This window comes from Marmota monax, unplaced genomic scaffold (genome assembly GCF_021218885.2).
Source record: "Marmota monax isolate L192 unplaced genomic scaffold, Marmota_monax_Labrador192_F-V1.1 WCK01_AAM20220418_F8-fsc00060, whole genome shotgun sequence".
Lineage (NCBI taxonomy): Eukaryota > Metazoa > Chordata > Mammalia > Rodentia > Sciuridae > Marmota > Marmota monax.
Genome location: NW_026692826.1, coordinates 3650733 through 3939090, shown reverse-complemented (window position 1 = coordinate 3939090; position 288358 = coordinate 3650733). Strand labels below are relative to the sequence as shown.

At 37.3% G+C, this 288358-nt stretch overlaps 2 protein-coding genes and 1 pseudogene across 8 annotated transcripts; 1 reads left to right on the top strand and 2 right to left on the bottom strand.

Moving 5' to 3' along the window:
* Window positions 1-5355: 5355 nt before the first annotated feature.
* On the bottom strand, window positions 5356-19331 carry Socs6 (suppressor of cytokine signaling 6). The gene has a single exon (XM_058580677.1). It carries the CDS (start codon window positions 10893-10895, stop codon window positions 9288-9290), a length of 1608 nt encoding a protein of 535 aa, XP_058436660.1. The 5' UTR covers window positions 10896-19331; the 3' UTR covers window positions 5356-9287.
* Window positions 19332-110709: 91378 nt separating this feature from the next.
* Window positions 110710-269267, top strand: Rttn (rotatin). Of its 7 annotated transcripts, XM_046448649.2 has the most exons (50): window positions 110717-110956; window positions 111240-111427; window positions 112472-112649; window positions 114671-114760; window positions 116897-116965; window positions 117451-117541; window positions 119095-119209; window positions 120368-120518; window positions 123756-123921; window positions 126018-126199; window positions 128509-128624; window positions 134390-134560; window positions 145516-145728; window positions 146928-147040; window positions 147876-148002; window positions 153358-153483; window positions 154224-154340; window positions 155329-155468; window positions 158331-158502; window positions 160038-160137; window positions 161852-161940; window positions 162454-162571; window positions 167012-167108; window positions 167715-167783; window positions 174362-174547; window positions 175136-175375; window positions 181659-181803; window positions 190395-190549; window positions 191441-191660; window positions 196021-196149; window positions 196839-196949; window positions 200856-201014; window positions 202320-202391; window positions 215786-215972; window positions 217321-217412; window positions 225270-225363; window positions 230484-230676; window positions 232508-232598; window positions 236357-236510; window positions 239802-239939; window positions 243509-243726; window positions 251120-251225; window positions 252058-252155; window positions 253485-253562; window positions 255079-255205; window positions 257501-257703; window positions 260807-261074; window positions 266543-266646; window positions 267759-267828; window positions 268829-269267. In XM_046448649.2, the coding sequence occupies exons 1-50, from the start codon at window positions 110926-110928 to the stop codon at window positions 268912-268914; spliced, it is 6753 nt and encodes a 2250-aa protein (XP_046304605.1). In that variant the 5' UTR covers window positions 110717-110925; the 3' UTR covers window positions 268915-269267. The 7 variants fall into 7 exon arrangements, with proteins under 7 accessions (XP_046304611.1, XP_046304609.1, XP_046304605.1 ...); XM_046448650.2 differs by lacking the exon at window positions 116897-116965 and having other exon boundaries at window positions 110718-110956; XM_046448652.2 differs by lacking the exons at window positions 174362-174547; window positions 175136-175375.
* LOC124095497 (U2 spliceosomal RNA) lies at window positions 218113-218236 on the bottom strand (annotated as a pseudogene).
* Window positions 269268-288358: the final 19091 nt, after the last annotated feature.

Below are 288358 nucleotides of genomic sequence, written 5' to 3'. Positions count from 1 at the left end.
GCATCCAATAAAAAATTACTAATAATGCTAAAAAATGGAGCCAAAAAACCCCAAACCAGACACTGGGGGTAAAGACAAAAGAAAAGGATCCAAATGGGAAATCTCAGCTGGAAAATGGAAATGCTACAACCAAAAATTACAAAATTTGAAATGAACAATTTATTGCATAAACTTAATATAGCAAATTGGAGACTGAAAATGTGAGGGTGGGTTAACCTGCTATCAGAGACACAGAAATTATATTCTTTCTCTTGGGCTCGTTAGCCTCCCTGATATTAATTTCCCCCAGTATTCTTTTTTTAAACTATTGTGGGGTTTTTTTTTGTTGTTGTTGTTGTTGTTGTTGTTATTGTTCTATTCCAAGGTATTTCAGTCAACTTTTTCACTGCTGTGACCAAAAGACCTGACAAGCACAATCAGAGGAGGAAAAGTTTATTTTATGTTTCATAGTTTCAAAGGTCTCAGTCCATAGAGAGCTGTCTCCATTTCTCAGTGATTGAGGTGAGGTAGAACATCATCATGGCAGAAGGTATGGTGGAGGAAAGCAGCTCAAGAGATCAGACCAGGAAACAAGAGAGTCTCTACTCACAAGACTCAAAATATATACCCCAAAGGCACTCCTCCCCACCATGACCCACCTCCTCCAGCTACACCTTACCTGGCTAGTTACCACTCAGTGAATCCCTATAAGAGGATTAATTCACTGATTGGGTTAAGGCTTTCATCACCCAATCCTTTCACCTCTAAACCTTTTTGCATTGTTTCACTCATGAGTTCTGGGGGGACATCTCACATCAAAAACCATAACACAAGGTCCTTGGAGTCTTACCCTATGCATGAAAACGTTCAGTCAGTCAGTGGCTTAAGGGGAATTTTTATGAAGTTATTTGTGTTTTTCCTTTGTGATTCCTTCACATCTAATGTTTTGCCTCAAGTCCAACATATTCACAGCTCTCAACACTAACTCTTCTCTCTTTATTAAAGCACTGAAAGATGACTGAAAACATAAAGAACCCCAGTGATGTTTAGGGAAACAAAATTAGAGTCTTACAAGAAGAGGAGAATATGAAAAAGTTTAAAATATTTGAAGAAATAGAGTTGGTGAAAGGCATAACTTATAGATCCAAGAATTACAACAAGTACCAGACAGTAAAATATAGAGAACTAGACCCAGGCTCATCATAATCAGACTACTGAAAATAAAGAGAAAAATCTTAAAAAGCTTATGGGGGTGAGGATGGATACCACACATCACTAACGGAGAAGCAACACTACAAATGACAGCCAACTTCTCATCAGAAGCAATGGAGTCTGAAATACAATGGAATATCTTTAAAATACTAAAAGGGGGACAGAGAGTCTACTCAGAATCCTGTATCAAATGAAGATATCTCTCAAAAAGTAAATAAAGATATTTCTGTTAAATGGAAGGTGAGGAATTCAATTGCATGTAGACTTACACTATTAATATAAAAATGTTTTAAACAGTCCTTTGCTACTTTGTCTTGCTTAATTGTCCTAATCCCCCCAACTGACCAGGTTAATCCCATATGCTGACAGGTTTTAGGACATCTATTCCACAATTCATGACAAAAAGATTATCTGATTTAATGATGTTGAGGTAGGCATAATATAAATTGCTACTTTCCAAAACAGAAGTGGGGAAATTTCCTTTCGATTTGTCATAACTACTACAATAAAGCTCTCTGAACATAGGTGGCTAATGCTTCTTCTTTGGTGCAGGCAGAGAAGCCAGGTCAGCACGTGGAGGACATAGCTAGACTACTTTTGAAGGGAAGTCCTCATTCTGGGTGTGCTTATCGCAAAACGACAGGAAGTCAAAGAGAACTGGCCAAACAGAGCACAGGAAAGTCAGAGAAGGGCTGGAGTCTTTGGTCTGCTATAAAACGTAACATTCTGGCTCCTCATAAAACAGGGAACAATGAATGTCTCAGGCAATTGATATTAGCATTAAATACATTAGCAAAAAAGTAGAGTGAGCACTTTTCCTTTTGTGCTAATCACATGGAGAAATCCTCTCAAGAGTTATGATTGTACTCAACCAAATCTTATTCCCATATTAACATATAAGGTAGTTTGTCAATCTTTCAAGGTCAGAAAAGAAAAACAGTGTTCCCCATCCTCGTCAATAAAAGATGAAGCCCTTCAGCTATGCTACCATTCCGGCTTCCATAAATGGTTATCTCCGGCATTACTTATATAGACTTATTTTTTTAAGCTCCAGAATAAAATAGTTCCCTGGAGGAGAAAGAAGTAATTTGTTTACTTAGACTGAAGTTCTTTTCCCTGACAACCACAGAAATGAATATCCTAAATATAAAACCCTGAAGAGAAACATAATAAATAACAGCATTTGGAACCAGATTAAATTTGTAATCTGGCTCTGTCACTTACCTTTGTGACCTTGGTAAGGTTGACATGGGTATTTCAGTTTCCTTATCTATAAAAAGAAGACAAGGGTACCTTCCTTACTTAGGACTATTTTTGAAAACATGAGTTATGTATATTGGGTATTAGCATAGATACTAAGCACAGTTACATCTTTGCTATCAAGACTTTGTACAAATTCCAGCCCTCTAATTTTTTTCTATTCCTACTACTTAGATTCCAGAAAAGCTTTCTTTTATCACAGAGCAATAATTCTTCTATTTGAAAATATGCATCTATTGGTTTTCTAGGAACTTGTCACACCCCAGAGGTACTTCAGCCTGGTAATTCTGACAAATAGTGCTCACCACTTGCTGACCACAAGAAAACAAGGTTGCTGAGGGCTTGCATGACTGGGCTCGTGACTGATCTTCCTATGAGAACTGTATTGTGTAAATGTCATGAACCAATGCTTCCATTCCATCAAATCCTCTTTCTCCATAAAGAAGCAGGTGGCCTGGAAGACAACACTGCGGAACTTCTCATAGTTGAAGGTCTGTGAATATTGTCCCTCCGGGTTGCGGGGGGAGGGGACAAAGTAGCAAGTGCTAAAAGAGATTCTTATCTAGTAGCAAGACCAGTCACACAAAAGGAGAAAAGAAAGGAAACATGGGCCAAATTTCTTTAAAAAGGTGGTTCAGGGATGGGGCTGGGGCTGAGTGGTAGAGTGCTTGCCTGAGGCACTGGGTTTGATGCTCAGCACCACATAAAAATAAAATATTGTGTCCACCTACAACTAAAAAAATACATTTAAAAAAAAAGTGGTTCAGCTTGGTAACCCTTCAAACTGAAAATGCAAATAAGGTGCAAAAATATGAAGAGAATTATGACTTTTTTAATATAATAAATTCTAAACAAACCTAAAGATTTGGAAAAATATAAAAACTGCACTGGAGGTCAAAATAACAGACTCTTAAAAGACAGCTAAATTCAACTGAAATACAGGTTAAACTACTTTTAATGCACAGTCAAAAGCCTAAGAAAAGCAGAAGTAAAAACTATGAGGGAAGAAATACTATAAGGCAAGCACAATGATGAGCTGTGGATGTGTCAGGGCTGGCCTACGTGTTCAGTGAACCATCTGCCATTGGAGCAGCCGGTCTTTCATCTTGGTATGTCCACTCTCACGCTCCTGTGGGTGGACATCTGGGACTGCAAGCACCTCCCAGGAACGAGGATGGACAGCAGCAACTTCCTCTTTCTCTACCTGGTTGAAAGAACTTCAAGAGGAAGTGAATGAGAATAAAAACTTCATTCAAGAAAGAATAAATCCACAGGGCACCAGACAACTACGAAGAATCCATCTGTGGAGATCTCTGTCCATCCAGCCATCCACACCACTGTGTACGCCCAGGCTACAATTCAAGCAAGGCCTCTGCCCTCCAGCTCTGGCCATGGTGAACTCGGGCCTTCACCACCAGGTGCGACAGGACTCGCTGGGGGCTGCATCGTTTTTGCCTTACCTGCTCTTCTGGCAGTAGCCACCCTTATCTTGGAGGACCTGTACCTGTGTTGGGTGAAATTGGGGATGGTTATATTCTCAGTATTCTTCTCCTAAGCACATCCTTAGGGATCTGTCTAGGTCTGCACCTCCCATTTTGGTCTCCATACCAATAAAAGCAGTTCAGTCTTGTCCTCGGTGTCTGTTCGTACAAAGCCCTCGATGGGATCACTACTCCTGCTTAACCTAAGAATGAAGTTGTACATAATCTGGATGTAGGTTTGGGGATCTTTATGACCTAACATCATAAAAACACTACTTTGGCTAAGTTTTTTACTTCATGTGGGGCTTTAATTATCAAAGAGTAAAATGATTGGGAAATAAGGGGTAGTATGAAGCTGTTGTCTTCTTGCAATATTTTATGTACTACATTCAAGAAAATAAACATCTGCATTATGTTTTTAAAATCAATTTTCCTCTCCAGGTATGAATAATATGCCAAAATACATTCTACTGCCGTGTATAACTAAAAAGAACAAATCCATTTTCCTGCTCATGGCTTAAGTAAATGTCTAGTCTCTTCACAGTTCTTGAGCCCTGACCATTCTCCTCTGCTAACCCAAAGTATGACACTAACATTGTCAACTGGTGACAGCTCTGGAGAACGTTAAGGTTACAGCTCCACATTTTTTTGGATTCTATTAAAGTTAAAATATCTAACATTCTGTACACAATCAGGTTAAAATTCATCTTTGAATAGCCATGATTTTTTTTTTTAGAGAGAGAGAGAAAAATTTTTTTAAATATTTATTTTTCAGTTTTCAGTGGACACAACATCTTTATTTTTATGTGGTGCTGAGGATCAAACTCAGCGCCCGTGCATGCCAGGCAAGCGCGTTTCCACTTGAGCCACATCCCCAGCCCCGCCACGATTTTAAAAGCGGTTCATTAAAAATATAGAACAAAATTTTAAAACAAATGTTTAGCCAACAAGTTTAAGAATTTTAAAAGCATAAATTTAAATCCAGTAGACCTGAGAAATCTTATTAGTAAAAGGATTGCTAAATGACCTCTAGACACATGCATCTACATGGCCGGTTCTATTCCCACAAAATACTGTTAAGAAGGGACATGTTTCCTAAATATCATAATTCGAACACTTTATCACCCATCCTGGACCTCTTAGAGTGAAAGAGTTTGAATTTAGTGTGCTAGTTTGAATTCAGTCTTTCTGTTTGGTTAGATGTTCTCCTGCTTGCTCAATTCTGGTGTTTGGCACATCAGCACCACTGTGGACTCTTAATTCAACATCTTCCTTTAGTGAAAGAATTTTATTTTTCCCTTTTTACAACAAAACTTAGTGGCTCCCACTCTCCAGTATCTGACCAGTTTATGGGACATCCAGAATCTGCCTAGCTAACCTAGCTAACCAGATACTAATTCAAATCAGACACCATACCAGAATATTAAATAGGCTACCAGAGAGATCTTGTGAACGAAATTTTTATTTACACACTGTATCTAGGAGCAGATACATAAACTCTTATACAATTAATTTCCAAAAATGTGCAAGAAATTACTATAATTTGTTTACAAACCAAAACACATATTAAAATCTATGGACTTTGGATAGTTCGTTCTGTGGTGTTCTCAGTACAAATGGTACACACCTGATTTGAAACATACAGAAAAAGTGTAAACTACAGCAATCTGGATTGCAAGTATTAATTTCATGGCACTCCAACAACTATGAAATTTCTTTAACCCAACATATATACTATTACAAAATTCTATAAGAATTTCTCCTCATCTCTGGATGTAGCATTTGGATAACTTTTCAGGAACAGTGACTACACATTTTGCCATGTTATGATTGATCAATAAAAAGGATGTTTATAAAAGACCTTTTTTTACAGGATTAAAAAAGTATTAAAAGAAACCAAATCTGTGATTACTAGCGTACCAACACCTTTAGAATTTAAATTTATGGAACTGGCTATTGTTCCTTATTAGAGTATTCAACAAAAGTATCTATTGCTGGTAGTGTGATTTCACTTTCAAATTAATATTTCACATTCAATGAAAAGCAATTAAGTTTTAAATCAAAATATATTATTTTGAATCATTCATAAAGCAATATCTCTCATATACTATGTGACACGTACAATAATTAAAATTGGCATTCCTGAAAGCATTGTTAGAAAGATAGACCTGTGGCACTAGGAAACATTGCATAAACCTATTTAAGATTTTAGTAACTTTTATCCTGTTTCAATAATACTGGCTCAGAAAATATAACATATACTTTGTGTTTCATTTCCTATATGCCAATGATTTTGCCTTTTGGCACGTGATTTTCTTCAATGGCAAGAGGGCTGCCCTAGGTAGCTGGTTTCCTTAAAACTATTTTTAGTTCTAGGTCATTTCCTGTGATATAATGTGTGACTTTTTAAATTTTCATATTGCACCAAGCAGAAAGAAAACAGTTTTCCTTAGACAGAGAAAGGAGACATTTTTCAAGTACGTTCCACAGCTTTCTTTTCATTTATAAAATGCATTGTCATAGTAAGCCTCAAAATAGCTTCCAGCCTCCACCAAGCTCTATGATGAAATATTTGATTAAAAAAAAAATTACCTCTGATCCATTTACTGTCACAAATGGACACAGCTTCCTGTTTTCCAGGAGGTCTGATTTCTTTTAAAGTACATACTTGAGAATCACTTACAAGTTGGGTCCATGTCACTTAAGTTCCCTTTCAACAGAATCCACAAACTTCAACAAATAGAATCTAGACCAAGCTATAGGATAAAGATTTCTCTCTTTCTCCCCTTTCCACTTTTACCAGACCATTTCAGTATCAGAAAAGCCAATCTTCCACATTATGTCAAACTGCCTAGGTCAAAAGAGGTACCTCTCTACACATAAGCAGCAAATTCTGCAATACACATTTCTGTTTGCAAATTTAATTTCTTGGCAAATCCTTTGATTTTTATCTATATACTATAAGAACATAACAATTTCAAGTTGAATTATAATAGGGCATATTACTTTAAGGTATTTTGCATTATGAATACACCAAAGTACATAAAAAATTGTTTTTCCAAATTAGAACAGTATTGACTTGCCCTCCAAAAAACCACAAAATACAATTTAAAAAACATTTGGATAAAGGTCAAAATAATCTTGACACTACATAGGCATATTTTAAGCACATGGCATTATGAGAAAATGCAGGGACAGGCTACATCCACAGAGATTGGTAGGTGTGGTCCCAAGGCCTCTGTACCGCCAGCTCACCGAGGACAGACAGACACAAAGAAGCCATCTCAACACTTACCATCAGCACAAGTGACTGTGACAATACCTGCCATCTAACATGGATGCACAAGGACTTCTAGATATATTTTAAATTGTTTAAAAATAAATAGTTTTGCAAAAATAGTTAAATGTCTTGCATCAATTTGATCACATGGTTACAACTCTGTAATAGTTCTTAATCCAAATAGCTTATAGTGAACACTTAAATTATATTATTATAGAATACGCCATATTCCATCTTATTAGGTGAAAACATCAAAAAATGAAAGGAGTCTTTGTAACAAGGTACAATCAATGCCCCACCAAAATGAAGTACCTTTCCCCATTTAAGTCAAAATACCAAACACTGTGATATGGCATTGTGCCTTTCCTTGGTAATATCTCAGTTCTGTCTCTTAAAAAAAAAAAAAAAACAGGCTGGGGATGTAGCTCAGTGATAAAACATGTGCCTAGCATGAACCCCAGCACCTCCACCCCCACCCCCCACAAAAAAGCAAAAACTAAGAAAAAAGTGAGGATACAGAGATGTTTGATGACAATGCCAGCCATAGACCAAAGACCTTTACCCTTGTGTTTTAAAGAAGGGAAGACGGGAAAAATTAAAGTGACACAGGAAGAAATGTCCAGCATTTTGCTTTAAGGCTTGTTTAGCTGGGAATGTTTTCTGAATGGAACAATCTGAAAATTAGACTATGTTGCAGAATTATAAAGTGAACAAACACTCCACATTCCAAAATAACTAAAAATTCTCAGGCATAATATCCCTTCCCATTGACTTACTCAAAAAGAGAAAAAACGAGAGGCCAAATTACTCTAGACTTGGTTCAATGAAAATAACAAATAAATGAAAAGCCTGTTCTGAAACTGCAGTGGATCCTGCAGGAGGCAGGCTTCTGTGTATCTATAGTTCTGTTTTCATCTTTTTCTCATGTGATGCTCCACAATTTCCAAAATTTTTCAACTCAAGTCACTAAGGGTTGATTTTATTAGAGGCAGGAGAAAAGAGAAGTCAAATCTAGCACATTTTATTGTGACTACATAAAAGAAAAATATAAATCCAACTTTAAAGCAATCTTTTCTTTCTATTCAAATCAATTTCAAACTTTTTTTAATAAACTTTAACATTGTTAAGAGAATCCAGTCCATTTATGAAAATTAGTTGTACAATCAAGTTCACCCAAGAATGTGTTGACTAAACTAAAGAAATCACAGATTAAACATTTAACCAAAGGAACAGTGCAGGCAACATGAACACAGCGCTCTCACGGGAACTGATCTCACTTCTGTAGTCACTATTCCAGTCTACAGGTCTTTACACTATGCCAATTTGTACCCGGGTTTAATGACAGAAAAGGCCACGATTGCTAAATTTGTGGTATATATCTCTTTATGACTCTTAAATGTAAGGCCATTTATTAAAATGGACAAACCACAAGATGAAAATGAAGGCAACAGAAAAACACAAAGTTTTCACAACCAAAATATTAGCACAACCTTAAAAATAATTTAGAAGTTGTAAAGATATGTGGCAAATTTGCATCCCATTAACTAAGATGATGTCAATTAATAATCCTAAATAAATCTTTTTGAAGTATGACATTAAAAAGTCATTTTCAGTGTATATGTAAATAGTTTTATCACACGTTCATTCAACAGTAACTTTTGAAAATGGGTCATTTAAAAAGACAAAGTAATTTTCATTCTGTAAGTTTCATTCAACTTTACTTAGGGTTGAAGACACATGAAATGTGCTTTTAATGCATAAAAATCACAGTGGATAGCAGCAAAGGACGGGGGGGGGCATCAAGGAGAATCTGATAATTCACATTGCGATTATTCGGCACACTAATGAAAGATAATTCACACTTCTAGAATCTCAAGACATCCCTTTTTAAAGAACCAAAATAAACCCAAGACACCTTGCAGACACTTCCCCACCCCTTAACAAACTGTTGACTCTTACACATAAAATTAAAATAGTTATGGCAGCAAAAGATTCTGATGGCAATGAAAGTTGTAAACTGTATCTCAATCTCTTTTTCTTATTCCCAAAGTGCAAGATGCAGGGTTCTCAATCTTTCAGTAGTGCTTCTCCTGTAAATAATCCTTCATTTTGTTTGGCAAAGGCAGTTTCTGAATCAGGTCTATCCTGGTATACTGACGTATAACGAAACGACACAGGTACTGCAGAGAACGCACCTGCATGAACCGTGACACTGGATTGGTCAGTCTGACGGGGTAGGTTGCAGATCCAGGCAACCGAGACCTTGAATAACAAAAAGCTCCATTTTCAGAGTCCCTGATTGAATGCTCGATTAGATCAACTATGGATGTATGTCCTTCCACATCTGGTTGTTCATAAAAGCTAAACCTACCATTCGAGTGCTCAATTCTAGTGTGAAGTGTTTTACCATGGGAACGAAAGCTCAAGCTTAGAAGGTAACGGTCGTCAGAACTATCCCGAACAAGAAAAGAACCATCGGGCACGTTGGCTAGCTTCCCTTCTGCCTCCCAGCGTGTGATTGGTCCCCAGTACCATCCTTGTTTTGCAAGTTTCTTCAGCTCTTCCGTAAGGCTTGTCACAACCATGGGACCACTACTTTGCACAGAGTCATAAACCCTTGCCACCCCAGGGGCAGAGTTAGGATCAAAATTCAAATGACAGCGCATACTTTCAGCCACATGGGCATCTGTGCCCGTGAGCCCACTGAAGTTCCTTTGGATCTGATTAGTCTGCATTGGAGGTAGCAATGGCGAGAGTGGAGGGACCTCATCATGACTTGCTCTGGGGCTCTGCAACATGACTCCTGTGGTGCCAATCAACAAGCCATTCACTGACTGGTCTACAAAGATCTCTGGGGCAACAACTAGGTCCTGGTCTACCTGATTCTCATCTTCGGCAAAAGAGCTCCCTCCCACTTGAGGAGGAACCGCAGAGACCTCCATGGGCGAAGAAGTGTCCAGACAATAGCTGCGCGATCCTTCCAAAGGACACATCCCCTCGTCTAAAGGCACGGTGTACTGAATGTAGTCCTGAGGCACAAGTCCAATAACTACAGGCACGTGTTCCTCCAGGTGGAGATGCAAGTCTCCGTGGGGAGAATCTGAACGCTTGAGGGAACCATTCTGCTCCTGGCACACAGTTTCAGCCTGAAGGTCATGGAAATCCTTTCGAACCCCGTTCAGCGCAGGACTTGGACTAGAAGAGTGGACCAAAGCTTTGACCCTCACCTCCATTTTGATACAGGTCTCCTCAGAGTTCGTGGGTCGGAGAGGCCAGGGCGTGGGGCTGTAGTGGTGACTGCGGAGGGAAGTGGACCTGATGGGCCTCTGAGCTCTGACGTCCTTGAAGACCACAGGAGCCGAGGAGGAGGAGAAGGTGTCCTCCTCAGCCAAGCCCCCCGAGGGCGTGCTGCCCTTGCCCTTGGGCTTCTGCTTCACAGAAAGTCGCCTTTTCAGGGTCCCCATCAGGCTCTCGCTCTTGGATCTGCTTTTCCCACCTTTCTCATCTTCGCTATTGATATCACAGCTGGCCATATCTTTACCGTAGCAGCTACCAAACAAGGAATCATCTTTTCCAAAGTCACTGGCTAGGGATGGCTGTTGTACTACCATGAAATCAGTGTCTTCTTTACTTTTATTCAAATTAAAAGACTTCCGGAAGGTTTTAAGACTAATTTTCTTCATTATGACTAGTTACCTAATCCAAGGGATCAATTTCTCACTGGAGTATCACACTCAAACATCTGGAAAGGCCGCAGTGCTGCATCTATATATTTTTCCAGCCTCATTTGACCACTGGAGCCATTTTCTAAAAAAAAAAAGAAATCAAAAAAGACAAAACACATTAAAATACCCACAAGTGATTTTGATTTTTCAAGTAGAACTTTCCACCAAAGTTTTCTTTTACTCAGTTTTAATCTTTTAGTTTCTGAAGAAGAACAACCAGTCTTTTGAGATGTCAGCTCTTTCAGTTTTTTCCTATTACACCCTGCATGGTAGATCACTGTCTGCTACGCAGTGGGCATGTGGCAAATACTGGATAATATTTAAGAACAAGCCGGGCACAGTGGTATATGTCTATCACCTCAGTTACTGGGGAGGCTGAGCAGGAGGACTGGGCCAACCTGGGCAATTTAGTAAGACCCAGTCTCAAAATAAAATAAAAAGGGCCAGGAATATAGCTCAGTGGTAGAGGACTTGCCCACCATGCATGAGGCCCTGGGTTCACCTGTACCCCCTCAACGACAGACATAAGAACAAGACCTCACCTATTTTATCCTTTTTATGCACCTTGCTTTTCTGTTTTATCCCTTTTTTTTTCTTTTGGCACTGGGGATTGAACCCAAGGGCGCTTAACCACTGGGGCACATTCCCAGCCCATTTTGTTGTTGTTGAATTGTTTACTTAGAGACAGGGTCTCACTGAGTTGCTTATGTGTGAAACAGTGCTCATGTGTACCTTCAACACTAAATCTGACTACTTCCCTTCCTCTACCTATTTGCCAATCCATGAGGCACTACATAGAACTTAGAGAATACCAGCCAAACTCATCCTCCAACAACTTACACACATTCTAAATATTTAAACATCTTTAAAAATATATAAATAAAAAGAATCCATAATCTTTGGAAAATTATCCATTTATTTTCACTAGTTCTTGCAGGGAAGGCTCATGCACTGTCACGTTCCTAGTTCCTAGCATAGAGAGGCAAAATGCCATAGGTTGAGCCCTTTCACCTCGTGCCTGAGCCCACTCAGCATCCTGGCAAATGACAACAGCTTGAACTTTGATCACAATCCTTAACTCACTCTGCATTTACTAAGCCCCTGTTTCACACACAGTACTGTATGGTTACCTGAAGACTAATAAATTATTTATGATCGCCTAATCCAAGAGGCAAAAACAGATGAAGGGATAAATTATAACATGAACCCATTAGAAAGAGTGGTAACTTAAGGATGCAGGTGAGAGAGGAGAGAGATCTGACAAATATTTGCTTTCAGTTATAGATAGCATTGGATTGGTATATAGCTAGAATCTGTATGAACACATACTTAGTAAGAACCATTCAGATCAAACAACCTATGGGGGATCAGCAATACCCTCTCCGTTAAATAAAGCAACTTTAAAACCATCTTACTGTCATATACTGTATTTTTTAATAAGACAGAAAAAAATAAAATACTGACAAATACTGTGCTACATCTACATTAAGCTGTCCTCAGGTGAACTCACCACATACCACCTTCTACTCAATCACTAGGTAAGTGTAACTGCCCTTACAGCACAATCAGTAGCTATTCCAAGGTGGTAAGTACTCAGATTTGAGTTAACCCCGCTAAATGTGGGGTTCAAACAGTTCTGCTTCCCACTATCACATCCATACCAAGACTGGCAGCCACAGGAGAAGCAGTTGGTAGTTATCTACTTGAAAATTATTCCTTTTCAACTACCAATCCATATGTACCTCAATAGTAATAAAGAAATAAAATTCAATCCTAGAGATTAGAAACTATATAAATTTCTATTAGACCATATGGTCTTTTATTTCTCACACATTTTCCAGGCAAAGATTACTCTAGAATTTTTAAGAGTATCTATTTTTCTGTTTGCACTTCCAAAAATATATGCCATCTTTTTATAGGATTACCATCTGTCTTAAGCTTAAGTAAATGTTCTGAATTAGTTCTACTGCTTTTCTAATTGTAAAATTTTAAGTTTACACATGGTTTGAAAATATGTACAATGGTTCAAGGAAAAAGGTTTTAGATTCTTAGAGTAAACTTTATATATCACGAACTCTTTTTTAAGGAATGATTTCAGGCAGCTGTAACATCTAATGCCAAAACATCAAGACAAATCAAATTACTTACTTCCAGCAAAATGGTCTTATCATCCTCATTTTACAAATAAATTTAAAATTTATCTTAAATTAAAATTCGCCCAATGAAATGAAATGATTTGCTACTAGAAAACAGCAGATCCAGAATTGGAACCTGGCTGTGAACTAACTGCCTCGTTTGTCTTCCTACCCCTTAAATCAGTGGCTCTTAAAACTTTCAGGCCCGGGATACCTTTACTCTCCTAAAACTTATTAAGAACACGAAAAGCTTTGTTTATGTGGATTATAGCTACTGAAATTTATCCTACAAGAAATTAAAAATAGAAGAGTTTAAAATATTTAATTAATAATTCATCTTCAAACAATATACTTATTAAGTGTTAACAGACAGCATTTCAGGGAAAAGAACTACACTGCCCCACTACAGAAGGCAGCGACAGAAATGGCACTGCTTTACATGTTCAGTCTCTTCTGCCACTCAGAGGAGACAGCTGGACTTACTCCGCTTCGGCACTGAATATCTCACAACATGTTGTTTTAGTTGGAGTGTAAGAAGAAATCCAGCCTAGTTTAGAGCTATACTTGAAAAAGGAGGACTGTATCTTATTTATAACGTTTTCATATCATTGTGGATATTGTTCTTTGATATTATACCAAACCTCAACAAGTGACAATTTCTTAAAAGTTAATCAGGGCTGGAGATATAGCTCAGTTGGTAGAGTGCTTGCCTTCCATGTTCAAGGCCCTGGGTTCAATCGCCAGCACCACAAAAAAAAAAAAAAAAAAGGTTAATCACACTGCGAAATCTGCAACCATATCAAAAATCATTTTCTCTATTACAGTCTATCGTGCATCTTAAATCAACCTTTTTCACGTGGGTGATTTTGTAACATCATCTATTAGTTATTTCATCACAAAGTCATGTTTGTGAATGTCACTGATCTCCTTAGAACACTCTTTGGTAGTGGGCCACAGTGACGGCAACGGCGAGCTCAGAGCTGTGACTTGTGCTTAGAAGTCTGAACTGTGCTACTGGCAACAATACCATTGGCTATTCTCAGGGAAGTCACAAGGCTCACCTTGATCATTTACAAAGTGTCTACTAAAACAAGTTGAATAGTGTGTCTTTCAATTGTTCTTTTAAGAAAAAGTAATTTTTTTTCATGAAAAAGGTAGTAGATGCAGTCAGTAACTCAAACTGTGGCAGCAAGCACTTCCCCCTGAACTGGCCTTCCTTCTTGTTTAGTGTGCAGCTGCGCTTTCTAAATACACCCATTTCAAGGTAAGGATTGTAAAAAGATGTGTACTCAAGGCAAAGACTTAATGAAATTAATATTTTTAGCTTCACCAATGGCACAATCAAGCATGACAGAAATTTTCTTTCATAATTCTGTTTTGTTTTACCAAATTGCTTGTCAATAAAGAACATATGACCATTATTTAAGTTCACTACTATTACTTAAGTTTGCTACTATTAAGTTTGACATATGGTCAACAATGTTCTCTCTAGCATTATTTTTTAAAGTTGTATTACTTGATAATTTGCCTAATAAGGGTAAATACATACTACATACTGGCCTGATATGCGCCAGGCCTTGATTTCAGCTTTCTGAAGATATTATGTCTTACTGAGCTTCATGATCTACAACACCTTATAAACTCAGCACTATGCAGGAGCCAGTTATGACACTGTGGAACCGCCTGTCTGTATTTATTAAAGTCCCAGCTTCATTTAGGAGCTGGATAATCTTAGGAATGATAGGTACTATCTCTTGGGTTAGAGATGGAGTTAAATGTGCTACTGCATGTGGTGTCCTTAAAATAATGCATGTGTTAGAAGTATTTGCAGCTAGCAGTGGTACTAAGATTCTCAGTGTACAAACAGGAAAGCAGAGGCACAGGCAGATGAAGCCACTTGCTTAAAACTACAACTGATCAACGGATTCTAGAGCCCACTAAATCAATACACACACTTTTGACTGCATAATTTATTTTATAAGAAATATGAAATTAACCTAAATTGAAGGAAATAACAATCCACATTAAAAATTAGTGGCCTACTTTTCTGAATTATGATGACCACAATGTCAAACACATAGAAGTCCCAATATACTTGACTCAAGAAAGCAAGCTATGAAACAACACAGAGATGATCCTACTTGTGTGCACATTTGTACACCTAAACGTGCACATTCAGTGTCAGAGCATTTAATTCACAGAGTGAATACAGCTCTAAAGAATTCAAAAAGGGATCAGCAAGCCCAGTTGAAGTTCCTGTTCTCATTAATTCTTTCTGTAACAACTGAGCAAGTTTAACATTACTACAAAACAACTACCCACTTCCATACCTACTAAAGAAAATACAGCAGTCTAGATACAGGAACGCATCTGTGTGTCCATCACCTGGTATCAGGAAAGGCAGAACCTGAGTTCCTCAGAGCCAGAGGTAATCAGCTCTCCAGTCTTTCCAGTGCTTAACTTCACGACACAGAAACTTCCCTCATGCCTTGCCTCCATGTCCCACACTCGTCCAGTCTTCTGCTTCCCTCGTCAACCACAACTTGGGGCTCTTCCAGTGGCTCTGCTCTCTGTGCCACCAGCAACAAAAACCTCATCCAGCCACTTCCCTGATACCCAAACCATGGCGCCCTTAAGTTCAGTTCACGTTGTACAGCAGTGGTTTTCATCATTCACTATGATTTCCACAGATTTCCTTAATTTTGCCCAATTCTTTGCATCCTTTGTCTCCCTCATTTTATCATTCCAGCTCACAACTTTGTCTTGACAATTACAAAACACTACACTTCCTGGAAAAGTCTGAAGACTCAAGCTGCAAACAATGGTCGAAAATAGGGGTGGACTCAGAAATGTGTTTCTACTGTAAAATTGTAACTCTCACCCCCGGAGGTCAGAATGTAGTAAAAATGTACATTTACCTTCTTTGCTGCTCATAAGAACTCCATTTAGCAGAGACTATTTCATCTCCATTTTACAGAAAAACAAACCAAACTTTTGATAGTTTAATACTTTGCTCAAAGTCACAAGGAAGCCACTCATACTGTGAAGGAAGCATACGAAAAGGTCTTTAAACTATTTGTCATTAGGGAAATATAAATTAAAACTGTAAGGAGATTCCATTCTTTACACTGCCAGCTGAAAAGCTGGAACATGATGTGTGCTACTATGACACGAAGCACAGTGAATAGCAGCCTAGGGATTGATGGCACTGGGGCCACTCTCCTGAGCTCACACTGCAGCTGTCACTTTCTAATGACCTGGATACTCATGGCTGGTTTCCTCATCTGGAAATGCAGATGAGAACAGCATCTGCCTAGGGAGATTCACCTCTGGCATGATGGAGTTAGGAGGTCCATAAATCCTCTCCCCCAAAGCTAAGTATAAAGCTGGATTAAACCACCAAAAGCAACCCTTTCAGCACAGAAGACATAAGCAGCATACCCCAAACTAAGACACTTAATGCACAGAAACTAGTGACCCTGAGTAAGGCAGAGGGAAGCACCCCTACAAAGGGAGCAGGAACCACGGAGGCAGAGGAAGGACACATTAATAGTGCTGAAAAAATTTTTAAAAAAACTGTTAACCAAGCATTTTATGTTCAAAACAATGCAAGGGTTACCAGGAAAAATTAAACATGAAATAAACACATTCCTCTGAGGCTGAGTAAATATGTTGCTAGCAGGCCCGTCATATAAAATAAAAATAATTAAAAAATATATATATATATGTATATATGGAAGTGCTTCAAATTCAAAGACAGTAACCTTTGGTGATAACTGGAAATGATAAACACATACATTAATGCAAAATACTGCATCTCTTCTTCTTTAAGGGACATGAGATGGTGTAAATCAATAACTATAACACTACTGAAGTCATAACACGTTACACACAGATGTAATATTGTGAAATGGCATGAAGGAATTCAGGAAGCAACAGAGGAAGTTAAAGCCAAATGTCGACATCTTACCAGAACCAATATTATTTTGAAGTAAACTGTGACAACTAACAATACATACAGTGATCTATGGAAGAATCGCAAAGAAAACTACTCCAAAAATATTGTTTTAAAAAAAAGCCACAAGATGAATTAAACTGGTGCTAAAATATGTGCACTGAACACAAAAGAATGCAACACAGGAACAAATAGAAATAAGAAATAAATTTTTAAAAATCCAAAAGCAAAACAATAGGTATAAATCTAAAACATCAATAATTACAGTAAATGTGATGTGCTGGACCCATTACTCCAGGAGTCAGCAACTACAGTACAGTGTGTAGGCATAGGCCACCATCATGCTTTTTGCAGCATTCATGAAAATCCTCAGCAAACCCCATACTTAACAATCAAAGGACTGAATGCCCTGCTCCAAGAGTGAGAACAAAGGAAGGAAGCCTGTGCTCACCGCCTCCAGTGGACACTGGACTGAGGGGTTAAGCCAGAAAAAACAGTAACAAAATGCATCCAAACTGGAAAGTAAAAAGCATAAAACTACCTTCATTCACAGCTGACATAATTTTTTATGTAGAGAAGCTTAACACAACTATGTGTCTATAAATCTTGTTCCAACAACAGAATTGCTAGCAAACAAAAATCCTTACCTCACACCATATGTAATACGAATTAATTAAAAATGCATCACAGAACTAGATGTTAGAGCTAAAACTATAAAATTTCAAAGAGAAAACTTTTGTGATGTTGGTTTGGGCAGAGGGTTCTCAAAGGTAATATCATAAGGCACAATATTACATTAAAAATTATGAGACTTCAATTAATTTTTAAAAAATTAAAAATGCTCATGCTTCAAAACAAACAATTAAAAGAATGACAAACTACAGATTTGGAGAAAATATTTGCAAACTATAACTGACAAAGGACTTGGACCAAGTTCTTTATATAAAGAACTCTCTTGACTAAGGCAAATAACCCAATTTTACAAATGAGCAAAAGGTGAGGTCTAGTTCAGTGGCAGAGCATAGGCTAATGTGCCAGAGGCCCTGGGTTCAGTTCTCAGAAACACAAATGCACGCAGAGTGAAATACCTGAGTAGAGCTTTCACCAAAGACTTACAAATGGTTTAAAAAGCACATGAAAAGGTCTTTAAACTATTTGTCATTAGAGAAATATAAATTAAAACTGTAAGGAGATTCCATTCTTTACACTCTCTCTAAAATGAAAACAGCATATCACGTGAAGTTAAGGATGTAGAGCAAATGGAAACCTGATATGCTGCCGACATATATAAAGAAATGAATGATAGGGCTGGTGCATTTCAGACCTTCATCAGGTCACATGGATCATCTTGTTTTTTTTATAGCTGCATAGTACTTATGCCTCATTATGCATGTGTGTGTATGGGGGGGTAGTACCTGAGAAACTCAAGTTTCTCCTTTTCATTTCAGTCAAATTTATCAGTCTTCCTTTTATTATTTGCCCCTTTTACTGCCTGAAGAAAATTCTCTTACACTGAAATACACATTCTTGTGTATTTACTACTAAAAAAAAAAAAAAAAAGTAGTAAAGCTTTGTTTTCCCCTAGTTAATACAATATTGATTTATGTATGAGGTAGGAATTTAATTTTCTCCACATGGATAACCAACTGGCTTAACACATTCATAGAAAAATACTGACCTTCATTGCACCTGGACAGTAATGTTTCTAATGATATTCATTGCTGAATATAACCTTAATTGCAAAAATTAATTTGACAATATGAAACTTTTAAAAATCATACTTTCACCTAACAATGCTATTTTATGTATCTTCAAGAAATAATATGAAATCACCCTGCATTGTGATTTTAAAAAGAGTTTAAAAAATCAGAACATCCTAAGCCCAACAGTTATGAGAACAGTAAACACAATCCTTGCATATCTACACAATGGAACTTTAGGGAACCAAGAAAATTGATAAGTGTACAGTTATAAATAACATGGGGAACATTCATATTGTTCATTTGTTAAGTGCAAAAACACAGGAAACAAAATTATATGTAAAGTGTGGTCTCAATTATGTAGAAAGAATAGGGAGGAAAATTGGATCAGAAAGAAGTACAGCAGAACTATTAACAGGATGACAAATTATTCACAAATGTTAATTTTTAATATTTCATTTGGACAATATTCTGCATTGAACATGTAGTGTGTTTATAAGAATAAAGTCTACAGGTTTTTTTGTTCTGAAACTGCTTTAAGGAATGGCTGAGTAAATCCACCAAGTTAAAGCAAAATGCTTTACTTGGCTTTTAGTTATATCACAACCAAATAATAAATATTAGATGAGACTATTATTTTTGCTTTATTAGGACCTAGACAGCCTCCTCCTCCTTATTCCATGTAAAAATTATTTTCTGCAAAGCTGAAATGACAATTTCATACTGGTGTATGTGTGTAGAGCTATATAGATATAGACAAAGAGACACACAGACACACACAAATACATGTAGTCAGGAACTGGTCTTAAATATTCAAAGTTTAAATAATAAGAATGATAAACCTAACAACTTTTGAATAACACTCTACCCTCCTAACTATATTCCACAATTAATTACTGTGTCCACTCCCTGGCATATACCAAACCTCCAGTGCCGCTCCACTCCTGGCAAAAACACAGCACTAGTTAAACCCAACCCTTGCCTTCACCAGGCCTCCACCCATACTGATGAATGTGGATGGGAAACAACCACCCTGACTGCTCTCACTTCATATTTACAACCACACACTTCAGGTGGATCCTCAATACTGCCTGGAGATCAGACTGCACTTCCCTGATCCACTCCCCCACTCCATTCTGACCATTCCACATCATCATCACCTTTCCTCACACTGTAATGCCTGCTCTCCATATTCAGCCTCAGCTGATGCCCAAATTCCAACATCACTGAGAAAACCAAGGACATCAAGAAGAAACTGGACCCGTCCAGTACATCTATCCACTTGGTGACATCTGTTCCACATCTACCTCCTCCCAGCTCCTTTCTGAAGGCAGCCGCCCCAAACTTCATCTCCTAACAATTTTCCTGTTTCTCACATAAAATCCAACTAGTCTTGACCCCACTCCCCCACCAGCCGTGGTTCCATCTCTCTAACCCCCTTAGCAGCACAACACCTGGAGAGAATTGTATGAACTCAGGGAGCTAAAATGCCTCCCCTCTGGTTTTCTCCTGCAGCCACAGCAGAGCTTTCTCCGCATCCAGCACAAAGAAACTCCAGCATCAGTGCTCAGCCTTCTTAAATGCTCTATTTAGCTCCTTTGGCCACTCCTCTTTCCCTGACACCATTTGACCTCTTTGCTGCAAGGACACCACGCTCAGGGTCACTCCTCAGACTCCTCTGCAGGCTTCCCTCAGACTCTCCATGGAGCTCCGCAGCTCTCAGGCTTTGGTCCTCTATTCTCCATCTATATTCACTTACCTGATAATTTCACTCATTCTCATAGTGCTAAACAGCATCTATGTGCCACCCACTCCCAAATTCTTATCTCTTTATTCAAGACTAATATTCAAATCCCTCCTTGATGTTGCCACTTGAGTGTTTTATAGGTGTCTGAAACTGCATGTTCAGCACTAAATTACGGGTCTTACCCACCCCACTTTCAAACCAGCTCTGCTTGCAAGATCTCCTACTTCCACTTATGGTTACTTCATTCTTCCAACTGCTCAGATCAAGACATTAGAATCAGCGGGGCAGAGTGGCACACATCTGTAATCTCAGTGGCTCAAGGGGCTGAGGCAGGAGGATCACAAGTTCAAAGCCAGATTGAGCAACTTGGCGGCGAGGCCCTGCCTCAAAATAAAAAAAATAAAAAAGGGCTGGGGGTTGTGGCTCAGTGGTTAAATACCCCTGGGTTCAATCCCTGTTACAAAAAAAAAATTCCAAAATCACCTTGGTTCCTTTCTGTGATACTTTACATCCAGATGTCACAAATCTCACTCTCATCTACCTTTAAAATACATGCAGAACCCAGCCACTTTTTACGACTCTACCCAGACAACTGTCCTCTATCACCTGTGTTATCATCACAGCCTCCTCATTCGTTTTCTTGCTTTCTCCTTTGGTGTGGTTCAGTCTTCTCTCCAAATGGCACCAGTGTTCAGGGAACTGGGACAGATGCTGACACTGGCTACTGCTACGACCCTGAGTAATAAAGCCCTTTTTCTCTGATGCTGGAATCCCATGATCTCTGCCAGCATCCATGAAACTTAGCAAGTTAATTTGTTAACATGTTAGCTTACATGTAAGGTAAAACAGAAGATTCTTGGTACCAGGGATTGAAACCAGGGGTGCTTAACTACTGAGCAACACCTCCAGCCCATTTTTATTTTGAGACAGGGTCTCAGTTGCTTAGGCCTTCATAGTTCTTGACAAGTACATAAAAGTAAAAATAACTGATGTATAATAAACATAATAAAATTGCCTTGACTTCTTTCAGGGCCTACAGATCTTACACTAAGCTCTTCTTTGAAAAGCAATAGGAAATGTTTGCCTGGTTACAAAGGTGGATACAAAAATTAAATATAACCAAGTTAAGAAAATGGACTTAAAAGTTCCCACATATTTTAAAACTGAATAAATTTAAAATGAATTTATATTTGCTATTTTTAATGGTTCACTCATACTTTGTAGGCTACTGACAACCAAAACATGGGGTAGTTCTTACCTAAGTCTGCAGGACGATACTAGTGAATCTCCTTTCTGAGTCTGTATTCCCATATAAAATGAGATTAATCTCTAAAGCATGTCCAATTCTAAAAGTATCTGATTCAATGAAAATAATAAAAATTTGCAGATAACTAGCTATTTAACCTGCACAGGACTTTTCCGTGAACATTTCTTAGCATTTTTCACTGTAACTATGCTCAATACATTCCTGTTAACGTGAATGTGAAGTATGTTCACAACTTCAATCACCAAAAACTGTTAATGGAGCCAGCTTATAAGATTTTAATCTATAAAGTAAGTTTTCAGCTCTCCTCAGATTTTTACATAGTGTAATTAAAAAGCAGTGCACTTATGTACCAACACATCACTTTTTTGTATAGATACATACTGAATTTCTAATGTATACATTTTTACATCTGTTTTAGGCACTTACCTACTAAAAGAAGTATATTTTAAGAAATATTTGGTCTTGTCTCTGGTTCCTGACACCAATCTCCTAAGTGACATTAAGTATATTTTGTTATTAATAACAAGCCTTTTTCAAATACACCTGAGTTTACAATAATGAGGTGATTTAGAGTGGGGCTCCTAGAAAGAACAAGCAATCACAGTGGGGGAGCTTTCAGCCCCATCCTACAGCAGAGGCAGAAGGGGAAAGATGGAGATCAAACAGAAGGTGCAAACACTCTGACCAAATTCAGAAAGCTCTGGACTCAGGAAAGCAGTGAGAGGGAGGGGTACCTAAGAGGGCACAGAAGCCCTTACCCTGCCCTGTGCACCTTTCTGTTTGGCTGTTCCTGAATTGTATCCTTTGTAATAAACCAGTAAATAAAAGTGAAGTGTTTCAGTGAGTCCTATGAACCATTCTAGTAAACTGCTGTGTCTGAGGAGGAGGCCATGGGAACTCCTGACTTACAGCCAGCCAGTCAGGAGGAGCAGCCCAGGACTTGCAACTGGCACTGAAGTGGAGGCAGGCTTGTGCACCAAGCCCTCCACCTACGGGGTCTGTTCTAACACTAGACAGCATCAGAACTGAAGAGAAAGAGTTTTCATGTCAGAGAACTGGTTCAAGTAGCAATAAAAATGGCTTATTTCTTCACTGTGTATTTCAGACTGGGTTTTCTATAACTATTAAACATTTCTGACAAACTGATAGTTCACCTGATCTGAAATCAGTGAAGACTTCGGAAGCACTGATAAAGAAAATCATGTACATGTACCCAACCGGGTACAGGGGCCCACACCTGTAATCCTAGCTATTTGAGACTGTGGCAGGAAGATCACAAAGTTCAAGGCTGGCCAAGGCAATTTAGTAAGACTTGTTTCAAAAACTAAAAAGGGGTAGGTATGTAGCTCAGTGACAGAATGCCCCTAAGTTCAATATTCAGTAACATAAAAAAAAAGGAATGAAAGAAAATATAGCACCCCCAACTTATTAAGATCCTTAAACGATCCCGACACTCTCCCTACCTTATTGACTAAGGTACAATCAGGTGACCCTTTGAAATAATGTAATAAATCCTGACTTCTAGAATAAGAAATGTGAAACATTTTAAATGTTGTTATTTTAATACAGTTTCCCTATATATAAACATAACTGACAATTACAAATTAAAACCAATTAACATTTTAACAAATGCTAATAAAAATATTTTAGCTGAAAAATATTACAAATTCCTTAAAAACCTTACTACTTTCATTGCCTATGGGAAAGTATAACTTACTGATTAATCTACCAAGCAGAAAGGAGCCTTTAAGAATTTTTGACAAAATGTGAACTATTAACAGAGTCCAAAGAAGAGATGGTTTGCTATTTCTGTGTTGACTCAGGGTCTGATACTATAGCAAATAGGGCTGTGAAGAAGTCCTTCATCAGTTTTCATTCTCAAGATTGAAACATATAAAAATCTCTTAAATATACTGTTAAAACAAAAATCTTAACTTCTGAAAAGCAATATGTACATAACTTCTGAAAAGTAACAAAATTGCTTTGACGGCTCTCTGAACCTTAAGATCGTAATACAAAAGCTCCAATTTAAAAAGCAATTTGTTAATTATTCAAATGCTTCTGTATATGAATATATAAGATATTTTCATTTAGTTTGCACTAGAGAATATGTGCTTTCAGTTAAAAATAATATTCTCATTTTCTGAAGTGCTACCCAAATTAAGAATGGGGTTTTAGTGCAGATTTGGGATGTAAAAGGTAATTCATGCAACATTTATTATTAAATGTACATTAAGAGCCAATGTAAACCTCATTCACTGATCATTAGAACTATAGGGGATCTTAGATAGCAATAACTATCCAACTTAATAAGAGTCCTATTAAGTAAATAACATAAAGACCTTACAAAATAGAAGGATTATTTCCTTTGTAATAAAACTTGAGTGTCAAAAGTAATCATGAGTGAATTCCCAAATATGAGATCTCTGTTTTTAAAAAGACCCAACTTCAAATAATTCATATTACCCACTATAGATCAGTAGGCATTTCATAAATTAAGTTACCAGAGATCAGTAACATAGATGTGGCTTCAGGAGATCATGAAATGAAAACTCATTACAATTATTTAAAGAAAAATTACATTTGGCTTCCCTCAAAATAAAGGTTTTAATATTCACCTATGCTAGCAAACAAAACAAAAACTATTAAAAAAGAAAAAGAGAAAGATATTGATTAAACATGTACTTCTTGATCTCCACTATCACCCTGACATACAGACAATGAAAGCTGGAAAGCAAATTACAATCAATGATAACACTGTAAGTTGGCTTAGACAAACTGGAGGAAACTAAAATCTAAGTCGAGGCTTGGCATGCAGCTTAGGGGTCGAATACTTGCTTAGTATGCACAAGGCCTTGGGTTCAATCCCCAGCATCACAAAAAATATTTTTTTTTAACTCGGCATATAGCTAGCTTCTTTTATTCAGCAAATTATTTTTGAGATTATTCCATATTCTTTTAAAAATTAATTTGTTTATTTGTTTTAGTTACACAAGACAGTAGAATGCATTTTATCATGCATAAATGTGATATAATTTCTCACAAAAAATTTTTTTAAATAAAACAAAATCCAAAGGCCTACCGGAAAATACCAAAAACAAGTTTTAGAAAAGGTATCATAAATCTAAAGCAAGTTAGATGCTATTCTTATTTAAAAAGGGGCAAGGAGAAAATAGGGAGAACTGTAAGAAAACAAAACGTCAATGTCAGAATTAAAAATTCAATGAAAGAAAAAGTAAACAATACCCCTCCCCCCCCCAAAAAAAAGACCAACATGAAAAACTGAGCTAAAAGAATCAATGGATGGCGGCTGGGGTTGTGGCTCAGCAATAGAGCACTCACCTAGCGTGTGCAAGGCCCTAGGTTCGATCCTCAGCACCACATATAAATAAACAAATAAACAAAGGTATTGTGTCCAACTACAACTAAAAAAATAAATATTTTTTAAAAAAGGAATCAATGGATCAACTCAGGAGTTACTAAAGCCAGTGAAGAAGACCTTCAGAAAGAAAATAAAGGAGAAAGAAAAAAAAATGAAAGTTTAAATTTTCCTGGAACTAAATAACACAAGTTTACAGACTCAAATAAGTGATCAATGAAATGTTTGGTACATCCCAAAAAAGACAAGAACAATAATTAAGCATACCATGTTGAAATTTTAGTATTTCAGAGATAATACCAAGGTCTTGAAAAATGTCTAGAAAGAGAAGAAAAAAAGATACACAAATGCTTGGGAAGCAGATGGCACCTGACTCAAAGATGACAATGGAACAATGTCTTCGAAATTCCAAGAGAAAATGTGCCTTCGTTTATGGCTCAGTGACTCTCTTGTGGTCATCCCCATTTCCTGGCATCCCAGTAGCACCACAAGCCTGATTCTGGCCAAAGGACTAACAGTGTGTAACCCCTCAGCCCGCTTGCACCCGCATCCTAAACCTGGAGCAATAGGAGAAGGCCTGCAGGTAAAAGTGGACTAAGGCAAAGGAAGACCAGCCCATTCCAGACTTTAGGAAAGCAAGAAATAAACCTTCATTCCAGGGTTAATCTGTCACTGCACATAAACTATTCCATACTGTCTAAAATAAGATGCACCCCTCCCACCATCTCTCTCAGGAAGGGGCAAGGAGGATGAGCTAAAACAAAAACAAGGAGCCCCACCATGGAAGCAGGAGAAAAGAACTTCCAGATTGATGGCACAGGCTCCTCCTGTTTCAGATCCTGACCCTGCCTTCTGTATCTCTCCCCAGTCAAACACAAGGCACTCTCCAAGAGTCAGCTTCACTGCAACATCCTCCATGAAGTCACAAATCCAAATGCCCAGCTTCCACAATTAAGTTGTTACATCTGGTCTCAAGGGCAAGAAGACTGTGTCTATGAGACCCCATTCTTAAATCGGCTAGTGTTCTATGATATGTAACTTTAGGCAAACTGTATAACCTCTCCAGTCTCAATTTCCTCTCCAGCTGTGTAAGGATGAAGATGGGCTACAATCAATAAGGGTCCTTCTAGCTCTAAACTGTGGCAATTCTGCAAATGTATAAAACCACCAAAATCCTAATACAATTATGGGTGTTGGTACCTGTTTATACATTCTGCCAGACTGGGATATTTGATAAATTTTTTCCTTTTTTTTTTTTTTTTTGAACTTTTTAAAGGCCATGTCAACAGACAAAAATGACTATTGTCAAGAGATAATATTTCAAAAACAAACTTAACTTTTAACAAACACCTTCATTATGATAAGATCAAATCAAAATTTACACAAGGAAAGTAACATGCATACAAAGTATTAAGTCTACCAATGAAAATTCACCTTAATTTTTTTAAATTATAAAAAAATTTTATAATTTAAATTTTTTTTAAATTATAAAAAAAACTTTCATTTTATTTTATTTTTATGTGGTGCCGAGGATCAAACCCAGTGCCTCGCACATGCCAGTCGAGCGCGCTACCACTTGAGCCACATCCCCAGCCCAAATTCATCTTAATTTAAAAGTGTTCTAACACTGCAGCCTCAACCTTCCAGCATGTTAACAGTGTGGTCAGAGTAAGGTCTACCACAGGTACAACCATAAGCAGCAGCAAACAATGGACCCTTGGAGCTCTTACTGAATATGGCTTGTTTAAATAATTCTAAATATTAAACTACTGGAGTTTTTATAAAAAAATCTATTAAGCACAAGTGTATATGTTAAATATAATTTTGTACTGTCACAAAACTGCTATCTTTAGATGAATGGCCCCTTCAGAGGACCAAATTTACTTGCTGGAAATCTCAGTATGCCACAGACCACTAGGGTTTACAATGTTCAGAGGCCACTGAGCTATCAGAAGTATCCTGGCTGTCTCCCTCTCTCTATTACTATTCAAGAAGTTGTTGCTGGAGAAATAGGTTAATCAACCCCCAATCTCCAGGGATGGTGCCCTTTCAGTAATTTCAAGAAAACATTTTAACGTGGACACCACGAAGAGCAATAAAACAGCATCAGATCAACATCATCAGAGCAGAAGAGACAGAAGGCAAGTGCCTGCAAGATCTTGCACCAAAAAACTACAAAGGCCCCAATGCCAAATTCTGTTCCAGTGGTCACCCAGTGCCAGGCCTAATCCGCCCCACCCTAGTAGCATGCACCACCAGTAACACTCCATGAATGCCCATCTGCTTTCCTCTTTTATTTGTTTTTCTTGTCCCTTTGGTCTCACACCCTTTTTCCACACTGGACTTCTTTGACAAGAAAACCCAAGGGATTGCTAATTAACTACAATACTCCTTTTGACTAATCTAGTATATCTTAAACTAATTATTACTATTAACACTTGTGTATTCCAGGAGCTTGATAAAGACAGATACATATATATCAATACATATATATCAATTTTTCATACTGAGGAAGACACTACTATTATTTTATATATAAACAATATAAAAGATTAAAAAAAATAAACAAAACCTGTCTACAAAATTCAAGTGTTAAAATTCATACATACATCTGCATCTCCATGAGAGACTGCCTGCACTGGTTGCAATCAAAGTCATCTAAGTCTCTGGCTTGTCTAATTCCAAATCAATTTTTCCTTCTTGCTTGACTCTACATCAGAAAACTGAAGATGCCAGGGAGCTCCAGATACCTGAGATTTTGCTTTACTAAACTATGTAAGCTAATGCCAAGGAAACTGTCCTTTGCAATGGTTACTTTCCAAACACTAAATAACTACACTTCCACGTGCACCCATATGGAAAGCCAGGTAGAATCCCAAGTCAACTCAGACACTCTGAGGCTGCACATTGTGTAGGGCTGTGTGGGCCACTTATTACAGGGTCTTGATTTTACTAGTGCTGTGATTTATTCAGCTGAGCAAATCAGCTAACACAGGAATAAACAATATAAATAAGCAATACAACCAATAAAGCAATACAAACACCAACAGTTTTCTAAGATCTACACAGAACATCTTTGCCCTTAATAGGTTGGAAAATATATTCCCTTTTTTATATACCATGTGGCTCCTCAGAGGCCAAGCCCCTCAGGATATGTTAAGGACACAAAGAGGACAGACAGCCCATGGCAGGCCTGCTGCCCTCACACAACATGCATTGAGTGGACAAACTAGACACAAGTACACAGAAAAATTACAGACAGCAGTAAATGTGACAGAGGAAACGTGAAATTGACTACTAGGGATTACTGAAAGGACCCTGAGGTAGTCAGGGAAGGCTTCTCTGAGGTACTGTTGCTGGAGGAAGATCTGAGGGAGAACCAACCACACAAAGAGCCACTGAAGGGCACTGCAGGAAACAACCACCATGTCCAAGATGGGAGTCAGAACACAGCGTAGAAAGGTGAGGGCCTAACTCTGTGGAAAATAGAAGCAGGCAGAAAGAGTTTGAAATAAACATATTCTTATGTTTACTATTTTAAATAAACATATTCTTAGCTGGGCATGGTGACACATGCCTGTAATCCCAATGGCTTAGGAGGCTGAGACAGGAGGATTATAAATCCAAAGCCAGCCTCAGCAACTTAGCAAGGCCCTAAGCATCTCAGAGAGACCTGCCTCAAAACAAAAAGTAAAAAGAGCTGGGGATGTGGCTGTGTGGTTAAGTGCCTCTGGATTCAAATCCCTGGTACCAAATAAATAAATAAAATAATATATGGAAATATTCTTCCTACAACTGTAAAATGGCTTATTATCCCCACTCTAGCCACATATGAGGAATAAGACTTAGAGGCAATTCTAACCCTGCTCTGGTCAAACTGCTAGTAAATGGATTTTATTAACACCTCCTGACATCCTCTGTGTGAGGTGTGGGAAGTGAGAGCCTAATGACTTTATGGAAACATCAACAAGACCAACAGCCATCTACTGATAGAAACAACTGTCCCAAGCAAGGAGAATTTGATGTCGTGTGGATCATCCACAAAGACCCTGATGTCAGTTTAAGAAAATTGTGCCCTGAGTCCTGAAACCTTCACTGACAGCTAAAACAACATGCCAAACTGCACCACAAATGACTCACAAACATTACAGCCATCTCACTCTCAGGACAACAGAACACAAGTCCCACCACTGCTTCTCTTTTAATACCTTTTTATTAAATTATTTCAATCACTCCAGTCATTTAAGAAAGTTTCTCCCTTTAGGACATATGCTAATATTAGAAATTTCTTCCTTGTAAAAGGAATAATTTTACAAGAGTACTTGGGGACCACAGATGTAAATGCTATGTCTAGAACTACAAGAGGTCAGAGGTCTGAAATAGATAATCTTCACTTCCAATAATGAGGGCAATAAACAAAACATCGAAAGGTGATCTCAGCAGCAGGTCACTTATTTATCTACCCTTATTAAGCAATGAAACAGAAAGTACACAAATACACTAGCTATACCAGAAATAAGGGGAGGTACTGTCCTCAAACTTCCAATGCCTGCATCATACTTCCAATGTGTCCATTAGCCTGTTTCTCATAATGGCATATTTTTAAGAGACAATAATAATAACTGCAACAAACTCAGAAATGACATAACATTCCCAGTTTTTCAGAGTGTATCATGACTTTTAAATAAGATCACATGATTACTTCTACAAGCAGAACAAAACACAAAGTTGCCTGAAAACTAGCCAAAATGGAGAGAACTAGTAGGATTTCCTCTGAAGAGAGGAGTCACACAAGACTCTTCTTGTGTGACTCCTCTCTTCAGAGGAAGACCTTGTGACTTAAGACCCTTGATTTTGCCTTTAGACAAGGACCTTAAAAAGAGCACCTTTTCAACTCTAAAGCAAGACTGCAGGAAAACACAGGAAGGGAAAGTGACCAAGAATCTGGTTGGAACTGCAGACCTGGTCTACACAACACCCAGTGCTGAGCCAGGCACCCAAATCCCTTCCCTGCCACTCCCTGCAGATGTCCTTTCCAGGAAGGGAGGCAGGTGACACCCTGAGGGTGTGCCCCTGGGTGGAGGAGGGACTTAAGGCTGACCAGTCTTCCACAGTAAGGAAAAGGGGCAAAGGGTAAGTACTTGCTATCAAGTCAGAATGTTAAAAAATAAAAATATAAAAAAAGAGAAAAAGCATTTTCAAAGAGATGCTGAATAGAGTCCCAAAAAAGAGGTTCAGAGAATAACCTGGCTGATCATTACCCAGCCTGGAAGTGAAGAGCTCTTGCAAACTCCAGATTACTACCTTCTCCTGAGAATACCTATCAAGTCAAATGCCAGGAGCCAGCATATAGGAAGAAAAAAGGAGGGAGGACGCGGAACCAAAAGGCAAAGTCCACATCCTCCAGCCGCTTTTTTTTTTTTTTTTTCCTTTGAGCACGGTATATCCTGAACCTTCCCACATCCATGAAGGCAGAAATGAGGAGGAATTGGACTGGAAGGTGGAAAATATCCGAGACTGCACAGGGTTTCCTGCGTTTTACCTGTGAAAGCTGGTAAACAATGCCATTCATGTTTCTAAACAGCGCTGACTCTTCAGGGCACTAACTATTTAAAATCCATTCATTCAAGCCCGCTAGGTTGTGGGTCCTGGGGGGTTAAAAATAAAATCTCCAGGTAAACTGCTGCTGCGGTGGCTGGGAACATCGGATGTTTCACCTTGAAGCAGACATAAGTTTACTTTGTTTGATTGCAAACGTATCTTTATTCCAAGGCACACAGAAAATAAAAAGGGTCTCTGGGAGCGGCCGGCGTCCCGATTCTCAGCACCGCGGCACCGGCGGGCTCCGTGCCGGCCCTGCAGACCTCTCAGCCGCGCGCCTCTCCCGGCCGAAGCCCGGTCCCACCACCTCTTCCCACCAGCCCCCAATTCCAGAAGTGGGGCTGGGAGCCCCCGATTGCCCACTGCCCTGCGCTGGCACACACGCCACCGCGCTCGCTCGGGTCCGGCGCCGGGACCTGCCCCGGGCGACCCCCGCGCTGCCGCGGGGACCCCGGCGCGGTCCCCGAAGTTGCCAACTCGCGGGCGCGCCGAGAACCGGGCCCGCGGCGCCCCGGGCGGTCTCCAACTCGCCGCCTCCCGCCCGGCCCGGCCCGGCCCGCGGCGCCCGCAGCCCCCGCCCCACGCCCGCCCTGCGCCCCGGCCGCGGCCTCCGGCCCGCACGCCGCCGGGAGCAGCGCCCAGGCCCCGCGGCCGCGGGTAACAAAGGCGGCGGCCGGCGGGCGCGGAGGCCGAGGGTCGGCGGCGCCGCCGCGGCCGCGCAGGCCTCGGCCCTCCCGCCGCCTCGCCCCGCCCCGCCGGCCCTGAGGCGGCCGGGCCTCGCCGCGCTCACCCGCGCCCGCGGCGGAGACGGCCGCGCAGGTCCTCGGCGGCGGCGCGACACGGGCGGCCAGAGCCCGCCGGCCTCCCGCGGGCCCCGCGACGCTCACCGGCGGCCGCCCGGGCCCGCTCCTCGCCCGCGCCGGCGCGACTGCCGCTCTCGTCCCCCTCGCCGGCAGCTCCGCCCCCCGCCGCCTGCCTCCGCCTCCTCCGCGGCCTCCTCCTCCTCCGGCTGGGCGCGCGGCCGCGGCGCCCCGGCCCGAGCCGAGCAGTGCGAGGACCTGGCGGCGCCCCGCGCCCTCTGCTCGCCCGGCGGGCGGGGCTCGGCGCGCGGGGTGGAGCGGGGCGGGGCAGGCGCCAGGGGGCGGGGCCGCGCGGCGGGCAGGCGCGGGGCTGGGTCTCCCGCCGCCCGGGGCGCGCCCGGGGCCCGCGCGGCCCGAGCCCGAGGCCCGCGGAGACCCGCGCAGGCAGAGCCACAAGTGGGACCCGGCCCCGCCGCCCCTGCGGAGGCCACCTTGCCGTGCACTCCTTTTTACTGGGGTTTGCTGCAAGTTCCCCATTGTTTGTGCCCCTGAATTCCAAGACAGCTGATGTGAAGTTGTGCATTCATTGGCAACTTGACTCATTTCTTTTAGAGAAATGTGCTTCTAATGTATTAGCACTCCCAAAAGAGTTCGTTATTGTCCGTGAGAGTCAGCAGGAATTTTTTATTTATCTTTTGATGATGAGCAACTAAAGATGAATATTCATACCTCAGTAAAGCTGCCAGAACATAAGTAGCATTGAAATCTAGTTTAAGAGTTATTGTGGACTTTAAAAGTTGTGTTTCTTGAATAGCATGGACTTTTTAAAAGAAAATTGGAAGTACAAAGTAATAAGTCTAGGGGAAAAGACTTAAAGAGTGCTCAAGTGTGAATTTCTACTTAAATTATATCTCAGCAAAGCTGTTTTAAAAATGTTCAAGTAATTAAATTCCTTAAGGTATCCAACATACAATACTCTCATAATAAGAGAAAAGTTAGATCTGAGGTGATTCGATCCATTTTTATAACTGGATAGGATAGCACATGCAAAGTTGATATCATCTGTTCAGTATTATTCATCAGACTGCCCTCTACTATCTTCAGTTTCAACTTGAACTTATTAATAAAACACATTAGTCTTGCCCTGATTTAAATGCAACTCAATTCCTCAATGTCTGATTTTAGTGAATAGCAGAATGTACACTAGAATAGAATTGCTTAAGAGGTTAGTGGTAATAAGTAGTAATTAGGAAAGAAGCAAACTTTCCCATCCCAGCAGTGCTAGGGCCAGTGTCTTCTCCTTTGATCTGGAACAGAGAACAAGCCTGGGGTTGTGCAGTTGGATCTGCTCAAGACCCTGGGCCACAGTTCTGGCAGAGCTGGACTCCAGCACAGCTCTGGCAGTTCATGCCACTATGGGACCTTAAACTAGGTTCTCGCTTGTAACCTCCATTTCTACTTCATAAAAAGCATGTGGATGGGTTCTAGTATTAACTATGTCAAATTGTTTTTACAATTACAAAATATACAAAAACCACATGAGGCCTAGTCTGCAACGATTAGTATTACCAGGTAATAAATATCTTATGAGTCAGATGTTACCTTAAACTCTTTCGTATATATTGTGTCCTTTAATTTTAACAGTAATTCTATAAGGTCAGTATTAGCATCATTGACATATATTACAGATGAGGAAACTGAGGCTTCCAGTATTTACGTAGTCAGTTGCTTTCTCGAAATCACATTGGTATTGTGAGACAGAGCTGGAATTCAGCTTAGGTCTCTGTGACTCCAGAACATGAGCTCTTAACCACTAAATTAAAATAATAGTGATAACTATTAATACTCCAGAACATGAGCTCTTAACCACTAAATTAAAATAATAGTGATAACTATTAATAACATAGCAACAATTGTAGAAATAATGGTATCGAAATATACTATTGAAATCTTTATGCTTGGATAAATTCCAAACACTTCTTGGCAATAGACCTGGGTTCTCCTCTTAGATGACTACCATCCAATCTTTCTTTCTGCCCCCCCCCCCCCGTATTCCTTTGGGGGAAATCTTTTTTCCACCTACCTTCAGTACAGCTAAGGAATATTGTCATTAGACTCTTGACCAGGATTCACTAATGAGCAAGTGATGCCACCATAGTCATGCATGGGAAAGAAAGGAGATCAGATTCACTGTAACTCAGTGTGTGCATCAAATTGACCCTGGTGCTGACCTTTAATCGCCACCTAATGTAGCGTTGTTTTGCTCAGGGTTGTCTGTTTCTGTCATTTGCAACCACAAAACACTGTCTGATAGATACAACCTGCTAAAGAAGTTGGCCAGGAGTCAAACTGAAAGTCTATCCTCCTAAGCAGGACAAGGGAAAGATGTTCTGCTGCTTCCTCTGAAGAGAGCATCTGGAGGCAGAAGGACCCTTAACTGATTACCCTCAAATCTTCACTTTGCAAAGAATGTCCTCATCTTCAGAGGAGCAGACCAAAATTTCACATGTCTTACCCAAAGTGGAGAAGTTAAAAGTCAAGTCCTGACTAAGGTCTCTCGATTGCAACTTCAATTTGATTTCTATTATTGAACTTCTTTTCTTCTCCTAGAAGTGGCAAAGAGGGAGCTGAGACTTGAGAAAACTCGGTAGAAGTCAATAAGATATACTATGTTAGCCTGCTCCTCCCAACTTTTCAAGTACACCCTCAGTGCTAAAAGCACCCACCAGTCTTCCAGGTAGGGCTTCATAGTAAGCAAATTCCAACACCCCCCGCTTCCTCACCCCTTTCCTGTACCCTTGTGCTGCCCCTTTCTATCTCTGTGGTTCAGATGCTATCTGTCTGCCATTCATTCAAAGTCCCCTTGTACAGTACTGGTACTGGGCAGAAAACATGGACCTAAAAGATTCATGTCCTTCCTGGAAACTCAGAATGTGCCTTTGCTGGAAGTGGTGTCTCCGCAGCTGTAGTTGAAATTAGATCATACGGGAGTGGGGTTGGCCCTTAATCCAGGCCGATTGGTGTCTTTATAAGTGTTGAAATAGAAACATACACTCACAAAGGGTCAACCATGCACAGACACAAAGTGCCACTGAGTCAGTGGTTGGAGAGATGCGTTCGCAAGCCAAGAAGCACCAAGGATTGCCACCAACACCGGAAGCCAGGAAGAGGAAAAGAAGGGCTTTCAGAGAAAACATGGCCCTGCTAGTACCTGATTTGCACTTCTTGCTTTTAGAACTGTGAAACAATAAGTTTGCCTAATCCTCACTGCCTTAGCCCACCCAGCCTGCAGTACTCTGTTGTGGCAGCTTTAGGAACCTAACAGCAATCCTAGGTCTGCCCACCCTGCGTGCCTGTTCGCTGCAATGAGCTCAGTCTTCTCCAATCAAAGCTTCTCTTTGGAGAATTCTGCACTTACTAGTGTGACCATAGGTCTCTGATTCCAGACAGTACCAGGTTATAACTGTCATTCCGTCATAACTGTCAACTAATGATTATGAAACTTTCATCTCAAAACTGTCCCATTCAGGTAGTAAATTCCGTATCCACCATAACTTCCCTCTAAAATGTCAAATAGCAACTCAGTGACTGGCATTCAAAGCTGTCAGAGAGGCAGACCTCCTTACTCCTCCAGCCCCACAGCTTGTGGCTTCAGTCCATGATGCTTCCAGGCCTAGCTGGGTAACTCCATCTCCATAGAGTCCCAGCTCTGTGCCCTGACTCAGGCTTCTCTGCCTACCTAGAACTTTCTTCCTTCTCACAGTCCACCTCTGATTATTTCTGTATGTTGAAGATCTTACATATCTCCACTCATCAGCTGATTTGCTGTAGTTTTGTTTAGGAACTTCCCCTTGGGTTCCGCCTCTTCGAGGATACACTTCACATTCTGCCCTGAATCACAGCGTGTCTTCTCTCTCCTCCTTTAAATGCAGATGTTTCATGCTATTCATTTTCACATGTGTGTATCAGTGCCTTGAACAACATTTCTTCACCCAATACAAGCTTAAGTGTTGGATGAATAAACATTAATATTCTATTCCTCTCTCCATCTCCTTGAGAATATCCCTGTGAGAAATGGACTCTCAACCCCTTTTATAGATCCACTTCAAGAGATTTGGCTGCTTTTGTCCTTTGGGAAGCAGCACATATCAGCTTTGCAGAGCACAGTTATTGAGCGGAAGTGTCTGTGCTGTTTTGATGAGCAGCTAGCTTCTGCTAGATGGGCACATGCTAGAGCCAAGGGGCTAAAAAAAGGGGACTTTTAAGTCTTGACACAAAGTGTATAGGACTGTGTGGATACCTGTTTGTTTACTCACAGAGGTATCAGATCAGCAAAATATCATTCCTAATAAGAGTACTCTGGCTCAGTTTAATGTTACTCTCTATTTCACATCAAAGACTCCAATTTATATATGATTGAAACACTTTGCTGTTGTGTGCTCTCTCCACTTCTAGGATTCAGGGACCCTCTGACAGCTTGGTGAACTCTTGCTATATAGGGTAACCCAATTGATACAGTGCAAAATAAAGCAAATATCCATTCGTATGAGGAGTTGATGACATGTCTTTGCCACTTTGGAAACTTGGGAATTATATTCTAAAGTATAGAATAATAGCACCTGTGATTCCCCCAATTAGTCCAGCAATGCAGGAAGGTGTCGGAATTCTGTGTTACAATAGGCAGAGAACCAGAACTCCTGTGGGAGTTCAGGATGGTTTGGAATTACTATCAACTGTCCTGCTAGTGAGACTGTTAGCTGGGTAGAACCCTGTTCTTCAAGTTCCCCTCTTCAGGCTTGAGAGAGTTATTCCCTCACTGAATCCAAAAGCTGGGAGCCCACAGTGATGTCAGCATTTTTAGGAAAAAAGCAAACTTCTACCATGTTTGTGCTTCTAAGCCATTAGGAAGGCCTGACAAACCAGGAAAAAAGAAGGAAACACTGTGTCTCCCACGACTTGCCTAAAATTCCTTTATAATTGCAGTTACTAAAACACAAATACCAGCCCTAGAGGCAACGGAATAGCGCTTACATGTTATCAATCATTTATTACCATGTAACTATGCATTACGATATTGTTGTTTGATTTTTGCCTCAATTTTAACTTTCATATTTCATTGTTCCCCTAATTTATTTTGCAATCCCTTTCTAAGAGTTTAATTGTAATTAGATATGTATGATCAAATATTCCTTAAAAAAATGCAATGCCATAAGTGGTAATTAGATCTCTGGATTAGATTGTGTGTCAGCTTTCCATCACTGTGACAAAGCACCCGAGAAAATCAAATTAAAGATCTATTTTGGCTCATGATTTCAGAGGTTGCAGTCCATGGCCTGGCTGGCTTCTTTGATTTGGGCTCAGGTCAAGAGAGATCATCATGGCAGGGAGTGCATGGTGAAGCAAGCCAGTCACCGCATGGTGGTCAGAGAGCAGAGAGAGAGAGTGAAAGAGAAAGGGTGGGGGTAAAACATTGCTGTGGGGGATATGCCCACAGTGACCCCCAACGAGGGCCCCTTGACCAACCCATAGTTCCACCAACTGGCAAACAAGCACATGACCTTTGGTGGATATTCTAGATCCAAACCATGATAGTCCTCTCCCTAAGAAAAAAACTTGAAATGCAGTTAAATTATACAACTAGGCAGAGTATTAGGTCTTTCCAGGACTCTACTACGGCATACATTGCGTATAAGCTATTTTAGTGCATCAGTGGTAGGCTCTTGAGGAAGGAGTAGGAGCTGGATCCCAGCGATATTCATGCTCTGGCCTGAGCTCCAAGGAGGAGAGTTGGGAAGGTCTAGGAAGCGTGAGAGCCTCAGCAAAGTGAAGAGGCTATACCCGAACTGCCTTCCACACTAAGGCAGAGAAGTCAAAGTTGAGGAGATAAATTTCCCTTTAAAGTCCCCAGTGTAGGTCCTGTGTGGGACTGGAGTGCGTTGGATTGTATCCCCCAAAGGATACGTTGATGTCCTCACCCCTTACTTACAAATGTAACCTTTTTTGGAAATAGGGTCTTTACAGATGCAATCAAGTGAAATGAGGTCATAATAGAAGAAGGTGGGTCCTAATCCACTGACTGGTTCTAACAAGAGGAAAATGTGGACAAAGTCATTCAGGGAGAAGGCCATAGGATGAGGGAGAAAGAGGTTGCGGTGATGTGGCTATCAGCTGAGGAATGTCCATCACCAGAGTGCAATCACTAGAACTAGAAAAAGCAAGAGAGGATTCTTCCCCTGTGGTTTCAGAGGTAGCTTGGCCCTGCTGTTACCTGGATTTCTGGCCTGTAGAACTATGAGGATAAATTCTGATATTTTAAATCACTCAGTTTGTGGAAACAAATGTATTGACAAGAAGATTCAAAATAGTGTATATTTTCAAAATATCTCTTTAATTTCCAATGGAATTTATCAGGACAAAATCAGAAGTTAGGAGAAGAGTTAGGATCCCAAATAAAAGACAGTGGTTTGGACTATGGTAATGGCAGTGGAAGTAAAGTGAATGGATTTGGTTGTAGTTAAGAGTTTGACAAGTGAATACAACTAATTTAAGGGCAAGAGAAAGTTTTGTGATTATAAAACATATGCAGAAATTTCCTGAAATCCCTTTACATGTCCCCTCCCCTTGAATCTGCGATGACTAGTGTGATTTGATTTTAACCAATAGAAAGCATCAGTGACACTCCATGACTTCTGATATTGGGTCATAAAAAAAAAAAAAGGTGCAACTTCTGATTTATTTGCTTGAACACTTTCTGGAACTCTGAACCTACATGTAAATAGTCCAAAAGACCTGAGGCTACCATGTTGTGAGGAAGCACAACTATATATCAAAACACAAATATTGACTCACATACAAATACTGACAAAAAAATCTTAAGAGAAAAATTAGAAAATGACTTGATTGTCTACTCATGGAAACTCAAGGGATTGAAAATATTCTCAAAGAACTACAAAACTGGATAATAAAAACTGATATACCCTAGAGTTTATGATAACAAGAGTTGATGAGGAGGATCTAAGGAAATGATAAAATCACAAACTTAAAATTGGTGATGGAAATAAAATTCCAAAAATACCAGTGGGATTATAAACTATCCACTTTAGAGAGTTACCTTGAAATATGTACCTGATTTGAAGACATAAGTACTCTTAGACTAAGCAGTTCCACTTCTACGTGTATACCACCAAGAACTCTCGGATATGAAAATAAGGAATGCTCATTGAAGCACTGATTGATAGCAAAAGACACCAAACTTCACAACGCTGTACAGTGGAGATGTGTGCAGTTGGATAATGGAATAAATTAAATGAGCTATGTTCAAATAAAAAAAATGAATAAACCAGATCACATGTATGGGCCATGGATATATGTTAAAGATTTTATTTAATTAAGTAAAATTAGTTCTATAGGATACTATAGCATGGTGTCATGTATGTAAAGTTTAAAACTCTCAGACTAATAATATAAATTTTATGAACTCATGTATAAACACAAAAATAATTGGGCAGATATATAAGAACTTGAAAATACTTGTTATCTTTGGGGACAGAGATCTTCAATCATCAGAGAGGTCTATAAAGGGACTTCAACAGTCTGTAATATATTCTGCCTTTAAAAAATCTGAAATAAAGCAAAATATAAACATTCATAGATTTTGATGCTAGGTATATTGGTGTTCATTCTATTCACCCGTATGTTTTTTCTGCATATTTGAAATATTTTTAAAAGTTTTTACATGTGAATTCTGAACCCAAATTTAAAGCCCTACTGTGCATTGCCCCTGGTATAAAAATACAAGTTATATCACTAGAGAAGAATCCAATTAGCAAACACATACATGTAAACAGGAAAATTCCTACTCATTTTCTTTAAATCAGGTGAAAATCAGTTCAGAGCTTTTATTGTACTGAATTTGCAGCAAACTCAACTTTTGCTATCATTGAGAATGAGATTCGCTCTCCTTCTTCAGGCTTAGACAGAGTCTGTGAGGGTGATGTGATTCCTGGAGACCCAGGGCCGGCTCAACTTCCCCTCCTTGTACTTTCCCTTGAAATCCTTTTGTTCAGGTTTAAGTGGCCCCTAAAGAGCAGGCTTGGAGGTGGGACTCTTTGCTGTTTCGGGGTCCTAGGGTCTAGCTTCCTTTGGTCTTCTTTTTTCAACTGTAGCACCTGTCTTTGGTCATGTCTGCTTTTGACATTTCCTGTTTGTGAGCCCAGAGAAGAGTCAGTGCCTTTGGCCAACCAGGAAGACTCTAGTGGGCCTGGCTTGAAGAACGCAGCTCTCTGACCCACCTGGCTGGCTCTGTCCTTCCATGCCTGTGGATTTAGGCAGGGGGCAGTCCGCCTAAACTACAGAGAATGGGTTTCTCATGTGGAGTAAAAGGACCTTCTTTTCTCTCCTTGAAGTTTCAATAATTTGAGTCTATAAAACACAAGTTACAATGAACAAATTAACAAAAGTAAAGTCTATAAATTCATTAATATGCAGGCGCACAGGAGTCATACAAAGTATGAAATTCAAAGAAAGACCAGATGGTTGAAGCTTAAATACCCACTTCACAGTGGGAACTGTGGGAAACTTAGAAGAAGAATAATGATTTTCATGGCCTGAAGAAGAGACAATAGTCTGGAACAAAGTTCATCTGGGTTTTGGTATGGTGCAAACTCTAGCCTTTCTTCCTGTGAGTTAATCTCCTGAGGATCGAGCCTTTAGGTATATAGGGGAACTTCAAAGAAAATCCCCTCCTGTGCTTTGGAAGGAAAAGTGGGACTAGAGATGGGGGTAGGGGAAGGGTGCAGAAGATCTGAAGGGCTTTAGTTCTCCTTTAGTTTGAAACATTTAGTATGCGAAAGTGTCATGCTTTGACATGTTGTTTTCTGGTCCATTAAAAAAAAGGATGGCAGAGTCATGTGGCAAGACAAAACACGGAAGCCCCTTACACGTCCAAGAAAAACACAGCTAGACAGGAGGAAAGTCACAAAATCAGATTTTACTTAAGAAACCGTTCAACAGAGGAAAAGAAACCTCGGTGTAGAATTGGGCTCAATTCCAATCAGAACATGAACAAGTGAGGATTTATAGCCAAGGAGCAAGGTGGGATCAGGGGACAGAAAATCACGAAGAGGAAACATCAGGAGTAGGGTAGAGGCCAGCTAAACCAAAGTATAGGTGTGGGAAGATAGGACAATTTTACTCACTCAACACTCCTGTAAAAAACACAGACTAAGGCGAAAAACAGCAAATTCATTCAATCGAAGTTTTACATGACACGAGAGACTTCAGAAATGAAGACGCAAAGATCCAGGGAAAACTGTTTTTATGCTAATGTTTGATTAAGAATGGACAGGTGGATGCCTGGCGCGGTGGCGCACGCCTGCCATCTCAGCAGCTCAGGAGGCTGAGGCAGGAGGATCAAGAGTCCAAATTCAGCCTTAGCAAAAGCGAGGCGCTAACCAACTCAATGAGACTCTGTCTCTAAATAAAATACAGAATAGACAGGGGGATGTGGCTCAGTGGTTGAGTGCCCCTGAGCTCCATCTCCAGTACCGAAGAAAAAGAAAGAATGGACAGGTGGGTAGAAATGTAACTGGACGAATTGGTGTGGTCCGGTGGTATAGACTGGAAAGAAAAGCAACCTAAGATTCTTCCTGGCCTCTGGGCCATGTTCCTCCCCGACTGTGGTACACTTGGGAGAGGGCAGGTTCCCCCTGGAATGAGCATTTTCACAGGGGAAGGAAGGAGGGAGACAGTAACCCTTCCAGGCTTCATGGCTTGCTTTGGGGAAGGGAGGTTCTAGCCTCTCTGACTCACCCTGGGGAAAAGGAATCTGGTTCCTCTGACTTACTTTGAAGAAGAAAGAGAGACAGGAGAGTTCGAAGGTAATGACTTTTTAAATCACCCAATTCCTTATATTAAAGGAAGGCTGGAGGGACCTTAATGCTAAGGCTCCTCTAATGTCCCTCAGTTCAAACTACCCAGCTTGTCAAGGTCTCATATCTGGTGATATTTTGTTGTGCACCTCAACAGGACTCTTACTGAAGGCAGGCCAGGGTGGTCACACCTCACCTGGGGGACGGTGAGGGATGAGAAATCAGATCATATATACAGGATGAGAGTTCTTTATAAACTGACTTAACAGGACTCTGGCTAAAACTGGGTGGTGCAGGTTGACAAGAACTCCAGACACACTCTGAGCACAGGCCTACAGGGCTCAGGGGACTCTGACTAGAGTTGGACCGAGTGGCATCTTTGTGAACATTCAAGGAGGTCTTATCTCATAGGGTTGCTGAGAGGATTAATTGATTATATAACACACTTAACCCAGGGAGGGCTTGTGGTCATTCTTCAATAAATGGCAGCTATTATTACTTCTCTTTCAACGCCCTTGTTAGGATTGTCATCATGTCATTATTTACATGATTATATGTTACACATCTTTCTTTCCTAAGACTAAAATATTAGAGTGCAGAGATTTTCACGTTTGCCATTGTACTTGAGAGTTCTGGTCATGTGGTGTGGGGCTTATTAGCAACACAGAGCTGAATAAGTGAATGAATTTATTTTTAAGAAATATGTGTCAAAAAACTAATTTTGCACTGGACCAAATGGATGGTAGAGAAAAAGACTGACAATAAATTTGTTTTATAGTGTGTTATTATTTCTATTCACGAAATTCCCAGATGTGCTTAGAAATATTATTGCCAACTTGTGAATGAGAATCTGGATGAGTAATTTATTTGAAGATCATAGATGGAACTAATTAGATAACAGTCATTAAATTTGCCAGATTTTCAAGTTGCTTATAATTTAGTCACTCTGTAACAAACTTTACAACACATGTTTGCAAATAAGATATCTTTTGTTTATTTATCTCAAGTCAGGTTGAAAGTTCCACTTAGAAAAATTTTTGTTTCCCGCACGAAAGTAAGACTTTAGAAAGAGACCATATGTTCAAGGTTAATGATTAAAACAAAACAAAACAAAACAAAACAAAAAACCTAATTCCTTGTGTTAAAGAAAAGCAGAAAATGACATGAGTCCAAGATGTGACTTAGCCCATTTGGGCAGCTAGAACAAAACACCATAAACTGGGGGACTTCTAAACAACAGAAATTTTTTTCTCACAGTTCTGGAAGTTGGAAGTTGAAGATAAAGTTACCAGTAAATTCAGTGTCCAGCAGGGGACCTCTTCCTGGCTCTTGGAGAGCTGTCTTTTGGATTTGTCCTTCTATGGCGGATGGAGAAAGGGGCTCTCTAGGTCTCTTATTTAAGAGCGCTAATCCCATTCATGAGGGCTCCTTTACCACCTGCTTACACCCTACAGTCTGCACCTCCTGACTCATCACATTGGGGATTAGGATTTCAACATATGGTTTTGGCGGGGATATTAACAATCAGCCCATAACAAGTGGTAATTATTTATTTATATTTATTCAGGAACTATTGTGATAGGTGAAAAGAGACTCAGCACAGAACTGGGCTCAATTCAAAATCCAGCATGGACCAGTGGGCTCACAGCAGCAGGCAGCGTGGCATCGGAGGATGGAAAATCACCACGAGGAGACCTTAGACCAGGGGTTCTGAGCAAACCAACCTGACTGCATTCTTGCTGAAGGCAGGCTGGTGTGACCAGATATCCAGGGGATGGGGAATGTCTGCAAACTGACTTAACAGGATTCTCAATGAAATTGGGCTGTGCCGGTCTGGCAAGGATGGGGCCAAGTTGAGGAAAGAACTTTCAGAAGCCAAATAAAGTTTGGTTACAGAGAAAGCTTTTGTTGCTTACCAAATCTTTTATTTTTCTACTTTTATTTTTCAGATGGTACTAATTAACCCGAATTATAAACTGCTAGAATATTTTAGGGAAAGAAACATAAATTTTCTTCAATCCTACCTAATAGGTTTTTGGTACTGGGGATTGAACCCAAGGATGCTTTACCACTGAGTAAATCCCCATTCTTCCTTCCTTCCTTCCTTCCTTCCTTCCTTCCTTCCTTCCTTCCTTCCTTCCTAGACAGGGTTTTCTAAGTTGCTGGGGTTGGCTTGGAACTTGTGACCTTCCTCCTCAGTCTTCCTAGTCTCTGGGATTATAGGACTGCTACAACAGCATCCGGCTCCTCATAGGTTCTTAGAATGGATTCCTGTTAAAAAAAAAAAAAAAAAAAAAAAGACAGATTAACAAAAGAAAAGCAAATGAAGCTTATTCCAGACACCCAAAGAAAGAGGTGACTTTTAAGTTCAGCCTATATAGCATTTCCAACAGCAAAACATGAATTTATAGAAAAACAAGACAAAGGAAAAGCAACTGGAGTCCTATGGATGGCCACAGGGAGAAGGCCATGAAACGGCACATGCAGACCAGTTAGCCACAGCTGGTTAATGTAGGTTCCCCTGGGACTAGCCCCTGGGGCATAGGATGCCACCTTGTCCTCAGTGGTCAACCTGAAGTAAGTCTTTAGAAAGTAAATTTATTTATTAATTAATAAATAAATAAATTCCCTCATGCAGAAGGGGTGACAGGACATGTTTTTGGCTTTGTAAACCTATGTCCTGCTTTTAGACAAAAAGAAGGAAAGCTTTAGGCAAGGAGAGCTTTCCTGAATCCACTTCTTCTTACTTGCCTTCAAGTCAAAAATCCTTTTTTCCTCTAGAGGTGCGTATTCTGGTCTCCCACTTTGTTAGCCATTATTTCATGGTAGCTGCCTTACAATTTATTATTCAGATGCATCCTCATGAATGAAGCTTGTCACAGGTTGTAAAATACATTAAAATCAGATGAAATCCAGGTTTATTCCATTAGAGAAAAACTACTGTTAAGGGACAGACAGTGAAAATGGAATTATGTGGTATTACATCACTTAGTGCCCAGCCCTGAGTGCATGAAGAGGTTGTAAGTAGTGATGCTTAGAGCTGCCAATCAATGACTACTAAAACTTGATGATTAAAAGCATAATAGTAAGCATTTATAGTACAACTTTTATGTAGAACAGCAGACGTATCTGAGAAGTGTGGGAATTACTGGCCATGGAGGGCCAGGGCCTAGCAGTGATAAACATGCCTTTGCAGTTGCCAGGTTTAACTTTCCCTTCCTGAGCCACACCTTGGTAGTGGCTGGCCACGTGACCTGAGATCAAAGGCCCTCTCTGAAGGATTATTGTGCAATGTTTCCAGTGAGTGACTTCCTTACCAGGACTCATTTTCATATCCCTTGGCTCAGAGTTTTTGCTAAGGCTGGGAACAATAGGCGCTAAGCACCTTAGCATTAGTGCTAGACTGTCTGTGCCAGGCTTGCAGAAGGGCTGCTGAAAACCTGCTCTGTCTGAGTGAGTTTCCCACCTAACTTCAGGGTAGGAGAAAGAAGGCACCGTAGGACTGTGTCCCATCCTCCAAGGAGGGAGGCAAAGTTGCTTTCTCCTCATTTTAAACCAACTGATGAGAAACGTCAAGAAAACTAAACAAGAGCTTCACCTGTGCCCTTGATGCTTCAGTAGTACCAGGCCTGGGGTCAGACTGTGTTGGCCAGTGGCAGTGATTCCTATACCACAGTAGACCATCCCCCGACATTCATACAATCTTTTAGAATCGTTGCTCTTTACTGAAGTCGGGATTTATTTTTTATCTACCAGGACTTTCGGGTGAGAGGAGATCAACGCATGCATGCTGAGAAGACAGGCAGCTGAGGGCAGCAGATGTCAGCACACCCTGAATCCAGGGAACCAGAGTGGGGTCCCTCAGGAACCACGGAGGCACCCCACGAGAAAAGAAAACTCAGCCCTGGGAATCTGCCCACCATGTCAGATGACAGTGATATTACTGGGAGGAACTTTCTGCCCATGACCACTTTTCCCTTTACCTGGTGTGTCTCAGAATAGGAGCAAGAAAATATGGAGGCTGACCACAGTCCTGTCCTCCAAACCTGAAGCCCTTAGTTGTAGAGGAGAAAGGAAACAGTTTATATTGAGTGACAATTCTGAGTTTTTCTATCACAATGAGCTGGATGTTTTTTAAATATTAAAGTGATAAGAGGCAAGATGCCCTTCAATAGATGAATGGGAAAAGAAACTGTGGTATATATACACAATGGAATATTACTTAGCATTGAAAGAAAATAAAATCATGGCATTTGCAAGTAAATGGATGGAGTTGGAGAATATCATGCTAAATGAAGTAAGCCAATCCCCCCAAAACAAAGGCTTAATGTTTTCTCTTATAAGTGGATGTGGATCCATAATGGGGGTAGGGGAAGCGTAGGAGAAATGGAGGAACTTTGGATAGGGCAAAGGGGAGGGAGAGGATGGGAGGGGGATTGGGGGTAAGAAAGATGGTGGAATGAGATAGATATCATTATCCTAGGTTCATATATGAAGACAAGAATGGTGTAACTCTACTTTGTGTACAACCAGAGAAGTGAAAAATTGTGCTCTATATGTGTACTATGAATTGAAATGCATTCTGCTATCATGTATAACAAATTAGAATAAATAAATAGATTAAAATTAAAAATTAAAGTGATAAGAAAATATATTATCAGCTCATAATAGTTGGAAAGGCTAAGGGTCTTATTAGAGATCTCTTTGAGAAGGAGGCCATTTATGTCCACAGAATGGTTTTGATGTGATAGTGTTAGAAAAGCATAATGTTTATTTCTCAACAAATGCCTGTGTTTATATACAGGAATATCATAGTACCACACACCATCACCTGTTTTCTTTTGGGGTAAAATGAAAAACAAAAAGTGAATAAACTAATCATAACTACACTGCGTTGGCCCCTGAGGAGCCACACCGTGTGTTCCTAGACATTGTGACAGAGATGGCACATGTTTTTGTGTCCACTTGACTGGGCCTAAAGGTGGAAATGCCTTCTGGGGGTGTTGTGGGGGTGTTTCTGCATGAGATGGACATGTTAATTTGTAGACAGTTAAGTCAACTAATCCTCTGACACAGTTACAAATCATTCAATCAATCAAGGAGCAAAATGGTGGAGGAAGAGGCAGCTATGAATGCCTGACTCCTTGAGCTAGGACATTTATTTAATTTATACTTAAATTTGAACTGTAGCTTTGGCTCCTCCGGGGACTTGGGTCTCTCAGTCTGGAACTTACCCAGCTCTCCTGTGTCTCAGGTGTTTGGACCTGGATTGGAGGTATACTGTTGTCCCACCCAGGGCTCTAGCTTGTCGACTGTAGATCTTGGGATTTCACAGCCTCCATAACTCTGTGAGCCAATACCGTATAATAAATCCCAAACTAGCTGGATGTAGTGACGCATACCTGTAATCCCAGCAGCTCAGGAGGCTCAGGCAGGAGAACTGCAAGTTCAAAGCCAGCCTCAGCACTTTGGTAAGGCTCTAAGCAACTTAGTGAGACCTTGTCTCAATATAAAAATAAAAAAGGACTGAGGGTGTAGCTCAGTGGTAAAGTGCCACTGGGTTTAATCCCCAGAATCAAAAAACAAACAAACAACAACAACAACAACAACAAAAATTAAAAAGTTATAGAATCTGTGAGAAAACAACATTGTTTTATCATTTAAACCACTAAATTTGGGGCAGTTTTACAAATGAAGAAAATAAGTCATGGAGAGATTAAATGACTTGCCCACCATCATGCAGCTAGAAGTGGCAAAACCAGAATGTGAACTCACTTCGTAGCCTGACACCCATTACACCCTCCACCACTTACAGAAGGTGAGACAGGACTCTCGGTGTGGGGCATCAATGGGATTCATAAGTGGCCAATAGATGCATAAGTTTGCCCACTTGTGATATTATATTTTATCCTAATTTTTTTTTCAGAATTTTAAAAAGAATTTATTCTTTAGAGCCGAATGTCCCAATGACTTGACTGCCTTCCAGGAGGCCCCACCTGTTAAAGTCTCCACCACCTCTAACCAGCACTGAGGTTCAAGCTTCCAACAGATGAACTTTTGGAGAACACACTCAAACCATAGCAAGCAGGCCCAGCTTCATAGAAAAACTGAACAAAAAACATTATTAGTATTTTTTACCATAAAGGTTTCATATGTATTTCACCTTATTCAGAAGCTGATAGTAATTCACTATTTCATAATAAAGATTTTGCGAGAAGGGATATTGTAGGGACAAACAAGGCAAGGCACCGAAGACAGCAGGAAACAGTTTTATTTGGCTGCAGCCAGGTTCAGAGGGTACAGCCTTTGCTGTAATCAATCAATCCCCTGAACCCCGAGTTCAGGGAGTTTCAGAGTTTTATACCCAGTGTGCAAGGGAAGGGGCTCAGAAGTTCACAGTCTGCAGAAGTTCACCTAAAAGCAGCTTTTGCTTTCACTGTTCTGGGCAAGTTAACTCTTCAGGGACAACCCCTGAGAAGGGGGGAGCTTCATCTCCCCTTCTTCCCTCCCCCTGCCAGCTGTGACCATGGGCCCATTTGTAACTTATCTTAAAAATGTAGATATCTCTGTGAAGCCCAGCTCAAGGCCAGAGGCCTTGTTTGCACATTTCTTCAAAGTACTCTACTGGATACGTTTGTGAAAAGTAGTAAGGGGGTGTCCAGCACCTGGAGTGCTGGTATCTTCTTGGCCTGTGGCCAAGTAAACAGAGTGACATGAAAATAGGAAGTTTATGTACAATGGACTCTTTTGCTGACAGTCCTAAAATTAGCCATGGTGAAGAGGGCTTTTCTGTGGAGAAAGGGGTTGCCACTTTAGGGACAGAATTCTCTTACCTAGATTTTCTTTCATTCATATTAACCTAGACTAATTTGTATGGATTGGAGTTTTGATTTAAATAACCTAAGGAAGTGTTAACAACTTAAGAAAGTAACATTCAAATTTTATTCGTGAAGATTCAAAAAGATATAAACTGCTTAACCTCTTAACCCCATGCTCCTGTAAGAAGAATCTCTATCCCTGACCTTGTTCTCATGCTAATTCATCCACGTAGCTTCTCCTTATTTTTGACATCAGCATAACCTCCTTGCTGTGTCCACAGTAACTGTGTTTTGTAGGGGAGAAATGATCCACCCTTGACATTTAGAAAGGAGCCAAACCAGTTTAAAATGCTGTCTCATCCCTAAACTTTATGATCAAGAGGAGTTGGGAATGGCTGTAAGGTAGAGTTAGCCTTAAACTTTGTATTAATAATTATCACAATACATAAATGCTAAGTCAGCCACCTATGAACATCTCTCCTCTCTCTTCATTACTTCTACATTGTCATTATGAAAAAATATAACTTCAAATAAGTAGAATAGGCCGTGTACCAACTTAAAAGCACTTGAAAACAGACAATTCTTTATTATCTAGAGATATAAATAAATGCCAATAAGTGCCTATTGCATATTACATTTTCATTGGCATAGAGTGTATACTTTTATTATGATAGCAAACTAACACCTATTAAAAGTGGTCAAAGAGCAATATTGATCAAGATCTTCTGGAAGTGTTTTCTGGCACATTCTCCCTTAAAAATATTGCTGCATCTACATAAACTCAGGACAAATCTGGCAACCCCAGGATTTAGCTTGAAAAACTAAAGCAGCCAAGAGAGACCTAGGGAGCTATTAAGGAAACATCAGTGTGATTCTGTCATTGACTATTTTCAGGTTCAATTTTGTTGGAAAACTATTCTATGGGGGATTATGGAACAAACAGTTGTAGTCCAATTACTACCTCTCCTTTGCAGAGGACTGCTCTCTAGGCTCCCAACGGGGTAGCACTGGAAATATAATATCTCTCACCTGAGTTGCTGTTGACTGGCAGCTGGATAAACATTTTATTCTTGACAAATGCCTGGAGTATGTTTAGTTTTTATAGCTGGTTGGCACAGAGCAATAGGTTTAGCTTTCAGGCAGATGAAGAATAGGCCCATCACATGCATAGAAGATTAGGAACCAGACAAGGATAGATCTGAGTAGAAGATTCTCACCTTGGCCCATAGGTGGTAATGGGGCATTCCTGACGCCGGCAAGGCCAAGGTACCCTCAACATTCTTCTGCTGTGTTACACCAACTAGTAATAGAAGTCTCAGGTCCCAGAGCCAGGCAGGAACATGTCAAAAATGTTCACCCTAAACACTTTAAGCCAGTGTAAGGAAACACAGAACTCAGATATTTTCTATGAGATGAAATAAATTTCTGCTTTATTTTTTGGAACTTAATTACAACCTCTTGGTTGTGCTACATTTTAGTATAACTTGTTATTTTGAAAGGGGAGGTAGAAATCCATAAAACTACTAAAATAGAAATGCAAAAATTAATAAATAGAAGTGCAAGTTAAATTATAGCTGATTTTCAGAAATACTGTGATTAAATATTTTAATGGTAATGCTTCCTGTTTGGAATAATCCATTGTGTCAGAATATTTTGTCTGAGTTTTTATTTTGAGTCTGAGAATGGAAGAATCCAAATGTCATTGCACTTCCTAATCTGTTTTATGTCTTTCAATCTTTTATATCAGATACTTATAATTTGTCACACACACACACACACACACACACACACAAACACATCTTGCAAATCAGGAGCGTTAGAAGAATAAAATATTTCCTAAGCAATTACTCTAAGAGAAAAAAGAAAAAATTCAAATTACCTTATATTAATTTATACTTTATAAGATCAGAGTTTTCCTATATTTTAAATTTTAACTACAAATAAATAAATAGTAGGTAACATTTTGGCAATTCGTTTTAGTTTTTCAGTCAGTGGAAACAGACACATTGAAACCGACATTTCAATTCTAAATAAATTCATTCATACCAATAGCTCAACTCAGAAGCCAGGTTGGTTGTTAGAATACTTAGATGGGTTCTTTTATTTCCAATGAAGGCATTAATATTCTTCTTAAGAGAGATTAACATTTGTCCAAGAGTAATTCACTTTACCATTTTCAAAATAAAATTCAAAATCTGGAAAGAATATTTGAAATTATATGTTTTTTAGAGAGTGTGAATTAAAACGGTAAGACTGATAATCAAAGCCACCCTGAGGTTATCAGAATCGTTTTCATTCTATTCCAGTATTAAAAATGTCTAGTTATTGGAATATCACCAGAATATAAGAAACCATTTACCATATATATAATAAATAGAAAAGTCCTATCACCAAATTAGAGAAAATAAGTACAAAACTGAAACTCCTTATCTCAAAACCCAAGACATTCAATAGTGTGCCTCATTTTTTGAGTATTTGCAAGATGTTCCAGACATGGGAACGTTCCCCTCAGGAAACTGGCTTCATTTTAACTATGGTAAAAATTCCCAAGAGAATTTCTAGAAAAAAATAAATAAATCTAAAGCCTTACCCTGGGCAGGCTTTCTGGGTTTATGACTAGTGCATTGGATAGGGTCCCACAGTCAGAAGGGAATACAATCATGGCTCAACAGTATCTTGGAATTTCTCTTTGAACTTGAGTTTGTAAGTAGTCCCATGGGACGATGGAGCATGCTCTGGGGCTTGGTGACTTATCTCAGGGCCATCCTTCCCAGAGAGAGTCTAAATCCCCTGCTCCACACGTCCTGGATCCTGGGGTGGGGGGGCTCACCTGTTCCCTTGGTCCCTGCCTGCTGTCCACCTGGGCTCTAAGCTAGAGAGTCTGGGTAGAAGTGCATGCCCACAGCATCTTGGCAGGAGGGCATGGCAGGAGCATCTGCCACCCTCAGCTGTTAGCTCCATGGGTCGCTCAGCGTGGCAGGCAGGGCAGAGCTTTGTCCACCCTCATTTGAGGTACCGAGCTTGACCCTGAACAGAAGTTGCAATACTCTTGGGGATCAATGGTGTGCTGTGGGCAGTGTTGGCGAGCCAGGTGGACGGGAGATACTGCCTCAACTTCCCAGCCCCCATCCAGGACAGGGCGAATGGTTTTAGTGGGCAGGAGTTAGGAAAGTGGGGGAGGGAATGCAGATTCAACAGCTGGTGAACTGCAAGCCTACCAAGTCAGGGGGTGGTATTCAGGAGGGTCTGCTCTTGCTCACAGTGTCCTGCTGCCCAGGGAAGCAGGATGTTAGAGCAAAGCAAAGACACCTTGAACGTCGGAGAAGCAGATGCTTTGGTTCAAGTACCTTTTAAGTAATTTAGCATTTTCCAGAAATTTGTCACCCTTAGTTAATAGTTAGAAAATTCTATTATTGACTGGTAAGGTTTTCAGTGGCATTAGCAAACGTTATTAAAAAATGTGTGTGCCTATGGAAGGGGACTACTTTAATTTAAACAGATGGCTATGCTGTCAATCCTTTGCTGGAATCCATCCCCATCTCTGCCCTGTTCTGCTGTCTATGGAAGGCAGCACCAGGGCTTTCTCATCTGCTGCTGCCCAGATGTGTTCAGCAGTGTTAGTAAATGGTGGGTGATTGAAAAGCTGAATCAGGAAGAATTCCAGGTGCTTGATCCCCTTGCTCCCTCCTCACTGGGTGCAGTTTGAACAGAGGCTGACTTCCTTGGCTCTAAGTCTTGGTGAGGTGCCCCTCTGCCACCCTGCATGGCTGCTCCTTCCTCTTGCTACCTCAGGCCTCTGGTGGTAATAGCTTCCTGCTGTTGTTAGTACCCGGATGCTTCATTATTGCTTCTTAGTGTCCTTCACGCTGCTCACAACTCTGTGAGCCCCTTGCTTAAGCTGCCTTTGGCAGAACTCTCTGGGTCTACCTTGTGTTTCTGCCAGTGCCCAATCTGGAGGGAGCTCCTTTCTTTTGTACAGCATATGATGAATGCAATTCCAGTTGTCAGCTTGGAGACCTTCCACTGGAGCACACACTTAAGAACCAGGCTGTCATCTTATTTCCCAGCTACTTCCCATATTCTGGTGAGCTCACAATGTGCTAACTTGTGCAGGTTAGACACCATTTCTCAGAACTTTTTTTTTTTTTTTGGTACAGGGGATTGAACCCAGGGGCACTTAACCACTGAGCCTCATCCCCAGCCCTTTTCTGTATTTTATTTAGAGATAGGGTCTCACTGAGTTGCTTAAGGCCTTGCTAAGCATTTCTCAGAATTCTTTCCCTTCTATCTGTCAGTTTAGAGTGGGCCACAAATACTTTTGAAAAAGAAAAGTGGAATGACTTTTAGGTTCAGAAGCTCTATGGGGAGGTGCCAGGTTCTGTGGCAGCTCATGCATATGCTTGATCCCGCTTCTGCGGTCCAGGTAATACCTGGACCTACCACTGCTCCATCGCCCCCAGATCCTCCTGAAGCTTCTTCTTTGATGCCCAGGCCAGGCAGGTGTTGAGTTGTGAGCTAAAAAGTGCCCACTTCCCTACAGGATGCCCACATCATCAACCTGGGGAGTAAGAAGACTCCTCAGGTATCAGCCCATCTTTGTAGGCTGTAGTGCAGATCCCTGGGTTCCAGTTTCTTTTCTCTTCTCCGTTTTCCATACACTTCCTGCCCATAGCCCTGCAGACTAAAGGTCAGATACCAGAGGGAAGGATGACACTCTCACAGAGACTTCCCCACTGGTTGCCATGATCATGAGAGGTCCACTCATCTGTTGGTATTTGTATAATAAAGGACATACTGTGTGCTCTGTGTCCCTCTGCCAGTCCCTGGTAGGCTCACACCACTGTTTTTACCTGCCCATATGTACATTAGACATTCAAACACTTTCTATATTTATCTTTCTTCCTTATTAATGCCATTTCAAGTATAATTTCAGAGCCTCATTACCTTCTAAAATATCTTAGAGAAACTGTGAGATCATATTCACTTTGAGAACGTAATTAACTAATTAAAGTCAATCTAGATGCCTGCTTTGGGGCCATTAGCATTCCCGCAGAGGCCTAGATTTGGAAATTAAAATTCAAATTAGGTGGGGTTTTTTGTTGATATTTTTCAAACTATTGTGTGATAGTTTTTAGGTTTCTAATAAAATGTTTTTAAAATTATCACCTTATACATTTTAAATGACCTCATCTCTTTTATCTGTCTTAACCCCATTCTTTCTCTCTTCTTTTTCTCTTTAGTATATGGATATCTATGTTGGTCAGGAGATGGGTGTTATCAATTCTTCTATTAGACCACTCCTAGTGAGCAACCTCTTTAAATGCCAGAGTTTTAAGAAAGTAAAGATATTGTTATATTAGACCAATAGAAATCTCCTTCCGAGACGTTTCTGATTGTGACATTCATGGTAGACACAGAAAACATTCTTCTCATATCAAGTGTTTAATATTCAAACCCATTATTATGCCATTCACATCTGTGTGTGTGTGTGTGTGTGTGTGTGAGAGAGAGAGAGAGAGAGAGAGAGAGAGAGAGAGAGAGAGAAAGGGTACTAATTAATCTAATTTTAAAAAATATTCTAGATTTAGATTTCAATTTTCTTTCTTATTTTGGAATTTATTCTTCAAAGTTAAGACTCTAACTTAGAGCATATTCATTATCTGATACCCATATCTAATAGGAAATGTGACACAATTTTAGATAACAACATTTAGAGAATATTATGTCAGGACTTTCTTTTTAAAATGAATATCTTTTACTCTTATGGGTCGTTTAATATTGTGAATTGTATACAACTAAGAAGGGGAAAATTTTGTTTTCATAAGAAAATAAACATGACCAGCATGTATAAGAAAAACAAGACCTTTTATTTATTTCAAAAAAAGTGCAAAAAGAAAAAAAAACTAGAAATTAACTGGGTAGAACAGGGCAAATATTTGGGCAACAACTATACTTTAAAAGTCTTTTATATACACCAGTCTGAAAAATATTATTTAAGGTGGCCATTAAAATTTGACTTTCTGTAAGAGACAAATAAGAATATTCATGTTAATAAGAACATGCATTCCCTTATTTAATTAAATGCCATCCACAAAGGAACCCATCAATCTGAGGGGGACAATGGACTTGCACTGTTAGACCTTTAGGCAAGTTAAGCCAAAATTTTCTTCTAATTAAAAAAAAAAAACATTTTAAATCAAATACACATCCATCCTGGCACAGTGTTCATTTTGGTTAGAAGATGTTTATTTTTAAAGCACTTGGCATGGAACCTGGCATGAAACAATGTTCTATACCACTAATTTTATGGTCCTCAGTAGCTCACCACAAAGAAATGAAATGCATGGTCAGTAATTTCGTGAGCCAGAGCTAAGTTCGTAATTAATGAAGCTTTTTTTTTTTTTTCTAAGATGTATGAAGGCAAAGAAATAAATAAATTCATAGGAAGATCATCTGAAGTAAACTAAACTTTCTATAGTGGACATGTTTTGTGTACCATTAATGCAGTTAATTTCATTTCAGTGCCATGTATTTTGTGATTTCCTAAAATATAGACTAGCATGATAAGCAATAACACTATAATATTACCTACATTATAAAAAGGTAATATAAAAGAAGCAGACAGCAATTTGTGTTTTGTTTTCATTGTGGGGAATAAGAAAGGAATAATTCATCTTGTGAACTTTATTCTTTGCTTCATGTAAGAATTACTATACATTTTAGAAAAAAATCAAAAGAAGATGAAAATTATCAAGTTGCTAGTTAGAAACAGAATTCCATGAAACAAATAAAAAGTAAAGCATTCATTTCCTCTAGGAAAACACAATAATTGAATTATCTTCTTTCAAACAGGATTGATGCTATTGGTATTTGAATTGATGTAAGTTGACCTCAATATTTTCCATTTGGTAACATTGGAATTGCTCTTTTATATATTGTGATAATATTAATCATATTATTTCTCCTTGATTAAATGCCTAGTGTTCTGCCCTGTATTAAAATTATTTACATAGTCATATTCAGATTCTGATGGCTTTAACCACAGATGTTAGCTCTTTAACTCTTAATATCTTAAATAAACAGGAAAAAAATAGGTAAGTGCATCAGTCTGAGCACATTTATGTCTCCAGAGTTTCAACAACATGTCTCACTCTGTTGGTTTTCAACAGCACTAACTCACAATAGAAATTTGGGGGATTGTACTACAGACTGATTTTTCCCATATGAATTCAAAGACAAAGATGGTGTTGTTTTAGGTCTAGTAAAATGTGCTGCCAGAAACACTTCTTTAGTGCTCTGAGTTTATACAAAAATAGTCATCTGACTTTTTCTCCCTTGGATTTTAACTGTATGAAGTAATGCTATGTAGACTCCACTCCTGAATAGATCTACAATGTTAGAATTTTAACACAGATCAATCTACCCTCAGGAGACTAGGCCATGAAATTATGGATTGATCCCTTTGGTTGGACCTTGTTAACTGATCCTCCTTTCTATTTAGTAGATTTATAGACATATCAAATAGCACATAAAGCCAGTAATGTTGAAATGTTATTTAACAAGACTTCACAGCCAGTGTTATAAACTAAAGTGTTAGCATTTTAAGAGCAGGTTTGGAGAATAGGATTGACTCGAACATTTTATCCTTTAAAATGTTACAAATACTTTAATGAGAGTTTGTTCAAAATACATAAAAATTAAACAATACAGTGCATCAAAAACCTAAATGAAAGCTTTCATTGGGAATTAACCACGTATTGACACTTTTTATATTTTCATGCTCCACCATCAAAGCACAGTAGAAATTTAGGATATTTTAAATAAACAAGCATTACAACTCAATATTTGAATTTTAAGTTAATTTCCCCTAAGCATATTTCATTTTCCCGGTTTCGAAATAGCTGCTTTTGTGCCACTGATGAATGGGCGGCTTGATACTCTGCTGTCTGTGAGCCCCGTGAAAGGCAAGCCGGCATCACGAGGCTAGCAGGGGTTCACCCAACATGTGAGGCCGCCTCAGCCTCATTTCTTGTTTAGAGAGTGTGACTAAAGGGACAATTAAAGCCTATATTGTAGACCCAGGGAATCTGGTCTTGAGACAGGCATTTGAAAGACTCTCATAACGTGTTTTCGAGGATGAGCTGGAGAGATGTTAGCTAGAGGAAAAGACAGCCCAATGGATGAATGATCATAACCAAGAAAGGTCAACATGATCATAAACGAGGGCAAGCTCTGTCCTTGACTCTGAACTGATCGAATTTGTTAATACCATGGATGAAAATATGATGCTTAGATTTATAGCCAGCATAAAAAATATGGAACAACGGAAATGTCCAGGCAATCAGGTTGCATTTACTAAGATGGGATTTAACACAGTCTCTTCTTTGTCTCAAAACAAATTGAATGAGTGCAGTTGCATGAAACTTGGCTCAGCCATTTTAGTGGAAATAGGGTCAACAGGGAGCTGTGACTCAGCAAAGTTCTGCTGCTCTTGAGTGGCATCACTCACAATGTGCTCCAGGGTGAGGTAAGCCATTATCTCAATCTACTCCACAGACCCTGCTTGAAAAGTTTTATTTGAGCCTATCCAAGAAATTGGCCAGAACAGTGAAGGAATTCCAAAGCACGTAATATTAAAGACAGTTAAATAAATTGGGAGACAAGAAAACTGATGGAATCCAATAGCAGGGCTTTTAGACACTGGAAGGCCATTCATAGAAGAATACATGAGCGTAGTCCAAAGGTAAACAGTGAGACATTCCTCTGTATGGAAGAGGAAAGCTCTCTATGCAGATCCATGTTCATTTCCAAATGAAGAAGGATTGATGGAATTAAGACCTTATTATTTGCAACTGCCTTTGAAATAATTGACTCCTGCCAGTACAACCAATGGATGTTAAAACCAGTAAGTGTCAGTGAGAAACAGGATATTCGTATGGTGTCAAAGCACTAACCCACAGATTACATTCTGCTATATCTTGTTCTGAACCCATAACTCAGGGGAATTTTTTGCCCTTTTTTTTTCTTTTTTTTCCATGTTTTTTTTTTTATCGGTGCATTATGATTATATACAATAGTGGGATTCATTGCTATATATTTGTATATGCACACGATAGTAAAATATAATTTGATCAATATCATTCCCCAGTATTTCCCTTTTTCTTTCCCTCCTCACTCCTCACTCCTTGATTCTTATCCTAAAGCATTAAAGTCAAAGGAGCTGGAGGAGTGAGGTGGTTCCATTCCTAGTCTTTGGAAGAACAATTCAGTTTTAATGTGATAAGGTTTTAGGAAACATGTTGATTGAATGTGATTAATATATTGGGTAACAATTTGAACATAGTCTGTTTTGCACTTGCTTATGGATGATTTTTAAATCCATAAGTGTCATTGTTTGTTTGTTTGTTTTTTGTTTTTGTTTTTGATTTTTGGAGTTTTTTTTTGGAAATGTGTAATTGATAAGGTTTCTATGTGTTGTGCCTCTAACCCAATTTCCCCCATAAGCCTATGTTTTTTATTCTGCAATTTTTCATGCCTGATGATTTTTAGTAGAATATCTGTTGAGTTATGGCAGAATCACCATACCTGCTAATTGCAACATTCGGAAGTACCCACCATAGTGTGATTTTGCCTTCTACCTTGTATGAAATGGTCATTAATAATCTGACATGTATCTCTTGATGGGATGCAATGTGAAGTATACACATAACTCATAAAATGACCACAAGTATACAAATTGAATCAAATTAAGCTTTTATCCCTAAACAAAATGAAATATATATGTATATATTCACATATAAGATTGGCACAGGATTGTCAGCTAGCACAAATGTTACATTTAATTTGAAAACAAAACCTAAAACAAAACTAAACTATAAAAATTTGCCAAAAAAATGGGGAAATTTGAAAATATGTTTGAGTATTAGATAATAGAAAATGATTTTTCTAATTACGATAATGGTATCATTATTAAATAGGAAAATATCCTTTTTTAGGACATATGCACTGAAATTGAGGTAAAATGTAATGCGTGCAAGGTAGGTGTTCACCACACTGTTCTTTCAAATTCATGTTTTAAAAATTTAGCAATGCTGGGCATGGTGGCGCATACCTGTAATCCCAGCAATAGGAAGGCTAAGCCAGGAGGACTGCAAGTTCAAAGTCAGCCTCAACAATTTAGCAAGGCCCTAAGCAACTCAATGAGACCCTGTCTGAAAAGAAAACATTAAAAGGGCCAGAAATGTGGCTCAGTGGCTAAGTACCCCTGGGTTTAATCCCTGGAACAACAACAAAAAAAAAAAAAACCTAGCAATAAATAATTGGAAAAATCTGATAAAAAATAATATTAAAAACTGAAAGGGTTAGTAAAGGGATACTGACAATGCGTTTCAGGTTAAATTGTAATTTTGGTGGTATATTCCTATATACATATGTATTGTTGTTTACTAGAAAAAATGGGCTAGTTACTGCCAAATCAATATGCCTGTTATAAAAAAATACGACATCCTCTCATTGAATAATGGGCTTTCAGGAAGTAGTATTGGAAGGCAATGAAATTAAGAAATGGTTTATTTATGTGCAATTTAAGAAGATAAAATGAGCCAGGTGTGGTGGTACGCGCCTGTAACCCCAGTGCCTCAGTGCCTCCGGAGATAGAAGCAGGAGGAGCACAAGTTCAAAGCCAGTCTCAGCACCTTAGTGAGGCGCTTAGTAACCCAGTGAGACCCTGTCTCAAGATAAAAAAATATAAAAAGGCCTGAGGATGTGGCTCAGTGGTTAAGTGTCCCTGGGTTCAATCACTGGAACCAAAAAAAAAAAGATAAAATGACAAAAAGTATTCGAGGAACCACAGCATTGATGTGAAAAACCAAGCAAATACTTTCAGAAAAATTCGTCAAAACAAATGCAAAATGTGTGAATAGGTTTGTACAAAATATTAGTTTCATGAGAAGAATGGAGCAGTCTTTCTGTCTGCTGGTCTCCCTGGGTAACAATACACCAGCACTGCCACTGTCTTGCTCCTTGGTCACCTCCCTCTCCAGTGAGAGTGTGTTAGAGAAACCACTGTTGAAGTTATTCTAAGTTAAAACAATGTCAAGATGTAATAAAACGACTCTTTTGAGTAACAGAAAAGTCAGTTTCATTCGAGGAAAACATGCTCTGCTGTGTCTATTTTTAAGCCAGATTTTACGCTTATTTTAGCTACAAGAGCAACTGATGAACTGTGATGTCACTGCGGTCACCTTGGGTTCACTGCAGCTCTTAACCACAGGTAGGGGCTTTCTTTTTCTATACTTTGGCTTCTCTTCAAATCATTACACTTCTACATTTGTTCCTCCAAAGGGAAGAAAGTACATTTTATTTGCATTAACCTAAGACCATAAATGGTTATCTTTGAACTTGAAAATCAATGACCCATATATCAAAATTACAAGACAAGTTATTCCCCTCTAATATGTTTACCAAGAACAAAACTTGCATATAATTCACTTGTCATCTAATAGAGTTACAGACCAGAACAAAATTACTGTTTATGGAGAAGAGTAATGAAAAACTGGGAATGAGGACCAGTTCCAGAATCTCAATACTCTTGGTGTAAATTGGAAACAGGAACGGAATATGGCTGGGTTCAAAAAAGCACAGTCCAGATCAAGGGCTATGACTAAGGGTTGCCACGTGCTTGGTGTGTTCAAGATCAGGGTATTAGGACACAGAAGAGACAACATCAAAAAACCACAAGTGCAAGTGCATTTCTTAAACCGGTGGATAGGAACATCTTGGGGATGATTCTTTTGAACATCCTTGAAAGCTAAGAGGAGTTTATTATTTTTAAGTATCAAATGACTGATCTCTCGCTCCCTAAAATCTGTAACTACTGGAGCTCTGACGTCTCAGTTATAAATTACTGCTGGCCGTGCTTTCCAGTTTCTTGATTTCATGTGTAAAGTGTCCTTAGAACACAGATGGCATTAGTCATTTGTCTTAGAGGGGCCCACTGTTGGAGAAATGCAGGGAGAAATAAAAAGGTTTATAGACGTCTTTGCACTATACTCTTTCCAGATTTCTAAAGCAAAAGAGGAAACTCTTCTCCCTCTGCCTCTGTGTGACCTTTCTTTTTCCTCCAGGGAGCCTTGGAAATTTACTTAACTAGATTTCAGCTGGGCAAAATTGATGGTTAGGAAGAGAAGGAAGCATATAATGTGATTATGTGTGCCCCAATACTTCCTAGAAATAGCCCTGTGTGCCAATTCCCCTAAGGAGATGCCTTGCTGTTGTATAATCCATAGACATCTTATAATTATACAACCATTTGCTCCTTTTCCTGCTTCAAATTTTACTGATTTACTTATCTAACAGTGTCATTAAAACCCACATATCATTTTTTGCCATTAATCAGTTATTCATGAGTTTTATCCATCTCTGAAGTATGTTCACCAGGAAAAAAAAATAGCCCCAATTTGCATTTTAATTGACAAATGTACAGTGGTATCTGATAATTCAAATGGTGATGTCTGGTTAAGTAGAAGCTTATGTTTAGAAAGATTAAAATTATCTTTATTTTACAGTTCTCTCCTCTGTTGTGATTTTTATAAAAAGTGGAGATTGTTTGTATTGGTATTACCAGTAGCTATACAACTAGGATTGCTAGACAAAATACACGAGGCCCCATTAAATTTGAATTTCAGATAATTATTTTTCTTTACTCTAAATATGTCCTGACTAAGGTATACATACTTATATGTATATAAATATTTATTGTTCTTTGAAATTCAGATATAACTGTATGCTCTGTATTTTAGTAAATACTGAATCTGACAACATATATACACACAACACAAAGTCAAAACTATGTCATTGACTGCTAACTACAATGTCTTCCTTTATTACCATGAATATCTTCAAAAATGTTTTTGTTAATTTTGAAAGTAACTACTTAAATGGAATTGCCTCACCAAATTTCTTTATCTATGCAATGTAAACAGCTGTATTTACATAATCTTGAACAGTTGTATCTATAGATACCAGGAAACAATATTGATTTTCACTTTGGGTTTTTCCAACTTTCCATTGTGTAAAACTGTAACATTCACCATCTAACTAGCAATGAACACACAACATTTTGTACAGACTAAGTCTTAGACAAATAATCATTTAATAGATTTTCAGCTTACTTTGTTCTTGGAAGAACTAAAAACTAAATAAACTTTCAATTAATGTATGTCCCTACCTCAGAAGAAAAATAAATTCTAGTAACTAAAGGTCACGAGCCCATCACGCCCCAAAGCAGTCAGCAGGTGGGCCATTTTCCATTCCCTTCTCACTTCCCTTGACTTCAAGGGAAGTGTACATGGCTCTCCTATTCCCTGCTGTAAGGAGCTGTACAGATTTAGTGACTTCAAGCCAAGTAAATTTATCCTCTCACTGTTCTGGATAACAGAAGTTGAAATGAGTCTTTGGAAGTAAAATCAAAGGTGTAGGCAGGGCTGGTTGGTTCCTTCTGGATGTTTTGGGGGGCAGCCATTTCTTGGCCTTTTCAGTTTGCAGGGCCACCTGCATTTCTTGGCTCAAGGCCCCATGCTCACATCAGTCCAGGTTTTTGCTCCGTCACCACATCTTCTGCTCACTCTGACCTTTTTTTCCTGGTGCACTGTAATCATCCCCCACAGGGGATTCAGGATTACTATACATGCACACTGTAGGACAATGTAATGTGGCCAAGACTGTTCCCCGGTATTTCCACTTTCCCTTCCTCCTCCCGCTTCCTTTCCTTTACTCTACTGAACTCCCTTCAGTAGGGTAAATTTGGATTCCCCTGAATTCAAAGCCAGCTGTAGCAACTTAGTAAGACCCTAAACAACTCAGTGAGACCCTGTCTCAAAATTAAAAACTAAAAAGGGGGCGGGGGCAGGGATGTGGCTCAGTGATTGAGTGCCACTGGGTTCAATCCCCAGTACCAAATAAATAAATTAATAAACATAAGAAAATAAAATCAAAACAGCAAACAGTTTTTAGCTGTTCACTATATGTTAAGTATAATATTGGGAATATTTCATTTCCCTTAATGTTTGGAACCACTCTGTGAGGTGATTTCCATTATTGTTCTCATTTCCAGACGATGGTCAGAGAGAGAGGTTAAGTAAGTTATCAACAATGACCATTGAAACTCTCATGTGTTTTCTTTTAGTTTTTATCAGTTAAGCACTAACATATTTTATTTCATTTAATCCTTTCAACACTTCAATGAGTTACAGAACGTCATTAACACTCACATTTTAGGATAGGTTAAGCAACATGTTCAGTTCATATAGCTTGTTAAGTGCTAGAGTTATTGAGCAAATCTGATCTTCTAGATTCTGGGGATTATATTATTAGCCACACACTATTGAGTAGGGAACTTGTCTGTGGTTGCAGGGTTAACATGCAGCAGAACTGAACTTACAACAAATAGCACCTATCTCCTGGGGAATTGCTCCTTCACTCACAAAGTGTGGTTGGCATTTCTAGTGCAGCCTTAGCACTCAGAGATTCCAATTCTGACATTCTAAGGTGTGAGGCAGGCACTGACAGACCTCAAAGGCTGCGTGGGTGATTCTCCTGTGTAGCCCCTGCCATAGAGGGTAGGTCCTAAGCTTCCAGGAGGAGGAAGGAAGGAAGGAAGGAAGGAAGGAAGGAAGGAAGGCCAGAAGAATAAGAATATTTCTCAGAAGGTCAATTATGGACCCTTGTACACTGACCACTAAGAGTTTCCTAGACTGTATGCATCAGGTGACAGCCTGGCAAAAGCCATTCTATTAATCATTTCTTTGCTTTGCTTTGGCTGACAAATGGCAGTGAATGGAAACTTCTCAAAAGTCCAAATTATCTCAGTATGATCGTTGGTGATTCGGATGCGCACATGGCTGGAAAATCCTCCACACTGTAGGTGTTGAGAATGTGCCCTGTGGGGCTGGGGATGTGGCTCAAGCGGTAGCGTGCTCGCCTGGCATGGGTGCAGCCTGGGTTCGATCCTCAGCACCACATACAAAGATGTTGTATCTGCCAAAAACTAAAATGTAAATAAAATATTAAAAAAAAAAGAGAGAGAGAGAGAATGTGCCCTGTGCACTTGAAGTTTTTGGAGAATGAACACAAAACAAGAGAAAAGAAAAGAGAAATCTAATCAAGCCTGGATTTAGGAGGATAGCCTAGACTGTAAAGAATGCTGTCAGAAGGGCCCACATTCAGAATGTGCTAAACTGTGACAAGTCTGAAGACAAAAAAACAAAAAAGAAAAATATTTTAGAGATAAAAGAAGGCAGGATTTTAAACAGCATAGGTATAGATATTTAAAAAAAAAAAATCTCCTTTAAAAAAGCCATTAACAGCCAGGCGCTCACACCTGTAATCCTAGTGGCTCAGGAGGGTGAGGCAGGAGGATTTTGAGTTCAAAGCCAGCCTCAGTAATGGTAAGGCACTAAGCAACTCAGTGAGACCCTGTCTCTAAATAAAATACAAAATAAGGCTGGGGATGTGGCCCAGTGGTATCTAATCTGACTTTATTTCTATATCCCTTTCGTACTATTGCCCCTCAGTTCAATCCCCAGTACAAGGGGGAAAAAAGCCATTAACATTTCTATGTACATTTTTGCTACCATTTAGAATGATTCTATGACCCAAAAAGAGTTGAATAAATATACATAATCAAGTTAAAATTTTATAGCAGATTTAGAGAATCCACTCACTCTGCAGCTGGTCTTTGGAAGCTACTGTCCACTCAGCTGCCAAGTGCCCATCTTTCTGAGCGCATATGGCCTGGTGCTGTGCCTGTGAAGAAGCACTCCACCCGCCACCTCCCCTGCTCCTTCAGGGTTCCTCCAGGTAATGAGACAGCTTTACAGAGGAAATTGTAATGCTGACACTCCACTGAGTCACCAGGGAGAAAATAGAAAGGGAATGCAGGAGGGCACAAGTATTCTCTCTTCAAAACTTAAGGTAACATCCATGAACTTCAGACCTGCCAGCCCAGGGTCGATCTCCAAATAGCTCAGCTTCTGAGACAGACAGGATCCTGCCCTGTTCTCAGCCCAAGGGGAGTCCTGAATCACACCCATTTCTATAATCACAGACGTGTGGCAATGGAAGCCTGGATTCCAGGAGGAGAGAGCACTCAGCTTCCCTCCATCCCCAATCACGGTTCAGCTGGGTTATCATTTCTAGGTTGGAAGTAACTTGTCCTGGGAATGTGGGGGCTTTGCCTGGCTGTCTTCAAGCTGTTCAGAGCGATTTCCCTTCTGGAAACATGGGACCGTGGTTTTCCTTGCAGGGACATTTGGGGCCTTCTCATCCCTGTTTTGGAATTTCACCAAGATCTCTGGTGTTGGTCCTTCCCGGTCTGGTTCGCTGTGGGGTGCCCCATAAGGAACCTGACCGGAGCACTCTTGCCCTGGGGCTCGGGTGTTCTTAGGTCACTGCTCCCTCTGTTTTCTGTTTCCCTGTTTCTGGAACTCCTACCTTTTCAAAATCTCCAATCTGACTTTATTTCTATATCCCTTTCTTACTATTTTTCCCTCCTTGCCTTTTCACTTTTATCCTCTGAGTGATATTCTCAACTTTACCTTTTAATCCTGTTTATTTCTGCTACCATAATATTAACTCCCAGGTCAGTTTTTGTTCTCCCAGTCTTTCTCTTGCGAGACCAGTTCTTTCCTCAGGGAGGAAATACACCTCTAATAACTTGGAGAATATCAGTCAATCTCTCTTTCTCCTTACTTGCCAGGCTTTTTGTCCCTGTGAGTCTCTTTCTTCTGTTCCTTTGTTTGGCTTATTCAAGGCTGGGTTTCTTCAAACGTTCAGTGTGATTCCTCATGGGCTGTGCCTATTTTTAAACAAGGCTCTGGAAGACTAATTTGGAAGCTCTGTGCTTAGGCAGTGCAGTGGCCTTGTGAGTATCATGTAGGGACATTGTGACAGGCGTCTATCTTTAGGCTGGGTTTTTTGTTTGTTTGTTTGTTTTGTTCTTGTTTTTTTGATAGTGAGTTTCCTCAGAAAGGAATCTGTGGCTGCTGGTGTAGCTGGGAATGAAATCGGGGCATGATGCTTATGCCAAAGACTTCCAGTTATCCCCACTTCTCAGTGTGGGGGAAAGAAAGTGTGCCATCTCTTTCCTGCTGAGATCCTGCCTGATTAGCTGTTGGCAGTGCTAGGAATCTCCAGTCCAGAGCCCCTCTAGATTGGTTTACTCAATGTCTTTGCCACAGATTAAATGAGGAAACAAAGTTGTTTGTTGTTTGTTTGTTTGTTTTAATTTACAGAATAGTTCTAGGCTCAGGGGCAAGTGCTTGTAATCACAGTGATTTGAGAGGCTGAGGCAGGAGGATCACAAGTTCAAGATCAGCTTCAGCACCTTCAACAACTTAGCGGAGACCCTGTCTCAAAAATTAAAAGGGCTGGCGACATAGCTCAGTGATAAGGGACCCCAGGGTTCAATCCTCAGTTTCACAAGAATAAATAAATAAATAAAGTTCCAGACCAGCGATATGCCTAGTATGATTCAAGTGATTAAAATAGTATGCGTAGGGGCTGGGGATGTGCCTTAGTGGTAGAGTGCAGTTTGATCCCCAATACCAGAAGAATAAATAAATAAAATAATATGCATACAGCCAGACGTGATGGCATACACCTAGAATCCCAGCAACTCAGGAGGCTGAGGCAGGAGGAGTGTGATTTCAAGACCAGCCTCAGCAACTTAGTGAGGCTCTAAACAACTTAGGAAAACCCTGTCTCAAAATAAAAAGGGCCTGGGATCTAGCACAGTGCTAAAGCGTGCCTGGGCTCCATTCCCAGAGCCAATGCTAATAATAATAATAATAATAAGAAGAAGACAAAGCATACTTTCTACCTTCACATACCTCCCTCCTGCTAAATTACGTGAAATTGATGGGAGGCTATTGCTTTGGGTTGATCTCCTGTACCAGGCTCCAATAGACAGGACCAAACAAGAATGGAGTCTCTATGGAGGCTGGAGACAAGTGTTTATAATGAAGACCTTCTGTTGAGGGCAGAGAGGAAGTGTGCCAGACCAAGTCAAGATGGAGTCTCCCATGCTGTGGGCATATAATGAAACTGAACTTAGGGCTAGTTTTCCAAAAGGGAAGATTCACAGCAACCAATCCAAAGGGGACCCGCCAACCTGATCTGGCGTGGTAAGGTAGTCCCCTCTGCTTCAGCCCTGTAAGGAAAGTAACTTTGAAATAACCAATCTGGTTTTTGTTCCCTGTTTCTTCTTTCTCCATAATTTTTTCTTCCCATAAAGCCAAATTTTCTGCTTAGTTTATCGGAGCACCTTCTGTTTTATAGGCAGCCTGATGCCCAACTCGTGGATCACTAGTGGAAGTCAATTAGATCAGTGCTGAGGTCTGAACAGGTTCTGTGCTGAAGTCGAATTCCTCAACTCCACAGTGATGGGAGGCAGGCCTCCTGGGGGTCATTGGTTCTGCCCCCACCAGTAGATTAATGCCTTTCCTAGAGTGAATTCTCTGGCAGGGCTGGATTAGCTATGTGAGAGCAGGCTCCAGTAAAGCAAGGTTACCTCTGGTGTCTCTTTGCTTGCTTTCCTGCCATGCGCAGAGTGGCCCCAGACCATTACCAAAAGCAAGCACATACAGCTGCTCAATCCTGGACTTCCAGCCTTAAGAACTGTGAGCAAAATTAAAGTCTTTCCTTTATAACTTATCCAGTCTCAGGTAGCCTATTATAGCAACAGAAATCAGACTTAAAATAATCATTCACCTTAATTTGTTGGAATATTTTGTTTAACAGTTCATATGGGCACATAGAATATGTGGGATAGATGCTCTGGACTGTTAACAAAGCTTATCTCTAGGAAATGGTTTGTAAGGAGAAGAAACAGGGAACCTCTGTTTTTTTCTTCTTTTTTTGCCACATATGATTGAACCCACCGTCTCACACATGCTAGGGAGGTGCTGTCCCTGAGTCACAATCCAAACCCTTTTTAAAAATTTTCTCTTGAGATAGGTCTCGATAAATTGCTGCAGGCCTCGCTAAATTGCCTAGGCTACCCTTGAATTTACAATCTGCCTGCCTCAGCCTCCGAGTGGCTGGGATTACAGGTATGCCCTAGCAAACCCAGTGGGACACCTAACTTTTCATTTTTACGACTCTCTACTTTTCCTCTCTATGAGCATATTTAACTCTATAACGATTTTCCAAAACAGCTTCCATTGTAATTTCAATGGAACTAGACTTGGAACCACCAGCCACTATTTCTTCATTTGCCTCTCGTCAGAATCTTGGAATTAAAATAATAGCAATGACTATATGGCCAAATGGAAAGTATTCTGCAGGAGTTTTCCTTCTAGGGTGTAGGAAGGTGGATACTACACAAAGAAAACAGTTAACTTGATTTTTTCTTCATTTGAAACATTTTTGACATAAAAATGTCAAGAGAACTGTGGACATCCAATAGATATTGATAATTACATCAACAATTTACCTGTGATCACTAAGTAACTGGACTACACATAATGCATTATGGCTGTGAGTTCAATAATTGGTGTTTTGTTAAATGCATCACTTTCTTAAAAAATACAAATGGAAAACCATTGAAACATATGGTTTCTTTTTGACCCACACGTATTGCAGAATGTTCACAAAAACAAAAAATGACTCATTGTCTAAACACCTTAGACACAATGACTTAAAAGTATTACTTTAACTCATATATTTCTAATGCTTCTATTACCCATGTAAATGAAGTTTTCTTGAGTTTTTGTCTGATTATGATGATTCTGCACAATAGTAACACATTTTACTTTTCCATGCACAGATTTTTTCTGCATATAAACTGCAATATGGTTAAGCGTATTTTTCCCATTAAATAAAAAAAAATCAGTATTATGTTTCCAAGTGTCTACTGTTACTATTTCCACCCATCAAGAAAACATTCCACTGCTACTCAAAAAGTGCCATTTTTCCCTTCAAACATTTTCAAAAGTTTCTGTGACAGTCTTCTTTCTTTGGGGGTTTCTTTATTAGGGTGAGGAGAAGGGAACACGCTGTTGCTCTCCGCCTTCGGCACCACTGTAAGTAAATTTTAAGAGAAATAGTTTTAAGTAAACACAGAAATAAAGTGCCAAGCATTTTATCTGTAAGCACAGTTTTAGATCAAGTGTGGATCTTTCATTTCTGGATCTGACAAAAATCACAGAGGGCAGTTTCCCTCACAGCCAAGAGCCAGATTTCCATTAAGTTTTCCTGCTTGCCCAAATTAGCAAACAATGTCATTTGTTCAGTTCACTGTTGGTTATCAGTGTTCACCCAAATCCCAGCAATGGGGTGTTTGGAATTCCATTTTCCCTCAAGCCCTGCCAGTGCTGTTCCTTGTATGGTAGTGCCCTACAAATCTGTATAAAGTAATATATCATTGTTCAACAGCGGGGGAAATGCCTTTAAAAAAAAAAGAATGACCCCCAAACTCTCAGTGGACTATTTGTTGTTGGTGGCTGTTTCTGGCTCAGTCTAAATACCAGCCCAAGCAGCAGAGCGCTGTGTGGGTTTTCCACTGTCTGCAGTGAGATGTCCTCTGAAGCTTTTGTTTTGATAAACCTGTAACTTCATGCTGACTCTGGTCTCGCCCACACCCTGGCTGAGCTTTACTGACAGAGACACACCTTAGAAAAGCATGCAGGATGCCCGGTCACTTTTTCCACATTATAAAATCTTATCACTGAGCCATGACATACTTGTTGTTCAAACAATTGAATAAAGCTTTAGTAAATAAAGAATAATTTGTTGTTTACTCTGATGTGAGTACAGTTGTGGAAAATGGCTAGAACAGCTGTAAGGCTTTCATTAGGAACGGAACTTGCCAAATACCTTCACTCATTTATCTCAGATTTGATTTTGTTTCCTAGGAATTCACAAGTTGGTGTCATTTAAAATGGCCAAAGGGTTCTACTCTGTCTTTTTAGATCTTGCTGAATATGTTTTCCATGGGATCCCTGCACCTGGAGAGAGCAGGTGGTGTGGGCTGTGCCCTTGTGCAGATATCCTGGGGGTCAGGTGGGCTCCAGTCTCACACCAAGCCCAGAGGACTGCCCCAGGCAGGAGGGCCAGTCCTCCTAGTTCCCCACCCGTCAGGACGTCCTCCCAAAGGTCCCTGTTACTGCCACCCGGACACACACAGAAGCAAGAAGGCCCTGTCTCAGCACACAGTTCTCTGCAACTGGGACGTCTCCATAGACACCTGCTGACTGTGGGTCTCTCCAGGACTCGCTTATTAACTCGACTACAGCTGTTCACATTGCTGCTGGTGGGTTTTACCTTTCTTTTTCCTCTCCTTTTCTCTTGAGGGACTGGAGATTGAACCCAGGGCCTGATGCGTACTAGGCAAGCGTTCTGCCACCCAGCCCCATCCCAGCCCTTTTACCTTTTCTCTTAACCAACTTTTTTGTTCTTTTTTTTTTTTTTTTTAATAAGTTAAAAATGGGAATAGAGAAATCCTGGCTTGGCTTCCTTCCTCTGCCTGTACTTTCATCTCCACCAGGCCTCACCGGGGATTGTGGCAGAAAGACGGGAAGTGATTTTGCCAGGTCACCCACCACAGGAGCTTTGAGGCCCTGAGGCCACAGCCTCTGACCCTGGTTGGACTGAGGGCCATGCTTCCACCTGTACCAGGAGTCCCAGACTCGGAGGCCTGAGGGGACCAGTCAGGCAAAGGAGGGGAACCACTGGGTGGGGAAATACAGAGCCCTGGGAATCAGTTCTTCTCTGTACCCAGGTAAGTGTTCAAAGCCATTCAGTGGCTTTTTAACCATTGAGATTAAGTTCAAAGTTCACTGAGGCAGTCCATCAGGTTATCAGAATCATCACTGCAGTCCCACCCAGGGAAAGAAGACGAAGGTGCCGTTTCTTTTACACTGGGCAAATGGCAAGTTTATCACTCAGATGCCAGCCTCCCTCCCCCACCAGGATTTCCAGCTGAAAGGAGGCAAAGATGCACCCAGGGATCCTGCGGTAGCCACATAGGAAAGGCAGTCAGCATGCGTGGGGAGGGTCTCCCCTCAGTGCTGGGATGCAGGCTGTGCTACTTACTCTTCCCTGGGAGGAGGGGGGTTGCCAGTGGCACTGCAGGTGTCTAAGTCACCTGCATGGAGCACTAGAGAAGTTTGGAGGGGATACCTGGCAGGCTGGAGAAGAGAAACCCTATTTCTTCTTCTACTTACCTACATGATGGTGAAGAGTCTTGGTGTTTATCTATCTAGACTGGTTTGGGAACACACACACACACACACACACACACACACTGGTAGTTTGCTGTTCAGTTAGAGCTAGGACCAGAACAAGGTAATGATGGATCAATAAAGCTGACCAAGCACTAATGAGTTAATTGTTGACTGAGTCAGGTATCAGCCATGATGCTTTTGATCGAAAATAATAGAATGTCCATCTCAAAAGATAAGGGGAGATTCTTACATAACAAATAGTCTTCAGTGAGGCTGGTTCCCTGGGTCATTAAGTCAGAGGCTCAAGACAATGAAGAAGGTTCCATCTTGCTGACCTGCCTTCCTGAAAACATGTCGGCCACTGCTGCTTCCTCCCTGCGGCTGCTGTTGGCTGTCACCCGAGGACAGGGAGGACAGTGCAGAGCACATTCCTTCTCCTGTCCTACTTTTAGAATCAATGCTGTCTCCATTCCACCTCCTGGCTCTAGGCTATACTGGCTCACCAGCATTCCAACATGCCCTGGCTAACTGGATGACTGAGTTCAACCCCAGCCCACCAGGACTGAGGAGGGCTCCTCTCCTTGATGATGGGTTATAACCCAACTGCAGGCAGCAGGGATGTGAATGGACAAGGTGGCTCCCAACAGGATTTGCTACAATACTTTATGCTTTTTTTTTTAATCTGGTAAGAGAGAATATTTTAAATAGAGATTAGCATTGAAAGTATATAAAGAGGTATGTATATTTTATACACATGTGATATTTCTTATTAGCTTGTTACTATAGTTCAAGGTCTCAGAGAAGAGAAAATAAGGATAGGCCAATAAAATATACAGTAATTATTTCTTATTATAGAACACACCTAGGTATATACCTTAACATACTGAACTTCCTTTATTTTAAATACTTATTATCAAATTTATCTTGTTCTGTCAAAAAAGGTTTTGTCAATTTCCAAGTGAAAGATGTGTTTTCTGCAGTAAAATAAACATGTGGGCACAATAGCATTCTTGCCCAAACTGATAAATACTTCCAAGTGGAAAACCTAGTTTAATGAAACAAATAGGATCTTGGAAACTTAAAAAAAAATCGTTACCCCACCACAAATACTTAATTGTAATTGAGTTCAATACTGTTTCAAGAGGCAACTTTTCAATTAAGAGCCACATTTGTTCATTGCTTTAGTACTCAGTACAAAGAAATGTGAAGAAGCCATGAAAAGCTTTTATCTGAAAATAGCCACAGAATTTTAGTGACTGTGACTGGGAAGTACAAGGGCTTCAGGTTTTTAATGTAAGGTGACACAGAATAAACTGTGGTCGGGCCCAGAAAGAACTTAAATGTTACTTAATACATAATTACTTAGAGTTTCTAAAATCTTGCAGTCATTTTTTTTTTCCTAACTTGATTTATTTTCTATAATTTATTTTTTTCCTTGTGATACTGGAATCAAACCCAGGAACTCACACATGCTACACCAGCACTCTACCGCTGAACTCTACATCCCCAGACCTTTTAGATATTTTTATTTTGGAACAGGACTTCACTAATTGGCCTCAAACTTTCGATCCTCCTGCCTTAGTCTCCTGAGTTGCTGGGATTACAGGTGTGCACCATGATGCCCAGTCTGTGATGTTTTTCAAACCAAAAAATATAATAATTGTAAAGAAAAAAAAATTCATCACATTGTCAAAAACAATGCAATTCTTCATGAACTTATTTTGCAAAATCTTTGTGAAATTCAAAAGCATCTAAGAAGGTACTACTGTTGAACTATATTTGACAAAATGAGAATGAATCTATTTAAAGTTGATCTGAGAGTCAGTTTATCATGTTTTGCTTATCTTTTTCCATGATCAGTTCTAAGAATTGGAAATTAGTATACTTCACAAACAGATTATCAACAAAACCGTTTTGACTTGTTCCCATTGCTGGTCTATTTTAAACACCTTAGTTTTCCTTCCTGAAAGATACATTGATACATATTAAAGCAATACATTTGCCAGGCAGAATTTTCTCAAGCATCGTTCTTTTGATTTTCATAATGCTGAGAAATAAGGTGTGTTCCCATCCTTTCCATCTACAAATAGATATGGAGGTGCAGAGATGTAATTTCCCAGCCCAAAGGTGACTCAGACCTTTTAAATTTTTAGTTAATTAATTTTGGCACTGGGAATTGAACCCAGGGGTGCTTTACTACTGAGCTCCATCTCCAGCCCTTTTTATTTTAAGACAGAGTCTCACTAAGTTGCTTAGGGCCTTGCTAATTTGCTGAAGCTGGCCTCAAATTTGCAATCCTCGTATCTTAGCCTCCTGAGTCTCTGGGATTCAAAGCATGGCCACCATGGCCAGCCAAGCTAGATCTTGACATAGATCTTTCAACTTCATTAATCTACTCTTTTTGATAAGTGGATGTACTTCTGACTGAAAGGAACGTTGGCACAGATGGCAACAGTGAATAATAAAATTTATTTTTCAATCTGCAAATGATTGCCATGGAGGGTAGGAAAGGAACATTTGGAACTCTCCAACCTACCTTAGATGTAGCAGAACTGATTTGAAGTAGTTCAAAACACAGCAGCCAAAATGTGCCCAAATTGGCAATTAACGCTATTTTGGCGTCAGGATTATTTTGAGACCATTTCACTTCAAAAACACAAGGTGCAATAAATACGGGCCCTCTCACTGCTCCTCTTTCTTCCTGAAAGTGGGAGAGAAAACTGTCAAATAGAAGGTGCCTTCCTGTGCCAGAAGGAGGAACATTCTCATTACGGAAGACAGGAAGTTAAGCCTTGTTGAATCAACCCTTATCATTCTAGTCACTTCTCCACCCGGTTACCTACCCTTCCTCAATCCCTTCTGCCTGCTGGTGTTCTCTTCATCCGACCCCGTGTATGTGTTTGGCTAACCACTTCCTTGAGTCTTCATTTTCCTTAGGAGGGCTCCGGTGTCACATAAAACTTACGTGAACTCAATGTGCCTGCTTTTTTTCCTGGTAGTGTGTTTTGTGTGTATTGAATTCTGGGGCCAAGCCTACCACCCTAAGAGAGGCCAAACTTTGCCTCCCGGCAGATCCTGCTTCCTCTGGCAGGAAACCTGCCTTGCAGCCTGGAAGGTACAGCTGCTCTCTGATGACTTGAAGTCAAGGAAAGATGCTGTTACCCGGCACTGGGATGTTTGCATTCCCTGATTTTCCCCTCCGACCTGATATTGGCTTTAATTAAAAGCATAGTGATGGCCATGGCACATGCCTGTGTGTAACCAGACATTCTCCAATGGGAAGGGAATGGGGGATCTTGATTTTATGTTATTTAGGAAGGAGATACGGGGAGACAAAAGAGAGAGCGGGAGAAGTAAGTCAAAAGGAGCAAACACACTTATCTTCTTTGATGTTATGCTGTAGAATGGCAACAGAGTCTATGGACCAACATTTGGGAACCATTAACAAGAATGAGGACCTGGTTTCTACTCTGCCACTACCTCTACGAGATTAAGGACTTACTTCTTGTAAAACAGACAAGGCATTGAATTAGGCAACTTCCGAAGGCCTTTAGTTCTAAAATTTAAGGGTCCTATAGTCACAAGCCTTGAGAAGTCTGCTCCAAGCCTCATGGTGACCGTTGCTACCCCCAGACAGCTCCGCAGTATTTTACAGCTATCAGTGATTAGAACTGATATGCTGACTTGTGTTCTAACTTTTTGCTATGCCCTGAATTCTGTCCCCCACAGGAGTCATATTTTGGAGCTCTAACACCCAGTGTGGCTGTATTTGGGGTAAGAAGTAATTCAGGTGAAATGGGGTCATCAGGCTGGAGTCCTGATCTGACAGAATTAGAAGAGGCACCAGAGAACTCACTTTCTCTGCCCTGTGTGGGTGCATTGAGAAGGTGGCTGTCGACAAGACAGTCCCCACCAGACACCAAAGTGGCTGGCAACTTGATCTGGGACCTCCAGCCTCTAAAACTATGAGCAGTAAGTTCCATGCAGTCTATGGCATTTTTTTACATTAGTCAGAGTAGAACTACCAGAAGGGAGCGGGCCTGGGAGTGGGTGGGTAAAGAGAGATTTGGGAGTGGTGCCTCTGTCTTGGGGCTCCCAGCAGGACAATGAGCAGATGACCAAAAGGAGATGAGCAGCAACCATGCATGAGAGATGATGTGTCCCCTCTCCCTGTCACTCGCATGCAGGTATACCATGCATCATACATCTCTGTAGCCTTGTGTAGGGATCAGCTCAACCCCACTAGAGCCATCTTGGTCGTAATTCCCATTTTACCTGCCAGGTGACCCTGGCATACATCACAAATTCTGTAGGATAAACAAAGTCATTTAGACAGCTGGGCATTCTGTGCCATACCTGGACTGCTTCTTCACTGGTGTTTGACATGCTAATAGTATTTGAGATAGCCCAGGTATATTCTGGTTGGCAGCGACCCACCTTGGTTCAGCTTGACATATAAGCTAAGGGTGCAGGAATCCTCCCGTTCCGCTGCCTCCCAAGCAGGCTTCTGCCATAGAGTCTCTAATAAATAGCATTCTGTGCAACCCTGGATTTGTCTGACTCACTCTGGTCTCACAGTACCTCTGTCTTCAGTGGTCAGTACTCATACACCGGGGTTTCTAAACACCTGGATTTCCAGGTCAAACTTAAAGTGAACTGAAAATCATTTCTCTCTTGTCACTGTGATATGCTTTCCTTCTCACATTTATTCTTTTCAACACATACTGGAATGTGCTGGGCACAGTGGTTGACACAGAACATATTCCAAAGCTTATTTAGCTTCTGGAGCAAGCTCAATTTGAGATAAGTGAGAGGGAAAAAAAAAAAGAGAGAGAGAGAGAGAGAGAGAGACCCCTAGTAGATGGAGATCTAGATCTATGGGTATGACCAGTCATACTTGGCCCTTTAATTAGATGAACAAAACCTTCAGTGTATGCTTGTAACAGATCAACTAGAACAAAAACACGTTATTAACTAAAATGTTACCAGATTCCAAGACTTACACGATGTGTCCACAAGTGATTTATGGCTGGACTGCTTTGACCATAGGGGAGCACTGTGAATCCAAAATATAGGATGATTCTCATGGGACTCAATTCTCTTCTTTCTTTCTTTTGTTACTGGAGATTGAATTTGGGGGTGCCTTACCACCAAGCTACATCCCCAGTCCTTTTTATTTTGAGACAAGGTCTTGCTAAATTACTGAGGGTCTTGTTATGTTGCTGAGGCTGGTCTGGACCTGTGAGCCTCCTGCTTCAGCCTCCCAAGTCGCTGGGGTTACAGGTGTGCACCACCAGGCCCAGCCTGGGCCTGGATCTTCAGAAAGCTTGTCTGAGAACCTGCACATTTCTTCCCTGGACGATTTTATATCTAATTAGAGAGTTCAACCCTGGACACCACTCCTCTTCTCTGAGAGGCGAGGGTCGCCCACACTCCTTCTTCGGGTGTGTGCTCCTTTGCTGTCCTTAAATAAAACTTAGCTTGTAGCTTGCCTCCGGACACATCCTGAGGTCCCTTTTTATGGTCATTGTCAAGAACCTGCCCAGGCTGTGCTGAGGTCCCCCTCTCTTTGGAGAGACCTCCTCAGACCCCTGGGTAGTGACAATTTCATGAGCTGATGATAAACAACACCTGGCAGACGGCTGAAGCTGGCAGTTGAAGGGACTAGACCTTGGAGTGAGAGGAGGCTAAAGGGACGTCTAAAGGGAAAGCCCTCTGGAGTGAGCCTGCCCAGCACGCCTCAGGCTGGCTGCAGTACAGTGACGGAGTCCCCTGCCCTCTGGGGGTGCCAGATGGAAAGCCGTGACTTATTATGCGGCTCACACACTTTGAACCAAAAGGTTCTCTTTCTCCTGGGGCAGGAGGCCCAGTCACTCACTGACTGACTCCCTTCTGAATCCTTCTTGCCTCTCTGACTCAGGTATATTTTTTCTCCTCCTGAGTTCTCCTGATCCATTATCTCCTGTCACCCCAGGAACAACAGGTCTGTTAAACATCTTGTGACAAAAGTCAAAACTATGCCCCAGGCAACCGCAACTTGCTCACCAGTGACAGGGTCCTACTTCACCAAGTCCCCTGCTCTGTCAGGTGTGCAGACCCTCCAACCACGCAGACTCCCAAACTTTGCCCTCGTTTCCTGTCTATAAAACCTCAAAGTCATGGTCAGCCCCTCAAAACCAGGGCTAGGGACCCAGGTCCCTATGTCCTCCTGGCACAGCTGTACTGATTATAGCTCTTTTCCCGTTTTCCACCATTACTTCTTCCACTTGGATGCTGGGGTGAGTGTCTGGGTCTGATTTGTTGGGACCCCCATGTTTGTGCCTCTGACCTAGGACTCTGATAAAACCGGCAAACTCTGGGTTTTCACGCAGTTTTAACCCTGAGCAATGTCTCCTTCTCACTATGTGAAAATAAAACTGTTCTAAGGAAAACTTGCTCTTAGGTTCTTCAATGGGAACAATGCAATGTGTCATCCGTTAGTTGTGTGATTACAGACAAATGTCTTTAGCTTTTTAGTTCATCTTCTTCCTATTCAATGGGAGGTGATAACAACCTCCTCATAAACTGTGGTGATTAAATTAAGGCTTAAAATGTGTCCCTGGCACATAGGCTCATTTTAAATCTTAGTTATTATTAAAAAGAAGCACTTTCAAAAGGATTCTTTGATGAGCTTAATGACCACTGCATAGTCGTCACATCCTACTGCCCCACTTCTGTACTGGATAGGTCTTATCTACTCTTGGTGCCACGAGAGTTGTGCAGTCAGCACTCCATCAGCCGTATACATTTGGCAAAGTAATTCCTGATTGCAAAGGAAGTACAGTTGGCCCTCTGTATCTGTGGACTTTGCATACACAGATTCAACCAGTCATGGATCAAAAATGTTCAGAAAAAAAAAAAAACTGCATGTGTACTGAATGTATATGGACTTTTCCTTGTCATTATTCCCTATGCAAAATAGCATAGTAGCAATGTATATAGCTTTGATATTGTACTAGGTCTGATAAGTAATCTAGAGATGACTTAAGGTATATGGGAGGCTGTGTCTGGGTTTTAAGCAAATATTATGCATACATTTCATGTGAGCACTTGAGCATCCACAGATTCTGGTGTATGATGGGATCCTGGAACCAACCTCCCCTACCCCACAGATACCCAGGAGCAACTGGATAAAATACCCAATATAAATATTTCTTAATTACTGGCTCAATCTTTGTATTTATGTCTTTTAACTGAAATCTAATTATACTTTGTTGCTGCAATCAGAAGAAATTAATTCTTAGCAGTTCCTAGAAGTGACAATCATACTAATAAAAAAGCTAATTAAAATTAAAAGATTACAAACAAAAGGGAGAAGTTGTACATATTTCCAAGACTCAGTTATTTCATCAAGTAGATTAGCTGGTGATTATGATCTAATGAATTTGGTCATGTTTACCTATTTGGAAAAGCATTTTGACATTTTATATAAACCTGTATCTATTCTGTAAATAGTGGTTGAACATGCTGTTTAAATAGACAACATATGATAGGTACTTGCAAATTGAAGGAAAATGCAAAGATTAAGCCAGATGAGTGACATTGTGACAAAATTTGCAAATATTATGTCTCCATCTGCAATCTGGTGCTGAAATCAATAATTGTATTCAGAGATCACATAAAAAAAACCAAGTGCTTCCAGGTAGAATGTGCTCACCTATAATCCCAACTACTCGGGTGGCAAAGACAGGAGGATCAAAAGTTTGGTCAGCCTGGGCAATTTAGCCAGACCCTGTCTCAAAATGGAAAGAAAAAAAGGAGGGGGATGGGCAAGACTGTAGACCTTGGGTTCAATCCCCAGAGCCACAGAAACAACAACAATAAAAACATACTCTTCATGAATGTAGTTCATAAATATATTCCTTGTGTATGGTAAATAATTCTTGCATATTTTTCTATTGCAAAAGTTTTTATTATCTCAGTCAACAGATATATAAAATTAAAGAATATTATCATTTATATTAATATTACTTTGATAGCATTTTATAACAAATAGAATATCTAATTAATAGCTCCCTGTGGCTAATCCTATGTGTGGTTTTACTTTGCTTTCAATAACATGATATAAAACTACTTAAAATTAAAATGGGGAGGATATTACTTCAGTGAGTGGTGGGTTTTTCCCCAGCTCTGGTCTCATTTAAATAGTGTGATGTATGCTTTCCTATAGCTATACTGTATTATAACAAGTCATACAAAGTATATTTGGCTTCATTAACATTGCATATTTCTGATTAATTATTAAAACTTCAGTATAGTTTTGAATTTCTTCCGATATTCAAAAACAATTCAAGCTGAATATGTGTGATTAATGATACTAGTACAATTCCCCAGACAGTAAAACTGAACTTTGCTCTTCAGAAATAGCCAAACATAACCAGTTTAACAATACCCTGAATGGAGCTCTTTTTCAGTCACAGTTATATTACAGTAGAGGATGGAACTGAAAAACGAATTTACAGCCAAGTTTTATAGTCCATGAGATAGAGATAAAAATTCACATGGCAATTGAGAGTTACCTTTTAGAGATTTGTAGGAAATGGGGGGCAGTTAGGAGAGCTCTCAGACTTGGAGCTCCCTTATCATTATATACCAGCAGGAGCCACAGCGTAAGCCTTTCAGAAGCCTAAAAGAAGTATGCGATATAAATTAAATATTTAGGAGGATGACTCATTGATCATTAGCTGAAAATTCAAGACAGGTTCCCACTCAGGAGAGGAAAGACAGACATGGGACTCCTCGTGGGATCTCCTCTTGGACCTCACCTGGAGTGGCATGCCAGTTCATCACACCTGCAGCTAAAAACTGGCCCTCGAGGCTATGGTTCATGTTGGAGTTTTAGTGAGTGAGAACTGGACACCTATTTTTCAATAATCATAACATATTCCAATTGTGCAACTACCTTCGACAGGAACGTTGGGCCCGTTAATGAGCCGCTGCCCACCTTGGTGCCAGGGTGGTGATGTGGCGCCCAGGAGCCCCCTGTTGGTCCTGAGCAGAGGAAGGTTTGAAGGAGACCCCAGTCAGGGAGGGAAGGGGCTTCTCCTTGGGTGGGCTGCGCTTGCTCCTCTTGCTGTGAACACTCTGTTGACAGCAGGCAATGACTGGCACTGCGGGACCCAGTTTGCAATTTTCTTAATTCCAGAACTAGACTCAGCATACAAGACACAGGCAGCGGCCGCTCTCAGAAACCCAGGTGCCAGCACTGAAGGGTCCCAGCTCTGCAGCCCCGTCATCAGCCAAGCCCGCCCTGCTCAGAGGCTGGCTGTCAGCTCCCTGGGGCCCCTCCTCCAGCTTCTCCTTAGTGCCTAGGTAGGGTGGCCACACTTCCCCCTGTGGCTGTGTCTATGTTGCTTAGTGCTCTTTCTATCAGTGCTTCAAAATGTAGCCAACAACTTTTATAGCTAGTTATCTGTCCCTTACATTAAACTGACTCGGTTAAAATAACTCATGATTCCTGTCTCAGGCTGGATTCGATCATATTAGGAGGAAAAGGATCAAAACAACTCGATTATGAAAATCAAATAATAGAGTTAGAACTTTACAAAGGACTATGTTTGTCAGATAACTAAAATTTATAATACTTGATTAGAGTCATGTGAAATAGTCTCAAAGCAGGGCGAATCCTGTGGTTTTTTTCTATCCACCTTATGCTAGTTTTCTGTATTGTTTATGAATATTCAGACCTGCTGCCGAAGGCAACGAGGAGATGGGAGGCCGCAGATGCTGAGCCAAACGAGGACTCTGCAGCCTCCCTTGAGCCCCTGAGCTCGGTCCCCTGCCTGCCTTTTCCTGCAGGCCTTTCCTACGAGTAAGAGGAATCCCATCCTATCGTATGTCCTTCTTCCTGCTGGCTCTGAGGATTATATCCAATAAGAATTCAACAGAGAGATGGCAGGAAGATCCTTACCACTGTCCAACGGATGGCTGACAGTAACTGTAAAAAGAAACTAGTGAAGGTGTCCAGGAAGAAATTTGCGGAATGGAACCAGCATTTGACCCTGCTTTCCCACTCCTCACTTTATACCCAAAGGACTTAAAATCAGCATGCTACAGTGATACAGCCACATCAATGTTTATGGCAGCTCAATTCACAATTGCTAAACTGTGGAATCAACCTAGATGCCCTTCAACAGATGATTGGATAAAGAAAAATGTGGTACATGTACACAATGGAATATTACTCAACCTTAAAGAATTTTACCAGAATAAAATTATGGTATTTGCAGGTAAATGGATGAAACTAGAGAATATCATGCTAAGTGAAATAAGCCACTCCCCAAAAAACAAAGGCCAAATGTTTTTTTTCTGATAAGTGGTGACTGATCCATAGTAGGGGGAAGGGTAGGGAAGAATGAAGGAACTTTGGATTGTCCAGAGGGGAATGAGGGGAGAGGTAGGGCAGTGGGCATGGGAAGGATGGTAGAATGAGAGACATTATTACCCTACATACATGTATGATTACACTACTGGAGTGACTCTGCACCATGTACAGCCAGAGGAATGAGAAATTATGCTCCATTTGTGTACAGTGTGTCAAAACGCATTCTACTGTCTTGTATAACGGATTAGAACAAACAAAAAAGAAAAAAAAATTTGCCTGCAGTGGTACAGCAATTGAGTGTCCAGCATATGGAGCAGTAATTCAGTTTCGAGGTGACCAGTACAAGACACACCAGTTTCTGGCAGAGGCTGGACTGACCAAAGACAGTCAGCTGAAGGATCATGGGTTCTAAGTGCTTGTGGCTTACTGAGGATTTCCCTGCAATGGGGAGAATTTTCCTTCTGTCCCTTGTCACAAGTTTCAAACCGTCACAGCTGGTATAATGTAACCACTGGAGTCCTGGCTTTTTAACTTGGACTAGTGTGACTCCTTCATACAATAGCCTGAAAAGAGACCTCCCCTCAAAAAAAAATGAGATGGGTGTCATTTTTAAGAGTGTCAAGCTCAGATGTATCCAAGACAGAAAACGAATAAACAGGTAACACGAGAAACATGAACAGTCCAGCAGACATGTGAAATACAGACACGTCAGTACGACCTTCGAGATATACTTAGATAAATAGGCTCAAACAAGAACAGTGTCTGTTTATAGATTGAGAAAGATGACCTAAAGTACAGATCGTGTCATCTCTAGATGGGCAGTGAGATCATTCCTGAACTGTCCGCTCACGGGGCTCGTCCAGCCCTCTTTGTGCTCTGGTTAAGAAATGCCATAGGACCGTGGTTGTGGGGCCGGCCACTGGCTGACTTCAGGCAGCAGCTCTTGCTTCAGGGTCTCTGCTTGGACCCCAGCACTGCCTGCTCAGGGTCAGCCTCCGTCCTGTGCCTGCATCATGAGTAGGAAGGCTGGTGGAACCGAGAGGGGGTAAAAAAGAACATGGGGTAACCCAGACTCGGGGAGGGGGTTCTTCTCCATGCCTGTGAGCTCTCTGTCCAGGGGCCTGTGGGATAGATCATGGTGCGTTCAAGACATGACTCTCTTTTGGACCCTTATCCAAGCTATATTCCTGGTGAGTGCATGACCCGGCAGGATTTCTAAAGTACACAAGCAGACCAGACCGTACAGTGATGCTAAGGGGTGGAGAGTAAACCCACGCACCAACAAATAGTGCCTAGAGGAATCTAGGCCAGAAGTTACGTGACTAGTGTTGAGAAGACACTGCAACTGAGCAGAGCCTTAGTTCACTGCCACTCCAGAGTCAATGAACAGAGAGGCAGAGGGATGGAGAAAGAGCTTGATTAGCCACAAGCTGCATCTAGACAGTGGTAGGCTCTGGCCTTCAGTGACACCCCACCCCTTGCCCTGGGGAGAATCTTTCCCATGAGTCTTCAATATGATTTTTCAAGGGAAGGTATGTGGGCTTCCGACAGGTATGTGTGCACCTCAGGGCTGTGAACATCTCCCCTCCTCCACAGAGGTGCTAGGCGCTGCAGTATAGTACAGTCCAGTCGGGTGCAGTCTGCAAGTTGAATGCAAACTCCATCCAATTTTTTTTTTTTTGCAGGGGGAGGTATTAGGGATTTAACCCAGGGGGTGAACCACATCCCTATCCCTTCTTATTTTTTGTTTTGAGACAGGGTCTCACCAAGTTTCTTAGGGTCTCACTAAATTGCTTAGGCTGGCCTCAAACTTACAAAACTCTTGCCCAGCCTCACGGGCTGCTGGGATTATAGGCGTGCACCCAGCAACTCTATTCAAATTCCAATGGGTGCTTGAAAATACTGTTAATGATAAAGGGAGGAAGAAAATAAGATTTTAAACATTAAAATTAATAAGGTAGATTAAGATAATGAAATATGAGAAGCAATGTTCAGCTAACTGAAAGAAAAAAAATATATATTGGTATATCCTTTGCTCAGATTTTTACCACCAAATAAATTGCAGATGGATGAAAACATTGCTTGTTTAAAAAAAAAATTCACACATAAACAAGCATAGGTATGCACCTTAAGAGAAAATAGATGTGAACATTTATCAAATTTCTAGATTTCCAGTGGTGGGGGAGGAATTTTCAATGAAATTAAGGAAGAAATGATGGATTAGCATTCATCAAATTTTCAAAATTTCAATTTATTTTTAATCCCCCCTAAAAAGTAAAGACATAAAGTGGAAAAGATGCATACTGGAAACACACTAGAAAAGCTTACTCTACTTCAATTCCAGATTGATACATTAGCAAAGGAAAATTCACACAGAGGACATAAAACATTCTCACCTATAAATGGAAATAATTATCAGTTTTCTAACGTAATTCTCTGATGTAACAATTAGAACAAGATGGCATTTTTCACACATAAATTTAGCAAAATTGCCTTTTGAATCCTGACACTGTTGGAGAGGATCTTCCTACAAATGGATACAGTGAAACACATCCATTTGCTGCTAGCAAATCATACATCTGCAATAATACTTTGAGGAACAAAATGATGTCACAAGTGACCTTACATGCTTTAAACAGTTTTATTGACTCACAATTTATATATTGTAAAATTTGTCCTTTTAAAAATGTAAAATTTCAGTTTCTTTTTTTTTTTTTTTGGTAAATCAAAACCGTGCAACGACCACCACTACCTGATTCTAGAACATTTTAATCACTTCCACGAGAAACCTCTACCCTTAGCTGTCAATCTTCACTCTTCCCAACTCCTGTTGCTCCTGCCAGCCATTCACCTTGTCTGGCCTTCTATGGGTCTGCTTGTCCTGGGCATTCCACAGCACTGGACCTGCTTGCTCATTATGTGGCCGGTGGAGCTGGCTGCTGACTGTCACTTTGGCTCATTGATGGTGTAAGCATATATCAATACTTTATTCCTTTATATTGTCAATATATTCCAATGTTGGAATATAGACTTATAGACTTTTAAGTTGTACCCATTCTTTGACTATTTTGAATGATGTTGCTCTTTACATTGTCCTGTAAGTTTCTGCAGGAAAACCTGTTTGAAATTCTCTTAGGTACACAGCAGTGGCATTACTGGGTCACAGAAGGAGAAAAAAGAGAGAGAAAGGGAGAGGGTTGGGAGGGAGAGACAGAGAGAGTGGCTGTCAACAGAGTGGCTCCTGTGATGGTAGAGATAGGTAAATTCAAGTTCTGAGGGACAGGTTGGCAGGCTAGAGGCCTGTGAAAGAGTTGCTGTTGCAGCTCATGTGCAAAGGGCGTGTGGAGGCAGCATTCCTTGTTCCCGGCAGACCCCAGCCTTTTCCTCTTAGGGCCTTCAACTGCTTGACGAGGCCCACCCATATTACAAAGATTGATATGGTTTACTAAAACTTCACTGCCTTAAATGTCAACCTTATCGAAAAAAATGTCTTCATGGTGATATTTAGATCAGTACTTGACCAAATATCTGAGTATTGTAGCCTAGCAAATTGGTATAAAAAACTAAACATTTCATCAACTTTAAAAAAAAAATGTTTTAAGCTGGGAGTGGTGTTGCATGCCTAAAATCCCAGCTATTTAGGAGGCTTTGGTGGGAGGATGGAAAGTTTGAAGTCAGTTCAGCAACTTGGCAAGACTATCTCAAAAACGAAAAATAAAAAGGTCTAAGGATGTGGCTCAGCAGTAGGTTTGATCCTCAGTACCACCTAAAAATAAATAAATAAAGGTATTGTGTCCATCTACTACTAAAAAAATATCTTTAAAAATGTTCTAAGATCAATTGTTTTCATTGAGCTATAATCCACATGCCACAGAATCCACCATTTTAGAGTGTACAGTGTGCAGGTAGTCAGCATGTTCACAAGGTTGCGCAACCATCCCTACTATGGAATTCCACTACATTTTTACCTCCAAAGAAACCTTGTACTTTTAGCAGCCATTCCCACTTTCTCTATCCCCCATCCTCTTCCAAATTCTTCCAGCCCCTGGAAAACAATGATCTATTTTACATCTGTACACAATTCATGTTGGTGGAATCAGAAGAACGTAGTATTTTGTGTTTGGTTTCTTTCACTCAGCAAAACGTTTGCAAGGTGCACCCATGGCGGAGCAAGTGTTAGCATTCACACTTTTTATGGTTGAATAATGATCCACTGGATGACTATACTACATTTAAATCATTCACTTAACAGACATTTGCATTGTGTCATTTATAAGGTATTATGAATAATGCTGTTGTACACATCTCAGCACTCATATTTGTATGAACACGTTTTTATCTTTGTTGGTTCTCCATCTAGCTGTGGAATTGCTGGGTCATACAGTAACTCTACATTTAGCTTTTGGAGGACCCAGCAAGCTGTTTTCTGCAGCAGCTACGTCATTTTACATTCTTACCAGCAGTGTATGAAGTTTCCAAGCTCTCCTCTTGCCAAAAGCTGTGATTTTCCAGTTTCTTTAAAAAATCATACACATAGTAGTCGTGTGAAATGATGCTGCAGTGTGGTTGTTTTTGGGTTTTGGTGCTGGGAATAGAACTCGGGGCCTTGCACATACTGGGCAGTGCTCAGTCACTGATTACCCCCATGCACCTTTCTCTAGTTTCCATTTGACATACTAATGGTGGTGAGTATCTTTCCATATGCTCAATAATCACTTGCATATCTTCTTCTGAGACGTGTCTGTTCAAAGCTGTTGGCATTTTCAATTGGCTTTTCTCTTTATTGCTGGGTTGTAAGACTTCTTCCATATATTCTGGATAATGAACCTTTATTGAATTTTCAAATACTTTCTCACATTTCCTCGGTTGTCTTCCCATTTCTTGATGATGTCATTTGATGCAGAGAAGTTTTAAATGTTGATAAAGTCCAACTTATGTTTCCTCTGGGGGCTGGTACTTTTGGCATCATATCTACAAAACTGCTACCTAAGAAACTTGCCTAGTCCAAGCTCTCAAAGACTCATGCATGTGTTGTCTTCTAAGAGCTTTATAGTTTTTGTTCTTAGATTTAGGTCTTTGACCCTTATTCAGTTAATTTTTGCGGTGGTGTAAGGTAGTAGACCAACTTCCTTCTTTACATACAAATGTCCAGTTGTCCCAATTACTACTTATCAAAAAGAGTAATTCTTTTTACTCATTGAATGGTCTTGGCACTCTGTCAAAGATGAACTGCAAATATACTTATTGGATTCATTGCAGACTCTTACAATTATTCCATTAATCTATATTAGTTTCTTTTAAAAATGGTTTTCCTAGTACATTATAGTTATAATATTGGGATTCATTTTGATATAACTGCATGCATGGAATATAATTCACTCAATTTCAGTTTCTAGTACTTTCTCTTTCCCTCTCTGCCTCCCTCACCCTGTTCCCCTTCCTTCTATGTATTTATTGTTTTTTTTAATTGGTATTGGTGCTTCATACAGATAGAAAAATGTGAAATTCACTGTTGTATATTCATACGTATGTACACTGTTGTACGTATCATTTGGTCAATTACATTTCCTAGTTCCTTCCATTTCCATCCCTCCTCTCTCCCCCTCTATCCCCTTCTTCTGCTCCATTGGTCACCCTTCGATTTCCATGGGACCCTCCCACTCTGCTTTTTCCCCTTATTTTGCTCTATCTAAGATAAAATATTTGATCCTGAACTTTCTGAGTCTGGCTCATTTCACTTAGCATGATTTTCTCCAGTTCATCCATTACCAGCAAATGCCATAATTTCGTGTTTCTTTATGGTTAGTAAAACTCCATTGTGTTAATATACTGTATTTTCTTTATCCATTTATCTGTTGACAGGCACCTGGGCTGGTTCTGTAACTTGGCTGTTGTGATTGTGCTACTACGAACATTGATGTTCCTGTATCACTATAGTCTGCTGATTTTTAAATACCAAGGAGTGGGATAGCCGGATCATATGGTGGTTCTATTCTTAATCTTCTTTAAAATGTTTTTTTTTTGGTACTGGGGATTGAATTTAGGGGTACTCAACCACTGAGCCACATCCCCAGCACTATTTTGTTTAGAGACAGGGTCTCACTGAGTTACTTAACAGCCTCAATTTTGCTGAGGCTGGCTTTGAATTCATGATCCTCCTGTCTCAGCCTCTAGAGCTGCTGGGATCACAGGCGTGCACCATCACGCCCAGCTCTATTCTTAATCTTTTGAAAAATCTCCACATTGTTTTTCAAAGTGGCTGTACTAATTTGCTGTCCCCACTACCAATGTATGAATATATATATTCTCCTCACATTCTTGTCAGCATTTATTAACATTTGTATTCTTGATGATGCCATTCTAACTGGAGTGAGGTGAAATCTCAATGCAGTGTTTTATTTATACCAGGCACTGAACCCAGGGACACGTAACCACTGAGCCACATCCCAGATCTTTTTCTATTTTATTTTTGAGGCAGATTTGTATTCTTTCAAGAAATGTCTGTTCAGTTCTCTTTCTTTAATGTTGATTGGATTCTCTCTCTCTGTGTGTGTGTGTGTGTGTGTGTGTGTACACACCAAGTTTTTTGAGTTCTTTATTCTGGAGGAAAATATATTGTTGGAAAAATAGCTAGCAAAGATTTCCTCCCATTTGCTAGGCTTTCTCTTCATTCTGTTAATCCTTTCCTTTGCTGTGCAGAAGCTATTTAATTTGGTGTCATCCCACTTATTGATTTTTGGTTTTACTTATGGAGGTCTTGGTTTTATTTAGAGATCTTGTTAAGGAAATTGGTCCCTACACCAACATGATGTAGTGTTGACCTAATGTTTTCTTCTAACAGCTGCAAAGTTTCTGGTCTAATTCCTAAGTCTTTAATTGATTTTGAGTTGATTTTTGTGTAGGGTGAGAGACAGGGATATAGTAGTGTGCCATTTGGTAGTATGGCCACTTTGACAAGAACATGGGAGTTCTTTCCATCTTCTAAGTTCTTCTTCAATTCTTTTACTTCCTTGATTAGATTAATTCCCATGTTTGTTTGCTTGTTCGTTTTTGATGTTCTTATGAATAGGATACTTTTCCTGATTTTTTTCTCAACATATTTGTTATTGGAGTATAGGAAATCTATTGATTTATATATGTTGATCTTGTATTCTATTATTTAATGAACTTGTTCATCAGCTCCAGAAGTCTTCTAGAAATTTTTTGGGTCTTCTAGATATATAATCATGTCATCAGCAAACAGACAATTTGACTTTGATTTTTTTTCCTTTTTATATTCCTTTAATTTCCTTTTCTTGCCTGGTTTCTCTGGCTAGAGTGTCAAGAATTATGTTGAATAGGAGTGGTAAGAGTGAACATTCTTGTCTTGTTCCTGATTTTAAAAGAAATGCTTGCAGTTTTTATCTATTCAGCATGATGTTGGCCTTGGTTTGTTGTATATAGCCTTTATAATACTGAGGTAAGTTCCTTCTATCCTAGCATTTTCTCTTATATTATATTTTTAGCATAAATAGGTGCTGGATTTTGTCAAAGGCTTTTTGTGCATCTACTGAGATTATAATTTGATTCTTTTTTCTTAAGTTTATTTATGTGGTGAATTATATTTATTTATTTGTGTATATTGAACCAACCTTGCATTCCTGGGATGAAACTCACTTGATCATGGGGTACTATCTTCTTAATGTATTTTTGAATGTGTTTTGCCATAAATTGGTCTCTTTCTTATGCCAGTACCATACTGTCTTGATTACAACAGTTTTACAGTAGGATTTTAAATCAGAAAATGTGAGTCCTTCAGACTTGTTCTTCTTTTTCAAGATTGTTTTGATTATCATGCTTTCCTTGCATTTTATATAAACTTCAGGATCAATTTTGCCTACTTTTGTAGAAAAGGGTGTTGGAATTTTGAGAGGGATTGCACTGAATGAGCAGATAAATTTGGGATTATTCCACTGTAAATTAGGTAATTCATGTTAAGGATCATGTTAAATTTAACATTCCACCATTGTCTTTGAATCCATAATAAAAGATGTCAAGATGTCATTTATTAAGTCTTTTAAAAATCTATCCAGTGAGATTTTGTTATTTCTAGAGTGCAAGCCTTACATTTATTTTGTTTAATTTATTCTTAAGAATTTATTCTTTTTGATGCTACTATAAATAATAAACAACGGAACATTTGCAACTATGACACATGCATTTTAGAAGAGCTATAGTATAATAGCTTGAACTTTATTATTGAAAGTATAATAACATTGGAAGATGACTTTTACTTAAGGTTAAAAAATGAGAATACAAATTATATGCATTATAAAACTGTGGCTCTGTAGAAGCTAGGAAAGAAATCTATATATAGAAGCCTGAAAAGCAAAATGTGATTTTCACTTTTTATCTCATTTTGTAAGTTCAAATATGTTTTCGATGACAATAATTATCTTTCTAGAGAAAACTCCAAGGATATAACTTATAAAAATCCAATGTTCTTGGATTATTTGGAATTAAACAATCAGATCAGATATCTAATGATGTATCTTTGTGAAGGCTTATTGCATATTTATTTTACAAGGGTAAAAAGCAACGTTGCTAAATTAGATGTCAAATATGACACTGTTATGAGAATTCTAGGCCAGAGGCCTGACTCTGGAGGTCTAAATGATTCAGGTCCGACCACTCTCCCCAAAATTCAAATGAAGGAGTAATGGTAAAATTCGGGAAAGGAACTTCATTCAGTATAGCTATACCAGGAAGACAAAGGGGACCCGGTTTTTGGCCCTGTCTTAGTTGGTATCAATATGAGTGCTCTGATTTATACAGACTAGGGGACCAGAAGTCTGCATAGTCAACCAGTCTTGCTCAAAACTGGTCTGGTTGGTCACTGTTGCTGGATTGTTCAGCCAGGGAGTTTTTTTTAGCAGTTATAAGAAAGTTTCTATTGCCTGGAGGGTAGTTTTCACTCATGACAAGATGTTTATCAGTCAAATCGCCTATTCCTGGAATCCAAGGTGGCTGACTCAGAGCAAAGGACACAGATGGAAAGTGGAGGCAGAGATGCCAAGCTTTTATCTTGATTTCAGTTACCAATTGGTCATTTTCAGGCCCAAGTGAAGAGTCCTTTTAGCAAAAGCAGCCTCTAAGTCTTTGGTAAAATGCCAGTTAATCACATAAGATTATTTCTAATTCTTAGATAAAGAATTTCACATAGCATTCATTTATAGAATGTTAAAATGCAAGTAATATCTCCATTCTAATTATATTTTTGCCATATTAATCTTTAGTTTCTTTATTATTTTTAACAATTCGTGTTATATATTATTATAACTAATCTTCAGATAGCTCAATAGTAAATGATTTTGAAAAATATCAGCTTATAACTGCACATTTGGCATCATAGGGAATGATTTTTGGTTTTCATTGGTAAATTATCCAAATTCTGGCTGAAACGTACAGGCCACTGTCAGAACAATCCAACTTTTATGGCTTGTTGTGAGTGTAGTATGTCATTAACACAGATGAAACACATTTGTGTCTCTCCACAATGTCAGAACTTATGGAATAACAGTAAATTCACAGGCTACACCCCTTTCATGTGTGGCAGTTCACTGAAGACTTGTGGGTCACCTGATAGTCCTAAGTCAGGCAATCATAGGTTCTTTAATTCCAATCTTAATTTCTAATACCTGTGACACTCAAGACACACACAATTCTATGTGTAGGTTACAGAAAGGCTAAGAAAGAATTAAGATAGCCACAGGGGTCAGGAGGCTGAATTGAGAGCAAAAGTAGACAGCAGATATGGATGCCAAGAGCTCCTGCAGGTGGTCAAATAAGGTTAGCACTAATCAAAGAATGTTCAGGGCGCAGACTGTCAAAGTGCAGGAATTTATTCTAGGCCAAGGTCCAGATAGATGATAGTTTCACAGTGTCAGCTTGGTGTGGGACTTGTGAAACCGCACTCTGCTAAAGCCCAAAGATAAAGATTTGGAAGTTTTTCACCATGACAATTTTCCTGGTTAAGGCTTGAGACCAGTGACCAGGTGATGGGGTCAGGGTGCTGCTGTGTCCAGTCTCAGGGCACCCCTCCTTTTATAGGTCTCAGGTGAGTGTTGCATCAGGTGCTCTGATGTGTTTGATAAGCTCGTGGGCTTGGTTTTCTGATATGAATTTGATGCACATGTGCTTCTCATTAATTTGATAAGCTCACAGGTGGTCATTCCTACTAGCGCAGTTAATTTGTTTATCAGTTTATGCCTTAGAGTCGTGCCAGGCAGATGGTGGCAGTTGACTTGTTCAAGCAAGGTGTGGGATCATTCCACTTCAACTTAGAATGGAGCAGCTTCTGGCAAACCACGGCTTTACAAAATGGAGTGACGAAGGATTAGGCACAGCCTGAAAACTGCGTTCCACACATCACGGAGTAACTCAGAAAAGGCACAACCTGCCATCCTCAGGCTTCAGATCTCCTGACTCTTCATTTCATGGATAAACATGGAATAAACATCTCTCCTACTTGGTGTTCACATCATTTGAAAGAGTCAGGGTTTATAGTTATATATAAGAAAATGAGTTGTTGCTGGAATGTTCCATATCTGTAAACGCCATCTCTCACTGTAACTCAGTCTTTTTTTTTTTTTAACCAAAGTTTTAGGGCAGATTTTAGGGTCTCAACAAACAAGGCTCAGCCACCCATTCTGATTTCCAGTCACAGGGATGAGCAGTGGTGCAGGACAGGAAAGGAGCTGTATTCCCTGTGACCAGACTGGGACGAACAGAAGAGAGGTCCAGTGACATCAGGTCTGTCTTCAAGGGCTGACGGGAGCTTTGGCCTTTTATAGAGAAGAGGAACACAGGCCAGCATTGGGATTTACATGGCTGGGAGAACAGGTGATCTTGGTCAGGTCTTGGTGTGGTTGATCACTACCTCAGGTCTGAGTCCCTCAAACTCCAGGGAAGGTGCTCTAGGGGCAATTGGGTGCCCACTGTGGGGCGATTGCTTCTGTGTAATGGGGCAGCTCTGGTTCCCGTCCTGGGGCGACTGCTTCTGCGCAGTGGGGCACTCTCATTGCCGGGTGATCTGCTCTGCAAGGCTTTCCTTTCCTTGGGTGGTGCTTTCAGTCTTTTGTATTAGGATGTTTGTGAATTAGACCTGTTTTGTCTGAAATTCAAGGTAGAAGAGAGTGACTTAGAATTAAGAAGGAAAAAACATTAAAGAGGTAAATTTTAGTCTGGGAAGGACAAGATGGAGTTAGTTAGGCCAGAGACTGGCCCTCTTGCACGGTGAGCTGGCACTGGGGAGGGACTAGCTCCTGCTGCTCCTGATGGGGGGAATGCCCTGGCTCCCTGGCTCCCTGGCTGACTGGAAGCGGCTCTTTGCTGCTGACTGTTGGTTGCTTCACGCTGGAAGACTATACCCCACGATTTAATTAGTTGGTGATTCTAATCTACTAATTTAACTAATACTGCTTATGGGCATCGTGCCACTTGGCACAACAGTTTAAGACGTAGCGTGAAGAGTGCACAGTTTCTGGCAGGGTGCTTTCATTTACTGATCAACCACAGCACTTTTGGATTTGACTGAACTCTCCTGTTCTTGGGTATTGTGAAGTTTTTAGCCAAACCTATTGATGTGTGCTCATTAAGACCAGTTGTCCACAAAACACCTGCTTTCCTGTAAAAGGATCTTATTACTAAAACACAGCTAGTTCTTGCCAAGAAAAGGGTTTAAATTTCTTTGGCTGGCCTGATGCTTTATCAGACTGCCTGTTTGGTATTTGTATTCGTTGTGTGCAGCCCCAATTTCTTCCTTCTCTTTTGTTCTGGGAAGGTCCTGCTGTGAACTGCTCTCCATTCTCCCTCTGGGAGGCAAGATCACGCTGTGCCCAGCCCTGCATCTGGCTTGTGCTGTGATATGAATACAATGGGACCAGTTCCTGCCACCTTCTCAGGGGAGTCCTTCAGGTCCAAGGACCTCCAGAGTTACAGTTGGTCCTCCCTCCGCCCTCCTCCTCCCTGTGCCCATCCCCAGCTGCAGGTCCCCTACTCTTCCTCGGCTTCTATTCCACTCACCTTCCCCCCCCCCTTATGAAAGAGCTTCCCTCAGAGTCACAAAAGGCAGGACCAGCCAGGAGTTAGTCCAATCTGTCCCTTTGTTCTAAGGACAGCTAGTTCCAGTAGCACACTCTTAAAAACAGAAATACTCCCACAGGGGAAGTCACCTGAAACCCAAAATACCTTTGTGACAAGGAGAAGCAGGACCTACTGTAACTCAGTCTGTGATTTTGTGCTTGAAGCTGCATTTCTTCAAATTTCAGTTTTCGTGTGTGAAAAAGATGAGACTAGATTTGTCTATTTTCTGCAGATTGATAGAATGTTTGGGGAATCTTATGTAAGCTACAGGCACTTTCCTTAGAATAGTGCACATGTGCAAATATATATGTGTGCACATGTATATATATGTATAAAACATACATATACACACATACATACACATAAGAAATTTGGAGGGGCTGGGGATGTGGCTCAAGCGGTAGCACGCTTGCCTGGCATGCGTGCGGCCCGGGTTCGATCCTCAGCACCACATACAAACAAAGATGTTGTGTGCGCCGAAAACTAAAAAATAAATATTAAAAAATTCTCTCTCTCTCTCTCTCTCTCTCTCTCTCTTAAAAAAAAAAAGAAAGAAATTTGGATGGACTGACAATCTGTAGGTCCATGTCTACTAATTAAGAACAAATCTAAGCAAATGAAACCACGAACATCATCTCTGACTTCATTTTGAAGTCTTCTGTTCTGCAGTTCCAACGCCCCACAAGGTTCTGGACCTGACTCAGAATGTTCTTGGCACTGATGCCTCCCTCAAGCCTCACTTCTGTGAAGCTGTCAAATGTTTATTTTCCCATTAATTGTAAAGGTTCACCTTTGGGCCAAATTATGAAAAAGTAATAAGACACTACGGGATTGTCTATCATTAGTCATTTCTTTCATTTTGAAAGTTATCTTGCTCTTTTTTTTAAAGATGTTTTAACAATTGTGCTAAAACAGGTATAACAAAGTTTGCCACCTCAGCCACTTTTAAGTGTGCCAGTTCAGTGGCGTTACATGCATGCACTCTGTTATGTAATCACGCCCCTCCATCCCCAGAACTCTTTTCATATTGTAAAACTGAAACTCCGCATTCATCAAGCATTCTACTTTCTGTCTGCCTCGGTACTTGGTTTATGGTAGGCAGAATCATACGCTGTTTGACTTTTTGTGTGTGACCTGTTTTACTCACATTGTAGCATGTGTCAGAATTTAATTCCATTTTAAAGCTGAATAATATTTCTTGACATGCAGATACCACATTGCCTATGCATCCACCTGTCTATGGACGGTTGCCTGGCTTGCTGGCTGCTCTGAATAATACTAAGAACAAAGAGGTTCATTCAAATTCATTCACATCCTTGCTCTGAGCTCTTGGGCACTTGCCCTGAGTAGTGCTGCAGACCCGGTGCCCGTGTGGTGGGGCTGAGCAGTGGTCACGCCCACTCCTGCTTCTCCTCCACTGTTGCACACTTCTCCAGTTTCTCCACATTTTTACCAGCGCTTGGTATTTTGCGTCTGTTTGTTTTAGTAGCAGACTCCTCATGGATACGAGATTATATCTCACTGTGGGGTTTTCCTTTTTTCTTTCCTTGTTTTCTCTTTTCCGGAGGGTGCTGGGGATGAGCCCAGGGCCTTGCTTTCGCTAGATAGGCACTCTACCACTGAAGTACACCCTCAGCCCTTCACTGAGGTTTTGATTTGCATTTCCCTAATCATTAGTAAGAGGCAATAATAGCATCTTTTACTGTGCATAATTGCCATTTGTATACCTTCTTTGGAGAAATTCAAATTCTTTTTTCTTTTTAATTCGTATGCTTAGATTTTGCTTTGGACTAAGTGTTGGTGCCCCACTCCTATTGAAGCCCTAAGCCTTGCAACAGTATGGAGGTCTGAGCTTTAGGAGGTAAGTAGGGCTTGAAGGCTGAACCCTTAGGAAGGAGATTAGTGTCTTTATAAGAAGAGACACAGGGATGAATGCTCTCTGTTCTCCACAATATGAGGACACCAGGAGAAAACAGGTAGGTGCCAATGAGGGAGGCTCTTACCAGACCCTACCATGCTGGCACCTTGACCTTGGACTTCAGCCTCCAGACCTGTGAGAGGTGAATGCTGTTGTTTAAGCCCCCACCACCTGTCTGTGGTAGTCTGCTGTGGCAGCAGAAGCCTAGAAGATACTTTCTTTGAGCGTGCCTTTCCCCCTTTACTTTCTCTGCTTAGTCAATAGCATTAAAGTGCACAATTTAATATGCATATGTTTTAGCACAAAAAAATGCAGTATTTGCTTAGTTTTATTTGTTACTAGTATTATTATTGAATTTGTTTTCTTGAAATTGGAATGAGTATTAAAAATAAAGAAATTTTCTTGTTGTCAGTTATAAAATAACTGCATCACCTACCTGCCTGCTAATGTAGCCAATCATGAAAGATTTTATGCATCTACCAGTTTTGCTTCGTTATTTATGTTGCCATAGGGTTAAATTTTAATTATTATTTGAATAACTAGTTATTAAATAACTGTCTTTCAAAAATTATACCATGATGCCACATTGAAACCTAAAGGCAAAATTTTGCATCAGAGGGTCTGTATTTTGGTTAGTTTGAAAGAGAAAGTAGCAGGGATGCTGTGAATTAATCTGTGTCCACTTAAAATTCATATGTTGAAGCCCTAATCCCGGATGTGACTGCACTTAGAGATAAAGCTTTTAGGAGGTAATTAAGGCTAAGTGGGGTCATGAATATGGAGCCATGGTCCTAGAGGATTGGTGGACTTGTAAGAAGAGATACTAGGGAACCTGTTCTCCCTCCCTCTCCTTCCCTCTCCTCCATGTGTTGAGGCAAAGAAGGCAGCTATCTGCAAGCCATCCTTAGTCTAGCAGCTCACACTATTGCCACACACTCTTCTTTTCCAAGTGGTTTAAAAACTGAAATTGCTTGAAAAAAATCCATTTTAAATAAGTCCCTTGTTCGGAAGTAATGCATTTGTACCCATGCACTCTTATGGGACAATAAAACTTGTTTATTCACTCATGCATTAGACATATCTATTTTTGTGTCTTATGTGCTAAGCATTTAGCCACCCTGGGAATAAAATAGCAAACAAAAACAGAGTACTGGCCCCCATAGAATTTTCTAAAAGTGATGATATAAATCAAATAAATGTGAAATTGGAATTGTTCCAAGTTTTACAAAGGAGAATAATATTGTGCTTTGAGAGCTGAGGGTTTTTAACTGGTCATGGAGGTCAAAGAAGGATTTTTAGAAGAAATGATGTTCGAACCTGTGAAGACATGAAGGGTAAGGAGGAGTTTATCAGACAAAGTTAGGAGAAAAGAGCATTTCAGGCAGAAACAAGACTGTGTGCAAAGACCCTTTCAAAAATGGCAAATAGCAATAGAATTAAGATAAGAGGCTCCATTGAATAGAGGAGTCATAGTCCAGTCTGAGTGGGAAATAGAACCAGAAGACATCATCAATCCTGTTTACAAAACGTTATTATACTAAATTAAATTCCAAATTAGTGTTGTGAAAATTACAAAAATGACAGAAAGGAACATGGGAAAAATTAGAGGTCCAAATAAGGCCAGGGTTGGAACACTGAGAGCAAGTGGCAGCATGGGTGACAGGCGGTGCAGAGGAGCCTCCTCGTGCCCTGGACACCATCTTTAGCACTATCTCTACTCCAGAAGTAATGGTAAGCCATGAGGATTTTACACTGCTGGTGGGGGAAGGGTGATACTATCTGCTCTGCATTTTGGAACGATTGCTCTAGCTTTTCTGCATCATCAGGTTGAAGGGACACGTGTGTTTATGTAAGTCAGCAGTTTAGGAGGTCAGACAATCCAGGAAAGAGAAACGTGTTAGTTTACAGAAGAATAAGATGGGTGCTGGGAGAAGGGTGAAGAATTGTATAGGTGAACATTTTAAGTGTAACAGTGACAGCATTTGTCAGTTTTGTCAAATGAACTTGTCAGCTAACCATTCATTTCATTTATTCAATCAGAATATTTACTAAGCAGTTAAATCAGGCTAAATTGCTATGGAAAGGTGAAGGTAGAGAACTCTTCAAGTGGTCAGCTGTCGGCTCCTTTGAAGGCCAGCCTGACCTGGGTCCCCTGAGGTGTCAGAAAAGGATATAAACAGAAAGCATCATTAGATTGTAGAGAATACCCATGAGAATTTGAAAATTTTGTCATTTGAAAGTTAATATAACATAGTTGTTTTAAATCTATCTCAGCGCTGTGTGCAAGATTACCTTCACACATCACTTAAAAAAAAATTACTAGTGTTAGCTGTGGACTAGTTTTGTTTGTTCTTTCATTCTTTTTTTTCTGGGGATTGAACCCAGAAGTACTTAACCACTGAGCCATTTGATTTGAAACAGGGTCTTGCTAAGTTGCTTAGGAACTTGCTAAATTTTTGAGACTGTCCTTGAACTCACCGTCCTCCTGCCACAGCCTGGGATTACAGGTGTGTGCCACCATGCCTGGCTCTGTTTTGGTTTACTTTTTTTTTTTTTTTTTTTTTTAGCTTAGTCTAATAATTTAATTGACTGCCTTTCCCCTTAGATATACCTGACTTTAAAAATCAAATCAGCACTGAAAAGCATCCACAGTATACCAACACAGTCTGTAGAGTGATTGGCACCGGCATTTTTGTTTACAGAGCCAAGGGACATTGACATAGCTGGGTCACCAGGAAGACAAGGCTGATGGTCAGAACTGGGTTCTGAACTCTAATGAAGAGATTCCATTCAGTAGGAGCGGAAATGGTGGCTGTTATTCTTGAAGTTGGGTTGTGAGATGTTCATCTGAGAGCTACCTGAAGATCACACACACACAAAAACAAAACAAAACAAAACAAAAAAACCAACCACATTTTTTGTGTGTGCTAGATCTCTAAAGAGCTGATTGTATTTTCTTTCTTTTTCCTGGAAGTAACTCCTGCCTGGAATCTTATACCTGACTGAAATAATGAGGCAATGAGACTTTACATGCTGAAAAATGTCCACACATGGTAACAATATTACTTTGACCATGTTACTTTCACAGCACTCTTTTACCAAGGACTTTGCATCATTAGCTACTTAAGTCTCACAGTGTGGAAATGAAAGTAGATGCTCACCTCATTTTACCACAGGGAGTGGTTTAGAGTGGTTAAGTGTCAGAGTGGATAGCTAGCCCACTGGAAATGAAAAAGGAACCGAGGCAGTGATGTCTGGCCTTGGCTGAAAATGTAGACGACCAGGAAGGAGCTCTCGTGTTCACATACAGGGCTACAGCTCTGCACTCCTGCTTTGGAAAGGACACATTTCAACATCAAGGGTGTGAAAATAATTGTCATTAGCCTCAGGAAAGGATGCGGGTGGTCCTTTGCAAACTGTTTTGGCATTGATATAAAAAAATAAATTCTTTACAAAATGAGTTTCTGTTTTATATTAACATTATCCTATTTCATTTATTTTTTAAAATATTTTCTTAGTTGTCAATGGACCTTTATTTAAGTTATTTATATGCAGTTCTGAGAATTGAACCCAGTGCCTCACACATGGTAGGCAAGCGCTCTGCCACTGAGCAACAACGCCAGCCCCCTATTTAATTTCTTTTTGTAACACTTCAGTGAGATGTAATTTGTGTACCATATAATTCCTCCAATAAAGCATATAATTTAATAGTTTTTAATATACTTGAAAAGGAAATTTTAGAACATTTTCCTTACCTCAAATATAAATCCTTTTGCCCTGGGCCAATGCGACACTATTTTCCCAATGATCCCCAGATGTAAGTAACCATTAAAGTACTTTCTGTCTCTTGATTTGCCTAATCTGGACATTACATGCAAGTGACATCCTATGACCTAGGTCTTTGTGGCTGGCTTCTTTCACTTAGCACACTGTTGCAGGGTTCCTGCTTTCTGTGGAATGTATCAGCACTTTATCTCCCTTAGCTGTGTCGCATTTCACTGCATACAAATAATCTGTCCATTCACATTCACCATTTGTCCATTTATGGATTTATGGACCTTTGTGTCATTTCCGTCTCTGACTCCTATGGGAAAAAAATGCTGCAATTAATATTTATGTCCAAAAAAAATTTTAAAAATAAATAAATAAAAGATGATAAAAAAAAATTTATGTCCAAGTTTTTCAGTGTACATGTTTTCATTTGGGAGTAAATTCCAAGAAATGGAATTTCTAAGACATGTAGTAATACTATGTTAACTCTTTGAGGAACTTCCTACTGTTCCCCAAAGTGGCTGTAACATTTTACATTCCTGCGAGTAGTGTACAAGGTCTGCAATTTCTCCATGTCTTTGTTTACACCTGTTATTCTCTGATTCTATTTTTATTTTTTAATTAAAATATATATTTTTTTTGCAGTGCAGACTTTTGAACCCAGGAGTGTTCTACCATTGAGCTACATTCCCAGCTCTTTTTATTTTTTATTTTGAGACAGGGTTTGGTAAGTTGCTGAGGCTGGCTTCAAACTTGCACTCTTCCTGCCTCAGCCTTCTGAGCTACTGGGATTACAAGCATGTGCCACCCTGTCGCTAGCTTCTAATTTTATTTTTAAAGTTTCAATTAATATTATTTATTAAGGAGCAATTCATAAAACATAAAATGAACATTTTAAAATGTACAACCCGGTAGCATTCAATGTTTATGCAACCATCACCTCTATCTAGTTCCAAACATTTCATCAACCCCAAAAGAAGACTGCGTGCCCAGCAGTTAATCCCCATCCCCATGCCCACTGGCTGCTAGCAACAACGGTCTGCTCTCCAGATCTGAAAGTTGGCTTATTCCAGGTATGGACTGAATTGTGTTCTCCCATAACCCCCCAATTCACATTTTAATCCTAATCCTCAATGGACACTATTTAGTCATGGGGCCATTAAGGAGGCCATTATAGTTAGAGGAGGTCATAAAGGTAAAGTTCCAATCCCATGAGACTTGCAAGACAAGGAAGAGTCACCAGAGATCTCTTTCTGCACAGGTATGGAGGAAAAAGCAAGAAGGGAACATTTTGAAGGCTAGGAAGAGGGCTCTCGCCGAAAGCCGAATTTTCCAGCACCTTCATCTTGAACTTCTCAGCCTCCAGAAGTATGAGAAAACAAACTTCTGTGGTTTAACTCATCATTAATTGTGATATGGCAGCTTGAGAAGACTAACAGACCTGTGCATGGAACCAGACAATACGTGGCCTTTTGTGACTTTCTTCAATTTTCATGTTTTCCAGTTTCATCCATGCATTTCCTCAATGGATGGACATTGTTTTCATCTTTATAAACTGTGATGCTATGAATATTCACGATGTGCAAGTTTTTGTTTGAACACCTGACTCCATTTCCATTGTTATAGAGTAATCCCTCCCTACCCACAGACCCTTAGTCAATGGCTGAAGCCTTGGTTAGTACTGCAGCCCCACATAGACTCTATTTTTTTCCCCTGTACCTACTTAGGATACCCGGACATACATATGATAGAGTTTAATTTGTAAATTAAGCAGAAGAGATAACAACAACAACTAATAATAAAAACAATGATTATAACAATGCACTATAAAAAAGGTGAATATAGTCTCTCTCAAAATACTGTAGTATGCACTCACCCTTGTTTTTCTTGTGATGATGTGAGATGATATGTCATCTATATAAGGAAACAAGGGGAGGCGAGGGACAGGACCTGTGGTATGCTACTATGCAAGGGTTACTTGCACGCAAGCACCGTGATAATGCCATGGTGGGTCTGTTGACCAAGACAGCTACTGGGTGACTGATGAGCAGGCAGCATGGACGGCACGGACACGGTGGCCAGAGGGATGATGCACACCTTGGGAAGATGAAGTGGTCAGCAAGAGAGTTCATCATGCTACTCATGTGTGCAATTTAAGACTTATGAATTGCTTCCTTCTGGAATTATCTACCTATAGTTTAGACTGTGGCTGACCACAGGTAACTGAAACACAGGAGAGTAAAAGCATGGACGAGGGGAAGTGTCATAGATCAAGGAGCAGAATTGCTGGGTTTTATGATAATCCTATACTTGACTTTTGGAGGAACTTCCATACTGTTTTCCACAGAGTCTCACGGCTTTAAATATTGAAAAGCAATGCATGAGGTTTCCAGTTTCTCCAGCTCCTCACCAGCAGTGTTATCTCACCTAGTTTCGATTACAGCCACCTAGTTTTAATTTCACCTAGTTTTGATACAGTTATAGCTATAGCTGTATCAAATATGAAGCAATATCTCATTCTGGGTTTTTGATTTATGGCTCCTTGGTTACTAATGACGTTGAGGACCTTCCTGTGCGTTTATTGGTCACTTACATAACTTTTTACAAGAAATTTCTATTCATATCCTTTACCTTATGTGCGTGTGTGTGTGTGTGTGTGTATGCCTGCCTCATGTGTGCTAGGCAGGTTTCCACCACTGAGCCAGACCCCCAATTCTTTTTTAAAAAATTTGAGACAGGGCCTCACTAAATTGTTCAGACTGGCCTCAAATTTGCACTCAGTTCCCAGATAACTGGGATTATAGGTATGTACCGTTATGCCCACCCCTTTGCCTTTTAAAAAAATTGTTATTATTTTTTATTGCTAAGTTTTAAGAAATAAATTGTCAATAATAGATCTTTATTAGAAATAACATTTACAAGTATTTTCTCCCATTCTATGGATTTTTTTCATTTGCTTGATAGTATCCTCAGAAACATGAATTTTTAAAATTTTGAAGATGTTTAGTTTATATATTTGCTACTGATTTTCATGTCATAGCTAAGAAACTATTGCCTAGTTTCACAAGCACGAAGGTTTATGCCTAAATTTTTTCATAAGAATTTTATAGTTAGTTCTTACAATTACGTTTTTATCCAATTTGAATCAGTTCTCTATATAGTGTAACATATGAATCCAAATTCATTCTATTCCATGTAGATATCCAGTTACTTGCTGAAAAGAGTATCTTAGTTTCTAAGAATCTTCTGGGCACACAGTTTGGTTACAAGTTGATCAGCACTGGGTTTACTCAGTTCTATTTCATTGGTCTAGTTGGCTGTCCAACACAGTTTGGATACTGTAGCTTTGCAGTTTTGAAATCAAACATGTAGTATAAGAAGTACTAAGTTCTTCAATTTTGTTCTTTTTCAATATTTTTTTGGCTCTTGATTTCCATGTTAATATGCAGACAATCTTGTCAATTTCTACTATAAAGGCAGCTTGATACTTGATAAAGATTTATTTGAGAGGGCTGGGATTATAGCTCAGAGGTATAGAATTTGCCTAGCACATGTGAGGCATTGAGTTCGATCCTCAGCACCACATAAAAATAAATAAATAAAATAAAATAAAGGTATCCTGTCCATCTACAACCAAAAACGTTTTTTAAAAAGAGGGATTTATTTAAATTTGTGGTTCAGTTATGGGGATATTTCCATCCTAACCATATTGTCTTCCAAACCATGACATAAGCTGTCATTCTAATTACTTGTGCTCTTTAATTTCTTTTAGTGATATTTTGTAGTAAATAATGTGTAGGAGACTCCTTCCTTCTTATTTGTAGTAATTACAAATAATTATGGCAGGTCTCATAATAAATGCTTTCTCTAAAGTTTTCTTCCTTCTTCTCTCCCTTCTTCCTTCCTTTCCTTCCTTGCTTTCTGGGGATCAACCCAGGGGTGCTGTACCACGAGCTATAGCCCCAACCTTTTTAATATTTTGAGACATAGTCTTTCTAAGTTGCTCAGGCTGGCCTAGAATTTGTAATCCTCCTGCCTCAGCCTCCTGAGTTAATAGGATTATAGGGCTACTGTGAGCAGCTTAGCCATGTTTTATCTATCATGCTAAATTTATTCCTAAGATTGTATTCTTTTTGATGTAATTGTGAATGGAATTATTTTTTTAATTGAACTTTTTGATTGTTTATGGCTAGTGTACAGAAAAAAATGATTTTTTATATATTGATATATTCTATTCTCTCTCTCTCTCTCTCTCTCTCTCTCTCTCTATATATATATATATATATATATATATATATATATATAAAGTCAATTTTGAAAATGGAAAATGGAACTTCTTTCTTTCTAATGTGGGGCCTCTGACTTCTTTTTCTTGCTTAGGTAACCTGTATAGAAGTTCGAGCACACTGTCGAGTAGATATGATGAGATCAGACATGCTTGTTCCCTTCTCCACTTCTATAATAATAAAGACTCCAGATACTAATTGTGCACAGAAAGCAGAGTGCAAATCCATGTTGCTCTGCTACTTGAAAGGGAATGTGAACATATCTTGTTTCAGTCCTTTCACTTTAAAATGGCATAAAATATTTACTAACTTTATATTTTGGGATTGGGAAGATAAATTATAATTTTATGATCCTTTTAAAAATTAAATATTATGTGAATTCACAGCACCAAGTTATGGGGTATGATTAGGACAATTCATAAGTGGGGGATGAGACCTCAGGCCTGACCATTTTTCCTTCTTGGAGATGGGCATTATCAATAAATCATGATCTTTCCTTTTAAATAAGGCCAGCCGGTCCAGCGACATTGCTGGGAGGCATGCAGCCTGTCTGCCTGCCCTGGGGACAATGAATGACTTTCTCACCTCTGTTGGGTGGGAGCTGCTTTGTTAAGGAATTCTGCTTGCCTTCTCTTTATGTGTCATTTTCATAAATAAATTAGGATCCCAATTAATATAAAAGTAGGTTGTAAAAGGATTTCGCCCCTGGGCCAACGATTTCTTCCCTATGAAAAATGAGAAACAGAAGGAAAGGGTCTGAGAATACCCTTTCCTTTGCTGGAAATGCTGCCTGGACATCGCTTCACAAGTTACTGGTTGTGAGGCTATGCTCACCTCTGCTGGGCAGGTCTCGAAGCTGTGAGGGCAAGCTCTGCTCTGGAAGTTCCTTCCAGGTGCACTGAGAGGTCGGACTAAGATAGAGTTTGACATTTTACTTCACTTCATGGAAGGCACTCCCATGCCTGGCAAGTGTTAAAACAGTAATTGTTTATAGTGAGTACAAATAATTATAGAAGGCCTCAGAAAAAAATGCTTTCTATAAATTATCTTCTTTGGTTTGAAAGGAGTCCTACAGGCAGGTACTCTATTAATCTCATTTTTCACTTGGGGAAGGTTCCAGAAACAGGGTTCCAGAACCCTGTCTACATTTCTTTCTTTCTTTTCTTTTCTTTCTTTCTTTCTGTTAGTAACTCCCCTCTCCTCTGTGGCAGTCCTCTGTCCCACTCCCTGCAGCTCTGGGGTGACTGTATGATCCTGCCCTGCTATTCAGAGGCTGCACAGTGAGCCCAGACCAGCAGCTGCCACACGGGAATTCTGGTTGGGTTCTTACTGTGGACTGTGTATCCAGAGGGGGAGAGGAAGGCTTTCTTTTGCTTCTGTGGTCGTTCTACGGAAATATGGGAATCTGGAACTCAATCCTGTTTTCCCCTAAACTGAGAGAACGTCCTGCCTGTCAGAGAAGACAGGAAAGGAGTACATAAAAGCAAGGCCAAGAGATGGAGAAAAATATTGGGAACTCTCTCTCTCTCTTTCTCTAAAGCTGGGACCATTTCTAGATTGAGATGATAATCCATTTTTGCTTACTTGTTCCAGTTAGAGTTTTGTTATTTATGACCAGGAAGTTAATTAGCTTGCCTATAATTATGCAATTAAGGAGGCCACAAAGCTGGTTTTAAATCCATGCCCTGTCTACCTCCCAAGCTTGTGCTCTATACAATGTTTTAACTTATTAAGCTAAGAGCCAGATGTTTAAATTTGGTTAACCTGATTTAAACATTATACAATGTGTATTTGCATTGAAAATGGCATTCCATTTTCTAGGCTCCTCAACTTTCTATTGATGTGACAAAATCATCCTAAAGAAGAAAGGGTTTCCTTTGGCTCATGGTTTCAGAGGTTTCAGCACATGGTCACTTGGCCTGGTCACTTTTACACCTGCTGTGAGGCAGTACATCATGGAGGAAGCAGGTGGCACATAAAATATGGTGGACAGAAGCAAAGAGAGGGCTCATTTTTATCACAAAACTCCTCCTCTAAACCCATTAAGCTATAAATCCATAAGTGAACAAATCCATTCATTGGTCAGATTCCCCATGACCCAATCAGTTCCCAAAGGCCACACCTGGAATAAGTTACATTGGGACCAAGCATTGAACACATGAGCTTTGTGCACAATGAATATACAAACCAGAACACCCATTAATATGGGCAACTTTTATGCTTTTGTGTATCAGTTAAAAATAAAAAGTTGGTCAAACATTAACAGAAAGATAGGGTAGGAAATGAAAAGCCCATGATCACAATGGACAGACCTGCTTGACACAAACCCAAATACTAGAACTAGTGTCCAAAGTGTGAGGAGGAAAAAAAAGGTCTTATTTTAGTCAAGAGGAAAGAAAGCATATAGCATGTTGTCTTAGAATGGATGACCACAGAGAGCGATGAGTTCTTAGAAGAGTAACTATTTCCCATGACTTTGGGTGTGAAGATCTTCTAAGTGCGCTAGCAGACTGAGGAAGGACTTCCAGTGATTTGTGGATCTAAGAAGCATGACTGCAGTGATTCAGAACCAGGCGGAAATCATATGTGACAGAAGCATTAGCAGACAATTAGAAGAACGTGATGTGCTGTTCTGGGGCTGTAATACCGCGTGGCTTGTGGCAACGGCAGGTGTAAACGTGACAGCCCTCCCCTTTGCCCCTTTCCTGATCCATGTATATACCACCATGGAATCTCCTTCACTGTTTTAGTCAGTGTTTCCTTGCGGGGATCAAAAGAACAACTTAAGGGAGAAAAAGTGATCTTGGCTCAGAGTTTCAGAGATGCAGTCCATGGTCGGCCTACTCCACAGTTCTGGGCCCAAGATGAGGCTGAACATTATGGTGCTGGGGTGTGGCAGAGGAAAGCAGCTCAGCACACGGCAGCAAGAAACAGAAAGCAAGAAAGAGAGAGTAGGGGAGGGGGATTCTGCTCACGGGGTACAAAATATAAACCCCAAAGTCATGCCCTCGGTGACCCGCTTCCCCCAGTCACGTCCTGCCTGTCTACAGTTACCACCCAGTTAATCCATATCCGTGAATTAGGAGGACTACAATTAGGTTGTAGTCCTCCTAATCTAATCATTTCACCTCTGAATATTCTTGCATTGTTTGTTTCACACATGAGCGTTTGGGGGATACCTCATACCTAAACCGTAACATGTACCGTCAAGTGCTATAGTTTGAATCTGTAATGTCCCCCCCACTGGCTCACATATTGAAGGTTTAGTTCCCTTGCATCAGTGTTCAGAGGTAGGGATTTGTGCAAGTGATGGACCATGAGTGCCCTCACTCCATCAATGGACAGTCCACGGAGGCCAGGCAGCTGATGGCATTATGGGGAGGTGGAAGAGTTAGCAGGAGGCGAGGCCTAATGGGAGGAAGTGGGTCACTGGGGGCAGGCCTTGGAAGGGGACTTTGGTCCCTCGCCCTCTCTGCTTTCTGGCTGCTAGAGGCGAATGCCTTTCCTCCACCACACCCTTGTGCCATGATGTTCTGCCTTGCAGTAGGCCCAAAGCCACGGCGCCAGCCAATTAGGTACTGAAACATCTGACTAAGCCAAAATAAATCTTTCCTCCTCTAACTGTGCCCCTCAGGTATTTTGGCCACAGCGATGGAAATCTGACTAACCTGGAAAGCTCTTATTGAAAGGTAACATTTACATAAACATAACAAGAACTATTTTACTAACAATAAAATTATAAAGATGCACACATATATCCACACAGACATTTATTGTTCATTTTTTCAAGTTCTCAGGCTTCACTTAAAATATTTGACCTTTATGTTCAAATTTCCTAAAGGTCCACTTGCTGACTGTGGTATGATACATGTATAAATTAATACCTAAATTATATATAACAAAGACTTTGTGATTAAAGACACCCTCTGTTATGGTTTGGACGTGGGTGTCCTCCAATGGCTCTTGGGTGAAGGCTTGGTCTCCAGTGCAGCAGGGGCTCCAGGGAAGTGATTGGGTCCTGAGGGCTCTGACCTCATCCTGGATTAGTCCTTTGATAGCTGAATGGTCTACTGGGAAGTGGTGGAGGCTATGGAAGGTGGGACCTGGTAGGAGAAGTAGGTTATTGGGGACATGCATTGGAAGGGTATTTCTTCACCCGTCTGCTTCCTGTTTCTCTCTGTTTCCTGGATGCTATGTACTGAGCAGCCTTCCCCCACCAAGCCCTTCCACCCACCAAGCCCTTCCACCCACCATGCCCTTCCACCTACCATGCCCTTCCACCTACCATCCCCTTCCACCCACCATGCCCTTCCACCATGATGTTCTGTCTCACCTCAGACCCAGAGCTATGGAGTCAGCAGCCTTCTCTGGAACCGTGAGCCAAATAAATCATTTCTTCTTTAAGTTGTTTTTTTCTCAGGTAAGATACAAAGGAACAGCAAAACAGAATGAAAGAAGCAACCAGGAATAGATTGATAATAAAAGTTTGATTAAAACATTGGGATGTGTGTGTTTTAAACAATAGAATTAATAAATTTAAGGTTGATTCTTTGAGGAGAAATTGCTGGGTTAATAACTCTTAAACAAATGTGAAATAATTTCTTTGCATTGAATGTAATAAGTAGGACTTAATAAGTTTTGATGAGTTATAAAAAAGCAATACAGAATGAGCATACCTAATCAAAAAATCTAAAATCTGAAATACTTCAAAATCTGAAGCTTTTTGAGTGCCAAGATGATGCCATAAATGGAAAATTTCATACCATGAACAAAAGTGTCAAAAATATTGCATAAAATTATGCTTAGTCTGTGTGTACAAGGTGCGTGTAAAACAACAATGCATTTCCTGACCAGGGTGGTGAGAAGATTGGAGAAAAGACAAACATAAACACAGAGAAAGTGGGACTCGGTAGACCAACCAAACCCCTGATGGGAAAAAGACAGGTCACAAGCAGGTTCCGCATGTTTATTGTGTAGGGTTAGACATCAAAAGGACTTACTGTGAGAAAGTGTCTTCAAGATAAACAAACCAAAGCTGTGAGCAAAAGCAGCCCAATTAAAACTCGTCAGCTTGTTCCCATATCTCTTCTACCTCCCGGCAGCTGGTGTTTGAACTCAAGGCTTTTGAATCAATAAATTCCATGACAGGCACAGAATTTTCCTCTTTATGGAGGGTCTCCACCAAAGGAGCAGTTTTCTCAGCACTGTCACACCAGAAATTCCCAATGGAGGTGTCACTGCTGCCCAGGACAGTTCAAAGCAATGATTCATTCATTGCTCCTGACAAGTACGCACATTTGGGTCCCTTCCCCAGGATATCTCACTACATTTAGGCAAATATGCCAAAATCTGAACAAATCCAAAATTGGAAATACTCTGATCCCAAGCAGAATGTTATGCCTCAGGTGAGGTATAAGACTCAACTTGTATATGCCCAACAATAACAATAAAAACTAGAAAGTAAAATGTTGACATTGACTTCCAGTGCAACATAAATAAGATCTTTAAGACCTTTTTATAGTTTGACTCCTATATTTTAAATTAATTATTTCTCCCACAGAACTATTGCTCCTTGCCCACTGTATACTCTGTTTCTCATCACCTAAAACTGCTCTTGGAGATATCATTGAAAAGTTATTTCCATTATTTCTTTTTGCAGGCACAAACATTTCGACCTTGATACTTTAAATCCACAACCAAATCCTTCATGTCTGGATTCTCCACTTTCTGGTCCTTTTGACACACTATCCACCAGGAGCAAAAGCCCTAGTGTCAGGAATGCAGCCTCAGTTACAGCCTTGGCAAGGCAGATTTAGGCACCTGATAGTCTTGGTTAAATGTCCCACTGCTGTTTCCTCTCACTGTCCTGTTGGTGTCTCCCATTGTCCGTATCCAAGCAGAGGCCAGAGAGCTATGGAGCCTGGAAGGTGTTTTTTTTTTTTTTTTCCTACAGTACAGGAGACCCATTAAGTCAAAGTGTCTGTGGGAGTCCACAACAATGATCCTGCAGGAAGGATTTCAAATGAAGCTGTACACAGTAACAGGCTCTGGTTTGTTAGAGAAAGTGAGATCGGTGAGATAATCTCACAGTACAGGCACTGAGCAGACATGTCTGCAGAGAAAGGACTACCTCTTAGAGTGTCTGGGTTTTGAGGGATTTTGAGTCCCTTTGTTCGGGTCTCAGCTACTCATTCCCTCATAAGTGATTTATTACCCTTGGCATAGCTTTCAGCAAACTCTCTTTGTGAGGGTCAGGATGACCTGGTAACAAGGAGTGGCTCTGACTTGGTTTCCCTGACGACTTGGTCAAAAGGGGAGGTCGTCTGGTCACCAGAAATAGTTGTGACATGACCTTGAAACAATAGTTCTCTTAAAGGGTGATGATGTACTGTGGCAGGGGGAGGTCTGACGTACTAGTTTCCATTTTCCCAGTGCCTGTCTGCTTTGATAATGTTTTCTGTTATTCCTAGTCCTGTGACTTATGGACTCTCTGATGTCCTCCCTGTAAGTTATTGCTCTTCATTGTCCTCTCCTGTCCACCTAGTAATGGCTGACTTTCTATCTAACAAGTTGCTTCAGGGGCTGGAAGAATGGGGAGGAAGGACTGAAGGGCCAAACAGAGAATATCAGGAAAGCTAGACACCACCCGCCTTGCTCTTTCTCTGGGAGGTAAAAGGGCCACATTCAATTTCTCACTTTCTTTGGACCTGATCCCTTTGAATCCTTTCCCTGGTAGTTATATTGTTTTCTCTGATAGGAATTCCCTCACCTTGATCCTTTGGTTGGTAAGCCCCTATTTAACTCTTCAAGATCCAACTCAAATATCACCACTCTGTCATCTGCACACATGCAGAAGTAGTGAGGTTCTAATAATGGGGAAAAGATCATAGGGCTAGGCTCTCAGTCTGCCCTTATAGCTGATGTGACCTTGGATCACATAAATTTAAGGTTGATTCTTTGAGGAGAGATTGCTGGATCAACACTTAGGAAAATGTTACATAATTTCTTTGTGTTGAATATAATAAGTAGGACTTAATAATGTGCAGAATACTTTTCTGTCTTTTAAGTTTCTTCTTTTGCCAAGTAAGAGTGGAAATACTGTGTTGACATCCCTTTTATAGGGAAGCTGAAAAGATCAGTGAAACACGATGCCATCTAAAATGCAAAGCATTTTACCAGTTTAATTTTGTTGGTGTTGCTCTGGCGGTTTGTTATAATTTCCGCCTTCCTCCATTTGTTGATACAGAACACAGGGCACAGTGGGAAAAAATCAACCTTGGGATCCAAATACTAATCCTCACATCCCACCCGTCCCTGGCCCCTTCTTCCTTATACAGCTTCTTTTTTCTCTCGGATTCTCCTATTTCCTTCTCCACCCCTCCTTTTCTGGCTTACTGTTTGTACCTGGATTTAGGTATCCTGGAGCATTGCACGGATTTGCTGGTACATTTTACAGGTAGAGTCATTTAATAATGGACGAGGTGGGGCAAGGAAGCAAAAATGCAAAAACCACTCTGTATTCTAACTCGTGATGTTCTGGGAACTGAACATTCAGATGGGCTGGGTCTTAAACGAACCCTCCGGCTGGGGGAGCGGGTGGGCAGAGGATTAGGTTTCTGCCCGGGCTACCGGTCCCGCGTCTGAGCCCGCGCTCGGAGGCCGGAACTCCTGGAAGGAGGTCAGACGGGGCGTGTCCGGAACTCCGTACAGGAGCACGTTCGAGCAAGGACTACAACTCCCGACGTGCACAGCGGCCAGAGCTGGTTCTCCCCCTGTTTAGCCCCTTCATTCTTACGACAGAGACTGCTGTCTAGGGATTGCGGGGGGTTGATTATAAAAAAAAGCAGTAAGCTTCTCTGGCAGTGCGGACATCGAGACCACATCCCGGAACGCCCCTAACTTTTCGAGTGGCTGGCGCATGCGTTACGGAACTCACTGTCTCGCTGGGCCGTGTTTCTGGGGGACATTGATCGCAGCCGGACTCCGTGGCGCGGCGGTTTAATTCTCCGGTGGCTGCAGACTGCGAAAAGGCGATGGTCTTGAGCGGGCTCATCAGGAAACTCGGTAACCGTTCCCCTTCGCCGGGGCCGCCTGGTCGTGGCAGGTCACGCCGCGTCGGCGGCGGAGGAAGGCTGCCTCTTGTGCGGGTTTCGCCGGGCAGCCCCGGGGACCCTCCGCCGTGCGCAGCCCCAGCGCGCCGGGGGCCTGCTCCGAAGCCGCGGCTACTCTGCTCCGTCACCGGCCCCCGGCCCAGGCGAACGGCTCGGCCCTGGAGCGAGGCCGGGGTGGGTGGGCGTCCCTGCGCGGTCGCTCGGTGAGGCCGTTTTGTGCTGTGCTGCTTTGACAGGTCACCAGCTGGCCGAGATCCGGGAGCGCGCGCTCCGGAGCATAATCTGCAAGGTGGAGCACAACTTAATCGGCTATGCGGATCTGATCCAGGAGCGGCTGCTTTTCCTCCGCCTGCTGGAGTGGTTCAACTTCCCCTCGGTTCCCATGAAAGAAGACGTGCTGAGCCTGCTGAGCAGACTGGTCAAGGTGAGTTCCTTTTGAAAGAGAAAACAACCAGACGAGTGAGTGTTTCTTAGTCATCTAGTTGTAGCATTTATTGGAAGTTCAGAAACTGGGCTTTACAGCAATTCTTAAAACCAGCAGAGACGTTGGGTTTTAATTAATCTCTACCTGTGTTGCCCATTCCCCTTTTCTCTTACTTGGGGTGTTGTTTCTAACATTGCCTCTTAACTGTGTTCAGACATAGAACCAGAACTACTCTGAGTTCTGGTACGTTCTTGACTTCTGCAACCATGTTTGGAGGATAATTGGTCATTGTATTTTTTTACTATTTCTGATTTTCGGTGTTAACATTAGATGTGTCAGTATTAAAGAGAGCACATTTTAAAACGATATTACAGACCATGTTTAATAAATAGCAAGTTTATTAAGTTGCTTTCTCATGTCTAGTCTTTAGATTTATGTTCCCATGCCTACCTCAAGAATAGTTAGTTGTCAGGGTGAAAATGTCAAAATGTAAGTTTAGCCTTTCATACTTTTAATCCACCACCTGTATGTTGGTGGGGGATTCTTATTTGGCATTTTAATGACTGACTTGAAATAAGAGAGGATAATAAGGGGTCAGTGCAGAAAAGTAACCTATTAAATAAATGAACAGTTGGAATTAATAGTGTGTATTTCTGGTGCTCAGTGTTTTGGCTCATCTTTTTTTTATATTTTATTTTTTTTTTAGTTTTAGGTGAACACAATCTTTATTTTATTTTTGTGTGGTGCTGAGAATCGAACCCAGTGCCTCACACATGCTAGGCAAGCTCACTACCACTTGAGCCACATCCTCAGCACCTTGGCCCCTCTTTCATAACTGTTACAGACAGTTTTATGTAAGTCCTGTAAAGTTATGTCCTATTAAAGGAAGTTGTTTACTTTAAAGCACAACAAAGCAAGATTTGTTTTTCAAAAAAAGGAGTATCAGATACACCAAATCAATTTTGTTTTGGTTGCTGTAAGACAAAAAGTTTAGAGAGTTTCATATTTATAGTTATTCTCAAGGTTGTCCCTCTTTTTATTCAGTATCCCCCTGCAGTCCAGCATCTGGTTGACCTTGGTGCAGTAGAGTTCTTCTCTAAGCTTCGCCCTAATGTGGAGCCAAATCTGCAGACTGAAATCGATGGCATTCTGGATGGACTCTTTGTTCTTCTTTCAGAAGCTCCTGTACTGTATTCTGCCTCTCATCAGACCAATCAAACTGGTAATGCTTTGTAATAAATTATATGGAATCTGTTAAAATAAGTGTATTGGTTATCATGGTAAATTTTAAGAAAGAGAGTATTAAACTTAAAAAAGTTTCCTCTTACCCTTCCCAAATTTAATTTTTTTTTTTTTTTTTTGCTGCTTGTATGATTGATCTCCATCCTTCAGCCCCTCTACTGTTATTCAGAAAAGGATACATTTGTATTTCTTGCTGTTTTGGTCAGGCCAGAAAGATGCCACTGACTTTGTTTTTCTGAGAGTAATTTGACATATTATTTCTTTAACAATAATAATACTTTTTTTTTTTTTTTTTGTGGTGCTGGGGAGTGAACGTAGGCTTGTAGCATGCTAGGCAAGCGCTCTATAACTGAGCTGCATCCTCTGCTTCACAACACATTTTTATTGAGCATTAATTAGTATATGTCAGACATTATTTTAAGTGCTTTATTCTAGGCATTTTTGGACAATATTCTTTATATTAATGGTATTTGTCCTACCTCATGAGTTTGTATGGAGACCAATTAAAATGACATAATGCAAGTATTTCATAGGCTGCAATGTACAGTGTTATACTGGCTAAAATCAGAGCGGTAAGCCTCTGCTGTGTGGTCTTGGCTCCTTCCAAGCTTCAGTTTCTCATCAAAAAATTGGGATAATAAGGAAGAACATATTTTTCATAGAATTGTTGTGAGGAATAAGACCTAGCATACATTGTTAGCTGCTATTGTGTGTTCTTGTGGTACATGATTTTAGTGCCCAGTATAGTGCCTTACACATGGAAAACATTTGAATTGATTGAAGGAAAAAAATGCTAATGTGATTTATGTGAGTGAGTAGTAAAAGTATTTTAAAAATAGTTTTGATTGCTTAATCTGTTAGACCATATTTTTGTCTAACAGATGGTAATTGCACTACTCCTACTGTTTCAACTGCTGATGCTGTTCTTAAAAGCAACATTAGCAGTTACTATTTATTGAGTGTTATTATGGGGCACTGAATGAATTGATTTAAACAGATTGTCTCACTGAACTTTAAAGTAGTCCTTTAATTGAGAAGCTATTAGTCTAATTTTATAGGTGAGAATAAAAATGAAAAGTAACTTGCCCCAAATTACTGTTTTCTAATCTAAGGCAGAGCCAGAATTCTAATTTTGCTTTATTTGGCTTCAAATCTTGATTGATTGCTATTTTACATTTTCTGAGCTATCACAAAGTAAAATCTTAAATTGTGAATTTTAATATCATTAGTTGCAGGTGAGATTAGAGGAATGGTTGAGGGCTAATTTTTAATTATCTGTATTAACAGTAACTACTGTATTAATTGGAAATACTGGCATGAGCAGTTCAAACACAGAATTTAGTTTTAGACTTTTTTTTTTAAAAAGAGAGAGAGAGAGAATTTTAATATTTATTTTTTAGTTTTCGGCGGACACAACATCTTTGTTTGTATGTGGTGCTGAGGATCGAACCCGGGCCGCACGCACGCCAGGCAAGCGCGCTACCGCTTGAGCCACATCCCCAGCCCCTAGTTTTAGACTTTTACTCATTGTCATTCTCATTTTCATTGATCACATATGATTGAGTTTCAGAAGTATTGAAAATAATGATTGACTCCTTTGTTTTTGATGACTCTTTTAAAGTTGTTAATGAAAATTGATGAGATTAGGAACTATAAAAATTGGAGTAGAAGAGTGGGTAGACTAAGAAGCATAGGTGGGCTGTCCTTGAATACTTTGTGGCAGACTTTTTGCATAATTGTGGATATTTGCATTCTAACAGTTATTTGTATTTGCTTGACAGTAAATGAAAGAGGGGGGGAGAAGCCTTCAATTGGAAATTGGTTGAACAGTTTTTTTTTTTCTCTTCAGAAATTCTACTCAAAGAAAAAACAAGATTGTTTTAGTTTTTAAAATGGTTCAAAAGAAGAAAACTTTCATACTTAAACAGAGGAAACTTTACTTTTAGCAACTAATGACTCAATAACATAGAATATACATATATATATATTTTTTCTTTTTAGAAATGTCACAACAACCTGAAATCTTAATAGGATATTTCCCCCAAGACAAAAGTAATTTCCAGCAGACGGAAGTGCCTGTGCCACCAGTGGGTATGTGTGTACCCTTGACCTGAAAAAGAAGAAACCAGTGTGGGCTTCCTCATTGCTAGGAAGACATATCATGGTCCAACTTGAATGTTTCGATACAAGCTAAATGTTTCAGTTGCTTTGAATTAGTTCATAATATAGACCTTGCTGGTGAAATTTCATGTTGTTATAACTGTATTGGAGCAGCTGTGTAGGTGGGTGGAAATGGTGTCTGTGGAACACATCCTTTGTCAGGCAGTGCCCATGCACTGTGCTTGTGTTGTCTTATTCTCTAGCTCACTGAGTGGTGCAGGATCATCTTAGTTCTTTTTTAACCACTTGTCAACATTAAGTTAACTAGAGATTAAACAGTTTTGCTTTAGAGCTGTCTCCCTGGAATCTCAGGGAATCTCATTTCCAGGTCTTTTTTGTGTCAGGCTGTATTTAGTCTTGTTTCTGCTCATGTGCCACCTTTTTAAAGAGACTTCCTGATGATTCTAGTCAGTGATCATTTTCTTCCTATTTTGTTTTTCTTCCTAACACATTTTATGCTCTGAAGTTATGTTTTTACCTTGTCTCCCTCATTATAAACTTAGTGATAGCTGTGAACACTGCTTTATCCCAGGGGTCTAAAGCAGTGCTAAAATATATTAGATATATTCACTGTGTCTGAAATATATCCATTGTATTTCGTTAAGGTATATCCAAATTAACATGGAGTCACAGTGAAATGTATTATTAGTATTCCCATTTTACTGATGAAGACACTAAGCTTGAAAAGATTAAAAACTTTGTCCTAAGTGATGTAGGAAATCGTTAAATTAGCAGGTACTTAACATTTTATTGCTTTCATAGTTGAAATAAAAAGGTTGTGTTCCAGAAAAGCTGATATCCAGCTTTTTGGTGACAATGTTGAAGCCTTGTTTCTAAAACACTTTCTTGGAAACTGACAGGTTGAAGCATAAGAAGAACAGAAAACTTGCTGTAAAATACTTTCTTTATATTTCCTTTAGGATAAGTTTTGTTAGACTTGTAGGGAACTTTGTTTTTGAGGTAAGATGGTATTTCTTTATGGCTACAATGCTTTATTGAGTGACCATGAAAGACATTTGAAGAGTTTGGGTATCTCCAGAACTGGTGAGCAGGAGTGTTTTAAGTAAAACCGGTGAAAACTTGAAGGCCAGTTAAGATTAATGCTTATGTGAATTCCATTTTGTCTGGATTGACAGGATGGCTTATTTTGGACATATCTTGATGTGTGTAGTATAAGCATGTCCTTCCTTTAACCTGCCTGTCACTATTTTCTTAGAAAGTGACCCTGCTTATTATATTAGCAACTTTCAAAAGAAGTTACTGGGCTGTGTTTTAGAATTTAATAATGCAGTTTATTTTAATCAGCTTTTTTTGCTGCTGTGACCAAAAGACCTGACAAGAACAATTTTAGAAGAGGAAAAGTTTATTTTGGGGCTCACAGTTTCAGAGATCTCATTCTATAGATGTCTGGCTCCATTGCTCTGGGCTCAAGGTGAGGCAGAACATCATGGCAGAAAAGTGTGGTAGAGGATAGTATCTCAGGACATGGCCACGAGGAAGCAGAGAGAGATTAAACTTGGCTCACCAGGGACAAAATATGTACCTCACAGGCACACCCCCAATGATCCACATCTTCAGCCACACCCTACCTGCCTACAGTTACCACCCAGTTAATTCCTATCAATAGATTAAATGCACTTACTGGGTTAAGGCTCTCGTAACCCCATCATTTCACCTCTAAACTTTCTTGCATTGCCTCACACACGAACTTTTGGGGCACCCGTCGGTCATTTGCGAACCATAACACTTATTTATGTTTAATGATTCTGTGTTCTTTTTAAAGCATTTGTCAGAAAGATTTGCAATTTGGAAAGGCTTTGTAGCTGCTATTTTTCAGTGTTGCCTCCTTAACTTATACAACATAAGATCTATTAAAAAATAATTTGGGAGTAGCTTAAAACTGTTGATTTCACAAATTTACTTTAATCCTATTTGAGCTCTGATACTTGGTTTCCAGCCTTTTAGTCTTTACCATCTTAGAGGTTTAAACATTTAACACCAGATAGGATATTAGGACATGACTACATATAGTATACAATTATGTTTATATTTTTGTAATTTCTGTAGGTAAAAGTTTTCTCCGAATGCCAGATCCTTTTATGATAAATCAAGCTCAATGTTCTGATCAGCCACAGGGTAAAATAGAAAATTTAATTGAAACTTTTTTTGGGGGGAGGGATACCAGGGATTGAACTCAGGGGCACCCAACCATTGAGCCACATTCTCAGACCTATTTTGTATTTTATTTAGAGACAGGGTCTCACTGAGTTGCTTAGCGCCTCACCTTTGCAGAGGCTGGCTTTGAACTTGCGATCTTCCTGTCTCAGCCTCCTGAGCCACTGGGATTACAGGTGTGCTCAACTGTGCCTGGCCTAATTAAAACTAAATGTCATTCAATGTCAGTTTGTAGGTAATTTATTCTTTTAATTCTCATTTTAATGAGTTCTGTTTAAATTATGGAGAGCTCTGTTATTTCTCCTGTGAGAAAAGATATATGCAGCTGGCCTTGTTTGAAGTGTTTTAGACTGCTGGAAGACAAAGTCTTTATTTTGGGACTCTTTTAAGGTGACTCTGCTATTTTTTATTACTTTGCATCTTTAGTTTTGTTATTCCATTAACAGTAAGCCAGACTGTGAAGTGTTTGAAGTTTTCTACGTTTCCTTGGCTACCCCTGACCACAACAGACAGGCATGTTCTCTCGTCTAATGAAAGGTACAGTGTCTGATGTATTTCTCTGATTTTTGTTGGTTCATAGCCATTAAATCTGACAGTTATTACTATATACTTTCAGCTAAAAATTTATTAAGTTGTGTGAAAAATAGCAGTGATTGTATGATTTTTTGTATTTTAAAAAGCAAGCCAGAAAATTCCCATTTGTTTTTAGTCAATCTACATATTCAGATTGTTTCTCCCTCCCCCTCCCTCTCCCCTTCCCCCACCCCCCTCTCATCTCTGTCTCTCTTTAGGTACTGGTGTTTGAACCCCGGGGTAATTTGCCATGAGTCACAGCCTCAGTCCTTTTTATTATTTTGAGAATGGGTCTCCTTAGGTTTCTGATGCTGGTGTGGAACTTGCGCTCTTCCTGCCTCAGATTCCTGAGTTGCTGGGATTATAATCCTGGGACACTGTGTGGGGCCCAGTTCTTTTTTGTGGTTAGAATTTTAAATAGCCCTTCATAACATATTTTTTAACCAGCTGCTTTGGCCTTTCCTTCTGCCCCTGATTAATACATGAAATGGAAAAATTAGACATAAGTTTATTCTATTTGGTAGAACATATTTCAAAATACCAGCTTCATTAGGAGAAAAATTTACCATGTTGAGAAGGCTGGGTACTACTGATCTAATGTTATGGATATTCATTATTGCCTTCAAAAGTAGATCACTAAAATATAGAAGTTTGAAGCATTTTAATGTCCAGATTCATTTGGTGTGATTTCATTGAATGCAGCAATAAAGGAGTTGTCTGCGTTTTTTTGGGTATGAATCTGGAAAATAAAGAAAAACATGCAGTTAGAGTTGGGGCTTGATACACGTGGATACTATTAAATGGTTTTTGATGATATCACTTTAAAGGCATCAGTTTTCTTGGGACAAAATATTTAAGAGTAGAGTGTCCCTAGGAAAGGGCCAGGGGTTGTTTGATCTGTGGGTTCTGAGTTAGTCCCTAAGGAAGAGGTCATGAAAGTTTCTGGTGCTCACCTTCATGTGCTGGACTGGATTCAGGGAAAGGGGTTTGATTTCTTTGGGTGGAAGGTGAACAATTGCTACATCCCTAGTGGGTAGGAGTTGAGGGCAGGACCTATATGGAATAAGAAGTGTGTCCATTCCTTTTTTAAGTAGAGCAGAGAATACCACTAAGGTAACTAGTTCCTAGAATTTACCTCTGTACTGTTTTTCTCTTAAGTTATTTAAATTTTATTGAATTCCTTGACTTTTGACCTCATTGATGCATTTTGTAGCTTTATGGTTGTCTTTGGATATATGATTGTTAACATGACGTAGTTCCTGCTCTTGAGGAGAGTGTATATTAAAGAATACAAAGTCAACAAGCAATTATTTTATCACAAAATGTAGGCATATGGAAGAAGCACCTCCTCAGAGTTGTTTTATTGACCAGAAAAAAGATCTGGGAAGGCTTCCCAGGGGAATGGATATCTCGGCTGAGATCTAAAGGATTGTTGGGAGAGTCACTGTGCCTTTTGGTATCTAATAGAGTTTGGTGTAGATGAACTGGTTTTTAAAAATGAATACTCTATTTCGTAGCTCTTTAAGAAGTAGTAACCAAACTTTGATCTGGAATACCTGTGAACTATTGAAGGATGTTATCATGCAAGATTTCCCTGCCGAGATTTTCCTTCAGAGGCCAAAAATTGTTCAGGTGAGTACCTTCTGTAATCGTTTGATAGAGAACTTTTTGCAGTAAAACAAATTTTGCAGAGGAGTCGTCTGGGAAGGAAATTTGTACTAATGTATTTTAAAAAATGAAGTATTTTGCTATTTAAGCTTCTTATTCTCTAACTTATTGGGATAGTTACAGTTTTCCCCACAGGTAGAAGTCTCATTTGGCACTTGCAGTGGTATTCAGCCACCTTGAATTACCACTTATGGGTCATCTAAAGAGGAGAATAAACATTGAAAATTAAGGTTGAGCAGCAGTAAATTTATTTATTTTGAGTATCACTATGTCCCAGGCGCAATGCTGTATGCTAGACAAACACATCTGCAGTGAAGAGTATTGACAGGCTCTTTTCTTTTGACTAGCTTCTTGCTTTTCTAGCAGAGAGAGAGGGGGAAAGAGAGGTCCAGGGTGGAGATTGTGACATACAAACAGCATCTCCTAGTACTTTAAGTCCTCACTCCACACTCAGGCTGAAAAGTACTTTGAATGGCGACTAGGAACTCATTCTGTCACAACTGGCAGATGGTCACAGAGAAAAAGTTGTTAATTGCCAAGACGTGGTAAAGTGATTCAATTGTTTGAGATGAATAGGACTCGCTGTGGTTTTTGAAAAGTTCTGTGTGTGAGCCAGGCATTGTGTACTTCCCTATAATCCTAGCTGCTGAAGAGGCTGAAGCAGTAGGATTGCAAGTTCGAGGCCAGCCTGGGAAACTTAGATCCCATTTCAAAATGAAAAGAAATGATGAAATGAAATGAAAAAGTAAAAGGCTGGGAATGTAGCTCAGTGGTAGAGTGCTTGTCTAGCATGTGAAAGACCCTGTGTTAAATCCCAGTACTGGGGGTTGTGGGGGATAGTTCTATGTAATGTGATATCCTGAATGGGGGATAATTGTTTTTATTTTATCTTAGAATTGATACTTCACAGATTTTAGAAATAAGAAACACTATTTTAAAAAAATTTATTACCTTATTTTGATCTTTCTGCACTTTGGTAAGTCATATTTGCCCATAATTGTTTGTTTTACAAATATTTGGCGATTTATTTAGTTCCTTTGATTAGTCACCTACTCTTAAGCTCCATATCCTTCTTGGAAGTTAAGTACTTTGTTTGATTAATCATTTTCTCGACTATTTCAGAACCTTTTGTCTCTATTGAAACTGGCCTTTGGAGGAGATGGAAAACATCGCTTGGCATTACAGGCAGTGTCTTGTCTGCAGCAGCTGTGCATATATTTAAGAAATAGACTTAACTTTCACCGAGACCCACATTTTTTCTCTAACAAACAAGGTATTTGTGTTTATGTATTCACTATCCACTGATGATACTTGCAGATTTTTCTGAGCACTGTTGACTATACTTTAGGGTGTACTTGTATACATTTCACAGCATAAACTCCCACTTCTAAATGTCACCAAATCTATGAGTAGAAATTGAGTGAATGACAGAGCTACCATGAGATCCCGTGCTTTTTATTTTCCCCTTTAATAAGAGGCATTTGCAAAGTGTTTTTCTGAAAATGGCTATTCATTTGGGAAATTTGAACAGGTTATATATTGTGTTAACAAATTCTTTGGTTTGAAAAATATTGGTTTGTATTTTATCAAAACTATTTTTTTGCAATTTGTGACGTAGTTGGAGTTTATGATGGCAATGCCAGACTTTTCAGAGAAAAAGTGCCACCTTATGACCAAATAGAGTACTGTATTGGTCTTGATAAAACAGTATCTACAACTTACTTCTGTATGCTTACACAGTATAGATTGAAAATTGAACATTAGATTACAGCCATTTCTCATCATGTCTGACATAAATCTCTATTTTATTGGGAGTTTCACTGACTTTGCTCTTTGAATATTTATGCTTTGGATTGGCTTTATTATAGATTTGGTATGTTTAGGGTCACTCTTGAGGTACCACTTTCTGCAAGTGAGTGACAACAGAGAGCTTCTGGGTATCCCATACCTAATTAGAAAGGGATTTTTCATGTTTGGTAAAATAGGTGATGTCAATGAAGATTTATCAGTGTATTAAATAAATATTTATTTGTCATCTACTGTGTGCCAGCTGGTATTCCAGACTCTGGGAAATTATAGCATTGAACAAACAGTAAAAGTCCTTGTCCTCATGACTTGTATTTTATACAACAGGAGAAAGATATAAATACGTAGGTTTGGTTCAGGTAACTTCTTAAGCCCTCTAAGGAAGGGCTAGTGTGACAGAACACGACCAGGGATACATAGCTTACTCTGTTGATTGATTTGACTTTGCAGTACAGGATCTGAGCCAGGGCCTCACCACTGAATCACATCCCCACCTCATAGCTGACTGTGGATAGGATGGTCAGAGGTGGAAACCTGAGGGTGACAAGAAATCCTCCACTTGAGGGGAAAGAGTATTTCAGGGAAGGTCAGGGACCTCAAGACAGTGGTGAGCATGCTGCGCTTGATTAAAAGAAATAAGACCTGTGAGCTGGGGGTATATAGCTCACGAGGAAGAGTGCTTGCCTTGAGTGCACCAGGAACTGGGTTCAATCCCCAGCACCACCCAAAAAAAAAAAAAAAGAGAGAGAGAGAGAGAGAGAAATAAGACCTATGAGAGTGGAATGTAGTGGACTGGCAGGATGGGAGTAAGGTGCCATCAAAGAGGGAATTAGGGGCTGGAGTATGTTGGGGGATGTACTTCTTAGTAAGGATTTTTATGTTTCTCTGAAGTATAGTAAGAAGTTCTTGGAGAGTTGTTATTTTTTTCCCTTATAAATGCCCTTTTTATTATGGGTTATGTATATTTTTGTCACATAAAAATGCATTGTAGCCATTTTTAAGTGTACAGTGCAGTGGCATTATGTTCACATCATGCAGTCATCACCTCTGTTTCTAAACCTTTTTCATTATTCTAAACAGAAACTCCATAATCATTAAGTGGTAACGCTTTATTTCCTCTTTCTTCAGTCCCCTGGTAAGCTCTAATCTTTTCTGAATTTGTCTGTTCTAGGTGCCTCATATTCATGAGGTCACACAGTAGTTATCTTTTGTGTCTGGGTTATTGTGCTTATAATATTTTTAAGCTTTGTCTACACTGTACCATGTATCAGAGTTTCATTACTTCTTGTGGCTGAATAATATTTTATTGTATGCATATTCTACATTTTGTTTATTCATCTCAATGGACACATGGTTGTGTCTATCTTTTGGCTATTGCAAGCACTGCTTCAGTGAATGCTGACATGCAAGTATCTGTTTGAGTCCTTGTTTTTAGTTCATTTGGAAATGTGTTGAGGAGTGAGATTGCTGGATCATAAGCAAACAATTCTTTTGTTAGCTTTTTGAGGAACCATCAACCTATTTTTCACAACACTTGTACAATTTTACATTCCCACCAGCAATCTGTGAAGCTTCCAATGTAGGGAATTTCTTCACTAACACTTGTTATTTCTTTCTTTTTTAAAAACTCATAACCGTTCCAGTACGTATGAAGTGGTATGTCATTGTGGTTTCATTGTTTTTTCTTTTTTGGTACCAGATTGAACCTAAGGGGGCTTTACTATGGAGCTACATCCCCACTCCTTTTCATTTTTTATTTTGAGTCAGGGTTTGCCAAGTTGTTGAGGCTGGCATTGAACATGTGATCCTCCTACCTCATATTCCTGAGTTGCTGGGATTACAGACGTGTACCACTGTGCCTGGCATCTTTGTGGTTTGCTTTGCATTTCCCAAAACTAATGATAATTATTTCCCTACTGACTTTCATGTACTTACCATTCATTTTTATATCTTCTTTGGGGAATGTCTACTAAAAGTCCTTTGCCCATTTTTCAGTTGGGTTGTTTGTTTCTTTACTGTTGAGTTTTAGGAGTTATTTGTGCATTCTAAATATTAAGCCCTTATCTGATACATTTTTTTGTAAGAAAAATTTGTTTCCCATCCTATAGCCTGTTTGTTTTGTTTTTCTGTATTTGGGGGTTGAACCCAGGACCTTACACATTCTAGGAGAATGCTTTATCACGAGCTGTATCCCTAGCCTTGCCTTTATATTTTCCTGATAATGTCCTTCTATGCACTGAAGTTTTTAATTTTTATGAGGTTCAATTTACATTTTTTTGTGGTTTGTGTCTTTTATGTGCCAAATCCAAAGTCATGAAGATTTATATTTTTTGTTAAGAGCATAATGGTTTTTATATTTAGATTTTTGATCCATTTTGATTTAATTTTGTATATGGTTTGAGGTAGGGGTTCTCAGAGTTTTCAGCACTGGTGTACATGATCAAGTATCTTTCTTCTTGGTGGTCTCTAACACTGTGACTTCCAGTGACTAGAATGTTCCATATAATCAGACTAGTTGGATAAAAACCTGTAATTGCTAAATGAATACATGCAGAAAAGTTTGATCTTTACTTTTATTTTTACCCCATGGAAGCATTTCTACTTTTTAATTTTGTTATTTGTTTTGAAGAATTATACATATACTACATAATCAGAAATCTGTTTCTACCAAGGGATAAACTTATTTTAAAATTTATTTTCCCAGACATAATTTCCCAAAACTCTTCCTTGTCTTATTGTCATGAAGTAAGAGTTATTCATCATTCCCCGAACCCATCCCCGGGAAGCAGCAGCCCTCGGCCTTCTGTGGTGGGGCGCACAGGCCAACGGCCCAGAGGAGATGGCCAGGACTGGGATGCAGTGTCCTCCAGGTGACTGGTGGTTGTGTTCATGGGAAATTAGAAAAAGCTTAGTTAATGTGTGTGTGTTTTAATTTCAGAGGGAGATAATTAGTCTTCTCTGTCTTCTTTTTTGAATGTTATCCCAGGTGTACTTTTCTCATATTTTTTACATCAGGATCTACATTAAAAATAAATAAATAAATATTATGTTGAAACTAAGCACTTGGTACACAAACATATGCCCTGTGTATTTGTGTGCACCCGAACAGCATGTTCACGAAATAGTATCTCTGTTCTACACATTGAACTATGTTTTCTATTTGTTTATGTTTCCTTAAAAAAGAAATGATGAGCTGGGTATGGTTCTGCATGCTTGTAGTCCCAGCTGCTTGGGAGACTGCAAGTTTGAGGCCAGCATGGTCAACTTAGTGAAACTCTGTCTCAAAATAAAACATTAAGAATAAAGGCAAGGGATATAGTTCAGAGGTATAGACCCAGGGTTCAATCCTCAATACTGTAAAACCCCAGAAATCCACCAAGTTTTACCAGCTTTGAAAAGAATATGATCTAATTTAAAAAGTGTGGCTTTGAATGACAGGTACATTTTTGTTATTTTTAAACACATTCTTGTAAGTCCCATCATAATTTAAATGCAATAGTGTTTACTAAAGGAGTGACTGGAGAATTTTTTTATTAAACAAGGACTCTTCATTTATAGTATCTTATTTATTGTTTGTATAAATACAGGTTGCTCATATTATCATGTTTGCCTAAAGGAGTTGACTTAGCGTTTGTATATTGCCTTATCCTAGACTATACACAACACTAATCTCTTCTTTAGTGTCATTCCAAAAAGTGTTTAATGACATGCATATGTATCTTTTGACCTGAGTATCATCTTGTGCTGCTGCTGCTTCTGGGGGCAAGTGAATGGATACAGGTCTGTACGTGCATAAGGTATCCGGCCACATGCTTTGCACACCTGCCCTCCTTTAGTCACCTTCATAGCAGTCTTATAGTAGAGTTGCTGTCATCATCATTGTCATCATCATCATTATCATGTTTTTCAGGAAACCCTGAGCTCTGGAGGTAGAGAGCATAGTAGTTGGTAAAGAGCTGAGCTGAGAATGCGTCATACGATAGGAGAGCCTGTGCTTTTAGTTCTTATGTGATAGATGGTTGATAAGTCTGATCCTTAACCTTTCTACCACATTCTGGTGCATTCCGTGCCTAGACATTTTTACTCCTGAGTGAACAACTTCCTCACAAGTCTTCCAGAGATTGATAGAAGTCCGGTCCACTTCTGTATTTTGGGATGCTTAGAATCTTAAAATTGAAGAAATGAAAAAACAAGTATAAAATTTGGGGAGTCTTAAATGTTAAATAGCATTTGTGTATCTCTGTGATTAAGCTTCACATCAAAAGTAAAAATTTTGAGACCCGAGTTAAGAATTCTTCAGTAAAGAAAGCCAAGGAAGATGAGATGTTCCATTTTTTGGATGCATTTTCAAAATCATTATATAATGTTGAATGTACTAAATAAAGTAATCCATTCCCATGAAGTTTTTCTGGAAATATTCTTTAGTTGCTAACATTGGCTTACATAGAATGTTTGGTAAAAATCACAGAATATCTATGAAACTATATGAACTATTTAGTTTGGCCTTTGCAAATTGATTATATAAGAGCTTTGCTGTAAATCTGCTTGTTTTCTTTTAGAAATTGTGGGTTATTATTAGTGTTGATTGTCACTATACAAATGTTGACATGTTTCAAGATAGTTTTGAAAAACAAAATATAAATGTGTTTTTGGCTTCATGTATAACTTTCATTTTTTATTCTTATTTTGCGGCACTGGGGATCAAACAGAGCTTTCCATGTGCTAGGCAAGTGCTCTCTACCACTGAGCTATATTCCCATCTCCTTCATGTATAATTTTAAGTCCTCTTTATGGAATTTAATCTTGGGAACTTGTCAGGATTTTTACATATCTTACCTGAACTGTTGCATAAAGCAATATAGTCTTGACCAGTGTAAGGCTTCTTAACATGAAGGGCAGCAGGTAGACAGTAAATCTGCTTGAGGGTTGTTGCCATATTTAAGGTTATGGTTTGTTTGCTTTACAGCGGAAGTAATAGTCATGCTCACATAAACTCTAGGATATCTATCCTTTCACCTTTGGATATGGGACACATAGATCTTCCAGAACTAGAAACTGAAGACACATTGGAACTACAATTCCAGCAGCTGAGTCTTCCCCAGTTCTGTGTCTTCATTCTGGAATCAGCAGTTCCCCTCTTAAAAACAGGTTAGTTGTTTTTAAAAATCCTACCTCTTATATGTTTTGTGTTTGTTTTCTATTTTTTTCCAGGATTTTTTTTCTTTTTTTCCTTTTTGTATGTCGGGGTCTTTAGAATATATTTTTGCTTATTTTTTTGTTTGAATTCCTAAGAATTTAATAAGGTCTTTATTATGTTTTAATTCAATGTGGATGGCATGGAGTGCTAAGCAGATAGTGTATCCTTTTCCACTTACGTGTTTTTATTGGCACAGGCTCCACTTTTGTATTTAAATGTAAGCACACACAATAAAATAGCCCTGGAAAAAGAGAAGGTATACTGCACAAATAGATCAGAATAAAAACATTTAGCTTTTGCTCTTCAGATACTTTGTGAGTTATTGTTCATGCCTCCTATTTGTTTCTTACAGGCCACGAACCGTTAAAAACAAAATCCCCAAATTGGACTCTTCTTACCTTTCAAAAAAAAAATCCACAAATATTCTGGGGTTACATTTTTGCTCAAAAGTTTTAGGTATTCTTTTACTAAAGAGTGGTAACAACAGCAAAACAGCATGACTGATGTTTGAGTCTAGTAACAAAGCACATGTATTGGGTCCCCTCTAAGTTCAGCTGTTGTACTTGGTTTCACGTGCATTGTTTCTCACTTTTCTCACACCAATCCATTTCTTCCTCCCAGTAGTGGTAGTTACCATTTTACCTAACTTTTTCAAATGAGGAAACAAGTTTAGAATGATTACAGACTTCCCTGAAGTCAGATAGCTAAATGCAGGGCTTGGCTCAAGGTTCTTCTGAGTTCAGAACACTTCAGCCTTTGTGAGGGAAAGAAGGCTTTGGAAGCAGTAATGATTTTATTTTTTTCCCCTCTAAATCTGTATGTTTTTAGTAATTGATGAACTTGTCAGGATAGGAACACGAGCAAGTTTTGCCCTTCTTATTTTATACTGTTAAAGTAAAAAGCATCCTGTGTTAATGGTTCTTTAAGACCTTTGGCCAATTTTTGCCTGCTTGAGGTGATGGAGAGGAAAGTAGGAGGAAGGTTTATATTTGGATAGCATTGAAATCTTTGGTAATGAAGAAAACTGTCTACTCCTGCCTCTCATTGAATAAATAACTACTTTAAGGAGTTGACTACATGTTGACTCCTATGCTTATAATGTGAAATGAAGGAATATCTGAACTTTGGCATTATAATGTGTTTGTATTTATCTGCCTGGCATACTGGAAGAACAGTTTTAGACTTAACTATTTTGCATTTAACCTTTTGTTAATTTGCTGTAAAAAGTCACATTGATAATTATAAAGCTATATCGTGGTACATAAATTTTCTAAATGTTCTTTTGCCCTTTTGTGGTAAATTATTGCATAACTTTTAATGGTGCAATATGAGAAGAGGTTTCTAAAAGAACTTGCTCCAGCTGTTTTAATGAAAAAATTAACTTACAGCCTTATGATCTAGTAGTTTGTTTATTCATTAGAAGTTAACCTTTTGGATGTGGAAAAGGAATGTCTTATCTTAAAGCTTATTTCACATAGAATCTTGCAAAGTGTTTTTTTTTTTTTTTTTTTTTTATGTTTTTCTGACTCTCTGGAGAAAGGAAATTGTCCTGGTGAGTGTGACTTTGACAATATAGTTTCTTTTGGAACTTTTTTGGAGTTTAAGTGGGATTAGATGGAATATCTTAAAGTTTCTTCAGCAGACATCTGCATGGACATTATTCCTTTAGTTGTTCCAGTTGAAACATAGCTTCTCATGTAACTCCTGTGTGAAAAGTACTATCGATGACAAAACCTCTTCTTTCTAATACTAGCTAGAAATTATTAGAATGCATCTTCTAAACTTGCTTGGTACTGTGCCATGTACTGTGTAACGTGGATAGTCTCTGAATTTGAAAAATTGTTTTAACCTATGTCACAGTTTTTCTGCTAGATTATTGCTGCTTTCTTCTTATCTTTTAAACTATTATGAGCATATTTGATTTGTTTGGCCAAGAAATACTCTAAGGGGAGAGTACGGAAGGTCCTGGGAAAGGAGAGTCGTCAAATTATGTTGTATACATTACAAGTCTGGCGTGATGCATCCCACTTTTTGTATAATTTTAATGCAGCAATAAAAAAAAAAGAAGTGTTATGATTGGAACAGAATTCTTTGGTGGTGGTTGTAGATTGTTACTTCCTTTTTCATCTCTGTTAAGAATTCTAAAACAATTTTTAAAAAGGCAGGAAGGAATTTGGGGGCATGTCTAGCTAGAAAATTCAACTAATTATTTGAAAATAAGAAAACTTTTCCCTTCTTTCCTTTCTCTTTGTATTCCTAGGCAGTAGACAAATGATAATGAGAGTTCTAGAATTGCTTGCAGAGGATATGATACTTATTGGTGAAGCAATTTCAGCTGATATCTGGGATGACAACAGCCTTTTTGCTATAAATATGGTAAGAAATCATGTTTTGTTTGGGATATGGGTAATAGTATTTTATTTGACTTTTGGTCTTTGAAGCTGGTTTCATTTGTCTTTGGAAGTTCATACTTTTATTTCTGACACAGAAATAAAATTAGGCTTATTTTATCCCCATTCTTGAATAGGTCATTTCTCCAGAGGTTTTGGTTATTTTTAATAGGGAAAGGTCTATCAAGACTAATAATGGGTCTTTGGGAGTGTTTATAGCTACAGTGATATCATTCTTCCCTCTCAGTAACAAAACTAGGAAATGTATGATTTAAAAAATCTTGAGTTCATATTGCTGTTTTTCTGATTTTAAATTTGTATTTCTTATACTTTTGATTGTAGAAAGTCTTAGACCCTATATAAAACAAATTGGTTAGTTAGAACCTTTAGCATACATAAAACATTGTTTTAGAATAGCAATATTAATATCACTGTGAACAACTCTAATAAAGTTCAAGATTTTCTAGCAGTTTTTTTGACTTAGACTAAATCTCAATATGTTACTGTCAAAATACTGTACTTCAAAGTCACACAAAAGAATTCTTTCTCTGTTATAATATCAACATTGAGTTGTTTCAATTTGTTTCCACTTTTGGAAATTTTCTCTTCATAAAAATGTAGCTCAGTGATGTCTCCCTGACTTTCTGTTCCCTTTAAGGTTTTTTTTTTTTTTTTTTTTTGTCTAATGGTAACTATTTGAATTGTATTTTCTGGTTCATCCTCTCTATTTTTTTCTTAGTTATTAGCAGATATAAGCAAAAAAAGCATGTAGAGTTTTACCAACTTTGTATATCTTACATTAAAGGTAGAATATTATATACACTTGTTTTTATAACTTAAAAATGCATAGTGTGTGCATGAGGTAGAAGGTACAGAAGTCATTCTGTGTCTGAATGTTGAGATCTTCTTTATTCTTTCCTTATAGGTTGCAGATGCTTCAGTGTGTGCATTGATCTGTTGGTGATGATCATAATTGCTAGTACAAATCATGAGTGATGTGTAATTACTTATGTCACTTCATGCTTGCACAAGTGTGTCTCTGAGGAGGATTTAAGTGAGATTACTGTTCCAGAAAGTAAATGTATTTTTAATTGTAGCCACTGTCAAGTTCCCTGTGTACTTGCACCATTTCTTTCACCCACCAGCAGCATCCTAGAAGGAGCTACCTAGAGTGTAAAACCAGATGTCAGGTTTTTGCCATTCTGATGAGATATTGCCTGTCAGTGTAGTAGGTTAATCGTGAGCATCTTTTTGGTAATCTTAAGAGTCATTTGCCTTCTCTTTGCCTGTAAACTCTTCACACTTTTATCTGTTCTCTCTTGGGTCATTGGTTTTTGTTCTTTTTCTCAATTTCTAATAGATTAGAAACATTGAACTGTCTGAAGTATGTTGCAATTTTTTGTTCCTGTTTAGGTGATAGTGAGGGTGGTGGTAAGGTAAGGTATTTTTAAAAAAATGTTTGTGACTTTACTAATGATCTTCTGTCATGTAAAATCTTTATTCACTCACTTGTTTATTTTTATGTAACTTTACTTCTAAGTATTTTTTTCTTTTTAATGCCATTGTGAATGAACTATTTTAAAAATTTTATTGTTTGGATTGTTCATTCCTAGTATATTGAAATTCGGTTGGATTTTGTATATTGATTTTTTATCCTGTGGTCTTGGTGGGCATGTTAGTTCTTGTAGTTGTTGTTTGTTTTAGGATTTTCTATCTATAGCATCGTGTTACCCATGAATGAAGAACAGATTTAGGATCAGGTTACTATGATAAAGACATCTTTATTGTTCCTGCCCAATTTGGATGCCCTGCAATGATTTATGTCACCCCGTTGTCTTGTTGGAACCTTGGTACCATGTGAATGTGTGATCTCTGAGAGGAGGCATTCCGTATTTCACTATTAAATGTGATACTAGTTCTACAAAACTAGAGTTTTGTAGATGCCTCTGTAAAGATGAGGAAGTTTTCTGTATTCCTAGTTTGTTGTTTTATCATGAAGTGTTGGATTTGTCATAGTTTTCTGTGTCTGTTGAGATGATCACTTAGTTTTTTGAGTAGCAGAAGTCCTTAATTTTGATAAGGTTCCACTTTTTAGTTTCTTCTATTATGGATCATGCTTATGATGTTGTAGTAAGAGATTTTTGCCTGATCTGGGGTACAAAGACTTCTTTCCTATGCTTTCTTTTAGAACTATTATGGTTTTGAGTTTTAATTTTTTTCTATTTCCATGATTAATGTTGAGTCAAGTTGGCTTATCTGTAAGTTTTTAGGGACTTAAAGGTATAGTTACTCACAGGGTCAATTCAACCTTAGAATAACCATTCAAGGTGTACAGAGATCAGAAAGTTGCCTTGATTTTTGCTGTTTGTATTTCAGTAAGAGTGATGATTTTGGAGATTATGGCATTATATTTAATGTATTTTTTTGTAATAAGTGTTTTGGTAGGTAATGTTTTGCATGAGTAGCCAACGTACACAGTAGCTTTAGGACTATTGTAATACAAGATAATATTTTAGAGATCTTGGACTGCCAGAATATGTGTTTATGTAAGTGGAAACCATATATATTTTGAAATTTCAATATATCAAAAATCCTTTATTATTTTATATCTTTTATTTTGAAATTATCTGGTGGTACTCTTGCCTTCCTTGAAGAATTGATATGCTGGGTAATGTTAGGTCTATCTTTCTGTCCATGCCTTTACTCCTTTCTTTCTTTTACTTACCTTGTCAAGGATGTAAGTTTGATAGTCATAAAAATATATATTGACTATTATAATTACAAAATTTCCTTTCAAAATTTTGTTATTTTGATCTAGGTCTGTCTATATTTAGTCAAACTTTGTTACAGACTATTTCAAATCCTTGTGAATAGATGTCAGAAGATAGTAAGTAAAATAAAATGCAGATAATACAGATGTTTGCTGGGCACAGTGGGCATACCTGTGATCTTAGTGACTCAGGAGGCTGAGGCAGGAGGATTGCAAGTTTGAGGCCAGCCTCAGCAATTTAGTCAGACCCTAAGTAACTTGGCAAAACCCTGTCTCAAATAAAATCATGAAAACGTGTGAGGATGTGGCTCAGAGGTAAAGTACTTCTGGGCTCAATCCCCAGTACCAAAACCAAACCAAACCAAAATAAAACAAAATCCAGATGTTTACCTAATACCAGTACTTATGTGAATCAAGTCAGCCTTCTCTCAGTATAATATAAAATACCTGAGGTAACGAACTTAAAAAGAGAAAAAGGATTATTTGGTCTCAGTTTTGGAGGTTCCAGTCAAAGATTGGGCAGACTCATTGCTTTGGGCCTGTGGTGGCTCTACCAGATGGCATTGGTGGGGAGTGTGTAATAGGAGACAAAAAAGGAAGAGGAAAGGCCTGGGGTCCCACAGTCCTCCTTGAGGGCATGCCCCTTATGACCTGGGACCTCCCACTAGGCCCCACCTCCTCAAGTTCCACGCACCTCCTGATGGCACCACCCTGGGGACCAAACTTTCAACACATAGACCTTCGGGGACATTCAGTATCCAAACTACAGCATCCTGTGTGAAAAAATCCAGAGCTTTATTATTTTTTTCAATTACACAAACCTTTGAGAAGAGAAGTTGTGCGTTTTACAGTGGATATTGTATAATTTCAAGCCTTTCGGTTTCTGATAGTAGTCCTTAATCTTGATTTTTCTTTAGTCCTTAAGGTTATCACACTATTTTGCAGTACTTTTAGGAGATTTTCACATATTGAAGGTTTTCGGCAAGTGAGTTTTTCCTGAGAAGTGTGAGGAATGCTTTATCAGTTGCTTCTTAAATTAACTTAAAATTTCTTGGCCAGAACATTTATCTGTAAAAGTTAGTCATTTACTTTTAACTTTTGGCTGCTGATCTTTTGTGATTCAATGAATTATTTTTACTTTAAAGGTTAAATCTGTTGTATAAGTGCCAATTGGTATGTTAGAAATGCTAAATTAAACATTGCTACTTGAAATTATATTTCATTTACTTGTTTAAAAAGGATAAATGCCTCTTGAGGGAGAAATCTCTATCCTTTGGATATATATTTAAAGAAATAAAATTTCTTAATGTCCCTGCTTCTGCCGGTGTTAAGAGGAAAGAAGCAGTATTTTTTCCTAAGGCATCAAAGGGATAAAAAATGGGGCTGGGGAACGTGGTCAGTGGTGGAGCACTTTCATAGCATGTTTGAGGCCTGGGTTCAATCCCCAGCACTGAAAAAAAAAAATCTGTTGTTATTAATTCAGAAATTAAATACCTGAGGATATATAATCAGGTTTCTAGGTATTTCCAGATAGTTGGGTTATGTTTGTACTCTATGATTGAGTTCACTTCAATGTAGTAAAATAATTTTCCTCTCTAAAATTAAATATTTTTATTTCACTTGAAGTAAAAAGAGAAAGAGATCTTTTCACTAGAATTAATTTTGTTTAAATATAAAACTTGCTAATGAACACTTTAAAACATTACATTGGCCCAGGGTATGTGCTGTCCGCTCCCTGGCCTGAAGTCAGGCTGGTTTCCTTGTTCCCTTGGCGCTCCTCTTTCACAGGAGTAAGGAGCCGGCCGGGCCTCATTTCGGATGGCCCCAGACTCCTGGATTGTCCTCTATTCAATTTTGCATTTCTTCTCTGTCACTTGTCATTGCAGTGTCATTGACACAAAGTCTTTTCTTCTTCTTCCTCTTTGTTTAAAAATATTTGTTTATTTTTTAGTTGTAGTTGGACACAATACCTTTATTTCACTTATTTATTTTTATGTGGTGCTGAGGGTCTCGAACATGCGAGGCGAGCGCTCTACCACTGAGCCACACAACCCCAGCCCACCTTTTCTTCTTTCTGATGCCTCATTGCTTCTAAATTCCCAACTGACCTGCTGTGAGCTGATTTTTTCTTCTTCTTAGTTTTCAGTTGATTTCCTGTTTTCCTTTTTGTGCACTTTATTTCAGTGGAAAATCAAGAACAAGAATCCTAGCTTTTTGTTGCTGTTGTTCCGTGCTGTGCCACTGAGGCTGGTCCTGGGGCCGTGTCAGCATATCTAGGACACATAACTCAGAAGCTAGTCTGCTTGTGCTTTGCCTTTGTCTTCATTTTTTATGTATACCTTTCAACTTAAAAGGCATAGCTTCTGTTTAAGGACCAGTTGTTTAGGAATTTATGATGGGAGAACATTTTCTACTTGAAACAAAGTAAAAAAGAAACCTTTAATCAGGAAGAATTTATGTAATTTGATATTTAAATGCTTTTTAATTCTTTGGCTTCTCATTTTCATTTATTTAATAAGGTTAGGATCAATTTGAGGACAGGGATCATGTCTCCTGTGCTAATGCATTTTCCCCTTTATGCTTGCACGTGCGCTGGGCACCCTTTCGGCTGCCTGATGCAGATTGAAGAGAGCTAGCTCCATGTGCGTGTTCCAAGTTGGAACAGGTGAGCATTAGATGCTAGGAGGAATGTATGGTTCCTGGAACTATTGTTTTTTTATCATTATCTTTTGGTCATTATTACATGAAATCATTAAAATCTTAAAAATTGTTAGTTTTTCTTAAGAATGTATATATACTTATCGTTCTTTTCTACTTTTTTATTATCTTAGCAGATATTGGTTATTCACTGAGAAGACCAAATTTTTGTTTTGGTTGGTTTTGCTGCTTAATGATATTTTAAACTCATCTCAATGGTGTTTTTACATGGACTCCTAAAATTGGTCATTTTCCTCAATTTTCTGTTGTTTAAATGTTTTCAGAAAGAAAAACTGCTCCTGGTGTTTGGGTCCCTTGGAGAAACCATGTGTTACCATAAGAGTAGCGTTGATTTAGAGCAAACAGAGATGCTGCTGGTGCACCACAGGATGGCCTTTGTCAGCACCTCACTGTTTGCGGTTCGCCTGTTGCAAACACTTCTCCCTGTTGAAAAGGTAAGGTAGAGGATGCTGTTTCTTGTAGTTCACTGAATTTTAAATATATGCTCTCTTGTAAATTTCTTTTGATCATTTCATGGTGCCAATGTGTTCTACTGTAAGACCCATTTTTGAAATAAGAGTATATAAAAATATTTTATTTACTCATTTATTTTCATACAATTATTTTAAATGTACAAATTGATATAACTAACATTTTGACTTTTTTTTTTTTCTGTGGTACTGGTGATTGAGCCTAGGGTCTTGTGCATTCGAGGCCAGCACTCTACCAACTGAGCTATATCTCCAGCTCCAGCAGTCGTTTTTGTTGCACATGTTGATTGTAATTCTGAATATTCATTTGCTTATTCCTTTACTTGTCCATTCATGAATATTTAGTTGATTGCCTATATACTGGGCTAGCAGTATTACATGCTGGATGTAAAACTAGTAAGTTAGAGTTGGTCCCATAGAATTTAGTTTTGTGTAAACGATAAGACTTACTAGTAAGTTAGCTTTCTAAGTCAGTATGTTTGAATTACCTGGTTTCATTTCTTTAGTAACTTGATTTCAAAGCCAGCCTCAGCAATTAAGTGAATTGCAAATCAGCAAGACCTTGCCTGTAAGTAAAATACTAAAAAGGGTTGGGGATATGGCTCAGTGGTTGAGTGCCCCTGGGTTCAATTCCTGGTACCAAAATAAAAAAGGATTACATATTTTGTCTTTATTGCCTAAAACTGTCTACAAGTGGTCTAATCTGTTGGTGATGCTTTCCATTGAATTTTTGATTTGGTTTATTGATTACTTCATTTTGAGAATTTCTGCTTGATTTTTTTTCAGAATCTCTTTCTCTTTATTGAAGTGATCTTTCAGTTTCTGTATTTTCTCTCTGCTATCACTCCTTACATTGTCCTTTACCTTGCAGATTAGTTTAACTGTGTTCATTCCAAAGTCTTTCTCTGACATTTCTTCCACTGTGGTGGCAGTGAAATCTGTTATTGAAGTATCTTGGTTTGTTTGAGGCAATTTGTTCCCATGCTTTTTCATGTTCTTTGTGTGTCCGCCCATCTAACAAGATGGATGTGAGGCAATAGAGTTTCTATACTGTGGAATGAAGTGTCCCGGAAGGTTTTCAATACCTTCCCATTTAGGAGAGAAATAACAACAACAACCAATGAAAACAATATACAGCATTAAACCAGAGAGTTCCTGCTATGATGTCTACAATGTTGTCACGATGAACAGAAATGATGTGATCAGTTATTCCCTATAATAAATGGCAAGTTTGCAAAAGGGTTTACCATTTCAAGTGGTGGACAGGGAAAAAACAGAAGTGATGTAGGATGTGATGATTATGAGGGAAGAGGAGAGAAGATATAAGAAAAAAATAAGGAAGACTGAAAGAACAATAGAGATTGGCTGTTAGAAAAAAAGAGAAAGAGATTCAAGGGAAACTAATGAGTTTTCCTAGTCCTTAGAAAACTGATCCATGAATGACTGTTTTCAAAAATGTTAGAAATGAGAAAAGAAAAATAATACCAAATATGATTATGTATAAATGTGCATGAACCATTGTGGTCACAATTAAGCAGAGAAAAGAAAAACGGGGGGAAAAAAAAAGATCTCAGTGAGAAGTTAAAGAATTGTTTCCATGGAATTGAGAAGATTCTCAGCTTCCATTCGCAGCAGCGTTAGGTGTGGTGGTCTAGAGTGTGATGCTTGCTCCACCCTCAGGGTGGGGTTGCTGGAGTGAGTGAGAGAGGAAATCCTGTAGGCAAAACTCCTGGAGTGGGGCTTCATTCTTAGGTAGACTTCAGGCTCTTCGCTGGATGCCTTTTGGTCTGGAGATGCTAAATCAGTGCACCTCCAAGGCTCAGCACTTGCTGGTCCTTCATTGAAGACTGCACCCCAGGATCTCCCCTGGGTTCCACTCACATGGTGGAGGAACCCATTCTTAGTCTCCTATATCACCTGCAGACCTTGTGTTTCCTGATCTTGGGTTTAGTTTTCAAACTCAGTCTCTTTTGCCCCCACCCTTTCAATTTCCTGGCCATGTGCATCTCTCACAATTGGTCCTGCAAGCAGCTGGATTAAAAAGGAAGGGGAGAGGTGGGTGGGTTTCCCTGACTAGTTAGTTGTCCCCTGCGTAAACCTCTCTCCATGTGTGATTTCCCCCTGGTCACTTAGACACACTCTGTGTCGTGCAGTGTGGGTTTGCCAGGTCTGTATTTCAGGCCAGACTCGGGTGCCAGGACTCAGCTCCCTCAGCTGCTGGTCCCTGTGCTGCTGCTACAGAATGGTTCCTCACTCTGTCATTGAATGCCGCAGGAGAGATGGCGGCTTCTTTCCCATACAAGGACATGGTGCATCTCACCTTTCAGTTTAGTTGGGGAGTGTCTTTGATCTCGCAACGCTCTGTGCCAGACACACTTCTGGCCTCCTGAAAATTTGGATTCCTTTAATTCCCTATCCCTCCACGTTGCTCTTGGAGAGACCCCTCTGGCTGGTGTCTCCAGCGACTGTGGTACTGGAGATCTCTTCCTTATTTTATTATATCCACCTCCTGAGAGTTCCCAGTCTGTTCTGAGTGTCCAGTAATAAATTCCAGGAAAGCCCCCACCCCTTGCCCCACCTTTGTTGTCCACCCATCTTGCTGAGAGGTTGTGGTCTGCTTTCTTGGTTTCATGCCATGGAGCAGCCAGGAAGGTGACCTGCTGTATTCTGCCATCTTGAAACCTCCTCGTCTAATATTAGTTTTGAGGCTTTTTTTCTTTTCTTTCTTTTATCTTTAAAATCAGAATGAAGGGTAGGAATGTAGCAAGAGTGTGCGTATGTAGACTTCCCAAGGTTTTGAAGGTCCTAGCACTGGGGGAAATAATCAAATTGAGAGCATCTGTAAAAATTATTATTTTAAACATTTACTATTATCTAATATACATGTTCCAGTTACTTAGGCACTTCATAAATTTTAATGGGTACTAAATATTTCATCATAAAGATATTCTATAGTTTGCATAAGCATTCTAGAAATTAGACATTTAGGGTTTTTATTGTGCATATGTTTTAATGAATAACATTTTAAAATATGTACATATACATATTTACTCATTTTGGATTCTTAGGTTCTTATTAACATCAGATAGAGACAGAGAATGCTCAAACATGTTTTTATTATAAGCATAATTTTAAAATAATACAGTTTCACAGATTTCATTATTTTTACTACAGAATGGATACAAAAAATATAGTATATGGAAAAGATAATTGTGAGGTTATATGGGAGAATATTACTAAAATTAAACAGTTTTCAAAATTTGAAAAATGTAGGCCGATAACTTTTCTATGTCTTGCTAATCACAGTTTCTGAAATTGTATAGTATGATAGTGTAATTTGGCTATCAGTTTTCAACTGATTTTTAATATATTGTTAAAAGAAAAACTAAAAGTCTATAAAGACTTGTATGCTTTTTTCATTATACATAATGTAGTAGTTTACAAAAGTGTATATACTTTGATGACTTTTTAGCAAGTGAAGCCATCTGTTTTAAGAAAGTGACTTTCCCACCCTGAACAAAATTCTTTTTTTTTTTTGGCACCAGGGAGTGAATCCAGGAGTGCTCAACCACTGAGCCACATCTCCAGCCCTTTTTTATATTTTTAAATTAGAGACAGGGTCTTAGTGAGTTGCTTAGGGCCTCGTTAAATTGTTGAAGCTGGCTTTGAACTCACAATCCTCTTCCACAGCCTCCTGAGCCCCTGGGATTACACGTATGCACCACCATGCCCAGCCTGAAAAAAGTTCTTGTTAAAACAGTAGCATTTCAAAACCTTCTTCCCTTCAATTCATTACTTCTTCCTCCTCCCTAAAACTAAAATTCTTTAGGAAGGACTTCTATCACTATAGATCAGTTTGCTTGTTTTTGAACATTGTTTAAGTGGACTTTTTTTTTTTTTTAGGATTCATTACTGTTGTTGTTTGTTGCAGTACTTTGCTTTTATTATTATTATTGTACATCATTATTGTTGCTTGTGGCAATAATTTTTTGTTATTATATATTGCGGTATTAGTTAGAGGGGATTGAACTCAGGGCCTTTTGTATGCTAAGTAAATGCTTTACTACTGAGTCACATCCCCAGCTCTTTTTATTTTGAGACAGGGTCTTCCTTGCTAAGTTGCATAGGCTGGGTGGCCTCTAACTTTCAGTGTGCCTGCCTCAGCCTTTCAAGCAGCGAGGATTACAGGTGGTACGCACCAATGGGCTCAGCAATTTGTTCATTTTTATCACAAAACACTATTCCATTTTATAAGTGTATTCAAAATGATTCATATTACTAGATCATATGTGAAAACAAGAATAGAACATTAAATTTTAAATATTATGTTTTGCTTTATAGAAAACCATATCACTTATTAATTTTTAACTTTTATTCATTAGTCATGTTTCTGAAGTAATTTTTCTTTTAGGTACTGGGAATTGAACTCAGGGGCACTTTTGCTGAGGCTGGCTTTGAACTTATGATCCTCCTGCCTCATCCTCCTAAGCTGCTAGGATTACAGGTTTTGAAGAATGAGAATTTTCTAAGCTATAAACGTTAAAAATGGAAGAATTATAGTCATATAAGATTATAATTATATTTAAAATGTGGGTGTCTTTCTTTGTAGAATAATATTTTATAAGTGAAAACTGTTGCTTCTGTAATAATTTATCATTTATAACTATTATAAATACGTATATAATAAATAAGCACTTATTATCAGTGATCAATTTATGGGATGAAGAACTAATAGAAAACCTATGTATCCTGTCAACTGTATCAGACAGTTTATTGTATTTAATCTATATGCTTATTTTGATAGAATCAATTAGAATAGAAGTTAGTAATTTTTTTCTTTTTTTTTTTTGATTTGGGTTCATGATAGAATAATGCAAAGTTTCCCTCGGCTCTGATCATCACGGAGAGCTGGGGAGAGATTTTTGAGATTTCCCAGCTGTATGGAGAGGGAGGGCTGAGGGTCACACCCCTGTTTTCGCTGATTTCACTTTGGAGAGATCCCATCTGCTGAACTCTAAGCAGGAAGAGTGAAACAGGCGGTATAGCGATACCAGATTTTAAACTATACTACAGAGCAATAGTAATAAAACCAGCATGGTACTGGTACCAAAACAGGTGGGTAGACCAATGGTATAGAATAGAGGACACAGAGACCAATCCACAAAATTAGAACTTCCTTATATTAGACAAAGGTGCTAAAAGCATGCAGTGGAGAAAGGATAGCATCTTCAACAAATGGTGCTGGGAGAACTGGAAATCCATATGCAACAAAATGAAACTGAATCCCTTTCTCTCACCATGCACAAAAGTTAACTCAAAATGGATCAAGGAGCTCTAGGAATCAAACCAGAAACTCTGCGTCTAATAGAAGAAAAAGTTGGCTCTAATCTCCATCTCGTGAGGTCGGACTCCAAATTCCTTAATAGGACACCTATAGCATAAGAGTTAAAATCAAGAATCAACAAATGGGACGTACTCAAACTAAAAAGATTTTTCTTAGCAAGAGAAACAATAAGAGAGGTAAATAGGGAGCCTACATCCTGGGAACAAATTTTTACCCCTTACACTTCAGATAGAGCCCTAATCTCCAGAATATACAAAGAACTCAAAAAAATAAAAAAATGAAACAATAAGAAAACAAATAACCCAATTAACAAATGGGCCAAGGATCTGAACAGACACTTCTCAGAGAAGGATATACAATCAATCAACAAATACAAGAAAAAATGCTCACCATCTCTAGCAATCAGAGAAACGCAAATTAAAAACCACTTTAAGATACCATCTCCAGTAAGAATGGCAGCCAATTATGAAGTCAAACAACAAGAAGTGCTGGCGAGGATGTGGGGAAGAGGGTACACTTATACATTGCTGGTGGACTGCAAATTGGTGTGGCCAATTTGGAAAGTAGTATGGAGATTCCTTGGAAAGGTGGGAATGGAACCACCATTCGACCCAGCTATTCCCCTTCTCGGACTATTCCCAAAAGACCTAAAAAGAGCGTACTACAGGGATACAGCTACATCAATGTTCATAGCAACACAATTCACAATAGCTAGACTGTGGAGCCAACCTAGATGTCCTTCAATAGATGAATGGATAAAAAAAATGTGGCATTTATACACAATGGAATATTACTCAGCACTAAAAAATAACAAAATCATGGCATTTGCAGGGAAATGGATGGCATTAGAGAAGATTATGCTAAGTGAAGTTAGCTAATCCTTAAAAAACAAATGCCGAATGTCTTCTTTGATATAAGGAGGGTAACTCAAAACAGAGCAGGGAGGAAGAGCATGAGAAGAAGATTACCATTAAGCAGGGACGAGAGGTGGGAGGGAATGGGAGAGAGAAGGGGAATTGCATGGAAGATGGAAGGAGACCCTCATTGTTATACAAAATTACATATAAGAGGATGTGAGGGGAAAGGGAAAAAGAGAGAAATGAGTTACAGTAGATGGGGTAGAGATGATGGGAGGGGAGGGGGGATAGGAAGGGGATAGGAAGGGCAGCAGAATACAACAGACACTAGTATGGCAGTATGTATAAATGTGGATGTGTAACCAATGTGATCCTGCAGTCTGTACACGTGGGAAAAATAAGAATTCATACCCCATTTGAATCAAATGTATGATATATGATATGTCAAGATCATTGTAATGTTTTTAGCAACCAATAAAAAAAAAAGAATAATGCGAAGTTGATACTCCATGCTTTTGTTTTGTTTTGAAGGTAATTTTCTTTATGAAAAAAAAATACCTATACTTTTTGGTAGCTCTTAAATATATAATTTTAAGCTTCATTAAAACAATTTTGCTCATTGTAGGGGATTTTAATTAAGGTTTATAGGTGGTTATATTTGCTTTGATTGATTAACCAAGAACTTTTAAAATGATCTAAACAAAAATATGATTACTATGCTTTTAAGTTTCTTCAGTTTACATAAATATAAGGTTTTGCTGCCCTCTGCCTGTTGCTAGCCCACCAACAACTGAAGTAGAACTTGAAACCTTTAAAGTGGTTTTTTTGAATTCCTATTTATAAACATAGATCTGTGTAGGGACTTATTGAATTTGGTAAATTGACCTCAGAGATCTTTTTGAAACTGATATTTTTTGATTTTAAATGACATAGGAGAGTACTCATGTATAGGTTTAAATGAAGATAATTTGGCAAAATATATTTTGGTTTGGTAAATTTACCAAACTTATAAACCAAATGAAGGTAATTTTATTTTGAAAAACATCTGAAAATGAGAGTTAAAAGTACTCTTTTATAAGTGAAAACTGTTGCTTCTGTAATAATTTATTATTTATAACTATTATAAATATGTATATAATAAATAAGCACTTATTATCAGTGATCAATTTATAGGATGAAGAACTAATGGAAAACCTATGTATCCTGTCAACTGTATCATACAGTTTATTGTATTGTGTTGGAATCAGCATCATAGAGTAGTCTGATAACTGCTATTACTCTTACTCAGTGAGCAAAGCTGACTGAGGGTAAGGAAATATTTATATATCACAGTTTTGGCTTTTCATGGTACAGCTGATTAATTCAGCGCAATGTAGAAACATACCTCCTAAAAATATTGTTAATCACATTTTGCATATTCTGATTCATGAGGTCTAGGTTAGGGAAAGTCTGCACTTATTATCCAGCTCTTAGATAATGCCATCTCTGCTCTGATTGGCAATAGACCACCGATCCCTCAGTGCAGGAGATGTTGATTCTTCTCATCCATCATCGGTGATGGATGCGCACTGTAACACCTTTACTTTTAGTTCTAAACAACATGTGATTAATGCTTATACTTGTAATCAGCTGATTTAAGTCTGGGGTATGAATGTGATTATCCTATGGAGCCGTGCCAGGATTAAGCTTCCGACCTTACTTAGGACTGTGTTTTGAGTTACTGAAGGGACAGTTTCAGATGTAGATATGTGGAGTAAAAAGGTCAGAATTCTTTGGTGAAGTGAAAGGAGGACAGAAAGGAAGTAAGTGTTCATTGAGTGCTATAAAATGTAGGTTCTGCTTGATACTTGTTCAATTTCATAGCAGTTATTATTTTTTGACTAAAGTTAGAGAACATTTTTAAAAACTAAAACCCAGATTTTTCAGAGTTAGATCCACTATGATATAGTATTTTAGCATGGTGTTCAAGTAACCAAGCCTTTTTTTTTTTTTGCTAATTCTTCTTTATCTTCCTGTTAAAAAGGTAGAATTCCAGGACTGACCAAGGCCCTCAAAAGATGTCATCCCATTTATGATCTTTAAATGCCATCTCTATTTGACATTTCCCAAATGTATCTGTCCAGATCAGACACGTCACCTGACTCCAAACTTACGTAATCCAGTATTCTTTCTGATGTTTTTACTTCCATGACAATACCTCCAGCTTCATGTCCCAAACCTAACTCTTTGTCTCTCTACCCAAATGTTGTCTTCACCGTTTATATATATGGCCCCTTGATCAACTATTGATCAAGGCAAAAAACCTTAGAGGTGGCCTCGATTGCTGTCTCTCAGTCACACCTAGATCCAATCCCTGGGCAGAATTTGCCATTTAATCCTTGAATATCTACCCTGAATTTGAACTGAATCAAACCCATCCTCCAGCTTCGCCTGGGTTATTGCAGTGAACTCCTCATTGTTTTCCCAGCTTCCACCTTTGCACTTTACCATTTTTCTCCACAAACTGATCCTTTGTCAAAACCTTCCAGCAGTTTTCATCAGTGAGCAAGTGAATCTTACCTGATGTGGCATGCCACTGCTCTCTGTCTCTGTGGGCCAGACTTATCTACCCTGAGCTCTTTGCAGCCAAAATGTAGCCTCTCCGAGTCTTTGTACTTGAAGTTTCCTCCTCCATGACTGCTTTCCCTCCAGATATCCACATGGCTTCTAACTATCAGGTTTCTGCTCACATGTCGCTAGGTTAGAAAGGCCTTCTACCTCAGCTTTCAAGTGCCAGTGCTTCCCCTGCCTCCACTCCCTTACCCATTCCTGCCGCAGTCTGGCTGGGCACAATCAGGAGCCACTTGTCAAAAGAAACTAACTTTATTTTTAGAACCACACACGCCAAACAAAACAGCTCCTCAGGAAAAACCCTCAGAGCCTCAACTGCCACCACCGGCTTTCCACAAGCCTCTCTCTCCCACACAAGCTTCTCTCCACCTCCCACAATCCTCCTGCTCTTGAGGCCGATTGGCTGGGTCACGTGGGCGGAGCCAAAAAAGTCCCCCAATGAGCAGCTCCGTGGTCTGAAAGGGCAGGGAAACAGCCCAATGAGCATCACCGCAGAGGAGCCAATCAGCTAGATGTTGCTGGGGCCGAGGAGCCAATCAGCTAGATGTTGCTGGGGCCGCTGTGAGCCAATCATCAGCCGGCAGCTGGAAGTTTGCTGGCAGCTGGAAGTTTGCTGGGGCCCCTTAGGCTGTGGCTCTCAACACATTCCTGTTTCAAAACATCTGAGCACTTCTAGACACATCTGACAGATTTTGGGGGTGGGGTTTGTTTCACCCTCTGCCTTCCCCGAAGGAATGTCAGCTTCTTGAGGGCCAGGGTTAAAGTTTGGTTTTGCTTCCTGCTGTATTTTGAGGATCAGAATGGTGCCTGACATGGGAGAACCTAGTGGGAGCTCAATTAATAAATCCTGAGTGAGTGTCTCATAGGTGAGCAGATAATGTACTGCTCCCCCCACCACTAGTTCTTTATAAAGTAATAAATTTCTCTTTGCTTTCTCATAGTGTCTGTCTTACTTAGTCTAGAGGTTTCTTTTGCTTTGTGACCTAAAAATTCAGTTCCTTTAGTTTTGGATCTTCATTTGGCAACCTTATTTTATTTCAGCCAGTTTTTAATTGATTCAGCTCTTAATATTAGACATTCATGATTATCTTTAAAGCAGATCATCCATAAAATTAATCTTGACCAGCACCCTCTTCATAAAGACAGCTTTTCAGCCGTATTAGTGAACCTGTTAAATGGTGTCTCAGTATAGACTTTTCAGTTCTTTAACTAATGTTTAGAATCTTACCACAAACTAGAATCACTAAAAAATAGCTGATTTAGTTTTAAATCCTTTAAGTTATAAAATATATCTAATCAAGTATAATATAATAAAATTGTCTTTTATGAGTATTCTAGAACTGTTTTGAATATGTTGTATATTCCCTTTATTTATTTTTTTTTAAAAGAGAGAGAGAGAGAGAGAGAGAGAGAGAGAGAGAGAATTTTAATATTTATTTTTTAGTTTTCGGACACAACATCTTTGTTTGTATGTGGTGTTGAGGATTGAACCCGGGCCGCACGCATGCCAGGCGAGAGCGCTACTGCTTGAGCCACATCCACAGCCCTGTATTTTCCCTTTAAATGACAAGACAAAAAGTTGATTTCTGTTGAGATCACTCTAGTTCTACCTGATTCAATGTTAGTCAATTTAATATGTAGTAGTACATAAGTAGTATCTCAGTGTTTGTGTTCATTTTTGTGAAGGGGAAGTGTTGTTGTCGCAGACTTGTATTGGGTCATTGTGGCAAGTGGTGAGCATATATATGTAATTACTTAGAGAAGAAGGACTTGTCCTGTACTTGAAGGATAAACTGTGCAGAGCTTAGGAAGAGAGTAATCCTGGGTGTTAGTTTGGGGAAGGGAAGAAGAAAGTACTCAGTATTCTGGGCTTTCAGAAAGAATTGATGTTTGGACGTAAGACATTTTGGACATAAAAAAAATTGCATTTCACAATGACATAGGGGTAGATGGTATGTTGGGAAATAGAATTTTCTTTGAAAAAAGCCTAGATTTTTGTGGTAGAGAATTACTAAAAAGGAAGTTGGACTAGATTAAGATTATAGTCTTATCATATTTTTATAAAATTATTTCTTAAACAAAATTCTAATTTTTTTTGATTTATCAAGGCAAGTGAGTTTTTACCAGAGACGATGTCAACAGCATTATTTCTTCTTTCTTTGGACATGCCTGTTTCATTGGAATATCCAACTATTCACGAAGCTGTTGTGGCCTATTTGGAACAGCTGAATTCTGAAAACTACAGTATTTATAAACGAGCTGCAGAGGCTATTTATTCAATTGAATGTACCTGTAACTTCCTGTCTGATGTGGGGAAGGAGGTAAGATGTTTGTTGATACCTCTTTTAAAAACTTGTAATGAAGTATTCAGAAAATTTAACCTACACAAGTTAATGGATATATAAAAATTGAATTGCTACAGATGAGATATGTTATTATTGAGTGGATCTATTAGTAGATTAAAGTAAGGACATGATTTGTATAAAAATAAAACAAATACTTCACATTAATGAATGGTGCTTATTTAAATATCAGTGTTCAAATAAAGAAATATTTAATTCCAAGTATCTTAATACTTAATAGTGAGTACCTAAATGAAGTAACTTGCTGTATACAAACTAAGTGATGATTGATGTAACCATAGAATTATGAGTACCATTTTAAGGAATACTTGCTGACATTTTTTGTTTTTATTTTATAGACACTTATTACATATTCATACTTAGAACCCTGTTTTTTTATTGAATGCAGTTATGAACTACATGGCTTATAAAATAATAAGATACTTTAGGTATAATGTTGTAGTAATAGTTATGTATTTGTATTTATCCCTTTAAAAAAAACACTGTTAGGGCATTAGTTGGTATGCTGTCAATGAGAGGATTAGTGGGTCTTAGAGATGACGTTGACTACAATAATGTTTTACTGTCTGAGAATATCAAAATGGATCCTGAAGGTATCGAAGAATTAGAGACAAAAATCCTGTTCCTTTTGGACCCTACAGAGGAGTATATCTGAATCTCATATTTATAATTTTCCTTTATTTACTTATTTACTTTTTCTTCCTTCTCCTCCTCCTCCTCTTTTACTTTCTTTCTTTTCCTTTTTAGTACCTTGATCCACTGGCCTATGTCTTTTGGGAGAATTATTTCTGTAGTACTCTGCATGGTGATTTAATTACAATGTATCAAATGTCCTATATGTTCCTACTAGGACTGGTCAGGGTGTTAGAAGAGTACCCTCACCCTGCCTTTAGCAGGGATGCAGGGACCCAAGCTAGTGGTTAAAGAACTAGGCAACTATGTTGCAGCTTCCTGCCTGCTGGTGTGAAACAGGAGTTCCCAGAGCTACTCCCAGTTTGGCATTTTTAGGTTGCTTGTTGAGAAAGTGGATGTACATGTATGCAAATATGAGCGATCTCAGGGTCTCTGAATAATTTTTCTGAGTTTCTTAGTTAGCTGTTGAGAATTTTATTGTATATGAACTTAACATTTATTATCCTATTCTGCTTCTTTTTCAGGGAGAGAAGAATCTCTTAGAATTAGTGGAGCTAGCTGACCAAGCCTTGTGTAGCTTTTCCTATCATCAGCATTTCCCTCTAATAAAAGAAATCATCTGCATTTGTTCAAAGATGTAATATTTTCTTTCTTAATATGATTCTGTTATTGTAGGACACTGTGTGTGTGTAAGTTTAGGAGTAATGAGAATTAAAATGACCTTAAATCTTTATTACTGATAGTTTAAATTGCTTTTCCATATGTCTGACTTGTAAACTATATATGTATAGCTGCGTTGTATACATATAGTTTTTTTAAAATTATTTTTAAGTTGTAGTTGGACACAATACCTTTATTTTATTTATTTTTATGTGGTGCTGAGGATCGAACCCAGGGCCTCACACATACTAGGCAAGTGCTCTACCACTGAGCCACAACCCCAGCCCCACAGAGTTTATTTAAGAGTAAATTTTAAAAATGTCATGCCCATAATCAAAATGGTAACCTTTGGATTTTTATACATTTGTTTTGGTGTCCATCCAGACCAAATGTTCAAACACATTTATTTACCTTTAAAGTTTTAATTGATAATTTACATTTCAAGTTTTATAAGTCTTATTATTTTATACCTTTTTCTTAAATGGAAGTTTGAAAAGCACTATTGTTGATTAATTTGTTTTGAGGACATTGGAGAAAATTCCTGTTTAGAAATTAATATCTTCATTGCTTTGTAATAATAAATCTATTACATGTTTAACATTAATTATGAGATTTTAAAAGGCATTTTAAAAAATTCTCTTTGAGAACATTTTCTACTCTAAAACAAGTGTTTAGGTAATTTCCAGTAGTCTGTTTAGTTATATCCCAGCTGGAGGAAGTAGAGTAGGAAGATGTCTCCTTCAGTATGCTTTGCAGTCTTTTCTTAGCTCTGACTTGCCTTACACATCTTGGATGTTTTCCTTTTTTACCAGTTGGAAATCTGCACAGGCCAGTCCACTGCTGCAAGGAGAAAGTCAGAAAGTGTTCCTGCACATGTTGTCCCACCCATTGCCACAAGTGAAAGCTGAAACTTACAACTGCTGTCTGGAGATGGTTAAGGTGGCGGTTGGTTTTGTTTTGAGAACTAGTAATGGGTTCTCTTATTAGTCTTCCAGAATTAAATTACTTGACCTTTTGCGTGAGATATAAAATAACAATATTCTATAAAAATACATGTCAATTCTAGGAAATATGTACTATTTTTAAAAAAATGTTATTTGTTCTTTTTAGGAAATATGATACTACTAAATTCCTTTAGCTTAGTAAGTCTAGCAATTGAATTGCTTTATTATATTTTAACATTCTTGTATGTACTATGTATAACAAATGTTTGTATTTTGCCATTTTTTACTTCTGATCCATTTTAATGTATTTATTTATTTATTTTTGTGGTTCTGAAGATCAAACCTGGAATCTCGAGCATGCCAGGCAAAGCACTCTACCACTGAGCTCTTGGCCCACTTCTGATCTGTTTTTATTCACACAAATAGAAATACTGCAGAGTGGAAGCTTCTTTCTTTTCTCTTCACTCTTCTTCCTCCAGTGCAGCGTGGCCACTCATAAAGTTGGTCTGTGTCCTTCCCATCCATTTTTTAATGTATATGTTTACTATATACATATCTTTAAGTATGATATACTATTGTTTTCTCTTTTTAAAAACTATATGTCATACCACACATGATTTTACCAGTTGTTCTTTTCATTTCATGGTAGGATTTGAGGTCCACCTAGTTTATTCTTCCATATTGTTAAGCTTGAATAGCTTTTTTTTTTTTTTTTTTCTGGTAAATATTTAGGTTTAGCCCCACACCATACATACCCACACACTGTTTTTTTTTTTGGTGGTGCTAGGAGTCCAACACAGGGTTAGACAAGCACTCTACCACTGAACTATATCCCTAGTGTGATTGAGTCCTTTTTACTAAAGTACGTTTTTCAGTATTTTCTGACTTTGTGCCTATGTTTGGAAATGTTTTGATTTCACTTTACTTTTTTGTGGTGCTGGGGATCAAACTCAGGACTTTGCACATGCTAGACAAGCACTCTACTAACTGAGCTACATCTCTAGCCCTTCACTTTACTCTTGAATAATAATTTTCCTGAAATAGAATTATAGAATGACTGCTGTGTGTCCTTAGTACTTTTCCAGTGTTGCTTAATTCTTGTTAGACTTCTGCTTTTGATTAGTTTGCTACCAGCTAAATTATAATTTCTTTGTATTTTTTTTGCTTCTTACTTTTTTATTATATTACAAGCATTTGTCACATTTTTATAAACATGTCACTTACAATATTTAATCATTGCATAATATTCCACCACAATTTTATAACATGATTTTTGTAACAATTAGTCAGTTTTCTATCATATAAACTGTTTCCAATTTTTTATCTTCATATATAGTACAGCAGTGAATGTTTTTGTACATCATCTTTGTCCCACATTTAGGATTTGTTCTTTTTTTTTTTTTCTCTTCTACAGATATTTATTGAGTATCCATTCTAAGCCAGACACTGTTCTAGGTGCTGCAGATACAATGTCACCGAAACATAGATGCATCAGTGTATTTTTTCCCTCTATTGTTTTTTTGTTTTTAAATTAAAAAAAATCTTTTCTCTGGCATTCCATAGTTTCATTACAGTGTATTACTCTGCACACTTGTTTTTAAAATTTATTTTGCCTAGGACTTTTCAATGCAACACTCATGTCTGTCTCTGTCTGTATTCCTGTATAATTTTCAGTCATTATTAATTTGAATATTGCTTTCCTCCTATCCTGTCTACTCTCTCCATGTCTTTATCTTTTTTTTCCCAGTTGCTTTTCTACTTCATGATCTCAGTGGTTCTTTTTAAATTTTTTTATTTGTTATAATTAGCTGTACATGACAGTAGAATGCATTTGGAGAAGTCTCCCTTCTTTGAGGAATTTGTTTCTTGCAGATAACGTGCAGTTGAGTCTTTTTTAAAAATCTACTTTACCAGTCTGTCTTTTAATTAAAGAGCTGAGACCTTTTATATTTAGAATTATTATAGAGAAATGTTTATTGTTTCTTGTCTTTTTGATTTATTTCTAATGTTTAATCTAATTCTATTTTTTTTTTACTTAATTACTCTTTTAATGACATTTATCTTTCCTGAGCTCTGGTGTTTTTGTTTTTTAACTTCTCTGTGTAAGATTTTTTAAGATATTTTGAGTTACTGGCTTAGTTGTTATAAATTCTTTTAGTTTATACTTACCTTGAAAGGTTTTAAGTTTCCTTCAATTCTGAAGGATAGCTTTGCTAGATATAGCAATGTTGTTTGGTAGTAATTTTCATTTAGTTCTTGAAACACATTATTCTATGACCTCTTGGATTTTTAGGGTTTCTGAGAAATCTTATGCTAATATGATTGGTTTATCTCTAAAGGTGACTTGTTTTTCTCTTGAGACTTTTAAAATTCTATTTTTATTCTGTATATTTAGCATTCTATTCATAATTTGTTGTGGAGAATTTCTTTTTTGATCTTGTCTAGTTGGGATTCTAAATGTCTCCTATATCTACATGTCCATAATATTTTCAAAGTTTGGAAAACAATGTTTTTTTCCTTTAATACAGTCTGAATATTCAAGGCCAGCCATCGTTTTCAGGCTCTGAGAGTTGGTTTTGTTCTTGATCTGATCCATTGCTATGACTTTCAACTGAATTTTTAAAATTAGATTTATCAAGTCTTTCATTTCTAAGATTTCTGTTTTACTCTTATTCAAAACCTCTGTCTCTTTATCGAAATGCTTTTTCACATTCTATACTTTTTTCTATAGTTCATTCCTTAGATCTGCTTAGATCTTGTTCTAATTATTTCAGCAAGTGATTCTTTGGTTTCTTTGTCTTGAATTTCTTCTACTTCAGTATCTGTGGATTCACTTTTTGGGGGACTATAAATTTTGGAGGTGTCTTGTTGGACTGTTTCTTCATGTTTTCTGATGTCCCATGTTTGTACATTCCTTTTACATGCCGGGTCCTTTAGTGGTTAATTGTATCTTTAGTATTAGTCCCAGGCTGGGGAATATCTTAGCTTCAGCATGTCCAGTCAGCATAATCAGAGCCTCATGTCCAACTGCCAGTACCACTTTGGGAGGAGATAGTAACTGCCAGAAAGAGTGGTGATTCAAGAGCAGTCCGCATCAGCATACTCCATGAAGCTGCTACTGCTGACCTCTCTACACCTCTCAGCTAAAGTGAGAAATAATCCAGAATGGGCTGAAGAAATTAAATATTAAATATAACAGACTAAATTCAATTGGAAGAAGGGATAAAAAATAAAAGAAAAAAAAAGGGTGTGGGGGAGGGAAGGGAGAAAAAAGATAGTATGAAGAAAGAAAAAGGATGAAGGAGAGGAAAAGGGAATGAAGTCAGTGAACAAGAGAAGAACTGTTGGGAGAGGGTCCAATTAAGTGACGAAACATGTAAAATTAGAAGTGTAAAAATACAATATTTGGGAGTTCACTAGAAATGAGTTTAAACCAAGTAGTTATTGCAATAGCAGTCATAAAAAGAGATTTGGTTTTCTTCTAGCTGAAATTTTTAGAGTGGAGACATTTCTCTCCAGGTTTTTGAATTTAGAATACGTAGCTGTGAAGCAGTTTGTGTGACAGTAACATTGTTCTGTTTATTTTTTCTCAGCTTTGACCCAGATTGGCCAAACTTGTTAGGGCTTTGTTGAGTTTCACCCCCTTTGCCTGGCAGCATCTGTTGGGGGAGTGTTGTCTGTTTTGGAGCCCTCAAAGTGGCTTTGTTATTATGACCTGGATGGGAGTAGAAGTCTGGCACAGCTGCTGTCCAGCCCTCTGCCCTCTCACCCTGCAGCTTATAGACTGGTTTGGACTGTGCCGCATGACTTGTTCCAAGAGCTTCAGTCTGTGTGCTGAGGGATGTGTGTGGGATGCATCAGTTTGACTTCCAGGCACCTCTGGCGATGGGGCAGGTTGTGTGGGTTCCCTCGGTAGGCTGTGGTGGGTTTAGTGCTTTCCACCCGACCTTGATAGTGCCCATCTCTGAACTTTTTCAGCATGCTGCTTATCCCAGAGCCGAGATCACCAAATGCAAATGAAAGCACCCTTAGCTTGCAGACTTGTAGACTGGCAGTTGTGGTTCCCACAGCCCAGACCTCCAGTCTCACTCCTGTGCACAGACTGACTAGAGTACGTGGGCACCCCTTGATCCAGTGAAAAGAAAAGCATAAGTGGCTATTGGGTCTTGGGTACTCAGGAAGCCAGCATACCAAAAACAAGACCAATGAATGGGAAAAAAAAGTGTAGATCAGTATGAAAAAGGTAAATGACAGGCGTTTCTAGATTCTACTCAAGAAGTCTAAACAGTGAGTCTTTTTAAATTGTCATCACTTTCCTACTCTCACTATCTGCAATAGAGGGTGCTGGACTTCTCTTGCAATGGCTCATCTCATTGTATCTGAGCTTATTTTCTGTTTGGATTGTGAATTGTTGGGCAGAACCTGTTTTTATTAAATTTGGTGGGAGAATTCAGCTTGTTGTGCCAAGTGTGCTGCTGCAGTCTTTTCTTTTTATTAATTTTCTTTTTGTTCTAGAAACTGATATTTCAGGTTTTCACCTGATTGCTTGCACTGAGTGCCTACTGGCATTTACCACAGTGTTCTTACCCCAACATGCTGCCCTTGCACTGTGGTTTAATTCAGTCTTGGGGAGTTGCTATGATGCTGTTGTTTTCTTTGATCTGCAGTACGCTGATTTTCTCCAGTGGCATTTGCTCTTTCAGATACAAAATTGTCTGTGGTATAAAGTTAATAGTTGAAAAGAAAAACTTTATGTAGGATGTGTGTGTGTGTTGTGTGTGTGTGTATATAATTTTTTGAACTGGAATTACTACTAGTGGTTAGAGAGTAGTAATTTGCATGATGAAAAAATATTTATATAACTCATTATTGCTTGCATTTTCACCTTCTATGTTGTATTTAAATTCTACTAATGTTTCTAGTAGCTTTTAACAAAATGTTATTCTTTATCATAAATTGAGAAAAGAATTTGTGATATTTCTTCTAAGAAGTAGTGTAGAGTCATTACTTGGATATATGTGTCCCTCAACAATAATTAGTCTTTTAACTTGAATTTTGTTTTTTTAAACCTCAGTAAATTAAATGCAAATTAGGATGAGTTTCTTATTTTGTTCAGCAGTTTGGTTATTTAATTTTTTCAGAATTAGGTATGTTGGCAGAAGCATATAATATACTTCTCGTACAGACTCAAACATTACAAAATAGAAAATTCTTTTTACGCCATTAATTAAAAGTAAGTTGTGATGAAGTGAAAACTAAAATTAGAAGTGAATTATAATTAGAAGAAAGAGGAACCTTTTGGAAAATGACTGCCACTAATTTTAAAAATAAATTTTGTGTTATTCTACAGGAATGTTTAGGTGTCCATAATGTCACTAAGCCTGTATCTTCACTTTGTAATGGAATTCATTTTCTACTTCATCCAAAAGTTCTGTATGAAATTTCTGCTTTTGGTATGCAAGAACCCCAAAATGAGGTATGACATGTTAAAAATAAGTGTAAAATATTACACAGCCAAATGAAGGTAATATTCTAATAAAATTGTAAATTATCATGAGAAACTGATATTTGTCTTTGATATATTTGTTTAGTTGAGGTTTTTTTTTTTTTTTTTTTTTTTTTTTTATAACCAGGAATTGAACCCAGGGGTGCTTAATCATTGAGTCACATCCCCAGTGCTTTATTTATTTATTTATTTAGTTTTATTTTAAGACAGGGTCTTGCTAAGTTTCTGAGACTGGCTTTGAACTTGTAATCCTCCTGCCTTACCCTCCTAAAGTGCTGGGATTATAGGTGTGCGCCACTGTGTCCAGCTAGTTGGGATGTTCTTTATATAAAGAAATACTAAAGACAGTGTGGGAATATAAATATAAAATGCACTTGATCTTTAAGAATTCAGGTCAATTTACTTATGGTTTTTATCTGATATACAGAGAACCATAGTGATAGTAAGTAGGTTATGACAAATTTTTATTTTTATTTATAAAGATAGAAAAGTGGAGATCATTAAGGGAGAAAATCACTAAGTGGAAGTCATTAAGGGACAAAATGTAAGATGATGCTGTGGAAATAGGAACATTTAAAGACAGAGATACTAGTTGTGGGCCTTTCTAGGTTGTGTGAAGCATTGCAGGTGTGTGAGCGGGACAGCTCGTGTTGGTGGACCATTGTGTCTGTAGCTCGTGTTGGTGGACCATTGTGTCTGTTGTTGAGCAGGTGAATGCTGCTGCCAAGGCCATTCTGCTGTATCTGCTTCAGGGACGAATGATGATGACACTGCTGACCTGGAACAAGTTTATCGAGTCTCTCTGTCCTGTCCTTCCAGTACTGCAGGTACTCTGTGTAGTTCACCTTTTATAATACCATTTATCTTTGGCTGAGTGTGATTGATTAAAAGCATGCAAGCAGCATAACTGTCATGTTGTGAGAAAAATGAAGAGGTGCTGTGAAGGCACTGTGGATAAGTGAACAGAAAGGGGTGGCTGTTTTATTTCTGGCAGAAGGTTAAACGAGGAGAGCTAATTTGTCCATGTATGCTTTATGCAGGTGGGAGGTTAAAAAGTGAGGTGCAGGCTGTTAGTATTGATGTGAAAAACAGAACTCAACCTTCTATAAAGGATTTATGCATAGCTTACAGTGCTTTCCAAGCAGACATTAATTACATTACTAATCTGCCTCATGAGTTCTGTGTGTGCCCGTGTATGGTTTGAGTGATTTCTTGATTAACAAGCTCTTAGAAACAATGCTTTTTGAGCAATCTTTCTGGATAAAAGAAGGATGAGGGAAGTTCAGATCCTTACCTCCCTCAGATGAAAAGGTGGAGATAGGAGATACCACCATAGGCATAGCCCTTTTTCAGGAAAACCCCAGAACCCAGGACCCAGGCCTCCATCATTGAAGCTCACAGGACCTGTGTCACGTACAGAGTATTTGTATCACTCTCTTTTACCATGGGACAGAGTGAAGAACCTCATCTAGGGGACCTTCCACCACTACATCGTGGAAAATAGAAAAAATCTGCACGTTTCAAGAATGTTGACATAATTTCCTGAAGTTCTTTAGTATTATTGTTTAAATATAGTTGTTCTTTTTTTTTTTTTTTTTAAAATACAGTTCTATTTAGAATCCTTACTTTATATAGGTTATTTTAAAAAGTCACTGGTTTATTCAGTTGAATTATAAAAAATTTATGAGTTGTATGACAATTATTATTTATGAGTTTATTTATTACAATTTATGAGTTTACCTACAATTATTATTTATAGGTTGAAAAACTAATATGTATAGATTTAAATAAGAATTTCTCTTAAAAAATTATTAGGGTTATGCCGACCTAGAAGACTCTTTGGGTAACTGCATTCTCCTTCTGAGCCAAGCGGGTTCTGAGGCAGGAGAAGGCATCCTTCCTTGTACTACCCGGCTAAAGTCTGTCCTGCGACTCTTGCTGGTGAAAAAGCTATCGTGAGTACTGTGTGATGTTTTGAATATAAAAGATAAATGGAAACCTTCTAAGGAAGTGTGGTAATTTTATCAATCTGAAGGAGCATCAGACTAAAGGATGTAATGGAAGATTATTCTGTGTTGTTGATGGAAGAAACTAATATGTGAAATCAAGCAGATGCAAGGTGTTCTTGATGTTTTCTTGAAATATTTCATCCATTTTGTAGCCTACTCATCCCTTGCCAGATGAGTCTGTGTTGAAGTTCTGCCACTCAGTGCTGTTCACTAGTGCTATAGGCAAGTTGGAGAACCATGGAGATTAGTAAGTTGGAAAACTATAGTGTATTCTCATCTTTTCTTTAGAAATTATTAGTTCTTGAAATGATCCTTTTCTAAACATCTGTTCTGAAAATTAAGTTTTCCAAAAAGTATTTGGAAAGCCTTGCTAAGCTTGTATGAGATAACTCATAGAGTGGTGAATTATTTTCACCTCAGTTTGTGAGAAACTAAAATGGTCTTTTCCTTGACTGTTGTTAGAGTAGATATTTTGAAGTAAAAGAAAAGAAAGAGCAATTTGCAATTTCCTTCTTTCTCTGTCAGTGCAACATGAATCTTCTCTATTGCTCTCTTCAGGCAACAGTGGTTAGATTTTCCTTAATTGAGAAGAGAAACAAGTTTAGAGTCAACATGGACAAGCAGTGATGAAGAAGAGTCAATTGAAAAGGCTGGCAGGATAAGCAGACATTCTTTTGACAAATGGCTAATTTTTTTCTCCAAACCTTACATTAGGATAATATAGCAGTTTATTTGGAAATAGATGATTAGACTGAAAATAAGAAAGTAGGTAGAAATAAACTAAAGCATTAAGGAGATGGAAGGAGGAAAATCAATGGAAGAGATTCTAAAAAATATCTGTAAGGTATGCAGAGTAGAGTTATAGAAAAATTAGGGCAGATGGAACTTGCCTCCACACGTTTCATAGTTCCTGAGCAGGGTGTTTATCATGTACTAGTGTAAAATTATCACTTATTCTAATCTCCAAGTTCAGCAATTTAACACAATGGAAGTTTATTTCTTGTTCACTTGAGGGGACCCAAGGTCCCTAGGTCAACAAAGATACTCTTAACAGGCAGGATGTCCCCAGGAGCTTAGGACAAGGCCAGGACTTTCTGGATAAAATAATTCTGTGTTATAAAGAACTTAAAATAATTTGAATTACACATTCATTTTCCTTATTTGATTAATTCTGTCCCATCCCATTAATTCTCTAAATTCCATGTAGGCAGGAACCCTATTATTGGCCAATCTTTGTATCTTCAGAAATTGAGTACTTTATACATAAAAATACTCAAAAAGTAGTGAGAAAATTGGATACATTATTGGGACAAGTGAATTTTGCTACCCTGTGCTAAACCTAAAAATATACCAAATTTATGTCAGAAAAGAAGATGCACGAAGATATGCTTTACATGTTTCTATTTCTACCCTTCTTTTCTAGGGGTTGAAACTACCCATAAATTTAGAATCCCAGATGTTTATATAGGTATTATTGGTGTAGAAAAAAGGAACAAGTACATGTCTACACCTGTGCCCTGCCAGCTGGGTCTTCTGTGTTACCCAGGCTTGTCTCAGATTCCTGGCTTAAGTAATCATGTGTCACTCTGCCTCCTGAGTCGTAGGATTACGATTTTGCACCATAGCAAACATCCAGTTTAGATGTTCTAGCCTTGCTAAGCTTGTATGAGGTAACTCAGCAAATTTGAGAGAGAGAAAGTTACCATCTTAGAGTAAGTGTTAGTCTTCTAGAGATGAAATCTGTTAATAATAGTGTAGTAAATACCTTATATTAGTTTCAGAAAGTCTTTGAATGTTTCCATTTGCCCACAAGGTGTGGTCAAATGTGGGAATGTCAACACTGACTTGGGCTCTGCCCTTCCAGAATTTGGCCTATAATTGGAAAGATAGATCTTATTAACAATTATACTTTATTATTGGTTTTTAATAAAGTGAGATAAATGTTAACAATTTAGGTGACTTCAGGGTGACAGGTCCACAAACAGCAAGGTAACTTTTCTAGTCTGTTGGAGAGAGGTCATGTTGTAGCTATGGTCTTGTGGGTAGTACTTAAAATCTGGTGGCTTGTACTATTAGTTAAAATTGCTGTATTTCCTGGTAGTTGGAGAGAACCTACCAGAGGAGTGAAAGATGACATGTTTATTCCAGTTTCTCCTACTAATGACCTTTGTCCATTGGATGGTTTTCTGTTTTTCAGTGCATTGTCTAGTGGCATGTAATGTTTAATTTTTTCTTAAAAAACTTTCATCTCCCCATTTAACTGACTTTTAATTCTGTTCTATTTTATATAAAGAATTATAAAAGAAATTTTTGTATTTGAAAGGAGTCTGTTTGACCCAAATGTAAGAACATTTTCAAACATTGTAATAATGTTGTACTTTAGTTATTAGCTTAATTACTCTCCTAGAGTTTTAGATTTATTATTTGGAATTATTTATTTAAATTTATTATTTGGGATCTGGTCATGAATCCCTGATATGTTTTGAGATTGAGATAGATCACTAGATTTGAAATCAGAAGTTAAAAATTTAATTTTCAGATTGTCTTTAAGTTGACTGTACTATGTAGTCTCAGTTAGTCTATCAAATTGGTAATTCCTGATTTTGGATGTTTATTTTTAATTGAATAAATAATTTTAGTCATATGTGAAAGACTTTAATAGAAAAAGGAAAATATTTTTGGTAAGGCAGTATTAATAAGTATGACTAATTTGCTGTGTTGACATACAATAATTCTTGGGAATTATAGGCCTTTTCTATAGATACTTAAATATTACAAAGTATTGACTTAAGTGCTTCCTGTTTTTAGGGTCCGTTCACTAGCTTTGAAGCTTTTAGCATTTTATCTTGCCAATGAAGAAGGGGCCGATACAAAACGCCCCATAATAGATGCCAGAATTCTTTCCAGAGTTACTAATCTATTTATTGTGAAGAAACCTATTGAACTCAAACTGGATGACAGAAAAGAATTGCTTATTAAGGTAACTGTGACTTTTTTAGTTTGTACTCTGTGGTTCTTTGACGCATTTGTACATCACATATTTTTATGACATTCTTTAGGTTATATGTGCTGGGGGGAGGATGGTGGTGATTCAGGGCTGGGTTCTTCTCACTTCTAGCTATATTTGTTAATTGAACAAGTATGTCCTGCGTATGTATTGTATGCCAGCATTTGTGTCCCTTTTAATTTAGTGTATATATTAGATATGCAAATTGTTTTGAATAGTGTCTTAAATATAACATAAGGCAAATATAGTACAAAGAAATTTTGTGAGGATTTAAAAATAAATATAACTGACATAAAAACTATTGAAAATTCTTCCTATATTGCAATTGCCTATAATAGCAAAAAAGGGAGAAGTTCTTTTGACAAAAAGTTTCACCTCTTCATCTCAACAAAAAAACATAATATAGAATGCAGAGGCAGTTTCTCTTAAATATTATGATGTTTCTGAGATTGTTGTTGTTGTTAATCTTTTTTCCTAAATCTTAAATAGCTTCACAAGTTTAGCATCCATTTCCCTGTCTTTAATCAGGAATGCTGTACATCATGTGGGACACATAGAAAAGTCTGAAGAAAGTTGACCATTATCTCCATTAATACATTCCTGTGTTTTGTAGTTTCTCATTTCACTTCAAGTTTGCAACCTGTCAGTTTTTATTTAAGTTTAGATAAGTTCACCAGTGCCAGTACAATTTTTTGTTGTTGTTGTTGTTGTTTTGTTTGTTTATTTTTAAGAGGAAACACATTAGTTGTTTCCTAATCTAAATGTTAAGGGCCAGATGACAGTCCTGGCAGAAAGACTGGAGAGTCTTCCTCTGGCCACATGTAAGGTCCAGTTGGGGAACTGCTTTGTACTAAACCACTGATAGTCACTGTTTATCTTGTGTGTAGTTTGTTGGAAGGTGGGGAGGGAAAATTTTGTCTTTTGTGAGTCCTTAGGCTAGATGATAGCATTAGGTGGGAGAAAGGAGGTTGTCTTTATTGTGTTTGTGTTGCTGGGTTTGATATTTCAGACTCTGTGCTGCCATGACATGAGCTAGTAGCAGGCTCTGTCACTTCTTGGACTTGTCTATTTCAGGGTCTTTCAGAAGGTAGGAAGGTAAAAGGCCAGGGCATTTCCAGCTGGTGGCTTTGGGAGCAGGAGGGAGGTACTGAGTCATAAGTCCAGAAGGCCTTTTGCATGATGTTAGCCTGGTGTGACTTGTAGAGAAGTTAGGAAGCATGGGTGTCTCCCGTCAAGTTCTCAAGGTGTCTAATGATTGAATGGGTTATGAATAACTTCCTGGCAAAATATGTTAAGAGAGGCTATTTGACATGATGGCTCTTTGTTTTATACCCAAAGTTCTTCCCCAACCTACTACACTACTGTTGCAAATTTACATGTAAATTCATCAGTTACTTACTTAAGTTGACTTTTCCAGATTTTGGTCTTATAGCATAAACTGTAAAATTTTATAAAGAGAATTTGAAGCAGGTAAAAATGTAACTTATTTATTTATTTTTGGTTTGTAGTTGGACACTGTTGAAAAAGTACATGAAATTTTCACCTCAGATGATGTTGATCTTGTTTTGAGAAAGTCAGCTGCAGAACAGTTAGCTGTGATTTTGCAAGGTAATATCTGTGCTGCTTCTGATAGATTTGAGATTGCTGTGTATAGTACGGTCAGGTCTTGGCACAGTACAATTTGTGGGTCTCATCTAGCCTGTGGCCTGTTTTTGTTTGTTGAGTGTTTCTTGTCTTCAAGTTAAGAATGGTTAATCTTTAGAGTTGTTAGATAAACAGAAACCAAGACCAAAGACCATAGGTGGCCTGCAAAGCCTAACATATTTACTGTTTCTTTACAGTTATACTGTGTGCGTGTTCAAATATGTAAAAACAAATCCCACCACTATGTATAACCTTAATGAACTAATACAAAGTACATATCCATAAGACATATATATAGATCATAATTTGATCCACAATACGTCATTTGGTAGAATTATCATATTCTAAAATATTGATAGAATTTTCACAGAAAGTTTTGTTCCTTTTCTTTTTTAAAAATTTATTTTTATTTTATTTTTTTAGTTGTCAATGAATCTTTATTTGTTTATATGTGGTGCTGCGAATTGAACCCAGTACCTCACACATGCTAGGCAGGCAGGCGATCTACCACTGAGCTATAACCCCTTCCCTTGTGTTCCTTTCTTAAGTTATGCAATACATGTTGTTTTCAGTTTGTACAATTTACTCAGAGAAATTAATCAAACAGTGTTTTTATAGATAGGTAAAATAAAAATAATGCACGGTACCTGTTATTTTTTTAAAGGGTTTATTTTTAAAAAAATAAATAACCAGTAATGCTGGGCCTAGTGGTACATGCCTATAATCCCAGTGGCTTGTGAGGCAGAGGCAGGAGGATGGCAAGTTCAAAGCCAGCCTCAGCAACTTAGTGATTCTCTAAGTACTTAGTGAGACACTGTCTCAAAACAAAAAATTAAAAAGGGTTGGGGATGTGGCTGAATGTTTTAGTGACCCTGGGTTCAACCCTGGTACCAAGAAAACAAAAACAAAACAAAACAAAAACTGGGGATAATGGGATTTTTTTTTTCCTTAATAAGCAGTTAAAGGTAGTTATAGCTACCAATTCAGTATCAATATACGTGTGTTTGTGTTTTTCTCAATGAGAATATAGAAGAAAATTTGTCTGTTAGTTGTTGACTTCCAGCTAATTTTAAATAACTAGAGTTTCTGGTTCTAATAACATATGTGCATGTGTATAAAATCTTTATGACTTCTTATTACAAATGTAATATATGAATATTCATATTTATGAGTTCATATTCTTTAGAAATATATTCAGTATATTAAAATTTCTTTATATTTGCTATTAATAATTTGAAGATAAGATTTTTTTATTGAAAAATGTTCTTGTTAGAACTCATATTTGCACATTAGCTTATGGAGAATTCTAAATATTTTGAGTTGATGAAGTTGGAAAAGAGAACAAAGATTAGTAAAACAATATAAAGAAGATAATTTACCATGAATAAGTAAGAGATTCATTTTTACACTTAAAATTATAGTACTTAAGAGTCTGTACTAGTTCATGTGAGTATTTATTTTAAATTTGTTTTTAGGTTATAAAAGTAAGTTATACTTGTAATTTAAGTGGTTTCACATTGTACAGACATATATAAAGTAAAAAAAGTTTTTATCCTCCAATTTCAACACAAGGTGTAACTATTTTTAATAGTCTGAAAATTGTGGATACCAGTTTAAAATGTTACTAAAACTACAAAAATTTTTATTTAAATTTTAATAACTTTTTTTAAACCTATAGATATTAAAATGCATGCTGCGGTGAAAAAGTTATGCCTAATTGACAAGATAATTGAGTATTTAAATGAATGTGTGGGTCAAGATGGCAAGGTAAGACTAATGTTTAATGTTTAGATGTATCTTGGTGGTGATATTAATCAGTTCTGAAACTGAATTTAGCTGAATTTGGATGGGTACTCAGATTTTAATTTCTAAGTAATACTCACTATCTCACTTATGTTTTGTTTTTAAATTTCTAAAAATGGGGTCTCTGTAAAGGAAACCTAATCTTAAAATTCCTTTAAGAATATTGACCAAATTATATTGTTATATTGTGTGCATGTACAAATATGTGACAACAAATACCACAACTATGTACAACTATAATGCACTAATACAAAATACATATCCATAAGACATGTATGTAGAAGTATGGCCGTAAGATATGTAAGTAGATGTTATGTATAAGCTTATTTCAGCAGAAAGTAATTACTAATATTTATTTTCATTGTAGTTTCACATGACTATGATGACAAACCACAAAGTTTAGAAAAAGATATGGTATATTTATCTCACTTTAGGTGTGGTGAAGGTAAAATAATGCTGTGTTTTCCCTCTGGACAGGTTGTAGAATGTTTGGTTCAGCCCTGCCTCACACTCCTCAGGAAAGTTTTATGTGCGGATCCAGCGATGCGTGTTTCCCTGTCACAGCAGTCTTCTCTCTTGACCCTGTTATTCAGAGGTGAATAACATAAATGCTGCTAATAATTGAGACCAGCCTTAAGCTCTTTTTATTCTTTTAACTGTAGGTAACATTTACTTCCCATTTTACTAATGGAACAACAGCATTTCTTAGTATGCTACTAAAAATCTGCTCACAGTGGAAAGCACTTGCTGCTTTTGTGGGAGTTTCCCTGTGGTCCTGTAACTGGGTGGACCTTAGAGCTGAAGAGATGCTGACGCCTCTGCCTGCTCTTTGTGACTTTATGTAGACAAGCCCTTTGGTGCTCAGGTGGGACACTCTGGTCTATACAGGAGTAAAGCTGCAGCTGCTGCCAATACTGTGTGTCCCCCTACCCCCGCCAGTATCTGTTTCCTTTTTTCTTGTTTTGCTGTACTGTCAGATCCTGGAACCTTTCTTGTGGGATCCAGTGATGTCATTGGATTAGCATTGAGGCTATAGATCCAGACTGTGAGGGGTGGAAACTAGACCATCCTGAGAAACTCTAAGAATTTATTCTATTGAAAGTTTTAACTGTGAGTTTTAGAGAAAAGTCTATTTAAGTTTAATAATGTGTTTGGATAGAAAAATCTTATCTAGTTGTGTCTTTTCTCTTCTGACTGTTCTTAAGATACCTTGTTAATATTCTATACTATTTTGTTTCCCCAAAAGGTAAATCATTATTTTTATGTATTCTATAAGAGGCTTTTTGGTCAAATATCTCATGTAGAGAAAAATGAGATTTATGTTCAAAATATGTTATTAGAATATAGTCATTGCATTATAGTGTTATTTTTCCCTGATGATTTCTGCTGCTCAAATGAATTGGATATAGTTTATTTAAGTAGTATTTGGCAAAGGTCCAAACTAAATAAACAGACATATTATGTTTAGGTTTACAAAATTTTCAATAGAATGCAAAACTTTTGTAAGTTTAAATAGTCTAATCATTTGAAAGAGGAGCAATTGTGAATTTCTAGTTTTCCTTAATTGTGTTAATAACTGTGTTCCTTTTAACCTTATGCAATTGAATTTAGCCCTTAGTTTGCCTTTCATTTATAATTTTTGCTTGCATTATGTAGCCATTGAATTTACCAGTACCTGTTAGATTCAAAAGCACTGTCCATGGTAATATAATCTGTAACTCTTAGTATTTAAAATTTTCTCTATATCATCACTGTTTATGAAATATACTTCAATGAATCTGAGCATGAATTATAATGTCTCTCATTAATGGATTAACTTCCGGACAAAATTAATTTTTAAAAATTTTTTTTATTAGTTATTGATGGAACTTTATGAATTTATTTGTTTATATATGGTGCTGAGAATTGAACCCAGTACCTCACACATGCTAGGCAAGCACTCTACCACTGAGCCACCACCCCAGCCCCCAAATTAAGTTTTTAAAAAAATATTTATTTTTATTTTTTAGTTTTAGGTGGACACAATATCTTCATTTTATATTTATGTGGTGCTGAGGATCAAACCTAGGGCCCCATGTGTGCTAGGCGAGCACTCTACCACTGAGCCACAACCCCAGCCCCTAAAATTAATTTTTTAACCAATTGCCCAACCAGAAAAACCCAACCTTCAGCAAACATTTATTGAGTACATATTATGTGCTAGGTATGGTGGTTGGCCCTTGGATTATGTGGATAAGCATGGCAAATGGATCCTCAGGGAGCACATAATACTATCAGAGATTTTGGTAAATAAACAAAAAACACAGTATAAAAATACCTGTAATGGGTTTCTTGGCACCAGAAGAAATTCCGGGTAGATTAGGTGGTGGAAAAACATCAGATAATGCTTCCAGGTAATGTGACATCTAAGCTGGAATTTCTGAATTTAAATAGGAGTTCAGAGAGGTGATTGACTTCCAAATAGAGGGAGACCTGATTTTATGTGAGAAATATTGGTATATTTGATGTGGTTGGTGAGGGACAGCCGAGTTTGGAGAGCTCTGGAGAGTGGTGGGATGACACAAGGAGATCATTTCATACAGGGACTATCGGTCTTATTAAGGGCAGTGAGAAGCCATTGAAGATTGTAAACAGGGGAATATGTACTTTAGAAAGATTGTTCTGTTGGTAACATGGAAAACAGATTGAAGGGGTATAATAGTTAAGTAAGCTCTTAGACACCATGCTTTGAATTACAAATTGTCATGACAGAAGCCAATGCTATATCTTAGGAATAGACATCATCTATTGCACCATCATACAGTGTAGAAATTGAGGACTGGAGAGATTAGCAGTTCGGACAGGGTCATAACCAGATACATGGTAGAGGCAGAATAACTCAGCCTTCTGATCCCTATTTGTATTTTAAGTTATGACACACTCACCTATTTTCATTATAAAGTATCATATAATGCACATAAAAATTAAAGTTCTGAAAATTTTCATTTTCTCCTTTTATTAGCACCAAAGAAGAATATTCTAATAATTGTTTGCCAAGTGTATCTGTAATGAACTTTTCTATATTCACATGTTGTACTTTCCAAACTGTATACTTCATATTGTATTGCTTCCTTTTAACTAAAAATATATCTTCAATATCTTTTCATATTATCACATATAAATCTACTTTCTTAAAAGTGAAAACCTGCAAAGCAGCTGTGTGGTGCTTCAGTTTGCTCTTTAATGGAAACTTGTTGCAGACTTCTCAACATGACAGTACCATTTGCATGATCATCTTTGCACATATATTGTGACTTATGTTATAACCCTGGGTAAATTTGTCTCCAAATTGTTCTCATCAGTGGTGCTGAAAAGGCTTCTTTCTAACTCTGCCACCCCTGAATGTCTCATTTAAAATTTTTCTTTATTTTCATAGATGAAAATAATATCTCATTATTATGTGTCTACTTATTTTAGAGCAGTTCATTGTTTTTTCATATATTGTATATTCAAATTTCTTATTTTTTGAATTGTCTATTTTTCAGGTGTATTTGATTCCTTTTAAGTGACTTGGGGTTTCTTTTTATAACAACAGATATAACCCTTATGCTTGTTTTTAGTTTTCTTCCAGTCTTTTTGTCATTTCTGACATATTGTTTATACCAGAGATCAGCTTAAATATGTTGTGGAAATACATATAAAACTTTTTTGTTAGGGCAGTTGGGATTTTCATCATGCTATGAATAGGAGCTTTTCTAATTCCAGAATGGCCAAGTTGCTAATAAATGAGGTCTAAGTTAATTTCTAATCCCGAAATATAGTATTAGCTCTGTCATGACATAAAATTTGAAATTCAAAGAATGATGTCTCAGAGGTTACTTAACTATTATACTTCAAATTATTTTCTACTCCTGTATTTTCTCCTAATATATTTAAAATGTTTTTTTTTTTTTTTTTTTTTTAAAACTCTTTATCTAGAATTAATTTTGGTATATAGTATTTGCTACAGATCTAAATCTGTTCATTACCCATATCATGGGCAATTTATTCCAGCAATTTCTTATGTATTTGGAAATATTATAACTTATTTTATCTCCACTGAGAAAATGTTTACACAAATTAAATTCTTACATGAGTCCTCATTCTTTTCCTTGTAGATTATTATAATTTTTATTATGCCAGTTATGTGATGTTTTTTTTCTTGACGTTAGAAAAATATCTTCTTTAAAGCTAATTTCTAAAAAAACCAAAAAACAACAACCCCCCCCCCAAAAAAAAAAAAAAAAAAAACCCAAAAGAATTTCTTGTTTCTGCTTCCCTGATTTTGCAAGTTCTATATTATGTTATTACTTACTGGTGTAACACCATTCCTGTTTGCTTAGAGTACCTTAGATTTCAGGCACTGAGTTATTGTAGCATTGCAAACATTATAGAAGCTGAGGTTTACCTGTGCTAAAGGATTTCATCAGGCCATTTAACTAGACAGGAAGTGGTCGTGCACTTAGCATGTGTGTGGTAGTTCAGACCATCTCCCTATCCATCATCTGGCCACAGTAAACAGGAAACAAAACCAGAACAACAACATAGCTTTAAACACAGGGTTTTAAAGTTGACTCCAAGTTCTAGGGTTACATGTTTGTAGTAAGGACAACAGTTATACAAAGGATCTTTTAGTGAGAAAATTTTATCTAGAATTAAATGACTTGGCAAAGCTCTCCTAGAAACTGTCAGTTTGTTTCTGTGATTACCTAAAACCAAACAGTATTTAGTGAGTGGGTCTCAGGTGTCACTCCTTGGATAGCAATGCCTGCATTCTCTGGAACTTACTAGAAATTCAAGTGGTAGTCTCCATCTTAAACAGACTGAATTAGAAACTGCTTTATAAGCCCTCCAAGTGATTTTCATACATCTGACAGTTTGAGAGCCAGAGTTTGAGTGATGTCAGTTTTTATTGGTTGTTCTGCATTTCTCTTCCCTTCCACTTAAGATATTTTAAATTTGAAGTTCATTTTTTCTGGAAGTAAAAATATAAAATTATGCTCCTTTTATTCTTTAGTTTCCTTGATATTTCATGAAGATTGTACTGTAGTGACTGAAGTCGCAGCATTGTTTTGTCTTCTGTTATTTGATGAAGTATCAAGAATGGAGATGTGGTGAGATACAAGAATTTATATGTTTTTTATTTCTAAGTGTTTAAGATTTTGATGCAGTCTTATGCAACAATGTATGGAAATTTTAAAATTTGAGAATTCCCATGCTGACTGTATGTTCTATGATTGTTGGTTTGACTAAGCAGTTATTAGAAGACTAATTCAGTCAAAAAGTCTCTCTGAAACTTTACTTTTGACTATTACTAAGTACAAAATTTAAAAGTTACTGCAATGATTTTTGTCATGAATTTATTTTTAGTACATACCTTCAACTTTGTTGATTTTTCTTTAATATTTTCTTATTTTAAAAATATGAGAAAATATTTAATATAAAAATGATTAATCAGTGGGAAGGAGTACATTGAGTTCATCTGCTAGTGCAACCTCTGCTTTATGTGGCTTATTTATTATTTGAGATTTTTAAAAGATAAAAAAGAAGCATAATTTTCTCTTTAGAAGCAAATCCAGGTAGTAGCAAACATGTAACTGTACCAAATGATAGATCTAGTTCAAATCTTGATTTCATTTTCAGTCAAAGAAGTAAAGCAAGTTATTGTTAGATAAAACTTTAGTATAAGTTGTTTCTTTTTGTTTTTCTTTTATAAATAGGTCTGTTAATCCTTCCAGTAATCCTTCTTTGCCATCAGTCTTCAGTTTGCCTGTTTCAATTTTTAGAAGGTAAAGCATTTATTTCTATGATTTTCTTGCATTACTGCTGAATTACTGTTACATAAAGGGAAAACACTCTAATTTGGCCCAGTTTCCATTTAGCATCTAAATCATCTAACTTGTAGTGCTTTCATATTTCCTTCACACTGGTGCTTGGGAGGTTTCAGTATGTACACATTTCCGGCACCAGTTATTGTGCTTTGTTATTATTCACATTTTCAGAGAAGTTGAAAGAACTATACAGTGCACACCTACATACCATACCCTTCAGCCCTGAGTTATCAGTTGTTAACACGTGGGTCTAGTGGCTTTCTCCCCTCTCTATAGTAGTAATAGACTGCTACTAGCTTCCTCATTACCTTCTACCACCCTCTACCACACCAAATGCAATTCTTCTAAAATTTCTGTTACTGTAGATTATTTTTCTGTTTTTTTTTTTTTTTTTTTTAATCTTTATAAAGTGCATTCTTGGGTTTGGCTTCTCTTGCTGGACGAGAAGGGATTTATCAGTGTCATTGCATGAAGCAGTGATAGGTTCATTTTTCACTGCTATGCAGCATTCTGTATAAGAATTTACAACAATTTTATTTACCATCTTGACATTGGTGGAACACTTGTTTGGTTTCCTATTTTGATCTATTATAAATAAATGACTACTAGGAGCATTCTTAAACACATTATTGTTGTGTTAGAGTATGTTTAGATTTGTAAATACTACCTAATAATTGGTTGTGCTGTTTTACATTCCCATAAGTATTGTAAGAGTACTAGCTGCCCATATCCTCAGTATCCTTGGTATTTGCATCACTAGTCACAATAGTCATTGGGTTTCACTAAATCAAAAATTCATGTGACTACAATAGTCATTCTTAGAATGAGATTCAACATGTGGGTGCTGAGAGCTGCCCTAACTTAGAATCTCCATATCACAGATATAAAGATATGTTCCATACTAAGTGTTCCACAGGTATAGATTCTAGGTCCTTACAAGGTGAGTCACTCACAAGAGCCATAGTACCCAGTGTTGCTCAGAACTATGGCTTCCCCTCCTGCAGTTATATCTTACTCCAGATCTCCTCTTCCAGAGAAAGGTTATTTTTACCATCGGGAAAGCAGCTTGGTAAATTGCTGACATTCCAATTCTGTCTGGTTTCCCTGGGGAAAAAAGCAAGAGACTTAGCTCAAGATAAAATTTATCCATAGAGATGAGAAAGAATTTTTATTATTCCTTTACTCATAGTATTGTTGTCATTTAAAAAAGTTGTTCTCTCCTGGTAGATGTGTAGAGCTGTCTCGAGTTGGTCATGATATATTACCCTTGGCTTGTTATTATTTTTTTCTTCTGTAGACTTATTTTACTGTTCATTTTCCAACTTATTAGAAAGTTGATTACTATTACCCTTCTTTTCATTAAAGCTACCAGTGTTCCTAAATATGGCTTTAGATATATTCCACAGATTGATATACTATATTTTATTATCATTCAGTTAAAATATCTTCTAATTTCACTGTGATTTCTTCAACTCTTGGTTTAAAGTTAGTAAAAATTTAGTTTATAACATTTAGTATTTTCTACTAAAATTTTATTGATACCTAGCTTATTTTATTGATATCTAGGTTAATTCTCGTGTCTTCAGAAAATATTTTTTCTATTATTTTAAACTTGTGGAACTTGTCAAATTTTGCTTTATGGCCCAGCATATGGTCTGTTTATTAAATTCTCCATGTTTACTTGAAAATAATAATGTATATGCACCAGTTGGTGGGTGCACTGATCTATGTATAGCAAGTGTTAATTGTGTCGTTCAGAGCTTCTTAATATAAAATCTGCTTTTTTGTAGACTGGTCACATGTCAAATTCTTTCAGTTACTAGAGAAGTACATGAAAAATCTTCTGCAAAGACTTCGTATTTGTCCATTCTTGCTGTCTGTATTTTAAGAGTCTGTAATTAATTATATAATATTTTGATGTTTTCTGATGGGTTGTTTCTATCATGGTAAAGTATATCTCTTTATCTCTGGAGTGCTTCTTCATGTAGAATCTAGTTTATCTGTTGTAGAATTGCTTCACCAGCTTTTATTTGGCTAGTTGTTTGCATGACATATTATTCCATCCTTGTGGTTTTACTATTCTGTGTCCTTAATTATTTTTTTCAAAAGAAGTATATAGTTTTTGTTTAGTCTGATATTTACCTTTTAAATGGACTATTTTATTTTAATGCATTTTACATTTACTGTAATTACTAATGATTTTGGATACAAATGTGTTATCTCGCTGTTTTCTATTTGTCAATGTGTCTTTTTTTCTTTGTTTCTTCTCTCCTGCCTTCTTGGATTGATTTTTAAAATTTGTCCATTTTCAACTGTTAGCTTGTGGTTATGCATTCATTTGTGTATTGTTTTACATATATTATTTCTATATATTCTTTTACATGAATTATTATGTATATTTTATAAACTATAATCTAGAGATTATAGTTTACTTCCTTGAATACAATTTAGTATTTTTACTGTATACCAAAACACAGACATTAGAATGATATTAATTGCTCATTTCCCTTTTTTCCTATTATCAAATATTGAAATTCTACATATAAATTCTCCAAGACATTATTATAATTGCTATATGCAGTACCTACTCATTCATATGTTTGATCTGTTAGTCTTCATTCCTTCTTGGGTTTCTTTGCCTCCATCTGAGATTTTCTTCCTTCTATTTTGAAGAACTTATTTTTTGGTTTAATTTAGTGCCATTATATTAACAACAATGATTTCAGTAAGTTTTTTTTTTTTAATCTAAAAATCATTTTGACAGGTTGTGGTGGCTCATGCCTGTAATCTCAGAGACTCATGAGGCTGAGACAAGAGGATTGCAATTTAGAGGCCGGCCTCCGTAATTTAATGAGACCCTATCTCCAAAAATAAAAGAAAAATCATTTTTTGTCAGTTTTAAAGTACATTTTTACTAGATAGAATTTTGGGTGTTGGTTCTTCGTTGAAAGTCCTATGTCAGTTTTATTATTGCTTTTTTGAAGGAAATTTGTTTTCCGAGACCCTGAATTATTACTTCATCTAGGGCTCCAGCACTTTACATATTTATTTTTAAAGCAGTTATTTATGTGTGGGTTGTTCTTTGTCTTTTTTTCTTTTTCTGGCTGCTTTTAAGATGTTCTCTTTGTTTTATTGTGATGTGTCTGGGTATAATCTTTTCATATTTATGTTGTTTGATATTCATATGGCTTGTTGAACTGAAATAGTTTGCTCTTTATGTGATTTGAAAATTTTTTAGCTAGTATTTTTGTTTTTCCTTACTTTTGTAGTACTGGATATGTAACCCAAGGCTTGAATTTGTGATCCTCCTGTCTCATCCTGCCGGTGGCTGGGTGGCTGGGATCACAGGAGTGCACCATCATGCCTTGCTAATTAGTATCTTTTGAAAGTAGCTGCTTTGCCCATTCTTTTAATTCTTCATGGAACATAGGTGGCATATATTCAAGATCATGTCACTATGGTAAAAGTAAAACATAAGATAAAATAAATTTAAACAAGATTGAGCAAAGAATGATTCATGAATTGGCAGCACTCAGACCTAGGAAGAGGGCTTGCAGTGAGGGCAGTGAGCTTCCATAGGCTGACGCAGAAGTAAGATGAGATACGTGTGATAGGTTCGTTGGCAGTTTCTGATTGGCATAGCATTTGGTTTCCGCTTATTGTTTATGCTGGGCTTTAGTTTGCTGTGTAGGTACCCAAAGAGCCAGAGCCTGCTGGCCTTCCAACAGGAACTATATATGATATCCTTTTCTGTGTTTTCCAGTTTTTCTTTCTTTCACTTTAGCCTGATTATCTTCTCTTAACTATCTTCCAGTATTTTTCTTTTTTTTCAGTACTGGGGGTGAAACATAGGGGTGCTTTATCACTAAGCTTCATTCCTAATCCTCCCACCCTGCCCCTTTGTTTTAATTAATTTATTTTTTAATTTTGAGATAGGATCTCAGTTGCTGAGGCTGAGGGTTTTAACTTGTGATCTTCCTACATCAGCTTCTCCCGAGTTATTGGGATTACAGGCATGTTCCACTATGTCCAGCCTTTCTCTGCATGATTGATTTAGCATTAAATTCACATATTGAGTTTTAAATTTCATTTATAAAATTTCAATTAGGAGCTGGGGCTGGGGCTGTAGCTCTGTGGCAGAGCACTTGCCTAGCATGTGTGAGGCACTGGGTTTAATCCTTAGCACCATATAAAAAAATAAACAAATAAAATAAAGGCATGATGTCCATCTACAACTACAAAAAAAATTTCAATTACATTTTTTTTATTCGTTTCTGTCCTCTGATGAAATTCTCTATCATACTATGATTTTATTGAACACATTTAATACAATCATTTTAAAACTTTTGTCTGCAACCCCAATATCTGTGTTGTGTGTGGTCTACAGGACCGTTATGGTAGATTTTTTTTTAATTCATTTTGTATTAGTTAGCTTCATGTTACGGTAACAAATGCCTGAGATAATTAACTTATATTACATCTTCAAACTGTAAATACATTTTGTTCTGTCCCTAGCAAGCCTAACAATTTTTGATCAAACATTGCATATAGCAAATGAAAAATTACAGACTACTGATATTTTCTCTCCCTTCACAGAAGACTTAATTTTTTCTTGTCAGTAGTTACATTATGGGCAGATGAATTTGATTTAATCAGAGATTGAACTGAGCTGATTCAGGGTTTAGTTTCATTCTTTGTAAAGGCTAGTCTGTTCTGTGGTTTGCTCTCTTTTCTAGAGCATAATCCTTAAGGAATTTAAACTGGTGGGCTAGGATGTTTACCAACTCCCTATTTCTTGGCAAATCCTGAACATGCATTTTAAAATTTCTAGCCCTATTTGGCCTCCAAAAGTTTTAAACTGCTGCTGTCTCTTTGTTCTGTGAGCCTGAGCTTTCTTTGTGATCAGAAAATACTATATGGTGTAAAGTTTTGGAGAATATAAGACTTATTTTCTAGTGGTCTCATTAGAAGTTAATTTGATTGGTACAGGCTTTTCATTCATACCTGGAAGTGGAAATTTCTTCATTAACTTTTTCTAGAAGAGTCTTTCCTACTGTCCTTTTGTCTTCTTTATTAGGTCAACTCTTTTAAGGTGTGTATGCCAGCTTTGTACAGATTATCCTACAATGTGAACTTACATGGTTATTTCCTTAATTACTGGTGATGCTCAGGTTGATGACCTGATGGTAAAAAGTGAAAAATATGTGTTTTTCCTATGAAAATGACACTTTCAGATTTGTAAATATCCTGTAGCCTAACAGTCTTACACCATTCCTTTCACATCCTGTGATGATTCTTTCTGTATTCATAATTTTGTTAGGGGTTGTGCAAGGTGATCTAATCCTGTTGTTTCTTACACACGTATTAGATAGCTCCTCCCCTTCCATCCCCTTGCTGCAACATCACTATGGATTTTTCACTTTCTATAAAAAAAAAAAAAAAAAAAAAAACAGAAAAAAAACCTCTAGCCATTATCTTTATTCTTCTTTTGATGATCAAATCATTCCTCATTTATCTAGTGCAAGTCCTGTGTCCTTTTGGCATGGCCTCACGAATCCTTCAGTACTTTCCTGCTTTCTAGAATAAAGAGATTCCCCTGGTACACCTTTGATTTCCATGTTTTAGACCAGCATCAGGTATTATTTCTCTAAGGAACTTTGGTGGCTTTTCATGAAAAGTTCCAACTAAAAATATCTTTACTTATTAAATTGTGTAGCCTGACTGGCATATAGAATTATGTCTTAGTATCTTTTATTGGGGTGCATGAAGTGAAAAAGAAACTTGGGCATCTCTTAGAAATCTTACCCAGTTTTTTTTTCTAATGTCAGTCATAAATATGTGGTCAGGGATTTGGGATCTATTTTATTAGAAGAAGTATTCTTTAACATTGGCATATACCAAGCATTGCTGTCTATTAAACACTATTAATCTAATTGTAATTTAAGAGAAATTGCTGTTGAGTTTGTTCTTATATCTAAATATATTTTTTTGTTCTCTTGTTGAGTTTATTGGTGATGTAACTATAAAGGGCTAATAAAAAATTGAAATTCAGTCACTTAGGGACCTCCAATCATAGGCAATTCCTTTAGCCTTTTTGAGAAGCTTTATTTTGATCATCTGTAAAGTGGACATTATGGTACCATCCCTGAAACTGAATGACTGAGCGATAAGAAACAGCATTTGGTAGAAGGCAGGCATTTGTGTTCTAGCTGAACACCTTTTTAGATTCAATTCACTGTAGTCATGGGACCTGATTTCAAGGAGTATTAGTTATCTCTACAACACCTCTACTGTAACATAAAATGTGGCTGGTCCTCAAGGAAGCATTTAATGAAGTATTCTTTGAAGTTTAGAGGAGGAGTGAAGAATAATTGAAAGATCATACAGAGCATGATAAACTTAAGGCAGCAGTTAGGAGAGAGGTCCTCACATTATTGTGGCATGTGAAGCATACAACTAGATCTCGTTTGAACTCATCTTTTCAGTAGTATTTAAGAACTTATAAGTTTGTAGTTATTTTATATATTTTCTTTTAGGTATCATCTGCCAGTTCATGTAATCGGCCACCATGCTGTGAGTCCTTACGCAATAGTTCTGCCATTATCTGATTTTTTGGCCTTGAAGCCTGTATCAGATATGCTGAGAATAGCTTGGAACCTGTCATGGTATCATGGGAGTGATAATCTACTGAAGCAAGTGAACTCCGGAACTGATAATCAAGAGTAAGCTGTCAGATTTAGCAAAAAGCATTCAACAGTTAATTAATAATAACTAAGTAGTTGGATTTTACTTTTTCACTTGATATTATCATCTGATTTTGTTTTTAACTGAAGGTAATTTTTTTTCTTTGTTTTAAAAATCATATATGTTTATTTAAAACATCTATCACATGAACATTTAAATTAAAAAACATTGTGTTCTATGCTGTTGAAATATTATATGAAGTTTGTTTAGTTAATAGACAGAAATCATTGAAAAAAGTGCTCTGGAGTAGAATAAAACTCAATAAGTATATGTGGGAATGTTATGACTGTGGAAATTACTTTTGAACATATTAATGTTCTGTCAGTCTTAATGAATAAAATTATTTTATATTTCTGTAGGGAAGAAAAAGTTAACAAAAACACTTGGCATGCCGATGTGAAACTCTAATGTTGACAGATACATACCCATTTTCTTTTGACTATAAGACAACCTTTAATTTCAAAGAAAATGAAGATAAAACAGGATTTTTAGGAGAGTTTAGAATAGAAATAAATGTGGGCTTCCATATAAATAGCTTTATGTTGGTCTTTTTTCCTTTTGTCTAGATTTTTAGATACATTGAAGTTATCCACAAAAGATAGCCTCATTCTGAAGATAACCTACGCAGCCAGTGGGCTGCAGGACTGCTTCTGCTCCATTGTTCAGGCCACAGCCCACAGGGATGTTCGGGCTGCTGTCACTCGGATGAGTTTTTATCTCCTGAATGACAAATTGTCTTTAAAGGGTGGCATTGGCCCATGTGGGGTTGCCTTAAAGTCCTTGGCTTGGCACACTGTGCTAAACAGGTCAGTGTAAGCTTAATGTTTCTGGTTTCAAAAACCTGGATTGAATTGTATTTGGGTTCTTCACCAAACCTTTGAAGATAAAGAGAATGTATTTTATAGTTGCTATCATGAGAAAAATGCTTTTTATAGAAAGAAAAAATCCAGGATTTGTATTACCTATAATAAATAATGATATCAGAAGAGAAAAATTTTAACTTAGGTAATATATTTTATAAGGAATTATTAATAAACCTATAACAATTTTATTTATTTTCCTAGCTTAGAAAATCTTATCCCACAAAAGTAAGTACTTAGGACAAGACAGATAAAACACACTGAATGTTTATCCTGTCCATATTTATAAATGAGTCACGATGTCAGTGGATTAATAGATTGATACACCTGCCAAAGGCTGTTTTTGTTTTGTATTGTTCTCAAGTCAATTATCTCATTTCTCTTCTTATTCTGTATTTCCTGAAATTGGTGCTGTATAGCTTTGGTAGTAGTTACTAGAAAGACTCTAGTTTGAAATGTAGCATATCTGACTGGTAGCAGATGGCTGCATTTCAAAGAAGACTGATGAGTAGCAACTGTTAGCAGTTTTCCATTTTAGTCTTCACATGGTTTTAGTGTAAAATGTATAACTTTCTTAATAAAGTGTGCAGTTGTCAAAAATGCTAGGTTAAATGAGTTTTCAAAAAGTGAATGCCTTTACTAGTTTTGCTTTAATAATTAGAATATCTAATTAGGCTTTTCTTATCATGTGCTGGAACCACCTAGTACTACCTTGTGAGAGAGCTGATAGCTGAATGTTCAGGGTCTTTGAAAATTGATTGTCAAACACAGCTACTTTTAAAAATTATCTTTACCCCTCACACATCAGATAGAGCACCAATCTCTAGGGAATATAAAGAACTCAAAAAGCTAAGCACAAAAAAACCAAGTAACCCAATCAATAAATGAGCCAAGGACCTGAAGAGATACTTCTCAGAAGATGATATACAATCAGTCAACAAATATATGAAAAGAATGTTCATCATCACTAGCAATTAAGAGAAATGCAAATCAAAATCACTCTTAAGATTTAATCTCACACCAGTCAGAATGGCAGCTATTATGAAGAAAAACAACAATAAGTGTTGGCGAGGATGTGGGGGAAAAGGTACACTCATACATTGCTGGTGGGACTGCAGATTGGTGCAGCCAATATGGAAAGCAGTATGGAGAATCCTTGGAAAAATGGGAATGGAACCACCATTTGACCCAGCTACCCCTGTCCTTGGTCTTTACCTAAAGGACTTAAAAACAGCATACTACAGGGACACAGCCACATCAATGTTTATAGCAGCACAATTCACAATAGGTAAACTGTGGAGCCAACTTAGATGCCCTTCAATAGATGAATGGATTTAAAAAATGTGGCATATATACACAATGGAATATACAATAAAAGAGAATAAAATCACGGCATTTGCAGGTCAGTGGATGGGGTTAGAGAAGATAATGCTAAGTGAAGTTAGCCAATCAAATGCTGAATGTTTTCTTTGGTATAAGGAGGCTGATTCATAGTGGGATAGGGAGGGGGAGCATGGGAGGAATAGACAAACTCCAGATAAGGCAGAGAAGTTGGAGGGGAAGGGAGGTACATGGGGTTATAAATGATGGTGGAATGTGAGGATCATTATTATCCAAAGTACAGGTATGAAGACACGAATTGGTGTGAATATACTGTGTATACAACCAGAGATATGAGAAATTGTGCTCTATAGGTGTAATAAGAATTGTAATTCATTCTGCTATCATATATAAATAAAAAATAATAAAATAAAAAATTATATAAGCCTAAATTTAAAAAAACCATAAAGGTATTAAATATGGGAAAGTCATCACTTTCTACAACATTTTACTCTTTATCTGTGCTCTTGAGGTTGTTCGCATCTACTATATCTGTTGTATGAAAATACTATAAAATTCCATGTTACTTCGCCTTACACTTTGGTTAGTTGTGCAAGATCTATCAGCCCTATTTTTTTTAACATTCTTGCCGGCCAAGGCAAGCATAAAATCTGCAGGTTCAACATATTTGATATGTTCCTGTTTGTCAAAAGAAAAATTTATGGTAAAAGCCAATGATATTTTTTAAATCAGTGACCCTAAATTTTTTTTCTTTGTGAATTCAAACTGTAAAATTAGTATACAACATCATATTGAAGCAAAACTCTCAAAGTGGGGATCAATGGAAGCCCCTAGGGCAGTTCAGATTGGTCAGTAGCAATAACTCTATGTGAGCATCACATTAGATTTTCCCAGGTCTAACCTAAGAGGAGAGTACAGAGTGTGTTTATGTTACAGAGTGTGTCTGTGTTATGTACAGTTGGCCCTCTGTATATACAGGTCTATACTCATGGAGTCAACCAATAGCAGATTGAAAATTCTAAAAAAAGTGTTTGTACTAAACAAAATCAGACTTTTTTTCTTATTATTCTCTAATACAGTGTAATAAAACTGTATAAATAGTGTTTAATTCATATTTGGTATTAAAATTAATCAAGAGGTAATTTAATGTATACTGGAGAATGTTCTTAGGGTTTATGCAAATTCTGTGCCACTTTATACAAAGGTTGGAGCGTCTGCAGATTTTGATATCTGCAGGAAGTTCTGGAATAAATCCCTCATGGATGCTGAGGGACAATTATATTTTTTCTTTTTCATTTTGCTTATAGGTTCATGTTTATTCACTGTAATATTGATACTGCTGCCTAATTTATAAAACAAACTCATGGATTTCTGCTGCAGTGTTTTAGTAAGAAATGTAACAAAAATATATATCACAGATTTTTACCTTTTTATGAAAAATTAGAAAAATTTTACTTACAGAAATATGTGTATAGAAGGAACTTTGGGAACTCATCTAGTTTTGCATTTATTCAGCTGAAGGAACATCACTTTTTTAACCAGTTAGCTAAGATGAACCAACACTGTAGAGGAAAAAAATGTGTGGAGAGAAAATTTCCTGTAAGGTACGACTGTATAAATTACTGAGATAATTTTTTCACAAGCTTAAATTACATTTTTTTCTACTATATATAATGATTTCAAAATAGCTTTCTAGACAAAATAATGTACAGGAGCATGGTTGTGCTTGTTTGTATAAGTGGGGTGTGTGTGTGTGTGTGTGTGTGTTTGTATTTATTTATTTATTTTGTTACCAGGGATTGAACCCAGGCATGCTCAACCACTGAGCCACATCCCTTGCGCTTTTTATTTTATTTTGAGACAGGGTCTCACTAAATTGCTTAGGGCCCCATTAAATTGCTGAGGCTGGCTTTGAACTTGTGATCCTCCTTCCTCAGTCTCCCAAGTTGCTGGGTGGTGTTTACCCACCACACCTGGCTCAGTAAATTGAAGTTAATTTTAAAAACGTATATATCCAAAAACATATATATCCAAATGAATGTACCGCAAAAGGAGTCCTTACAGGAGTAAACACATATTAGAAAAATTCTGACTTTGCCCATATTTTTGAAATTGTCCTCTAAGGTCATTTAAGCAACAGATGTAAAGAAGTTTTATATTTTGAAGTCAAAATTAAGAAATAGATGATAGACTCAGCTTACTAGAATTTACAGTTAGAAATTTATCCTCGTTCAACTGGTTCCTGTTAATTTTGAATGTTTAATGTCTCTACCTCTTTCCTATTAAAAGTTCTTTTGCTACTGTTTTTGCTGAAGCTTTTACCAATTTCTGTGAAACAGGGAGTCTTATCCCTATTTCACTCATTGTGTTGTTTTCCGAATGATCCTTCTAGAATACACATCACCTCTGGCCTCTACTCCATGGCGTGCTATATGGAGTTCAAACCCACTAGCATGACTTATAAGGTCTTTTTTCATCTGGCAGTTGCCTACCTTTTCAGCTGCATTTCTCAACTCTGACATTATTTTATGAACTACATATATCCAAGTTTTATGAAAGCATGTGAAGTTCTAGGGCATATATTACTGTTTTATGACTTCTTGCCTTTGTGCAGTTAACTCCATGGCTGTCTCATGAATATCTACTCATCTTTGAGCTTCAAGTCAAGATTCTTTTCCTTTGCAATGTGCAATTGTCATGGAATTGTAATTACCATAGTAATTATCTTGTGGCTGGCCTGCATTTCTTCTATAATTGTTAAAGTTGTTTGAGTATTTGTCTTCTCTGCTTAGGTAGGTACCTGGTATTATTACATTCCTCTATCCTCACATATGGCTTAAGGCATAGTATACAGTTGGCTCCTAAAAATGTAGGTTAGATGAGTCTGAGAGCTCTCAGAACTCCTTTAGTCTAGCCATGTACTTGAAGAATTCCCTTCCATATATTCCTGTCAAGTGGCTATGCACCCTTGGCATGAATACCTCCTTTGAAGGATGGTCATTTTTTTTTAACTATAATTATTACCATGTTCTTCTTACTTTTGAACTGCTACCTAGTAATTTCTACCCATTAATTTGTTCATTATACTCACATGGAATAAATGCTGTCTATATTCACATGTGATAACTCCGATTATTCCTATTCATAACTATAATTTCTTCTTTGTTTTTCCTCCTCACAGATTCTAAATTCTTTCAGTACTTGCAGACTTTTTGCTTGTTCATACTGTTTTAGAAATCTCTCTGTATTCAGACATGATGTCTTTTGGAAGTTTGTGGTGTGGGATGGAGTGGAGGGGAAGAAGGGGCTATTGCTTCTTTTTCTTAGTTATTTTCATCATTCAGAAGTCTTTATTGATGACCCATCAGTTGCCAGACTCTTGTAGGAAATTGAGCAGTGAGGGAAGTTGGTTAAGAGTCCCTGCTGTTCTGGAACTTGCCAAGAAGGTAGCTAAACACGACCTCTCTTCTAAGGGATGGAGCAGTTAGGGGCCAGGGTTTAAGCTAGGCCTCAACAGATAAGTGGGATGGAAGCAGCAGAGGTGCCAGACAAGGTCATAAGGCCTCAAGCCAGGAACCGAAGGCAGGTAGACAAGAGGTGGAGGCATGTGGGAGCTGGCATAAAATGAGGCTGCAGAGGTGATAGTGTAAGATTACTATGGATGTCACAGAAGACCTTTTTTAACATTTTTATGATTATTACATTTTATCTTGTTAGATCCTTTCTTTTGCTGTGTCTTTTTGAAATATTTCATCTCAGTTTTTATAATCTGACACATCTTTTGAGCTGAATGTCATTTTGGGGAAGTGAGATTTTAAATAAAAAAATGGAAGGATAATATGACAAACACCTGGGCTGGGGTTTGTGGCTCAGTAGTAGAGCACTGGCCTAGCACATGTGAGGCACTGGGTTTGATCCTTAGCACCACATAAAAAAATAAAGAAAGAAAGAAAAAAAGTAATAAAAATATTGTGTCCACCTACAACTAAAATATAAATATTTTAAAAATATGACAAACACCCTATTACTAACAAATATAGCCTAATGTGAGTGTTGGAGTGTTTATATTAGCATTTATGTTCTAATACTTGGTTGTTCTGTGACCATGGAAAAACTACATAACCATATCTTTGCCTGAGTTTTCTCATTTTTAAAATGGAGCTGTGAATTTAATGAAGATTGATAGATGACTGTGAAGTTCTTAGAACAGAGTCTGGCGCAAGGTCAGTGTGCAATAAGTGCTGGGTATTATAATTAGTATTATCATTACTTTTATTAATGTTTTGATGTAGTTACATTAGACTTTTTTAAAAGTAAAACATTACAGATAAAATTGAATTTTGTTATTCTCAATTTTCTTTAAAACAAATCATATTTTTTTGTTGACTCTCTTGTAGCAGATTTTTTTTTGTTTTAAAGAATCTCAGGAAATTGGTATGTATCCTTAATGACATCTTTACAAGACTTTTAGCTCCTCACTTTACTACCCTGTTCTTCCTAATTATTGAAAATTAAGTCTGAAACACTGATTCTTATCTGTGAAACATGACACTTCCAGAATGAAAAAGCAACATTCGTAGCACAGTTAGAGGAAGTGTTTTTCTCTGTGGCATTCCTTTGGTTCCTTTTCTAATTGAGTATTTTCTTTTGAGCTAATTCTTTCTTCCAGTTTTTTCCGTTTCTTGGGCACGTGTTTTCTCTACTACCAGCTGCATTATTGAAGGCAGTTGCCCTGAGTCCTTCCTTTTGCATTTTCATAATCTAGGTTAGTGTCTCATAAGATAGCCTGCTCGTGTGAAGTGTGTTGGGTGCGTATGTGTCTGATGAACAGTGGCAACATGCGTATTTTAAAGAGCTAAAACCATTATTACTGTGTTTGTTATTATAGGTTTCTACAAGTGCTCCCTGCTTGTACTGAAGATGAGAAACTGCTAATAGATATCATACATTTTTTAAATAAGTTAATGAAGGAACAAAGAAAAAATCCATCAGTAGAATTTCTAAACTGGATTCTAGAATTACTTCTTAGACATGTAAGTATTGTGAAAGAATTTGGATATTGGGTTTCAGAAGTGATGCTTTTATAGAAAAGGATAATCTTTACGTGGCCTTTGCTTAGTAAAGTAGTTCTCATCTTGGAACAAATGACGCGTAGCAACATGGCCTTCCTGATATGACCGGGTTTACTAGATTTAATTCTGTAGAGCATCTGGGACCTTCAGTCTTCGTGTTTTAATGAAATTTGTTCTATATGTGAGCTTTCTGCTGAAACTGTATTTTTAAGTGGGATTGCAGGGTGGGGGTGGGATTTAAATAGGTATGTGGAGAGGTAAATAGCAAAGCCAGAAGGAAAGCAGGAGGGATATAGTGATTGTGAAGCTGGAAAGAATGAATAAAGTGCTCAGGCTTTAATCTAATGTCACTGAAGTATCTGCCCTTCCAGCCCCCATTTCTCGCAGGGTTTTGCTCTGTTACAAGAGACTTAGTCAGAACCCATTTAGCTCACTCACTGTCTGTTGTTGGTCCCTGTCTGTCCATCTATGCATCTATTTGAAAATACCTTATCTATCTAATTAACTTACCAAAAATAACCCTTTGCAAAAGTAATCAAGAAAACAATACAAAGAATTAGAAAATAAGGCGTAAACTGATTTAGAATAGGCTTCATTATATGTTAATATCTTTGCTTTGCTTAAAAAGATGATTCTCTGTAAAAATATTAAGTATTACGTATTGAAAGTCAGAAATGCTAACCCTTAATGATTGTGTGTGTGTATACAGCTTATTAGATGTTTATTATCATTTCCCTTATTGTAGACTGGTGGAACTGGGGGCTGTTTTGTTCATAATTGCATACCAGCATCTGCCATAGTGCCTTACACATAGTAGACTCCCAGTAAACATCTGTTACCTTAGTAATAAACATAGGACATTAAGGAAGATATGCAGGAAACATATAACTTTAATTTTATAACTTGTTCAAATATAATAAAATGGATATTATTGAATATGTTCAAGTTTACACATCAAATATATTTATAGACGAAACTGAAATTATAATTCTGTGTCATTGGAGACGTGTGTGTGTGTGTGTTTTGGTTTCTGTAGTTTGGTAAAGAGATAAATTGTTTAGAGTAAGGTGAAAATTTTTTTCATATTTGGGACTTGTGTGTTTCCTTTTCTGTGAAATGTCTTTTGTTATGTCCTTGAGGGTTCTGCCCTATAATTGCATTGTTTCTTTCTCCTCTTATCATAAATTAAGGAGATTAATGCTTTAATAAGTGAATTCCAGGAGCTTTTTTCCTTGCTTGTCACTTATCTTCTGACCATGCTTTTGGTCTTTGGACTTCATTATCTTGCTTCCATCTCATCTACTGCTTTCATATCCTTGTTTCATTGTGTTGATATAATAGTTACATTATATTCCATGACCTTAATTTCACATTTAGTCATAGTCCTACAGGTGTGTGTATCAGATCTGAACACTTCTCATTGCTGACTATGCCAGGCTCTGACCTGCCACCCACCCTTGGGTAAACTGGGCCTTCAGGCTTCCACGCGTTCTACCTATGCTTTCCAAGATGGCGAGTCACATCATGTCACTCCTCTATTCAAATTCTCCATGTGCTTCCTCTCTCATTCAGATAAAGCTTTAAAATACTAACTGTGGCCCAAGGTTGGGGCTCGATTCTGAGCATCTTTCTGACCTCTTCTGCCACCTCACTTCACACATTCTGTTCCAGGCACCATTTTTTCAGGCACTCACACTGCCTGAGTTTTCTTTTCTCTTTTGATGTCTGTATGGTTAACATCCAAACTTAATTCAGTGTTCTATTCACATGTTGATCAGAGAAGTCTTCTCTGATGATGGCATCTAATGTAGCACCATCCGTGCCTGTCTCCCTGACTTTTCTGCTGTATTTTTCTTTATTGTACCTGTCACTCCCACCTATGTCTGTTCTTTTGAAAAAAAGCCAGGGCTTTTTTTCCATTTTTTAATCAGGTTGCTTATTTTCCTGCTGATGAATTGTTTGAATTCCTTATATATTTTGGATATTAACTCCTCGTCAATTATGAGGTTTGCAGATTCTTTATTCCATTCCATAGATTGACATTTCACTCTGTTTGTTATGTCTTTTGTTGCACCAGAGCTTTTAAGTTTGATGTAATCCCGTTTTTCCATGTTTGTTTTTGTTGCTTGTACTTTTGAGGTTATATTCTAAAAAGCTATTGCCTGACTAAAATCAGTTGAAGTTTTTTTTAGTAGCTTTATAGTTTTCAGGTGTTATGTTTAAGATTTTAATCCATTTGAGTTAATTCATGTGTACCATGTAAAATAAAGGTGCCATTTTATTCTTCTGTACATGGATATTCACTTAATAAAGAGACTGTCCTTTCTCCATTGTGTGTTGATGACACCTTTGTCAAAAATCAATTAAATGCAAATATGTAGATTTATTTTAGGGCTGTTTATTCTTTTTCATTGGTTAGTATATCTGATTTTTGTACTAGTACCATGCTATTTTGATTACTGTAGCTTTGTAGTGTATTTTGAATTTAGATCATGTGATGTTATAGATTGTCCCTTTGAGCATCTTTTGTGGATTTTGTGAATTTTAGGATCTTTTTTTCTATTTTGATAGAGTTGTATTGAATCTGAAGACTACTTTGGATAGTATAGATATTTTAACAATATTAATTCCCAAGCATTTTATTATTTTTTGTAGTTTTTTTATAAATGGGATTTTTATCTTGATTTTTTTTGTTTTTTACCACGTAGAGACACTACTTATTTTTGTATGTTGATTTTTTTATTCTACAAATTTACTGAATTTATTAGTTCTAAAGTCTTTGGTGGAGGCCTCAGTGTATTCTATATATGGGATGAAATTCTTTGTCAATAAAGATGATTAGGCTCCTTCCTTTTCAGTTTGGATGCCTTTCATTTCATTCTCTTGCCTACATGCTCTTGCTGGGACTTCCAGTTCTGTGTTGAATAGAAATGGTAAGAGGTGGACTTTCTATCTTATTCCTGATATTAGAGGAAAAACGTTCATGTTTTCATTGTTGAGGATGATGATACTTGTGGGTTTGTTGTATGTGGCCTTGATTGTGTTGAGGTACAGCATCCTTTAACTAATTTAGGTCAATTTTTTTTTAATAAAAGGGAGTGGAATTTTGTCATGCTTTTTCTGCATCTATTGTGATGGTCATATGACTTTGTCTTTTATTCTGTTAATGGTGCTTTATTACATTTTCATATCTGTGTATGTTGAATCATCCTTACATCCTTGGGATGATTTCCACTTGATCATGATGGATCATCCTTTTAATGTGCTGTTGAATTTGTTCAACAAATTAATATTAGTTAATATTTTGTTGAGGATTTTTATATCTGTATTCGTCAAGAATATTGACCTGTAATTTTCTTTTATTGTCTTTTTCTTGCTTTGGTATCAGGGTAATTTTGGCCTCATAAAATGAGTTTGGAAGTATTTCCTCTTCTTTTTTCTTTATTTTTTGGAAGAACTTGAAAAGGCTTGGTGTTCTTTCTTTACAGGTTTAGTAGAATTTTGTAATGAAGCCAAGTCTTGAGCTTTTCTTTGATGAGAGACTTTTTATTACGGATTTCATCCCCTATGTAGTTTGAGTCTGTTTTTAGATTTTTCTGTTTATTCATGATTCAGTCTTGGTAGATTGTGTCTATCCATTTCTTCTAGGTCATCCAATTTTTTGGTTATACATTTCTATTTCTATTTTGTCAGTTGTAGTGTCTGCTCTTTCATTTCTCATTTTATTTGAATGTTCTGTCTTCATCTAGGTTATCTTTTCAAGAAACTTAGTTCTGCTGATCTTTTCTATTGTTTTTCTAGTCTATTTCATTTTTTTCTTTTACTGTCATTTATTATTTTCTACCTTTTTGTTTTTTATTTATTTTATTTTTTAAAGTTATTATTTTTTTTTTTCGTTAGAACATCTCAGTAAAATAAAATTCCGGTTTATTGTTGGATAACATTGTTTCACACATACATCAAGCAGGCCAAAAAAAATAAACAGCAACTTCATAGACGGAAAGAAAGGAAGAAAAAAGAAACCTTTTTTATCTTTGGCCTTTTTAACTGTCTCATACAAAACAACTACTTATAATACAGCTAAAGTACTTAATGCCAAAAAAGTTATTGGAATGCTCAGAATAAGGTTATTTTGTTGTTGTTGCTTTTGCTTTTTTTAGTTATTTCCCTTCTTTGAGATTATAATGAACATGGCCACACCACAGGTAAAGTCAAGTGGGACAGAGGATACTCCAAAGGCTGGTTGGTTACCCGAGATCATTAAAAATGGCTGACCCCTGACGATATGTACAAAAATTTAAAATGTAAATAAAAAATACCAACATCACCCTCTTAAAAGTACTTTTAATTAAAAAAAAAAAAAAAAGCTAGGCCTTGGAAGTTTTGGTTCTTTCTTTGCTTTCCTGTTGCAAATTCACATTGATTTTGGTCGGGTGGAGACTGTGTGTCATCCTAGGATGGCACTGGCTGTGTCCTCTCTGCAGAAGGTGACCACATTGAGATTCGGAGATGGGAAGTGGAGAGCGAATAGGTCACAGCAGCCTCTTATTTGTAGTTTAACTTTTCCTTTTTTGCCATCTAGTCGTCCTATCCATCTTCCGGTTCTTTGTGTCAACATCACCGTCCCTGTCATCTGCAGCTGCCCATTTGCTGTAGCTGCCTCAGCATCCTCGCCATCACCATCCTCCTCCTCTCCCTCCAGCTCATCCACAGCCTCCTGCTCCCCATTTTCCTCATTAGCATTACCACTAGCAGGTGGCTCTTTCATTCTCTGCCTCCTCCACAACTTCCTCCTTCTCTGCTAAGTGCTTGGTGGTGGTCTGGGAGCTGGTGTCCATGCGGCCTCTGCTTGGTGGGCCCACGCATGATGGGACATGGCGGGTTGAAGAGTGTGGGGTCTGGGACCATAGAGCTGCCAGAGCTGGGAAGGTGTTCCTAGCAGGAGCTGAACCTAGGAGCTGCAGGAACCATGCAAACGTGGCTTTTCAGAGCAGCAGGTCTGCCTTCTTAAAATTGGGAGCTTTGTTCTTATTTTTTTTTTTCTCCAGATATAACATAAGGATGTTTATTCGAGATGTTCTTTTTCATGTAAAGGTGTTTATTGATGTAAACTTGCCTCTTAGATTTGCTTTTGTATATCCCATTAGTTTGGGTTATTTCGGATCCATTTTTCTTGTCTCTTGATATTTTAAATTATTTCTTTTTCTTTCTTTCTTTTTTTTTTTTTTATTGACACACTGGTTGTTTAGAGCATATTGCTTAATTTCCATGTAATTTGAGAATTTCGCTAAGTTCCTCTTTGTATCGACTTGTAGTTTTATGCCATTATGATGGAAAAGATATTTGCTATGGTTTCAGTCCTGTTAAATTTGCTAATACTTTTAAAACCAGACATTTAAATGATTTGAATTTTATGGTATGAATTTTTTTGTAGTTACTAAAGTAAAATGAAATTCTTGCAAGATACCAGTTGATTTTAAAAAAGAATTTTTGGTACAATTAAATTTGTTTACATGGCTTTATATGGTGTCTAGCCTTTCTTTAGAAAATTTCTATTTTTTCTTGTCATTTATTATTAGTAATGGTATAAATAATAATAATATTTTTAAGGGTGAGCCAAACAGACTTAAGTAACCATCTACAAACAGGAGGGTTTACTTTCTAAATATCTTGACCAAGATTAAATTAGAAAGTGTTGTGTAACTACAGATGGGTTAGGATAAAGAAAACTTGAAAATAAAAAATTAAGTTCCTTTTAAAGTTTTTTTTGTGTGAAATCAATACAATAAATAAAGAAAATATTATGTAAGAAAGTCAATGAAATAGAATATTCAAAGAAATTGTTTTGAATGTACAGATATGTGAAATGATATGTAAAAAGCTATGATTGCAAAAACTAACAAAAGTACGCAGATATGAATGCCCTATCTTTCAAAAAAAAAATGTTAATAGAAAGCAAAAAGAAAAATCAACTACCTTCCTGAGGGAAGATTTAGGAACTCTTGTAAAAATTTTATTTATGTGTTTTATCACAATATTTATTTATTACAAACATGCTGTAATTCTTGGACACCTTAGGAAGTTATTGCCCCACTATTCTATATCTTAACTTAATGGTATTTTGTAACATAAAAAAAAAAAAAAAGCTAGAAGTGGTGAATTAAATATCATTCCTACCTGAATGAGTTTTTTGATGGAAATTCATAAAAGTGGTATATTATTTTTCTTTTTTTGTTGAGGCTGTTCAGAAATATGTAATATACATCTTTCTTGGCTGACTCTCATGTGACATACTCGTGTGCAGAGTTCCTTGAGGGAATTGCAGATCCTTGTGGCATAGGTTGCTGATGGATGTAAACTTGGATATGATGAGTGGTAACAGAGTGTGAATTAAGAAATGAGCTGTCATTACAGAAATTGTTTCCTTTTGGAGGTCAGCAGTGACAAAATGATGGCTTAAGTGGTTGATTTAAAATCAGGATTGAATACTAATGTCTAAAGACAAAAACACCTGGTATGATTAAACACTTGAGATCAATAGGCAGCAGTAGAGACGTCTGTTCTGCTCCTTGTACTTGAGGAATGGTAACTAATCCCAATTTTAAAATGATGTTGCTGAGGTTCACTGAATCTTAATAACATGGAAATTGAAGATGAAAAAAGGGGAGAACTCTTAGCAGATTATATGCAGAAAGCTGTTAATCTTAGATATATGCCTACTGTGTAAGTATATTAATCAGTAACTTCTACTTAATTTTTATCAGTATATAGAATTAATAATCTTCCCAAGATGAGGTTTGAATCTTAGTTCAAATAATTTGTTTATTTTGTCATTACTTATAGGAGTCCAAGGGTTGATTGTGAGTGATTGTGAGTCAGTCTTTGGTTTTTGGAATAAGATAACCATAGAAAATACATTAATATTTGTGATAGACTAAATGTGTATTTTGATTCTCTTTTTCATGTCAAACAGATTTTGTGGTTATGTTTTATGTAATTTTTCAAAGGCATTTCTTCCTCAAGATAAAAGTTGGGAAAAAATGCCGCAGTCTGGCTGGGCACAAATCACAAGCCACTGAAGCAGGAACAAACTTTATTCCTGAATTCCACCAGCACACTCCACACACGCTCCCCGGGAACTCTCCCGAACGCCACACACATGGCTCCTCCAGGAACCACCAACCAGAAATCCCTCCTCTGGCACTTCCCCAACCAATGGGAACTCTCCGGGAATCCCCGAGAGAACTCCAAAGTAGCAGGCCGAGGTGGACAGCAGGTGTCTAATATTACAATTGAATACACAGCTTAATATAACCATTATCATCTCAATGGCTTGCTGGTGTCACCTCTCAACCACTACTTCTGGCAAAAATGCCATGTGTCATCCCGACTTGGCTGTGGCCCTCAACAAAAAAATACTGCTTATATGTAAAAACAGCAAAACAAGTTAAAAACAAATATCCTTCCCCATACTTTGCAAAAACTCTCAATTATATTAAATATAGTTGTTATGCTTTATTGAACATATATATAATATAAACAATTTTTGGTTTTAAGTTTCTTTTCCCTGAAGGGAATGCAGTTTTGTTTTTACATTAAGTTCTTTTATATGAAGTCAGATTTCATAACAGCAGTGATTGCATTTGTATTTTCTCTGTTATTGTGTGCTGTCATAGTCACTGGAGATACCACCTGATGCTCAGGATGGAATGCTAACTGCTTTTGGAGGATGAGCTTCCTCTGCTCTCAGTATGGCTTTCCTTCTGTCTTTTGGCCCTTTCTTAAGAAAGAAATGAAGGTGCAAATCTTGAAGTTTAATCAGAAAGTTAACTGAAATCTTGTTTTCTTAGCCTAGTGCCAGTGACTTTAAGGTGATTAGTACATATTCTGTGTATCTCTTAATGCTTCTGGTTAACGCACCGTTTTCTACTCCCCCAGTAGGTTAGCAAGCTATTCACTATTTAATGATTGCTTCTATTAGGTTCCAGGCACAAAATAAACATTTAGTCTATTACAAATATTAGTTATGGATTTTTGTGTTAGAAAAGTAGAAAATTATTATCTAGTAATTAGGGTTGTAAATCTTTATAGGTAAAAGGGAATCAGATATTAAAATAAAGTTTTTGAAGAAATGTGGATCATACCATTAAGTAGAAAAGATTATTTTAATAGTGTTTTTCACTTAGTATCATGTTTGCTTAAAATATATAATTAAAGTTGTTTACATTTCTACTTACAGAAACAGATGAGAGTATGTACCAATGAGGTGTGATTATGTGTGATTTTCTCTCATTGTGTTTTTTTCTGTTCTCAGTTTTCTATAACATATGCTTTCTTTTTGTTGAGATGACATATTAAACACCTGTTGAATTTAGAACATCTTTATTGATGCAGTGAAGGCCCAGACCTACTAATTACATAGTATAACTACCTGTTAATTAGATAGTAAAACTTTTTAGTTCATCTAGAACATAGGTAGTAACAAAAAACCTTTATAGGAAAAACATATAGCTTAGAGAGTAAATATATTTTTAACAAATTTCATTTTTTAGAGCCCAAACCCACTCTTAGACCTGCTGGTTCTGACAGAGACTCAGGCACGAGAAGAAATAGATGACATCCGGACTGCTGTCAGGCAGCAACTTCAGAAAGAACTGATTGCACTTTTCAATACCTTGCTTCTCAGTTTCATGGCAGTTACTGACAGGTATCATTTGTATTGTTGAAAGTTTGGGTACAATTATTCAAAATATACTTTTCCTCTGATTTTCAGAGATTTACTTCTTTAAAATTAGGAGATATAAGTACTTTGGTACTGATAGTTAAAACTAGTCTGCTTATTTGCATGTTGATGTATGTTACATTTTAAAAAACAGAACATTTATAATAGTGTCTATTTGGTTACTTTGTTGTTGATCTGTGAGGAATTGAACTTGTAGGCTTTAGTATAGGTTCTTTGTATTTCTAAAATACTTTAAAAGCAATTGGATAGCAGGTATATAAAAATCATGATCTTAAAAATCATATGCCTAATGGAATAGGTAATAGTATAGTTAATAATCATCAATTTATATTTGAATTCATTCTTGACTACTTAATTTTAAGAATTTTATTTTTTGATAGAAAATATTCTATTGATTGATCTGTTTCTGACAGTCTTGCTTAATTATGTGTTAAAGTCATTAAAAGCTTTCATTTCCTTTTATTTTTCTACAAAAAAGTTTTTGTCAATTAAAAATTAACAAGTTTTTCATGACACTGAAGGATTTAATACAGTTTTAATATATTCAAATTAAACTCATTTATAGTGTGAAATTATTTTTTTTTTCAATTTTGTATGTCACTCTTGGATAACACAACCAATATCCATTTATGTATTTTAAATGTGATTGCTGCTTATATTTTGCATACATACTCTAGTTGATAGTTTCTCTAAACTTCTCTTGCAAAGCCTTGTTTTGAGAGGAAATGTTTTTTTGCCATTTTGTCTAGTTCATACCTTTCTAATATGTGGGAAACCCCCTGCAGCCAATAGGACAGCCCATTAAGTCTATAACTTTCTCTGTGGTTGATTTCCACCCCCCCTTTAAATGCATAGGAAATGCTTGGAACTTCTTTACGTTTTCCAAACACAGCTGGCTCTGAAACTGCTCCAGTGCCTTCGAGTCACAGATGCCCCTCATTTCTATGGCCTGCCTTCCCTTGAGCGGACATTACGAGGGATGGCTCACCTCACCGCATTTCAGGGATGGAGCTCACATTCTCCTCTCACACGGCCACTTGACATTTGCATGAAATACTTGTCAGGTCTTCTGGAGGTAAGTAAAAATAACAGCCCCAAATGACAGCTATTTACTATTTACTGATTGCTTTTATTAGGTGCCAGGCACAAATGCATTATATTTTTATTTAACTCATCATAATGGTTGAATATTTTAATTAATTTTATAAAAAATATGTACAGAAGATCACCCTGAGGAATACTCTCATTTTCAAGAAAAATTGAGGCTTACTTTAAATCTTTTCATTAGGGTAATTTATTTATTCATTTACTTTGTTTAACCATTTTAATTGTGAAATATAATACATGCAGAAAATACATAGCTCATTGAATTATCACATAGTGAACACCTCATGATTACCCCCAAGTCCAAAAGTACAGCTTAGCTGGCATCCCAGAAGTATTCATCATTCCTCAGTTGAATTCTATTTGTTCCTTTTGTAGAATATATTTTGATTTTTTTTTTTTGGATACTCCACTTCTTGGCATTTCTTGATAGTTTTACCATTTAAGTGTGTGTCTATGTATAGAATAATCTTTGATTTAAAAAAAAATTTGTGTCAGTGGTTTCTTTCAACATTATGCTTATAAGATTTATTAATTTTATTGCCTATAGGTGGAGTTTAATATTATTTTATATGGTATTATATGTACAACATTTAGAAGTGTATTTAGCTTTTCGTTTTCTAATATTTTCAGCTCTAATTACCTTCTAAGCATGTCCTTAATTATATTGTAGGGATTCTGATATATTCTGATTTCATCATCTTTTGGTTCAAAATATCTTCAATATGATGTAATAAGCACAACAATGATGTGGTTGTGCACCACCAGTAGAAGGACAGCATTGCCACTGTGCTCTGGCAATCTTGGATTTTGGCACTTGGGCCACATAGTCAAGGCTTCTCTCCCCAGCTGATCTGGCAGAATTTCCTTTGATCCTCTGGAACATGAGAACATGGGGGATTGTGAGGAACTTCCAGGAAGTTGAGTGTCATTCCCATCATCATCTGTTAGGAGTCTGTCCTGACCTGTTTCTTATTCCTAGGCCTGAGGAAGTCTGGGCTTTCTGCTGCACTTCCCCAGGGTTGCAGCTGTGGGGTATAGAGCATGGTTTGGGCTTTTTAGCAACAGAGCACTCTGCCACTTGCGGTACAGTTGTCTGGCCTCTTTGTGCCAGTGTTCACCTTGCACAAGGGACACTGGGAGTGGCACCTTTGGCTGTACTTGCAAACTGTTTATGTAATAAATTGAATCTTAAAATGGATCATTGTTTTCTTATTGGTCAAATCTGTCAGCTTAATTTTGCCTTCTAACCTTCACTGACAGCCAGAGATTGAAATCAATATCTGTATTAGGACTTTAGGAAAAACTCTTGAGGAGGGAGTGTACAGTTATATTTTAAAAGGTGAATAAACTGATCCACAGCAAGTGGAATTCCAGACCTGGATTTTTTTTTTTTTTTTTAACTAAATTTATCTATATCTTCCTACTCTTTTTTTTTTTTTTTGGTTTAGGTTTGTGGTTTATTTTTGTTAATTTTTTATTTACAAATTCTGAATACTCATATTACTATAACATTTAATATGAAATTTACTATAGCCCCTTTAGTAAAAGAGATCTTATTTAAAAAATAATTATAAATATTGAAATAGGTAATACTGTTGGTATAGTAACGAATTGTTCCATTCCATGCTGCCAGGTGTCCATGGCCAGAGATACATGAATTTTCAAACATATTTTAGTTAAAAATTATAATGTTTTTAAAAAAATTTATACATTCTAATGCATTTAGAATGTTATTCAACCTATAGGTATCTAATTTATAGCATTAGTTATAATGTGATTTATAAATACTCCATTTATGAACCTTTTATTCAATACATCTCTCTAAAAAGGGTTTTATCTATTTTTAGATCTGGGATATGCAAGGAACTATTATATATATGGCATACCATATATATATATATATATATATATATATATATATATATATAGTAATAACTGAAATGGAATTGTATTGTTTGTATTTGAAAACTATCAAAAGTACTTTTATTTTAAAAAATTGGGTAAGAAGGGAGACTTCTGATTATAGCTATATTGCAAATACTAAAAATTAAAATGAGACACTTGTGGTATTGGAGAACAAAAGAACTTAGGTTTAGGTAAGAAATACAGGTAAAAGGCAGTAATCACATTCTCAGTTCAGTTATCTTTGAGATCATTAAAATCAGTACAGTTTATTAGAGGAGAAATAGATAAAAAGTATAGTTCCTATTTTATAATGTTTCAAGAAAAGCTTGACTAACAAATCCTGATTTGGTATAAATGGGGATTTATTTCATGCTTTATAAACTATCTTGTGAAGAAAGTCTTTGTGTTTATATGACAGGAGAATAATATAGATAAACCTCTCATATTTGTTAGAAATTATAGCAGAGTGACTTTTAATCTTGGGACTTTATGCTTAGTTTATTAGGTAAATAAGTACTACTGAATAAATTAATCTTTTTAAGCACAAAGTAAGGCGTATGTGCATGGACTTCAGAGCAAAGTCATTGTTGGTCCAGCTGTTTAGTTTCTTAGTAATTAAAGTGGATTCTGTTGGACATGGGTGACATGCATCTGTAATCCCCCAGCAACTCAGGAAGCTGAAGCAGGAGGGTCACAAGGTCAAGGCCAGCCTCAGCAATTTAGCAAGACCTGTCTAAAAGAGAAGTGTGTTGAGGGGAAACTGGGAGAGTGGCTTAGTGGTAGAGACCCTGAGAGCTCAATCCCTAGTACTGAAAGGCGGTGGGGGATGTGGGTGGGGGTTGGGGGGGCACATACACAGATTACTTATTGCAAGGGAGCCATATTTCTAGATTATTTTAGTTTTGCACAGTGAAATTTGAATATAAATGTTGCTTTTTTGAGACTTAAACTGATTGTGCTTAATTACGATGGTTAAGTTAACTATGGTAATTTAATCCTTAACATCAGATAAATGATGTATAATTCCAGAGAGCTGACAAAAGGGTCAGATTAAAAGGAGATAATTCCAAAGTTCTTGGCTTGACACTTTTAAACTAGAAATAAAATTATTGCATAGATATTAGGTATTTCCATGATGAATTAGAGATAAAGATGATAATGACTTGATTGCTCAGACATCTTGTTAATGTAGTACTTAAAATTTTAAATTCCCCCCCAAAATAAAAAAATAATAGAATTCATGTAGGATATTTTAAAATTTTAAAAATATTTTAAACCATGACCCTGGTGAGTTGTGTTCTATTTTTGATTTGTGAAAGTTATAACTTGTGCCAGAGCCCCTAAATTATTTACCAATATACATATACAGTCATGTACATACATATATGTTTTTGTGTGTGTATATATGTATAGTCTTTTTTATTGTATGACTTGAAATAAACAACAAAACGAAACCTAAAGAGATACTGAGATAAAATGGCTCACATCGCAGGATTCTGTGATGACTAAAAGTATAGAGATATTGGGTGAAAGGATTGATATACTTTATTTGAAACAAGTAGTCTTCAGTTTTTTTGATTTATCACACATTTTCCCATCAAAATATATTGGAGCCTGAAAATTGTCACCATTCTCTTTTATAAAACTTTTGTGAATTATATGTGATTTTTTTTTCACCGAATATTCTTTATTTGTTTAAAAGTTGACATACTGCAAAGTTTCTTTTTATTCAGTTAGCTCACAAATATTTACCAAACCCCTGTTTGGGGAATAGTAATCGTTTATATAGTAATTGTCATATAAAGACTTTGCCACATGTTTCAAGGGATTTTCTAAGTCAGGTGGAAGGACTTTGCTGAATCAGCTCCTCTATGAAGGGAATGCCCCCCTAGAGGGGAAACATTTCTTTTGTTAGTGATACAATGTGTCAATTGAGAACCAGTCATCTAAATAATAGGTATATACTTAAATATGTAATAGATATCTAAGATCATTCACAAGCTAGGAAGTGTCTGTTTACATTTAAACCATTATTCAAGAGAATTTAACATAACTGACTGGTCAGTGAGCTTTATAGAATTAGCAGTTCCAATATGTGCTTTTAACAAGATATAAACTTTTTGACTTAAAAAAATACAAAAATGTTATAGAAATATTCTAAGTCTTAAAAATATCCTATGAGGATACTGCATACCTTTTGTACAAATCTCAAGGGGAAAAGTGTTTAGGAATATTTTTAACTGTGTTAAAATACACATAACACAAAATTTACCATCATACTCAGGTATAAAAATATAAACTAATAATATTATAAGTATGTGTTGTTAAGGTTCAATTTAGACAAGTAAGGAGAATTTTATATAGATATTTTTATATGCCATTTAAAATAAGGCTTGCACACAACTGTTCACATTGTCTTCCAGGTCATTACTTCTTTTTATGTGGAGCGTGGAGGAAACGCGATGTCCTTCATGGGAAAAGGTGTTACAAAGAGCACAGTCCTTTGTTTGCTTCACTTGTCCCATGAGATGATGGCCCATGCTCGGAGCTCGGTGAGAGCATTAACAGCTGCCTGACTTGTGAATAGTTGCTTGAAAAGGGTTGTGCTGTGCCTAGGACATTTCTAGCCTATAGGCTTGCTATAAAAAAATGTTTCTTTTGACTTTTCTTTCTAGGAGACAAAGAAGATTTTTGACTAAGATATTACTTAGAAGTTGTATATCATGTAAATCTGAAATTTATTTATTTATTTATTTATGGTACTGGGGATTTAACCCAGGGGTGCTATTTTTTTTTTTTTTAATGTTTTTATTTTGAGATAGGATTCCACTAAATTGCTCAGGGCCTCACTAAGTTCCTGAAGCTGGTCTCGAACTTGTGATCTTCATTCCTCAGCCTCCAAAGTAGCTGGGATTACAGGTGTGCGCCACTGTGCCCAACATAAATCTAAATTTTATCTGTAATGTATTTTGATTGAAATTTGCATTTGCTAGAAAGCTACATTTTTGATATTTTGGCTAAATTATGGAGAAAATATTGCTTTTATAGGAAAATTTTTATGGTTAATTTTTTTTAGGAGGAGCTGAGATTTTTTTTTTTTTCACATTATTTTGGCCTAATAATGGATTGAAACCAAGTCTTAAGTATATTTTTACTTTATTTTGATTTCTAAAGATTTAGAATTATTTTAAACTTCCTAAACTTACCTAAAGTAATTCTGTTTTCCTTTCTTTCATTCTAGGAGTGGATTTCACTTTGGTTTTTACCTTTGGGTAGTCTCAGTGAAGAACAGACTCCTACTCAACAAGGATTGGCTTGGTTGATTCCATTATGGGTTGATCGGGACCCAGAGGTCAGTATAAAAGAGAACCAAGTCTATCATGTTTAGATTAAAAATAATTGAAAATAAAACATACATGTTTATGCTTATTCATATTATGGTATTGTTATAGTTACCAAGTTTTATGCTTTATTTAGCCCTGTATTAGCTCCCAGCTGCCATTATAAAATACTGTGGATTGGGTGACTTAAATAATAAAAATTTATTTTCTCATAGTTCCAGAGGCTGGAAATCCAAGCTCCAAATATTACTGTCTCTTTTTTTTTTTTTGGTTTCTAGAGAACCATCTTTTGCAGCCTGTTGACATGTCCTTTCCTTGATGCATACATGCAGGGAGACTCTTTTCTGTTTCTTTTAAAAACACCAATCCTGTTGGAGTAGGGTCTCACCCCATGATCTCATTTAACCTTGCCCTAGTTCCAGCCATAGTCACATGGGGATTAAGGCTTCAACATAGGAGTTTTGGAGAGATACAATTCATTATAGTTTTGTCCCCCCAATTCATGACCTTCTTCCTTGCCAAGAGTATTTCCATTATTAACAGCTCCCAACATCTTAACTCATTTCAGCGTCAGTTATATAAAGTGCAGATGAAACTTCAGATCTGATTCATCCTGTGGAAAAATTCTTCTCCAGATATGAATTTGTGAAACTATATAAGGTAGTGCTTCTAAACTTTGATGATAGAATAGTTGTAGAATAAATATTCCCAGTCCAATGGAAGAAGTAAGAAAAGAAGGAAGGAATGATGGTTCTAGGAAAGTTCAAAACCTGGCAAGACAACTCCAAGCTCAAGCCCTTAGGCTGATACTGCCTTTACAGCCCTGCTGCCTCTCCACGCCCCTACAACTCCTGGGTGATCCCACCCTTTCATCTCTCTGTAAGGGCCCATCCATGCTGTTGTGCTTGAGAGTAGCACCACAGTCCCGGGGGCTCTGGGCCAGGTCATCCTGGCCCACTGACACCAGAGGAGTAGGCCTACTCTTTGAAACCAAGGAGAAAATAGCATTGTGCTCTTGGCCTGTGGTGGGAGTAGCAGACTTTATGATCTCTGAGTCACCTTTGACATTTTCTCTTTCCTCGAAGAAGAGCACACATTTACCAATAGACTCTTGTGTACAGTAGCCTCCATCAATCTGTCCCACTTTCTTTGTTCCCTGGAGTTCATATTGGCAGTATCTGCTCATACAGTGCCATCTGTATTCCTGGCTTCCTGTGAGATAACTGACTAAATCACTGTAATGTTTTCTTCATGAAATGGTTGGTCAGCCACATCCGCCGTGTTCTCTTTAGAATAAGTTTTCTCATTTTTTTCCGTGGATAGGCTGAGAATTTTCTAAATTCTTGTTCATGTCCATTTTTGCTTATCTGTTCTTAATTCCTTCTTCAAATTATCTCTTTCCTTTCAGATTTTTCTGTAAGCAGTCAGGAGGAACCTAGCCACTTCTTAGAAATTGTATCACATAAATAACAATTAATTGTCCATAAGTTCTACATTCCACAACACACTAGGGCATGAATACAGTTGAGCTTTGCAACTCTAGCTGTCATTAAAAAAATATTTTTGGGTAAACATTCAGAAATACACCAACATGTGACCTGAACAGAGTGGTACTATGGCAAGCATACTGTACCATCTCAGTCTTATTTGAAACAGTTTCTTTGTTACTTGCATTAGCCAGCTTTCTATTACTGTAACAAATATCTGAGATAAGCAGCTGTAAAGAGGAATGGTCATTTTGCCTCATAGTTTTGAAGGTCTCAGTCTATCGGCACTCAGAACCATTGCTCTCAGGCCTGTGGGCAGACAGACAGGTAGCAGAGAAAGCCTGCTGGAGCACAGCTGCTCACCTCATGGCAGCCGGGAAGCAGACAGAGGAGAGGAGGAAGGGGCAGGACCCCAGCATCCCCTTGACGGGCGCCCTGCAGTGTGACTGCATGACTCTCAATTGTACCCCACCTCTTAAAGCTTCCACCACCTCACCGCACCGTGGGCTGGGGACCAAACCTGTGACATACGAGCCTTCACGGGACATTTACTCAACCCACTTGATAATGAGGATCACCGTTCGTTCATTAACATGTTTTCAGTAATGTATTCTACATTCCTGTCTTGAGATTGTTCCAGAATCACCTCTCATGTTCATATTCCTGGCTTGCATCTCAAAATTCTTCTGGTCTTTAACGCATTACCCAGTTCCAAAGTCACTTTCATATGCTTAGCTATTTGCTACAGGTGCACAGCCCTACTTTTTGGTACAAGACTGTGTTAATAAGCTTGGGCTGCCTTAATAAAATACCATAGAATAGGTGGCTAAAACAGCAGAAACTTGTTTTCTCATAATGCTGGAGGCCACAGGTTTACGGTCAGGATACCACGTGGTTGGTTTCTGGTGAGGGCCCTCTTCCTGGTTTACAGAAGACCGCTTTCTCGGTGTGTTCTCACAGCACACAACATGTGTATGTGGAGAAAGAGATTTCCCTTTCTTCCTAGAGTCCCAAGGCTGGTTTAGTGGTATGCCCCTCTTAAAAACCCTCACTTCATCTTACGTACCTCATAGGAGCTCTGCCTCCAGATGATCATGTTGAGTAGTAGAGTTTCAGTGTATGAATTTTCAGAGATGACAGTTCAGTGCATAGGATACTCTCTTTAATCATATTCATTGGAGTACAGAAACCCTCATCATTATATAAAATACATGTATAAAGATATGAATTTGGTGTCAACATACCTTATATACAATCAGAGATATGATAAATTGTTGTATAAAGGTATTAAGAATTGTAATGCAAAAAAAAATAATAAGAGAAAAAAATGTGCTCTATATGTGTAATAAGAATTGTAATGCATTCCGCTGTCATGTATTTAAAAAAATAAAATCAATAAAAATTAACTGATTAATTAAAAAAAAGAAAATCAAAAAGGAAAAGATAGTCTGATCGGTCATTTTTAGAAATAACAGTGGAAAATTGTTGGAAAAGCCAAGGCAATTTCAAACAATTTTAGAAGGACAACTGGAAATTCTAAGTTATGAATCCTAGTAATATTTAAGTGCCACATAATGGAATTGCACCATATAATACAAAATTGTATATTGTTAGTAACTTCCTAGTTTGAGTCATCTGTTCATTGATTTTTGAGGAAGAAATGAATACATCCTATTATAATTAAGGCCTTTGGTTTTTAGAAATATTATTTGATGTAACTTTAAAGTTACATATTTTAGGCACTTAAAACTTGGACTTATTCCTTGACTATTTTATGAGTACCTTATTTTTTTATTTTTTATCCTGTAGCAATCATAGGAAATATATTTTTGGGTCAGAATTCAGAAATTCACCAAAATGTGTGACTTGAATAGTATTATGGCAAGAACATATACCACTTCAATTTTATTTGAAATACTTTTAAAATAATTTTGGGAAAATAATAAATACCTTCTAAACTATATAATTCAGTCAATTTTTGTTTTTTGAAAAAAGAAGTTTCAAGAAAGTTAAAACCATTTATTTGGAAGAAACACTAAAAAATTAAGAAAGGTAGAACAAAATAATAGGTATTCTTTTTAGGAAGGAGGAATGAATAGAGATTGAGCTCATGAAAGATGTGTAATTCTACTATGCTTTCCCTTGAAAAGGGCTACAAAAATATAAGTTTATGCTGCTTATTTATACCTGGCTTTAACTTTGTGTGTCCTTTGCTGATACTGAACTTCTTTTTCTAAATTATTGCTTTCTTCAGTAGTGATATAGGATTTTATTTCTTCATAAACATGTGGGACACTAAGTGACCTTTATAGTTTAGTTTTGGAAAGCTAGTGTTGTATTTATAAAATATGATATTTTATATGCCAGAAAAATTAACTTATGCTAGGAAATAGGTAGGATACGTGGATTTGACAAATTTCTCTTTGACAGGTGAGATTCACTTCCCTGGGATTAGGATCAGCACTGACTACTTTTGAAGCTGGCTGTGTGGCCTTGACAAACAGTTGTCAAAACATTTCTGGTGGGCTCTGGGGAACTGTGGTGAATATTCTTCTGGACCAGTCAGAGTGTAGTATGGTGCGACGTGAGGTATGTCTGTCTTTCCCTTAGAAACCCATTGCAATATTATCTATAAAGCATACTCTACTCACTGTTCAGCAGGGTGAATGGCCTGTAGCCCTTTATGTAGCCTAATGAAAACCCAAATGAAATGACAATGAAGAATAAAAAGGATATTATTAATTTATAGTAAAATTGGAGTTCTTTATTCTGATAAGATCAAAGCAGAATACAGTGTATTTTAATGTGAACTCTTCTGCTTTATTATACTTGAAAAGTGGTTCACAGAAAATAAATTTACTTTTACCTCAGCATATATGGGTCTCTAATGTTTATAAAGCCTTAATCATAATGAAGGGCTGTTGACATAACAGCTTTTTATAGTACGTCATGTAACATAAGAGGAAAATTAAACCCAAGTTCAATTTGTGGTTTTCTTTTTATTGCTGCTCCTATCAAAGTGATGATTAATACAGATAGTTTCAAAACAATAATCAAATAGTTCTTAGAGGCTTATGAAAACAATAGTAGCTCTTCAGTCTACTGTTAGCCAGTGCCCACTTCCAAATTCAGAAGATTAGTTTTCTTGTTAATTGCTTTCATACTTTTAAATGGTAATGCTTACACTTAATGCCTTGTTTGATTTATTAACTTTAGTACTTTTTATTGACTTCCAATGAAGATGGTTGGAAATTTCACTGTTAGAATTTCACTGATATTCCAGTATGATTGTATCAGAGTCTTTCATTAAGTACACACTCTAAGAATTGGGGGTGTAGCTCAGTGGTAAAGTGCTTGCCTAGCGTGCATGAGGCTCTGGGTTTGATTCCTCACACCTGCCCTACCATACACACAACAATCAGTGTTTACATTAATATGATTATTTCATTTGATCATCTTTAGGTCTTAATAGGTTGACTTGGACATTTGTGGTTTATATTTCTAGTTAGCAGGTTTTAATTGAGAGGAGAGTGCATGAGTTCAAAGGGGGACGAGGTGGGATGGGGAGTGGGGGCCTGGATGTTCATTTCTTAAATGCTGCCAGAATAGTTTATTTTATACCAATCTTTTTTTTTTTTTTTTTTTTGTGCTGCATAGAATTGAATTCCAAAGTGGAAAAAAATATATTTCCTGATGAAATAATTTTGTACAGTGTTTGGTCATCACCTAACAAAGTCATTGTTTAATAAATATGGCTTAGTAATTCTTGTGAGGACCCCTACGTATGTTCAGTGGACCAGAAATACATCTTTTGTTATTAAATTACAGTATGTTAGATAATTTCAAAGATGACAACAAGATGGCAGTATTGACTTTTTTTTTTAATGTTTTCAGGCTGCATTTATTCTTCAGAATCTCCTTGTAATTCCTATGCCTATGGAAACTATAAAGGATTATACTTGGCAGGTAGGTGATTTTAGACAGTTACCAAACTAGTAGATGTTCAAGATTAATTAGTGATAAATTTGCAGCCTATGTGAGTAGTTGGCCCTTTATATCTCTGGATTATGCATTCATGGAATCAATCATCCAGGGATTGAAAATATTTGAAAAAAAAATTATAACTGGACTGAACAGGTACAGAATTATTTTCTTATTATTTCCTAAACAATACATTGTAACACCTATTTACAGAACATTTGTATTGTATTAGATATTATAAATAAACTAGAGACAATTTAAAGCATATGACAGTATGTACATTTTGTTATGCAAATACTGTGCTATTTTCTGTAAGGAACTTGAGCATTTGCAGAGTGTGGTGTCCATGGGAATGCAAGAACCAATCTTCTGAGGATACAATGTTCCAGTACTAGTGAAATGTATATAATATAGCAAGGATCTCTTAAATTAGAATGTAGAAATTTCCTTATACTTGATCATATTTAAAAATTCTCCATAGTGTTAAGAATAATTAGAAAAATAATAGCTATAAGATATATACTAGGCACTCTTCTAGAAACTTAGTATATATTAACATTGGACAAACTATTATCCTCATTTTACTGGCTTAGAAGCTTTAGCACAGAGGGTTTATGTGGCTTGCCTAAAGTCACAAAGCTAGGCACTGATACACCTTTGCTGCTTTGAGTACAGGCTTGTGTCTTCTTACCCATTTACTATTTTGCTTCTCAAATTTAACAATAATAAATAAATTTATTTATAGTTCAGTATATATTGATGTTAACATTTTTTCCAAACTAGCACACGGTTGGGATTATAATTAATCTTTTTTTTGATAATACTAGATTGATTTTTAAATTTTATGTTCTGAATATCAAGTCATAAATAGTTGCCTGTTTTTTTATAGCCTGTGATTTGTAGATAATTCAGAGTACTCTCATTGTGGTGGTAAGATGTGGTCCTTATCCTTTTTTTAAAAAAAATTTATGTTTATTTAGTTGTTGATAGACCTTTATTTTATTTATTTATATGCAGTGCTGAGAATTGAACCCAGTGCCTCACACATGCCGGGCAAGTGTGCGCTACTCCTGAGCCATAGCCCTTGGTTCTTATCCTTTTAACTGCCCACATGTCTTCATCCTGTCAGTGTGTTATTTATCATAGTGTTATTCAGTACTCCTCAGGGTACTATGCAAATCTAAGGTTTCTTTTTATATTTTCATTAGAACCTATGCTTACAGAGGTTACTGGATCGAACTGAGCTGCAGGACAGAGCTTGGCTAGGACTAAAGCATAACTGAGGGGCCATCAGGGCAGATTGCATTTAACTCCAAGCAGGTTTACCTCTGGTCTCAGCCACCCGTTCCCTCTGCCAGCTCTACATCCCAGGCCACCTTTCCACTGGTGCCTCATGATTTGCTTAACATTGCCTTCTGACAACGGTTGCTCTTCACAGTCTGTGTTGTCATAAAACCATAAGAGACAGTGAAAGGAATATATAGTGTAGTAGTTTAGGTGTCTACATTTCAAAATGTTATTCTTTTTTGACCCAATTCCAAATCATCTCTACTTTCATCATTAAGCTAGTGACAATTGTATATTGTAAGCTTGGTGATGTACTGGCAGTGAATTTATATTCTTGAAATATGTATAATCTAGTAAGAGCAGTAAGATTTCTGGGTTATATTAGAGTAACGTGTAGAAATTCATAGTTTTCTATTATAAGATAAATGATAGTTTCTATTTGTCACTGAAGACACATTTGCTGCAGTTCATTGGATTTGTCATCATTTTCTTATAAAAATTTGAAAAGCAATCATGAAATTAATCTGGAAAAATAAGAGACCCAGAATAGCTAAAGCAATTCTAAGCAGGAAGAGTGAAACAGGTGGTATAGTGATACCAGACCTTAAACTATAATACAGAGCAATAGTAACAAAAACAGCATGGTACTGGCACCAAAACAGGCTGATAGACCAATGGTACAGAATAGAGGACACAGAGACCAACCCACAAAATTACAACTACCTTATATTAGACAAAAGTGCCAAAAGCATGCACTGGAGAAAGGATAGCATCTTCAACAAATGGTGTTGGGAAAACTGGAAATCCATATGCAACAAAATGAAATTGAATCCCTTTCTCTCACCATGCACAAAAGTTAACTCAAAATGGATCAAGGCTCTATGGATTAAACCAGAGACTCTGCGTCTAATAGAAGAAAAAATAGGCCCTAATCTCCATCACGTGGGGCTAGGCCCCTACTTCCTTAATAAGACGCCTATAGCACAAAAATTAAAACCAAGAATCAACAAATGGGATGGATTCAAGCTAAAATTTTTTTTTTCTCAGCAAAAGAAATAATATGTGAGGTGAATAGGGAGCCTACATCCTGGGAACAAATTTTTACCCCTCACACATCAGAGAGCTCTAATCTCCAGGATATATAAAGAGGTCAACAAGATAAGCACCCCAAAAAACCCCAAATAATCCAATCAATAAATGGGCCAAGGACCTGAATAGACACTTCTCAGTGGAGGACATACGATCAATCAACAAATATAGGAAAAAACGCTCATCATCTCTAGCAATCAGAGAAATGCAAATTAAAACTACTCTAAGATACCATCTCACTCCAGTAAGAGTGGCAGCCATGATGAAGACAGACAACAAGTCCTGGCGAGGATATGGGGAAAAAGGCACACTCATACACTGCTGGTGGGACTGCAAATTGGTGTAGCCAATTTGGAAAGCAGTATGGAGATTCCTTGGAAAACTGGGAATGGAACCACCATTTGACCCAGCTATTCCTCTTCTCGTACTATACCCAAAGGACCTAAAAACAGCATATTACAGGGACATAGCCACCACAATTCACAATAGCTAAACTGTGGAGCCAACCTAGATGTCCTTCAGTGGATGAATGGTTTAAAAAAAAATGTGGCATTTATACACAATGGAATATTACTCAGCAATAAAAAAGAATAAGATCATGGCATTTGCAGGGAAATGGGTGGCATTAGAGAAGATTATGCTAAGTGAAGTTAGCCAATCTCAAACAAACAAATGCCGAATTTCTTCTCTGATATAAGGGAGGTGACTCAAAATGGGGTTGGGAGGGAGAGCAAGGGAGAAAGATTACCTCTAGATTGGGAATAGGGGTGGGAGGGAAAGGGAGGGCGAAGGGGAATAGCATGGATGGTGAAAGGAGACCCTCATCATTATACAAAATACATGTATGAAGATGTGCATTTGGTGTCAACATACCTTATCAGAGATGTGATAAAAATGGTATATTAAAATTGTAATGCAAAAATAAATGTAAAAAAACTAAAAATTAAAAAAGAATAAAGGGGATCAATAAATGGAAAATAAAAAAAAATTGAAAATGGAACTTAAGCAAGCTGTAGAGTCCTTTGCCTTGTCCAAATTGACTAAAATCTAAAAAGTTTGAGAGCTAGTCCAATGCCAACTGGAACTTCAGGAAACTTTGCTAGTCTTAAGCAAAATTAGAAAAATAAAGACAGTCTTATGTGCTTTTAAAAATAAACTCAGATTTTCTCTGTCTTTTAAAACTCTGTTTTTATTATCTTTTGATTTTATGTGTTCTCACTAAGCCCTGTAAATAGTTGGTAACCTAATACTAGTCCCTAATATTAAAAAATGTAGTGGTGTGCTTAAAATCCCAAGTGGAAAGAAATAGTTGCTTTCAAAAAGGGGAAAATAGTCTTGAAATATATATGATGGAGTTGTGTAGTCTCAGAGAATTTATAACCTTTCCAAGTTTTTAGAGTCAGAGAGAAGGAGACATGTGCCCATCCAGTATGCTAAAATTAGAAGTCACTGGTAAAATTATGAATAATAACTTATTCAAAGAATTGTTTTATTGGTGTACCTTCCTCATTATCTTAGAGGACACAGCATGAAGTAGCATGTGGAGGAGCCATGTTAAGGATTTATTTTGTTTGAGGTAGCTGTTTGATTTTTAACAAATAAAACTTGTTCTGCTGTGTAATTTGTTGAGATGCTTGCAGTCTAAATTGCTGACTTCTGATACTCTAGTTCTGCTTGGCCTTCTGGAGCAGCCTCGGCATGAGCACCACCCACCCTGGCCCTGCCAGCATGAACTCCTATTTCACGTCAATATCTGGAATTGTAATGCTTCTGAGTAATAATAAGACACATATAATTATGAATCATTTGGGTTTGCCTTTTATTGTTAGATGCTGGAAAGTTTAGAACCCCCAAATATAGCTCTTCTGGTATATACTTTTTTTAAGCTTTATGTCTGTTTTCACTTTTTTTTTTTTTAAATCACCCACTTTCTTTTTTTCTTTCAACCTTGCTCCACGTCTACCATTATTGCTAAAATTGACCTTTTCCTGTAATGAGGCTTAAATCTTCTGGAAAAAAGTAAAGATTAAATACAACAATTTTTTTTTTTTTTTTTTTTTTTGGTACCAGGGATTGAATCCAGGGGCACTTAACCACTGATCCACATTGCCAGCCCTTAAAAAAAAAAAAAATTCTGTTTTGAGACAGGGTCTTGCTAACTTGCTGAGGCTGGCTTCAAATCTGTGATCCTCATGCCTCAGCCACCTGAGTCACTGGGATTTCAGGTGTGTACCCCTATGCCTGACTTAATTTTTTAATTTTAAAAAGTTTTTTTTAAAAAAATAATTTTCCTAACCTCTCTCATCCATTTTAATCTTCCTCTCAGGAAGATACTAGCAATTAATGTTTTTGCCATTGAATTAGTTTCTTTTCCAAATATTAGCTTTATTCTCTTTCCATATTTCTGACCATTTACTTTAATCTTCTTAAGTAGAATGTTTCTGAACATTAGGTCCATAGTTTATGTGGTGTGTGTGTGTGTGTGTGTGTGTGTGTGTGTGTGTGTGTCACACCCGGGATTGAGCTCAGGGCCTTGCACTTGCTAGATGAGTGTTCTACTACTAAGCTGCTAGATAGAAGCTCTTTTTAAATTTTGTTTTGAGACAGAGTCTCACTAAGTTGCCCAGTCTGGCCTCAAACTTAAAATTCTCCTTCCTCAGCCTCTCAAGTAGCTGGGGTTGCAAGTGTGCACCACCACACCTGGCTTAAGTTTTATATTTAAGAAAATGTTTCTCTCAGCTCCCACCATGGAGAAGACGATAGATGTTCCGTTAGTCTTTGTTGATTTATCAAAGTATGTGAAGCATTCAACTTACCTTATTGGTCTGAAGTAAGTAAAGTCATGAATAGAATCTTAGTTTTGTAGTATAGTTTTCCATGGAAATGGAGACATACTAGAGGCAGAGTAGTCACAAGAGGAGGAGCAGATGAAGAGCTTATTTTCAGCATAGCTTCCCTCAGCACACAGTGGGCCCACACACCAGGCTCCTGCAGGGTGTGAGATCCTGATTCTAGGTCCATCAGTCCCTGGTGCATTACAGCTCTCTCACACTCAGGGCACTGCTTTTTAAGAAGGGTGTTTGTAAATACTGGCCTGGTTCTTGGGTCAAACTCGGCCTCCTCAAGGCTGAATTTCTCTTTCCGAAGGTGAGAAAACGGGGTCAGTTTACAAGTGATGCGGAACTGAATTGTGGCTCCCAGCTATCTGGTATTCTGTAAACTAGTAAACTAGTTTCCCACAGTCTGACTGGGAGTTAGTACTCCTGAATATGAATGGTTCTGTTGCTGGGTTTAATTTGAAGAGCAACGTTACAAATCCCCACAATTTTAACAACCAGCTTTGGAGTCTGTTATAATAAATCTGTTGGTCTGTGCAGTTTGTTTGAGTTTATATCTATAAATATTTGTCAAATGCCTAAATGTTGGGGATTCACAGATTATCAGATTTAGTGCTCTGAAGTCTGTGACCTACAAGGGAGGATAGACACATATCTAGGAAACATTATATAGTTTCTTACATAAGTAATATTAATTATTGGCAGCTTATGCATAATTTTTGTAATATTAAAAGTTTTTTTTCCAATTGAAAATAATTCCCTTTCTTCCCGACCTATTACTTCCTTCACTCATTTACAGCAGTGTAAACTCAAGGGCACTCAGTTTGTTTCATTCATTATGATCTATTTCTGTCCATGTTTGGATGATCAGATTGTTCTAGTTTATGGAGGGAGAGTCTCTGGATAGACTACTGAATTCTTTAATTTCACATTTAAATTTGAAATTAATTTTAGGCACTTAAGTAACACAATGGGTTATTGGTTCAAATAAATGCATTTGTTCCTGCTTTTGTTTCTTTCCACAATTTGTAATTAAGACTTTGAATTGGCAGTTTTGCTTTATTTAAAAAAAAATCTTTATTGTGAAAAAATTATGTTTATAGAAAAGTTGCAGAAACAGTACAATTTTCATATACTTTTCACCCAGATCCCCCAAATGTTATTTTATCACATTTGCTTTAACTATATTACCTGTCTTTTTTCTAAACTACTGGAGAATCATAGAATACTTCATTTTCCCTAAATCTTAAAGTATGACTTTCATAAAAAAAAAAAGAATATTGTTTTACACGAGCATACTAATAATTACTGAAATTAGGAAATTACTCAAGTTTTCCCATGACTTTCCTTTTAATAAAATATCCAATCTAGGATCCATTTCAGGAATACATATTATATAATAGTTGTCATTTCTATTTAGTGACTTTCATCTGGAATCTTGTCTAGATCATCAATATTTATAACCTTAGCATTTTTAAAGAGTGCATACCATTTAGTTTTTGTAATACCTATTATTAGATTTGTCTGTTTTCGAATGATTAGATTTAGGTTATGCATTTTTGGCAGAAAAACCACAGAAGTGATATATACTTCTCAGTGCATCATATCAGGAGAGATATCTTTTTTCCATTATTGGTAATGTTAAATTGATTTCATGGTTAAGATAAAGTCTATTTTCTTCATTTTTCCCCCCTTTTTTAAGAAGGTACTTTGAGACTGTAAATATGTTTCTAAACTTTAACTAGTTACAGCTTCCATTCAAAATTCCATTCAAAATTCTTGTCCAAGGCAATTATGGTTGCCAAATGTTTTTCTAATTGTATTATACCTTTCTGCATTTATTATGTTCTACTGTAAGGAAGAATTAATTCCCTTTCTTCCCAACCTGTTACTTCCTTCACTCATTTAAGCAGTGTAAACTCAAGGGCACTCAGTTTGTTTCATTCATTATGATCTATTTCTGTCCATGTTTGGATGATCAGATTGTTCTAGTTTATGGAAGGAGAGTCTCTGGATAGACTCTTGAATTTTTTTGGCATGTCTTTTTTGCCAGTTTTTAGTATTTCCTACTTTCTAGTACATCAAGGTGTGCTAGACTCCCCGAGCCCCATCATAAAATGAGATATTTGCTCTTAGGGCTTTGATTTCTTTTTATAGGGAAATCTAACTCTGTCATCTGGATATGCTCATTGTTCCTGGGTTGTCAGTGCCTCTGCTCTCAGGACTGTCTGTTTGTGTGTGTCTTTATGTGCACGTGTTTTGGATAGGTAGTACACTCTTTTATCATTATGGTATATATTATTTACACATTTGATGTGATTAATATGCAAATTTTTAATTTGTTCTCTTTCTCTCTTTTTTGGTACCAGGGATTGGACTCAAGGGCACTCAACCACTGAGCCACATCCCCAGGCCTATTTTTTATTTTAGAGACAGGGTCTCACTGAGTTGCTTAGGGCCTTGCTAATTTGCTGAGGCTGGCTTGAACTTATGATCTTCCTTCCTCAGCCTCCTGAGCCACTGGGATTATAGGCATGCACCACTGCACTTGGCTTTTAATGTGTTTTGAAGCATCATGAGTATTAATTTTACAAAACTATAATTCTTTGGTAAAGTGAGATCTTTTTAATAGTGTTCATAATTTATATGTGATTAGGAGTGCTAATGTTTTTAGGATCATTTTTATAGTCTTTGAGGTATATCACTTTTTATTTATTATCAAAAATAATACATATTTCTTCTTGGAAATATTGTCTGTTGTTTTTAAATGTAATTCTTAACTTTGGTTATAGTTCCTTTTTTTTTTTTTTTAAAGGGACGTGGGGAGAGAGAGAGAGAATCTTATTTGTAGATGGACACAACACAATGCCTTTATTTTTATGTGGTGCTGAGAATCGAACCGGGGTTCCACCCGTGCTAAGCGAGTTCTACCGCTGAGCCACAATCCCAGCCCAATAGTTCCTTTTTAATAATAGCTAATGAGTATATAGTAAAGTGACCCTAGGAGTAAAAATATGCTTTAAAATTAATATTCTAGTTTATTTTCTTCAGAACAATACTTTGGAGGTTTCTATGCTATAGTTAACTTATAGGGTTTTTTTGGTAAATGTATTTGTAATTGGAGTCTGGTGACTTTTGTTTTCTTTCTTCACATACTGGTCTTCTCAGCTGTCCTTTGTGATTCAGCACATAATCTGGTAGCTTCAGAATTCACCTGAGGGCAAGGCTGTAAGGGGTATAGACATCTTGAGATAGAACAACTAGATGGTGCTGCTTTTCTCACTCTGCCAGAAGGCAGCCCCATCCATTACTGATGGTGATTTCATGCTGCTCTATGGACCACAGCCTAGTCGTGCATGAAAGCCTTCATTGTTCTGGCCCTCATACCATTAGTCATTTATAGAAAGCCTAAGTTGTGCCATCTTAGGACATATGCTGACCTTGGCTCCATTGCTAGGAGTAAAGATCTGTTGATAATATGTCATCGCAGAGAAAGGAAGCCTTGGCATGCAGAGAATAGGGAATCAACTTAATGCATAGCAAAAATAAGTCAAATAAAAAATAGATAATAGTTATGTAAATATCCCAGTTCATTTGGTTTTCTTTTGAGAAGTTAAAAATATTTGGAATGCACTAATTGTTTGAATTGTTTAGCAGAAATTGTTTTTTCAAGTAATAAATGTATGTCATTACAAGAACTGGTCGAACTTATAATGAAATGAAGTATGCCTCTCCATTAACTGAAACAGGTTTACCTCTGATTTTTATTCTTCAGAGAGTTACTCCTATTTATTCCATCACTACTCTGATGAATAAGGATTTAGTTCATTTATGTAATGTATTCTTATTACTGTTCTTAGATTCTCCAGTGGTCACCCTTGCTGTTGATGATTTCATCATTGTGAGAAACATGCTCACCTGTCCAAACCCAAAGAATGGACTGAAAGACTAAAGGTATAGAGAAAGTGAGGCTTTTAATCATGGATTTTAATCTTGTCTGGATGAGCAGGCACACCTAGAGCAGTTACAATCAGCATTTTATTCCCCAGAAGTGCAAGGTCCCTCCCCTGGTTCCTCATTGGCTGAGTACTATGGGTACCCAGGGTCTTGCACATGCCAGTGTTCTTCCCAAACATTGCCAAGGTTTTACTGTCTCCTGTTGGGTTATTTAAAGAAATGTATCTTTAGTTGTCCCCACTTCCCTTTGTTCTCTTGTGGTGGGAAGACCTTCTCAGGCTGAGTGCATTTTAGAACAGACATGCATGCATACATACATAGTTGGTTAGGCCAGCCCTTTCCCCCTACCTCCTGTTAATCAAGGGGCTATGAATTGACCAGTTCACACTCTGGTATTAACTGCTTTTATTGTCCCCTCCAGCTGCCTCTCTTACATCCCAAGTAGTTTTATATTTAAGGCTAAATACTGTATGCTGAAAGTGGACCAGTGGACTTTCTGATTTCCACAATTAGCCATGCCTCCTGTCTCTTGGCCCCCATATTGTACATGTGGCTAGGTTGTTATCTGTTCGTTGGTCTCCTCTCTGACTTCTAATGCTAATCTTTGCTAGTTTTTTTTTTTTTTTTTTACTTTTGCTTTATGAAGACTGATTATGTTTGCATCTTTCCTGAATTTGTGTCAGTTGATTCTAAAAACTGAAGATCAGTAATTCATTGCAGAGCCATTTAGTCATTTGTAGTCACATTTCTTTATCTCTGCTTCCAGGACTGACCCATGTAATACTCAGAGGAAAATCCCCTGGTATTCATAAACATGTAATACGTACATATATACAAATAGTGTGTGTGTAATTTTAAAAATTAATTTGGGAGATTTTCTTTCCCTTGGAATTTCTGTTATTTTTTCTTGCATTGTGAGTCCCTATCATATCTCAGGTTTTACTTAACTCTTAATCATCTTTTCCCTTCATTTAGAGCCTCTTTTTCTTAGTAATTTTCCTCAAAATGATCATACATGCTGGCTAGTAACAAGCATGTTAGAGTTAAGCTGTATGAAATCTTGCAAAATTAAAAATGTCTTTAAATTGTACTGAATTGATAATGTGGCTAGTTAGCAGATACTAGGTGGAAAGGCCCAGCTCCTGCACGTTTCCCCACTGTCTTCTGGTATCCAGTGCTATTGACAAGAAGTCAGTTCCAGGACAATTCTTTTTTCTTCTTTGTGGCTAATCTTTTATTTGGCATCCTCTCTTTATTCATGGTATTCTAGAGTTTTATGATTATGTGTTGTTTTTTCATTTCTCTTGAAATTTATGCTTAATTTATGCTCCTTAATTTTAAGTCTTAGGTTTTCCATATCATTTTGACATTTTTTTTTTCATATTTCTTTAAAAATGATTTTCCCCTTTCTTATGCCCACTACCCCCTTTCTGGAAATCTTACGAATCCCATAGGTCTCCTGAGCTGATTTTCTCTTTCTCCTTATCTTGTACCGTTCTCTTAGTGATTTTTGCACTGCTTTCTGGGATATGAATTCTTTTTTACACAGCTGAATTAGTTTAGATTTTATTTTATATCTATTATTATGGCTTCTTTTCCTATCTTTGTTTTCTCAATCTGTTTTTTTTTTTCTCTTTTATATTAGGAAGAAAGAACAGAGAAAATTTAAATTTTTAAATTTTGAATTTTAATTTTTAAATTTTAAATTTTGAATTTTTAAAATTTATTAATTGAGAGATAAATATATTTGGGGTAATTAGATTACCACTGGTAATTTTACAGTTTGGTAAATAACAAGAATTCTCATAGTGTATTTCCTGTAGTACTTCTCACTTATTTTGAAAATGCTTACAACACAAAAAGGTTGGGTCTCAGAAGATAGTGGGTTTTTGTAACTCATGCCTTCCCAGCAGATGGTACAATGGTCTGGACCTCAGCAGATGGAAGAGCTGTTCAGGAGCTACAAATACTCAGGTGTTGTCTTCTTTCAAGATTTAAGTGATTGGCGCACTCCTTTACCTATTTTGATTAACCCTTTGTGAATTTAGGGCTATGGTGTAACTGGTACAGGATGCAATGATGTATATACTATTTTGCAAACTAAAATTTTTTGCAGGGGCGTACTGGGGATTGAACTCAGGGGTACTCAACCACTGAGCTACATCCCCAGCCCTTCTCGTATTTTATTTAGAGATAGGATCTCACTGAGGTGCTTAGTGCCTCGCTTTTCTGAGGCTGGCTTTGAACTCATGATCCTTCTGCCTCAGCCTTCTTAGTTGCTGGGATTACAGGTATGTGCCACTGCGCCCAGCAACAAAACTAAATTTTGAATACTTTTATGTAATGTGTATAACAACTCAAAATTATTCTGGTCATCATATAATGTATTTAGAAAAATACAGTTTTTGTTCCACTTTATTTAAAAATTTTATTTTGTTTGTTGAGTTTGGGTAGTTGTAGTTAAGCTGGTCAGTTAGTGTTATTATGTCCCCTATCCCACCCATTGGGGGTTAAACTCAGGGCCTTGAACTTGTTAACTAAGTGCTCTATCAGTGAGATATACCCCTAGCCCAACCTAGCTAGACTGTAATTCTCATCTTGGCTATTAATTCATTCCTTGAATTAGTGTAATGAAGGTTCTAATTGGTGATTTTAAGAAGCTATTGCATGTCTTTTGTGTGACATATTTTATACATTTAAGAATAACTCACTTAAAGGGTAGAACATTTTGAAACTATGTATGTCAAGGTTGGCTGTAAGGTTGTGGATGAATACTTTACCCTAGAAAATTAAGGTAATGTGTGAGAGGACACTTTTTTGGTAACATAGGCCTTGGTTAATAATGAGAGTGTCCTGACTCTCTATATATTCTCCTGCTTTATCTGCTTCTTCTAGACCTCTAAATTTATATGAACACTATCATGTGCTAACTGTTCATTAGTCTTACTTCTTTTCTCTCTTCTTTTTGCAGTTCTGGGGATAGAACCCAGGTTCTTGTACATGCCAGGCAAGCATTCTACCACTGAGCTATAACCAAAGCGCTGTTAGTCTTACTTCTCATTTAAGTTGCACTATTTGTAGAGAATAAACTCAGTGATGAATAGATTTATTACAGTTAACAATAACAACTTCATAATCATAAAAGGTATTCAATATTGAAAAGGTTAATTGTAATGATAATACTTCAACAAGAAATGTTAGAGGAAATTGTTAACATTGTTAGTGTTGCTATGCCTATAACTGGTGAGTTACAATGTTTCTGAATAGTATTGACACCCTCTCCCCTGTTGTTAGGAGAGGTGTGAAAAGACACATATAAATATGTCTTATGGTTAAGGGTAAATAAACTTTGAGAGTGTTTTGACCATACTTTCCTTCTTGTTGGCATTTAGATTTCTATTTTTCCCTTTCTCCCAGGGTATATTTAAAAAAAAATCTTAACTTTAACATTTTCCAGAAAATAGAAATATTTTTAAACTAGTGATTGGTGGTATTGTCAACTTTAAACGAATCCTCTAAGATTGATCTTTATCAATGGATATTGTAGGAAAATTTAGTGAGTAGCAGTGCAAAAGCTATTGGAACAAAAGTTCAAAGAGATAAAATTTTGTAACAGTGGATTCTTTTCAGGTGGCAGGTGTGTATACGTGTGTGTACGCGTGCACGTGCATGGGTGTGTGTGTGTGTGTGTGTGTGCATCATTGTGTGTTTTTTCCTCATGTGGGTTTATTCAGTGGAAAGTAATATGGCAAGCAGATTTTAACATAGATATTGATGAATTTTTAAATTTTATCTTATTTGTTTGATAGATACAAAAATGTTTTTGTACATAATTATTTGGACTGCATTATTTTGGATATTTTAATAATTTTTTTACTATTGTCTGTAAGTTGAAAAGTACTACTTTTATTGTGTTTGTTGCTTAAGTATGTAATTACCTGGGTAAAGCTTTCCAGAGACGCAATTTGAATGATGTGGCTTGTCAAGAGATACAGTAGATGAACCTGCTGTCTTCAGATGGGGGCGTAGGCAATGCAGACTACAGTGTTAGGAAGTGCTTTCTTTCCTCTAGGTTCGGCTGCAGTGATCATGGAAAGGGTGTGGTAGCATTTGGTAGCACCCATTTGTTTCAAGCAGAGACAGTAGATCTTTTTGAAGAAACTGTGCGATAAGTTAGTGTCTTTCTCTTTTCTCCCTCTTTTCCTACAGGGCCCTTGTGTTCATGATGAGGACTCTGGCCTATCACTCATAGGAAAACCTGCCCTTCAGGCTCTTTTATATCACTGCCATTTTTATGAACATTTGAATCAGATGGTGAAACACTGTTACCTAGGACTGTATAGGTTTGATTTGAACTCTTCTGCTTTTGTAATTTCAGAAGGCAGAGATTCAAATGGTAAGTAGAATATCTTTATATTTTACTTTTACAAAATGCAACTATTTAAAAAGATGTTCGAACCACGTGTGTTTGTTAAAAATCACTTGGAAAAATAATAAAAACTACATGGAAGATATTTAATTTAAATGGAAGATAACCTTATATTCTATATATTCCCTTGTATTATACATTATCACCTCCAGTCCTAATACCCAGAGGGTACCCTTGTAATGTTGGAATACATTTTTTCCAGTCTTCTTTCTCCGTGTAGCTTCTGTCTGTTTTACAGAATCATGTTCAGGTTTTTTGTGCATTTTTGTATTCCCTTCTTTCACTAAACATTGCTCAAGAATTTTTCTGTTATGAATTCTTCATGGAAGCCATTTTTGATACCTTACTGTTTCACAAGTTTGTTTCATGCTTTTCAGTGAACTTTTATAGTTTTTTTCCTCTATTCATATTTCTTAAACTTTTTTGGAACACTCATTCCTTGGCAGATTATGATCCTTTTACCCTTCTTGTGAATGACATCTTTTCCTACTAAATTTTTAAATTTGTTTTGCTAATGGTTTGAAAAAGCTGTTTATTTTTGGTATATTACTCATTTATCAAAATATATTGTTGAAATATTTTTGGTTCTTTATGTAGATGCTCTTGGATTTTCTAATAGGTATTAGAACATATAAATAATTGTATCTCATAAAAACAAATAGTTTAAAAAAATTGCCTTGTATTTTTAAGTTAATTTTTAAAAGCAATTTTTTTAGAATCTTGACATAATTTTACACTTACAGAGAAGGTTAAAGCATTCTACAAATTTTCCCCAAAGTTAACATTAGTATTTACTTCCTACTTCATGTGTATTTGTGAATATAAGTAATATTTGTTTACATGCATGTATATAAGTGTTTTTTTTCTGCACCATTTAAAAGTAGGTTGCAGACATGAAGTTTTTTTATTCCCAAATACTTAATTGTGAATTTATAGTTCACTTTCCTGTTCACTCCCTAGAGGAATCTAGAAGAAAGTAGATATTTGATAAAGTTTTTGAACATTCTGAATAAATGTTCCTATTAGGAAAGTGACTTGTTTAGATTTTTCCAGATCTTTGTTACTCAGATCATGGCTCTTGAACCAAGTGTCTTGTAACCTGTTAGAAATGCACATGCGTAGCCTCCATGCTGGCTTAGGGTGTTAGACTTTCTGGGACTAGGATTCAGGAAACTGCTTTAACAAGCTCATGATGATTCTTGCACATTAAAAGCCTTTCTCTGTAGACCTTGGTTGGTTTCCAGAGATGAGTATTTTTCCTATTATTGCAGTACCTAGGAGAGTGTCCATGTTAACAACTTTCTTGTTGTCACAGGTTTGGATGACTCATTTAAGTTTTGGAGGGCTCCATCAAGAATGTCCAGTCAAGATCATGATCCAAGTTCTCTCTCCACCACAGAAACAATGGTACTTGCAAAGAATGTATGAGTACTTACTTAGTTTTAATCTCTGAAAAATAATGATGAGATAAGAACAGATATAGACTATAAGGTTATGATTATAGTAGATATGAGTTTTTATGAAGTGTTCTCTGTGCAGAATTCTGCTTTTTTTTTTTTACTTAGATTATTGCATTTAACCTATCACCAGTCATACATGGTAGATTCTTTTGTGCTTTTCTATATAAGCAGGTCACTCAGAAGTTAAGTAACTCTGTGATCAATTGTGCCAAAAGTAGCAGAGATAGAACTTCAAGTTAGGTTTGCTTGCTTCCAATTATAGTTGCACTAATATCCTTTTAGTTGAGAGTTTTTTATTCCTCTTTTCTACCTTTTTTCAGAGAATCAATAGCATAAAAACTGAAAATATTTAGCTTTAATAATAGAAGAAAAAAGCCTCTATGTGATTAAAAATAATTATCCTGAAACCTCACTTAAAGGCAAAGCATCATGATAAAGTTTACCCATTCAAATAATTCCAGTGTGGTATGAATGATTTAAAATACATCCTAAAACTCGAATCACATAGAAACTTCTCTAGATTATCTGAACTACCTGAAATGTATGTAAGCTAGCTTACCACCTGTCTGCCCTCAGCTTTCATTCGTGCTTGAGTTGCTCTGTGCCTAATGATTCACACTAGCTTTCTCTTCGTTACAGGGGTACATAATCATTCTTCTCAATGGAAAAACATGTTTAATTTTAAAGTGTTTTGGATAGAGGACGTATCAGATATTAAACTGATAAGAACAGATACTACACATGATCTTAGCCAAAAGGCCGAGAAGAGGGAAGGGGAGGGGGGATAGTAGGGGATAGGAAAGGTAGCAGAATACAACAGTCACTAATATGGTATTATGTAAAAATGTGGATGTGTAACCAATGTGATTCTGCAACTTGTATTTGGGGTAAAAAATGGGAGTTCATAACCCACTTGAATCAAATGTATGGAAGATGATATGTCATGAGCTGTGTAATGTTTTGAACAACCAATAAAAAAAAAAAAGTGTTTTGGAGATTAGATAGTGACTGTGTTACAGAATCTATTAGAAAGGCAAAGGTTTTGAAACTTTTCAGGAGTAAAAACTTTTATGAAAATAATAAATAATTATTTAGACATTAATAAAATTTGCCTTCTACAATCTCCCAAACATGGGTACTTTTTGCTACAATTTTAAGAATATTTTTTTTCTTTTTTTCCTAGGAAAAGAGTTTGCTTAGTTCTGCATTGGGTTTGTATATAGAAAAGTGGGATAATTACCCTCCTTCCACTAGAGGTCATGCTTCCCTTTCCAGATCAGGGCTAGTGTATAGCTTTGTTTCAGCAGGAGAAACAGGATGGTTAAATGCCACAGTGAGTTCTGTTAATTGGTTATTTAGTTCACAGAAGGGCAGCATCAATTTATGCTTAAAAGTAAATCATCTCAGGTTGTTCTGTTAAAAGGACTATAGAATAACTTTAGAAATATTGTACATTCTTCAGTTCTTTCTTTATTGTAGGTACTGAGTAAATAGTAATTTCTCTAATTAACTTTGAATTATCATGGCTAATCTGTAGACACCATTCAAGCTGTATTTTTTTCCATCTATACAAGAAGACCTAAGAACGAAAAGCAAAATCAAATCAAACTTTTACATTTCTTTATTTTATATCAATATATACATTTTACATGTTAGAATGCTATATTTTCTGAGAATAATTTTGGAACTGTTTATTAAAAATCATTATTAAAACAGAAGTACTGGGCTGGGGATGTGGCTCAAGCGGTAGCACGCTCGCCTGGCGTGTGCAGGGCGCTTGGTTCGATCCTCAACACCACATAAAAATAAAATGAAGATATTGTGTCCACCTAAAACTAAAAAATAAATATTAATAAAAAAATAAAACAGAAGTACCTCTGTGCTAGTCAACTTTCTGTTAGTCCACAAAATACCTTAGACACTCCATTTAAAGGGAGGAAAGGTGTATTTTGGCTCATGGTTTCCCGGGGTTTCAGCCTCTTGCTCTGTTGCTCTGAGTCTGTGTTGGCATAGTGCATTCTGACAGGAGCATGAGGTAGAGGAGGCCCCGTTACCTCATGGCAGCCAGCAAGGAAAGAGAACAGGAGGAAGGGGCTGAGGTCCCAGGATCTGCTGGGATCCTGGGACAGGATCACCAGATATCTAACTTCCTCCCCTGGGCCACCTCTTGAGGGTTCCAGCCCCTGCCCCCCAATAACACTGTATCCTGAGCACCAGGCCTTCAACACATGGGCCTTTTGGGCACAAAGTTCACACTGCAACAACGTCTATTCATGTAAAGGTCTTTAACTTCTTTGTGTGTGTGTATGTGTGGGGGGGTTACATAGACTTTGAAAAATATACCATTGAAATATTTTAATTTTTAAAAAATTTTAATATATAGTTCTATATAGCATAGAAATTTTTTTTCCCTGATAGACTGATATTTTGTTAGTATTTTTCAGTCAACTCTTTTCCATTTTTTTTTTTTTTTAATTTGTAGACAGAGACTTTGGAATTGGTGGATTTTTTTCACAAAAATAGTCTTGTTACCCTAATTCTACTATTTGTCATGTTTTCTTTATCATGCCTCATATGAAGTATATTATTGTCCCAAAAGGAGAACAATCTGGAGAGTTTATTATGCCAGAGCAATTATATTTGGGCCAAATAATATTTTCTCTAGTATAAGAGAAGGTCGAACTTTCAAATTGAGGTATAAATTGAATGAGTGTAAATCTTGCCAATTTGCTTATCTGGTTATTTATATCTTTATCTCCTAGACTAGAAAAATTGCAGTTTTTTTTTTTTTTTTTTTTTTTTTTGGTTGGGTTTTCCATTTTCTCTTTCTAAGGAAAGCATAGTCTTTTTTGATGTGGGTCGTATTATACACTGTGCTCTTACTGGGTCATTATCCACTCTTTGCTGTTAATGCCACACTAGGGGTTTTAATAGTGTTTTCTAATGAATATTAGTTCATTTGGTTGGCATGCTTTGTGATCACTGGGACCTGTATGTTTTATTAACTGCAGATAGAGTAAGCTGGGTATCATTGTTACCTTCAGCGTGTTGTCCTTGTAAGTGCTTCCTCAGAAGTGGCCCCCCTCCAACTCAGGCATTTGGTATTGTTTTTCCTCCCAAAATCACATTTCTGTTCTCAAAGTACCCAAAATGGCTGTGTGTGTTTATGTCTCGTACCATACCAGTAGGTAGCAACAGCTTGATGGCCAAAATTTGGTCATTTCTGTTGCTTTTGAGCTGAGCAATGTGTGCATTTTTAAAAATCTGTTATATATCTTTGTGAAATATGTGGAGAACGAGTCTAAAGAATTGTTACCCTAATTCTACTGCTGATTTTAGTTTATTTCATTTAAAGAGAATTTAACTCATTAATCTTTTTTGTCTAACTAAAAGTTAGTCTTACTCTTCTGTTTTACAAAAGAGGAAATATTTGGCTTTAGCTGTTGGTCACCAAGGTGTACGCTACTCCAAAGCCAGACGTGTGTGATGCCATAGTAGATATTGGTGTGTGATGCTATAATAGATATTGGAATCAAGTTGCAGTGCAGTTACCCTGGACGGATGATGAAATAGAAAGTGATTTTATGTAGTAAGTAGCAACTGAAATGGTCTCTAATACCCACTTAGTTAAACATCTAGTTGAGAGCATAAAGGGTAATTAGAAAATAACTGGATACTAACTCTTTTATATTGAAAGTATTAGACTTTCAGAATATGCATGGGATTGTTTGGTGTAGAGTATGTGGGTGGGTAAGTCTGAAGATTGATTACCAGAGTAACCATATAGCAGTTAGTCAAGAAAGTTGAGTCAACTTTGGATTTGAAGATATAATAGCAATTAAGGTAAAGATACAGGGGCTGGGATTGCAGCTCAGTGGTAGAGTGCTTGCCTCGCATGTGTGAGGCACTGGGCTCGATCCTCAAAACCACAAAAAGTAAAACAAAGGTATTGTGTCCATCTACAACTGAAAAAAGAAAGAAAGGTGTTTCAGTAAAATGAAATGGCATGAAACATTACAATTTAAATTAGAAAAGTAATGTATTGACATTTGTTTAGGAGTTAGTTAAAAAATGTTTCATAGAATGAAGAAGAATAGACCAAGGACGATTTAAGCAGGGATGGATCCAAGAGGCATTTTGAAGAAAAGTAGTTTTGACATAGGCATCAATGATTTGGCGTGTGTGTATCTCCAATAAAGTGACCAGAGGAAAACTTGAGAAGGCAGTGTGTCCCATAGTGGAGATTGTGGAGAGGAATAAAAGGAATAGTATGCTTTGTTAAATAAATTTCAACTCCCCGTGGATTACCAGGGACTAAAACTCTTGTTTTCTAGTTCCTGAGTATGTTAATGTTAATGTAGATCACTAGGGTACAGTACAATGAAAAAGAACAAGCTTTTTTTTTTCTTTTGGGTTTTTTTGGTATAAAAATTTAATATTAAGTCTATTAATGAAACTTAAATATTGATGGTTACTGATACATATCATTTTTCTTAATGAAATAATATTTAGAATATAATGTTAGAATGACTATAATAGGTAAAAATAGAATATTCATCCTGTTCTATTTGCATAACATTATTTTATAAAAAATTACTCTTTTAAAAAATGTTATTAGAGCAAATGAGATTTATGTTTCTCTCTCTTTTTTTATAATTATTTTAAACAGACTAAAGTATTTTGAACAAAATTTCAGTGATTTTATTGAGCAGGTAACTACAACTGAGTAAAATACATTTGGATCTTTTTTTATATTTGTGCCAAAATTATATTTTGGTAACGGCTTGATCATTTTATATAATATTAAACTGCTATGTATAGAAAGAGTCAACTTTCTCACATTTTAGATCTCAGATTACTATAATTTCTAGTTTGCCATGGGCTATTTTACCTGTATTAAATGCTGTGAGTGGATTAAATTGTTAGATCCACACCATTTGTTGGTGGAACCCTTTTTACACATGAAGAAATAGCTTCAGAGAATTAGAATTTAAGTATTTGACCACAAGGCTTAAAGGAGGAGGGAATGAGATAAGCACTGGAAAATTTGTTCTCCCTCTAAAGGCAGCACAGTACAGGGGCTGTGGCTCCTGTGGTATCCAGGTCTGCAGTTAAGTGGTCTTCTAGTTGACATCAGGAAGCTCATATCATCCCCTGCTGTTTCTTTCAATTGTGCTTTTCTGAGCTTTCTTTTTTTTTTTAATAGACTATACACAATCCATTGAAGGATGAATCTATTTCAGTTGAGCTGATTTAAATTTCTTGTTACAAATTAGAATTGATGATTACAAATTGGAAAGCAGGAGGAAGGAAGCCTTTGTGCTCTTAAAATCTGTTCATAAAATGGGCCATAGATTCCTATAGAAACTTTTAAGTTCTACTCTTTTGCCATGTTTTTAAAAAATGCTACTAGATTTGTTAGTCATCTTATATCTGAAAGTTTATACTCCTCGATCAGCATCTCCCTATTTTCCCAGCCCTAGCTCCTGGCAACCATATTTTGATTTATTTGAAGCAGTTTTAGGACAGTGGCTTTAAGTACCATCAGTGTTATCTCTTCTGACTAGCTCTTACCGCTTTCTCTGACATCAGTAAGGAAATACGGCTACAAGTGTATAGACTTCAAAGAAAACTGCTTTACTTGTCTTATCAAGGGCATATAAATTGAAAACCTTTGGCTATGTCCTATGACAGATGGACAAAATTATAATTTTACACTGAAGCCATTTTAGTGAGTCTAGAAAGTGATGGTTACAAAAATTAGATAGACTGACTAGGACAAGAGGACAACCCTAAGCCCCCCACTTGGGGCTTCCTACTTAAAATGGGTTGGAGAGCAGAGAGAATGAGAATTCTGTGTTATGAAGAAGGAAGGGGAGTTTACAAACCTCAGCATGCTCCAGTCCAAGTACTTTCTTGTCATACACATGATGCTGAACTGAGGGTCCAAATTGATGATCTGAGCTGGGCAAATCCCTTAACTTCGTAGTCCTCATCTCTAAGGAAGGATGAAACTGCACCTTCAGTAGTTAATGTGTGACTACCAAGGCTCCAAGTGAAAGTAACAGATTTGCATATCAAGCGTATTATCAAATATAATCAAATTAATATTGGTGATTATTTCCAAACAAGCACGAATTTGAGCATAGCAATTCAGCTTAAGACTTTTTTGTTTTTACTTATTAAAGTAGTAATATGGTAATACAAATTTCAAAAAGGATAGTAGAAATATAGATAACCCCAAATCAACTAATAATGTATTACCATATGAAGAAGTCCTTGTGTGTTTCTCACGACATGGAGTAAGTTATAATATTGGTACTTTTTGAGAGCATCATTTATAAATTGGTGTCTTTTTCCTGGGCTTTATTGAGGAAATTTATGACGTTTATTAATGCCTCACCTTTGATCACAAGTGACTCCTTTGTGTTCTTCATATGAGCCAGATATTTAGTGAGCTCTTATAAACTTTGCTTTCTTACCCGGAATGCTAAAACTACAAACCAGTTCCCTGTCTCTGTTTGTATCAGTAATGATAAGGGCTTCTTGAGTTGGCTCTTGAAAGAATGTTCAGTGGAATGATAAAAGGGTTCCACCATCATTTGTCCCCTTAACTTTCTCACATAGCCAAAGGAGTTTGTAGTAGGAGACAGATAGATTAACCCACTCCTGCATAGTCTATGATATCAGTATTTGTGTTTGTTTTCTTCCCAGAACTGAAAACTTATCTTAATGTCTGTTAACAGGAACATTTTTTACATACCTCTCATTCCAACCTGAGCAAATACATTTTTTTAAATGAACAAAATTTTTTCCCTATTATTTGAATCTAATAGAAAATACGAGACTTAATGCCTGTTTATGAGTGATTTATTTAGACTGAACTAAGTAGCCTTAGGTTTTGCTTTTATTGATCATAATAACCCTAAGGTACAACACTTTAAGTGTTAGGTCTATACACAATCAACATATGAATGTTACACACCACGTAGTACCTGAGTCTGCACTAGCATTGATTTATAAGTTCTGTTGAAACCAGTTGCCCTGTGCTTGCACTATCCCAGAGACTTCCTTGGTGTGAGCACCTCATGCCCTCTTCCAGAGAAGAAATCAATGGTGAGAAAGACAGAGTTATCTGACCTTGCTGGATATGATGTTTTTATGTAGGAGGTGCCAAACACATTAACCTGGGTGCTTTTAGTTGTAGGAGGCTACACAGTCTACTCATCTCTAAGCCTTTGGGGTGAAACTGCATTTGCTTTCCATAGCATTTGCTGTTTAAAATTTTAAAATATGCTGTATTCTGAAGCATAGTATCAAAATGTTGAATTCTTAAAGAATTCTTTTTCTGGTATGAGACAAGGTAAAGAAAAATCTTTTAATACTTCTGCTAATTTTTATATGCATTATTAAAGTAGTGTGTGCTATTCAAAACATTAAAAAACACTTATTATAAATCCAGAAGTGCAAAGTATCTCAAGAATCTAAAGAATTTTAGGTAAAATAGTTTATTTTAGCCTTTCAACATTTGGGCAATGAGGAAGTAGACTTAGGAAGCTTAGCTTTATATCAAAACTGCTTCTTTGAGTTACTGATTTATGTCAACTACAACAGTTCTTATAAGTAGTTGAAAAAGCTGTTAAAAAACCTGCTATATCTGTCAAGATATGGAACGTTCTCTAGTTGAGCCAACTGTTATAATTCTGTTCCAAACCTTCCTGCCTAAGGTTGTCTTGTGTTCATGCTGCATGTGTTTCCTTTTCTAAGCTATGTTAGTAAGATATTCTTCCTTCCTCACCCATAGGTGGCAGCCTCAGTGGGCAGTGCTGAAATCCAGCCACCTGTGCAGTCAGTGGTGCTACTTCCTGAAGCCTCACGTGACCAGCCGATGGCTCAAGGTATCCTTCTAGAAAGATATTCTGCTTTCAAAAAGAAAAATGATAAGTTGATCTAGGCATATATTTTTAAAGAACAAAATGTTAATGGAATAAGTCACAGAATATGATGGAATAAATATTTCAGAAATTAATAAAACAAGTGCTCTTAACTAGTAAGTAAGAGTTTGGCTATCATATAAATAATCTGATAATAAGGTTCCTTATTGGTTAAGTATAGATATTTAGTATTTGAGTCTAGAAACCAGTGAATTTTAGTTAATTCTTTTTTTTTTTTTTTTTTTTTTTTAGCTACCTTTTTTGGGAAAACACTTTACCATAGTTGTCTACTTGAAAGTAAAGAGATTCTAATCATAAATTTCTAAGGCAGTGCTTCCATTTGAAACAAAGAAAATCTGTTAGAAATACATGATGAACAACCTGGGATTTACTTTATTCATGGCAATATATTAATTTTATTACTTTCAATTCTGTTTTGCTTTAAATTTTATTTTGAAGACTACAGTGTAGCTTTTGTTAATTTTCTAGAAGTATATTAACTTTATTCAGTAAGTTTATATTCCTGACCTAAAAGGAATATGGATTCTAAAACGAGAATAAGTTTAAACACTAAAGTATAGCATATACACAGAAAATCCTTTTAGAAATACTTGCTGAATTAAAACTTTGCATATTCATTCCAGTAATTTCCTAGTATGTCATTTCTATTTTTAGTAATTCATGTTAACAGAATATGAAAGTGTTTAATTTAGAAAATGTTCATTTGATTTTCTGTATAATTTGATTTTTTGGAAATCTTTAGAGAATTAATAATAAGGCTAATTTGAGCAGCAAAAGAGTTTAGTAAAATAGCATGACATAAAATGAAAATAAAATTTAATAAATTTAATATATGCACATAAACAATTAGAAAGGGTAATGTTATGGAAAACCACAGTTAATAATAGCAAAAAGAAGATAAAATAATAGGAATAAACTTAATGAGAAATATGGAAAACAAACAGAAAAGTAAATGTAAGCAAATGGAAAGACTTTCTTTATTTTCAGGTGGGATGATCCAACATCAGAAAGATATCAGTTCTTCCTAAATTAATCTCTATGTTTAATATTGTCCTAATAAAAATATCAACAGACTTTTTTAGGGTGAACAAAATTTTATTCATGTGGAAAAATGAGGGTTCAAAAGTAGCCAGGAAAATATTCAAAAAAGGGAATACCCCTTCTGAACATTAAATCAGACTAAGAAAAATACTTAAATCAGTATTTATGTTACTGCCACATGAAAAATAAATAGAATTGAAAATATATCCTGGATGGTTCAATTTTCATCCTAAATCTATGGATGGCACATGGATCTCTTGACAGAGAGGCGGGAAGCTGTGTAGCTAGTTGCAGTGAAACAGAAGAGGTCTATGTACTTCAGGTCAACATGAGAAACACTTGGGTCCTCAAATCAAAATCATGGGCATACCAGAAGTAAACATATAAGGATTCCTCATAAACTCAGCATAGGGAAAGATTACCCAATTATGCCTCAAAATCCAGATAGAATGAGAAAAGACGGACAAATTTTACGGTAATTAAAAGTAAGTTTTGCAGGGCAGAAATTGCCAAAATCAAAGTCAAAAGACAAATCAGCAAAACTATTTGCAACATTACTCATAGATGGAGATATTTAAACATGTAACATAAAGCATTCTTAACATTTGAGGAGGAAACGAACCCTAAGCCTCCTGTGAAAGCAAGTAGAAGACGTGAGGAGGTAATTCACAAAACACATAAAAATAACTTAACCTTGGTTAGTACTAATTTATACCCCACTGAGATCCAACAATTATAAAGCATTGGCAGTGGATTCTGTTGGCAAAACTGTGGAAAATGGGCACTCTTATACTTTGATGGAGGAGATGCACTGGGCATAATATTTCTGGAAGCAAATGTAGTAGTATCTAATAACTCTGCATGTGTATTTACATTATGTAAATTATAAGTAGGAATTCCCTTTGGCTCCTCACCAACAATGAAAGTACATATGCATGTCGTTATTTCATGCAGTGTTGTGTGGAAGGAAAAATAATGGAAACAACCTGAATTCCCATCATTGGGAGAGTGGCTTTTAAATAAACATCTACCCAATGAAGAACTAACTATACAGCTATTAAGAAGAATAAGGATTATGTCTTCAAAATAATATGTAGTGATTTTTCAAGAAATATTAAGTCAAGAAGGCACACTGCAAAAGAGTGTAATAATTTTCTATTGTTTGTGTAAGAGAAAAAATTTTAAAAATTCATTTATCTCCTCGTTTATGCAAAAAGATATAAATAGAGAATTAACAGGAAACTAAGGAGCTTAGTTATGAGGGTGGATGGCAGTTAGGCAGGAAATGCCAGCATATGGGAACAGGGCTGAAGAGCTAGAAGTGGAGATAGTGGCTTTTCTCTGCATATGCCTTCTTGTGTAGCTTGACTTTCGTAACAGTGAATATTTCATTTGATGTGAAGAAAAATAAAATTAAAAATGGGGAAATAACATGGAACTCAAACAAATTAATCTAGTTACATTCCACTTACTTGAATAACAATTGAAGCGAGTCAGGAACTCTAACCCAAGATAACTCCTTTTTTTTTTTTTTTTTTGTATTGGAGATTGAACTCAGGAGCACGTGGCCACTGAGCTTCATCCCCAGCCCTATTTTGTATTTTATTTAGAGACAGGGTCTCACTGAGTTTCTTAGTGCCTTGTCATTGCTGAGGCTGGCTTTGAACTCAAGGTCCTCCTGCCTCAGCCTCCTAAACTGCTGGGATTACAAGCATGCACCACTGCATCTGGCCAAAGTTAACTCTTGAGCATATTTAAGGCTCTTGTCCTAAGACTAACACTGAAGAGAACTGTAAGCAAGCATTGGGTTCTTTTTACTAGTTTTACTTTTTGCAGTAGTATGAGTTAACAGTTCTGAAACTACTTAATATGTGTCTAATGCTGGGTAGATAGGTAAATGTATTGTGAATGATGAAAGCCAGGTTTCTTCCTTTCATATAAATGAATTATAATATGGGAGGGGGAAAGATATCCAATAGACCATACAGGGTTAGGTAAATTTGGAGATTTCTGCATGAATTAGTGTTTTTAATTAAGAGGTAAAGAGGCGTGTGTACTTGTGTATGTGCATGAATGCATTCGTCTTACACACACACACAGGCACGTTTCCAACTCAGAAACAGTCACACACTAGAGCAGTATATGTACTTCAGGACCCAGATCTTTTCTTTGAATTCCATTTTCCCCTTCAAGGAATAAAGGCTTTTTGTGCTGGGAAAGAACAATATGAACTTGGAGCATCTTACTGTGCTAGAAAATAAGATTCTCTAATGTTAATTTGGTAAATGGTAAAAGGATTTAGGAATCATATTGAAGGGGCAAATTCCTGGGATAATTTGAATATCAAAATAAATAACGTGGGCTGGGGATGTGGCTCAAGCGGTAGCGCGCTCGCCTGGCATGCGTGCGGCCCGGGTTCGATCCTTAGCACCACATACAAACAAAGATGTTGTGTCCGCCAAATACTAAAAAAAAATAAATATTAAAATTCTCTCTCTCTCTCTCTCACTCTCTCTTTAAAAATAAATAACGTTAGGAGATTATAATATAGAATTAAGAATCCTTGAGTCATACTGATATGGATGAATGAGGGGAAGGGAATGTTCCTCCAGATAGTACAAAGTAAACTAAAATTGTTAAAAAAAAAAAAATGATAGAATTAGAAAAATCACTGTTTGACAATTGCTTTTACACAAAGGAAAACATAATTTTACAAAGAAGAAATTTAGTAGACACTCCCTTAATCAAATGATTAAAATTAAGGCCTCCAATAATGGGAGAAAATGAATTGTATTTCCCCTGATAAGTTCACTGAAAGTCTGTATTGTGAGGAAGCCCTAGGCATTCTGCACAAAACTGACTTGCATTCTTTACAAAGTGTCAGGGTCATGTAAGACTAAGCAAGATTGAAGGACTCTTCCAGTTTGGAAAGAAGATACCTAACAACTAAATTCAAAATAGTGTCCCAAATTAGGTCCAAAGAGGAAAAATATTTTTGATACAAATCTATAAAATGTATCAAACATTTGTGAAACAATTGCTAAAGTGGTTAGATAGGCCAGTGCATCAGGGTTAAATTCCTGGTTTTAAGACAATGTCCTTGTTTTTAGGAAGGAAATTAATTTAGGATTAAAGAAGCATTATATTAGCAGTTCATAACATGAGAGGTGGGTTGATAGGTAGATAAATAAAATATGGCAAAATAACGTAACGATTATAGGTTTTGGAGAATTCCTTGTACTTATGTTTTTCTGTAAGTCTGAATTTATTCAAGGTATAATGTTTTCTTTTAAAAAGAAATAAGCAGTGAAGGTAATCATGGAAAGTGTTGAAGCAGATTAGTCTGCTAGGAAAGATCCACAATCCCAATATCTTCAAATCTAAAACCTGCAATCCCTCAAACCTGTTTTCTCAGTTTCTTCAGCTGTTAACTCAATTAATAGCTAAATTTGGCCACACCCAAATATATTTGGCTTTTAATGACCAGTGCTGATTTGAGGTTCTATTTACTCCTTTATTTACCCTGTTGTAAATGCACATCTGCTCTACTGTAGGAATATTTATATGGGATGTTATCTGAGGTCCCATTGGAGGTGTTAATGTGTACTACCTGTGCCTTACTGCTTCTGTAAAATCCAAAAGTATTTTGAATTTGGAGCCTAGAAAGTTTTCAGAAAAAGGATTGAGGACAGTCTGTTGGTTCCGCAGTGTCTGAACACTTAGGGCACAGGGTCATGTTCTGTTGTTCCTGCCTTGGCTGGTCAGTGTTCTTAGAGAGCATCCACGTACACCTGTGGACATACATGCACACACACACAAACAGTAGAGCATGGAGGTAGGGAATGCAAGGAGCAGCCTGATTCCCCAGCCAAAGGGTTAAGATGAGTCCAACAACTAGGAGAATTAGCCAACCATCTGTTTAATAATTTTTAGTACTTTTCCTTTGATTATAAGAACTTGGGAATATTATGTATAACTACAGATAAATTAAGTAATAATTTTGTGTTTATTTTCAATAATAGGTGAACACGAACCTACATCATCACGGCCTCCTCCTCATTCGCCCCTGTCTGCTCCACTACCCCAACAGTGTGTTTTTGTTACTGCGTCTCTTCTTTCAGCCATCTGCAGCCTCTTGGACAACCTCTTGGTGACTGCTCCAAGAGACACTGTGAATGCTTTTGGGAAAGCTCATCTCATAGAGCTTCTCTGTGGGTAAGAGATGAATGCTGCAAGGCAGGCATGGCTCAAGGTGAATTGACGTAGGGTATGCCTGAAATGATGTGAGACTTCGTGTGTGCTGGCAGCTCAGCTCCTTCAACTCCGGGGTTTTGTGTTTGCCACAATTGTCTCAACAGTTTTTTTTTTTTTTTAAGGTCTATTAAAGCTTGTTAATTTCTAAGGCCAAAAGAAAAAAAAAAGTTTTTAATTCACTTTTCTCAACCTTATTTGTCTTCTAGCACATTCAAGGAATATGGTATAATTCCCTTGTTGATTATTAATTGTATGTGAAGGAGTTTGAGGATCCATCTCTTTAGTAATCATATCAGAATAATATCCCTGAGTTGAAAAGCTATTGTTTAACTTCATTTGGAGTTATGTTGCTATGGGAAACTAAACTTTTTAGCAGACAATATTTCATTATTAACCAGCTATAAATGTTTAGGGGTATCAGGATTTGATTCTTCAAATTTTTATATTCAGTTGCCTAATATTAATGAACCTCTGATATAATTTTGTCCTGATTTTTCTTATTAAGTGTAGTAGAAAAGGCCTAGATATTGAATTCAGGCCCATCTGATCTTACGATTTTTTCATGCAGTCATGTCACAGCCTTGGGAAATTATTTTAATGTCTAGATTATGATTGATGATACTGTTGAAGCCAGGTGCAGTGGTGCACTCTTGTTGTACACCTCAGGAGGCTGAGGCAGGAGGATTTCAAGTTCAGAGCCAGTCACAACAACTAGTGAGGCACGGTCTCAAAATAAAAAATAAAAAAGGCCAAGGAATGTGACTCAGTGGTTAAGCACACCTAGGTTCAATCCTGGTACCAAAAATAAATAAATGACATAAATGAAACCATTGAATGGAGTCCGTAGGAAGATTCAAAGTGGTGGAGTCCAGGCTGCTACTCTGTGTGCACTGAATGTATGTGTCTTTTCTTCCTGACATCTAGTCTTGTTCTAGCCAAGTGTACCCACCTCCTTTAACCACATATCCCTCTGCCTCTCTACCTTTGAACATTTACTATCTGATATGTCTTTGTTTTCTTCAACAAATCATAATACCTTCTCTTTCTTTTAGGTATGAAATAGCTGAAAGCAAAGAAATATTCTTTGTTCTACTTTACTCAGTTGCAGTTACTCCTTTAACAATGCCCTATAACTTCTGTTTGTTAGTTTTTCTGCTGTGATGCCTGTTAGGGTTGGAAAACTGTTAGTTGGTTGGCTTCTCTTTCCTGCCCGCTGCTGCCTCAAGAATGACCACATGGAGCTCTAGGAACATCCTGCATCTTAGGAGTCAGCTGAGGGGGTGATGTGGCCTTGAGGCCACAGCCATGTTAAAGGCTCTTTCTGGAAAAGGCTTATCATGTTTCCATACCTGTTTTTCTTTTTTTATGACTTAAAAAATAATTTCGTTGGTTTTATTTTGTTTTTACTTTCCAAATATGAACATATTTCCTAGCCTGTGTGTTTGCTGTTTTGAACGGGAAAAGCACTACCCAGGTTTTACTTTTGTTTGCTTTCCTTCTGAGTGGGCTTGCATTATATTTTATTCTGCTTCTAATAAAGTTTCCTTAGATATTCTTTTCTGCAGAATTCTTTGCTTCTCAGATTTATCTAACAAGATAAATTTATCTTGCTTCTCACATTTATCCTATTTTCTCAAATACACTTGAAAATCTTTTGTAAACATTTTCTTATAAAAATCATTTTTCTTGATTTGAATTCATGTTTACCTTCAAGCATTAAATTCTGATTTATTAACGTTTAATAAGAAGCATGCTGACCATTTGTAGGGTTTTCTTTTTCTGTTCTTTCCAGCATTGTGGATGCCACCTTTATTGAGGCGTGTGTTCAGGAACTCAGGACCTCACTGCCTTCATCACCCCCAGTTGAACATGTCCAGGCTCAGGTCAGTGTTTCTTGTCTGCCTCTTATCTCATGTCTGTGAATTCTTTTGCCTTTAGTGCCAAAAAAAGTAAGTTCTGCTGAGGAGATCTAAACACAGGAGAGGATGAAAATCTCTCAGGATATATATGATTGGTGAGATTATTTGAAATAGGTTTCCTTGGGTGGTAGAAGAGAGCAGTAGGCCTGAAGACCTAGGTAGCATTCCTGACTCCATCATTAACCAGCTGCTAAGGTTTAGTCAAGTGTCTGGGTATTGTTGAGCATCACTTAACAGGGAACATTGGCATAGCCCATCTACCCCTTTTATGATTTTAGGCCATCTCTTATGTATCTATTATTTCACCCAAGTTGAAGTTGTTAAAATACCTGGTGGTTAAATTATGTATATTTTCTTAATCTAATCTGTTAGAAATAAATTTATATTTTTTCCTTCATAGATATATACTGTTTCAAGTTCTTACCTTTAGTTAGATTCTGTATGTAAAATATGCTTAACAATTTTTTGTGTAGTTGTTACTGATACAAATTTTATCTCAAATCTAATTTTAATATGGACTCCCAAGAATTTTTTAATGAAAGAAAGATGAACTAGATAAGGAACTGTAACTTTGAGGTGTGTTCTTTGAGTTGTCTGAATTTGGCAGATTCTATTGAAGACCCTTGGGAACACAGTGCACATCATCTCTGAAGCAGTTCAGCATTGTGGTTTCCTTTGACTCTGCTTGTTTGCATAATGATTGTCTCTTCCATTGTCTGTCAGCACATCACTATGGAGTGCTGCTATATACCAGCATCTCATGCAGGGAGAGCAGATAACAAGCACATCTGTGTATGTGTGATGATTACAGACATCTGAGAAGAAAACCTAAAGTAGGGGATTGGCAGTGATGTTGGAGTTGGGAGAGGAGACCTGTTCTACATGAGGTATCTAGAGAGGGCCTTTCAGACAGTGACTGGTAACCAAAAGTGAGTGAAGACGCTACGGACATGGCAAGATCCCTGTTATCCAGGCACACTTGATGTATGCAAAATACAGAACGAAGCTGGAGGGACTGAAGCTGAATTTGTGAGGGGCAGATGCAGCCAGAGGAGCATACTCAGCAAGAGGAAGGCAGCCTCTGCCTGTATGCTGTTGTGTCTTGACTGTTGAGCATAGGGCCTGTCTCATGGCAGGTGCTCACTGGGGAGTTATATAGTGAATATGTAGTAGCAGTAACAAACATTTAGGGGTCTTTGTTCAGCTAATTTATGTAATCCTAATTACAATAATATGAGGTATCATTAATGCCTCCCAACGTGAGCAACTTGTTGTAGGGCTCTCACTCAGTAGGGGGAAGAGCAAGGATTCTAGCCCATGAAGGTTGGTTCCAAGCCCATACTCCTGACCAGTGTGCTGGCTGCCTTACGTAGGTTAAGTGCTGTTGGCTTTGGGGGCATATATAAGAGCTTCAACTCATTCCAGATAATTCTTCAGCCTCCTCTATGCTAAATTCTGTTCTAGGTGCTAGCAAACATCTGTGAACAAAGCAAACAAACATTTCTGCCCACGTGCAGTCTATGTCCTTGTTGCAGGAGACAGACAGTAAGCAAGTAAATAAAATGTAAAGTATTGTACCAGATGGAGACAAATGGTATGGAAAAAAAACAAAATGAGGATGGGTAAAAGGCTGGAGCTTGAAGTTTTTAGGTAGAGTTGTCAGAAAAGATCCCATAGAGGTGAAGTTTGAGCACAGACCCAATGAGGTGAGGAAACCAGCTATGACTGTCTAGGGCAGGACTAGAGCCAGGGCTCCAGTACCAGGCTTGCAGTCTGTAAAGGTGCAGGTGTATTGGAGGTGCCTGTTGGTAGGAATTTTTTGAACATAGAAAAAAAAATACTTTTGAACTATTATATCAGTATTTTATTTAATCCTATTTATGCTAATTTACAAAAGACTTGTTAGCAAATCCGCTTTTCTCTGTAACACTTCTTGTTGTCTCTCACACTGAATCACGCATTTGTGATAATACTTCATAGGTCCAGAGACCAGATTTGGTATAATTTAAATAGTGGAGAGTATGAAGGGATCAAAACAGACTTCACAGTAATAACAAATTAAATTTTACAAACTGTTTCAGGAAATTGTGAGGTATAGAGCCACCCACACGTTTATATGAAATAAGTCAGAAAATTAGATAAAGGAGAAGTACGACAGAACAATTATTGTGTCATAGTCTGAGACTCTGTACCATAGAGGCAAATGCCTCTCCATTAACTACTCTTAAAACATTAAAATTTTCTCTGGTTAAATACAAAATTTGACTTTGAAAATACACCTTTATTTGGTGATGACAGCTGACAGTTCTATCGTGGCCATTAATGACATGCTTATGCAAAAATTAATCTTTGCTTGCTATGAATTAATTTCAGTTACAAGAATTATGATTAATATCTTATTAGTGTTTTATTGATTTATCTTACAATAACATACTGAAATAACATACTGCATAAGACAGTAAAATACTGTATGGCTGAGATTGATGGGCTTTTCTTTTTTGCTCACTTTCTAAATTCTTTTTATATATACATATGTGTTGAGTGTATTTTGATATAAATTATACATACATGGAATATAACTTACTCTAATTAGATCCCATTCTTGTGGTTGTACGTGATGTGGAGATACACTGGTCGTGTGTTCATATACGAACATAGGAGAGTTATGTCCTCTTCATTCTACTGTCTTTCCTACTCCCATGCCCACCTCTTTCCTTCAGTTCCTTTTCTCTAATCCAGTGAACTTCTATTCTGCCCTCCCCCTCTTATTGTGTGTTAGCTTCCACATAGCAGAGAGGAATTTGGCCTTTGTTTTTTTTTAGATTGGCTTATTTCTCTTAGCATGATAGTTTCCAGTTCTATCTGTTTATTTGCAAATGCCATAATTTCATCCTTCTTTATGGCTGAGTAAAACTCCATTGTGTCTATATATACCACATTTTTTTTATCTAGTCATCTGTTGAAGGGCGCCTAGTTTGGTTCCATAGCTATAAACATTGATGTGGCGGCATCACTGTAGTATGCTGATTTTAAGTCTTTTGGGTATATGCTGTGGAGTAAGATAACTGGGTCAAGTTTTTTTGAGGACTCTCTTTACTGCTTTCTGGAGTGGTTGCATTAATTTGTAGTCCCAACAGCAATGTATGAGAGTACCTGTTCCCCCACACCCTTGTCAGCATTTATTTTTTATTTATTCTCTTATTTTATTTTTATGTGGCACTAACAATTGAATCTAATGTCTCACACATGCTAGGCAAGCGCTCTGCCGCTTAGCCACAACCCCAGCCCCTCAGTGCAGTTTTAATTTGTATTTGTCTAACTGCTAGAGATGGTGAACATTTTTTTGTATATTTGTTAACTGACCATATCTTTTCTTCTGTGAAGTGTCTGTTCAATTCCTTTGCCTATTTATTGATTGGGTTATTTGGTGTTTTAGTGTTAAGCTTTTTTATTTATATATATATATATATATATATTTTTTTTTTTTAAATATTTTTTTAGTTGTCAATGGACCTTTATATGTGGTGCTGAGAATTGAACCCAATGCCTCTCACATGCTAGGCAAGCACTCTATCACTGAGCTACAACCCCAGTCCGGTATTAAGCTTTTGAATTCTTTATATATCTTGGAGATTAATGCTCTAAGGTGCAGGTAGCAAAGATTTTGAGATGTACTTTTCACATGACATGTTTCATTGTATTTTATTTCCTTTTACAACCAGGTTTCCTTTTTCTTGGAATACCTATCCTCTTTGTCCAGGCTTCTGCAGTCCTGTTTATTAGTGGAACCTAACCTCGTGACACAAGATGATCTTCTGAAACCTCTTATTAATAATATCATTAGAGTTCTCACTGTATGCATCAACAATGCATTAGGTAAGATTTATTAATTTATTTGTATTTAGTTTAGGTTGGAAGTGAATTGTCTTGAGGAAAAAAAAAATCTTAGTGTGCTCCAGATATCCTCTTCAAGGTTACTTTTTGGTTTGTGTTTAGTATTTTAGAAGGCTTGGATAATTTGGTTTGTAGTTTGGATGATTTTGTTTTTTTGTTTTTTTGTTACCAGGAATTGAACCCAGGGCACTTAAACACTGAGCTGCATCCCCAGAAATTTTTTTCATATTTTATTTAGAGACAGGATCTTTCTAAGTTGCTGAGGCTGACTTTGATCTCTCAATCCTACTGGCTTAGCCTCCTGAGTTGCTGGGATTACAGGCATGTGCCATTATGCCTGGCATTTGGACAGTTTTAAGTGGTTCCAGGAGACCACTTGAGGCAGGTGTATAATTCAGTAAAGGATCATCCCTGTGTTGTCAGCTGAAATGAGGAGAAGCTCTCTATATCCTGTCATGATAGAAGGTACATTGAGGGCTGGGTATTAATTATGCTTACTGTATTAGTCAGGGTTCTCTAGAGGAACAGAACCAACAGGAGATACGATTATAAAAAGGAAATTTATTAGATTGGCTTACATGACCAGAAGCAGAAAAGTCTACAATGTCCATCTGGAGGCTAGAGAGCTGGAGGAACCAGTAGCTAAGCAGTCCAAGAGGCTGAAGCCTCAGAACAAGAGGAATCAGTGATTCTGAGACCAAAGGCTTCTGGAAACTTCCTAGAGAATCATTGGGAGAGTCCACTTTGGAAGAGTGAAGGAGCAAGAGCCTGATGTCCTCAGGTGATCCCAGCACCAATCAAGAACCCCTTGTAAGAAGAATCAAGGTTTGCTCGATTCTTCTGCTGCTTCCTTGTTCTTCCTACTTTTATTCCATCCAAGCCACCATCCTATTGGATGGTACTGCCTACATTTAGGGAAGATCTCTACTTTAGTTCGCTATTCCACATGCCAGTCATTCCTAAGCAACACCCTCATAGACGCACTCAGGAGTCTCTTAATCTTTAGCATCTCTTAATCCAGTCAAGTTGACAATTCATGTTAACCATTACACTTATAAACTGTGGCTGAAGCCAAATACCCTACTAATAAGTCATTTGCAATGACCGCTGTAAGCCAATTTAGCATATGTAATATAAAAAATTTCCTAAGCTCTTAAATTATTGGAAAATATTCTGTGATAAAAAATTGAATGTGATGGTTAGTAATAGAGAAAATTAACAGTGTAGGCTCTTTAGCAAAATAAACATTTAAAATATTTAAATATTAGGGTATAATGAAGAATTGATCATTTGATAATTATTCTTGCCATTTAATTCATTCTTATTTAGTCCTTTGAATTGTATGGATTTGCTTGGTTTTAGGTCTGGAAAGTGAAGTGTATCATGGTACTCAGCAGAGCCAGCAGCTCATCTGTGTTAAAATTATCCTAGTGCTTGAGGAGCAGTAACGACATACTTTGAAATTTTACAAGCTCCAGTTGATAGCCTAACGTAGCTTATTAGGCTAGACTGTGCAATCTCAAGAAGGTGCTATTATCTCACCCCTAAGGGGTTAAGGTTGATTTTTTAGGAGAAAGATATGAAACAAAGAAAATCTTAGATACTACAGTGGACGGTGGACTGCCGAAGCTCACCTCTACTGATAAAATCTTGTTATTTTACATTTAATATCTCTTGTTGGATTTTCTTGCATATCTCTTGAGAAGCATTGAAATGGTGTTCATGGAAGATGCACAAGAAGTACGCAAAATTAGTGCTACAAAGCTGTGGCGAGTGGATGGCTCTGATTGGAGAACTTTTGATGGATTGCTTGATCCCAAAGTCACATGGCAAGAGATAGTTTGAGCATCTTCATTGCCATTGGCTGCCTCATAGATGCTTTTTTTTGTTCTTCTTTTGTATGTGGCTTGGTCTTTGGAAGTTAAATAAAAGTAATATGTATTTTATTATTTAATTATATCAAGTTCTGAAAGGAGAAATGCTGACATTATCTGGGTTTACATGTAGTAGTTGGTTAAATTATTTTTTAGTATCTAGCAAAAGATAAGAAAAAAAACTAAAATGTTTTTCTATAAGAAATTAAGTGTTTAAATTTTTATGGTAAAATCACAGTTTTGAATGATTTATAAAAACTTATTTGAATTGCTAATTTATATAATTTGAGATGTTATAACTCATATAAGTAAATAAATTACATTAAAACTTATTTAGCATGTATAGTAATAAAATTAATAAAAAGAATAGCTTTTTAATCCCTCTGAATTTTCTTTTTTTTCTTAATAGCTTTTTATTGTTTGGCTTATCTTTAAACTTTAATATTTTGCCATTCTTAAGACCTGTAACTTTAAAGTCTTTGTAGGTATAAAGTACAGATAAACATATAGTACCCAAACAGATTTACAGCATATCTGTGTAATTAATATTTTGTTGGAATGACAATGAGAAATTAATATTTTGTTGGAATGGTAATGAGCGCTAGCAATGAGAAGACAGTTGTGAAACACCAGGGGTTACTCTAAACCAAACTCCTCGGAAAGTGCTATTTCCAGATAATTTCATGGATGATGAAAAACACCTAGATATAAGTCCTTAGTTTATTTTATAGTGAAATTTGAGAAAGGATGACTGATACTGCTAATGCACAGCACAGAGTCCTAAGGTAGCCATTGTTGTCCAGTTTCTATGTACCCAGGTGCAGAGATGGGAAAACGTGTCCTTACCTAGAAGGTCGATTGCTGTATTGTTAGCCACAGGCAAAGCTGCACAATCGCCTTTTGTGTTACAGCTTTCTTCGTGGGGTAATAATACTCTTCATGATTCTTCAGAGAAATTCTTCTTCTCTGTGTTGACTTTGGCACTTTATGTTTTCCTTTTCACCCCTGCACAAAGCTACTAGAGAGGATGAAGAAAATAGGAGAAAACTTGACTTTTACAGAAGTACCATAATGACTTGTTTGTATAATGTGCCCAAAATGTAGTTCTGAAATTATGACATGTTCCATTTGTCATACTTCCTGTCTTGTTTAGTGTACTTTAATGAGAAGAGGGCTTGTTGAGTGTGTCTTTGGATGTAGGAAGGCAAAGGGAGATGTCTTGAGGAGGCAGTAGAGAGGGGAAGGGACTGGGCAATGCTGAATGTGAACTACATTGGTTTTCACTTGGCAAGTACATACCTCTTATTTTAAGTGTAGTAAAGTGTGGAGAGTTTGTATTTTGAAAGGTTCTTATTCTTCTTTGTGTTAGTAACTTGAACTGTTTTGATTAATTTTGTAGATGTAGAGTTAATATCGGCTTTTTATCACACCTGGACACACTTATTTGACCTTCTGGCTGCACTCCTGAGGAAAGCTGGTGCTGTCTCACACTCGTCTGTCACCTCGGCTCTGGCCAGGCACTGGGCAGCAATGATGGGTAAGAAAGTCTCTCGCAGGCATGGTGGGGTCTTTCTGCTAACAAACTGAAGATAATCCTTACTCCCAATAGATATGTAAGTTCTCTAAAATTAAGTGACTTTGGCATGGCCCATGAAAGAGAAACCAGGGCACTTGGTTTGAGGAATTTGCAATGTTCTTGAGGAGCCCTCCAAAAATGTGCTTTTGAAAAACTGAAACACTTTTCAAAATGGCTAAAAATAAGCAAGAAGAGCCTATGATTTCATGAAGATACTTATGATAAGATTAAAATAAAACAATAAGATTTTCTTTTGAATAGAAATCGGTCTCTTCTGACATAAGTACAATATATATATATATATATATATATATATATGGGTAAATCTCACACATACCATCCTGTACATGTGATAACTTGGGAAGTTACAATAAAAATATTGTCTTTTTCCAAAACACCAGGATTATTTTTATGGCAAAAAATGCCAAGAGTACAGTATAATTATTTTTATAAGATGTTTTCCATATAAAAGTTGCCGACTAATATAAACAAATACTTATTTTTAAATAACTAATCTTATTATTTCTTAAGACTCCTAAATTTTAGTATAATGTGTGAATGATTATAATTAACATTTATGTTAACCTTTTTAATACCTTATTTAAAGGTATTAAAAATGGATTTCTAAGTTTCAAAGTTAGTCACTAATTTATTTGAGTGATTTTTAAACATTTATTATTTGTTCATTCTATAAACTTTATTATAATGACAGAGAATGGTAGTTTTGAAGTAAGAATTATGAGGAAATATATGTTTGGTAAGAAACAGAATTATTAGTTTTCTAGATATAGGAGTTCTGAGTCTACCATAATGTACCCTTTATGGTACATCCCATGCTCTCGATGTTGTAAATTGTTTTATTGAGATGAAAATTGAAAGATATTGCTTCACTTGGAGATTGAGATTCTCCTCTTGCATCTGTTAGGGGGAATTAATTTACCCACCTGAATCACCAACACTGTGAAGCAAAGTGCTGCTCACATCAGGTACGGAAGCCCGTTAGCCAAATCTACCCTGCTACCTATTTTGGTAAAATAAAGTCTTATTGGAATACAGCCACATTTGTTCACTTATGTATTGCACAGACCACTTTTCATGCTTCAGTAGTTGAAATGAAAAGTTGAGACAAAAATAGTGAGTTGCAAAGCATAAAAGATTTACTGTCTAGCCCTTTTCAGAAAAAAATTGCTAACCCTTAACTTAAGCCTATTTATTTGACACTATTTTTGGAGTGATAAAATCAAAACATTAAATTCAAAAGATTTCTATTTTGTGTAAACTTAAGTGTGTGACACAGACTGGTAGAAATTCTGATGGATATAATGAATCATAAAATTATAAGTTCATACTTTTCAAATTAACAAAGTTACTGTAAAACAACAGTGTTATTTTGATTACACTAAATCAGTACTCAAAAGAATCTGACTACTAATTTGAATGTTGATTCTTTCCAAATCAGTTCATAACCACTCATGTTCTTTGTGACATACTATAAGACCTTTGCACGTCATATTTTTTTCACTTTTTAAATTTGTTCTTTTTAGATATACATGACACTAAAGGGTATTATAACATATTATACATACATGGAGTATAACTTACTTTAATTAGTTCCCATTCTTGTGGTTGTACATGATATGAAGATACACTGGTCGTGAATTCATATACGAACATAGGAGAGTTATGTCCAATTCATTCTACTCTCTTTCTTACTCCCATACCCACCTCTTTCCTTCATTCCCTTTTCTCTAATCCAGTGAACTTCTTTTCTGCCCTCCCCCTCTTATTGTGTGTTAGCATCCACATATCAGAGAGAACATTTGGCCTTTCATCTTTTTAGATTGGCTTATTTCTCTTAGCATGATAGTCTCCAGTTCCATCCATTTATTTGCAAATGCCGTAATTTCATCCTTCTTTATGACTGCATAAAATCCCATTGTGTATACACACCACATTTTCTTTATCCAGTCATCTGTTTAGGGCACCTAGTTTGGTTCCATAGCTTAGCTATTGTGAATTGAGCTGCTATAAGCATTGATGTGGCTGCATCCCTGTAGTAGGCTGATTTTAAGTCTTTTGGGTATATGCCCAGGAGTGGGATAACTGGATCAAATGGTAGTTCCACTACAAGTTTTTTGAGAACTCTCCTTACTGCTTTCCAGAGTGGTTGCGCCAATTTGTAGTCCCAATAACAATGTATGAGAGTACCTTTTTCCCCCACATCCTTGCCAGCATTTATTGTTACTTGTATTCTTGTTAACTGACATTCAGACTACAGTGAGGTAGATTCTCAATGTATTTTAATTTGCATTTCTCTAATTGCTAGAGGTGGTGAATATTTTTTTTCACTTATTTGTTGACCATATCTTCTGTGAAGTGTCTGTTCAGTTTCCTTGCGCATCTATTGATTGGGTTATTTCCTTTTTTGGTGTTAAGCTTTTTGATTTCTTTATATATTCTGGAGATTAATGCTCTGAGATGCAGGTGACAAAGATTTTCTCCCATTCTATAGGCTTTCTTTTCACATTCTTGATTGTTTTCTTTGCTGTAAAGAAGCTTTTTTAGTTTGATATCATCCCATTTATTGATTCTTGATTGTACTTATTGTGCTGTAGAAGTCTTTTTGAAGAATTCAGTTTTTAAGCCTACCTGATGGGGAGTTGGGTCTTCATTTTCTTCTAGTAGGTGCAGAGTCTCTAGTGCCTAGGTCCTTGATGCACTTTGAGTTGAGTTTTGTGCAAGGTGAGAGAGAGGGCTTAAATTTCATTCTGCTACATAGAGATTTATAGTTTTCCCAGCACCATTTGTTGAAGAGGCTATCTTTTCTCCAATATATGTTTATAGCACCTTTGTCTAATGTGAGATAACTGTATTCAGGGGGTTTGTCTCTGTCTTCTATTCTGTTCCATTGGTCTTCATATTTTTTTTGGTGCCAATACCATGCTATTTTGTTACTATGAGTCTGTAGTATTATTTAACATCTGCTGTTGTGATTGTACATCATATTGACACTGCATACTATCTTCTTTGTGTCTTTTGGCAACAAATTGATTGAAAGCAGAAAAATACATTCTTACTTATAAGGTGGTATTCTAAATTATTCACAGTATAATTAGGCTAATTCTTTTTTAACTTAGTAGTGAAATCAAAATTAAAATTTAAAATTTCTCAAGACTTTGCATATATATAGTGTTCAAAGGCTCAATACTCATGTACATACAGTCCTCTTATTTTGGAGTCTTAGCAAATATGGTCTATATGTGCATTTGTAGATACACACCCACCCCACACACACGTGCACTTTTCATGTAAATAAAAAACCCAAACAGTGAAAAATAGAATAGATTCCTTGATTCTATATATTGTCTTCATACTAACTATTGAAACATTATAGTTCTTGGTATACTTGAGCTATCGATAACCTTAAATCGTTAAAAATAAGAAAGCTATAAACTAAATTGTTCAGATCAATTTGGTTTATTTCCTTTTCAATTCTGAACATTTACATCTAAAATCATTTTCCCTCTTAGATGTGTTCTGCGAGTGTGTAGGCTTGTCCAGCAGATGCCCTGCCCTGTACACGGCCAGTTTGCACTTCCTGTCTGTTCTCTTGACTGAGGAGGCAAGAAGGCACTGCCAGGACAAAGACAAAGCAAGTTCATTGTCTCATCCAACCATCACATCTCTTCTTGATGAAACTCAGGACAACCAGAAGTCTCCAGATAGACTTAATGAAGTAATTCTTCAGGTGTGTGATTTCTTGATTTTTCTTAAAGTGTATTTAGTGCTTAAATGAATTGACTCTCTCTCTGGGTCTTGTTAAAAAATTTTTTCAATTATTTGAATTAAAAGTATTAATGCTTATTATGACTGTTTAGTACAAAAGTATAAATTGATTAACAATTAAAAAAAGAACTAGAGGTTTTTCCTAATTTAAAATTGCTCATTGTTTTTCAAAGTAGGACTGTTACTAGAGTTTTTAATATTAAGAATCTTCCTTTTAAATAGTTATATGATTTTATGATTTTTTTCCTTCTCATTGAAAGGTGGAAAGGTAGTAGAATTGTGTATTGAAGGATTTGCCTCAGTTTCCCCATCATCTAGCCACAAAGCTTGCTCTGTCTGCCAGTTTGTTGCAGTTTCTTTGCTGCTTAGAATTTGGAAATTTTCCATCCTTATCAGCCTCTGAGAGTTGTGGCCATGAAGATATTTATGGCATGGCTACTTGTACATTTTGAGCACCAGCCCTGATTATGTTAAATTCAGTTGAAGTGCTAGAAAGGGGGAAGACTCCCTGGTTCAGCTAGGATTATCCTATTGAGGCTATCACACAGGGCTTCTCAGGGGGCGTAGTTTCCCCTGCCTCATAGAATCCTCTTTGCTTTCCAGCATAGACCAGAAGCCTGAAAAGGAGTCTTCCCCGCATTTTCTCATCTGCCTCCAGCAGTTCCTCTACAAGCCTGATCTCTGGGGGAAGGGTCCTCACAGCATTCTTTTAAAAAAGCTCCTGGGAGACAACAGCTTCCCTGTGGCCACCACCTCCCTGTTATCCCTCTCAGCTTTTCTTGGTTGAGAACAAAAACTGGATGTGGTCCCAGTTATCCCAGTTATCTCATTCCCTGTCAGAACAGACTTGATTAACTGAGTTGGAGTCTGCATTTTTAAAAAATATTATAAGAAAACTCAGATTCATACCTTCTCAAGTTTCTCACCCCAACCCTCAATCCAGTCTAGTTATTAATTTTCTAATTTGGTTCTGGAACACCACTTTTTTCTTGCAGAAAGGCCCTTGCTCTTGTCAACATGCTTTCTTCCTCAGGGAATTCAAATGACTTCCCTCAGAGAAGAGTGCTGTGAGAACAGTGTGCTTGGCCTCTCCCTTCACTGCCTACGCCAACATACCAAATAGCTCCGGAAGCTGTTCCTCATGACTGTCTGGCTCCTGCAACCAATCCTGCTGGGCGTGGTGAAATTTCAAGACTTTAAGCCAGGGATAATTTATTTCTTAACTGTTTTCTATTGTTGGTAGCACCATGTTTCAAGGAGACTCATGTTATATATGGCTCCATATAGGGTGATGGGCCAGCTTGTAACAATAGGGTACCTAAGAAACACTTGGTGCCAGAGGCATTTGCGAAATTTGCTTTGCCCTTATTCTTCCCTCCTGTTCTGTAATATTATTTATCATAAAAAATTATTGTTTATAATCTTATGTTGTTATCTTTCTTGGCCGAAGAAAATGAGATACTCTGTAGCTATAGGATATCTTGATTTTCCTATGGTTAGCTCATTTTCCTTTCAGTTTCTTCTAAGTCACAGAAGATACACAGCATTCTGTGCCAATATAGATACAATAGCAATTTGTTTAAAACATATTTCCTGGTAAATCATACCCTTCTTTTTTTGTGTAAATACGGGACAATCTGCTATCGGGTCTGCTTTGCCCTGCAAGAGTTCTGTTTTTTCCTTCATACTTAAATAAATCCTACTTCTTTCACTCTTTAAAAAAAAAAAAAGTAAATATGGACCCATAACATCAGTTAGATGGAAAGGCACAAATAAATTAAGACAGAGAGTGAAGAGAGGAATTGTACCTATGATACACTTTTGAGAAAATGTGTGCTTAATATAAGGCAGGCAGTTATTAATGGTCCTATTAAGCTATAACCACTGTGTTTTCTTTGCCCTATAGAACAATGATAGGTGAATTAAAATATTATCAGAATATATTAAACATTAGCATATTATCATAAGTAAAGCATGTATCATACTATGCTTATGTAGGTTATGAGTTGTGCCAGGTATTAGATGTAGCAAAGCAAACTGCACTCTTTAAATTATCTGAAGAAATAGTATTCTAAAATTGATATTCTTCAAAGATAGATTTAAATTTTATATAACGACATGCTCAAAAAAATATATTACAGTGAACCGTAGGCAACATCTTGTGATTTGGTTCTTCAAATGCAAAATGAGAGGATTGTACTACAAAACTGGTTAAATTTCAGCTGCCTCTAAAATTCTGCATCCTCCTAATAAATTAGTTTTGAGGTTTAATTAAAATATCTTAGCAGAATAGCTTTTAAAAGACTGCTTCACAGCAAAGTACCATAATGGATTTATATTGAAATTATGCACACTTAGATCATAATTTTGTATTTATTTTTTCATAAATCCATTTTGAGGTGGTTTCAGAATTTGAATATTTTCAATGATGTTATTAGCTGTCTTTGACCCATTAAATATTAAACACATTTGAAATAATGGAGTTTGACCTTCTCTATAGAGATTCTCAATAGGTTTCATTTGGAAATACCTGTAGATAATAAGATTAATTACAGTCTCACAGGTTTTGCCTATGATGGATATATTGAATTAATTTTGCTTATTTTATTAATCTGATATCTAAGGATAGTAAAGCCAGGAAACAATGAATTCTCATGTCACATTTTAGGAAATATTTATTGTATTTGTGTTTAGTGAATGGTGAATTTCAAGAGTAAATCTGCTGAAGAGTTGGCTTATATAGTTGGGATACTTCTGTGTTAATGTTCACTACAATTAAAAAGTCTGTTCGTGGGCCAGTCATATAGCTTAGAGTTGGTAGAGTGCTTGCCTTATGTGCACAAGGCCCTGGGTTCAATTCCCAGTACCACCAAAAAAAAAAAAAAAGTCTGTTCTTTATGTTAAGTATCTTTCAGAAAGAAAGAAAGACAAAAGAAAAGAAATAAAGATAACACTTGATCTATAATATTATAGATCACTTAATGCACAGAAGGGATTAATATAAAAACATAAACTTAAAAAAAAGTCATTGAGTCTTTTTATTTTCATTCTTCCAGTGATTGATAAAAAGGTGAATTATTTCTTATTCTGAATTTCCTTGGTTTAGCTTTCTTCTTTTTGGGCATCCCAATAGTGCAGTAGCCAACCCCTATCACTGGGGCTTATCCTCAGCTTTCCTGCCTGTGGTTTCTCACATCCAGCTGTGTCATATGCACATGCTCAGACTGCTTTTCAGCATGAAAAACAATATTATTTAAATAATTTCCTTTTATCTTTTTTTTAGCGTATGTTGAAAAGTAGATGGATTTACTGTGGATCAGTCCTGTGTGGTGGTTTTGGTTTTTTGCTTTCATGTTGGTTTTTACCAAGTACGCATTTTAGAGCACCAAATAGTTCCACAGGTTTTAACCTAGAGTAAATGACTTCTACCTTCCTGCCTATTTTTCCTTTTCTGAGAGTTCACCACTTATTCCTCATTTAGCTAATCATTTTGTAGTTTCCCTTCAGGGTCTCCAGTATGCATTTGTTCCTCTGTTTGGATCACTCAGGTTTAGAGTGATCCTGTCTATTGAATTCCTATCATGGGGGAGAATCTTAAGCTGTCTTTTCACACCCTCCTCATCTACCTGGCCAAAGTGGACTCCCCTCTCAGTCCCCTGGTAATGACATCTGAACCTCCGTTAGAGAATAGATGCAAGTACAGTATCACATCTGTGCAAACCTCGTACACAGTTGAACCAAGCTGAAAACAGTATTTCTTTTATTGCTTTTGTTCTCCTTAAAGATAACTGGTGTGTGTGTGTGTGTGTGTGTGTGTGTGTGTGTGTGTGTGTGTGTATGTATGTATTTCAACTTGTTGGCTTTTCTGTTTCTAATAAGCTTCTTTGCCAGCAATCAAATGTCCTTTTGTCATGTTTGGAATTCATCTCTGGAAGAAATCTCTGCCATATCCTTTGGACCTGCTTGGTGCCCAGGGTCTTCCTGGGATCTCTATTCACCTTGTTCCTGGGAGTTTTTTATTTCTTTGCTTGAGCAGTCTTCTGCATCCTGTTTAGTGCATCCAGTGTACTGTTCCCTCTGTCCTCTCCTGATCGGTTCATTCCTTTTCATATAAATTCTGTTCCCTTGTATCTTCTAGAGAAAGCATGCAGAGGTCTTTCTTAAGTTGTAGCTGTCTGAAAGTCTTTGTTTTACCCTTATATCTGTTGTGTAGTTTGACTAGTAAGAGTTATGAGTTAGAAATAATTTACTTCAGAATTTAGAAGGAATGATATTCCCTTTAACTCTCAGTGTTGCTGTATACAATTCTGAAGCCATTATGATTCTTGTTTCACTTCCTAGAAGTTAGAATCTTTCTGTTTTCTCTAGTATTCTTCAATTTTCTGATAAAGTGCTTAGGTGTGGATCTGCTCTATCCAATGTGCTAGGTTCTTTTCATCTATAAATTCATATTTTAAAAAATTTCTTCATTGACATTTCTTCTACTTTGTTTGGAACTCCTATTAAGTGTTCTTCTTCCTACATAATCTCTCTTTTCTGGCCTTTTCTTTGTTTATTTTGCTCTGTATTTTCTGGTGCGGAGCTTTCGCAGATGTTGGTTATCTTGGTTATCTGCTCCATTGAAGACTGGGAGATTATATAGTGTAGATAGCCCTGAGACTCTGAGTGGAGCTCGTCAGTCAAGGTTTCACTGTCCAAGGGGACTCGCAGGGGTCATGCTATGGTTGTCTTCTGGACCTCATCACATTCCCTAGAGCAGTGTTTTGATCTCTTGCCTGGAGGTGAAAACCCAATTAACTGCTAAGTGTTTTGTAGGAAAGTGGGTGAAAAGAGCAGGGGACTCAGAATTTAATTTGTACAGTTTCACTAGGTCCTTCCTGTTTCAGTGGAATACCCTAACCCACTAATGTACCTACTCTGCCAGGGCAGAATGCTTCTAATTTATCCTCCGCAGAAAATCCTGAACCTGCAGGATTTTGCAATAGCGAAGGAAGAGGAGTGGCTTGGCCGTACAGAAATTGGTTGGCAGTGGGCAGGGCCTGAGAATGGAACTCCTGCATAGAGACTTTTCCAACAATCCTCCTCCACCTCCTTCACTTCCCCTGGAGACTGGTGCTAAATTTCCTCTGCTGTCAGTAATTCAGTGTTGGACTGGGTAGTACTCAGCTTGCCCATTCACCACTTAAAATTCAGGATTTTTGAATCTCACCCCACTTCTATTCATCCTGCTGCTTTCTAATTTCTGGACTTTTGAGGCCCACACGAGAGTCCATGTGTGTAATTCCCATATTGTCATTTTTAATGAGGGTTTTTTTTGGAGGGGGAAGACCCATCTGTCACACAACTATTCCACTCAAAAGTTTTTTGTTTTTTTTTTTCTTTTTCTAACTACTTGATATGGTGATGTTTAGTAATTTTTTGGGATCAGTTTGGCTTTTCTGAAATTACTAATAAATGCAATTAAGATGAGTATTTTAGGGCAATTTTTCTATTAAAGGTGAAATTTACCTTTATAGACAAATTAGTATTCTCACAGGTAACCTAATGATCCTACTCCACATATATTCATCATCCTATAATACTTCTCTACCTGTTTTTTTGTTTTGTTTTCCTTTGTTTTTAAGGTTACTTTCTTTCACTTGGAATGGTCCTTACCAAGCATGCCTGGGTGTGGGTATTTAAAATTTAAATGATTAGTTGCAGAGAGACCTGTCTGGTTGGAAGCAGCTGCCTAAGGGAGTTCTTAAGATGGATTTGTTAGCCCTGGTAGTAAAGCTGGGGGCAGGGGAGCTGGGGGCAGGGTGGTGGGCACTGCACAGGCTTCTCCATGTTAGGTCTCCAAGCACAGGCTCATCAGGAATTGTAAGTGTACTGTACTGTATTTCATGTGAAATCATATAATTTTAAGCTTGATTTTAGTGATATTATAACGTTGAATCATTTCAGAAATTATTGATATAAGAATTATGAATTTGAATTATATGTAATATTTATAAAGCAAATGAGGAACTTCTAGAGTTTTACACTGGATTTATGAACCCCTTTAAAACCTGATCATACATATCCAGGTGAGATCTTACCTCTAAAAGTTGAACCTAAATCTAGTCAAGCCTCAAAAGCTAAAACATCCAGCAGATGGAAAATACAGAGGAGAAAAAGCAAGTTAAACATCATTGCAGGGAAACCAACAGACAGGTCTGCAGTATAGGGCATGTGCAGGACGACTGATCAGGTCTAGGCAGGGGTGCAGTGATCCGAGGGGACAGCAGCAACTGCAGGGCACCTGTGGCACTCTTGGGAATGGGTGGCCAGGCTCTCCAGGTAGGAAATGACTGCAGATATGATGTCAGGGCTCAAAAAGACACTTTTAGAGACAAAAGAGAAAAGGTAAATTTGATCTGGGTATTAGTTGATGCCAAGAAATTGTTGTTAATTGTGTTACGCATTAGAATCGGTTTTGTATATTAGATGATATGCTATACTAATACTTACTTAACAATCCTTAGCCAAAAAAAAAAAAATTTTTAAAGAGGATGGGGCCTTGTTATTATGTTTTTCTACTTATGTATATGTTAGAAATTTTTTGTTACGAAATTTTTTCTAATTCAGATGTATAAAGGACATATATACCAAAATGTTAGTATTAGCATTTTCAAAATAATAAATGATTTTCCATTTCTGTAGAAGCTTAAAAAATTGAAAATTAAAAAAAAACAAACACATTGGGCTGGGGTTGTGGCTCAGTGGCAGAGCACTTGCCTAGCATGGGCAAGGCACTGTGTTCAATACTCAGCACCCCATATAAATAAATAAAATAAAGGTCCATCGACAACTGAAAACAAAATTTTTAAAAAACCCACATTATGTAATTTTTTAAAAACAAGTACATATTACTATAAAAATGGAAGATCAGAGGAACCAAATCACACAGGATACAAATATATGTCCAATAGAAATGAAAGGAGGGGATGTATCTCCAAAAGAAGAAAGATTGGAGTTGGATGGCAGTTCTACTGATGAATACTTTTCCAAGGACTTGTTTCCATATGTATGTGGTGCATGTGTGAGTACACGCTCACATGTGTACACCCTGGTGTGTTTTAAGTAAGTACCATGCTATGTGTTAATAATAAATAAAATTTTTTTCCATAGACGATGAATCTTTGAGAGTGAGTGTTGGTCTTTTCCTATTACACATTACTTATGCAGCCTTCTCAAGCATTCTCAAATATTACTGATTCATCAGATTTCAGTGGTTTACACGGTAGTTGAATCCTGGCAATGCCTTTTATTCACAACAGTTTTACTCCAAATTAAATTTTTCTTCAAACCATTTTGATCTCTATTCTCTGCAGTGCTATGAAGGAAAGTCCTCCAGAGATACCCTGAAAAGAGTGGCTGCAAATGCGTTGCTGTCACTCCTGGCTGTCAGCAGAAGAGCCCAGAAACATGCTCTGAAAGGTGATCTACATGGCAGATCATGTGGCATGTTGCCAACTTGTGTGGTTTGCTGCTTGTTCAGTTTAATTTTCTTTGAATTTAAACTATGAAGTACTTTATAGTATAATATATCAGTGTCATTAAAAAACAAAACAAAACCAGATTTTTTTCCACAAACAAACCCAGTAAACATTCACTTCTTTTAGGTTTCTTCCATACAGATATCTAGGAAACATTATTACTTTAAAACAAAAAGATTTTTCATGCAGTTATTTTTATTTAATATGTAATTATTCTTACTCTAGAGCATTTATCTAAATAATAGAGAAGCTAATAAAAGTAACACTCAGTTTCATAGTAATTAAATATTAGTTTGTACATAAAAACCTTCTGTGTACCTAAATAAAACCCAAAACAAACAAATTAAAAAACCCCATGGTTTTGATGATAAAGAGCATCAGAGGATCCAGTATTTTTCGTATAAATTTCCCCTCTAAAGTTGAAAATTCTCACTTGAAAATCAGGGAAAAGAGGGCTGAAAGTTGAAAGAGAATAACAGCAACACAAAGTTCATTAATGTCAATTGCAGTTTACTACTAAAACAAATTATTTAAGTCTCAAGCATAAATTATGTTTGAGGACTATCTTACTAAGGACTAAAACTAAGTGGATTCCAGGTTTAGTTTTTTTACCACCACCCCCCCCCCCCACTATTTTCCCATATTTATTTATCTCTTGCTGAAAACACTAGAATAAGTGGGTCAGAAATATAATTGTTTTGGAGATTCTGATTATATGTGGTTTTAACTTATTTAGAAATGAAATATTTTGACTTACAAATTTTATCTTTCAGCTGATCTCATAGACAACTGCATGGAGCAGATGAAGCACATTAATGCACAACTGAACCTCGATTCTCTGCGGCCTGGGAAAGCAGTACTGAAAAAAAAGGTGACTTTGCATCCTGACTCCTGGGATAAAGGAATGAATGCACACGGTGACCATCTCTGCAGTGTCCTTATGCCTATAAATGAGTGCAAGGTTGAAACGCATGTCTGATTTAGAAGAAAAATGCAGTCTGGTAAATTAATGGCATTTCTACATTAGGAGATTGTGGGCATTTTTTTCTCCCTTAATTCGTACTTGAAGGTCTTTAGGAAAAACTTTGTGCTCGCTCGCTCTCTCTGGATATATATATATATATATATATATATATATATATTTATACACACATACACACTTATTGTATATATAAAATGTATATAATACATTACACATATAAAATATGTATTGTGTGATATCTACATCTGCATGATACTATGATACTATACTAGATAGGTTTTTTAATACTAAATGTGTTTAAAAGCAAGCCTAAGTTCTCAAAGCGAGATCTATAATAGATGTAATTTAATAAGTGTTTACAATATGTGAGGCACTATCAGATATTTCATATTTGTTATCTCATAGACAAACACTCATGAGCACAGACTCTGATGCTGGCAGTTGATGAGACCAGAATTTGTCTCCACATCTGAGAGGTTGCAAAGCTGGTATTCTTAATCTCTGTTTAACTCCTTCTGTGACTTCTGAATGTCTCATCTGGCATTGAGTCTGCTTAATTCATGGTTAATTTACATTTTCATGTGAACATAGAATAACATAATTATTATATAAGAACTATGGTTAATAATAATCATGATCAGTAAGATCTGTTCCACAGACTTACTCACAAAATGAATGTATATATGTATGAATATATAAATGTACAAATATACCTGTGTGTGTGTGTGTGTGTGTGTGTGTGTGTAAGACCATAGTAGCAGCCTTCTATGAAATAACTAGTAAGAAAATAAGGCAAAGCTTTACTTAATAATTTGGTGGATGCAGGGGATTGATTCATGTTTGTCAATTTCTGTTCTTATGTCTTTTCCTCTTTCCTCACTAGCAAAAAGCCCTTACTCCATCACTGAGAGAGTCAGCCCACACCTGATATGATTGAAAATCAGTCAGAACCTGCCTCACTTTATTGAGATGAAACATAGAGGCTATTATATATCCAAGTTCCTTCATGCTTGATAGAACAGAAATAGCTTTTCTGTGGTGGGTGCATTTCTTGAGATGTGGTCATCTTTCAGAGATCGTTAGCTTGTCAGTCCCCTCAAAGTTATGTGGTCAGGCAAGACTAGAGCACAGCTTGTGACCCACAAGGGAGTGAGTTACTATATATGAAAAGTGGAGCATGCTCCTGTGTTCACAGTTTTTACCTTCTTGTTTAAACAGGAGGATGGTTTTATTAAAGAGTTGAGCATTGCCATGCAGCTCCTAAGAAACTGCCTTTATCAAAATGAAGAATGTAAAGTAAGTAGAGATCCTTTTCAAAATGTTGGTAGCAAAATTGGTATTAAACAGTTTAATTTTTATTGAGATAATAGAGGAGAAAAAATGGGAAACTTTTTGAATTTTATGTAAATACAGGGTTGATTGGCCCTTAAACTCAGAGTTAATTCTCAGAAATGGATGCACCTAATCTCATTGGTATTCTCAACACTGATTTCATTCCTTTTATGGAAAAAAACATTATGTAGAAAATTAACATCAATCATGTATTCCTTAACCTATGTTAAATAAGACAGGACTAACAATTTATATTTTGAAGTAGTCTGATGGGAATAAAGTATTACACTTACAGAGAGCTCTAAACATGGAGAAGAATATTGGGAATAACTGCAAAGCTTATGCTTTGAACACTGGGAATAACTTCTAGTCTATTTGATGCTGCATAAAATTGTGTAGGGTGTGTATGTTTATGAAAATGTGCTCATAAGTGCACATGGCAGTAAAAATTCCTGTTTAATTCATTATGTCTCACAGTCTTACATATAGGACACCTATAAAAACTTAAGTTTAGCCATTTTATAGGAGTCTTATGAAATTGTATAAGTTTTTATAGCTATCTATGTTTATGATGGGGCATAATAGGTAAAGAAGATGGCAGAACATAGTGCAAGTGGTTGTGTTTATAAGGCTGTCAGCGGTCATTGACTTTTGAAGTAAAAACTTCGTTATGTAGGATTTGTTCACACAACAATATTTAGAATGAATTGTATCATATTTAAATTGCTCAAAAATAGTAATTACACACATACACACACTCACACCATGGGGGGAGAGAGACAAGACAGAGACTGGGCAGAGTTGATGAGAATGTTTACTTAACAAGAAATTACCATTTATTGACCACCTAAGTTAGTTACCCCTTGTTGGACCATACCCCTTTCTTGCATGATTTATATGTTATAGAAGCTGTTTTCTGCATTTCTTCTCTGATTTGCATATCCTGGCCACCCTGGTGTTGAAGGCCAGGCTGTGCTCAGGGCAGCTTTGTGTAGAGCCCTGTAGCTCTATGGCAAGACTGTCTGCTGGATCCTTTTTTAATTTTGGTATTGTGAATTAAACATAGGGTTACTGAGTCACATCCCCAGCCCTTTTTTTATTTTTTATTTTGATGCAATGTCACTTAGTTGCTTAGGGCCTCACTAAGTTACTGAGGCTGGGCGCAGACTTGCACTCCTCCTTCGTCAGCCTCCCAAGTTACTGGGATTACAGGTGTGACCCACTATGCCCAGCTGTCTACAGGATCTGATTCCCCTCCTCATTATTGAGAATGAAGATGAATTCAACTTTTTTTTTCTGTGGTGCTGGAGATTGAACCCAGGGCCTTGTGCATGCAAGGCAAGCACTCTACCTACTGAGCTAATTCCCAATTCGATTTCAATTTTTGTCTTATGTTAGTGACAGTGTTTTGAATTTGAATTTAATTTTGTATTTTCATATATTTAGACTCATGGCTGTCCTTACTTTCTTTCCACAACAGGAAGCGGCTCTTGAAGCTCATCTTGTCCCTGTCTTGCACTCTCTCTGGCCTTGGCTTTTGATGGACGATTCACTGATGCAGAATGCCTTGCAGTTGCTTTGTGTCTATACTGCAAATTTTCCAAATGGTAACTAGAACCCAATGTTGCCTTTTAATAATAAACTATAGAGTACTTGCTTTCATACTGATTACTGTGGTTGTTAACATTACATCAATGTTAAGGTGGACAGGAAAAACATATATATTTTGAAGTATTTCTTCTACTTATAAAGGATATATTATTAGTCAAAGACAAGATTGCTTGTAGGTATTATAGTAGAGCAGACAGATATTTTAGGAATATGTTTGTCGACAGGGGAGAGTCATTGGACAGTTCAGGAAGAGTCAAGAGAATGTGCTGGTGGAAGGTAGAAAGGAGAGAAAGGTATCCAGGATGAGCCTCATTTGGGGAAACGGACCTGAGTGCATAGTAGTACCATTTATTAAAATGATAAAGCTCTGGATTTGACTTGGATTTAAAGTAGGAATCAAGAGTACTGTTTGGTCATGTTAAGTCTGAGGTATCTGTATTCAAGCAAGTAAAAAAACTAAGGTGAAGTTGAATTCATTGGAGATGTAAAATATTGTTGGGAGTTTTATTAGTTATGTATTGCTGCTGTTCAAATTACCCCCAAATTGAGCACCTGTGCCACATAGTCATGTCATCATCTCATGGCTTCTGTGAGTCAGGAATCTGGGAGTGGTTTAGGTGGGTAGTTCTGATTTTCTCACCATATTTCTCCTTTCTTCATTATTTATGAGAGGGAGCAAAGACAAGAGGTTTTGAGAAGGCTGCTTTGAGCCGGGAGGGCAAGCAGACATTGTAGAGAGTGAAGCAGGACAGCTGGCTGTGAAGCACCACTGACAGCTTATGGTCAGAAACGTGAGGTTTGTCTGGTCGGCAAGTGTGTGTGCTTTCATCTGGCAGCATGTAACTCCTCCTCAGGAGTTTCCAAATATGTGGGCTGTCCAGGAAGGGGCGGGACAGGTGGGAGCCCATCTTTTCACTTCTACATGCCCTGATAGCTTATTCCTTTGACTGGTCTGACACCTCTAGAGCACTGTGCCTCAGAAGCCCAGCCAGTAGGAACAAGTAGAAACAGGCCTCCAGGCTCTTGAACCTTGAATTGCCATTTATATATTTGAGTCTAGTACAGGACTGTCCTTGTCTTCCTTCTGCTGCCGCTGACTTTCTTCATCCCTTGTTCTGCTTGGAGAGTCTCCTCTCAGTGCATCTTCCAGCTCAGCATCCTCCTGGCCAGATCAGCTCCTCTCTGAGGGAAGCTTTGGTCTCTAGGTTGTTCTCCTTGACCTTACCTTTGCTCTTTAATTTAGGGTTTAGGGAAGTAAGGAGGAGTAAAGAGTCAGTTGCTAAATGTTAAACAAAAGAAATTTGTGCTTTAGTACAAATCTTCTGAAATTATAATTTGTCATTTTTATACTTAAAATTGAAATAAATATTAGAAGTGGTTAGGTTACACCTAAAAAAGAAACATTTTACTTTTCAGTCTGGTTTGTTTCCGAGCAAAACTCTATTGTGTAATGACAGTTTCATGTAACAGTTAGTGGTAACAGTGGTATTTTAATACAGCTCTAAGGTTATTAATACAGGAAAGTTTGCTGTATTTTTTGTGTTTACTCATCTTTTATGAGTTATTTTACAGAATATCTTGATTCTGGTGTGATTATGTACAAGCCTACCTCCTTGTAGCTGCTTTCACAAGTTGATTCCACCTTAGGGTTTTGTTACAGTACAGTCTTACCAATTAAGCATTAAACTGTATTTCCAATTCTTTTCTGATTATCTTTCTTCCTTGGTACATCTCACATGGTTACTTACTGAAAATCACTAAGCTCTAGAAAGCCAGTTACATGCCACTGCTGGCTCTCTCTGCCTATCAGCTGTGTGAGCTTGAACAATCACTGGCTTTTCTGCACAGTGTCTTTACTTGTCTACCATGGAGAACAGCATTGCACTACCCACTGTCCCAGACACCTGTGTTCTTCATTTGTCTCTTCTGTAAAATGAAGGCATTAGACCAAGTTACCTCATATGTCTAAAATTCTGTTCTTCCATTCAGGCTTTTATTCAGATATTTTCTCTAGGAACTATTTAAAAAAAACAACCCTATTATGCTGGTTTTATTCTTTTTTAAAAGGAAAAGAACTGGTTTTTTAAAATACTGTATTTGTTAGGTCTTCAGTGAATACTGTAAATCTGTTAGATTGAAAGTAGACATCTGCATTAGCCTTCAGTGCTGATTTGCAATTCACAGGTTAGTTGGCTAAGTCACTTTGATAGGCAGATATGCTTTACTAGATAGTGTTTTTAACACTAAACAGTGGAGACAAGAAGATAACATGATTGGCTGCTGTTTTGAAGGTTGCAGTTCTCTTTGCTGGTCAAGTTATGGACAATATCCCGTTCACGCTGCACACAGAGGAGCCTCCAGCAGCTCTCTGATGCTGTGTATCCTAAAATTGGCCTCTCAGATGCCTCTCGAGAACACCAACATTCAGCAGACGGTTTTTCTGTTTCTTTCAAACCTGGCCTTGTCTCATGACTGTAAAGGAGTAATTCAAAAGGTAAGTACTTAAATTGTCCTGCCTATCATAAAGGAGATACTCCATTAAATAATACTTCCAATCAAAAGTTTAGAGCTCAATTTCTAGGATAAATTTATTATAATTTTGAGAGGTTTTTTAAAAGGATTTTAAGAAGATTAAGAGGTTCACTATTGATAAAAAGTGACAGAAGCTAGGCTATGATCTTGCCTTTTCCTTTTAGTTTATCCTTATTAGTTTTGATATTTTTGTTTTACTACTCTCAGAAATGGTGATGTTAGAAAGACAGCTGTCTTACATTTATTGAATATCATAAAAGTAATATATATGGTCTTTAAACAGACCAAATTGAGCAGTAACAATCTCAGTTCAATTTACATTGACAAATGGTTTATGAAATCACAGCCCTCTTTTACCCAGTTAGACTTTAACTTCTTTATGACCTAATAGGAAATTTTATGAGTTCTCTGGGATTTCTGTTCCAGAACTTTACTCTTACCACTGATTTAACTTTGGATACTTTAAAAGGGAGGGAACTAGTTAAACAAATTCTCATATACATGTGCAGTCAAGATCTGTGTTTTAATGTATGTAAATAAAGTTCCTAGTTGGATAAATTCCTTAAAACTTGAATGTGATCAGATTATCTATTACTATTGTTTACATGAAATAGTAATTTGATTGCTACTGTTTGTTTTGCTTGAAGAACAAGATAAATTGCAAAGGTTGATAGTATCTGTTAAGAACTGAGTCTCCTTTTCCTCTACTGTTTCATCTCTTTGAAGCCCCAAATGATAATTTGAGGTAATCACCAAACAAATATAAAAAAAAATCTGTCTTACTAGGAAATGGAATTGTCATTCTTACAATGAAAATGTTTTCAGAGGTGTGCTGAAGTGACCTCCCACTGGCTCTTGGGAGTTTCAGAAAAGTTCAAGCTTGTCAATATCATGTGATCTTGAAATCAGCCATGGTGGGATTATTCACATTTTATAATTTGGCAAAAACATTCAGGGAATGGAACCAGTTTATTATTTACCAGCATATGGCTGTGTGGCTTCTTCATATGTATGTTCACATGCATGTCATTTATGTGTGTGTGTGTGTGTGTGTGTATGAGAGAGAGAGATTATAAGTTGTGTTGGTGTATGTGAATAAATTTCATATATGTATTCAAATATTTGTATATGTCACTTGTAACAGGAGAAGTCTTCTTGAACTAAATGTGTGTGATTACCATCCTGCAGAATGAGAAAGCATGTAGTGAGAACAGAGCTGGGAACACAGAACTAGGCTTAGTGAACATGCTAATAGAAAGCAGAGCAGACCTCCGGGGGAACCTCAGAGCCAAGTCGCACTGTTCTCACTGTGTGACTCACTGTGTGACTCCGAGTGACTCTCTTTATGCCTCATTTTTTTTAAAAAAATTATTTTTATAATAATTAGGTTAAACAAAATGATCTCTAAGGTATCTTCACCTTTCACTCTGTGATTCTGGTGGTATACTGAAGAACATTGTGATCAACTGTAATCACATTCAGAGCATAACAGTCACGTCACTTTCTTCTGTTCCAGTGAGGAAACTCCAATGACTTAATAGCAATAATGAGCCTGGACACCCAAGTTCCTCCTCTCTGTCACCCATCGGTGGGCATGAGGATGCTAGAGTTCCACCTTTCCGTTATTCATCAGTAGGGATTAGAAAATGCAGCCAGAGCTGTTATTCAATTCAGTTGTAAAATGTCTGCTCTTTCTGTCATGAGATTTCTGCACTTTCTAACTGGTGCATAAAATTGTTTAAAATTATCTTTAGATCTAACAAAGAGGAGGGATGTCCATAGGATATGTGCATTTTAAAGCACTGACATATATTTTATTGCTATGGTCATCCCTTAATCTCCGATATCATGATAGAATCTAGCTGAATAGGAAAGATAGGGTGTAAATCTAAGAGCATCATTCTGGGCTGAGAAATGAGAAATAGCATGAGTGATGGCAAATGTTATTTAAAATGGGCATGTCATTTTATAGTGTATTTGTTGCTTGGAAAATATTGCTAATATTTTTGCAGCCCATTTTATGTGTATAATCAGGATTCTTTTTGTAAAAGTCTTAAGATTAATTTTACAAATCAAAGCTAACGTCTTGACTTAGGAATAGGAGAACCCAAGAGACAAGCTGGAATAGATTAAACAGGGAGAGATGAGTTACTCTGTGCAGTTATAAAAGTTGAATGAGTGCATTTCACTTCTAAAATGTCCAACCACTTCTGGTTTCCATATTGCCATCGTGGATTTCAATTTGATATAGTACTTTTTATATTTTGTTTGCATATAGATGACTCTAGACAATAATATGTTATCTTTCAAATAGTTCAGAGCTTGGTAGGGTTTTGTGGAAGGGACTTTATTTGAAGGTTGATATAACTCTTACAGTTCAAGTAATAGATCTCTCTCATCTGTAAGTTTAATAGAATGACACATAGCCATGAGAAATTAATTTCTGTAATGATAAGCAAGTGGGATAAGGGAATAGAGAATGGAACTATAGACTGAAAAAAAAAAAAGAAAACACTTGTAGCTATAATGATATAAAATACCCCCCTATTACCAGAGTTGTTACAAAATACCCCACTATTACCAGAGTTGTTACAAAATACCCCACTATAACCAGAGTTTTTACAAAATACCCCACTATTACCAGAGTTCTTAACTAGTTTTCCAGACTGGGGTTTTGTTTCGTTTTCCTCTCCATAGGAAATTTTTTAATGAGTAGCAAAATTGCCAGAAGGCAGACAGAAAGAGAAAATTCAAGAGGCCTAAAGTAATCCCCAAACTGAATTATCAATCCTGAATAATTGAGTTGACTATAGCTTACTGAATTCCATCATCAGGAGAAAAAAAAATGAGCTGAAATTAAAATTTGAGCACTATTTTGTTCCTCTTACCCTTTTCACTTATACTTGGAAATGATATAGATGAAGTATTCAGACAGTATTGGGAGGAAAGAGAAATTTAGGTTAGAAAAGAGGATACCATAATGCTAGCTAATTGGTCACAAAGGGACTAGGTAAATAATGACAAAGACCCAAGAAGAAAATAATATTTTCTCTGTTTATCCACAGAGTAACTTCTTACAGAACTTTCTGTCTCTAACATTGCCAAAAGGAGGAAATAAACATCTCGGTAATCTGACCATTCTTTGGTTGAAGTTACTCTTGAATATATCTTTTGGAGAAGATGGGCAGCAAATGATCCTGAGGCTTGATGGCTGTTTAGACTTACTTACTGAGATAAGCAAATACAAGCATAAGAGCAGCCCTTACATACCACTTCTTATTTTTCATAATATTTGCTTCAGTCCTGCAAATAAGCCCAAGATTCTGGCTAATGGTAAGTATTCACACACACAAACGTGCTTTTATATATGTGGTTATTCATAGGCTGTTAAAACACAAAATAATTTTTTAATTTGCCAGGTATTTATGTTGCAGGGGCTGGGGGAATGAGTCAGGCAAGGCTTTGCCTTCTTTGAGCTGCCTGGAGTCTCTGGATGTTAATAAATCATGTTATCCCCATGGACAAACTGGATACAGGAGGACAAACTGTGTGTAGGGGTGCTTGCTGACCTTGGCTCTCCTTGTTTCTGCTGCAAGTCCCCCTCATCGCCTCTCTGTCTTTGAACAAATACAGCTGTGTTAGGGAAGACTTTGCAGACCCACCAGTTAAAGTTGGACCTTCCCTGCCCCCTGTTCCCTCCCCACCACTCTCTTCCCCTTTCCCTTTGTTTTATTTCTCCATTGCATCAACACTAGGATACAGTCTGCATTTCAATGTATATCTGTTTATTCCTGGACTCCCCCCGACCTCCAGAACCTGCATCTTGTAGAGTCTAGTCTTTTTTCCTTCCATGTGTTTTATGTAATCTTTTCTCAAAGGCTTTTTTCCATGACACACATTTTTCCAAGTGAATGGAAATAATTCTGCCTATGCTCTGCTGTGTGTACGGTAATGATTCTGTTTTCCTGATAATAATTATTAAATTTCAGGAAATGTATAGAAGCATTTTTAAAGTTCAGTCAGCTTTTAACTCCCCTCATTAACTACTCTTGATTCTCACTGCTTCTCCACTGACACTGTGCTCTTTGTCGATGGGAGTGTACATCAGAGGTTGTTTTCATTCTGTTCTGCCATACCTGCTTCAGTCCTCACGTTTGTAAAATGAGGACAACCAGCCCTACCTCTGAGCAACGAGATGGCCCAGGAAACATCTGTTGCCATTCTTGAGCCACTGGAGCTACTCAGCAGCATCTCTTATTCTTTTGGGGGATTTTATTATTTTTTTTATTTTACATATACATAAGAGTAGAGTGTATTTTGACATATTACACATACATGGAGTATAATTTACTCTTAATTAGGATCCCATTCTTTTGGATCTTATTCTTTATTCACCTTTCTCAGAAGGAATTTTGTCTTTGGTAACTATTTATTACATTTTATTATTAAGAGAGTAGGGAAAAGGAAAGGCTTTAGGGAGCTGAAGGAGAAGTCTGCATTTCTACTTCTCCATGTCTCTGGATTTATTTTCAGTATTTTCTTGTAGTCAGCAGTGCTTTCCATCCTTCATTAGCTTAAAGTAGATGAATACACTTTTAGTTAAAAGGAGCCTCCCCATATCCCAAAGACTTGATCTCAGTGGGCTTTCAAGGCAGCGTTAACATGGGAGACAATAGCTGTGCAGGTTCTGTGTGGAACTGTTTAAGGCGTATCACAGGCTGTGCCCCCTTTTTCCTCATGGGGATCCAGAGTGGAGGTCTTAGCAGAATCATCTAGCTTAAAAATCTACCAGGAAGGCAGACATGCCTCTGATCAGTAGAACTCAGACATCTGGTGTAGATGGTTAGGAGTGAAATGTGCATTGGGGCTTGGGCTTGCTGTTAAAAATAGATTCATGGCATTTTTTGTTTCTGGTAATGTCAGGCTAAACGTCCTTTGAAAATAACAAAAATATGCTAGATAAGCTTTATTAAAATTCACCACAAAAAAAAAAAAATAGCTGAAGAGATAGTGGGAAACTTCAGGCCAATTTTGATCAAAATCTAATACCCAGAGAAGTAAGAAGTGTATAGAAATTCTTTTGCCCAAGGACAATTGCTAAGAAATGATAGAACAGATGTCAAGACCCTCCAAGGTGGCACTCTCCTGAATGAAGCTAGAACTCAGGAGAACCATTCTATTAGGAGAAGAGCAAATTAGAATTGATTTTCTCCTCTAATTCTCATCCAGATGACAGTAAAGAAAGGTGAAAAAATAAATAAAATGAAAGTCAGCCTGAGCAACACAAATTCCCTTCCACAGATCTGCACCCAGGAATGCTTGGTGTGAGAGGGCTGAGAACTTGTTTTAAGGTGGTCCCTGAGTGCTTAGGAAACGCAGAACAAGTTTATACTAGACCTCAAGAAACTTCTACAAATAATTTTTCAAAGCATGAACCAGTACAAAGTTAAGCAGGTACATTAGGAAACTTGGCAACAGGAGCTAGAACCAACAAAGGAAAACATGCCAACTTCTCTGCCTGACTTCAAATACTAGGAGTATAAAATATAGTTTTAAAAAATAACTTTAATAATACCATATTTAGATAAGTAAATGACAAGCTTGAAAATGCCTTCAGGGACTGGGAAATTGAAAAATAAGAGATTTGAAACAAGAACTAAGTAGAATTTCTAGACCTTCCCTGAACAGTATGATAACCTGTGAGCCACATGTAGCTACTTCAAATTTAAACTTAAATAAATCAAAATTAAATATTAGAGTTGTCAGTCACAGTAGCTACAAGGCTAGTAACTATCTTATTAAGCAGCACTGATTGTTATAAATATTGTAGGAAGTTGTGTCAGACAGCATTATTCTAGAATTTTATTCTAAGACACTACAAAACAGATTCAAGAGACCCAGATAAATCCAAGCAGATGAATAAAAATAATTTATTCCTAGACACATCAGAGCCAATGTGCAGAAAACCAAAAATGGTGAAATTGACATTTTCTTTGAAAAAAGTAACTTTAGAAAAACTTATTCTAGAAAACCAGAAAGTCCAATAATGGTAAGAGATATTGAATTAGTAAAAAAATCTAACCATATAAAATCCATTAAAAAAATATAATTATAGAGAATCCTAGATCTAACTAAGCATGGCGTCAAACTCCTGTGACCGAAACTACTGGGGAGGATCCCAAGTTCAAGGTCAGCGTAGGCAACTTAGTGAAAGCCTGTCTCAAAATAAAAATTTAAAAAGGCTGGGGACATAGTTCACTGGTCTCTGGTACTGGAAAAAAAAAAAAAATTCTAGATGCAGCTAGCTTCACTAGTAAGTTCTCCTGAAGATCAAAGTAAAAATAATTCCAAACATGTGCAGTCTCTTTCAGAGTAGAAAAAGAGGAAATAATTGTTACTTTTGTGAAGTTCCCATAACCTTGTTGGCATAATCTGACAAGGGCACAGATATTCTAGTAAATATTTTAGCTCTTGGAGGGTGAAAGGGGTGGAATATATATTGAATATATATAATTTTATTATATATGTATAAGTGTATAAATTTGATTGGCAAAAAGGATAGATAGCATACCCAGAGAATAACTAAAAAAGTAATACTCTTTATTGTGAATTCTGTATAACCAGTTGATTCTCACAGAATACTTTCATTGTTTTTTCCTGAACTTTTGTATCCATAGCCGATTTAATGTAAACATTGTCATGATTTAACAAATGAAACTGCCTCCTAATTTGCTCTTTTCCCCATAAATTTAGTATCATTTAATCTGCTAATAATATACTGCTATAATTACTTCTTACCCCTGTGCAGAATATACTCATAAAACTGAAATCTATTAGTTTTACCAGTAATTCACTCTTGATTATAGCATTTGTTGACTTTCATGGTGTAAATATCTCACTGTCACTGATTTGAGGCTACCGACATGACAACCCTAAACTTAGAATCATGAAGTCAATTTATGAAGAAAAGTATTTAAAACTCATCATTTCACAATTAACTCTATTTGAGTATTATACTTCTGAGGTTATTTATATATTTAAATGGGAAAGGGAGGAAAAAAGGGAATTTATACTGATTTATTAAACTTAAAAATGTATTATGAGCTTTTTTCTTATACATGTTTTATTTATTTTTAATATTTTTAGTTGTAGATGGACACAATCTCTTTATTTATTTATTTGTATGTGCTGCTGAGGATTGAACCCAGTGCCTCACATGTGCTAGGCAAGCACTCTACCACTGAGCCACAACCTCAGCCTATATATATGTGCTTTAAAATGTGGTTTTAAAAAAAGCTGACCTACTATCAGAAAGGGCCATATTAATTCACCACATTAATTGACCTATGTATGTACTTCAGACATTTTAAGAGACGGTAACTAGTTGAAGGAGTTATGATATAAACTTAGATAACAGGGGTCTGTGTTCTGAATGTTTGGTTTAATATGTAAAAACATTGATTGCTGCTACTCATCTAGAACGTAAGAAAATCACCCTCCCATCTGCCATTGCCCTTGCTGAGTAAGAAATATCAGCCATAGCTTCACATGATAAGTTATGCCTGATAATTGTTTATGTGACTAGGTATGGATAGGCCATGATACAGGAAAACTAAAGGGAGCTAGATATTACAGATGAGGAATGCAGGCAGTAGGGGTCAGTGTGGCAGGAAATTGCTGTTCCACATGTACCTCCCACATCACCTTCTCCCTACACAATTTGAGTTCTGGATGGAACAGGTAGCTCTCTTGCTCCTTCCTTCCTTCCTTCCTTCCTTCCTTCCCTCCTTCCTTCCTTCCCTCGCTCCCTCCCCCACTCCTTCCCTCCCTCTTTCCTTTTTACCTGTGAAAAATTTAAAATTAAAAAAAAATCAAATAGAAACACTTAAAATTTTTGTTTAATTATGAAATATTTTATTCAGGTAGCCTCTGTAAGGCACTAGCACATGTGGTTGGAGTACATGTCAATGAGCAGACACAAACCTTACCATTGAACAGGGTTATTTTAATTAGTTACATTCCTGGTGGGCAGGGATTGGTTAATATTCACGTAATGTAGAGAATTTCCAGTAGCAAGTACCTTGGCCTTAAAAATGCAACATGCTAAAATCATACAATTTAGATGGTAAATAATGTAATACAGTTTGGTGATATATAAAAATAAATAATAAAGTAAGTTCAAATATTGTTCTAAAATACCTTGACAATTACCTTAGAAGGGGACTTCTGAATCATCATTTGAAATGAATAGATTGGTACATAATTAGTAAGGCTCCATTTTTGCTCAAGCTGGCTTTGTAAAGTGGACATATCGTGTATTAGTATGCAATTTAAATCAATTTTTCCTCTGATATACACACCCACATAAAATTCCTTTAAAATGTTTAGTTTTTTTTTTTTTTTAATTGTAATCAGTGTAGTATTTCTCAACTATTTTACCTTTAACCCATGATATGATGTGTTGTGTATTGGTCTTTATATATAATTTTTGATGATGGCAAATCTATTTGCCTGCATACTCAAATATTAGCTATCATTGAATAACTCATTAATATAATTCATTATGTACTTATTTGCACTACTGTTGTCCTTAAGTGAATGTGCCTCTGTTGAGCTTGGGCCAAGAGATTTGTGCCTGTCATGAAAATAACTCTTTTTGAGGTTTTTTTTTTTCCATAGAGCAAAAGTTGCCACAGTGCTGTGATACCAACTTGGAGAAAGGGGTATCTGATTAATCCAAAATAAGAGTGCATTTAATATCTGGGGCTAAACTTTATTTTTTTTAATGTGTTTGTTTTTAGAAAAAGTCATTACCATACTAGCTGCCTGTCTGGAAAGTAAGAATCAAAATGCTCAGAGGATTGCAGCAGCTGCACTTTGGGCTTTGACATATAATTACCAGAAGGTCAGTTTTAAAAATCATCTTATGAATTGGGGGCAAACAGCCAGGCCTGTGAGGGTGCATCCAAGGATATCAGAGGAGTATTAGAAACGAAAAAAGAAAAAGAAATGAAGGCAAAGACCCATCTTTTCTTTGTTCACTCATTCAGTTAGTAATCCATCAGTTGAAATCTATATCATTTAATCATCAGGAGGCCCCAGTTCAGAAGAGTATCTTTTAAGTGAATTTCCCTATTAATTTAAATTGATTTGCCATTGTGTTATAATTTTAATATAGATTATTTCTTCAAAAAGATGTGTCAAGGAAAAATGCATTGATACAAGACCAAATAAGTTTTATCCAAATATATGATTCAGTTGTTTATTGTACTTATCATTGCTGAGTTTTTAAAATTAGTTCAATTCTTAAAAGGCCAGTAGAAGGCCTGCCCAGAGAGATGCACAGCACAGTAGGCCCTGTAGCTTCCCGTTCTCTGGCATTTGGTCTTCTCTTTTATTGCAGACATCTCACTCCTAAAATACCTGTGAGTATCTAGGGGTAAAATAGTAGCCAGACAACCCTGTGCCTTTAGACAGCCTTCCCAGAATGGTGTTCTCTCAGCCCAGTGTCCCCGACTGTGCCGTGTCCCACCCTGCCTCCAGCACCCCCCCCACCAAGGTGAGGGACTCTTGCTCTCCCTCCCACCTGTTGTCCCCTGGGCTGCACACAGGATTTGACACTTTATAACCACCAGTAAATGTTTTTTTGACCAACTGACTGGTAACCTTTGAAATACTCCCATCTAAAATCTGATATTTGAGGGAATATGAATACTGAAACTAAAGGTTAACTGGTTTAAAAAAACAAATTGAGATCAGGGGAGAAGGACAAAAGGAGAAGGTAAGAAGAGTAATTGGACAGCAGATAATGGTTAGGTGAGGTAGGAGGAGGACGAAGGTGTCGGGGGATTACCACAGTAGGACACACTAACTGTATAATTCTGTAGTTACCTTATTGTATTTTATGGTACCTGTTTAACACTGTAGTTAGCAGTGGACAGAATTAGTATTGTATTATCCTAATTCTTGACATTTGGGAATAAGTCTAATTCATGGGTTGGTCTATATTATCTCCAGGCCAAAACAACGTTGAAAAACCCATCAATAAAAAGAAAAGTAGATGAAGCATATTCCTTAGCAAAGAAAGGTAAGTTTTATAGTTAAACTTGGAAACCACTAAATTAGTTCTCAGGATACTGAAATATTTAGACAAGCCATAGTAAAACAATAGTTTTCTACATCATTACTAAATTTTGCAGAGCTATTTTTTGTCAAAAGCATTATATGTGCCAATATTTAGTTAGACTTTCATTGTAACATTTTTTTAAAATAGTAAAACATCCTAATAGATGAAGGTTTGAGATATAATAATTTCTTAAAATGTGTCTGTGATCTTTCTCCAACTCAGTTTTTTCCTGGTACTAATTTTCTTTGCCAGTGGCTGCCGCTGGGCTAAAGTGTGCTCTTAGGTGATAAGAACTGGGCCTAATTAGAACTGACCTTGAACAGGAAGCTTTGATTTAAGATCACCAATTTGAATTGCAATCTTCTGAGAATAGATTTCATTGCCCCCCCCCCATCCATGTTGCCCTGTGATCTGCATGATAGGAGAGAGTTTTCTTTTCAAAGCACGTTACTCATTTTAAGTGACACCAGTTTTATCCTCTGAACACATTTCAAAACAACTGAGCTATGTCTTTCCTGTACTGTAGTAGTCTATGGACTATTAATCTGTGTTTTTATATAGTCTGATTCTTTTTAAAATAAGGGGAGCAGTTTTGTTTCCTTTCTAGCTATGTCCATGAATTTCTGAAGAAAACAAATAATTGGGTTACATTAAAGTTTATGCTTTAGGAGAGACAATATATTTTTAAAAAAGTAATGGCATTCATCTAGGATTATAGTTAACGATATCCATTATGGAATTGTATTTTTTAATACTCTTTGGGTAGACCATTAATAAAACAATATAAATTCTGTGATTTATTAATTTTTAAATGTAATATATTCTTATAATTCTAGTACATCAAGAACTAACATTTTTGTAAGTAAATATGATTCATGTTTCTGGAAGAGCATCTACCCCTTGAGTATAGAACTAAATTTAATAAACTAGTATTTCTAGACTCTTATTTTTTTTCTCTCAGCTTTCTCAAACCCAGAAGAAAGCCCTCTAAATGCCTACCATTTGAAATGTCTTGAAAACCTCGTGCAGCTGCTCAGCTCTTCCTGAGTGCCATGAGATGCTCCCCCCTGAACCTGACAGCCACCAGCGGAGAGCCAAGCCCTAGGCTGGCTTAGTGTGGAGCTGCTACCTGACGCCGTACCAACTCTGCAGAGTGCCGATGCCCTCCTTGCCTTAGGAAAAATAGGGCTGGTGACACTGAAAGAAGGAGAATTGGTGACATCATGACTCTGTGCTTTTGTGGCCATTTTCTAGAAGTAATAATAGTGGACAAGAGATGATGGGGAAACACAGAATGTTCTGGCAACATAAACATTTGTATCCCTTTCTATGCAATTTTCTTTGTAAAAATCCTATTTAACAGTTATTTAATAAAACAAAATGTTTTTAGAAATTGAAAATTGACTGTCATTTCTAGTTACAAAATTTTGTCAGTTCCAGGAATATTAGTTTTAGCAATTAAAAGGAGGTATTATGTTGTGGTTTGTCTGTCTGTATGTTCATTCTTTTTTTTTTTTTTTTTTTCCTTTCTTTCTAAAAATTTTGATCTGAAATTTGGCTTGAAATTTATCAATACAAAGTCTCATTTTCAAATTTTTGTATTTTCCAGAGCAACATACTGGTGAAACGTGTGTATGTGTACATGTGTGTAATTTTGTAGCTTCCTTATGCAATTTTTAGCAATATTAATTTCCTTTTAAGGGATATGTAAATCAATTGTAATTTTCACTTTTTGACTTCTGAAAGGCTGTGTGATAAAGAGGGGAGAAATATAGTTGGGGTCTTATGGGCATGGGTTCAAATTCTACCTCAACCCCAAATATCAAGAAGAACAAGTCATAGTGTAGGAAGAGCAAGATCTGTTCATTGGCTGATTTACTCATACATCAGTGTATGCTTGCCTTATCGCCTCTTTGAAAGCAGAAATAATTATAATTGTTTCCCCTAAAAATTTCTGATAGTGCCCAAGGGGGATTTGTAACCCAAGGGAACCACTTAGAGACATTGCCTGCTGCAGCTCAGGATGGCTGCAGACATGGGAGGGGAGGGGTGATCCATCAGAAAATCCTGCACTTGGTCTGTTGTATTCAGGAATGCTAACCTCAACCATGCAGAGGTCTAGGCTCTTGGACAGCCATCCTGCCATAGTGGTCTCTTGAACTTGCATCCATTTAGCCTGGAGGGCAGGTGTTAACACAGAAAGCCCCACTAGCCAGCAGCTGCCATGCTTCTACACTGGGGACCACCACCAGCAGAATCCTTGGGATGCCAGATGGAATGCATGTTCTTGTGCCCACTGAAACAGGTCTACTCTGTGTCCAAGAATCATGATAAACTCCTCAGGTTATGCCCACTGCAATTTGAGAACCACTGACTAATACCCCCGATTTTATACAAAACTGACTAGGACATGAAAATGACTTGTTATCCTTAACTAACAGCTTAATGATGAAATTGGGACCCGAATGACTATCAAGTATTCCTTTACACACACCCCAGTTTATGCTAGGATCTAAAAAACAGGTAGTGACTACTTCATACCTCATGGTGTCCAGTTTTACCATTTCTAACACTGTTGTTGGGTGAGCTGGTGTGTATATAGGTGCCTTGTAAGCACAGCCTGTGTCTTGTTCACTGCAAACACTGATACTAAGTCTTCTCTATTTAAGACCTTCAGTAGGTGGGGGAGGAAACAGGCATTGGTTTTGAAAATAGGATATGAGAATGAAGTAAAAAATAGAATTTTACTTATTTAACTCCAGATTGGCAATTTCCTTTTGCAGTATTAAATAATCACATCTATGATAATGTTCCATGATTAGTCTTTTTGGCTACAGCTTGTGCCCAATTCCTGAAGTTGCTCAAGTCCCAAAGCTGCTTCTTTATTATTCTGGTTTTTTAAATTTTAATTTTCATAGGTGCATAATATACATAATAATGGGATTCATTATTACTTACTTGCACATGCATACAATAGAACAATATAATTTGGTCAGTTTCATTCCTCAGTATCACCCCTTTCTTTTCCCTCCTCCCTTTCCCTGGTCTTATTCCTCTAATCTACTGGCTTCTCTTCTCTTTTCATGAATCTGCCCCCGTTTTGTACTTTTTTCTCTCTGGCTTCCACATATGAGAGAAAGCATATGACCCTTGACTTTTTGAGTCTGGTTTATTTAACTTAACATAATGCTCTCAAGTACTATTCTTTTCCTGCAAATGACATCATTTTATTCTTTATACCTGAGTAAAACTATTGTATGTTTATGCCACATTTTCTTTCTTTTTTTTATTTTTTGTTATTTTTTATTGTTAGTTGTTCAAAACATTACAAAGCTCTTGACATATCATATTTCATAGATTTGATTCAAGTGGATTATGACCTCCCAGTGCCACATTTTCTTTATCCTTATATCAGTCATCAGTCAATGGACACCTAGACTGGTTCCATAGTTTGGCTATTGTGAATTGTACTGCTACAAAAATACGGTATACACGTATTATTGTAGTATACTGATTTTAATTCTTTAGGATAAACACTGAGGAGTGGTTTAGTGGTCACATAGTAGTTCCATTCCTAGTCTTTTGAGGAACCTCCATACTGTTTCATAGTGGTGGTTCAGATTTACAGTCGTACCAATCTCTAGCATTTATTATTATTTGTATTTTTGGTGGCTGCCATTCTAACTGGAAATGAAATCTCAGTGTAGTTTTGATTTGCATAGTTTCAATCTTCTACATATAGGACACATAGCACCATTTGTTAAAATGACTATCTTTTCTCCAATATGTTTTTGGCACCATTGATAAGATCAGATGGCTGTATCTACATGGATTTGTCTATATCTTCTTTTGTGTCCCATTGGTCAATGTGTCTGTTTTTATACCAGTGCAGTTTTTGATGCTGTAGCATATTTTGAAGGTAGGTATTGTGATGCCTCCAACACTGGTTTTGTTTTGTTTTCTTAGAATTTTATTTTTAGAATTGGCTATTTGACTTTTTAATTTTTCCATATGATTTTTAGGACTGCTTTTTCTGGTTCTGTGAGGAATGCCATTGGTATTTTGATGGGGTATTTAATAATATGGTAACCATATTATTAATTCTGCCTATCCATGAACATAGTAATCTTTCCATCTTCTGTCATTTTTAATTTTTTTTTCAGTGTTTTATAATTTTTATTGTAGAGGTCTTTTACCTTCTGGGTTAGATTTATTCCTAGGTATTTTATTTTTCCAAATCTGCTTCTTGACCCATGATGATATATTCTTCAGATTTGGCAGAATAATGGTTAAAGTAATGATTATCATCCCTGGCTATGGCCATCTCTTCTTGTAGTTTTATTAATAAGTGAGACAGCTTGAGAGAGTGGTTAACAGCAGAGGGCTCTGGAGTTGTGTGGAGCTATGATTATCTCTGGCCCCACCACTGCAACCTCTGGGGTTGAGTATGCTTGAGTGTTTTTTCAGAAAAGGATACTTACCCTGTAAAGTTAGTGAAGAAGACAGAGTGCTTAGTACAGTGCCTAGTATGTGGTTGATTATCCCTTAGATGTTACCAGTGATTAATTATTATAAAATTTTCAAACAATCATGTATCTTAAAGAATTAAATGTTCATTCCTTGCAAACTTTCTCTCCTTTTGAGGAGCCGAGTATGCTGAGAAGTGACTCATGCTGTCAAACTAGTTTCCAACCTTCCAGAGATTGATAGTTTCTATTGGAGGTACATGGTCCTGTGGCCACACAGCAAGTCATTGAGAACCTGCATCTTACAAGGCTTTGCTTCCATGCATTAAATATGCTTCGGTGATTTGATGTGTTTCATTCTGTTTGTCGGGTTGTTTTGATTGTATTTCAGTTGATGAAATATTGCTTTCTCCATTTGATTTATAAAAATGGAACATTCAAGAGAAAAATCTTAAAGAAGCCACTTTCTTCTTTCCACCTGTTGTACTGTGATCCAAAGAGTATGGGGATTCAGTCATAAAATACTATTGTTTCTGTGAATTAATGAAACTTGGTATAGAGGAATTCAGTTTGTTCTTCCTAAAAGTTACCTCTCCTAGGGAATTTCTCCCACAATTGAAGTGATAAATCATGTGGGACTGAGTGAGTGTGCTGAGCCTTGAGGCTCAGGATGTACAGAAGACTTTGCCAACACCCCAGGAATTCTGAGGTTTGGCAGCCACATTTGCAAGCAGCTCAGTGTGATCCTGTTTTAAATGTTCCCAACAACATTTATCTTTGCGTTTCATTTGCTCCTTCTGCATCTGAAAATCTGTTGCAGAAAAAAGAAAATCTGCTGTTTTAGAACAGTGTTCACAAAACATCCTTATGGTAACATTCAGTGAATTTCTTTTTAATTTTGCTTGAAAGCCAAGTGAAAAAAAATTGGGAAGGTCGGGGGGAAGTGTGTAACATAAGTCCAAGGTCAAGAATTTTCGTGCATTTCTTCTTTTTCAGTAACTCCTTTACCTGATTTCTCTCTGCCAGTGGGCATGACTTTGGAGTGTGAGTCCCATTTGGATTCATCTGGGCAGTGAGCCTCAGCATTCTGGCAGCAGATTGCTTGCAATTTGGTGTAGATTTTGAATACATTATTTATTTAAATTCTTTATTAGAACATTCTTCCTTTGGCTTACTACAGAAAGATTGTAAAATGGAGACTTATTACTATTTTTTGGTCACAGTCTTAAAAAATGCATTGGGAAGAACTAGTTGATGGTCATGATACCTGGTTTAAAGCTGCCTTTGATGTCTGTTAGAAAAAGCCATGATTTCATGGAGTTGAGAGTCCAAAATAATAATACTTTCAGTAGGAGAGGAGTTCCTTTTTTGTTTTTGTTTTGCTTTGCTTTTTGGATAGTTGTGGTGGCAATGGTGGTTTCCACATCCTGGAAACTCATAGGTGGTTTGTCCATAGCTAAGTGTCCTCAGGGACCCCAGTGCCTGCCTATCTATCTATCTACTTTCTCATATTTATACACTTACTTCAGTAAGGTGCCTCATGAGAATTAGGAAGCAGAAAGGGTCCCCTGGCTGTGTGTTATCTTTTTAAGGAGCCTTCCCAAAAGACCATCTCAACAGCTTGCACACACATTTTGTGGGACAGAATGTAGCACATGGTCATTGACAGTTGCAAGGCTAACAATTGTAGTCACTTACCTAGGCACACTGTCGCATCCAGTAGCACAGGTCTCTGCTAGTAGAGAAGGGGAGCTGGGGTTTGGTTAAGCACCCACCAGATTCAGCCATGCAGGTCAATGCTCTGATTTAGTTTGAAAGAAAGACATGATGTTATTAGGGGCAAAGGTGTCATCCTCCTAAAGAAAAAATAAGAAAGGTTAGACATTTATTCAATCTATCCAACCTGTATTTAGACTTTGTGATTACTTCCAATTCCAGAGCAACAAATGTTAGTTAGTATGAGATTGATGTTAGTTAGTATGAGATTGTCCAGCAAGGTGACTTTTCAATGACTTTTCTCCGATACCCTATGTGAGGTTTATCCCTGTGAAGTGGAAGCACCAGCGGTAGGGGTCTACTTAACGTCATGAAGAAATGAGGCTGAGCAGATGGAGTAGTCAGTCTGAAGAAACTCCCAGCATTCTCAAAGATAGAAATTTAAAATTGATTAAAAACAATTGCTTCAAAATTTTAGAAATATGCATATCTAGTATTTTCTTTTAAATATGTAAATATGTAGTCATTCTCCAATCTCTTGATTAAGGGCTGAGGCCTTCTTGAATGCATTTCATTTTGTGGGGGAGTGTCATAAATCACACTAAATTATTTTTTCCAGTTTCAGTTTCTGGAAGTAGAGCAAAACCAATGCACTTATAAGCAATCCAAAGTAAATTCTTCCAGATTTTCTTTTTTTTTCCTTGCCATTTTCTCTCGAAAATCTTCCAGATCTCTGCCATTTTTTATCTTTTTTTTTTTTTGGTAGTTACCTCTCTACACCAAATCCCAGTTATTTGTAAGTGACACCTTATTACCCATTCTTTGCCAAACATTCAACTTTGTTTTTACAGAAACCATTACTTTTCGTCTCACGCTGTCATTAATATTTAACCAGTTCTGTCATTGCAGTAGCAGGTCTAAGTAGTATAAGTGATTTAGGAGCACATTCAGCCAAGGCTTGGTAGGCATGAAGCTCACCTAGCAGAAGGCCGGTGGTCCCTGAATCCAACTCTCCGCGTTCCCACGTCCATGTGCTCTGGGATTGGCCATTATATTTTCTAGCAGAGAAGGCAAAGACTTGTCTAGTCCTAACCAATCCATCCTATGACAGTCATCAGTCAGGAGAGGCTACACTGCTTGCTGTATGAGCTTTCAAGTTTTCTTGAGTTTCTTGTCTTTTGCTTCTTTCTGTGGTTTTCCCTGCCAGGCTCTCTATGATTAGAACAAAGATTGTCTGAGAAAATGTGTGCCTGCCAGAGGTTATTCTGAATTCACCTTTTATGCTAATGCCCTCTCAAGTTCTTGAGCCCACTGATCCACGCCTCTTCTCCTCAGACCTCTTGACTTAATTCACCTTATTTCCCCACCCTCCTCCACATTTTCATTTCTGCCTATTGTAAAAGGCCAATGAAAGGTGACCTCGTCCAGGAAGCTACTTGGGATTTCCCAGCAAGGAGGCTCTTTTTTGCCGTCTTCTTTGCTCTTTTGGTTATTGGCTGCTTTGTTTTTAACTCTCATGTCACTTAGCCTTTTTCTCCTGTGTCATGTTGATCTGGATACACTCTTCCCACATCTCCTAAGGTGTGACCTGCTTCCTGCCTCTCAGGCCCTGCACAGAGCACATGCTCATATGTTGATTTGAATGAATGTGAAAAATACTTTATTAGTAAAAGCTATACAATTTCATAATGTAAGTTAGACTCAAAACTTTATTGAATTTGTCAAAATATACAGAACCATAATTGTTTCTTTTGTAGATTTGGAATAGATTTTTGTTACATTCTAAAAGGGGGAGTCCTGTTTAATAAAATCACTTGAATTTCATGATTTGTTGTTGTTGTTGTTATTCTCTGGAGAAAGAGAACAATAAAGCTTGATATTTTAGCTATAATTTATAATCAGCACCAACAAGAAGCTGATATGCCAATCTAAGCTTTCAGGATCTGTTGCAAAGTAGGAGTCTTAGTTGAGATATTCTTTTTTGAAGAAGAAGAGTGTTGGTATGTGCTTTTAAAGCTTGAATGGTGAATTCTGAAAAATGTGTTAGCTACTACTACAGCAGAGTGAAAAAGCATAGGCCAGTTTGCATAACCCAATTAAGTGGAAAGCAAAAGTGAATAGAACCTGTTGTCATCTTCTGCCTCCTGCTTCTTAATGTGCACACTTGGCAGGAGACTCCCAAGGAACATGAATTTGAATAAGTAAATGTGGCTGTTTTCTTTGCACAGAGAGAAGAAAGCAGTGGTCAAAACTGAAAGAAAACTTAATAGTGCAACTTAATGAAAACTAGTGAAACTCTGCTGGTACCTCGTAGCGGGAATAACGTCTATAATTGTATCACTTCGAATTTTTCATTCTTCTTTCTTAGCAGCCACTGATAACACACAGCTCCACCTGGAAGATTCTCTCTCTCCTTTTTGGCAAGTTTTTGACCCAAATGGGGAAGCTCTCTGAATGTACATAGGCTAGTTCACAAGTAGTACATCCAAACCTGCACTGCATTAGCTGTGTATGATTTTAGGATGTGAAGTGCCTAAGTGTCTGGGGCTAGGTTACAGTTGGATCTGGAATGTTTCCCAGAGGCTCGTGTGCTGAAAGCTTGGTTCCCACCTGATAGTGCTTGTTGGAAGGCACTGGAGACTTTTTAGGAGGGCGAAGCCTGCTTGGAGGTAGTAGGTCACTGGGGACATGCCTTGAAGGGTATATCTTGTCTCTAGCCCCTTCTTTCCTCACCCTTCCTCTCCCGCCCTCTGCTTCCTGGCTGCCATGAGGTAAGCATCTAAGCATCTCTGCTCCACCGTGCCCTCTTGGCCATGATGTTATGCCTTGCCTGAGGCACAGAGCAGTGGGGCCAAATGGCCATAGACCAAAACTCTGAAACTGTGGACTGAAATAAGTCTTTCCTCCTTTAGTCGATTTTCTCAGATATTTTGCCACAGTGATAGAATACTAACAGGCTAGTACCGACCAAGACACGGAACTAACAGGTCTGCTGATCCTTCTCCTAAAATTCACTTCTAGAATGTGTCAGTCCTTTAGAGAAACTCAGGTAGAAATTGATTAAGAAGCAAAGAGAGCTTATTGGGGCTGATCAGAGTTGCAGCTTGGGAGACAAAGTTTAGGCAAGCTGAACATGTGCTTCAGGGCCTTATAGATTCCAAACGAGTTTAAAGGCTAAAGCCTGTGGTGGGGAGGGGGGGGGTTACATCATTCATTTGTCAAGAATTTATTTGGGTGCAGGCATAATAGCACACTGTTTATAAGAAGAGCATTGGGTAACTTAAGGAATATACATAAAGCAGTTCTCAGAAAGGGAGGGAGAAGAGATAAAAGCACACAAATTCTTGGGAAAGGAAGAGAGCTAAGGGGGTAGGGGGTTACCTGGTGGCTATCTATAGGATTGGAAGGTTCCATCGTAATGAAAACTGTAGGTCTCAGCGTGTAAACTACGGCATGTAGCAAGTTTTGCCCTGGAGGGGCTTTAGTATGTGTTAGAAACACCACATACAGCTGCAGAGATCAGGAGCTTATTTGCAGGTAGTTGTAACTAAAGCCTGTTCTCATGACCTCGCCACCTAGCTACCTCAATTTGCCTTTATCTGTTTGAGTTTAATATTTCCACAGATGGAAAGAGAGAATGGTGACAGACCACCCGAGTCACAGGGGAGCTGTTGGAATTGGTGTGTTGCGGGTGTGGGGTGTATGGTTGCCATCTCTCCTACATGTGAGATACACTCACCCCCATCCCAGGACCTCCAAAGTTCAGGAGCACAAGACAGCCAGGCCAGGCCCTGTGAGGGAGGACAGGTAGGGGTCTGCTCTTGCTTCTCTCCACCAGGCCCCAGGAGAACAGTGCCTTCCACTGACAATTGTGATCTGTTCCAGGGATGCTCAGGAGCACACTTCTGCAGCAACACAGAGCCCTGTGCTTGTGAGGAGCTGAGAACATGGACAGTCTCGTTGGTCTCTACCGGCTCCTCTGCTGTTGGCATGTAGACCCCTGGTCCCAGGCTGCACAGTTCCCAAGGGTCCCAGGCCCAGGTTCTGCAGTTCCCAACTGTCTCTTCAAGTGCTTCCCACCAAGGGAGCTAAGACTAAGGCCTGGCTGAGAAAGGCAATGCTTGTGAAATGGGAAGTGCCTGGCTGATTGATTGGTGCATAAACTGTCAGTGTAGGCTTGTTCACCACCAGTTCCTGCTGCTTGGTCTGTCTGCAGCTTCTGTGAGCTAGGCCAAGAGTATTTGCTGGATACTTCAGGATCAATGAGCTCATTGGCCAAAATAACAAGACATCTGAGGAGTGCATTTCAAGGGGAAAGCAACATGCTGGGATGCATATTCCAAAAGAAATAGATATGTTAGAACAGATGAAGCAAGAGCTTAAAATCAGTCACTGAAAGAAATGAGGAAATAAATGAAAAATATAAACCCCAAACAAAAAATAGATAAAAAGAAAGCAACACCATGTGCAACAAATATAAAGGTTGAAAGACTGCAATAGGGGGAACAAAGAGCAGGATGATACAGCTAAGTTATGAATTTGTGAATTAGAAAACAAGATGGAGGAAACTTCTGAGAATTAAGCATGTACTGCATAAAAAAAAAAATGCCTGTAGGTAAAGGAATTGATGAATAAACTGTTTAAGCAATGAGATATTGCTCAATAATAGAAAACAGCAAAGTATTGGTAGGTATATCATGGGCAAATACCAAAAATATTCATTTAGCAAAAGAGAACTGGCCAAAAAGAGTTTATACTGATGATTCCTCTTTTACAACTTCAATAAAGGGCAAAAGTAATCCCTGGTAAAAAGAGGTCATAATAATGATATATTATTGGTGGGGTGTTCACAGGAAAGGACACAGTGACAGCAGGGTCCTCATTTGATCTATAATAGTCTACAATTTGTTCCAGGTTCTGGTAACAGGTGTATATATAAGTAAAAAAGCCTTAAAATTGAACATGTATTTACATGTATATTCTAGTGTAATAAGTCATAAAGAAAGTTAACTGTAAATAACATCAAAATGTTGTCTGTGAGTCAGGAGAGAATAAAGGATGTGAGAAGATGCTGCATTGTTATTAGAGTGAGGGATGTAGATACAAGTTTTTTTAGTAAGAAAGTCTGAAGAATAAAGAGAGAGACAAATTAAAAAAATAAAGACAACAAAAATATATCAGAATATTTAAAGTAAATGGACTGGCCAGGGTAGTGGTACACACCTGTGATCTCAGCTACTCAGGAGGCTGAAGCAGGAGGATCATAAGTTCCAGGCCAGCCTGGGAAACTTAGCAAGGCCCTGTGTTAAAAAGAAACAAATAGCTAGCTAGCTGTCCTGGGGATGTAGCTCACTGGTAGAGCACTGGTGTAGAATGTGGAAGGCCCTGGATTCAATCCCCCGCCCCACCGACTACACACACACAAAAGTAAATGGACTAAACCTCTAAGTGAAAGATAAATTTGAATGACTAAATTTACAAATATGAATATATATTGTTTATAAGACTATAATAAAAGGAAAACAAATATAATAAAAATAAAAGTGATGGTTTTTGTTTTTGTTCTTATTTTGGTACTGGAGTTTGAACCCAGGGCCTCTTAGTCACTGAGCCACATCCATGGCCCTTTTTTATATTTTATTAGAAACAGGGTCTCACTGAGTTGCTTAGGGCCTTGCTAAGTTGCTGAGTCTGGCTTTGAACTCAAAATACTCCTCCCTCAGCCTCCCAAGCTGCTGGGGTTACAGACATGCACCACCGTGCCAGCTAAGAGTGTTGTTCTTGTTAACTGACGTTAATACAGAATAAAGGGGCTGGGAATGTGGCTTAAGTGGTAGCGTGCTCGCCTGGCATGCGTGCGGCCCGGGTTCGATCCTCAGCACCACATACAAAACAAAGATGTTCTGTCTGCCGAAAACTAAAAAATATTTTAAAAATTCTCTCTCTCTCTCTCTCTCTCTCTTAAAAAAATAGAATAAAATTGTAAGACAAAAAAGTTAAGAGACGAAAAAGATCACTATAATGATGAAAGATTCAACTCAAAGTCTGCCAGTTTTTAAAAATGCATATTTCTAATAAAATAACCTCAAAATCAGTGAAGCTAAAAGTGATAGAACTACAAGAATAAAATGATAAATTTGCCGCAGCAGGAGAAGGTTTCAGTGCACACTCTTGATCATTGACAGGTCAAGGAGGCAAAAACATACATCGGTGCCTTGACCTGATGGATGCATAGAGTTCTGCTACCAAAATGAGGCAGAACACATTTCTCAGTCCACATAAAGCATTTGCAGTTGATCAAGCATTAGGCATCAAAGAAACCCTCAGTAAGTTTCAAAGAATAGGGGCATGTAGAACAAGAACTCTTACTACTCCATGATTAAGTCAAAAATTAGTAACAAGGGGCTGGGGTTGTGGCTCAGTGTTAGAGCACTTGCCTAGCATGTGTGAGGCACTGGGTTCAATTCTCAGCACTGCATACAAATAAATGAACAAAATAAAGATCTATTAACATCTAAAAAATATTTTAAAAAATTCATAACAAGAGTTTCAAGATGGTAGATTAGAGAAGTCATTTTTCTGGCTGCTCTGTGGCTTGAAACCAAGAAAACAAATAGGCAACTTCTCAGCAAAGTGGGTGAACAAAAAAAGGAGGATGACTATACTGGACACTCAAAAGCAGATCAGGAATTTAGGAGGTTGGAATCAATAAACCAAATTAAAAATCCAGTGGAAAGCATCATCAACAGACTAGATCACTTGGTAGACAGATTTTCAGGCAATGAAGACAAAATATGTAATCTTAAAAGTAAAATTGACCATGGAGAAAAGATGTTAAGAGACCGTGAAGAACTTCCAAGAAATATGGGATAACCTGAAAAGACCAAATTTAAGATTTATTGGAATAAATGAAGGCTTGGAAATACAAACCAACAGAATGCACAATCTTTGCAATGAAATAATATGAGAAAATTTCCCAAACCTAAAGAATGGAATGGAAAATCAAATACAGGAGGGTTATAGGACCCCCAAATATCAAAATTACAACAGACCCACACTAAGGCACATTATTACCTAACATACAGAATAAGGATAGAATTTTAAAGGCTGCCAGAGAAAGATTAATAACAAAAGATAAGTAAAGTATGTTCATACATTTAGAAATTGAAAGACACTTCTATATAACCCAAAAATTACATCTGAAACCACAATGGAAATTTACTGAATGATAATGGAAATGGTATTCTTAAAAGGCCTGTGGGATGCAGCAGAAATGAAAGTTCTCTCACTTTATTTTCCAGAGAAATTTTTAGCTTTATATATATATATATATATAAACCCTCAAAATCAGAGAGAGAGAGAGAGAGAGAGAGAGAGAGAGAGAGAGAGAGAGAGAGAGAGAGAGAGCGAAAGCCTGAAAATTAGTGATGGAAATGTTTGTTTTAAAATAATGACATAATAAAACCCAAATGAAGTTGAAAAGAGATCATTAAAAAAATGAACATAAGCCAATAAAGTTAAAGGTATAATATAGAAAACCAACATAGCAAAAAAAAAGTAATTCTGAGAATAAATAACAGTAGATAAATTTTTCTGTTAAAAAAAGAAAGATCAGTTTAGCTATTGTGAATTGTGCTGCTATAAACATTGATGTGGCTGTGTCTCTGTAGGATGCTGTTTTTAAGTCCTTTAGGTATAGACTGAGGAGAGGGATAGCTGGGTCAAATGGTGGTTTCATTCATAATTTTCCAAGAAATCTCCATACTGCTTTCCATATTGGCTGCACCAGTTTGTAGTCCCACCAGCAATGTATGAGTGTACCTTTTTCCCCACATCCTTGCCAACACTTATTGTTGTTTGTCTTCATAATAACTGCCATTTTGACTGGTGTGAGATGAAATCTTGGAGTAGTTTGATTTGCATTTCTCTAATTGCTAGAGATGTTGAACATTTTTTCATATATTTGTTGATTGATTGTATATCATCTTCTGAGAAGTGTCTCTTCAGGTTCTTGGCCCATTTATTGATTGGGTTATTATTTTTTATTGCTTACCTTTTTGAGTTCTTTATATACCTTAGAGATTAGTGCTGTATCTGATGTGTAAGGGGTAAAGATTTGCTCCCAAGATGTTAGCTCTCTATCTCACAGATTGTTTCTTTCACTGGGAAGAAACTTTTTAGTTTGAGTTCATCCCATTTATTGATTCTTGATTTTAATTCTTGCACCAAATTAGTCTTATTAAGGAAGTTGGGGCCTAATCCCACATGATGGAGATTAGGGCCTACTTTTTCTTCTATTAGATGCAGGGTCTCTGGTTTTATTCCTAGGTCCTTGATCCATTTTGAGTTTTGTTCATGGTGAGAGAGAGTGGTTTAATTTCATTTTGTTGCATATGGATTTCCAATTTTCCCAGCACCATTTGTTGAAGAAGCTATTTTTTCTCCAATGCATGTTTTTAGTACATTTATCTAATTGTAATTTTGTGGGTTAGTCTCTGTGTCCTCTATTCTCTACCATTGGTCTACCAGTCTGTTTTGATGCCAATACCACTACTACTTACTACTACTCTGTAGTACAGTTTAAGGTCTGGTATAGTGATGCCACCTGCTTCACTCTTCCTGCTAAGGATTCCTTTAGCTATTTTGGGTCTCTTATTTTTCCAGATGACTTCATGACTTCTTTTTCTATTTCTGTGAGGAATGTCATTGGGATTTTGATTGGAATTGCATTAGATCTGTATAGTGCTTTTGGTAGTATGGTCATTTTGATAATATTAATTCTGCCTATCCAAGAGCAAGTGGAAATAACCTATGTGCCCTTCAATAGATGAATGGATAAAAAAATGTGGCATATATGCACAATATAAAAATGTGGAATATTACTCAGCAATAAAAGAGAATAAAATCATGGCATTTGCAGGTAAATGGATGGCATTAAAGAAGATAATGCTAAGTGAAGTTATCCAATCCCCAAAAAACAAATGCCAAATGTTTTCTCTGATATAAGGAGGCTGATTCATAGTGGGGTAGGGAGGGGGAACATGGGAGGAATAGACGAACTCTAGATAGGGCAGAGGGGTGGGAGGGGAAGGGAGGGGGCATGGGGTTAGAAATGATGGTAGAATGTGTTGGACGTTATCATCCAACGTACACATATGAAGACACAAACTGGTGTAAATATACTTCGTATACAACCAGAGATATGAAAAATTGTGCTCTATATGTGTAATAAGAATAGTAATGCATTCCACTGTCATATATAAATTTAAAAAATTAAAAAAAAGAAATCAGGGAAGGCTTTGCAATATGGAACTTAAAAGATTAATAAAGAGATTAATTATCATTAAAAAAGATAAGCTTAGCTGATAAAAGACACAAGATACATGGAATATAAAGGTGGATATAAATAGATAAAGTAGAAACAATAAAGATATTACCAGAATGTTATTGACACTTTTGTACTCACAAATCCTTAGGAAAATATAATTTACTAGGAATTTCCTCAAAAATAATAAACTTCAGTAGTCCTGTAGCTATTAAAAAAATCGAAGCAGTGGTTATAATCTTTCCACAAAGAAAATATAAGACAGATAGTTTTATAGCAAATTCTGATAAACATTCAAAGAACAGATTATCTCAGTTTTATCCAAACTCTTTGTGATTGTAAGAAGAGGAAATAATGCCAATCCACTCTAGGAGGCCAGTGGAAGACTGACCGTAAAAGCAAACCAAGACCATATGGGGATGGAGAAGTGCTGCTCCATTTTTCTCATGAAGGAAGAGGCAAAAATCCTCAGTGAACAGTGCATTAAAGACTACCAAAGCACATGCTTATCTTAGTAGATGTGGAAAAGTATTTGATGTACTCTGTCATTGTTAGTGATAAAATTATAGGAATTTTTAACTCGTAGGGAATATGCATAAAATCTCAGCAGTATCATTCTAAGTCAGGAAGCAGGGGAAATATTCACTTTGAAGTATGACCACAAGGAGGCCCACTATCACTATTTCTATTCAGAGTTTACTGGAAGTCCTAGGCAATGCAGTAAGATAAGAAAATACAACTGGAAGCCTTGAAGTTAGAAGAAATGAAAGTATTATTTGTAGATTACATAATCACTTATACAAAAAGTTCAAATAATTTAATAAAATAAATTATTTTAAAAATCAGAGTTTAGTAGGTGGCTAATTTCAAATCAGTTACATTTCTTTATAAGCAATTTGAAAATTTATTTAAAGAGGAGATATCATTTAAAGAGAAGACATTATTGACTAATGGTGATATATGATGCACCAAATGATAAGTCTAACTAAAAACATGGATGATCTCTACCTAGGAGATTATTGGTGTTTATTAAGACATATTTCATTTACTTTTTTCTGTGTTAGGGGAAAAACCCAAGGCCTTGTGCATGCTAGGCAAGCACACTCTATCACTGACCTATACCCCTAGCCCATGAAGACATTTTCAAAAACAAAAGTGTAAAAAAGATACCACATGAATATGTAGGATTTTATGTTCTGAAGTTAATAGAATAAATACTTGAAAACAGGAGATGTTTTTTAAAGGAGTAGCATCAGAACTTATTCCACATATGGTGATTTCAGAAGTCTGATGTTGGTTCAGGGATAAGCAAAACTAGTTATGGAAGTCTGACATATGACCACAGCAACATGACTGGTGAATAGAGAGGGACCACTTGATTAATAGAATAAGAGAAAGTGTGTGGGTGGAACTGGAGTGTATCCTGTGAAGCAAAATAAGCCAGACTCAGAAAGTCAAGGATCATATGTTTTCTCTTATATGTGGAAGTTAGAAAAAAAGGGGGGAAATAGAAGGAGTCTTATGAAAATTAGACCAGGGGGAGGGAGGAGGAGAGGGAAAGGGAGGTTTTGGGGAATTAAATTGACCACACTATGTTATGTGCATGTATAAATATGTCACGATGAGTTCCACCATTATGTATAATTGTAATAAGCCAATAAAAAATTAAAGGTCAAAAAAGAAAAAAAATACATGTGGGAAAAGATGAATTTGGATTTCTTCTTAACATATGCAAAAATCAATTCCAATTATTTAAGGGCATTTTTGTCAAAAATAAAACGTTAGCACTCTTGGTAGAAAATATTACTGTATTTTAAACCTAAGGCTAGGAAAAATTTCTTCTGAAAGATTTTTTTTTAAAAAATATTTTTTTAAAAAAATATTCTATAATATAATAGAAAATATTGACACATTTCAATATGTAACAATTAAATACATAAAGAAATTGAAAGGATAAATTATAAACTGGTAGAAGATATTTATAGTATGTTACCGACAATGGATTAATATCAATAGTATACTATATAGGTAACTTCTGTGAATCAATAAATGGGACATAATGCACTGGAAAAATAGGCCAGAATCATGAGCAGATACTTCAAAGTAAGGAAATGGGCAATAAACATTATAAAAAGATCTCCAATGTCATTTTCATGACATTTTGAGTTCAATACTAGTTGAGTTTCGTGTTACTCATTCAATTGGCCAAAAGTAACAAGTCTAATGGGAACAAATGGAGAGAATGTAAATCTGTAGGAGCTTTTACACATTGCTGTTGGGAATGTGACTAGTTGCAACCACTTTGTTTACAAAATTTGGTGTTTATTCTTAGAGTTGAACCTTAGCATACACTATGCCTAGCAGGGTTGCCCCTGCATGAGTACCTCTGGGATACTCTTGAATATGGGTATCCAGAGACATGCAGAAAGGGCTAACTGCAGAGCACTTTAAATACTAAAACCCTGGGCGTACACCTGTCCTTAGGAGGATCTATTTAAGTTTCCCAGGGGATTATTAGGCAGCAGTCAAAATGAATGAGCAATAACAATATCCAATAGTATTAGTGGATTTAGTATATTTTTATTTTGTTAAAAATAATTTGAGATCTATATGCTTTTAAATTTTAAGTGTATAGTATAGTGTCATTAATTATAATGTTGTACAGAAGATCTCCAGAATTATTTCATTTTATATAAGTAAACATTATACCCATTGAATAGCAATTTTCATTTCTCTCTTCCCCAGACCATGGCTACCACCATTCTGCTTTCTACTCCCATGCATCCGATTGCTTTATACACCTCATATAGGTAGAATCTGCAGCATCAGTCCTACTGTGAATACCATATTTAACTTGGTATAACGTCTTCTGGGTTCATCTATGTGGTTTTGTTTTGTTTGGTTTGGTACCAAGGATTGAACTAAGGCCACTTAACAACTGAGCCACATCCCCAGCCCTTTTTTGTATTTTATTTAGAGACAGGGTCTTACTGAGTTGCATAGGGCCTTGCTAAGTTGCAGCGGCTGGCTTTGAATTTGGGATCCTCCTGCTTCAGCCTCCCAAGCCCCTGGGGTTACAGGCTTGTGACACAAAACTCAAGCTATTCATGTGGTTTTGTATTGCAAAGTTGCCTTCTTTTTTTTAAGGCTGAGTAATACTGCATTGTACGTACGTACTACAATTTCTCTATTTATCTGTAAATGGACATTCAGGTTGTTACCACATCTTAGCTATTCTAAATAATACTTAAATGAACACAGGAGTACAAATATGTCTTGGAGATTCTGATTTCAGTGAATTGAGATAAATACACAAAAGTAGGATTGCTAGATCATATGGTTGCTCTATTTCAATTTCTTGAAGACCTATCCTGTTTTCCATAGCGAACATATCATTTTATGTTTATTTCAACAGTGCCCAGGTGTTTCCATTTTTCCTCATCTTTGCCAGCACTTGCTCTTGTTTGATTTTGGCCATCTGACAAATGTGAGGTCATATTGGTTTTTATTTGCATTACCTTGATGATTAGTGCTATTGAGTACCTATTCCTGCTGGTTATTTGTATGTCTTTTTGAAGAAAAAAAAAAACTATTTAAGACCATTGGCCACTTTTTTAATTGGGGTGTTTCTTTTTTTGCTTTTGTGTTGTAAGAGTACTTTTTGTCTTTTGGATATTAAGTGTCTAGTAGATGCATGGTTTACAAATATTTTCTCTCATTCTGTTGGCTACTTTTCCCTCTGTTGATTATTTCCTTTCATGTTCAGAAGCTTATTGGCTGGATGTAATCTCACTTGTCTCTTTTTGCTTTTGTTGCACACATAGAGCCATGGGTGGTGGTGTGTGTTACTAGAGTTTGGGAAGACACCCAAGGACAGAGACGTTGACCCGCAGCAACATGAACAGTTTCCTACAGGCTCCATCAGGGCTTGGGCTCTCGCGCAGGGCTGGCTGCCTCTGCCTTTCTGCAGAAACTCTCCACACCCGACTGGGGCTCCCGTGTCACGTGCAGGGCTATATCCTCTACAGATTTCCTCACTTGGACCTCATCACCTTGCTCGACCATGCTCTGCTCCTCCCTGGTGTGGATATCCACTGGCTTCGCAAGTAGAGCGTTTCTGATTGTGAGGAGATGCTCAAGCTGATTGACAGCTGCATGCCAAACATTTCATCACTAACCTCGTTTACTGAAAAATCTGAATTGTGTTCAGTCTCATTGTTCTACGGTGTCATGAAATTTAAAGGTCTGTCTCCCTCCTGTTTCCAGCTGATAAGAGCATAGATCAAGTTAATATAGTTATTAAATTAATAAGAAATGCCTGCAAGTCTATTTCTATTTCATACTTGGGGAATTGTAATTTCCGAGTACTCTGACAACAGTCACTAATTTTTTTCCCTTGGTTTGATTTATTAGGCAACATGTTTCATATATTTGAATTTAGTGTGTGTGTGTGTGTGTGTGAGAGAGAGAGAGAGAGAGAGAGAGAGAGAGAGAGAGAGAGAGAGAGAGAAGACAGAGAGAGAAAGAGAAAGACACACAGAGAGAGACAGAGAGAGAGAAAGAGAAAGAGAGACAGAGAGAAAGAAAGAGAGAGAAAGAGAAAGAGAAAGAGAGAGAGAGAGAAGACAGAGAGAGAAAGAGAAAGACACAGAGAGACAGAGAGAGAGAAATAGAAAGAGAGACAGAGAGAAAGAAAGAGAGAGAGAGAAAGAGAAAGAGAGAGAGAGAGAGAGAGAGAGAGAGAGAGAGAGAGAGACTGTCTTGTGGAGCCCTAATAGTCTAGCATTTTAGAATGGCTAACTTGGTTTCATTTAGCCTCCATAACCTATTTAGCATAACTTGTTGGCACTCTTGTCTACAGTGGGCAATATTCTTCCTTGCTGTGAATTATAGCTAAACTGAAAACCTTTCTGACAGGTCTGGTGTTTCACTTTTACTTCCATACAACTGTGGCCTGGTTGTCAATTCTGAGAATTGGTTCCTA

Bases quoted from the DNA above. Each gene is read 5' to 3' on its own strand.
- Socs6 (XM_058580677.1), bottom strand. From the start codon at position 10,895: ATGAAGAAAATTAGTCTTAAAACCTTCCGGAAGTCTTTTAATTTGAAT.
- Rttn (XM_046448649.2), top strand. From the start codon at position 110,926: ATGGTCTTGAGCGGGCTCATCAGGAAACTCG. The intron at 261,075-266,542 runs GTAAGTATTCAC...GTTTGTTTTTAG, and splicing joins GCCCAAGATTCTGGCTAATG to AAAAAGTCATTACCATACTA. The intron at 267,829-268,828 runs GTAAGTTTTATA...TTTTTCTCTCAG, and splicing joins ATATTCCTTAGCAAAGAAAG to CTTTCTCAAACCCAGAAGAA.